Raw genomic sequence first — 268,109 nt, forward strand, 5'->3', positions numbered from 1 at the left:
CAATATGGTTATATGAGCCCCACAGATATGACCAATTGAATAAGTAGTACATGGTACCATTCATATAATGTTTAAAAGCAATTTTATTTAGGTGTGCATTTATGTAATAAAAGGGGGGGAAGAACATAGGAGAGAAGGATATACATCAGTTTCAGGATACTGATAATGCTGCTGGCGAACAAGAGAGGGCAATAAGACTGGAAAAGGATGCTCTCTATCTGTAATATGTTTTTCCTTAACAAATAATCCAAGCCAATATGGTCACAAGTTAACTTTTATTAATTCTAGGTATGAGGCACATGTATGTTCACTAGTTTGTTCTCTGTACTTCCCTATTGGAAACATTTTGTAATTGTACAAATTAATTAAATTACAGTGGAGTGATAAGAGTAACATTGGAAGCAGTAAAATGCATGTTGCATAAAGTAATGATCCAGCCATATGGAAAAAAAATAAAGGTGTCAGGGGCATTCTTCCTAGGGTAGATAACATCAGAGATGGATTTTAAAAGATGAATTTACCCACAAATCAATATGTGTACTTATACATGGAGGGATGCGAAATACTTTATTAGGGGAACTATAAACAATTCAGTGTTAGTAAAGCATAAGTTATGAGGACATTTAGGGAATGTAGGCAATGAAAGTAGGTAAGGCTAGAAATGTTGAAAAGGCCAGACAATGAAGGACTTTATAATCCATGTACGGGAACAGTTTCTATCCTAAGGCAGTGGGGAGCTAGTGAAGGGTTTTAAGCAGGGCCGTGATTTGAGATGACTTGGATTTTAATGAAAGACCACTTTTGCTAGAGTGCCAAGATTAAATTAAGCACTCTAATTCATTGAACAGTCTTTTTCTAGAATAAAGAAAAATTGGAAATAACCATAATGCCTATGAATAGAAATATTTAATTATGACATACCCATAAAATAAAATATGATGCAGCCATTGAAATTGACATGGAATAGATCTATGGTTTATTCTTTTTCAGCATTTTATTGTAAAATTTTCATCGTGGAAAAATTGAAAGAACTTTCCAGTTATTACCCATATATACCCACCACCTACATTCTGCCATTAGCATTTTATAATCTTGCTTTATTACTTATTTATGCATCTTTCTGTCTGTTACATGTTTGAAGGGGAAAAACTCATGTCTCAAAACTGCATTTTGTTGTACATTTTAAAAAGATACTTGTATATGCATAGGAAAAGATCTGGGAAGATTTGTATAAAATTATTAGCATTGATTGACTTTTTCCTTATAGGTGATTTTTGCTTCCCACCTTCTTCTTCTTTATATTATCTGACTATTTTATACTGAATACGTGCTAATATAATAGAAACTACTTTTAAAACTATATTAAAGCTCTTTTACTTTAGCATGAAATAGAATAAGTTTTTACAAGTAGATATATATAGTTTGATTTGCAGTGGAATGAATTAAATTTTTTCTTTTTTCTACAGATAATGATGAATAATCCTCAGAACATTCTTTAATACTCAACTGTATGCAAGTGTTTAAATTTGGTGCATCACAATAACAAGCTTCAGTGGGAATGTAGCAATTTTTTAATAAATGATACATCAGATTTAAGATGCCTATACTGATTGCATGAAAAAGATGGACAAACATACCATTTTTCATTTAAGATTATAGTATTTTATGTATTCTATTTTGTTTGTTGAGTTCTATAGTTACCTCCTACAGAATATATACTTTATTAAATCATCCAGCCAAAGCATAACAGACATTGATCCAGAACTGGACTTAATGGTTTTGAAGAAGATTTACCATGAAGTAAAGTAACTTTTACTTTCAGCACATGTCTTTAGATTGAAATAATTGCTTATGTTGTGAAAGACATGCCTGTGGTTTTTCATTTCAGTATTTAAATATGACCTTTTTCTCTGCTTATTTTCTTGGCCAGCAATTAGGTATTAACCTTCTCAAGGGCTCTATTTAAATCATTACATTTTGAAGATGGAATTTTTAGCCTTAAAGTTTTTATTCTCGGTCCCTTTTCAACGAGTGCGTCTCTTGAACTAGCACTGTGGAAACCGGCTATAGAAACTGTGTTAGAAACTATTGAAAAATTTGATTATGAAAGAATAGCAAAATTATATTTCCAGATACTCAAAAAGGGTGGTTAATCGCCAGAACAAGGAATATTACACCTAGCAATTAGTCTGTGAATTTTAATATTGCCAAGCATATAGCACAAGGTTGCCCTTTTTGTTTTTAACTTTCTCTCATTCATGTGCTTTAAGGGTATATGAGATTCAAAAGGAGAAAGGAATCATTTTTATTTTGACACTGTGACAGTTTTGGTAACTATTATTCCAAAGTAGGGGAAATGACTCCCTCTTTTATTTCCATTAGAAGAGGATTTTTTTAGATCATTTAGATGATAGTCACACAGCTTCAGGTGCAATATGCCAGGTATTACATGGTTTCATTACAGATGTCTAAAGTCCAGATACTTTTACTAATAAAAGCAGAAGTTTTAAAACTTGAGTGCAAAGCAGCCTGATTTGCATAATCTATAATTTGAACAATAAAATCTTATCTTGCAGCACTATCAGTACTATGATGAATTTATTATGTATATTATTTCTAACACTGAAACTAAGTACTTGATTTTTATACTTTTGTTTATTTTGTGATACTACTATTAAATTTTTATTATTTACCTGAAGTACAATATTGGTTGTCATATATTCATTAGCACTGTTCTCAATAGAATGCTTTTACACAGAGCTGAGAACACTTTTGTTTCTTTTACCTGATTATTTCCTTTTTTATTATTGTTAGTGGAAGAATATTTGAATTTTGTACTTTAATTCTCTATAATCCTGGAAGATGAATGATTAGAAGTGGGGGTTCTTTTTAAATTCTTCACTTATTACAGCTATTAGAAAAGCAAGTAAAGGTATAACACAGCAGTAAAAGTTGTATAGCCATATTTTAAAAGACGTTAAGAATAAAGATGACAAATAGGATGGTGCCGTCTCCAGTAAATTGGTACTGAGTGGCTCTGGAGTGTTCTTATGGAAGGATGTCTGTGCTACTGGGAAAGAGGGCTGTTATTGTTCTGGAAGGTCTGTTACAGGTTTTGGAGGTGAACTGTGGAAACATTTATAGATTCATGGAATGTTAGAGCTAGAATGGACTATAAAGTAATTTAGTATGCTCTCCATTTAACAGGTAAGGACACTGAGTTTTACCATGAATGAAGTCACTTGTGTAATTGGCCAGATCAGACTAGTTCCAAGTTTTACACTGTACTATTAGTTACACATTCTTTTAAATTTTATCTCCTCTAGAGAGTGAAAAGAAAAAGAGTCAATAGGAAAAAGTACAGTTAGCATTAATACATTAAGAATTCAACAGAGATTTTTGCTTCTAGGATTAGTACACTATTCTAATTAACATCCCTGCTGAAAACAATTTTTAAATGCTAAATAAAATTGTTTTTATCCCCTTAAAATAACACGTACTCTACCCTTTATCACTTTATTGATGATGGATCTTTTAAGATTTTGTGTGTGTGCGTGTGTGTGTAAAATATACACCTAAAAACACAGAAGAGGTGAGAAGCTGAGTTGCAAGGCCAAAGCTTTGGAGAAAGCCTCAACCTGGATATTAGCGGAATACTGGAGGTGGGGGAAACATTTTTGACCTGAGATTATGTCCAGTACCTCACACTTTGGTATAGTGGGCTCATGGAGTAAAGAGGTTAAAAGGCAAGGCCGAGTGTCCATCCAAGTTGGAGAATCCTATAGGAAACCCTACATTAAGGGAAGACTCGAAAAGGTTCCATCCTCACAATTAGGGAGAACTAGAACTAAACCCAACCTCCAGGTCACTGTAAAAAGAGAAAGAAAAGGACAAAAAGAATCCCTGAAAAATTGTGGACACACATCAATCTTCAAGTGCTTTATATCTTGAGCACTGAAATCTGAGCTGAGGAACTTGAGCCACAAACGTGATTTGAGGTGCTTCATGAAACTGGCAGAAGCCATTCCAGTGCCTCTCTGAAGGAAAGCACAAATATTTTGTGTCTTGAAAAGTACCATAAATAAAATTTCAAGGGTAATGATGGACAGAGTCAAAGATAAAATAGTACACAAGAAATCAAGACAGTATAAGTGGGAAATAGCAGGAATAGGATCTGCACCTACTTTTGATTTAGAATTATTGGAGATTTATTATAAAAAACAACTATACTGTGTTTTAAAAAATGATCAACAAACTTGAAAATATCTGTAGGGAAAGAAAAACTGGAAAGTGATGCAGATTTGAAGAACCAAATAGAATTAATTTATATGAAAAATACAACTAACAATTTAAACTCAATGAACATGCTTGGCAGCAAACTATATATAGCACAAAAGAGAGTAAAAAAAACTGGAAGAAATTATTCAAAATATAGCACACAGAAAAAGATGGAAAGTACAAAAGAGAAGGTGAGAAACAGAGATTCAGTTAATATGTCTAATGTATGTTTGCTTGGAGTCCTGCAGATAAAGAATGAAGTAAAATTATTTGGAGAGATAAAGGATGAGAATTTTTACAAAGTTTTGGAAGACACCAATCCACAGATTGAAGAAGCCCCGTAAATTTCAAGGATAAAGTAAAAGAAATCATGCCTAGTATCTTCAGCGTGAATCTGGAAAATCAAAGACAAAAAAATCTTAAAAGAAGTTGAAGGTAAAAAGCTATACTACTTTCAAAGAAATGTTAAAGACTAACAGTTAGTTGGCTTTTCAACAATAGTAGTGGAACAGTGGAATCGTATCTTCAATGGGCCAAAAGAAAATAATTGTCAATCCAGAATTATATACAAAGGAAAATGTGTTTCATGAATTAATAAAAATGAACTCCGACTTTCAGTACTGGCCGCGCTGAAGTAAAAGAGAGGGCATTTAACTTTCCCACCTTTAACAAGTCAAACAATGGACAAAATACACGAACCAATGCTTTTCAGACAGTGTGCAACAGACAACAAAGGGCAGTGATCTGTGAAAGAAAAGAAACAAATGAGGTAAGCCCTGTGATTGCCCAAGTTTACTGCATGGAAAGTAACATGGAGACCCATACAAAATCCAGAATTTTGAGGAGATAGAAGTTAGAATTTAGAGAGGTGAAAGCAGCCATAATTTGCAGGGCAGAGTACCAGAAAGGAGAGAGCCACACAAAAGAGCTAGAAAAACCCCAAATATTTGGAAACAACACATTTCTAAATGCCTTATCACAACCAATATTAGAAAATACTTTGAACTGAATGAAAATTAAAATGTGACATATCTAAATTGGTTTGTTGCACCTAAAGCAAAGCTTAGAGTAAAATTTATAGTGTTAAACACTTATATTGTAAAAGAAGTAATTTAGTCACTTAAACTTCTACCTTACAAATCCAGAAGAGAAAAAGAGTAAATTAAAAACCAAAGAAGCAGAGAGAAGGAAGTGATTTTTTTTTTTGAAAAGCCACAGAAATCAATGAAATGTGAGCAAAATCAGAGAAGCCAAAAGCTAGTTCTTTAAGAACATCAATAAAATTGATAAATCTCTAGAATATCAGGAGCAAGGGAGGGTGCATCACTACAGATGGACAATAAGGGAACATTATGAACAATTTTTGCCAATATATTGGACAACTTAGTAAAAATGTATACCTTTCTTAAGAGACCAAAACTACCTGTAATAGATTGAGCTGCCATAATAAAATACCATAGACTGGGTGGCTTAAATAACAGACATGTATTTTCTCACAGTTCTAGAGCTAGAGGTCCAAGATTAAGGTTCCAGCTGATCTGGTTTCTGGTGAGGGCTCTCTTCCTGTCTTGCAGAGGACCACCTTTTCTCTCTGTCCTCTCATGGCCTTTCCTTGGTGTTGGACAATGAGAGAGAGACAAGCTCTCTGGTATCTCTTCTTATAAGGACACTATTTATAGGGGATCAGGGACCTTTCCTTATGACTTCATTTCACCTTAATTAGTTCCTTTTCCAAATACAGGCACACTGAACATTAGGGCTTCAACTTACCATTTGGGGGGGACACAGACATTCAGTCCATAACATTAACAAAACTCATCCAAGAATATATAGGAAATCTGAATCTCTCTACATCTAATTATGAAATTTAATTTTAGTTTGAAACCTTTCCACATAGAAAACTTTGGGCCCAGATGGCTTCAATGATGAATTCTATCAAATATTTCTGGAAGAAATAGTACCAATTCTATACAAGCTGTTTCAAAGTATAGGTGTAGAGGGAACATTTTCCCACTTATTCTGAAAGTACATTATCTTGTTCTCAAAAACAACACAACAACAAAAAGGAATTATAAGAAAAGAGAACTACAGACTCATAAACCTCATGAACATTGATAAAATGTTTTTAAAATTTTTTCAAGTCAAACCCAACAATATACAAAAAGAACATTGCATCATAACCAAGTGGAATATATGCCAGGAATGCAAAACTGATTTAACATTAAAAACTCAATGTTTTTCATCACGTTAATAGACTAAAAAAGAAAAACGATGTGATCAACTCAATAGATACAGAAAAAAATTGAGAAAAATCAAGCATCTATTTCTTATAAAATTCTCAGCAAATGAGGAATAGAAGGGAAATGCCTCAGTCTGATAAAGATCATCTTAAAAAAAACTAACATTTATACTGAAAAAAAGTTTTCTCCCTAAATGGAAAAATGGCAAAGATTTCTGTTCTCATCACTTATGTTTGACTTTGTACTGGAGTTTCTTAGCAATTGCAATGAGTGTGTGCGTGTGTGTGCACGCACGTGTGTGTTTGTGTACAGGGAGATAAATGCCTACAGATTAGAAACAGTAAAAACTGTCTATTCACAAATGATGTGAGTGTCTATGTAGAAAATCATAGGAAAGCTACACAAATGCTACAAGGACTGAAAACAGTTAAAAGCAACATTGCAAGATACAAGGTTAATATTAAAATCAATTTTTATATACTAATAAGGAGCAATCAGAAATAGATTTTAACATACCATTTATAATAGCATCAAAAATTATGACTTAGGGATGAATTTGACAAAAGATGTGCAAGATCTGTGCAATGCAAACGACAAAACATTGCTGAGAGAAATTAATAACCTAAGTGGGGCATTTATACCGTGTTCATGGATCAGAGGTTCAATAATAAGTAGAAGAAAACAGGAGCAATCTTGGTTACCTTAGGCTTGGCAAAAATTCTTTAAACAGACGTAAAAAATACAAACTGTAAAACAAAAAAAATTGACTTCATCAAATTTATAAACATTTAAAAGTACATTATTAATAAGATGAAAAAGGCTAGCTACAAATTGGGAGATGTTTGCAAAAGATATATCTGATAAAAATACTTATCTGCAATATATAAAGAACACATATAACTCAACAATAAGACAGACAACCCAGTTTGACAATGGGCACATGTTTGAATACACACTCAAAGAAGATAAATAGATGACACTCATGAAAAGATACTATCATTATTTGTTGGGAAATGCAAATGAAAACCACAATGAGATACCACTGTACACGCTCTAAAATGATAAAAGTTAAAGACTGTTGAGAATGTGATGCAGCAGAACTCACACTGGTATGTAAAATGATATAATCACTTTGGGTTAAAAATGTGCATATTCATATCAAACTTATTCATAATTAGCCAATAACTGCAAACAACCTAAATGTCCGTCAATAGTTAAATGGATAAATTATGGCATATCTATAAAAGGGAATACTACTCAGCAATAAATGTGAATGAGCTGTTGATGTGCTGTGTGAAGGAATAGAAACAAAAGAAAACATACTGTATGATTTAGTTCACTGGAAACTAGGAAAGACTAGTCTGCAGTGATAAGAAGCAAACCAATGGTTGCCTGGTACTAGGTAGGGCAGGTCATGAGTAACTAAACAGGGACAACAAAGAACTTCTTTGGGTAATGGAAATGTTCTATATTTTTATTGTGAATTTGGTTATTCAAGTGTTTACATTTGTCAAAATTTATTATACTGTATACATAAATGGGTTCATTTCCTTGTATGTAAACGTCAATCAAATTGATTTTGAAAATATATTAGACATGCTAAGAAACATTAAAAGCCAACTCAGGCCTAGGAGAAAAGCCTACAGTAATCAACCCCAAGTCTTTCAGATAATGCGATTAGGAAAGAAACACTCTAAAACAATTATTGTAAATATATTCAAGGGTTTAAAGGAAAAATACAATTGGGATTAATGAACATAGTATTTTTCCAGAGACCAATTTCCAACTCATTTTGTAACTCCATATTACCCTGATAGCAAAACCAAATACAGTTGGGGGTGGGGTAAAGGAGAGGAGGGAAGGAAAGGAAGAAAAGAGACTGAAAGAAAGGGAGGAAAAGAGTGGGGAAGAAGGGAGAGAAAAAGGAAAAGAAAATAAAACTACAGACCAGTGTCTCTCATAAACTTAGGTGCAAAAATCCTTAACAAAGATTCAGCTAATCCAATTCAACAATGTATAAAAATTATACACCATGACCAAATAGGATTTATTTGCAAAATAAATATTCAAAGCGAACTGGTTCAATATTCAAAAATTGAACAATATAATCTATGCCAACAGGCCAAGAAAACTATTAATTCATGATGAAAAAATAAACTCAGAAAATTAGAAATAGATACTACTTCATCTTGATAAACAGTATCTACAAAAACCCAGTAACATAGGTAGAGCTTCCATTCCTGTCCAATCGACTATGATGAGGAAATGCTGTATAATATAGACTATAACATGGCCATGCATGGTCGGCAATGGGTGGGGCAAGTTCCAGTGCTGGGGGGCAGGGAAGAGATAAAGCAAGCTCAAGAACACATATTGAGTATAGGCAGGTTTTCAAGGAAGGCACCAAGTTCAATTTTTGGCTTCCCTGAATTTGAGGGAAGCCAGGTAAAATTGTTCTCTTGGTAGTTAGATAAATAAGACTCTGCCTTAAATGCCTTAAATGTGAGCCACGATCTTGGATTTGGCCAAAGGGTTACAAAGGCATTCCTTCACCTGTGAGTGTATGACCACATGTACTGACTAGGGCAACAAATTCCAGAAATTACTAAGACCAACCACTTGTTCTAATCAGTGTGAATCACGTTCAGGCCACCAGCTTGCCTTTGGTTTGTGTTAGCACGTTGTACTATTTGTGTATCCTTTTACTTTATTTGTATCTCTATATGTAAAGATCAACTAGCAAGGTCAACTAGAGATGAATTCTTATAGTTTATGTGTATCTGAAAATATTTTTATTTTGCCTGTTTTGTTTTCAGTCTTTTAAAAAAAATTATGGTATGAACCCTTAACATGAGATCTACCCTCTTAACTAATTTTCAGTTAGACTGTAATTGTTATAATAGGCACTATGTTATATAGCAGACCCCTGGAACTTAATTCATCGTACGTAACTGAAACTTTATACTTGCTAAACAACAACTTCCCATTTCCTCCTTCTTCACTCATGGAAACCACCATTTTGTTCACTGCTCCTATGAGTTTAACTATTTTAGATATATCATTGCAATCATAGAGTGTCTTTTTCTTTCTGTGACTGCCTTATTTCACTAGCATAAGGTCTTCTGTCATCCCTATTGTTGCATATGGCAGGATTTCCTTCTTTCTTTTTTTTTAAAGATTTTATTGGGAACAGTGTGTACTTCTAGGAGTTTTTTCCAAGTCAAGTTGTTGTCCTTTCAGTCTTAATTGTGGAGGGCACAGCTCAGCTCCAGGTCCAGTTGCCGTTGCTAGTTGCAGGGGGCGCAGCCCACCATCCCTTGCCGGAGTCGAACCAGCAACCTTGTGGTTGAGAGGACACGCTCCAACTGAGTCATCCGGGAGCTCAGTGGCAGCTCAGCTCAAGGTGCCGTGTTCAATCTTAGTTGCAGGGAGTGCTGCCCACCATCCTGTGTGGGACTCGAGGAATCGAACTGGCAACCTTGTGGTTGAGAGCCCACTGGCCCATGTGGGATTCCATCCGGCAGCCTTCAGAGTTAGGAGCATGGAGCTCTAACCGCCTGAGCCACCAGGCCGGCCCTCCTTCTTTTTTATTTTTAAAAAGTATTTTTTTAAAAAAAACTTTATTTTTAAAAAGTATTCATTATAGAATTCTAGTTGTAGATTTTTCTTCTGGTAAAATAAGATGCTGTTTGGCTGTCTCTGGGTTGCTATTGTTTCTGACAAGAAGTCTGCCAACAGACTGCCTGTAATGTATCTTTTTCTCTGGTTGCTTTTAACAATTTTAAGAATATCACTGATTTTTTTATTTTTTAGATTGTCATTTGCCTTTTTCTTCATGTTTCTTATATTTGGAGTTTGTTGAGCTTCTTGAATCTGTAGGTTCATAGTTTTCATCAATTTTTAAAAAGTTTTTGGCCATTATTTTTTATCGTAAGAAATATATATAACCTAAAAGTTACTGCTTTAACCATTTTGTTGGTTTTTAAAAGTAATTTTTTAACTTTTATTTATTTAAGTGTGTTTTTCCAGGACCCATCAGCTCCAAATTAAGTAGTTGTTTCAATCTGGCTGTGGAGGCTATAGCTCACACCGGCCCATGTGGGGATCAAACCAGCAACCTTGGTGTTACGAATTCTGTGCTCTAACTAACTGGGCTGACTGGCTGCCCCTAACCATTTTAAAATGTACAGTTTAGTGGTACATTAGGTATGTAAATTAGGTACGTTCACACTGTTGTGCAACTATCACCACTATCCATCTCCAGAACTTTTTTTATCTTCTCAAAGTGTAACTCCATACCCATTAAACAATGACTCCTCGTACTCCCCTATCCCTAGGCTCTGGCAACCACCATTCTACTTTCTGTCTCTATGAGTTGGCCATTGTTTCAAAATATACTTTTTATTCTCACCCCACCTCCTCTTTTTCTGGGATTCCTAATATATATTAGACCACTTGACATAGTGTTGGAACTTTACAGAGAGAAAACTTTCTCTCTGTAAAGCTCCCTCCTCTCTGATGCTTTGCCCGGTGACATCTAGCCTCTTTGGCCTTCTTATCAAGGCTGCAGGTCATCTCTCCCTGTGCTGCAGCCTGAAAAGTCTCTCCAGCCTTTAAGCTGAGACTCTGTCTTCTATCTCTAGAGAATCACTGTCCTCTGTTCCTCATGTGCAATGTCTGAAAATCATTTTTTTCATGTTTCTCCAGCTTTTTAGTTGTCTTATACAGGAGGATATGTCCAATATCTGTTACCACATCTTGGCCCAAGCTTAAACTTTCCTAACTTTTTCATTTATATGCTTAGTTCATTAATTTTTATCTTCTTGTTTTCAATTTTAATCCTATAAAGCCATACATCTCCAAGTACTCCTGGAGTTGCTTTCTACAAGTTTTATGTTATTTTTTTTTTTTACTATTTTCTAGTTGCCATTAGGATTTCTTCTTTCACCATGAGTTATTTAGAATTATGTTTTTAAATTTCTCAACTTTTTTTGCTTATTTTGTTGCATTATGGTCAGAGAATATGGTCTATGTCAGGAGTTGGCAGAGTTTTTCTATGAAGAGCCAGATAGCATATAATTTAAGCTTTGTGGGCCAGTGAGTCTCTATTGCCATTGACAATACATAAACAATGAACATGACTTGTTTCAATAAAGCTTTATTTACAAAAACTGGTGGTGGCCTGGATTTGGCCCACAGGCCATAGATTTCTGACTTTTTCAATGATACTAATTATTGAAATTTGTTGAGATACGCTTTTGACTATGAGAATGTGCATTCTGCAGAAGTGAGAGCAATGTTCTGTACACTTGTTCTTTAGTGCTATTTATTTGTTAATATCTACTGATTTTTATTGACTTTCTATCAATTATTGAGAAATTGCTAAAATATTCCATTATGATTGTTTTGTGCGTTTCTTCTTGTAGTTTCATCTGTTTTTGCTTTATGTATTTTAAAGCTATTTTATTAGGTGCATGTCATTCTTGTAAATTGAACCTTTTATGGTAATGTAGTAATTTGCTTTTGAGGACTATAAGGAAAAGCATATCTAGAGTTTAAAAAAAAACCACAATAAAAAAACAGTTAAGTAAACAGTAAAGGAAAAAGTACTTATAGAGTTAACTCTCGCATCTGTGTTGTCTCCTTGGTGTGTTGGAGTGGTTCATTCCAACTTCTGAGATCTGATTGTTATATATACAGGACTCTTACAAACTGGTTGTTAAAACATTGAAACCTGAAATCAAACATGGTGAGAGTATCTACAGCACAGACCTTGGCAAATACTACAAATCAAGGCCTTTTTCTCCCCTGAAAGCCAGTCTGTCAGCACATCACTGAGTCTAATCTGCTCTTCAAAACTTCCATTGAAGTTTTACTCCTTTAAGTAAACTCGTTTTTGAAATGAAAACATACATATAGAAAAATGCCCAATCATCATTGTTCACCTCAATTATTTTTCAAAACGAGAATATACTCACGTGGTCAGCATGCAGGTAGAGAAAGGGAACATTTCTGGTATCCCAGAGGTCCCATTCTGGTACTACTACTCACGGGTAACCTCTATCTTTTCTTCTAACATCACAGATTTGTTTTTGAACTATATGTAAATAGAATCATATGGTATGTACTCTTGTGTCTGGCTCCTTTTGCCCAGTACTGTGTTTGTGAAATGCATACTGTTGCACTTAGTGTAGTTTGTTTATTCATTCTCTTTGGTGTATTGTTATTAAAATATTCCACAGTTTATCCATTCCACTGTTCCAATGTTTAGATATTTTCAATAGAGCTGCAGGGACCGCTCTTCTACATATCTTCTGGTAAACACATGTAGGAATTTCTGTTGAGTATATACCTAGGAATGGAATTTTTGAGTCATAAGATACGCATATGTTCAGTTTTAGGAGACAATGATAAACAGTTTTCCAAATGGTTGTACCAATTCACACCCCCTGCAGAACTGTATGAGTGTTCCAGTTGCTCCACATCCCTGCCAACATTTGGTTGCAATTAGTTTTTAATTTCAGTTATAATATTCTTTACTTACACAGTTTCAACTTCTGTTTCAAATATGTTTGAACGTTGGGGAGATAATGCATGAACTAAAGATACAGACTGGTGGTGTGTAGTTTGTGTGTGATATTCGAGGAAACACCATAGTGTTTAATAGTTGTTTAATACCTAGTAAATTACACTGTCAGCGTTTACATAAATGTACAGGTGTAATCATTATAACAATCCTATAAAATCAAAGGAGTTTATTCTCATTTTATAAAAGAGGACACTGATGCTGAGAACACCTGTGATGTACACAGAAAAGGCACAGCTAGACTCAGGTGTAGAGAGGTCATCCCAAATGCGTTCGTTTCCCTCTATTCATATCAGTGGGCTAAAGAAAACTCAGCTGTGCCAGCAGTGCAGACCAGCTTGATTCTACTATCTGACCTGTTATTGATAATAAATATAATGTTATGCACAGAATTATTTGAGGTATAACGTTGATTTGCCAAAGACTTTGGATCCTCAGAGATGACCCAGATAGATTGGGAATATCCATCTTCTCATGTTTTTTATTTAATGAAAGACGCACATGCGTACCTGTGCAAACATGATAGACATGTGTAGGTGTATTCAATAATCACAGAAATAATTAGAATAGAGAATTCAATTTGGAATATGTTGAACAATTCCACACAATTTACTCAACAAATTGTTGAGTGCTTACTGTATGCCAGGCCCTGTTTTAGGCATTGGGACATAACACTGATAAGATAAAAGTCCTTTGGAGATTAGCTTCTAGTGGGGGCAACAGAGAGTATGAGAAATTAAACACAAATATATAATGATTGCAGGTCGATATAATCCTATTAAGAAAAATGACAAAGAATAATTCATAAGGATTAATAAGGAATCGTGGAAGAATTGCTAGATTAAAAAAATTATTTTTAAAAGGAAAATTTATTTTCCAATTTAAAGAATAATAAATAGGTGAAAATGGGGTTCAGTGTGGGGAGAGGAGGATCAAACAGACATGGCCTGAAACAGACAGGACCTCTGGACCGAGGGTTGGCAGAAGGCAGAAACAGGTAGCTAATGGATTGATGAAAAGCAAATTATTTGAGATGAGAAAGTTCAAAAGTAAGACTTTTCTAGCAGGAGAATCAGTCTCATTAAATAGTCCCTTCCTGGAGAAGCATATAAAGTATCTGCCATGTGACTGTAAGAGTTTTCTCTTTAGTGGAATTTAACATGTAATTGTATCAGATTAGTGTTTTCTGAGCTGTGTGTGTCACTGAGGTACCGTGTTTCCTTGAAAATAAGACCTAGCCAGACAAAGAGCTCTAATGCATCTTTTGGAGCTAAAATTAATATAAGACCCAGTCTTATTTTATTATAAGACTGGGTATAATAATATAATATATCAGGTCTTATATTAATTTTTGCTCCAAAAGACATATTAGAGCTGATTGTCCAACTAGGTCTTATCTTCGGGGGAAAAGGGTAGGTAGGTATATTTACCAGTGGTGCCAAAAAAATGTATACAAGTGGACACTTTGGTCAACGTTGCTCAAGCTGTAGTTCGCCGTAATCAGAAGTGTCTAAATGCTAATGGTAACCACTTTGAGCACCTCTTGTAATTGCAGAAGTCAAAGGTGACTTGTATTCATCTTTTGTTATCGGTCTATATTGAGTATTACAATTTTAATACAGTTTTCCTTTCTTAAAATATGTATACATTGTTTCGGCACCCTCTGTAGTTTGAGTACAAGGAAGAACATTTCTCCTTTTTGAGGGTTCATATTGTCTTAAGTTCTTCAAAAGCAGATCCCAACCCAAGGATTTGTATGCTGGTCATTTCTTAAGGAAGTGACCCCAGGGGAGCTTGGGTACAGAGGCAGCTTGGAATAGGACTGGGCGGGGTGTATTTTAAGACACAGTTTTGCAAAGGGTATCTTCAGTCTGGTTTACCAGAAGCACTTTGAGGAATTGTCCAGAACCAAGGTAAGGGAGCAGGACTTGCATGTTTCACATAACCGCTCAAGCATTGGTTAAATGTCACTCCAAGAGGCAAATTCCAGGCTCTGCAAATTTAGACAAAGTGGATCCTATAGCCTGAGGGCAGTTAGTCAAAGAAAAGTCCCAAGTGTTGACTGTTGGAAGCAAAAGCACCTGAAGCCTAGAGAGCACACAGAAATGTTTAGAAGTGACCCAAGGGGAATATTGTCCACTACAAATATTGTTAGGGAAATGTAGCACATCAAAGACTGAATTTAATTTTTTTAAAGTGAGTCATTTAACAGGATAACATCAAATAAATAAAGGCATAAATGATATGTAAGGTGAAAATGCTTAAATTGGCACATCTGGTTTGAGTATTTGTTTTCATGGATGTGCCGTGTCAGGAGTGGAGTGCCATTTGATGGAGGCCACTTCAGTCTTCTTTGATGTTCCCCACGCCCACCCTCTATCCCAACACAGTGCCAGTTCTCCCTTCCTCTGTGAACTCAACACTTTATGCATGCAGCGAATTTTTGCACTTCTTACATTGCTTAAAAATGATTGATTTAATGTTCTTCCCTAAAGGCTTTGTGAGGGTCTTAGAGCATTAGTGACTGTGTCTTTTTTATCTTTGCATTTCCAATGTCTGGCTCCATGCCTGGCTTACAGTAGGTAGTCAATAAATGTTTGTGGAGTGGATGAGAACAGAAACCCATTACAGCCTGTGGAAATTCTAGAAAATAAGTGTTATCTTTAGTATAAAGTTTGTGTCTTGTGTTAACTAGACAGAAGCAATTAAAATGGCAAACTCCCTCTAACATGCCAATAAAAGTTACTGAGCCTCAGCAGATAACTTTCACATTTGGCACAGAAGGGTTCTTACCTGAACATGGAAACTTAAAACTTTAGTTGAGAAAAGCATTCTTGATTAAGAGCACTTGATTAAAAAGAGCTCATTAATGAAAAACAATACTATTTTTATAAGGACTAAGCTCCTTTTATGTTGCCCTGGTTTGGTTTCACGCTTCAACAAATAGCACCCTTTGGCAGTCACAGCTCCTTGCACTGCCAACTGCAGTATTCGTGGCTGGTCATGCCCTTCCTTGACGTCACTCTGGAAGAGGTCATCAGCTAATTAGCTACAGAAGCTGGTCGCCATTGCTTCCAAGGTCCAAGTGGTGCAGTCTGATGGAATCACAGTAAATTTAAAAAAAAAAAAAATAACGAGTTGATTGTTTTTTCCTTGATGTTACAAAAATGCTCCTGAGAACGTTAAAACTTAGGGCAATTATAATGGAATGTATCTGATTAAAGGTGACCTATAGGTATTTAGGAGAGCAGGAAAAAACTCTCCTGGATAAGATGAATATTTTTGGCTTTTTCTCCAGAATATACATGGAAGAAATGTCTGTTTCTCAAATTTTAGCTTTGCCCTCTTCCACTCTCATCTCCCAATAATGTATCTGCCATTCATCCATATACAGTACTACTTACTGCTGCTTCTCGCAAAAGTGCACCCTATAATCTAGGCACCTCTACTCACATCTCTAGCTTTTTTCCTGAGTAGTCAGCACCTTCCCTCTGCGTGCTCGAACCCTCACCCCTACCTGCAGAGGTCTTATGTGTCCTGTTTTCTCCTTGTGAAGACCATGCTTTTGTTTTCCAAGACAATATCTAGTCAGTTTGAAATCTGTCATTTATATCTATGTAAATCTATTAATGGTCAATCTTTTCATCTTTTTAGATCAAAATTGCTCAGAGAAGCAACTCTGTGGATTCTATGTCCTTTTGCAGACTAGAAGGGGAAGGATCATAGAAGAGGGAATATTATTTTTGAAGGGGCCCCCTGCGTTATAGCTCAAGTATTTTAGGTCTAATTTTCTTCTCCATTCCTCTTTCTGGGAATGGATTTCCAGTGTAGAGCTTTAAGCTTGAAGATTTAAAATTGTAGGAGCCAACTAATTCATGAAGTTAGCCTAAGGCCATTACAAAATACAACACAGTCTTTACATTAAGGAATAAAACACAGAATAAAGACTTGAATTATGAGCACAGAACTTTGTAATGGAAATCTCACATTTATTTGAAATATGTACTCACCTAATCAAAATGTCACAAGGAATAACTCACTAAGGTGTGAGTTCCATAGTTGGGAAAAAGACTCTAGTTCCACCTTGACTTCCCCAGGGTGTCCATCATGGAGCTTCAGAAATTTATTGACGTTTTATTAATATTCTTGAGGAAGTTAGTACAAATAAGAGCCCTACCTCTTCAGATCACAAACTTTTATATAAAACGGTAATATACTCTGAGGAAGTCACTTAGACTGATGAAATTTGCTCCGGGAAGAGTTGCTTTCTAGCCTGATAACCTAGCTCAAGTTATGAAATAGGACTGTCTCCAAGTATCCTTGAGATTTAAGTGAAATAACATAGAAGATGCCTTGTTGAGGTTAAGTGGGATCACATATAAAATGTGTCTGCCCCACAATGAGCACCCAATAAATGTTAGGTTTACTTTTTTCTTCTTTCAGGTTTTATCTTAAGTAGCCCCAGTGCACATTACATCATTACATGGTTGCAGATACATGAACAAAATAGAACAGAATGGAAGATATTCCATAACTCAGGCAGTCCAAATATATTTGGTTGGTGCAAAAGTAATTGTGGTTTTTGCAATTATTTTTAACCTTTTAAACCACAATTACTTTTGCACCAATTTAATAGCTACTTATTGCACTAAAAATACCCTACAACTCTTTTTTTGTTGAATTTTGTGCTCACTTTATTACACTCTACCTGGCCCAGTATTAATATTAGAAATAGATATTATTTCTCACAAGGAACCAGGATGTATTTTTCCTGAACTATGAATTGTATAATTGATCACATTTCTCCTTTTCTGTTGGCTGATAGAAAACTTAGAATTAAATTTGTTTCTTAATGTTTAGTTAGTATATAGAAATTCATGGTATATATTCTTGTATTAACTTCACTCCTAGTTCTATTTCATATCTCTCAATTTTTTCCCCCTTTGCAGCATATTTTTACCTACATTTAATTAATGCAATCTTGGTATGTCATACATTTCTTTATAAGTGTCTTAAATCCTAGGAAAGAGAATGGGAGACACAGAGAAATATATGTGTATATACACATATATACATATACACACACACATGTATATATATACATATATATGTTATATATATATAAAATAATTTTGGAATGGGGAAATTAAAATACAAGAACAACAACAACAACAAAACAAAGCATCTTGTACATTTTCTTTGACAAAACCTAATAATGGAGCATTTCTGTGTTCTCTGCTGTTTTCCACCCAACAGCTTGTTCGTGTTGTTTACATAGACTTACTATTCTGTTTTTTTCATTATTATTACAAGTAGAAAAGGAGTTTATTGAAAGACTATTGGATAGGTCAGGAAATCGCCAGGAGTGCTAGAGAGCCATGCATGAGAAATCGTCAGGAACACGGCATCCGCGCTGCCGGAACCGCAGTCTGCACCACATTCAAAAGCCTGAGCAGGCAGGGTGCTGCTGGTCTGAGCCATGGGCACCCCTCTTTGCCTCATCACCTCCATCAGCAGAGTGCAGGACTGCTGTCCCTCGTGCTTTGGGAAAATGGGTGTTTCTGCCCCTCCTGCCAACACAGTGGATTCTTCACAGCCTCTTTTTTTTGTTTGGTATCACTGCTCCTGGTTCTGAGTCCTAGGAAGGAACCCTCATTGGTTGAGCCCCAGTCTCATGATCATTCTCTAGTTCCCAGGGAGAGTGGAAAAATGAGTACTGATTTTTAAAAAATCTTTTTTCTGATCTGATTTTTTTTAAATCTTTATAGTGAAAGAAGGCTTCTGTGTCTTTCCATACTCACACAGTGGAGAATTTCCCCCAAATAAGAAGGTTCAAATCCTGGACAGCAAAATAATGACAACTGTCAGCTCCAATCCACTCCTTTGCCTACCTAATAGCCACACACACACACTTTTTTTTTTTAACCTACATTTTTTTTAAAGGGCATTTACGTAATTAAAATACACAACAAAAACACATTTCTAACACATTCTTTTTCTAATGGTATATAACCCAAAGCTTTATTGGTCACTATAAACAGCTTCATTTCCACTCTAGTTTCAGCACAACTTTGTCCCAATAGTCTGAAACCTATTTCAGTTTCACTGTTAATAACACACCCTATATAAAATAATGTATTCTAGAAAAGGGAGAAACTTTCAACTTAATTGAAATATATAAACGTATTCATTTAGTTGACAGGAAGTGGGTACTGTTCATTCTACATATTCTACAGAAAAATTATCAAGCAAGCTGGAGAAATTTTGATCAATAGAGAATCTTAGTGTCCTATTAAAATTTACGGTGATGGAAGGAGAACTGATTCTGGGTGGTGAACACACAATGGGATTTATAGATGATGTAACACAGAATTGTACACCTGAAATCTATGTAATTTTACTAACAAATGTCACCCCAATAAATTTTTAAAAAATAAATTTAAAAAAATTTACACACATAAAAACAGGCTTCAAAACTTCATTTCATGGTTAAAAATTTCGTGGTTAAAATTTGAGTAATGAATCAACTATAGTTACCGTTTATCAACAGAAAGATAATTTGATATATGTAGTTTGCTCTTAATAGAATGTGATGTTTTATTGAGACTTATGAATTCATTTTTCTTCTTGATGGTTTAATTATATAGTCTTCCCTGTATTTTGCATACAAAATTTCAATAAGCAGGACTTCCAGCATCATGAAAGTTCAAAATAAAGCATAAAAGCTGTGGTTAAGTTACATCAATAATAACTTTTATATGTGATACCTTTCTCCAGGATGTCTGCCTACTTTGAATAAAATAGTAAACGTTCCTCTCTAAATGTGCAAAATAAATTGTATCTTTAAAATTCTCTCCAGAATTGAACAGCACAGGGGTTCTGACTTCCTTTTGAAATACCAGACACATTTTTATGTCCTCCTTTAGAAAAGGAGGAAAGAATTATTCCTCTAGAAAAGGAGGAAGAATTATTGTTACAGACATTTAATTCCCTACTATGAGTAAAACAGTGCTCTGGAATCATTCAGGGTGGAAGCTGGAATGAACCATGGAGATACATAATCTAGTCAAACTCCCTTGTATTACAGATGACAAGGAGGGCCAATAAGATGAGATGATTTTCCTGAGGCGACATCACTGGCATCAGCATTACTGCTCATAGATCTTAGAGTTCCTCTTGAAATCTTTATCAGAGATGACAGTGGCTGAGGCAAGTTTGAGAACCACATGAAGTACAGTTGCTTGTACAGAATTTTATCCTCATAGACCCTGTCTCCCCATCTCTGGCATCCCCACATTATGGAGAGTACCGTGGTCCTTCACTGGAACTTTATAGACCCACGACAAGAATAACAGCGTGTCTTATTCTTCAGAACACTCCGATATTTTATTTAGACTAATTGAATTTTTAAGTTGAATTGTGACTTACCCATCTAACTAGTGGTTCTAGTCTTGGCTGCATAGTGGAATCACCTTGGGAGCTTCAGCAATCACTGATGCTGAGTTAACCCCACAGATGCTGATTTAATTTGTCTCAGGTGTGGTCCGCGCATTAGGACTTTAAAAATATCCGGAGATGATCCGAATGTATCATGGGGGTTAAGAGCCTTTAATCTAGTCTAGCCGTTCCCCAACTCTCCTTCACATTCGTTTTGTAGAGAAAATGAGACTTGGAGAGTTTGAGCCTTGCTCATAATCACCAGCTGGTTAATGAGAGTTAGTTTATAATTTTAATGTGGCCTTGTTTTCCTGGCTAACAGGGCCTGTGACTGAACTTGAGATTTTCACCAGCAGGACTCCTCTAGGCTGTCAGGACATAGAAGCATCTGTCCTTGGGACTCCCAGAATGACCACGCAGGACAGCCTCCATTGTTGGATCAACACATCTCTATGAGGTTGGCATGAATTACCCCCATTTTATAGATAATAAGATTGGTGGTCAGGTAGGTTTTCATGAGGTCACATAGTTATTTTAGGTGCTATGGAGTTTTTGAGTGAAATCCTATTAATATTACCTCTGAAGCACATCAACATTACTTTGTTTAATCTTAGAAACAATATCCCTTAGCACTTTAAACTTAATTTATTCCCAGCCTCACTTATGAATTGAAAGGAAGAATTCTTAATATAAACAGAAATGTATGAAGGGAGAAACACTTTTACCCTTGTGGCCATGTATCGTTAACAAGGTTTTGTTGTTGTTTTTCCAGTAATTCATTTGTAATGACATCCATAGAAGAGGATTTTCCTTATAGTAAAATCTCGTAAAAAACAAACCTGAAGTCTAATGGGAAATACTGAATTAGTATGAGTGCAATGCATGAGATCATGTATAAAAGGATGATACATAAATAATGCATCTGAAAGTCCTATTCTGAGAGGGGAAGGTAATTATGGTTTCACTGGAAAGGCTTGTTTGAGTCAGCATTGACCTATGAGCCCACTGGCATTTGGAATACTGTTGACAGAATTCCCCTGTCACCACTAGATCTGAGGCTGGGGCCTGGCATTGAAGTGGGGGTAGGATGGGGGCGGTGTAGAGGAACAAGGCCTTTGGTTGATGAGAGGGGTGAGTGCACAAAAAAGGGCCACACTTGACTGTAATTCATAGTGACTCACACTCTGACCTCTGAGGAGACAATCACATATTTCACACTGTTGCTTCTAACGTCTTTTTTTATTGTGAATTTAATGATTATTGAAAATGTGCCAGTCTGGGTGGGTGTAGCCACTTCCTTCACGCTCCAGTTTCTTACCGATTGCTGGCCAACCCCAGAAACTAGTGGGCTCATTCCTCTTTCAAGCCCCTTCAGAAGCCCCTATCTATCTGATTGTTGCTGGGCAGCCTCTATGCCTGCTGTGTAGGGTAACTATAATTGGTTATAGTCTTGGAGAGTTGACAAACTGCCTATAAAATCTGCTGCCCCCATCCTTTGTCTTTCTACGGTAAAAGTGAGAGAAAAAGGATGTAAGAACTGTCTGTCTCTTTCATGGATATGATTGATTTCCAGAATGTAAAAAAAAATAAAAGTGTATTTATATACTGATATTTAAATAGGTACATAGGTAAATAACAGTTCTCTCTCAATCTGTGTTTGTGTCTGTTTGTCTGCCCCTCTTTCTCTCTCAGCAAATTAAAAAAAAAAAATGAAAGGAAATACACCAAATTGATAAATAGTTGTCTCTGGGCAGCAGATGATTTTTTTTCCTCACTTCCTTGTTACTGTGCTTTCTAAACATTCTATTATAAGCCATTTTATTTATATTTTTAAAAAATATTTTCTTAAGTGTAAACTATCTTATCCCTTTGGTCTGTGGCAAACAGTCTAAGTAAAGCACTGATTTCTCTTAAAACCAAGAAGATGGGTTACTTAAAACACTATGTCTTCACTGGTAAGTGAAGAAACTATATTTAGAGAAAACTGGGAAGGTTAAAAAGATATTGCTGCCTACACAAAGGCAACATGATGGAATCCTGATGATGATGATGAAAATGTTCTGTGTCTCTATTGATATCAGTAACCTGGAGGGGATATTGTATCTTTCTTTGCAAGATGTTATCATTGGGAAAACTTGAGAAGAGGGTATATCAGCAGAATCTCTCTGTATTATCTCTTACAACTTCTTATGAATCTACAGTGATCTCAAAATAAGTTTAACTTTTAAAAAGCCGCTAGAAAGTATCGCTCTGCTATTTCTTAGTGCATTAAAGACCATCACAGAGTCATTCTGGAGATGAATATTTAATATTCTCTCCTCATGATTTTGATGATAAAGTTTTTGTTGCATTGTCTTTCAATATTTTAGGACACACACACATTTCAGAATATCTGAACAGCTGGAAGTGTATTCTGTGAGATGAGAACATGTATCGTTGGGAGCCAACTCTCCACTGGTCTCTTGTGTTGCTGCACATCTTGTGAGCAAGGCACTGACTGCTCTTCATTGTATACGATCTCTTCGGGGAGGTTCGTTTAGTGAACAGCCTTGGGAAATAGAGTGTCTCCCTTTAGAGCAAAGGACAGGCATGCTTATTGCCCTTTAAAAAAAATATTTAGGTGTCCTGAAGCTCAAAATTCCTCCTTGTAGCATAATCCACTGGATATGGAAGTGTCATCTGCATCCTTTTGTGTCACTCTGTAGGAATTGGGGCTCAGGGAACCATTCCCAAAATGCTGATACTCAGGCTACTTCTCTTGCTGTAAGTTACACATTGTCCTTTGCCTCTGACCCAAGAGTCTCTTGTCTTCTACCACCATCCATGAAACTGTCCCGGGCTCACTTGTTCAGTTGTAAGTAGGGTGAAATCACAGACCCTTCAGAGTTCTTGACAGTTTTAGTGATGAGGATGGAGATGGGACTTTCTGGAATAACAAGGATGAAGGCCTCGTAAACTAATAGGATTTGAAGAAGATCCATGGGAAATGGCAGGGAACATGCTGATGAAATTTTATGGTCAACGAAGTAATAAATGGATCCATTTGATTTCCTACTAATGAGGAGATGTTGAGAATTGGATTCCAGATAGATGATAAGTTCAAAGACAGCTGCCCTAGTGGTGCCCTTGTGGTTGCTAACTGTGCTCCAGAGAGAGCATTGGCCTGATCTGGCAGGCAGCCTCAGGTCCACCCTCCACTGGATGTACCAACTAGTACCAAGATGTATCCTGGGTGGACAGAAGCGGCTTCCCCTTTCAAATAAGTTACTGAAATCTGTCCCTACACTTATGAAAGGAGGGAAATTCATGACTTCTATGGGCAGAAACCAGGTAGATCTTTAGAACTTGGGCTGGTTTGTGTAGTAGATGAGATCCCTTGGGACATACAATGTGTACGAGAAATGACGAGCAACAGTTGTGTGTCTTATGGCTCAAACCTTCCTGCTGCCCATCAGGGTAACCTTAGATCCATTTGGAGACTAGGGTGAAAGGTCTCAGATTTTATTTTATTTTTTTTACAGTGGGTCTTGGCTGCTCTAGAGAAGCTTTATCCATCTCAGGGAGGTTCCCCTGAGGCAAACTAGCTCCCATAGAAACCCATAGATGAGGCACTGACTCATCTATGGGTTTCTATGGGAGCTAGTTTGCCTCAGGGGAACCTCTGAGGGCTCTTAGTGCCCTGGATTTGGGCGTATTTAAAATGCTGATGAAGGTGATCAAGTGGAGGATGAGAATCTGACTCAAAGATATATACATTCTTGTGGTCGGTCTTGCCACCCTGAAGAATGCGTCTGACTGTGATGTGGAAACATGATGAGAACGTGAGATGCTGTCTGAGTAATAGGCTAACAGTTGTCCCAGATTACGGTGACCTCCTCAAAGAAGGTCGAGACTGTGTGAGCCATGCTTGAGTCAGCAGAGGTCACAAGCCCCCTGACCCCAGGAAGCAATGTGGCTGTGGCGGTGGCTGCAGAAGCAAGGGTTCCCAAGGCTGAAATACATAGTATTCGCCACGAGGCTGTCACCACACGATACAGAGCACTGTGAGGGCCAGGAACTATGGAAGTTCATCGGGCAGAGCCATGAGCCACTGCTCTACTATTTGAAACTGAAAGTAAATGAAAAGCCTTGTTTTAAGCATGGGCCACTGTATTAGTCTGCTCAGGCTGGCATAACAAAATACCATGCATGACTGAGTGGCTTAAGCGGCAGAAATTTATTTCTCATAGTTCTGGAGGCTGGGATGTCCAACATCAAGGCCAGTGTGGTTCGGGTGAGAGCCCTCTTCTCTACTGCCCGCTGGATGCCTTTTCACAGTCCTCATAGGGGCGGGGGTTGGTGGGGAGAGAGAGAGGTCTAGTGCTCTGTTCTGGCTCCCTCGTCTTATAAGGACACTAATCCCACCTTGGGGGGAGGGGCCTACCCTCATGACCTCATCTATACCTAATTACCTCCCAAAGCGCCCATCTCCAGATACCATCACATTGGGGATTAAGGGTTCAACATATGAATTTTGGAGAGGTACAAACATTCAGCTCCTAACAGCCACTGTGGCCTTGCATGCACCTGATTCCTCGCTCCCACTCTACCCACACCTCAATCACTTAAGGAGAAAAACAGTTAAAAGGGAGGCTAAGGTCTCCCTGTCCACGAGGGGGATCAAAAGCCGTACTCACCTAAGTATACTAGGAATTTGGGAAGAAGGAGGGTTAAAATTTTATGGCTCTGTTGGATATGGATGTTCAAGGCAATATCCTATCTGGTCCTGTGGGAGGAGGGGGCTCCCATTTCTACTGATGGAATTTGGGCAATAGAGAAGGGAAGCTAAAGTGGTCTTGCGCCAGGGTTCTTTGTGTCGGTTCAGCATACTGCTGTTGTAGATACACTGCTGAATGTGCAATTGTTATTAATGTTTTATATACTCATATGATAAATGTTCTTAAAGTCCAGAGGGGATTCTCCTGACAGAAAAGAGCCACATTTAGAGAAGTGCTAGTGGAACACCTACATTGTTCGTCAACCCGCCTCCCTGACCCTCCTGGGTGGTCCAACGGAAACAGGATAGAATTCCAGGGGAGAGCAGCTTTTATTAAGAATTTAAAGGCAGCAGGGATCATAAGACATACAGTATCTCAATATGAAATAGTCCTACACAGCCGGTGAGAAAAGCTAACAAGAGCTGGAGACGTACAGTAGATTATTGTCAACCGAATTCTGTTGTTGATCCCATAGCCCCAGCTGTTTGGACATTGTGACTATAACTGAATCCATTACACAGACTGATGGCACGTGGCATGCTGCCTTGGACACCGCCAGTGTCTTCTTTGCCATCCTACTGGCACCTAAGAGTCAAAAACAGTTCCCATTCCCATTATCAGGCCTCCCGATATACCTCTGCAGTATGCCTGCAGGAGTACCTCAATTTCCCTTCTTCTTGCCACTAGTCAGGGGCTCAGAATGTAGTGCAAGTGCCTCTACCTGTGGTTTCGAAAGCTTTCATTCTATAGATGACATCCTGTTGGTTGGCAAGCTGGAAGCATAAGTCCCAATGGCCTTGACTGTGATATTATAATATTATCATACCTCTGCCAGCAGTGAAGCTGATAAACTCTGACAAAATTTAGGAGCTGACTTGCCAAGTAAAGTTTCTTGAGATTCTGTGGGCAGATTACCATGCCATCGCCCTGGCTGTTAGGGAAAAACTGCTGTCTCTTTAGCCCTACCACCACCACCATGAAAAAGGACGCCCTTAAACTTCATAGACTCTTAGGGTGTTGGAGACAGTATGTGCCTCACTGGGTGCTCGTTCCTTTGAATCAGGACGCTTTGAGTGAAGCCGTCAATAAACAGACTTTATTAGAAGCTTTCCAGTGAGCTGTGACACGCTCCTACTGTTGGGGCTCCACAATCCTAGGGAACCCTCTGAGCTGAAAGTGCCTGTGACTGATTATTTTGCTGAGTGGAGCCTCTGGCAAATGGAGTCAGTCTATTCAGAGTCAATCCTTGGGGTTTTGGACTTACCACCTCCATGACATGGTAACCAGGTACACCCATTCTGAAAAGCTCTTAGCTCACTCCTGGGCTCTTGTGGAAACTGAATGCCTGACCCATGGAGGCCTTGTAACTCTCCAGCCTGTTTCCATTTTGTGTTGGATCAACTTGGACTTAGCGACTCACAGGGGGAGAAGGCCCAACAAGCCTCACTTGTCAAATGGATATGACACATTCAGGAACACAGCTGGCCTGGCTCCCGTGGCATGTTAGCTTAACATGAAAAAGTGGCAGCTGGTTCTTTGGGGAAAACTTAATCTTCATTCTACCACCTAAAGCAAAGCTGCTGGCTCAGTGGGGTCTTTGATTCATCGCAGTTTCTCTCCGTGCCTGGGCCTGGTGCCCTGATGGTTTGGCTAAGCCAATGTCTGATGGTGTCCACTGAGAGGTTGTGTCTGTTTAACTTCAGCACCAGCTACGAAGAACCAAAATGCAACCATTCTGCTCTGTGAGCAGACATCAAGTGCCTGGTGCATTGAGTGCCTGTTTTTAACTAGTTAATGAGTAGGCCATCCCCTACGAGGCAACTCTGACCAGAATTTGAACTCCGTTCAACTTAACCTTACCAAGAAGTCTAATGGGAGCAGCAGAGGATAGCCCGGTTTTTGCAACACACTTTTCAGCAACTCTGGATGTCTTCGCACTCTCATTCTTTTTTTAGGCACCAGTCATTCTATGTAGCAAACATATGCCACCCTACTGGTTGCATGCACAAAACGACAGGTCAGACTTATTGCTATCAGGAATTCCCTCCAATACCAAGGATTAGACTCAATTATTCTACTGCACTGGAAACCCTAATGCCAGCCAGCCAGCCAGGAAATCCTGTTTGAGGCACCGTCAACCATGGTCCCCAACTGATGTAGGTTCCATGTCCATTCCAGAGACTAGAATTTTTACATGTGGAAGCCAGGCATTAGCTTGCCTCCCTCCTGAAAACAGTGATGTGCACATTAGGAATAGTCATAAAAGACCTTGAAGTGTTTGCAAAAACAAAACTTCAGCCCTGGAAAGTATTCAGATAACCACCTCACTGGCCAGGATTGTTGTGGATGAGAGAATTGCTCAAGACTTCCTCCTGTGCAACTGCTAACACATTCTTGGAGTAATGCCTCAAGCCCAGGGGATTTCCAAGGTAGACTGGTGGTGTGTAGGACTTGTTCAACTTGGGACTCTGGGATACAGATGCGGTTGGTTCTGTAAGTTGGCTTCATCCTGGTGCTTGGAGTCCCATTAATAGTAGCTTTAATTAAATACTGTCTGAGACTATTTAAATAGATTTGGTCTTAGCCTCTGTCAGTCAAATTAATCAATGCAATGGCATATTCATGGGAACATTTATCAGAAGCTGAGGTGACTGGGTTGAAGGGGGGGGGGCTAAAAAGTATATTGATGTGTTAGCCCTTAGAACCTGTAAATGTGGACTTATTTAGAGAACAAGTGTCTTTGCAGATTAAGTTAAGGATCTTGAGATGAAATCAAGGATGTTGAGATGAATAATCCTGGCTTATTCAGCTAGGCCCTAAATCCAGTGACAAGTATTCTTATAAGAGACACACAGAGGAGAGACACAGGTGAGAAAAGGAGGAGGCCACATGGAGGTGGAGGCAGAAATTGGAGTGACGCAGCCACAAACTAGGGTACACGTGGACCCCACTATAAGCGGGAAGAGACAGGAAGGATTTAAGGCAACATGAGCTGTGACAATATCTTGATTTCAGATTCCCGGCCTCTATATAAGAATAAACTTATGTTTTAAGCCACCCAGTTTGTGGTAACTTGTTAGGGCTCTCTCAGGAAACTAATAATGGTGCTGATGAGGGTTGGATATTTTGGGGGGAAATTTTTGCCAAACTTTTTCATTTTTCTGTGTGTCTTACAAGCAAGGCACTCACTGCCCTTTTTTCTGGATTATATTTCCAAGAAACAATCTTGAAAGACGTAGTGTCTCCCTCAGGGCAAAGGGCAGGTGTGATTACTGCCCCTTATAAAAGATTCAGGCTCCCTAAACTCCCCTGTAAGGCAATTCGCTATATGTTCAGGTGTCATCTGACATTCTTTTCTTTCTTTCTTCCTTTCTTTTTTTTTTACAGTGAAAAAATTTTATATTTAGAATTAGTCAGTTGGACTCAGTTTAGATGAGCCCCATTTTGTCGAGCCCCAGTTTGTGAGCCCCATCCACAGCATCATAGTCAGGAGCCAAAATATGGCCTTCTTCTCTCCATCAGGCCTGATCAGGGTGTTGACCTTGGTCACGTCAATGTCACAGAGCTTCTTCCCAGCCTGTTGGATCTGGTGCTTGTTGGCCTTGACATCCACAATGAGCACAAGTGTATTGTTCTTCCGTCTTCCTCATGGCTGGCTCGGTAGTTAGGGGGACCTTGGTCATGACACAGTGGTCAAGCTTGTTTCTCCAGAGGGCGCTCTTCCAAGGATAATTAGGCTGCCTTTGGGGCCGCGGTGTCTTGGGCCTTCGGAAGGTGGGTGACGTGCGGATCTTCTTTTTTGTGTGGCTGTGGGTGCCTTTCGGGACTGCTTTCTTTGGCTTCAAAGCCTTTGCTTGGTTTTGGCTTTGGGAGGGGTAGGGGCTTCCTTCTTCGCTTTCGGCGCCATCATCGTGAAAAACTCATCTGGCCCTCTTCACATCACCTGTGGGAGTTGGGGCTTAGGGGACCAGCACGCCATCCTGATGCTTTGGCTACTGCTATCGTGTTTCCCCCAAAATAAGACCGGGTCTTATATTAATTTTTGCTCCAAAAGACACATTAGGGCTTATGTTCAGGGGATGTCATCCTGAAAAATCATACTAGGGCTTGTTTTCTGGTTAGGTCTTATTTTCGGGGAAACACGGTATTACTTTGTGTTATAAATTGTTGTCTCTAACATCTCATATCTTCTACCAGCATCCAGGAAACTGGCAGATTAACTTGTTAGTTTGAATGTAGGTCACACCTTAGCCTCTTCACAGTTACTGACAGGTACTATTCTTAAATCTTCTGTAATGAGTCTGTGAGTACCACTTTAACTCTGTCCCCACACTCTCTAAGTGCCTGATTTAATTCTATCGCTCCTTACAATTCTCTAAAATTATGTGAACGTTTTTGTCAAAGAAGTACATAAATTGTGAAGATGTTGACTTAGTATATTTTCATCGGGGAAGGGAGTAAAGAGGAGGGAAATTTTTGCTTTTGAAAATCTGCTGAGTCAAGGCGTGAAGACTGATGAACATATGAACATGAACACATTTTATTATCCTTACAGTCACATGTAGTCAAGAATGCTTTAGTTAAAATATATCATCTCTACTTGTCACCTCAAATTAGGTAATTTGTTGACAGCTTTTCTTCAGGCAAGAGACACATTTCACTCCCAATCCGTGCCCACTCCTCTTCCCCACCACCCGCACCCCACCGGCCCCAGAGAGCTGAGGTAAAGACTTGTATTGGTGCATGTTGAACTTTATGAAATGACTAATTGGTGCCATTTGTGGGTCTATGTTGTAAATGCATCATATCAACAATCCTGTCATCATGCAAAACGAGGCAGGAGAAACGAAATAGGAAGAATGTTTTAGTGAACAAGCCTAAGCTGGTCAGGGCAGGCTGCAGGCAAAGTCACGGAACTGTTTGAGCTTGTGTCTAGCACCACCCGCCCCTTTGCTCCTGCTAGCACTTTTCACCAAGATCTTCCTGCTATCTCCCAGCTGCCTCAGGCTGTTGTCTGCGGTGCCCCATCCCTGACATGCCATCAGAACACATCTGCCCAGGAATGTCCAAATTGTCCCCGTTGCAAACTAACAGCACCCCATTCATCCTTGTTTGCTTTCCAATTAAATCACTCACAGAGAGCAGAGAACCCCAGGAGACCCAAGTGGGCGGCACTATAGACTGAAAGCCATATGCTGAACCCCGGGAAATTGTGTCTTTGATGGGTAGAATTGGGCAATCAATTTCTGTGTTGTGTACACTCTGCGTTTTACTTTGAAGAAATAGGGGAGTGGCCATGAAGAAGTGGGGGAAGGTTCCAATCTTGCTATAATCTTCCTAGCTGTGAGGTAGGAAGGGTGTGAAAACCGGAGGCCCAGACAGCTACACTATGCTGTACGATTTCCTTCTCATCCACGCAAACTGTGCCACCTGCCTGTAGGACTTCACTCTTGACACATTTGTTCTGTGACTTCCACTCCCTCTGTGCAGCATGGCTGAGGGTGGAGGGCGTGGGCGTCAGGGCCTCTGGAAAGGCTCAAAGACAGTGGGGGTGGTACTAGTGCTCATTAACCCCTTCTGAAATGGAGAGACGAACCAACTACTCAACCAACATTGACAACCATGGTATTTATCAAGACTCCTTCAGTCATGAGGGACACAAGCCCAAATCAGACTAGTTCCATTAAAAATGGATTTATTGACTCACATAATCCAGTCCAGGGGTGGAGTACATATCAAAACCTCAAGAAACTCCAGTGATGCCAGCAGCAAGGAACCCCGTCTTTCTGTGTGTCTGCTTCTTCTCTCCCCTCTGCTTTTCTCTGTCAGCTTCCTACTCTCCCACCACCTATGTGCGTCTTACCTGTGGTGTGGGGGTCAGAGAGCTCCCGACTTCTATCATCCCCGCTCAGCAGTTCTAGAGGACAGTGAGTGGTTTCCTTCAAAGTGCTCGTGCACAATCTCCAAGATGAGAACTTGCAATTCCAGCTTAGGTCACATACCGATTTGGGGACCACTTTCTGAACTGCACAGGCCTGAGTTACACGCCTAATGGATTCCGGTGATAGCCTCACCATTGCTATTGGGATGAGAACGCATAGGCTCCCCGGAGGATGCTCAGTTCTTTGGGCAGGGAGAGAGAGAGGTGGGGCAGGGCTAGAGAGCCTCGCTGGATCTCAGAATAGATGTCTGCTTCCACAGGCTCATGAGGTGGCTGAGAAGAAGCTGGATGCTTCCACATCTAGACATGTGGCAGGTAGCTCGCGTCGTTCACCACTTAATCACTCACACAGTTGGCCTGGGGTTAGTCTACTTATCTCGGAGTTTTGGCCAATTTCTGATCACTAGTGTCTGGGGCAAGAGTCTACTGCCAGATAACTCTGGGTCATGTGGAACTGAGTCCCTCATAAGCTTCAAAGAGACCAGGGCCCTTGAAGCACTGCTGTTGATTTCTACATCTTACGCCACACCTGTTGGCAGTCCTTCGGATAGGGCTGGCAAACAGTGGCATTCATTCTGCCACTCCCCACTCCCATGCTCGTAGCAGATATAACTAATGAATCCAAGCACTCTTTCCCACTGAGCCACAAAGGGCCTCAGAGTCATTCTCAACAAAATTCTCCAGGCAGTCCCTCCCTGGTATGTAAGTTTATATTGACGTGAGACCCATTTGTTATTCCTGTGCTATGCAGTCATGAGCTAATTAATTGAATCAGCTGAGGGAGGACCTCTGTGAAATTCCCATTGGTAAAATTGCATATAGACAGCACCAGATTGAAAACAAGAAGTGTGGGCCTCAGCTCTTTGGCAAGTGCTGAGCATTGTGGAAAATCCTCTTGTAAAAACACTGTGTGAAAAGTGCATACTAGAACAATATATTAACTTTTCAGGCACAACAGTATAATAGATATCTAGCAGATAGTTTCCAACTGTTGATATACATATTATCTTTCCAGTTTTCTTTCTCTAAGGATGAAAGAACAACAAAATATGGACCATAAATGTTTTTATAGTATGAAAAGCACAGCTCTGAAGATGCAGAGCAAATTTGAACTTTAAAGATAATTAACTATAGGAAAAATGGAAATCAACCTCGGAAAGCAGCTTCTTTGTAATCTCAAACAATTACAAGAAAATACTAACTTTACAAAATAATATGGAAGATACAAAGAAGCAACAGATTTGACTGTGTAGAAAGCTGAATTTGAAATGTAAAACACAAATTTAAGAATCTTTACAAAACACAAAGGCATAAGGATGAAGAACATAATGATCTGAATACAAAAATTAACAAACTTCAGTTATGGTTATATATATATATATATATATATATATATATATATATACACATATGTGTATATACATGTATATATATACATATGTGTATATACGTGTGTGTGTGTGTGTATATATATATATATATATATACACACACACACACACACACACACAAACCTGCACTAGGTCCAGGTAATTTTATAAATGAGATCTACCAAATGTTTAAGGAATCTTGATCATATATACACCGTTTTGGAGAATAGAGAAAAGAGAAAGTTTCCCCAACTCATGAGACTATAAAAATTCTCAATATCAAAATCAGATAAGAACAGGAAAGGAACATAAAATTATAGGCCAATTTTACTAATAAATATAGATTTTTAAAAAATTCTCTATGAAATGTTAGTAAATCAAATTCAGCAAATGTATAAAACAAGAATGCATCATGACCAATATAAGGACATGGGGTTTTGGTGTTTTTTTGGATCCCCTTTACCCTCATCTACCACCCACCCTCGCCTCTTACCCTCTGGTAACCACTAAACTATTGTCTGTGTTTAGTTTTTGTTTCTTCATTTGTTTGTCTTGTTCTTTTCTTGTTATCAGTTTTATATAGTACATATCAGTGAAAGCATATGGTTCTCTACTTTTTCTGTCTGACTTATTTTGCTTAGCATTATAATCTCGAGATCCATCCATGTTTTTACAAATGGTATTATTTAATCTTTCTTACTGCCAAATAGTATTCTATTGTGTATATATGCCACAACTTCTTTGTCCAATCATCTATTGAAGGACACTTTGGTTGTTGCCATGTCTTGGTCACCATGAGTAATGCTGCAATGAACATTGGAGCACATATCTTTATGGATAAATGTTTTCTGAATTTTTGGGTAGATACCCAGGAGAGGGATTGCTGGGTCATATGGTAATTCTATTCGTAATTTTTTACGGACCCTCCACACTGCCTTCCATAGCGGCTGCACCAGGCTGCATTCCCACCAACAGTGTATGAGGGTTCCTTTTTCTCCACAGCCTCTCCAACACTTGTTACTATTTGTCTTGTTGATGATAGCCATTCTAACTGGGGTGAGGTGATATCTCATTGTGGTTTTTATTTGCATTTTTCTGATTAGTGATATTGAGCATTTCTTCATATGTCTATTGGCCATTTGTATGTCCTCTTTGGAGAAATGTCTCTTCAGGTCCTCTGCCCATTTTTTAATTGGATTGTTTGTATTTTTGTTGTTGAGTTGTATGAGTTCCTTATATATTTTGGATATTAGCCCTTTATCGGAGGCATTGTTTGCAAAAATCTTCTCCCATTCGGTTGGTTGCCTCTTTATTTTGTCGACGGTTTCTTTTGCTGTGCAGGTTTTAAGTTTTATATAGTCCCATTCATTTATTTTAGTTTTTACTTTCATTGCCTTTGGGGTCAAATTCGTAAAATGCTCTTTGAACCCAAGGTCTATAAGTTTAGTACCTATGTTTTCTTTTATGCAGTGTATTGTTTCAGGTCTTATGTTTAGGCCTTTGATCCATTTTGAATTAATTTTGGCACATGGTGACAGACAGCAGTCTAGTTTTATTCTTTTGCATGTAGCTTTCCAATTCTCCCAGCACCGTTTATTGAAGAGGCTATCTCTTCTCCATTGTATGTTTTTGGCTTCTTTGTCAAAAATTATCTGTCTATAATTATGTGGTTTTATATCTGAGTTCTCAATTCTATTCCATTGGTCTGTATGTCTGTTTTTCTGCCAATACCATGCTATTTTGATTATTGTAGCCCTGTAGTACAAGCTAAAGTCAGGGAGTATGATACCTTCAGTATTGTTCTTTTTTCTTAAATTGCTTTGGCTATTCGGGATCTTTTGTGGTTCCAAACAAATCTGATGATTTTTTTGTTCTATTCCTTTAAAAAATGGCATTGGGATTTTGATGGGGATTGCATTAAATCTGTATATTGCTTTGGGTAATGTGGCCATTTTAGCTATGTTGATTCTTCCAATCCATGAGCACAGAATGTCTTTCCATTTCTTTGAGTGTCTTTAATTTCTTTAAAAAATGTCTTATAGTTTTCAGTATATAAGTCTTCCACATCCTTGGTTAAGTTTTCCTTAGGCGTTTTATTCTTTTTGTTGCAATTGCAAAAGGAATTATAAATCAAATTCAGCAAATGTATAAAACAAGGACACATCATGACCAATATAAGGGCGTGGGATTTTTTAACATTAGAAAATCTAATATAATTCAACATACTAGCAGATTAAAGAAAATAAGCCATCTCAGTAGGCAGAACATGCACTAGATAGAATTCAGCATTCATAATTTATAAAAAGAAATTCAGTAAACTAAGACTAAAAGAGAATTTCCTTAAAATGATGAGTATCAGTCAAAAGTCTACATAACACATGATACTTAATGTTGAAATGGTAAATCTTTCCTTTTAAAAGTCAGGTACACAAATTCCAAGTATCGACACATCTGTTCAACATTGTTTTGGAGATGTTAGCTGCATAGTAAGACAAAAAAAAACAAACAGTAGAAGGGGTAAGGCCTAGAAAGGAAGAAGTCAGCCTGTCATTATTCACGATAACATGAGTTTCTACGTAGAAAATCCAAGAAAATCTATAGGAAGATTTTTTTTAATGTGCTATTAAACACTTTGTGTGTTATATATTGATTTGTGCATGTGTGTTTAGCGAATGGTTTTGAATGCCTACCCTATGCGAGGTACTGAGCTACATGCAGGGTATACAGTCGAGATTAAAAGAGATACAGACCCCGCCTTCACAACTATAACTAGTAGGAGGTAGGCAGTTAAACAAAAAGGTAAAAACACACTAAGTGTTATTACAGGGGAAGACTTTGAGATTGTATAATAGCAGGAGCCTCTAATCCTGTTCAAAAGGAGGAAGGGGGTGGGGGTCTAATAAATCTTCCCAAAGAAATTGAAATATGAGCTGAGGTTTGAAAGCTGAAAGGCAGTTAGGCAAAGAGCCTGGGAAGGGTGTTCCAGCGAGAGTGCCATTCGGAGGTGTGAGAGAGCAGAGCGTGATAAAGAAGGTCTGTCTAGCTGGAGGTGGCGAGGCCGAGGAGACGTGTGAGCGGTGAGGTGAAGGGCATTGGAAGCCTTGGTGAGTAGTGTGAGCATTATCCTAAGGGCAGTGGAAGCCATCCAAGGCATTTATTAAGCAGTTTCCATTTTAGTAAATTACTCTGGCTGCGATGTACAGAATAGATGGAGAGAGAGTGTGTCAGACTAAACCTAAGGAGACTGGTTAGGGTCAATTGCAACAATCCAGGCAAGAGATGATGGTAGCCTATACAAGGGTAGAGGCCGGGAGCAATTGGATAGATTTGGGACATATTCAGGTGATGGGGTCACAGGACTAGGAGACCGGTTGGATGCGATGTGTAATGGAGGAATGACATTCATGTTTCTTGCTAGGGTATAGAAAAGACTGAGGAAATGCCCCAAAATGTTAAAATTAACTATTAATTGTGAATTGTTGGATGGTCTTCATTTTCTTTTTTGATATTCTTTATTTCCCTGTTTTCTATGTTTATTACTGGCATAATCAAGAAAAAATGATGGATAACTATTTTCTCGTTCCAATTATCTATTCCTTAGGACTCAACTCTCTTGTAGGGAAACTATTAATCTGTGCTATTCTCCCATGTAAAACTTTTTGCTTTTTATTGGTGGTTTCTGATGGCAATTTGTAATCCCAAAGGACTGCTTGGTTTGGAAGCTAGCAATTAATAAGAAAACATGGGGAAAACCCAAGTTTTGCAGAAACAGGGACCTCTACTGCTTACCAGCTTAGTGGCCTTGGGAAAGTCACCTAACACCTCTGGATATACCACCAATCACACTTTCAGTGTTAAGTGTAATAATGTGTGTGAAAACATTGTCCAATACCATATAGATGTTAGTAGTTACACGGCATTACCTACAGGTAAAATTCAAACTCCTTTCCTGGCACTTAGGTCTTTGAACAACTTTCCTGAAATTAACCCTCCAATTCTATCTTCTCACACTTCACTTTTCTATTAAGCACTCCCCGTAACTATACTTCACTTTCTCAACCCCTTGTATATTACTTGAGTATTTGCAAAGACCGAGACAGCAATGCACATATTTTCAAAATCATACCTTATAGCTGAAGTGATTATGTGTCCTGGTTTGCCTTTGGTCCTAGCATCTCATGCATTTTACATTTATCTTGAACAACTGTGTCCTTTATTGTGCTCTGCTTTAGGAACTTTAGACCTACGTGGTCTGCTACATTCTGGTGAAATTTGGATTGCATCCCATGGAGCTCAGAGCTAGGCTACGACAATTGAGCTCTCTTTCAATTTCAGTTTACTTATCTGTAAGTTGGAAGTAATAATATCTACCTTGGTGATTAGAAATCATACCCATAAAGTGACTGGCACACAGTAGGTGCTCAATAAATCAGTGCCATTATTCTAGAGGTGCTGTAGTACTTAGTCTGGTGATTCTGTATTTTCCAAAACAAGCAAAAATGCATTATTGTCATCAATATGACTAGCTTTTTGGTGAAGGATAAATACAAATTTATATTTTAAGTGATGTTTTCTGTATTCTTACATATTGTACAATTTTCTGTGCCCAGTCTGTGTAATTCTTTTACAAATTCACTGTATGTTAATCAAAGTAACAGCCAACTATTCATCAAGACAAGAGGTTCCCCAAATTTTTAGTATCCACTGAATAAGTTATCTGAGAGAAAACTTTCTCTTTTCACCCATTATTCCTCTCGATCCATTTTATACTTAAAATGAGGTTTTCAGACATGATGGATAAAACTCGGCAACGCTGCAAGGGAAGGAAAGAGGGAGTGTTAACAACCAGAGGAAAATTTATCCATCAATCTTCATCACTTCCTGGCGTAGGACGACATACACTTTCAATTAACATGTCCCCTTGGGAAGTCAGAATAAAAAGAAACCACACATTGTGTAAATACACACAAAATGCTTCTTTAAAGTTATGTTAAAGTTAGGTTTCACCCTTTCAAACATCCACACTGTGAACTTTCTTCCTTGGGATAAGAAAGTGTAAGTAGCAGCAGTTTTCAAGTGCTTCAGAGGGCTGAGCTGAGCTAAGGCCCAGATGCCTCACGTGCCACACACAGTCATCAGGGACACGAGGATCTGGAGGCCATGCTGGGCTCTCAGCAGTGGGGAAGGTCCAGGGCTGGACTTCTGGGGCAGCACAGTCTTTGTCAGGTGGCCTTTGGGGAAAGCAAACATTTCTTCACCCCTTTCGAAGACCAGGGAAGCCAAATTGCACTGTCCATGTTTCCTAAAATTCTGGCAAGAAATGGTATCCAGTGGGCATTCATGCAGCCTGCCTTGCCAGGAAGCAGGTCTACAGATAGGACCGAACTACTCAGGAACGTGCAATGTGAGGAATAACCCAAAGAATCCGTCAGCGCAGACGTGATCTCTCTTGAATAAGCAGCAGTGTTCCTGTGGATTTTCTTTCCCAGATATGTTTTAGTCTTATCTCCTGGCAAAACAATTTCTTTCTCTATCTCTGCATGGGCAGCGCTGTGGAAATAAGTCAAATTAAACTAGTGATATGGTCTCGTTAATCTTATTCTCATTTTTCTTCTGAGAGCTGTAGGTTGTCTTGCCCATAAGCGACTTGGGTAGTCTCAAGAAATTATTTCCCTTTTAATTTTTGTTTTGCTACTTTCTGATATCATCCTTTGACATTTCAGGAAATACTTCATTTACAAACAGGAATGGCTTTCAGATGGCTTTTTTCTCAGAAATGTCCAGGATAGGCTGCAGATTAACATAATCAGATGTACTGTTTCCCAGAGATGAATCTTAGGATTTTAAAGGTTTTGGGGGATTTTATAGAGAGCTTTCAAGACCTTCCAAACTATATCTTCATTGCACCTCTATTTTTAGGATTGGGAGGGTGAAGACACTTGTCTACGAAAAATGAAATGGGATCCTTGAGAATTAGATGCCAGCGTGTCTCCAGGAGAGCACACACTCTGCGGCAGGAACACGAGCATGCCAGTCACATGTTCAGGCAATGAGTCCGACTGAGGCTATTTGGCTGCAGTTCAAGTGAGCGCGCCACTGGCCTGGAGCCAGCATCGTGAGCTGCAGAAACCATTTGCACTCTGGACGGCCTGGAAAGTGCCAGAGGATCATGAAGCATGCACACGCAGGTAACGTCTGTCGGGCTCATGTGCTTTCTCCTTGAACCCCAGAACCACCTGTTCTTTCTTTTCCCACTCAGTGAATTGAGGCATATTCCTATTTTTCTGGGCTTCAGTTTTTAACAGAAGAATTGGCACACTACCTATCTTCCTAGACTTCATTGCAAGAGAAGCATTGCATGGCTTTTATTCATTTATGAGCTGAAAGAAAACCAAAACCATAGGAAATGTTTGCCGTTCCTCAGGTGAGGCAGGAAGTCGGAGGCCTGAGGAGCCAGTCCTCCGGTGTTGATCTCTCTTTGTTTTACCACCTCATGGAGGGACAAAGGGGCAGGAAGATTAAAAAGCACAGGCTTTCGAGACAAAAGCAGGCCAACTGCTTATCCACCGTGTGATGTCTGGTCAGCAGTTGCTTGGTGCTCACCTGTGTCTTGGGGGTAATAACCAGAATCTCAGGTTGTGGTGAGGATCACCCACCAACAATACTTAGCCTATGGTGGGCGGTCAGTAAATAGTAGCTCCCTTGCTTTACTCCAATTTTTGACCCAGCAGCTCTGGAAAAAGTTATTCCAGCTTATTTGTTAAATATCAAATGAAAGCCAAGTAATCCTTTCTGAACACCAGAAATGCACAAGAGCTCAAACACAATCCCATCATATGCTCAGTACTGTTAAGTGCGCTGAGGATTATTTAAAAACTCTGAAATATAAAAACACAGCTCAATACGCAAAAGACAACCTAGTTATCCAGAATATATAAAGAACTCTTACAACTCATTAACAAAAACGCCCCAATGAAAATGATCCAATTAAAAAATGGGAAAAGATTTAAATAGACATTTTTCTAAAAGAGACAGCCAATAAGCACGTGAAAAGATTCTCAACTTCACTGCCCATCACGGAAATGCAAACCAAAATCACAGTGAGATACCACATCACGTCCACTAGGATGGCCATAATTTAAAAAAAAAACGGCAGATAATAACAAGTGTTGGAAAGGATGTGGATAAGCTGGTACTCTCATACATTACTGATAGGAAAGGAACATGGTACAGCTACTGTGGAAAAAAGTATGTGTTTCCTCAAAAGGTTAAGTATAAAGTCACCACATGACTCAGCAATCTTACTCCTAGGTAAACACTCAAGAGAAATGAAAACATGTCCACACAAAACTTTGTGCATGAATCTTCATAGCAACATTATTCATAATAATCCAACGTGCAAACAACCCAAGTGTCCATCAACTGATGAATAGATCAACAAAATGTGATATACCCGTATAATGGAAAACTATTTAGCAATAAAAAGGAATGAAGTGCTAATACATGCTACAACATAGATGAACCTTATACAGAGTGAAAACATACGAAGTCAAAGAGAAAGATCACACATTGCATAATTCCATTTATATAAAACAGCTATGATATATTCATCTATGGAAACAGAAAGTAGATGAGTGTTTGCCTAGGGTGGGATTTAGGGGTGTTATTGGGCAGTGAGTGCATTAGTTTCCCATGGCTGGCATAACAAAGAATGACACTGGGTGGCTTAGAAATTTATTCTCTCAGTTCTGAAGGCGAGAAGTCCAAAATCAGTGTCGGCAGGATCATGAGCTCTGAAGGAAGAAGGTCCTAGGAACCTCAGGAAGAATCCTTCTTCACCTCTAGCTTCTGGTAGTCTGCTTTCCTTAGTTTGTAGAAGGATCATTCCAATCTCTGTCTCAGTCTTCACGTGGCCTTCTCCCCTACGTGTCTGTGTCTCTGCATCTAAATTTCTCCCCTGTCATAAAGACATCAGTCATACTGGATTCAGGGCCTACTCTAATCGAGTGTGACATCATGCTAACTTGGTTATATCTGCAAAATGCTTGCTTCCATATTAGGTCACATTTGCAGGTTCCGGTGTCAGAACTTGAACATATCTTTTGGGAGACACAATTTAACCCACAACATAGAGAAATGGGGAGTGATTGCTAATGGGGTTAGCATTTCTTTGGGGGATGATGATAATGTAAAATTGATTGTGATGATGGTTGTCCAACTCGACGAATATACTAAAAATCATGAGTTGTGTACTTTAAACAGGTGAACCGTATGGTTTGTGGATTTTATCTCGATAAAGCTATTATTAAAAAAGAAAAGTATAAAGTATAGTCCCTGCCATACTGTGGTTAATGGTCTAGTGAAGGAAACCAGTTTGTTCATGTTAAATAAGTGAACAAAAGAAGTCACTATAGAATGACATGTCAAGTCATACAATACGATGATAGATACTGGAGACTCCCAGAAAAGGAGGAGATGGATGAGAGCAGCATAATCCCAGAAGTTTCAGAGAGAAGTTGTAATTCAAATGGAACCTTGAAATAAGAGTAGGATTTAAAATGACTTCCCAGGGATTTAGAATGGCTTGAAATTCCCTCATTCCCAAGTGCTCCAGGCATTTTGTCTCCAGGTATTTACAGGTGCAATTCTTCTGCCCTGAACACCCCTTCCTCCTGCCCCGTCTTCCTCCCGGGGGCTAGCTCTGGCTACTACTCTGGGTTCCATTCAGAAGTCCAGTTCCTTGCTCTCCCCTCTCCGTACCTCCTCAGGGTAGGGTGGAGAGGAGGTACTTTGCCAAAACAGAGACTTGTGTGAGTCAACTAATCTTGGGAGGGTGGTTTGCTGGTCTTTTAGGTGTTCCACTGGGACTTACACCTAATCTCTGTAACTGGCAGGAAGGCGGAGTCTCTCTTGCAAGGAGCCAGGACTGGGAGGGATGAGTGGGAGGAAGGTGTGGTAGGGAAAGGAGAGGACAGAAAACAGAAGAGGCCCAGAGACTCCTGTGGTTCTCGTAGAGCCCTCTGGTTGCTCCTGTGTGTACTGAAAGGGACCCATTTCCCTGGGGATAGTAAACAATTGTTTTGGTATCGTTTTCTGGACTCTGTGGCTGAAGGCAGGAACTGAGCTTTGTTCATTGCAATGTGTCCCAGCCAGCACACACCTCCTGGAGCAGAGGGGCCCTCAATAAATATTTCACTGAATGAATATACTATTCAGTTTATTTCTAGCTCTTAGGCACTGCTTTTTGTTTTACTTAATACACCCTCTTCATACTATCTTAATTTCTGAAGAAAAAAGTAATAGGCATTTATTGTAGAACACTGCGAACATAAACCTTGATAGAGAATGATTTTCATACATTGTACAAAGGTCAAGTAAAAATGAAGTAATACCTTAATTATTATGTTAAATAATGCTGTTAACATTGCCTAAGGCTATCATCATCATATTATGTAGGCTATTTTCTTATATTATAAATTCCCTTTTTTTCCCAAGAGAATACGGGGTATTTTATAACAAATAGCATATAAAAATGGACCAGGGATTCTCAAATTTAATTGAGCATTAGAGTACCTGGGGTGTTTGTGTAACGCACATATTCCTGAGTCTCACTTCTAGAGATTCTGATGAATAGGACTGTGGAGAGGCCGAGGAATCAGCATTTTTAGTAGGTAACCTCCAGTTTCTGATGCAGGTGATTCCTGGATCATACATTGAGAAAATCTTCCGTAGAATCCCAAAACCAAATATCAGGATCAAAGAGAAGAAAGCATATAAAAATGGTACCTGAAAATGTCCATACAGTGTCTCTAACATTACTTAAATTTATTTTGAGGTTCTTGGCAACTCTTGCAAAAAAAAGGAAAGAGGTGATAATTTATATGGGCTCTTATTGGAAAAGTGAAAGTGTACTAGTCCTTAGGAGAAAAGTGTTTTCCTAACACTAGATACTAAAAATTATTTTTCATAAGTGACCTTTACAGAATAGATGCCCAGGTTTACTCGTAGGGTGCTTGCAAGGCTGGGCACAAAAAGAGATGATTGCTGAGTTGGAGGTTGTTATCAGTGGCTCGTTCTCAGGAATGCTGCATCAGGAGCAATGATTAAGCCACACGCAGATAAGTTCTGAGCAACAAACATTTATTCATCATTTATTATGTGCCAGATACTCTGCTAAATGCTGGTGGAACAAAGAGTAAGAGAGAGCCCTGCTCCTAAGAGGCTATGGCCAAGTGACACGGAAACTGGCAGAAGAAACCAAAGATTGTGAGCTGAGCAGGCAGCACACTGACAGGAGGGCAGAGTTCAAGTCCAGGAAGTGGGCAGTCCAGTAGGGGAGCATTGTCTGACACGTGAGTGGAAATGCCACACCCGCTGGAGGGAGGCAGGAAACTGCTTTTCAGTAGGGTTAGCCTTTCAGCTCACGGAACCATGGGCCTGACCTGCCAGGAGCCCTAGCAGGTCAGAGAGCACACCCTACGTGATAGTCCAGCAGGCCTGGTTTTCCACATGAGTTCCAGATGAGGGTCTAAGAATAAACTACATGTAATCAGAATTACTCTTGTAAAATTCCTTATATTGTCCATAAAATAAGGGGTACATATATACAACATATGTAGAACCATATGGTATGTAATAAATAGAACACGCACAAGGAAATTTTTACTTATTTTAAGTTCCATCATTTCAGTAATTTCCCTCTTCTACCCACTTTCCAAGCATAAATGGTTGCTTCACATAAGTTAAAATCATGGATGTTGAGATGGCACTGACATGAATAATGTTCTCAATAGGAGTTTTCTGTTTTTTGCAACAAATACAAAAACAGATGTCACGTGAATGGTACCTACAAGCCCTCTTCAATAAAATCTGAATGCTAAGCATTAAAGTATAATTCAGTCAAGCTGACTGTAGCATTAAGTGCTGAGGGATAGGGGTCTACAGCACAGTGTTCCGTGGGCCACCTTGCATTAAGGTAGCATTTAGAGAGCCTCGCACTGCTGAATTCTAGATACTTCGTCCTTATGACAGTCCCCGAATACTGCCCCTCTGCAGTGCTCTTTGTAAGAGTTGGGTGGCAAACAGTGTAATTATTTCCTGCCCAGTAAGGGCTGAGGTACTGCTCTTCTCTAGTTCTGATTCCAGTCAGGGCCTTTAGGGAAACAACAGAGGAGAGTGTAGAGATGCTGTTCCAATATGGAAGTTGTGGAGCCGAGCCTGTGTTTTTGCCGGAGTAGTAGGCTGTCCCCCATGTTCACAAAGAGGGTGGCCACACAAGAACAGATTTTTCTCAGGAACAGCTTTAGACTCACCTTCGTACTTGAATCCTCTGCCTGTTACCCTGAGATCCTGAGTTTCATTGAAAAAAGAAAGAAAGAAAAACAAAGGCAGAAATAGTTCCAGTAAAAAAAAAAAAAAAAAAAAGGCAGAAAAATTTTCAAAGCAGATGCTACTAGCTGCCCACTGTGGACACAGAAACCCTTCAGGAGTGGATCGTCTGAGGGTGAGCAGCATGGCATATCTCATAAGAATAAGTCAGTGATAAAATGTGTTAGGTTTCTGAGCCCAGTCTATCTCCAACTTGCTTGCATTTCATAGCTGGGGTCAGGCCTCATGTCCACACTCTTCCTGACACCCGAACCTTGGCAGCCAATGTGTCAGGGTCCCCCCCTTTTCAGTGGTGACAGCTCATAGTGACCTCACTTTGCTCAACAGCAGAGATAGGCTGGCTCCTTTCAAGCTAATCACCTATGGATGGAATTCCAAGACAGCATTGTCCTGAGAGCCTGAATAACAATCAAATTTCAAAGATATTTTAAGCCATTGTAGAAAAATTCTGTTACTTTCATGCATTCTTAATTCAAATTTTCTGCGCACAATGTTATCTTACTATGATAGTAAAGAGTGGCTGTTAATTGCAATCTGGCTTATATAAGAGGTTTACTTTATTATTTAATTTGAGGAGATTATGGCCTCCATGAGCTTTCAGACTTGCATGTTTGAAATATACATACAGGTGGGTTACCTTTGAAGTCAATCTGCTATTGCCAACCCGTGGTTTGAATTTCTAGGACACCTGTTTGGAGGTACTCCTGGGGTTTTTACTGGCAAGATTCCTGGGCCAGTCCTAAGGTAGTTTTTCTTGGCATGTAATTTAATACATACATGAGACCACTCCCTCCCAACAGGGGTAGGTCTTGTCAGAGGTGATATGGGGCGGTGCTAAAGCTATAAGAATTTTTCTAAGTTGTCATCATTAGCTCAGACTTTGTAACTGGGGCATGGTTCCAGTCTATCTACAAATCAGCGAGCTTACAATGTCCACAGATTGATGTTGCAGAAGCCCGGAGACGCCCCATTGAATTGGGTTCACGATAGAGCAGTCGGGGCTTCTGAAGCTACTGGGTAGAGGCACAGGATAGTCGGGGTTGGGGATCGCCTGTAGACCCACCTGCATTGCACCTGAAAGGGAAAATGTGGGCTTGGATTGTGTTCTGTGTGCCCTTCTTTCCTGTTTCTGACAGTAGGTCCTTTACATATTAGTTCATGGAGCCTGATGACCTATGTAAGATTCCGTACCCCTTTTAGATCAGGAAACTGAGGCTTAAGATGATTGGTAACCTTGGGTGGTGAACACACAATGTGATGTATACATGATGTATTACAGTATTGTACACCTGAAACTTTACTAACCGTTGTCACCCCAATAAACTTTAATTAAAAAAAAATGATTAGTAACTTGCCTGAGGACCTTACACCTAATAGGTGGCTGACAATTCAGATCCGGGACTGCTTTCACGTTACCCTATCACCCTATCATCCTAGGACTATTATGAGAAAATTTACAATCACTTTAATAATTCTAAGGAAGCAACCAATGGGGGGGTCGGGGGGATGTGTTTTGTGTGTGTGGATACACAGATGCTTAGTGCTTGCTCTACAAATGCTTTCTATGCTGTTTTACTCAACTAAACTGTTAGGCATGTGAAGCAGTTTAGGCCCCGAGCTCTACTGTTTGTTCCTCTTTCCCTCTACGGCTAGATGTAAGAATCAGCAGTCAAATGTGGATCAGAGCATAACATTTATATTAATAGTTTTATATGGAATAAGTGATATTACATTGATAAATGGCTGAGAAGGAAACCATGTTGGAGAATGAGGCTTAGAACAGTAGTTTGTTGGGGTCTTCTGCTCCCAACTGAGATCTGGACATTTGCACCCCACTCCATCCACTTTCAGAGAGCGTCAGGCTGGCCTCAGCCTCCCCGTTACCAGAAGGATGGGAGAAGGAGTATGCTGCACACTGGGGACAGGAAGTGAAAGGGATGTTACAGGCTGTCTGATGGCGAGCAGGCCCAAGGGAGCCACAGGCCGTCTGTGACCTGCAACCTACAATCCTATCTTCCAGCAAGGCAGGGCCCAGGGCACGCCAGGCCCACACGATGCCCTCACTTGTTATTAGCTGTCCCCTCCCCGGCATGGGAAGGACAGCAGGTGCCCTCACTCCATGCACCCCTCTCATGGCACGGAACAGCAAATCCTGTCTGCTTTGGTAACATGAACAGGGATGATAAATGTTCTTGAGCATTTGCGCTATGCCAAGAGCATGATTGAAAACCAGAAATAAACGAGAGGCTTTGAGCCAAGACGCGGTCTTAATGACAATCTCATTATCCGAGCAAACTTTTCATGCTCAGAAGATTTCAGAGCCTTGTGAGTGTCTACGCAGAAGCAGGTGGCATCATGGTCTCGCAGCAGTTTTTCACAGTATTTGTTTGACATACATCTGTATTAGCTTGCTTTTAAATTTCTGCGAACTATAGTGCTTTATTGGAGAGGATTGTTCTAGTTTGTACAAAATGATTCCAAGTACATTATTTACTACTCAGTTTTCACTAACTTGCAGTCTAAACACTATGTTGCAGCTACCACCAAATTATAGCAGCTAAAGGAATGCTTTCGGTTCTGTATTTTATTTGTGTAGTGATATAATTTTCTACAGTAATTACAAACTTACATCATTCCTAATACCAAGTTGATGCTAGAGCTTATTTTTTCAATAGCACAGTATAGCTCATTCATTAGTTACAGTAGCTAATGCTGATATGGTGCTTACCACGTGCCAGGCACTGCTCTCCATACTTAACTCATTCGATCCTCTCCACACTCATTTAAGGCACCTGTGATTGTTATTAGCTTCACTTTATAGATGAGGAAATCGAGGTAAATAAAAATTTTAAAACCATTTTTGCTTTTTGATAAAAGATGGGAATATATAATACCCTCACACACACACACACACAGTTTTTTCCTCACTAGCCGAGAGAGAGAGAGAGAGAGAGAGAGAGAGAGAGAGAGAGAGAATAACAGAATTTATTTCCCATATGCTTCCCATCCCCCTCACATATATAGACTCCCTGATTATCAACACTCCCCACCAGAGTACTACATTTGCTACAATTGATTAACCTACATTAGACACATTATCACTCAAAGGTCAGAGTTTACATTAGGGTTCATGCTTGGTGTTGTAATTTCTATGGGTTTGAACAAATAAGTAATGACATGTATGCACCATCATAGTATCATACAGAGTAGTTTCACTGCCCTAAAAATGCTCTATGTTCTGCCTATTCATTGCTCCTTCCTCCTAATCTCTGGTAACCACCGATCTTTTTACTGTCTCCCTCGTTTTGTCTTTTCCAGAGTGTCATATAGTTAGAGTCATACAATACGCAGCCTCTTCAGACTGGCTTCTTTCACTTACAAATTGCATTTAAGGTTCTGCCATGTCTTTTCATGGCTTGATAGCTCACTTCTTTTTTAGCACTGAGTGTGGATGTACCACAGTTTATCTGTTAACCTACATAAGGACATCTTCGTTGCTTCCATATTCTGGCAATTATGAGTAATGCTGCTGTAAATATTTTGTGCAGGTTTTAGTGTGGACGTAATCTTTCAATACCTTTGGGTAAATATCAAGGAACAAGATTGCTGGATCATGTGCTAAGAACATGTTTAGTTTTGGAAGAAACCACCAAACTGGCTTCCAAAGTGGCTGCACCATTTTGCATCCCCACCAGCAAGGAAGGAGAGTTTCTGTTGCTCCACATCCTCACCAGCACTTGGTGCTGGTGTTCTGGTGTTTTGTCTAATAGGTGTGTGGTGGTAATTCATTGTTGTTTTAATGTGCATTTCCCTTATGACAGATGATGTAGAGCATCTTTTTATGTGCTATTTGCCAGCTGTATATTTTCTTTGGTGAGGTGCGTGCTAAGGTGTTAGGCCCATTTTTAAAATTGGGTAGTTTTCTTATTGTTGAAGAGGTCTTTATGTATTTTGCATAACAGTCTTTTATCAGATATCTCTTTTGTAAATATTTTCTCCCAGTCTGTAGCTTGTTGGTCATTCTCTTAACAATGTCTTTTGAAGAACAGGAATGTTTACTTTAATGAAGTCCATCTTATTAGTGCCTTTAGTGTTGTGTCTAAAAGATCATCACCAAAAAAAAAAAAAGGAAAAAACATCATCACCAAACCCAGTCATTTGAATTTTCTATGTTATGCTTTATAGTTTTATGTGAATACATTTAGCTCTGATCCATTTTCAGTTAATTTTTGTGAAAAGTGTAAAATCTGTGTATATGTGTATATATATATATATATATATATATATATATATATATATATATATATATATATATATTTTGGCTTGTGGATGTCCAGTTCTTCTAGCATCATTTGGTGAAATGACAACCTTTGCTCCATTGTGTTGCCTCTGCTCCATCAAAGATCACTTGCCTATATTTATGGAGGTCTATTTCTGCACTAGACAGTATATGAGCTTCTGTTGATTTATTTGTCTATTATTCCACCAAGGACTTACTATCTTAATTATTGTAGCTTTATAGTAAGTCTTTTTAGTGTCAATCCTCTGACTTTGTTCTTTGACTTCAATTGTATTAGTTATTGTGGGTCTTTTGCTTTTTCATATAAACTTTAGAATCATTTATATATATATCTATATAGATATATAGATATATATCTATATATCTCTCTCTATATATACGTATCTAGATATATCTATATCTATAGAAAACTGTTTGTTGTGATTTTATTGCACTTGCATTGAATCTATACATCAAGTTAGGAAAAACTGACATGTGGACAATATTGACTCTTCCCATGCATGACTATGGAATATGTTCTCATCTGTTTAGTTCTTTGATTTCTTTCATCAGAATTTTGTTGTTTTTCTCATATAAATCTTGGACATATTTTGTTAGATGTATTTCTAAGTATTCCATTTTGGGAAGTGCAAATGTACATGGTATTGTGTTTTAAATTTCAAATTCCACTTGTTCATTGCTGGTGTACAGGAAAGCAAATTGATGTCTGTATATGAGCTTGGTAGTCTGCAACTGCTGCACTCACTGATTAGTTACAAGAGTTTTCTTATCGATTCTTTTAGATTTTCTACATAATCATGTCATCTGTGAACAAAGACAGTTTTACTTAGTCCTTCTCAGTCTGTATGCCTTTTATTTCCTTTTCCTGTCATATTACATTTTCTAGGATTTCCAGTACAATGTTGAAAAGGAGTGGTGAGAGGGGACATCCTTGCCTCGTACTTGATCTTAGTAGAAAAGCCTCAAGTGTATCACTATTAAGCCTGATGTTTTCTGTAGAGTTTTTGTAGATGTTATTTATCAAGGTGAGGAAGTTCTCTTTATTCATGGTTTACTGAGAGATTTTATCATGAATAGGTGTTGTATTTTGTAAACGCTTTCAGTGCATCTGTCAATATAATTGTGTGATTTTTTTCTTCTTTAGCCTGTTGATGGGATAGAGTCCATTAACTGATTTTCAAATGTTGACCCACTCTTGAAAACTTGGGATAAACCCCGCTTAATCATGGTTTATAATTCTTTTCATACATTGTTGGATTCAGTTTCCTATTTTGTTGAGGAGTTTTGCATGTATGTTCATAAGAGATATTGGCATAGAGATTTCTTTTACTGTCTTGTCTGGTTTTGGTATTAGCTAATGCTGGCCTTATAGAATGAGTTAGAAAGTATTTGTTCTGTTTCTATCTTCTTAGAGATTGTGGAGAGATGATATAATTCCTTCCTTAAATATTTGGTAGAATTCTCCAGTGAACCTATCTTGGCCTGGTGCTTTCTGTTTTGGAAGGTTCTTAATTATTGATTCAATTTCTTTAACAGACATAGCATTATTCAGATCCCCTGTTCATTTACATCGTTTTTTTATTCCATAACTTTATTATGGAAGTTGCATTTTACTTCTCTCAGAAACACCAAATTCACATATTTATTATCTATGAATATGTGGGATACTTGTTTTCTGATAGTCAGATAATGTAGTATATGTGGTATTTGTTAGCTGCATGTCTAAACCATTATTTCTAAGGCAGACAAACAATAAGTAAAGAATCTTTAAAAGTCCATACTCTCTAGAAGTTTTAGGAAAACTGGAAATTATAATGTTTAAAATGAAGAGGTTTAAGTATTTAAAAAATTAGTTTAACATTCATCTTCAGAGACTGATTTTGATTTCAACTTGACCCTGGGGTTATGAATCTGAATAAGATTGATTCTGAGAGAGATCCCTGATCTGAAAACCACCCTGAATAATCTGATCACATCTCAAATAAAACTTGACTAGAAGAACTTGGATTGTCTGTCTTTAATCATATCTTTACCTTCTTCCATTATCACAAACACAGTATTTAATGTATGGATATCTCTCCCTTCTGTTGTTCTGTCCTTCTACTGCCATTTGGCTTGATTCCTCTCTAGTCCAACTGCACAACTAATACTCTGGAACTTCCTGTCACTGTGCTTCTTGGTTTGACCCAACTCTGTTTCAGATCCGTATCTTTTACTTTCTTGTTTACTCCCTTATTTGCTCAAGCACATCTTCACCTTCGTTCTTCAGAAAAATACTTGAGAGATAGGCTTTCTGAGTGTGTAAAGGTCTGAAAAGATTTTTGCTTGTTTTCTACATAATTGATAGATTGGTTGGCTACAGAGGTGAGGGTAAGAATAATTTTCATCATGTATTTTATGAAGCTGCCTAAGTGTGTCCCTCAGCAGTGCTCTTTCCTCTCCCAACTCTGTTAACTGTGACCTCCTTGCGTGGAGCCCTGGAGTGGGGAAGGAAGGATACACAGACCCTTCAGTGCTGTGAGGATCCACTGTAGAGAGAGCCGGTACTGGACGTGGACCTTGACATCCTCCAGGCAGGAGAGAGATTGGGGCCTCAGAAAGGCACCCGAGGCAAGGGTCAGAGCTCTAGAGTTACTGGAAAAAGCTTGGTCCATGGTCCCCATAGATAAGAGGAAAGATTAGAGGAAGAACAACCCAGCTAACTAGGGTGGCCAGATTTAGCCAGAGAGGGAGACAGAGAAATAGAGAACTATAGGACACTCAGTTAAATTTGAATTTCAGATAAACAATGAATAATTCTAATCCATGATGTCTGTCCCATGTAATGTATTTTATCTGGCAACCCTACAGCAGACACAGCTGTCTCTGGAAGGACCTGCCAATCTCTCTGACCCTCAAGAGTGGCCTGGTGAGTTAACAGGGACTCTGAGGCCTCTGCATGGTTGAGGCTGGGAGAAAAGGAACTTTCATAGCTGAGGAAACTGGAGACCAGAGAAGCTTGGATGAGAAACTGAGAGTTTTCCAGCTGATACCTTATCTGTTCACAGGGGTGGAGACCACTAAGCCTCCCATAACCCGTGGGATAGCTGTTGCTTAAGACTTGGCCCCAGGGTGGATAATATTGCAAGCAGGCAAATAACAAAGCCAGAGAGGGGAGAATGAACAGAGTACCCTGGGTGGGCAGCTGTGACCAAAATAGATGGGCAGGAGTACATAGCAACTTGAACAAAAAAAAAAGTAATTAGTGCAATCAAGGGGCTCCAATTAGAGCATTAAGCTGCTGTCACTGGAACTCAAGAACATGATTTTTAAGTTTAAAAATAGAGCAGATGTATTGAAAAAGAGCATGGCAATTCTTGAGAAGTGAACAAAGACCTGGAAGAACAAGTAGGGGAAAAAGAATCTCTTGAAACAGCAAAAATTTAAAGACAGAAATTGTAAAGTAAATATAAAAGAACCAACCAGAAGATAGATCCAGAAATTTGTAAAAATGTAAAAATAAATAAGAATTTCAGAAGAAGAAAATGCAATTGAGGGAGCAGAGGCAATATTTAAACAAATAGGTGAAGAAAATATTATGGAGCTAAAGAAACACTCGAATCTTCAGATAGAAAGGATTCTTTGAGTTCCAAGGAAGGATTGGCAAAAAAAAAAAAAAAAAGAAAACACCAGAGAGAGTCCAGTAAACTGTCCTAATTCCAGGGATAATGACAAAGTTCTACAGTCTACCAGACAAGGAAAAACAAATTATTGACACAGAAGAAGAATCAGACTGGCTTTAGCTGTGTATCTGCAGCTCTGGAATCAGAAGACAGTAGGATATTATCTACTGACAACTATGAGTATGGTTAAAGACCATATGTTACTTAAAAAACAAAACAAAACACTTGAAACACTGATAGAGGTTGAAATTCAGAGGCTATAAAGATACTTCCAATAAATATAAACCAAAAGAAGTCATTTGGCAATATTAATATTGTAACAAATATGATAAATATTGATATTATATAATGATAAAAAGTAAAGGTAATAACAACCATAAACCATGTTTACTAATCAATATAGTGGCTAAATGTATAAAGCAAAAACTCTTAAGGGAATGTAGTAATAGTACACTTATCATAGGGGATTTTAATATGCTTTTTCAGAATCAGACAAATCTAGCAGACAAAAATAAATAAATGAATTGGAACATAGGAATAAGAGTAAAACAACCAACAAATTTGACCTAACAGGTGTATGAAATGTTACATCTCATAATTATATATATATATATATATATATATATATATATATATATATATATATATATTTTTTTTTTTTTTTTAATTTTAATGGAACATTTACAAAAGTTAATTTTGTGTTTGGTCCCAGAGAATATCCAGGCTATCTAAACTGATTCACAAAAGTAGAGATGTTATAGGCTACATTCCCAATTGTAATAATTTTTTAAAAAGGAATAAGTAATGGAAAGGGGATACCCCCCAAAAAATCTTCTCAAATTACTTGGAAATTAAGAAACACCATTCTAAATAACCCTTCATCAAAATGTAAATAAAACTGAAATTACGAGGCAGTGATGGAGAAAACTTCATACCAAAACATACACAACACAGCTTCATACCAAAACATACACAACACAGCTCTAACTAATCCTATTGGATTCTAATCCTTTCCCTTTCCTTCCTTTCCCTTCCCTTCCTTTCTCTTCCCTTCCTTCAGCTTCCATCCTCTCCCGTTCCATCCAGTTCCCTTCCCCTTCCCTCCATGTAGACGCTGAGTACTGCATGATGGTGTGGGTAGGTACCATATTGGCAACTTAGCCTCAGATGTTTCAGAAAAATGAAAGTTCTTTATATTATACTTGCAACGTTTCTGTAAATTTGAGATTGCTTCAAAAACTTTTTAAATGAATTTATAGATAAATGTATAATTTATATATACATATTAAAAATATAGAGAAAGTGAAAAGACTAATTCCCAATGGGGAAAAATAGTGGCAAGGCCAATGTGAGATTCAGCTAATATCTTTAACCTACAAAGAGCTCTTATGAAACTGATAAGATAAAGACTAACAAACTGAAATAAGAGAAAATCCCAATGACAAGTATATAACAAACAAGTAAAAATAAAAAACAAGTAAAAGGAGGTTACCTCATTAATTGTCAGGCACATGCAATTTAAAACATTAATCCGATAATCATAAGGCACCTACCAAATGAGATCAAAATTTAAAAGAATGGCAGCCAGCAAGAGGGTGATTTGAGGATGTGGAATGAGGATTTTCATACTTTGACGGTAAACATCTAAATTGTTTCATTTTTGTGGAACGAAATATGGCAATATCTGTTAAAAATTGCATTCCCCTTAACCCAGAAATTTCATCCTGGGGAATATATTCTCTACATTAGATACAGAAGCAAGAATGTTTACTGCATCTTTGTTTTTAGTAGCAAAAACTAAATAGTGAATGACCATTAATAGGAAAATGATTGGGATACAACCATTCTATGAAAAACTATGCAACTATTATAATGGATAAGTTAGCTCTATGCCAGTTAACTAAAAGGAATTTTTTAAGAGGAAAAAAGCAAGATACAAAGAAATATATAAGATATAATCATATTTTTTAAACAAAGTCAACTCCCCGTATATGTACATATATTTTATATGTGGTTACAGGAGGGGTGGATACAGATAAGAATGAGGAGACGATGAACTTTGGGGGTATTGCTTCATTTTGACTAATTTCTATTGCTCTGCGCACAGTTTTTACAGTCTGGGTCAATCGATTACTGAGATGCTAGCAATTTGGATAAATTAACTGAGAAGGACTGCTACTGTGAAAATAGTGAGAAATGATAGTCTGTAGATCTGCGGCCAAACACCATCCAAGAAGGCTGGGATCTGAGAGAACCAGCAGTTGGAAGTAGGACAAGTGACTAACACGGTCAGGATTAAATGTTGATAGTGGAGTTCCAGAAAAGTTTAAGCTAAAACCCACAGGTGATGACTATTTACCAAGAGTGGGTGAAGAGAGGAGAGGACGATTGCAAACATGAGAGTCAAACATCAGAGGATACTGCAGGCCAAGAATGTGAGAAGACTTAGGGTCAAGTTCTTACAGTAAGGATCACGTCAGTGGAAGAGGGGGCTGGAGCATGTCTCAGGGAGGTAAAAATGCTGACAAAACGGTATAGTTGGGTTGGGGCCTCACCTACTCTTCCTCTTGTATGGCATTTCCAAACCCTCATCATTAAAAGGTTTGGGTGGCTTCTGGTGCCAACAGAAATGGAAGAAAGATCATCATCATCACGAGATTAAAACATAGAATTCTGATGTTATTAAGAGAAAAGGGCTCCTAAATTCCTCAAGGTAAAATAATGTCAATACTAACAGTGATGTTAATACTAAGATTAGTTAAGCTTTACTGAGTTCTTCCTGGGTGCTGTGTAAATCTACTAAGCACTCTCTTTTAAAAGGTATTATCTCTTTTAAGCTTCACAACAACCTATGAGGTAGATACCATTATCTTCATTTTATAGATGATGAAACTGAGTCTGACAGAGATTAAATAACATTCTTAAAGTCACGTAAGTAAACATTCTCAGAACCAGGACTCAAACCCAAGTCTGTATGACTCCACAGCCTTAAGTATTCTGTTCATACACGAACTGATATTTACAATGATTGTCTGAAGTCATCTGAAAATTTAACTTTTTGTGTCTTTTATTTCAAAAATCAGAGAAACTTATACTGCATTTCAAACATTTTCATCCAAATAAAAGTTGGTTTTCCCGTGACCCATTCTTCTAGGATTCTGGATAGCTGAAGCTTTCTCTGTACTTTGTACTTCTTACTAGATTTCAGTCATTAGAGCTCTACAAATTGATTAAAATTGAGTTGCAAATAAAATTTTTATGCAATGCTATAAAATATATTGGTTGTAAATTCTGAGTAGTACATAAATTCTCTCGCATTTCCTTGCAAACTTTATTTTTTTTTTATTAAAAAAGCCTTTTAAGTGTTTTTGCCAGTATATTTTTTCAAATAATACTTCAATATGGACTTTTTCTTGGCAACCCATGTGATTTCCTGGAAGTTCCTGCTGAGTATACCCTTACTATATAAACATAAAACTTGATTCCCTCAGTAAAAGCATCAACCATTTGCAAATGCCAACTGACTTTCTAAGCAATTTGCAGCCTGTGAGTAAGGTCATCCTTTTTCTTCATATTTTCTCTAATGCTTATAGTATGGGCGACAGCACTCTTAGCAAGTCTATTGCAAATTCCACGTTGCTTTCAGAGCTCCAGACCTTTTGACTAAACATCCCTTCATTTTCCTGGAGCAAAGAATCTGATTTAATAACTAGCCATCTTACCTGATCACATTTCCTCCAATATGTCAACTTAGCCATAACTGCTTTGAACATCTAACCTTTCTTTAACCCCCCGTCACATTCATACAGCTACACATAACAATATATACAATTCCCTTTCATTTATCAAAAGAAAGAATCCTTGGGGAATAAAGATTTGACAGCTCCTGTTACGAGATAATTGTAATACTTAAAAAAAAGAGAGAGAGATGAGACAGATGGTGTACACTGGAGACATGTGGAAGTTTGCTTGAAAAATAGCTTCAGAAATTCAATTGAGACTGAAAAGAAATTATGTAAATCATCACTTTTGCATAAAAGCATCATGGAAAACAAGGAAATTATCTTAATCTTTAGTCTTCCAGTCTTGTCAAAGAGAAAGAATGTCAACTGGACAGATACTATCTTGGTTTCCTATTGAAAAACAACAACAAAAACCTCTGTAGCCCCTCATTTGAGTTACAAAGAGATTACTTTGAGTGAGATGATTAAAAGCATTATCTTCTATACTGTAATATGATTATATTGTAATATAATTATAATGAAAAAATAACCTGGATCATGAGTCTCCAGAGAATTCACGTTTTCTGTGTGTGTGGGTGTATGTTTAAGCTGACCTATTTAAATGCATTAGAAAAGTCAACCTTTCTCTTTAATTTGATCAGAAAAAAAAGAAGTTTGAAAATTGATAAACAATTTTTAATATATAAAGATGAGTTACCAAGAAAGATTATGGAATTTCATTTCCTGAAGATGGTTAGATAAAGCAAAGGATATTTACCTATTCTCTAATAGTTTGGGTTAGGTAAAGTTTGCTTAGGAGAAAAAGACCAATTCAAGGTTTAAACTTTTAAAATGATAATGGAATTTGATAAAAGTATTTTGAATAGAAAGGAAGAAATCCTATTATATTTTCCTCTTATAGGTTAAATTTATCTTTGAACTTGGGTGAGAAATTTATTAGGTGTGCCTAGTTTCGGGCGTGTTTTCATTGACATTTCACAGTACTAAGCGACAGGACCTTCTGAGGCTTGATTGGGTGACCCTGGTCCACTTTTAGGGTCTGGGAGTAACGTGGGGCCAGCCAGCCACGTGTATTTCTCTGGATAGGCTAAATCTCGGCTCCTTTTTTAAACTGATATTCTTTACAAATCTGTCCAGCAATTTTTAAAAGGAGAAGCTGAACACTGCATGGTGGTGTGGGCAGGGAAGGGGGGCGGGGCAGACTGGAATGAATGGAGGTGGCAACACTCAATGGCTCTCCTGTTGCCCCCAGCAAACCTCCCATGGTGCCAGTTCCCGTATCCTTCTCAACAAAACCAAAGCCCCTATTGATTAGCTTCCCTGGTCAGCACCTGGAGTATCTCCCTTTTAATGTGCCTCTGGGTGACTCTGGGTTAGCGTTTCTCAAGTTATAGTCCCAGCATCACCTATATTATAATCATTTGATTCTTGAACCCTTGATAGACCTACTAAGTGAGAATCTCTAGAGAGGAGGCCAGGGTGTCTGCATTTTTAAGGAGCTTTGCAGGTGATTCTGACTGCACTTAAACCTCAAGAACCACTCCCTGAAGGCTGAGTTGGATTTGGTCAGTTTAGAGAACTCCAGCTCTCCCCAGGTATTCCACTGTCAAAAAATTCAAATGTTCAGACCTGTTTTAAGAAGGCTGGAGGAAGATGCAGTTCCGTTACCTCCCACTCATCAGTCTTTCTCCCTAGCATCCATTCTGATTGAGCTGAAATCCTCGGGGAATGCCTATAAATATTCCATCTGCTCAGATTTTGTTTTGCCAGACAGTGGAGTTCACACCACCTTCCCACTACTACAGACCAAAATAGCTTCTCTGGGCTTGCCTGACTCCAACTGCTAAGAGCCCCACTTCCTGACAACTATGGCACCTCAAGACCACTTGACTTTTTCCAAGGGGATTCCGTTGCTCTTGGGTGTCCTTTCTGCAATTAGGATGGGATAAAAAGTTTTCATGCTGGAAAGAATCTTAGAGGTTCCAATCCAATCCACTCTCTAATTATATGGAAACAGATGCAGACAGATACATAGAAAAGGAGGTAGGAAATAAACATTTGGTTGAGTCCCTATTATGTGCCAGAGAGATGCTGAGCTGTATTTTTCAATGAGTTTTGTCATTAATTTTTTACAATGAGCTTTCAAAGTGGATAACATTATATCCATTTGTGTACACAAGGAAGTGGAAACTCAGAAAATTAGAGATATTTGTAAAGTCATTCAGTTAACAGGTAGTAGATCCAGTATCGAACCTAGATTCTAATAAAAATAATAATTTTTATGTATTAAGTTAAGCACTTACCATGTGTTGGGCATAGTGTCAAGCATTCTATTTTTATAAACTTACGTAAAATCGCCACAGAAACCCTGAGGTAGGTAGTGGTACTATGCGCATTTGACAGGGAAAACGCAGGCACAGAAGATTAGAAACTTGCGTGACGGTCAACATGGTGGTAGATGGAGGAGCCTTTGACTCCAAGGCTCTCTCCAGAATCTCTCTTCCAGCCCTGGAGAGACTGGAAGCAGGGACAATAGTTATAGTCCAAGGAGTAGCTAAGCAGGCCTAAAATAAGGATTGGGAGGAAGGGGCGGATTTAAGCAGCACTTCTGATGATCTCTGGATGGGAGGTGGGTGAGGGAGCAGAGGGAGAAGGAGGAATTGAAAATAACTGCATTTTCTTGCTTGGGGAATGAAGTACATGCTGACACCATTAACTAAAACCTAGAAGTGAAGACAAAACTGGCATCACATTTATGTTCTGTGATACATAGCTGCATTTAGTTGTTTTTCCAGCTTCACTATGAAATGTAAGAGGAAGAATTGTATGTCCTCATCTTCTACATAAAAATGTATTGATTGATAGATTATAAGGAAGACTGTCAATGTAACTGGTAACATTGTCTACAGGGCACTGAAGTACTCTGTATGTATGTAGTGTTAGGATGGCAATAAATATAATTCCTTATTTGAAAATTATTCTCCAGTGCCCAATATGGGTTGGCTGTCAAGGATACCAGGGCAAAGAGGAAGACCCAGTCCATGCCTTGAGGGATCTTATATTCCGGTAAGGAAGACAGGCAATATAGAAGGAATACAACATTAGGCTGTGGAAAGTAATATAAAGATAAATGGAGGGCCATGGCGGACATGATGTTGCAGGGTCCAGGTGACCTAGGGTCTTGTAAGCTGTGCAAGCCATTTGATTCCAACTGTGATGGGAAGAAATTGATGAGTTTTGAGCAAGGGAATTACATGATCTGTTATACTTTTTTTTCTAGCTCGCTCTGAATGTCACTACAGTCAGGACAAGATTGTGACAATAGGAATAGAAGAAAAGCTGGTTAGGAGGGCCAGAGGCAAAGAGGGATGGTGGTTTAAATAAAGATACAGTGAAGGCAAAGAGAAGTGGGTAGAAATTGAAATATATATTTTGGGGTAGCTGGGAGACTTGTTGATGAAGAGGGATGGAGAGGAAAAAGGAGAAATTGAAGACGACACCTACATGGGTAAATAGTGCTGTTTACCAATATCATGGCAGCTGGAGGAGTAATTAGGTTTGAAGGAAAATGATGATCAGACACATGTGTGTATATGCGTGTCTAAGCATGATACGAAAGCTTACCAAAGAGTACTCTGGACTGAGAATTTAAAAGCCCGACTTGTGTCATAACATCATCACTAAGAGGAATAACTTCTCCACACCTCATTTTTTCCCATCTACAACAGGGGAATGATTATATCTGTCTTTGCTGCTTCAGAGGGATGCTGAGAAGATAAATGAGATAACATATATGCAAGTTCTTTGAAGTCTTGGGAGGATAAAAACCGTGTAAATCCAAGCTATCATCATTATGTACAGGGTGTGTTTATATTATTCATATATCTACTCAAAGTCACAGGGGCCATAAGTATATCACACTTACATTCTTTCCTTCATGTTCAGTTCTCAGAAATGGCAAGGTGAACATACTTCTGTTTCCCCGAATGTCCCTTCACTTTATTCTCTTAACAAGATTTTGCAATTATTAGTGTTGTTTTAGACGTTTAAGACCCTGGGAAAAAAAGGGTTTTGCCCAGTAACTCAGCCTGGGTAATTCTTGGGAGATAATGATAATGATGGTATCTTCTTTAATAGAGATGTACAGATTACAGAGAACCAGCACGTTGTCTCCTGGAATCCTCCAACAACACTCTAAGAAAGGTATTATTTTTTCACCGTATGACAGAGGGAAGATGGCTCAAGAAGTTAATTTGCCTAAAACCTCATTTTACAGGTGGAGTAATTAAGGCTAATGAAAGAGTTGTGTTCTAAAAAATACAGTATACTAGCACTAAGGACATTCAAAGAACTGCAACCATGTCCCAGATAATATTCATGGGATGTGTGTGCCATCTTCTTTGATCTCTGCAAACTTGGACACGTTGTCTTCAGTTCTTTGATAAAGGGTATAACTACTGATTTTCTTGCCTAGAGTCAAGAGCTGCACCATCCCACCCCATGACCTTGTGTTAACGTCTCTAAATATGAACAAACAAACAAAGTAAACAAAAATTGTCCCTGGCTCTCCAGAGTAATACATGATTGATAGTAGTCTTTCCCTTGGGGGGAGACCCAGTGTACTCAATTTTGCCTGAGGTGATGTGCAAAAGAGAGGTCCTTGGAACGGTGAAAAGAAAACTGGACTTGGAATCCAGAGACATGAGGTTGAGTCTTGGTTCAAAATTACTTATTGTATGATCTGGGGATGAAGTGAACCTATTGGAGCTTCAGTTTTAATAACTGTTAACTGCATATAACGTTTATCTGTTTCTTGGCTGTAACCTTCTAGTCAGCCTCACCTTGGTCTGAACGATTCCAGAAGCACAAATATGGAGCTAAGTAGTCACTTACAGAGTGCCTTGTTTATAAATTATTGGATTAAAAATTCTCTATTCTGTTCATTTTTTTCTCGTCATTCTCAGTAAAGATGCATGTGTATTTGCTCACTTTTAATGGAGGGGGAAGAGGATTATTATTTCTGGTATTCATAGAGTATGATTCTCAGCACATTAATCTATTTAGAACAAAGCTAAGAAGGAATGACATACAGGGTTGCATGAGGATTGAATTCATGCATGTGAAATGGTTAGCAAAGTGACTGGCATAGAGTGAATAATAATTGTTAGCTGTTGTAATTTTGTGTTCTTACTTTGGTTATTCTCATTTGTGTTGAATGGTTTAGTTGTGGCCCTGGCTGGAAACTAGAGAATAATCTGACTCCCTATAAAAATGGCAGCATGGTCGGTAGCCAGGTAGAGCTTTCTTCCACAGTATCTGTGACCATTCTCTCCTTTTCGCCTAGTTTCTGCACACCTAGGAAGGGTATCTGGGATAACTTTTTGTTAAGCTGACGGTAAATGCCAATAAAATAATGACAACTTTGAGATCAACGACAAAATTTCAACTTGTCTTCCCTCTGAATTGGGTCTGAAAAATAAACCTCAAAACCTGCGGACGGCATGTTTCTCAAAACTCCATTTCAGAGTTTACAGGTGTGTGCCTGGGGCAACCAAAACAAAGATTACAGTGGTTATGGCTGCCTCCCAGGCTCAGATGAAAGAGGCGCCTCTCAGCTAGCTTTACGTGCCAGCTCACCTGAAGTCACACTTTGAATTTTCCCCACGTAGGGAAGGTAGAACGGGGCCTCCCAAGGGTGGGTTTCAAATCCACACGACTGTTTTTTCCAGCCTCTCTCCCTTCCCATTCTGAGTTTCTGGGTCAACAATTCTCAGCCTGCTGGGGGGGGCGGGGTGCGTCCCGGGGGAGGCAGGGTGGTGCCTGGGTGCGGGCAGATGGGGGAGCAATGCTGGGCGGCGGTGGCCCCGGGCATCGGCGGGTGGACAGCTACCCTGGGACTGACCTCTACTAATTCAACAAGCCTCCCTCGGAGCTAAGCGGTTACACCGCTTGGCCCTTATTGTACCCAGTGTCTCTCCAGGGCTGGGCAAACCGATGCAAATCAGCGTGGGATCAGTTCCCGCCAGGGCCGCGCCCGCCCTTTCCCGGGGCCCAGCCCCGCCCCGTGCCGTGGGTCCCGGCCGCCGCGCCCCGCCGGGCCGGAGGAGGACGCGGCCGACCCCTGCCCCCTGGTCCCTTCCTCCTCCTCTCGGTCGCCGAGCCCAACGCCCTCCCCTCCGCTGGCATCACTTTGCGGGCGTGTTTTCCTCGGAGGGAGGCGTGTGCCCCGAAGCCTTCCTCCTCGCCGCCCCCGGGGACCCCGCTCCGCGGACTCGCGGCTCTGCCCGCGCCCCTTGGTCCCGCGCCCCCGAGGCGGGGGTCCCGCGCGCAGCGACCGCAGCGCCGCGAGGTGCGGCGCCCGAGCCGGGGGGAGGCGCTGTGGTCCGGGGCGGCCCCTCGCGCCCCGGGCGCCGGCGGCGGCTCGGCCTCCTCCTCCTCCTCTCCCTCCGCCCTCCTCGGCTGGGAAAGTGGGAGGCGGCGGCGGCGTGTGTGTGCGCGCGTGGGGGGGCGGCAGAGAGGAGTCTCCGGTGCCGCCGCCGCGCAGACACACTGTGAGCCGCGAGCGCCGCGGGGCCGCAGCCGCATCGGTCGCCTCCACCGCTGCGGGGCCGCGAACAAAGAGGAGGAGCCGAGGCGCGAGGTAGGGCGCGGGGATGGGCGCGGGCACAGCCTCTCGGCGGAGACGGCGGTGGTCAGGGCGCCCCCTTGTCCTTCCCTCCGCGCCGGTCAGGCTCTCTGTCCCCCACCCTCGGGTCCCTGTGGGCCCGGAGCCGGGACGTGCGGGAGCGCAGCCCGCGGCCTCGCCGCCTCCTCGCGGCAGGAAGCTGCCCGGGCCCCGCGCCGCGGTCTCCCGGCGCCGCCAGCTCCCCCCGCTCTCCGCTGGCTGCGTCCTGGGGCTCCCGCGTCCTCTCGGCGGGGTGATCGCTGTTTCCCGGTGGCACTCTGTGCGGCTCGCTTGCGCAACTGAAGGCTGCGAATTTATGTTTAAGTCCTTGAAAACTTCCAGCGGAGAGATTCTGTGCCCGGCCTGACCCACAGGGAAGTTGCGATGAGGCTGTTGGATGAGATCCCCAGTAGGGCACCGGCCGGGCCACCACCCCTGCCCGGGACCCTTCCCCTGCCGGGTGCCGGCCACACCTGGCTCCGAGGTGTATGTGCGGCGGTGGCCCCCGCGCCTCCCTGCGGGGCACAAGTACCTGTGCTGGGCTGCGTGGCAGAGCCCCCCAACCCCCTGCCCGACTCTTACCGAGAACAGCTGTTAACGCTCCCATCGGAATCTTTTCTCCCCCTTCCTCCTAGACATTCACATTTACGTTTATTTTGATGGTGGTGGGAGCGCGGCGCAGTCACTGGTTTAAGGCATTTTCCTGAATGGCCGTATGTTCACGTTATGCCCACAGTTTTCAGTCCAGCATTCCATTGTCAAATTCTTTTGGTGATAATTTTGCCAGATTTTCTGAATGGGATTAGGGCAAGCTGTTCAGAAATCCACTGTCCTGAAGGGCCCTTTTATATTTTAGCTGCTTTCAAGCCAATCTTTAGTCGTGTCCTTTAAAATTGTCACAACCCTCAACTCATTTTGGTTGGACAAGATTAAACAGTTCTGTTTTTAAGGCCAGTGAAGAAACATATGTATTTAATATTGGGATCATTTACCACAAGTGATCGCATGAGGCTTGGTTTTCTTAAACTATAAAGTGTCTTATAAATTGGGAATTTTGTTGGATTTAGAGGTAAATTCAGGTGGAGGAAACTTTCAGTTGCTTCTGTTCAGCTGCTCGTAAGTTGAGGACTTTATTAAGGCAGCTAATATCACTTTGAGAGCTGAAGAAATTACGTTCTTTATTACATTTCATAAATCGTATTTATTGCAGGAGTCCTGTATAGTGCTGGATACCTATTTCTGTAGTGAACTAACTCCTAGCTATTGCTAAGGATTAATTTTGAATTGTTTTAAAAAGCCTATTTTGTTTTTGATTGTTGACTTTGGAGTTCAGGAACTACATTCCAAAGCAAAGCTAAACTATTCAGAGGAAGCACTTCTGTATACTTTTTGGTTCTTGGCTCTACCGTGAACCTTGTCCCCGGATGACAATACTAATTTCAATCTTTTCTCTCCCCCTGCCCCCACTTTGTGACTCCAGAGCAAAGTCTGAAATGGATGTTACATGAATTACTTTAAAGGCTGCATACAACTATGAACATTGCTGAAGCTTTTCCTTAGCAAACTCGTTAAAGATGGATGAATCTGCCTTGTTGGATCTTCTGGAGTGTCCTGTGTGTCTAGAGCGGCTTGATGCTTCTGCAAAAGTCTTGCCTTGTCAGCATACGTTTTGCAAACGATGTTTGCTGGGGATCGTGGGTTCCCGAAATGAACTCAGATGTCCCGAGTGCAGAACTCTTGTTGGCTCGGGTGTTGAGGAGCTCCCAAGTAACATCTTACTGGTCAGACTTCTGGATGGCATCAAGCAGAGGCCTTGGAAACCTGGCCCTGGTGGAGGCAGTGGGACGAACTGCACAAATGCATTGAGGGCTCAGAGCAGCAATGTGGCTAACTGTAGCTCAAAAGATCTGCAGAGCTCCCAGGGTGGACAGCAGCCGCGGGTGCAAGCCTGGAGCCCCCCAGTGAGGGTGAGTAGCTGCAGAAGTAGTTTGGTGCATAACAGTGGTGATGACCACGTTTTTTTCTTTATTCTTTAGCTCGATGTTTTCTAAATCAGCTCATTGCTAAAGAAGCCTCACTATAACAGATAGGAAATTGTGCTTCAGGTTATATTTTTTTTCCCTGTTGGAATGAGATTAGATATACATAATACATTTTCTTGATTTTAAAAATTTTCTCCAGGTAGTCTCTATTACCTTTTAAGGTAAATTTTGGGAAACAGGTAGCGATTATTCAATGAAATCTAAAGCACAGCAGTTTTTTGTGCACATTTTAAAATGGAAACTTGTTATGGTTTTACTTTGTTAATGGAGTTTGGAGAGCCATAATTATGCATGTATGTGTACATATATGTATATAAATATGTGTTTGGGTAAATCATGAGTAGGAAATCAAGCCTTAACGTTTATGTTGCTTAGAGCCATTCTATTTGTCTTATGAATCCACAGCACAGAATTTACTGGTTGGAGGAATTCTTAACAAATCATGGCCACAGGTAGCAGAGTTTTGTTGCTATAGCAACGAAACGTCATTTAGGACTATGCTAAAACAGCAGATAATCTAGTTTTATGTTGGGTTTTACAGGGAGTGAAATGAAATGTTCCATCACAGTGATTTTTCTTGGGTTTTGGGTTTGGGCTGAAATAACATTAAGTGAAAATGAAAATTTGGACAGTTACCACAATTTAAATTTCTAGAAGATAAGGTATTCTGAATAAATCTAAATTTATATTGTGGGTGATGGCATGCCAATAAAACATGCTTTTCTCATCTTTGTAAAAATAAAAAATAGAGATGGGCATCAGATAATTAAAACGACTCCATTTTTGGAAGAAACAATTTTGATAATTGGCCAACCAGATAAAGTCTATTTTTAAAGAACAGTTAATCTGGATGAGAATATTTTTTTCAAATCTTTATAATAAACACTCAAATCTGACTTCTTTCATTTAATGGAGGAACAACCCACTGGGGTGATATTAGATAGTATAAATTCACAGATGTGACTATCAGACCTCTGTAGCAGAACCATTCCCTTACTTCCCTCTCAACTCATCTTTTAAAAAGATGTATTTACATCAGTAGGTACAAAGTGTGTGAAGTGCTTTAATCAATAGAAAACAGGTTCATCACTAGGCTATCATATTTCTTTTGATTCATATTTAATTTTTTATTTTTTTAAGATAGTGATGACTTTGGGTTAGGAAGGTTTTCTTTCCTTGTTAGAAGCCCACAGGTAAAATTGTTCTGCTTATAGTAGTTTTCTTAGATTTACTTTATTTTATAGATTTTTCCTGTGCCTTGATGAGTGGATATGGACTCATGAATGTTTTTAACCTCAGAACCAGTAATCAGGTTGATCATTTCTGAGACAGCTGACCCAGGTTTGCTTAATTAGGTAGTAGATTTGCTTCTTTGGAGAGATTTTGTTTCCTTGTTAATTAGACTAGGGAAGGCATAGCTCTAGGCTATGAAGAGAAGTATCTTAGTGGTTGACTGGCCTTCCTGTTGTGAGGAATTCATTGAAGGTTTGATTACTGATAAAAAGGAATTTAACAAGAGGGCTCAAGGCTCAAGCATTCAACTTAACATTTTCTTTCTAACACAAATTGACTGTGTAATGGCTATGATGTTGATTTACTTGAACTCCTAAGCTCCCAAAATTGAGTTTCACTTTTTAGGTAACCTATTGTGAGATTTTGATGATGTATTATTTTTTTCTGGCTTATATGATTTTTCCTACTTTCATGTTTCTTCTTTAGCATGAGAAAAATTACCCACCAAGAAGCCCAACTGAACTTGAGCCTTATAACTTGGATAAAATAGTTGAGGTGGATAAAACAGGAGATAATATGTGTTACTTTGGTGGGGGCACAGAGAGTGGAGGATGAAACAAAGCTTTTCAGTTATCTGAGTTGATGCAAATGCTGCAATACTTATAAAAAGGAGTGTTTTTTTTTTCCTTAGTCTCAATTTCTCATTAGCAGTTACCTAGTACCTTTTGTTTTCAAGTATTCAAAACATCCAGGGCAACACTAATAGTCCAAGCATCTGAAAGGTAAATACATCTCAGAAAATACTCCTTTAAAAGTAAGAAATCTGTAATGTACAGACATGTGGAGGTTGTAATGTACTCCTTCGGACACTTCCCTGAGGTGAATGACCATAATAAATCCCCAACCTGCATCCTCCTCCGTTAGATGTTCTGACATGACCAAGTGGTGCCAGAGCCTGTTTCCACATGTTGCGCAAAGCTGAAAGTGATAACATGTGGAATGTTGCTTCAGTTTATTAGTTATGTTCTGTGTTCCGTTAGATTGTGACCATGTGGCTTCCTCATGTGTTTAGCCGAGGTAGATGGGGTGTTATCAGCAGATATGAACATTTCCAATGTGTGACACACATCTTGTTCCCAGAATTTTAGTGTTTCCTGCCTAACATGAAGGAGAAAATGAAAAAGTGTCGGATTGGAGTCACCATGGGAATCCGTCAGTTCTTTACCCCAAGTAAAGAATTATTGTTGGGTTTTTTTTCTCCCCTTCTTCTGCCTCCCCTGCACCCTCACTTCGGTTCAAGCCGTTGTTTTTCAGTCTAGTGTAGGACACAACTCCCTGACCCATGCTGGTATTATGAGCCTTGCTCTCCCCCTGCCACTGGCTGACTGTTCATGCTGGCCACCGGCTGTTCATGGCAGCACACAGTAGCCCACAGCAGCACAGCAGCCTGTGGCAGCACAGCAGCCCGCCGCAGCCTATGGCAGCTAACGCCGACCTCTGGCTGCTCCTGGCAGCCCAGCTCCAAGGAGAGCCATTGTTGACAATCTTAGCTGTGGAGGGCGCAGCTCAGTGGCCCATGTGGGAATTGAACTGGCGATCTTGGCGTTAGGAGTACGGCGCTCCAACCACCTGAGCCACCGGGCTGGCCCTATTGTTGATTTTAAGCCGAAGTCATGCCGTGGAATGAGTCACAGGGAGAGGGTGGCTGCAGATATCTGTTTAATGGACTGAAAAATACCTGCTGAAGATAAATTACACACACACATGTAAGTGCAGATATACATATATACACACATATACATGTACACACACATATATATATGCAGAATGAGATATGGAAAAGATGTTTAAGTAATTCCTATAGAATTATGACGGAATAGTTAAATTTCTGCTTTCTATATGTGGTTCCGTTGAATCAAGATCTGTATGTGTGCATGTGTCTGTCTAGGTATTGTTACTTAATGATTTCACATTGCCTCTACCTCAAAGTGAGTTTATTCAGCAAAAATGCATCACATGACTGCTGGTTTACACTAATTTACTCTTCATTTATTCTTTCCGTTGTCTAACACATATTTATCGAGCACTTATAGGTGGCAGGCACTGCTCTGGCTACTGGGTAGATAACGATGGACAAACCAGATACAGATTCTGCTTATGAATTTATGAGTATGTGTCAGTTTCCTGGGAGAGACACATTAACATAATAACAATGCAGGTAGGTGATGAAACATGATAAGTGTTAGCATAGAGAGCTAGGGGAGAGGACAGGAGAAGGCTCTGTGTGAATTGTGAGGGTAAATTGTGTGTGTGTGTGTGTGTGTCTGTGTGTGTGGTCTTCAAAAGCTTCCTTGAAGAAGAGGCATTTGAGCTGAGATCTTAAGAGTGAAATGATTAGTTGAGAGGGTGCTGGGCAGTGGGAGGGGAGGAGCGGAAGATTATTCCAAAGGCCCTGACCTACAGAGGACGGGACGTGACTTCTATGGAAGAACCAACGGACGGTGAGTGTGAACTAAGCAAGGGACAGGGGTAGTGACCTAAGATGAGGCCTCCCGTGCAGTCATGTGCAAGGCATTACGAGCCACCACAGGCCACATGGGGTGAGGGCCAGATGGGCGTATATGCAGCTAGTAAGTGCTCTGTATTTGGGGGATAGAAAGACAGATCATTGGGACTGAGATGATCAAGAAGCCTTCAGAACACAAATGAAATTGGAGTCAGGTGTCAAAGGACTGAGGCACGGAGAGGAAAGGTAGGGAATATGGACGGGGGGAACACAGGTGAAATTCCTTTTCTCCTGCAAATGCCGAGCGTGCCTCAGTTTCTCCAGAGCCATACTCACCCCTCCTTTCTCTCCCTATTGCTGACTGTTATGTGCTCAATTGTGTCCCCTAAAACCCTATGCCCTGGTACCTCAGAATGTGTATTTGGGGAAAGCCCTTTAAAGAGGTGGTGAAGGTAAAATGAGTTTATATGGGTGGGGTCTAATCCATAATATGACTGGAGGTTAGGACACAGTGAGACACAGGGAGAAGGTGGTCATCTACAAGCCAAGAAGAGAGGCCTTCAGAAGAACCCAACCCTGCCAATACCTGACTCTTAGATTTCTAGACTCCAGAACTGAGGAAATAAGTGTCGTTAGGCCAGCCAATCTGTAGTACTTTGTTACACACGGTAGTCGCAGCAAACATATACTAACTGTGATGTACTCCCAGCAGCCCCTTCAGTGCCTCTCGGTCCACGGCCTGTCCCTTCAGTCCTGGTTTCCCCAGAGTCCCGCAGGGGTCCAGCCCTGCTGTGCGCTTTACTCCTGTGTGACAATAACCTTGAGAAGATGTTCAGTTCCTGCTCACTACCTCAAATGCCCACATGGCCTGGCACCGTTTCATAAAATGGAAGATTTATGTGACAATGTACCAGACACGCTAAAAGCTTTGGAGGAGATGGAAGGAAATGCCAGGACGAGACAAGTACTTCATCATCTTTCACAAATTCTTCTCTACATGGAGTCTAGAGAAGTTGCTTTATTGAACATTGGAGTGTGGGTCTACATGAGGCATCGCCCAAAGGAGAGGCAGCAGAAAGAATCCAAGGAAGGAAAGAGAAAGGCAAGACAACAGTGTGGCCCCAGGTAGGGTAGGGAAAGCTCGTGCTGGTTCTGAATTGCCCTGTGGGCCGTCTTTGACATCCAGTCAGCGCATAAGTACCTGTGAGTGTCTTTCAGGCTCAGTTCTGTGCCATAATCTGTCCTAGGAAAAGGTGGCATTAATGCATGTTTCTGATCAAAAAGAGTACACTTGGGGAGGTAAAACACGAAAAACAGTAAATAAGGCAACTTCCAGTGGTACCTTGGTTTTCAAACGTAACCCGTTCTGGAAGACTGAGTTCTGAAACATTCTAAAACTGAGGCATGGTTTTCCCATAGAAAGTAATGCAAAATGGATTAATCCGTTCCAGACCTTTAAAATCAACCCCGAAAACTGCAAGTTTAGCATGAATTTTGCTAATGATACCATAGATCCATAAAATTTACGGCGTTCATAAATCGAAATGTTCGTCAATGGAGACGTTCGGAAACCGAGGTACCACTGTATAGTGAAACACCAAACTAAGGGATAAGATACAGAATAAGCCTCTATGATGAGGTTCATGTCAAGTGGCCCCTGGATGAAGTGTCTGGTCAAAGGGGAATGAGAGTGGCTTAGAGAGGACAGCGGCTCAGCAGGACTTGTTCCCTTGGTGTGCAAGGTTCAGTCCACATGCTGACTTGCAAAGGAATTGAGGTCTCTGCACAGGAGGGGGCCTGGTATTAATCCATCCTGGACCTAAGCGAGACATTTCATGGGGTTTGGATGAGGGAGACACTGGGGTATTTCCAAATGGCTGAGTTAAAATAGAAAAAAGGTTTGTCTTTGCCAAACAGTATATGTTGCGGACAGTTTTTGATCTCTTCTTTGTCTTTTCATCCTTGCTCCCTGCTTCATCTCTGCCCTTAATTTTGTTCCTGAGTCAGGCCCAATGGGTCAAGGCTGGGATTTGGAATGGGATGGAAGGCAGGGATCAGGGAAGGAGTCTGGTGCACACTGACTGGGAATGAAAAAAAAATGTTTAACAATTTTTTATATCACATAAAGTATCATGTAACCATTCTCATGTAAATCTCACAACAACCCTCTGGGGTTAAATATTACTGTTATTTAAAAAATTATGCTGTGGGCTGCCGCGGGCTGTTGTGTGCTGTCGTGGGCTACCGTGTGCTGCCAGGAGTGGCCAGCAGCTGGCGAGAACTGCTGTGAGCGGCTGACCGATGACCGGCGACCGACTGCCTCAGCCAGTGGGGAGCGCAAGGCTCATAACACCAGCATGGGCCAGGGAGCTGTGTCCTACACAACTAGACTGAGAAACAACGGCTTGAACCGGAGTGGGGCGGGGGGGGGGGAGCGGAAGAAAGCGGAAAAATAAAAAGTTAAAAATTAAAAAGAGTGTAAATTTCAAAATAAATTCTTAAAAGCCTTGTGGTTATAAACAAATCAACTTTAAAGAAGTAGATGTTATTAAGTGTGTAGATCCTTCAATATCCATTCATATATATTTATATGTGTATGCATAGTTTTTATTGTTTTTCACATAAATTAGAATTTCATACTTTGCATATTTGATGACTTGATAGTTTGTTTAATATATCTGGGAAATCTTTTCATGTCCGAACCATATACATCTGTCTCATTAAAAAAACACCTCTTTATTGAGGTATAATATGAATGCAGAAAAATACATTTATTTTAAGTATACAACTCGTTGAATTTTCATTCTTTATTCTCTTTAAATGGCTACATAATATTTTTCTCTCTATTTTAAAAATTAAAGGCAATATGTGCTCATGAGAAATTTAATGATGGAAAGGGGTGTAAAGGAGGAATCAAGGCTTCTAATCTCCCTAGTTCTAATTTCCAGAGGTGACCACTCTGAAGAGGATTTTTTGTGTTCCTTTTTTTTTGGCGGGGGCGGGGGTGTTCTGGGATTAGTAGAAATAGGATCATGTACGTGCTAGTCTACAACTTGAGGTTTTCTATTTAATGGTATATCTTTCTTAGGCTTCCGTATCTATTGTAACTGTTCTACAAGAAGGCATTATGTACTGTCATTCTCATTTTATGGACATGGAAAGGATGGCCGAAAGAGGCCAAGTCACTTGTCCAAGGTCACCTAGCAAGTAAGCGATGGACATAGGATTCCACCCTAGGTCTGTCTGAAGCTCTCCTTTCCCTTAGCCACACTCTATTTAATGGCAGACATTCTCCCTCGGTCCTCGTGATGCTTGCAGCAGGGCAAGCTTTTCTTAGTTGTAACCAGTGGAGGTTCTTTTGTCTTCATGGTCCTTGCTGAGTTTTTTTTTCCCTGATGAAAAGGGGACAAGTGACGTTCCTTTACAGTGACTGAAGATCAGAAAATCTCACTTCCTTTAGCCTGGTGTGTGGGAGGTGCTTGGAGTGGAGGTCCGAAGCCGTGGCCTGTGGTTCCAACGCTGCCATCAAAGAGCTGCGTGGCTTCATTTCTTTGGCAGAAAAATGGAGAACTGTAGCTCCATGCAGGAAGTGGGGAGAAAAGGATTGCTGAGTTTGGTTCACCTGTGACTCTTCAGAACCCTTTGTGCGTCTGGCTCATAGTACACACTCAAAAGAGGCTTGTCATGAACATGTACTCATTTCCGGGGGCGGTTTTGACAAACAGGGTGACTTAGGACAACAGAAGTTTATCATTTCGAATAAAGGCCAGAGGTCTGAAATCAAGGTGTTGGCAGAACCATGTCCTCTCTGAAACTGTTACGGGAGAATCCTTCCGTGCCCCTTCCTAGCTTCCGGTGGTTCCTGGCAACTCTTGGTTTTCGTTGGCTTGTCAATGTATTACTCCAATCTCTGCCTTCATCTTCACATGGCCTCCTGCCCTGTGTGTCTGTATCCCACTTTCTCTCTTCTTAAGAGGATACCAGTCATGGATTAGTTCTCACCCTAAATTAACATGACCTCATCTTAAATTGATTACATCTGCTAGACCCTATTTCCAAAGGTCACATGCATAGATATGGGGGGGGGATTGGACTTGAACATATCTCTTTGGGGGATATAATTCAACTCGTAACAGAGTGCGTGAGTGAACGAATGAAAGAAGGAATGACATGAATTCTAATTACCCTCTAGGGATCCTTAGTTGTACATTCTCTCAACAACTGATATGTACTTAATCCCTTTTTTGGTGCTATTTCCTTGCGGTCTGTAAAAGAGGCTTAGCTCTTTCTCTCCCTGTTTATAGGTAGTTTTGTGGATAGATGCAAGAATGGATGTGCAAATATTTTGAAAATTATAAAGTCAACGTAAATGGATGTATTAGTAGTAGTATAATTATTATAAAAATTATCAGTCTTCCTCCCAAGGGGACATATCATTTCTTTTTGGGGTGACAAGAACCGAAGTAATTTAAAAGATCACAAAATGGATGTAATGTTTGGATATAGAGCTACACAAAATGGGGACATGAGCTTAATTATTTTGGTCCCTTGTGAGAAACAGCCTGCTGAATGTCCATTCTCTGGCTACCCTTGAGGGTTACCCCGTTTTCCCCATTTACGTCACTATTCTCTCAGCCCTTTCTTATTTCTCCTCTGGGTGACTGAAGGAGAGGAAGGGCAGGGCAGATCCTTCTGTTGTTGCTGGCTGGACAGAGAAAGCGAGGAAAATGGAGAAAACCGAGTTTTGCTTTAGTTACAGGTCCCTTCTGTTCCGCTGCTCTGTGAAAAGTCCTGCCTCTGCCCCTGGTTCTCCGGCGTCAGCTCTTCACCCCTGGGCCCAGCCTCAGCTGGTGTGGGACCTCTAGTTTGTTCACTTCCCTACCTCCCTTCACCGTGCATTGCCCTGTTCTGCAGCCGTGGTCTGCAGCCGTGGTCTGCATGTTTCAAGTGGCTAAGAGGGAAGATGGGAGAAATGGTAGAATGGAAAGGGGGAGAAGGAAAGCAGGACTCTTGTACTGTTCCACTTCCTTCCTGGAATTGCTTTTCCAGGTTGGTTTCCCAAGTTGCTCTTTTTGTCCCATCATTAGTCTCTGTACTCGTGAAGAGGAAGAATAAAAACAGGTACCAAAAAAAAAAAAAGGCATGAAGGTCGGGGCAATCTTTCAGTTCCTACCTCCGACTCTCGGGATCTCTTCCTCACCATTCCCAGAGCACTGGCTCCCATTCCTTACCTCTCCCCCTCTGCTAGGAAGCACACCTGCTTTTCCCCACTCCAGTCAGGGACTCACTCTGTTTAGTAACCCATCCCCTCTCCAGCCCCTCGTGTTAACATGGTTGAAGCAAACCTGAGACAATACACGACAAGCCTTTTTCATGCTAAGGTCAAAAGGCAAATGACTTTGCAATTCACTCTGCAGCAGGATCCACATTAGTAGAGCAGCACCATATGCGTAGTAGAGAGAGGCATGCGTGGGACAGAAATATCACCCTTGGAAACAGCTTTACTGGTAAGACTCCCTCCCTATGGAGCGGAACCCCCTCTCCCTCCCAAAGCTCTGATCATACCGAGTGTGTCTATTTCCCCGCTGCTGCTTTTTTCATTTCAGAGACTTCTGAAAGTAGTAACCTTACACCACAAAAGTCTGAACCCTGACCCCCCTTTTTGTGGCCCTGCAGTCCCCGTGCAGTGTACGTGCCTTGCCCATGCCTAGTCAAGACGGTGGTGGCGGCGGTGGCTTCATGAATGGTGCCATATGGGAAGCTGGAAACACAGCCAATGTAAAGATAGATGTGTGAGTGGGCTCTTTCCGGGTAGCTGACAAGGGAATGGAGGTGCCATTTCAAAGGGTTGACAGTAGCAGTTTAGTAGTAGATTATTTGCATTTGTGAAACGTGGGAAAAGAGAGCAGTAGGAGGATGTGCCAGTGAATTTTTAAATTACCTTAAATATATGAAGGAAGGCAAGGACTGTCAAGTATAAACATTTCTCTGTTAGCCGTAGGAAATAATACATTCTGTAATTTTTTTTTTTTTTGGCAAGAAAAAAAGTCTTCTCAAAACACTGCATGTTCCCTCTTTATAATTCAGCAATGGATGAATAGGGTTGAATTTTCATCATTTTAGAATGTACTAAGTGGTCCTGAGCAATGAAGAATTATATAGAAATGAAATTAAGGTTTATTATAGGGTGTTCCATGTCTGGTTTTAATCTATATGAGGGATCCCCCAAATAATACAGTAGCATTAGAGTAAGGATAGCAATAACCTTGGCATTTGCGTAACATGCCTGGAAGTGTGTTTGAGCACCGTTGTTTGGAAATTGAATATTTGATTTGTCATAAGGAGATTCAGTTCCTCTAGAGTTGAAAATATTCTTACACTTCTAATTATATAACTGCTTAGTTTTTAAAGGTCTTTAAAGAACTGAGAGTTCTTTAACATATTTGACGTGTAGATTAAACATTAATATATGTAATACAATTAAATTTCAAACCTTGAATTTTCATTTTGCTCAGCTTATTCAAAGTGACATTTGGTTAGCCAACTCTCTCCTTTTTTTCTTTTTCCATTGTTAAACTTGTCCCTTAAGCATACGCTTTGATAAATTATTCCCAGCATTTCATATGTTCTTACTTTTTTCTCCATAGTTGAGCACAGTGGAAGAGCTCAAGTTCATGAGACAAAACATCTTTTCCATTTTTGGTAGGCTTAATTATTTTCATTCAATATTATGTACTTCATAGTACATAGTATTATGTACTAGCCTTAGCACTTTCGTTTGCGTTTTTTTTTTGTTTTTTTACTTGTGTTACGAAAGAAGTACTAGAAGGTATTGAAAGGCTTAATTCTGTTGTAAAGATAGTGAAATTGCTGAAACTGAAGTGTTGGTTGAAAGGCACAGCTTGCAATGTTTGCATCTTCCAACAAAGTCCAACTCTGGCACCAGAAAGGACTGGGTCCCCACGTGTGAGTGTGTGTGGAAGCAGAGGACCATCTGTGTGGTGGAAGAATCAGCGGGACCTGCTTTCTAGGCTTGCTCTGGTGACCGTAAGCCAGGGATTTCTCTTTCACAGACCATTCATTTCCTCTTTTATCCAATGAGGGCTCATCTGATAGCCGAGTCCCTTGGCAGCCCTGACATTTTTGAAATAAGTACCCTGGCAAAGGTCAACTCTGATATTGAACCTTTAGAACAGAGTGAGATTGGGATCCTGGTGTCATCTTGTTGCGATGAGATGAGTGTACCTCTCATGGTCACCATGGACACAGTATCTGCGTTTATGTCCCCTTAGAAGGCCACAGGAACCTCCAGGTGAACTGTGGGATAATGGTGTGGAGGAGGCAGAGCAGAAAGGGCAGCTTCGGGGGTGAGGGGGGCTGCCTTAGGCTCAGGCTCCAAGCTTGATGGGCCTTCTAGGCCTAGAAGGATGTACCTCTGCTGTGCCTCAGTGTGACCTTCATGTGACATCATCACACTGCCTGAAATGCCGGCAATTAGAGGTTCCACGTCCACATATTAAAATGTTCCGTCTCTTTGGAAGGGTCTTTGTTCATCCAAGCACATCGCTCTTCCCATTCTGACTGACTTGAGACGGTCCTCTCTGGTGGCCGGGGTTTGTGCTGGAAGGGAGGATGGAAGGTGCTGAGCTTCTGTGGGATCAGACAAGCGGGCGTGGGGGAAGCGCAGTGCGGGGCGTAGGTGGCCTGGCCCTGTAACTGATCCATTGCGTGGGGACACTTTTGAGAGTGGAAAGGGATGCTGGTGATAATTTTGCAGTCAACAGAAGTAAATGGGAACTGTCTGGGGCCCCCAGGCCCGTGTGGTTACCCTCGCTGAGGGCAATGTGAGCCAGCCAAGCTGTAGAAGCAGGTTTCATCACCTGCTTGGGGAAGAGGCCAAAGGAACACAGAAGCTCTTTCAGACATTTTCAGGGGAAGTGAGGGGAATCGATTTTTTTCCTTTGAATGTTCCTTACTGTGCGCTTTGGGTTTTTTTTGTTTTTGTTTTTGTTTTTTTTTCCTGGAGAGAAAATGTGATGTAGTAGAAAAGACTAGGGGTGTTTTAGCATCAGGCTGACCTTCTATTCCTTGTGTGGCTCTTGGGCGTGTTATTGCCTTCCTCGAATTTCTTCATCTGTAAATGATGAAGGTCTGCTTCCCAGGGTTGAGAGGATTGCATGACATAAGGAATCGTAAGTGCCCAAGAGCCCAGTGGATGCCCAAGAAATGGTAGTCCCTTCTGTGTTCTCTCTTTCCAGAAATTAGAACTTTTAGTGCCATATGTTAGGTATATTGTAAAATGAACTCTCTGTGTATTTTACAGATGTGTGAGGGCATGCCCACGGGTGTGTGTGTGTGTGTAGTCTGGTACTTTAATTAATCAACTCTTATAATGCGAATGTGACAGGACATTTCGTTCTGTTTTAAACACCCACTGCAACGGCAGGTACGCAAGCTGTTCATCAGTTAGTGACGACAAGTGATGCCAAATATGTGACTTGGTCCTGGTGCTACCACTGATTGTCGTGTGACGGTGGTTCTCTGGGCCTCGTCCCTAAAAGGAGGTGGTGACAGCTGTTATCTCTCATCCTGAGGTTAAGAGGCCTGGCCATTAGAGCATCTTTGACTGGTCATTGTTTCCCGGTCCTTATTTCTTTCCTTTTCCTTTCCTTTTCCCCTTTCCTTTCCCTTTTGTTTCCTTTGCCTGCCTTTTGAGGATTTGGGGAAAATAATAGCTCAAATATCTTAAAGTAACATGACTTTTGACTTTGGCATAGTATTGCAAAGATATAGATTCTTAAGACTTCCATCAGGGAAACTGGGTGTGCTTTGTAGTACAGTTCTAGTCTTTTAAAATTAGTATTAGGAAAGGTTATTATGCCGTCAAATGGATCTTTTCATGCCACTGTTGTATATACTGTGTGTGTGTGTGTGTGTGTGTTGTCTGTCCTTTGTGTGTGTGTTGTCTGAGTTTTGTGTCCCCCTGTCCCCCTCTCTCACCCCTCTTCTTCCCATAGCATCGAGATTATGTTCTTTAAATAGATATTACTGATCAGGTTATCCATGTAATGATTATCTTTGTATCTCGTATCTAGAGTAACTGATTCTTTTTTCCTTTTATGTGGCTGGAACCATCTCTGGCTAAATAAGTGCATGTATGTAACTGATAACTGATGAATTTTGGAAATGCAGCAACAGTGAAGAGCCTTACTATGTATGCTTCAACTTTCAATAAGTTTGTATGGTTTTGTTTTTTTTTCCCATTTTTATTCATTGGGGTGACATTGGTTTGTAAAATTATATAGGTTTCAAGTGTGAGATTCTATAATATATCATCTCTACATGTGTTTTTAATGGAGCTTCTATTTATAGTTAAAATATTCTCTTCCTGATTTTGTAGAGTAAGAAAGGACGCTGAACATTTTCTGAAGATGTATTAAAAAAAAAGAAAGTCTCTTGAAAAGGACATTTCAAAAGCTTGTTGATAACTTATTCCAGTGCCTTGCAATCTTCATAGCCAGGAAGGTTTTTTTGTTTTGTTTTGTTTTTTTTGTATCAAATACAAATCCCTTCTCTTGCAGTGTAATCGCATTCCTCTTGTGCCGTCCTTAATGGGAAAGAAGCGCTCCCCTGTACATTGTCCTTCATAACCTTGTAGGCTGTTGTGCAGCCGATCTCCTTCCTAGCCATCTTTTATCTGGGCCTAAATAACTGTGTTTCCTTTGCATGTCCTCGGAGGACCCATTTCCCAACGTTTTAATCATTTCAGTCGCCCTCCTTTGGACGCTCTCCAACTTCTGCTGGTCTTGCTTGGGTTCAGGCCCAGAAGAGCTCTCGTTCTGGTAACAAAGTTGTGAATACATCATCCTGTTGCAGAAGGACGGCCACTTGTAAAAATCACTGACCACGTTGCTGATCCATGCTGTGCCTAGACGCTCGGATTTTCCTTTAACTTCTATAAACTTGGTTTTCTCCCGTCTCTTATTTGAATGGTCAGTTTTCACTACCTTCCCAATGAAACTGCCTCCTGGTGTTTCTTCCATCCTTATGTTTCTATTATCTTCCTATTGTTTCTATCAGCTGTCAATGGGAACTGAAAAATGTCAACCCAAAATGTTATTTCTGTACGAGATAGTTGTGATTCTATGAATGTTTGGTTTTTAAACGCATGTCTCACTTGTTCGTTACATTGTTTTGAGTATCCTCTGCCCCCGTTTGAGGTTTGATTGTTCTCTAGTTAACTGTGTTTTTGCTTTGTCTCCAAGTAACAAGTAACTTGAGACCAGGAACTCTTGTGTTTTATACCTCTTTTCTGCTCTGGTTTGTAGTTGAAAGGATAGTCGCTGTTCTGTTCAGTAAATATATCTTGATGGGACTGATAGAGTGTTCAAATTCCAGAATCCCGAAATCCACTTGGCTACATTCATATCTTCATAAGGGACAGCACCTAACCACAGACATATTGTTGCTGTGCTTCTTAATATCCATTTTCCATGATTTAAGTCAGCAATGAAAGTGTTCCCCAAAGGCTGGGTAAGCCCTCATGAAACTTGGCTGTAACTGGATCCTGAATAACAATTCTCTTGAGGGTGGTCCTCATAACGTTTGTGTGGTACCCACCATGGTGGTCTAGAAATCATGTTTTCTTAGCTTATTAGAAGGCATGTTCTTCTGAATTTAATCAGAGGCCTTACAAAAGTTAAAATATGTGATCTATTCTCTCCTATGCCCCAGGCACGTCATCATTCTGACATAGAGGAAAATGAAATGGATCTACTAGGATGGGTGCTGCTCTTTACCAAACACATTGTGATTTCTCTGCCTACAAATCTACTTTTGGAATGAAAACGTTGCATGTACTAAAGGGCTCTGTTTTGACGCAGGTTAGCTATTCTAATGAACTAATGCCTGTGTTAGGTAATCCTCTGGATGGTCGGAAGCACAGGTAACAATGAGGTTAGCCACAGCACCTTTCCATTGTACAATCCCTGGGAGGCAACATGCACGTTCAAAATTAAATTAAAATTCTTGAGAATGAAGGGGAAAGGGGGAAGAAAAGGGCAGTTAGAAGAATAAATTAGCCCCGAGAGACTCTTGGCAATTCTCGAATCATAAGCCAGTCAGCTATGATATGAAACATGACAAGGACCCCGGGCTCTCTGATTCAGATAACCTGCAAGGCTGCTTCTCTGTGACTGTTAATGTATCAAATATTTAACTCTAATGCATGGAAATACCTTGAGTTATTATTACCTCTCTCAAGAGACTAAGCTATGTGATACCTACAAATAAGTACCACTAGGTCTATCTAACATTTCATTATAGATGAAAGAGAACGGCATGTCTTGAGGAGCAACTGCTTTTGGAGGGCTTGGTAACTTTAGAAATGTGTCACGCTGTGGTTTCTAGGTATGCTATGAATGAAGAGCTTTGTGTGGAAGGAGTGGCAATGCTATGTGAATATTTATGATGTAAATTTGTGTGTGTTGCAAGGTTTACTTAAGTTCCTTCGTTGTGATCCTAGCTTGCTGTATTTCCTGTACTGAGAGGCGTTTATTTTTCTCATTAACCTGATATGTACATTTCTCAGCCCTCGCTGGTGGCTTTTTTCTCCTTTCAGTTTAGTGGTATCAGGTCTGTAGCTGGGGCAGGGAACACCCGTCATTAGCAGTTAGCTGGTATCTTGGTTTAACTGCAGCCATGCTTATGCTGTGCCCATCTCTTCTGTAACTGGGGGTTGTTGGCCAGTGTGGGATTTATTTAACATGCTCTATTTTCAGTGATATATGTTGAAATGTAGAATGTAGGAAAGGAGAGGTAGTACTTTGCTCATGCATGTCTCAGTTGTTCAGGATGCATTTCTTCTCTGTGCCTGGACTGAAAGGCCACCATTTCGTGGCCCGTAGACACACTGGCATATAAAGGAGCACAGTAGGTGGGTTAAAGATAGAGGCCAAACTGATTTTCAGTTTGACACTTAATATCAATTTTCCTAGTCATTTGAGTGTTATCTGACAAGTATGCAGTTGATAATTATTGGCAGCCATGTACTACTGGATAATACAATCTGCAAAATTGGGAGTAATTAAATCACAACTACCGTGTTTCCCCAAAAATAAGACTGGGTCTTACAGGTATCAATCAGTAGTTTTGATTTGGAAACAGTAACAGATTTAGTCTGACAGCAGAATCACCTTTAAATAGTCATGAAATCATTTTAAGAACTGGTCCTATGGAATAATGTATGTCTGAATTAGGAAAGTAAATTCCTGACTATGTGACCTTGAGGGAAAATATGTAACAGAACGTTTTGTGATCTTGCAAGTGAAGCAGTATTTAGTAACTCTGTGTCCTGTTTGTTGCACCAAGCTTAGCCATGAATGAATTCATTCTGTTCTCAACCTGTTTTGCATTGATAACACTGTTGGTAAAAGGCAGCTGTGATAAATTTTATCCGATGAAAAACTCAACATGCCCTAAAATGTGAACATGCAGGCCTTTCGTGTATACTTCGTGCAACCTGAAACTTCAGGTTAATTGCCTTACCTTTCACGTCACACCTGGTTCTTGAGTCCTTACTCCTGTGGACATACAATCTTCTGTTGATAGTCTCCACCTAATAAATACATGTATTTGGCACAAACACATATGATCAAAGGTGACCTGAACAATACATAGTTTTGATGAATGACTATGCTAGGCTTTTCTGTAAGGCTTGGACAAAGAATGATATGACACACAGTTTCGTTAATAAAATAAATAGAGGTTAAAGACTGGAACTGTTTCCAGCGGACTGTGCAGCCCTAAATCATTCAAAAGTAGTGAAGCAGTTTTCTGAAACAGATTGTTTCCTCCTGAAGGAAGCCACCTTTGTTCCCTGTCACTGGTGCATTCCTCCCAGGTGAGGTCACCCTGCATTACTGATATCTTTTTTTTCCTTTCAGCAAAGGGAGATGTGGACCACTCCCCATGCATTCCGTTTCTCACGGAATAAAGCTAACATGTATCTGTCCGTTAAAAGCTTCTGAAGGACGAAAGCCAACGTCAGGTTTTTTTGAATGATAAATTGACAATAAAAGACAGTTTGCTTCTGTTTTTCAACTAACCTGTTTAAGGACAAAAGCACTATTCACTCCCACATGACTTTCATGTACATAGAATAAAAGAAAGGAGGAGGATCATCTTTTGTGCATGATATTGGGGCGGCTTGACTGAGGTTATTTGAAACAAGAGTTTTAAAGTATTCAAACTAAAAGTCACTGAGAGGGATGTGTATAGAGAGCATGTAAACATCCTCGTGTCTGTATCTTTAGGTTTAAATGTAAGAAGTAGCTCCCTACCCCAAACCCCCAAGTCTAAAGGGGGAAAGCATTTAGAGAGTGTCAGGTTAAGCTCTAACTTCTGAAATAGTCTCCTATGTTCCCCTTTCACTCGTGTCTCCTAGACTTGTTCCCTTACATCGCGGGGTGATGACAAGCTCTTATCAAAATAAGTAACCGGGGTCAAATATATGGTGATGGAAGGAGAACTGACTGGGTGGTGAACACACAATGTGATTTATAGCTGATGTGTTATAGAATTGTACGCTTGAAACCTATGTAACTTTACTAACCATTGTCACCCCAATAAACTTTAATTAAAAACAACAACAACAACAAAAACCTATAGAGTGGCCCATTAGACTGAAGCAATAGAAGCAGACCTGCCTTTTTCTCCACCTTACCTTTGAAGCTTATGTTCTTTGCTCCAGCCCCACAGGCTTCTCTGCTGTTCATCAAACCACCAAAGCCTCCGTGTCTGCTCTTTGCCCTGATGTGGAGGAACGTCTTTCACCCAGATTCCCGCCTGGCGTGCTCCTTTACTTCAGTTTGACCTCTTCTCAGATATCCCTTCCTCAGAAGTGTCTTCTCCGACCACTGTATCCAAAACAGCTCCTCACTCTACTCCTGTCAGTCTTCTAGTCTTGCCTTGCTTTATTTTTCTTTGTAGCACTTATGTCCGTTTAAAGCTACATTCCTCCCTCCACACCTGCAACCCTGCTGCCAATAGATAGTAAGCCCTGTGAGGGCCAGGACTTGGGGACTACATTTACTCCCACCTGTATCCCCAGCTGCTAGAACCCTATCTGGTACATAGTAGGCCCTCAATCAGAGCAGGATAAAGGAACAAATCAGTGACTGAGTTTTAAATCAGTGACTGAGTTTTACGGGATGCATGTTGGTCTTAATTGCTCTTCCAGCCTCATGTTGAAAAGTGTGGCGAATGGGAAAATGTTAATCATTCAGATGTTTACGTTGGTACTGAGAGTTTTCATGGATGAGAAAATGAAAGTGTCATGTGCTCATTTGGTGCTTCATTTTGTATTGTTTTGGTTTATGGAAGTGAATATGGAATGATTTCAGACAAAAAAGAGCATGCCATGGTCCTTTGTTTTTACCCTGGGAGATTAGCAACATGATTTCAAACTATAGTAGTATCTCAGTTTTTAGCTTTGAGAAATGAACACACGCCCTTCATAACTGACAGCGGCAGTGTACTTCAGTACTCGTACTTTTCAAGCTGGGTAGGATACCAGCGAACGAGAGCCTGGAAGGGAACACGGTCTTTTTATTATATTTCTGCAAACTCCTCTGCACAAAAACAGATTCTTTGGAAGAGAAGTGACATTGTTTTCTGTATCTAAAACTGTTTAAGAAGTGGGTGGAAACACCTATTAATCTTGGCTGTGTCGTGACTTGAGCATATTTCCTCCTGTGAGGCAGGGTGGACTCCAGGTAGCCTTCCGAGAGCCTGTATTTCCCTTGGCAACATAATACAACTGAATTGTGGGTGGGCGGCATTGAGTGTCCTGAGCCTGTTGATGACTGTCAGCAGTGAATTGTCTTTTTCTGATCTTACCATGGCTGTACCCGTTACATGTGGAATTCACGTGAGTGTCTCTGTGTAGGCACTCATGCATGTGATGGGAGTCACATGTTTCACCAATGACCATACTTACACCTGCACGTGTTTCCTGTAGCTGTTTGACTCCGGGAGCCACAGCTTGCAGCAAATTCACTTTTCCCTTTGCTGCCTGTGTACCCCCAGCAGTGGGCTGGACCTTGTATGGTGTCCACTGACAGATAGTTCCGTGCTTTACCATGCGGTGGTGCTTGAGCTGCTTTCCACATAGAATTAGGGGATGTCTTCTCTCCTCCCTAATGGGGATCACCGAATGCTATTTCGGGCAATTCTGCCAGGTCCCTTAAGTGGGCTGCACCGTTTAAGCTGGAGGAACTCTGGGTGTCTGTCAGCCTCTGGATAATCCCAGACGTCTATCGACCAGGGGAGCAGTTCCGACCAAGCCCAGCACTGGGAAACAGGACTGTTCATGGAGGCGTTTCCCTTTCCCATGTCTATTCCCATTGTCAGCGTCCGCGTTTCTGTCATCTAGGGAATGTGAGAAGACCTCCTCAGACTCAGCTCGCAAGGTCGAAATACCCCTGCGTTTTCTTCACTAATACTGTTCCCTCTGGCCCCAGCACAAGGTTGCCCCCCCTCCCGGCCACGTGTGTTACTGTCATTTGTCAAAGGACACCGATTTCTTCACCTCTTCAGAAGGCAGCCTTCCTGCTGAACTCGGTCAGAGCTCAGGCACAGGTGGTGGTTATCCCGGTCGGCCCAGCCGGCTTTCCACTTTCCGGGCTCTAGCACCCACCTTTGTACTGGGCCTCACATCCCCAGGCCAGCAGGTGCGACTGATCACGTGTGAATCACTGTCCCCCGATCAGGTCCACACCTCCGAGGGCGCTGCGGACACGGCCCACCATTCATCCACTCAGTAAATATTTATTTGGGAGAAGATCCTTGAGCTAGTTTGCTTGCCTCACCTGTTCAGCCGCTGCAATCTCTGTGTAAACCTATCACGCTGGCTCTTTTCTCTTTTCCCCCCTTTTCACTTTCTGTTTGCTGCTTCTTGTCCCTACGATTCCTTCCCAACCTCATCTCCAGTTCCAGTGTCTGAGTCTTTTTTTGTCTTCAGTCGTCATCGTTTTCCTAATCAGCACATCGGGTCTGACCCTAACGCCCTTTTTTAATTCCTTAATTACATTTGATTTGTGGTCGAAAACCCAGTGGAGAATAAAGCACATGGCACGAGGTGGCTTTAAGAGTATACTTTTCTAATTTTCCTGTAAGATGGAACTTTATTTCCTGCCACTTTCTTGTCTTAGGTGAAGCTGTGAGATTAAGTGTTTCTACAGCAGCCTGGCAAGATTGTCATATTTACCAGGGAATTATTTTATAGATGAAGAAATTTGAATTGGCTTTTGGTTTCAGAGTAAAGTAATTGCTAGTTAAATGACTTAAAAGGAGTGGATCAGACCCAGTTAATATAAATTTGTCTCTCTCTTGAAATAAAAGTTGAAAAATTAAATTTGTTCCCTGGTAATTTGATTTGTAGGAAATGGGGAACCAAGGATTCCAAACAGGGCTTTTAAAATCAGTTCTAATTAATTGTGTGTGTAGACGCACCAGCTACGATTGGGTGGCAATTAGTCTAATTATGTTTAAAATACGGTTGCATGCTTAAGTAGATAATAGCACCCTCAGGCCTGCCTATCTTTTTCTACTTTCTCCTTTAGGCACGTAGTGAATTTTTTGGGCATTAAGTGTGACCTCGTCAGTGTCTTTGGAGCAGAACAAAGTGACAGAATGCATGTGACCGGATCGCACCTCCTCCCCACTCAGTCTGATGGTTCAGAGATACACGCAGACAACATACCTAGATGGAAAGATTAAAATATGCCAGGGAACATTTATGTTCCCCTCTCACTCCTCCCGCCCCCCCTCCCCTGTTTAAATCCTATTTTTGGAAAGCCTATCTCTCTCTATATCTTTTTCATGCTGCCCCCTTTGGAGTAAAATATAGCTGAGTCCTATTCTGCATGCTATGAAAAAGTTTTGAGTTTCCCAGTAAAACTTGAACAGGTAAACACGTTGCCTAACAACATACCATTCGCATGAAAAGACTCAGTTGGAGGCAAAGTAAAAGGGCCAGGTAAAAGTGTCATCTGCGCTTCTGAAGTAGCTTTATACCCATCAGGCCTTCCGTTGGTGCAACTTGCAACTTACAATGGATGTGACACCCCTGGCCAAACTGTGTTTTTCTTTCTGATGAAGCATTTGATATTTGTACAGGTGAATGACCAGAGAGATGTTTTCTCTACCTTTCGTTAGAAACTAATGTGACCATTTTTCTCTTCAGTAGATTGTTTTATAGGAAGAATCTGTTGAAGCTGGTCTTGTACAAATACTCCCCTTTCGGCCTGCCTTTGGTTTCTGGTAGCATTCAAAATGATTTATAAATCACATTTTAATTTTATAGGATATCCTGCAGTTACAAGACAGCAGTCTTTATTTCTGATCTACTGCAGCAATTTTGCTTTTTCTTTCAGCAGCATTTGCTGTATTTCTGAGCAATTTATTTGTAGCAGAAAACTGAGGTTTACTCTTATTGCTGGGTAATGGGTTGTAGCTGGGTTATGTGGTTTCTCCATGTACGTTTTTCTCCCTCAACAACAGGATCTTGAGGGTAGATAGCTGGTGACTTTAGGCCAGTTGGAGCTTTGTTTTCTGAACTATTTTTGCTACTTCTGGAATAAGGACACAAGCTTACTTCGTTTGTGGCTATCAAATGTAGTGGATTTATGTGAACCGTAGACAAACGTAGATGGAGATTTAAAACACGGGCATTTGAATATATAGATTATTGGTCAGTATGCTATGTGCTATGACGAATATGCACCGTCATTAGGGCCTTCTGTGAACGTTTCATTCGTAGACACGTGCTTAACTCGAGATAGGTTTGTTCAGAGCTGACAGTTCATTTCATTTCCTTCTTAGAGGTTTCCCTATCAGAGTTGATGAAGTTGTGTTTGAGAACTTCATTCTTCCTTTAATCTTTGAAAGACACAACTCTTACTATGGCAAATATAAGCAAATTCTTTTAAACTCGAGACCAGTTTAGGAATTGGGTTTGTAATACAGCAAAAGATAACCACTTTATTTTAGCAGGTGTTTGATGCCAATCATCCTCTCGTTGTGATGGGATATCTGCTTACAGAATATGGGTATGTTAACTGTAGTGGATTTGCCTCTGTGTATCAAGGGATCTATATGACGATGTAACTGTGTTTTGCATACGCTTTACTGAAAACTGGGTAACTCACATTTTTCAGTTTTATAATTTCAGTACCTTTTTCACACAGAGCCTTATACACCATCCTTTGTGTAGCTTATTAACCAAATGTTAAACAATTGAACAATTTTAAAAATTAAAGAAATTGACAGGTTCTAACAACAGAACTGGAAAAATCACTGATTAAGTTTAGAAAAGCTTAACATTATGGGGTTGTTATTGTGTCTTGGTTAAATATGTGCCACTTACAAAAAATCATTATTCTGTCCTATGTATTACTAGACATCCTTCATATATCAACTCAACTTAAATATTCCCACATGCATTTTGCTCAATTAGGACACTGGATGTTGTGTCTTTCCCTTTCCAGTAATTCTGGTTATAGTTAGATGAACTTAAATTATGAATTTATGGTCTTGGAGAATTTAGATTGATGGACATTCTGGCATTGGCAGTATATTGTATTCTTGAGTCCACAAAAAAGATGTATTGTGGAACTTGAGAATTGGTTAGAAAGCGATCATCTGTCTAGTGGCTTAAAAAAAAACAACCAAAAAACAAAACACTGGGAAGAGCTTTTCCAAAGCAGCAGGAAATACTTCCTGAATCAGCACTGGTCCATTGTGTGGAGGGGTTTGCAGATTCCTAATTAAGCCCCTGAATACTTATGGTTCTCAGTTGACATGGGAGATTTTTAAACGGGTGGTGGGGTGCGTGTACCTTTGTGTGTTTGTGTAGGCAGCTGAATGTCATGACTAATAGTGAAAATTAGAAAAAAATAATATGTGTGGAAACAGCAAGAAAAATTGAAACAATGTCTTAAAAAAAAAAAAGTAGAACTACATCCCCAAAATCACTCCATGTAATTTCGAGATCAGACAAAAGGATGGCCAGAGCATGATGGGAACATGTAGGAGCCTGTTGCTACATCAGAAATGAACAGGAATGCAGTTCCAAACCTCATTTACTACTCTTTAGTCTGTTGCCCTAGAGACAGACTTAACATATTGACTTTGGCAACTCCCGGGTCGCTTGCCGTGTCTGCAGTTAAATGAAAATCTGAATTTGTGATTTAAAAATATAAGTTTACTGTAGTTAGTGCAACACATTCCATTTGTCGTTGGGTGGGAATTTCCAGAAGGTTCTAAGTCATCTTTTGGAAAAGAGCGAAATCAGTGGATCAAAGGAAGAATTTTGATTCTAAAAAGTTCCAATAGGAAAACAGTAAATGCAAGCAAGGCTTACTGAAAACCCAGTGCAAGAAGCCGTGGAAACTGATTTAAATTTCAGGCATCATCTCACTTCGTAGCGTGAATGAGGTAACTGGAGAATGTAGATAACGACATTAGTAGTCAGGGGAGTGCTTCAAATACCGTTTAAAGAGGAAAATGAGAGAATTAGCCTAAAATGATCCAGATCCCACCCAGTTCTAAATTTCAGTGATTCCTTCGAACCAGTGTGAGCTTTTCAGCTTTCTCTTACTCTGTCTGCTATGCCTTGCCTTTTGGTGTTATTGTTATTCTGTAGTTGGCAGTGAAAATGACATTTCAAAGATTTCCTTGAAAAACACATCCAACTAGGGATTGTTTTTAAAAGTATCAAATGAAAAGAAAATCACAGAGTTGGGAGAAGGGGCTTGAAACCTGGACAGCTATAATGGAAATGCATTCTCTTCCCTGCAGTGCTGTTTTTCAAAAGCACCTGCATCAGAAACACCAGGGTACTTATTAAAAATGCAGACTCCTAGTCCCACCCCAGACCCACTGATTTTGGTTTCCTGGGGCTGGGACACAGGAATCTGTATTTTGAACAAATTTCTGTGCCCACTAATGTTTGAGAGAAAACACTTCTAAACTGTTTAAGTGCAAATCTTAGCTATGAAGACATGAATTTAATGTTTCAAATCTCTTTCCTCTGGGTATCATTTTGGAAGTGGTATTTTATCCTGAAAATGAAAGAAAAAGATTACTTAGATGTTAGAATTTGAGCCACTGCACAAGTGAGGTGTCTGTATGGAGAGAAAAGTTTTCACGGAAAGAAGTTTTATGTTTGTGATTAAATCACCGATCAGATTAATGATTGAATTAGTTTAGGCGGAGTATTTCCCCTTTGGGGACAGTGACAGAGAATCATTAAGCATTATAATTTTTACTCTGTTAAAAAGAAAAAAGTATTCTAATTGAGGTAGAAAAATATTTGATGAAGACTCATATCCCTCCCTTCTCATCGAAGGATCCTATTTATGATATTTTTGGCATATAAACTTTATTGTTCATATATATAATCTTCAGATTGTATTCAAAATATGAATAACTGGAAAATCAAATGACCTGAAACTTTATCTCATGTGTTTTGAAACACTTTTACTGCTATGCTTTCCGCTGATGAACTACCTGGTCAGCAGACTTAGGGACCCCGGGCATAAGAGCTGCAGAAGCTCCCAGCACTGATTTCGCAAAGCCTCAGAGGAGGGATCTGGCTCATGCCTAGAGCAGTCTGTATTTCAGTAACCATGCTACAGGTTACTGAAGCATGTCAGGTTGTCCAAATAACATTTCAGCAGGATCTCAGCCTGTGCTTTTGATTTTTCGTTTTAGGAAGATAGCCACATTTACCTTTTGGTTTTAGATCACTTTCTGGAGCAGCTGAACTCGGACACCCCAGCTTTCTCAGTGTCTGCCCAGGTGGAACTCAGGTGTACCGACTGACGGTGGTGGTAGGCCTGTCCTGGAGCACACCGCATTGCTCAGACGCTTACCAACCCTTCTCTACCTACCCCCAAGGACTTGACTTTAGTGGATAGGGATTTAGAATGCAGAGATTCAGACCAAACATGCCTATACAGAATTGGGGGGTGAATTTGTTGAAGAAAATCTATCCAAGTCCCTTCTAAGTAACACTTAACACGTATTTCCTATACGAATTGGGGGATGTTTAAATTTAGGTTCATTTCAGCTTTCTCTTACTTTCTCTGTTATGCCTTGCCTTTGGGTGTTATTGTTATTCTGTAGTTGCAGTGAAAAATGACATTTCAAAGATTTCCTTGAAAAACACTAATCTAACTAGGGATTGTTTAAAAAGTGCCAAATGAAAAAAAAATCACGGAGATGGGAGAAAGGGGCTTGAAGACTGGAGCAGGGGCGTAGGTTTAACTTTCTTAGCCCCTAGAAAATGTTATACAAAGAAGTCTTCACTCCTTGTCAGAAGGCCTTCCTGCGAGGAGAGGCATGCTTGGATAATGTTCAGTGACGTCTTGTAAGCACATAGGTCGTTGTACTGAATGAAGAGCTTGTGGAGAAGAGAGGTAAGTTGGGTAATGAATAAAGCAGGTTAGTATCCTTCGTTGAACAGATTTTCTCAAACCACTTCTTTAAATAATTAAGTGAAAACCGCATTTATTAGTAAAACATCTTGAGAAGTTTGAATTGATTTAGAAAAAGTTGATTATCTTATGATTTCACTCTTAGATGTTTTCAGTGTCTTGGAGAGTTTGTGCTTTGTGATTCTCCCAGGAGATCTTCATTACTTTTAAAGTAAAGTTGTAATCGATTGGTTTTGGGTTATAATCGACAATTAGTTGCAGTTATTCTGAGCACTTCTTTAAAATGATGTACTCATTGCATCACTGGAGAAATGTTTGATAACTGAGGTGGACATTGCTAAAGGTGGAATGGTTAAAAGTTTTAAACCTAGTGCTTTTTGATTTCTTTGGGAAGGTCTTTGAGCAGTTATTTTAATAAGAACGCATGCAGCCTACACATTGAGCAGCAGTGACTAGTTCCAAGGTTGATCCTTACAGGTGTCTGTTTTGTTTTCTGAACAACACTTGTGACTCAGAACTTACTTCATAAACCTCTCATTTCCTTCTATGATTGACTTCTTGAATATCAGGTGTTTTCTGTATGGCACTTGTGGACTTGGCCCGCATTATGTTGTTCATGGCTTAATAGAAATAAGTGATGGTAGCAAAAATACTCCCTTTATACAAAGTAGGTAGATTTATAACCTTTCTTATTGGTTCATTTTTGGCTGAAACAGTGATCCACATATGGGTGTAAAAAGGCAAAATTTCCATATTGAAGAGGGAGGTAAATAGGAAAACAAGATCAATGAAGCATTAGTTAAAGGAGCCAAATGTAGCTCATAAATTCTAATATCTAAGAATCGAGCAAGGACACTGCTGAGCAATTACACTGTCATTTTTGAGAGTACACAAAAGACCGATATGGAATCTTTAAACTGGAAAAGGGCAAGGGAAGGGAAAAAAAAGAATTAGCTTGGGAATGATTTGCCTGTCAATGTTTATGCCTAAAATAATTAATTATAATATCCTAAATATCAAATAATAGGAAAAAGCATAGGGAAGCTGTAAATTCTGCTTCTGAAGTGATGGGAGGCAGAACTAAATGTGAAGCAGGAGAGAGTAGAAGGAAGATGGTAACGATGAAAGAATTCTTTGTAGCAATATGTTAGTGCCACCCAAGTACTTTCGCCCAAGTGTTTTCAGAGTGGAAGTGAGTATTCCCTAAGCTAACGAGCCTGTAGTCATTTTATTGAGCAGTTAGACGACGACGTGCAGTTACAAGCAAACGCTGGCAGCTCGGTTGGCTGAGTTGTGCCAGAATAAAGGAGGCAATGACTTCTTCCTCGTGAAAGGAGCACAGAGCTGATTCCTGACCCTTCTGCTGTCAATTCTGACCTTGAGGAAGTCCTTTCACCCCGATCGACAACAATCCTTAATTCTCAGCCTTCTCTTCCTCACGTGTCCATGAGGACAGATGTGTAAGAATGTGCTGTGTGTTTGGACAGAGGTATCCTGTAGATTCATGGTCCTGGTAAAGTGGGAGGGCAGCAGCTTAATGGCAGCTTCAGATTCTGTCTTTTTCTTAGTGGGGAAGATGGTTTATTACCATTTGTCCAGGGCCGAATCTTTCTACACCTAGGACACTGGGAGTGTGTGTGTGGGGGGGGGGGCGGGGGGGCTCCCTTCCTCCCTTCCTCTCTGCTGTGATGAGTTTTACGGGTGCAGGCTGGACTTAACCTAACGCCCCAGTTCTGGACCAGCTTGGAGATATTCTCAATTCTCAACTTTTTTTTTTTAAACCCGAGGCCTCAGTATTTTCATTTCTCACCAATCCCATTGTAGAAACATTTGTCTAAGCAGCATTTTTCTCAAGGTGTCTGGGAGTGGTGGCCAAGTGTTTACAGAGAGTGTGTTGTCCTTCTGGCTTGTCCCCTTGTTCTGATATTTGGTCTCTTGTCAGATTGTTGGTTTTAGCTTCCCATCTTCTAGTTCTCAGAAGAGGACGTTTCTAATCTATCCCCTCATCTCGTCTCTGTGACCTTTGGCATACGTAGGTCTAGTGGGTCCAGAAACCTCTGGCATTTTTTCTCTTTTCTTTCTTGAGTTTGTAAGAAGAATCCTGTGTGTACATGAAAATGTATTTTTTGTTTTGCTGGAGAGAGGGTCTCTACACACTTTCCTCAGACTCTTTTAGGGCTCCATAACCCAAAAATGTTAAGAACCACAGGTTTGGAATAAGCGAATAAGCTTATTTCTTGTTTCCTGATTAAGACTGTAGGGTTGCTTCTCTCTGCAGTCTTATTACCAACTCCTTATCAGGAATATGTGTCCAGCTGACCTCCATCTTCACTGGTCTCTTGCTGACCTTTCTGGTCTCAGGGAACTTCTCCCTAATTTTTTCAAAACTCTACATTACTCGCCATCACCAAACTTCCAGATTCCTACATGTGGCTCAGCTGGATGTGTCGTCCCCTCCATGAACAACCTTCAGGGCCTTATAATTCAAATCTGCATTTAGAGATACATAAAACTCCACGTACACATTTTATTACCCCAGTTCCCCCACTAAGCTGTTTTTCAGTAAAGCAGAATATTTTTTCAAAACATTAGTGTGGTTCTTTTCTCTGCCTTTAAGCATGTCTTCTTCACCAAAAGCATGTCTACTAAAGCCTACAGAATCATGTATTTGTAGCATGCTAGTTTATTGATACAGTCCACCAACTTACCGGCACGAGCAACCATTTCCACTCGTGAGATCAGTTTTCTTTCTTTCCTGAGTATATATAAAAAAAAGCACCTGCTGAAAATTGCCTTTGGATGATTTTGTTCTTTAAAATGTACCATGATTCTAAGCATAATCCTCTTTCTAGCCACATTCACCTTCACTGTGTGTCTAGGAACATTCCAGGTTGGTTTTCCACATCACATCACTCCCTTTCTGTCTGCTTATTCTCTTCCCAGTTACTACATGTCAGGTGCTGGTTCATTAGTAGACATTACTGTGCATGTCACACAGCCAGTTGGCACCACATTTTTGGCTCTTTCTGATGAATCTCTTTCTTCTTGGCTGGCAAATTAAATCTGTTCATTGAGAACGGAGAGTGTGTGTGTGTGTGTGTGTGTGTGTGTATTTGTGTTTGTTTATACATGTATTACTGGCAGAGGATGAGGCAGAAGCAAAAGATGGGTTGGTTAAGTAGTCATCTCTCGTCTGTTTTCTTTCTTTTATTCTTTCTTCATTCATTTTGTAATAGAGGAGATCCTGGGTTTTGTTATTCAGTGCTTATGCCCATCAATCAATTATTTGTTAGCTTTTGAGTCTGCATATTTAGCATTTTATTATTAGAATAATAAGAAACAATATAGAAATGATATATCTCTTTACATATCCATTGCTCGTGTCATAGAGACCCAGGACTGCAGTGATGATACCGGTTAGCTTGCAGGGGGGGGATCTGGGGTAAGCAGTGGGTTCTTGCTGTGTGCCAGGCGAGCTCCTGGGTGCGTTATGTGTATTTTAACTTGTTTAATTCTCACCGTAACACTATGAGGTAGCCACTTTTATCTCAATTTTACAGATGAGGAAATAGACACAGAAAGGTTAAGTAACTTGTTTAAGGTCACACAGCTAGTAAGTAACTGTATTATTTAGAATAGGTTAAGCTATGGTAAAGTAACAAACAACCTTTACATTGAGGGGCTTACCGCAACAAAGACTGACTTCTCACTCCTGATACGTGTCCAGTGTGGGATCACAGGGGTATGTATCTAACTCACAGTAGTTACTCAGAGACCCTGGTCAACAAAGCCTCCATCTCAACACAGACTTCTAGGAGGGGAACTGGTGAGTGAAGCCTGGCTTTTAAAGCTTCCACTCGGAAGTGACGTGACATATTTTACTACTGGTCACATTTCATTGTCCAAACCAAGTCACTTGGCAATGAATGACTGCATTTAAAGGAAGTGGGGAAGTGCAGGCCTGCCATGTGCCAAGGAGGACAGAAGAATCGAATGTTTGTGACCAGCCCTAATAATTCGCACAGTGGACTCCGGACTAGAATTCTGGCAGTCAGGCTGCAGAGGCTGTGCCATTATTACTGCATAGTGGCCATACTGTAAGAAAGTACATGGCAAGTATCCTGAGGAATATATGGTCCAGAACAGTTTTGTTACTGAAGATGCAGGAGACATATCATTGAAAGAAATTAAGTAAAATCCCCCTGTAACATGCAACTTATGTGATCAACTTATGTGATCTGTAATGATTAATATAGCATGCTATTATATGAGAAATGGTGTAGCAATAAAAGGTAAGAATGTGGATTCTGGAGTTAGGCTTCTTGGGGTGAAATGCCCGCTCTGTCACAGATTACCTGTGTGATCTTAGGCAAGTTACTTAACTGCTCTGTGCTTCAATTGCCTCATAGTTAAATGGGAATAGTCATAGTACTTATCATATAGAGTTACTGTGTCATTGAAACGGATTTTAAATTTTTGTGTTTGTGTATATTGCTATTAGAACAGGACGTATGGCATTCATAGTAAATATTGAATACACGTTAGTGTTTTTTATTATGAATTTTATCATGTCACAGAGTAAATGACATCTCTATAAACTTAGCTATACACAGAAAAGCTTGATGACTAGGTTAGTCTGTAAGGATATTATTGTGTTGTTATGTAAGCCAGATTTTCATAACGCTTGGGTACTGTTTAATGTTTGTAAGTTTCCATTTGCATTCATTAAGAATTAAGGGAATATTGTGCTCTTTTCCCCCACAGAAGGATTATAGGTGGAATCCTGTTTTAAGAATATCAAGAACATAAAAGCACTTGTTGATTTAGTTAAATATATTTGTAACCAGCAAACCTAATATGTGAAAAATCTAGATGTAGGAAACTTAAATTTGAGTTTTATTTTGTTTTGTTTGTTTTTGTTTTTCTTTTTAGCTCTAGAGCAGTTGTTGTCAGTGGGGGTATGGGAGTGATTTTCCCTCTACAGGGGGCATTTGGCAATGTCTGGAGACATTTTGTCATACTGGACTGGGGAAGGCGGTGCTACAGGCATCTAGTGAGTAGAGACCAGAGGTGTTGCTAAATATCCTACAATGCACAGGACAGCCACTCTCCCCAACAAAGAATTACCAGGCCCAAATGTCAATAGTGCCAAGGTTGAGAAACCCTGACCTAGAATTAGAAATTGATTTACTATGGATTGCTTTAAATAGAATCCTTAAGAGTGCAGGTAGATTCATGTTGTAGTAAATACCATTGTGGTGACCTATTGGAAATAGTATGAGGCTATTTCTGAACACGGCCAGGCAGCTCATTCTAGCAAAGCTGTGCTGGAGGTATGGCAAAGTCTATGAAATGAGACGTCTAGTGTTAGAAGTGTGTCAATCTTCATCCATGAAAGCCCCTGTTAGGATATCTCTCTTCAGATGTAGTAAATGGTCTTCACTGAAACCGATGTTCTTTTAACTGCTATGACGATATATTTGAGGAGTTATGTGTTCATTTGTTTCCTGTGAGAACTAGAAGATTGTTGTATTTGGTTCGAGATCATATTCTAGATCGGGGTTTCTCAACCTCACACCATTGACATTTTGGGCTCGATAATTCTCTTTTTGTTTTTTTGTTTTTTGGAGGTGGGGGGCGTAGTCTGTTCTGGGCATCGGAGGATATTTAACAGCATTCCTAAACTCTATTAGATGCTAATAGCATCTCCAGCTGACCAGTAGGGACAATAAAAAATTTGTCATTGCCAAATGTTCCCTGGTGAGGAATGGGTAGAATGCACTCAGTGGAGAACTCCTGTCCTGGAGTAATTTGGATAAGGACACTGCTTTCTCAGGGTTATTTAGGTGGATTAAACAGACAGGTTTAGCAGAGTCAGGCAGGAATGGAGAAACAACAACAACCAATCAGCAGTACTTTTCAGCTTTAGGGATCCATACAGAATCAGAATGACACTTGGAGACCACTATCTCAGAGTACAGGATGGGGCAGCAGATGGTGACTAACAAGGACAGGAAATGTTTTAAAGCTGCTCTGGGTAAAAAAAAATAGAGAAATCGAGGGGGAAGGAAGACCCTCAGACTTACCTGAAAGCTAGATTTTCAATTATGTCCCTTAATGAAATCTCAGCTTATAAGGGCAGAGCTGACAAGTATGGAAGAGTAATGATTCTGTGGAATAATAGGGTGGAGGGAGGTGGTTTGCTGATTAAGTTGCTCATTATCTGGAGGCTATGAAGAAAATCAGTCAATGAATTATTTCGGTGAAATATCACTTTCATTTTTCCAGAAGCCAAACCCCAAAACGTTTTAAAATAACTATATTTGTTTTTCATGTCTTAGAATGACAATTCTTCCTTATCAATTGTTAATGAGGTAAAGTGTGATGTAATGAGTTAATAGACACAAAACATTTAGAAGAGTACCTGCCCTCGATGGTAAGCTTTCTATACATGCTACTTATCATTAACTGTTAATGAATGGTCATATTTATGCAGTTTTTTTAATTTTAAATTATTTTATTCTAATTCTTTGAAAATTGGTAATTTTTCTATGCTATGTAGACTACATGTTAACTTCCAGATATTCAGAACATTAAATTAACCAGAACATCCCATTTACCAACAATTTTGAGTAAGCTAGAATTTTTTTATTATCCGCTACACATTAAGACTTAATATTTACAACCAGGCATTTTCCACCACTGATCAGATTCATAGATTATATCGTGTTCAGAGTTTAGGGATTAAACTAAAGTCCTGCTTAATTTGAGTTTAATGGACGTGAACCTTATTTGGGGGTTTGAGCATATCACCAAAGAAGGGTAAAAAATATCTAGAAGCAACCAATTTTCCGGACTAAAGCACAGTTTATAAAAATTTACTGAACCAACTTGATTTTGTGTATGGCTATGATGTATGGACTATGCTGTTTCAGGCAGAAAGCATCTGATGAGCCAAGGTCAGTTCATTTGTCCCAGCTAAATCAGGTTCGTTATGACTCTGGGGTGTGATGTGACCAAAGTTTGCCTTTTATTTTAACTTCAAGGAGTTGAGGAGAGAGGGCCAATAGAATGCAAAAACCCGGATTCGAGGGGCTATTTTAGCCAATTATTTCAGCGTTATTCTCTGACCTTGGGCAAGTCTTTTGATCTTGTTGAAGCTCCGTTTCTGACATTTAATGGGGATAACAATGCCCACTCCACACGGAGTGATTGTAAGAGTGAACTAATTTCACAGGTGCTGTGAAAATCATGAAGCTCGAGGACTTGGGCTGGCTGTTTTTTCCTAGTTTCTACTTCTACTCTTTTATCCTCTCCATGGCTAAAAGCGATCCTTTCCGAGTGTGTATCTGAACACTCACTGCCCTGTATACATCTCAGAGCCCTCTCTTGATGACTGATTAAAGTCCATAAAAATGAGCACTGTCTGCAAGAACCTGTTGGCTCTGACACCCGCTTCCTCTCTCACCTCGCGTGGCCTTACCGGTGCCCTAGCTGCCTATCCAGTATTTCGAATTCTCAGAGCCAGTTCCTGCATGTCTGTCTTGGAGCACGCTGTCCCCTCGTGGCGCGCCTTTCCTCCCTTCGCCCACCTGCCCAGCACCCTGGCATAGCCTTCTCTCCCCTTGGCAGGCAGTCAGGCCTTCCGTGTCGCCAGTCCTGTATCTTGGATATATTTCCATTCTCGATTTTTTTCAACTGTTGAATTTCTTTTTTTTTTCTCACTTTTTTTCACTTTTCACTAGACTAACAGGCTTTTATAAACAGGACCTAATACTTGTAGGTCTTTCTATGTCTGATGTCAAATAGTGCCTGACATACGGTTTAGTAGGTATTTGATAAATATAGCTGAGTGAATCAGTTACTGAAGAGAGATAGTTCAGGCAAAAGTCGAAAAAGGCATTGATGGTTCAAGACTTGGATGGGAACAATAATGGCGGTGGTTATGGGTAGTTAGTTGAGGGAGGAGTGAGTGACCTGTCACAACTTTGGGCAAATCTAATCTTAACAATTTAGAATATTGAGTGTAGGAGAAATTTATTTTCCTTTTTATTATCAATAACAACTGTGGGGCAACAGACATCAGATAGAGTGTAGTAAAGACAACAGAAATATAATAACAGGACATTTTGTTGAATGCTCACGTCCCGGGACTATTCTAAGTGGGTGGCATATTTTCCCTCAGTTAATTCTCACAACAGCTCCGGGTGGTAGGTGTTATTTCCCTCTTCCATTATAAGTGAAGAAATGTGGGCACCGAGAAGGTGCATACCCTGGGTCTTAACACTGCAATTTTACCATCTGTCAGCAGGAGGACACTCATTGTCTAGCAACCTTGTTTTTTCAAGCTATGGAGCCTGCCTAGTGTGTTGTTTCTACTTAATGACAGTAAACTTAAAGAAGTAGATCGTATTTTCATAGGACTTTTAAAAGGGGGGAGTCAGTAATATTTAAATAGTTAACATTTTAAGCTTAAAGTTGAGATTTTAAATTTAGATTGAAATAGTTCTAGAACTTTATTGAAAACCAGGGTGCAAATTACTTAAAGGAAAGTTCCCATTCCTTCAAAATTTGCCTCCATGTTTTTAATTGACTATTGCTGTTTATTAACTCAGTGGGTGAAGACAAAAACCTTTGCAATGCCTTCTATGAATCCAATCTGTTGTGTATACACAGTGGGTGGAACAGCCAGGGCTCTGTGGGAGGGCCAGCATTTTGAGTGAGATACTTTGACTATTTATAAACACGATATGGTTTGTTTAGACTTGGGTCATTTAAAGTCATATTGGGTTAAGCATCATTTCTTTTAAATGACCCATCCACATAAATAAAATTCGACGCGGCAGTGCATTTTCATATTTGTGGGCTTCCAAGTAAATCTTAATCATAGTTGCAGTTTGGCCTTCTTTCTGCGTTTGATATGTGTAGGTATATCTCGTAAACGCTCAAGAACTAAACTGGGGTTGGATTTGTTCCCAATGGTGCTGAGACTGCTCTGAGTGCTCAGTAAGTCAGTAATACTGGAAGGAGATATTCTCTGCATTAACATTTTTTTTCTCACCCTCCTGTCTCAGGCCAGGATATTTATAGGGGTGTTAGGAAAACTTTCTGAAAACCGTGAGGGTGAGCAGTTAGAAGTTTCAGTGCTTTGGGACTTTAAAATTAAGAGTTTTAAACAATTAGTGTCCCTTGTGACTCTCAAGGGGAGCACAGTACATATCCTTTCCCAAACGTATGTGATCAGAGAATAGGGTTCTTTTGCTTTGTTTTGTTTTGTTGAGGTACACCAATTTACATTGCCGAGTGTTCCAAGGAACACGGTCAGTTTGGGGAACCTAAAGTCATGTATTTTAGAATGCATCATTACCATTTAAATTGCTCTTTTGAAGATTCGTAAATTGTTCCTTTGATCATTATTTAAAGAAAGTGGCCAACGTAATTATTAGAGAATTGAATTTTTGACAAAAGAAGCATTCTTAAGTTCAAATATTTATTCTGTGTAAGTCTCTTCACTTAATAAAATAAAAAAAGTAGAATTGTAAAGATGAGTCCCTTTTCCCACAACTGAGGTTGGAATTAAAATGTCATGATTTATTTTTATTGGAAAGCAGTGACAGTTGAGACAGAGTTCAGATATCTTTGGATAACCAAACAGAGACTATGTGAGTTTCTGGAAAAAGTCACTCTTTTGAGATAAAATTCACTTACTGAAAGTGTAGCCATAGGTCAACTTGTCTATAGCAGAATGAATTATAACTGTGGACGGGAACCTTAGGACCTTGTCTAGAATAAGCCCTGAAATGTGATTACTGTAATAGATATCAACTGTTTATGAACCTAAAAGAGATTTTTGGTGGGCTATTGTTATTTTTAAAAATTAAAGTAAGGTCTTTTCTACTTTGCACTCTTAGAATCATCTGGAATTTCTCTCAAGAACACATTTTTTTAAATAAAATTTTAATCCTACCAAATTAAAGGTGTTTGTGCAGTTATTCAGCAGAGTGAGTCTAGAATTCATAAATTAGAGCAGGGAATTCTAAAGAATTGTTTTTTTGTAGGTATGATGTATGTCTGTGTATCTGTATGAAAAAATAAAACGTTACATGTACTAATAGGTGATTACAAATTGTGGCAGACCAAATGATGTCCTTCTTCCCCAAAGATACCACATCCTAATCCCTGGAACCCGTGAATAAGTTTTTACATGGCAAAGGGGGAATTAAATGGGCAAGGAATTAAGGTTGCTTTAGCTGACCTTTCAAAGAGGAGTTGATCTTCAAATATTCAGATGGGTTCATTGCAATCACAAAGGCCTTTGTAAGTGGAAGAGAGAAGCTGAGGGGGTCACAGTGACGCCCTGTGAGGAGGCCTCCACCTGCTGCGTCTGGCTTTGAGGCTGGAGGAAGGACCCATGAGCCAAAGAATGCGGGCGTCCTCTATAGGCAGGTCAAGGCAAAAAAAAGGTTCTTCCCTCGAACTTCTAGAAAGGAATGCAGTCCTGCCGACACCTTAATTTAGCTCACTGAGACCCTTTTGGGACTCCTGACCTCTAGAACAGCAAGATAATAAATTTATGTTGTTTTGGAGCCACATGGGGCTTTTTACCGCAGCTGTAGGAAGCTAATACAGTACACGTGTATATTGTGATCTGTCTAGGTAGACTATTAATACTTGTATTTGAAGATCACCTGATTTTATAGGCAACATTTTCTAGTGATGTCAGTTCTTACAGGAAGTATCCATTTAGAATATGTGTTCGGTGATGATCTGCTTACTGCTCTGGAAACAGTTTACAACATAGAATAGTGGAACAGCTTGTTGAAGAAGGTTAAGCATTGAAAATCCATTATGTTACCATTATAGGACATAAGATCCATAATAAAGTTCAGATCAGGGGTTTGGGATTGAGAATCATTTCAGGATTCCAGGATTTATGGAATTCCCTTCATTTAATCTTGTGGCATTATTTATTTATTTATTTTTAAGTTTTCCTTATGAGTTTCCTGAATTGGAGCATTTGGGGACGCAAGTATCCAAGGGTGGTATGTTTCTCTGTGGGAAATTCCATTAGAGCTGTTCCCTTGCCTTGCAACATTCCACTTACAAGTGGCTGGGTGTATCTCGATGGCACCGTGCTGTGCTGCTGTCTGAGGCACCCAGTCTCTCCACTCTCGAGTTGTTTCCAGTCCGTTGGTGGAGAAAGTCACGCAGAGAGTAGTTATAGATCAGTATGGGGGTACCGTCCATAACGCATAGTTGGCATGGAATCCCCAGAATCCCAGCTCCCTCTGCCAAACGGCGTTTCAGAATGTAACATGCTAATTCAGATTTTAAAAGAAATGTTATGTTTCTGTGGACTCCATTACAAGTTGTGAAGCATAAATTCCGACTTGACACCTGTTAAGGAAAACGACTTATTTTTGTAGCCGTGGACGGTCTCCATGAATCGTTTTGCCATGTACCCTGTATCAGTGAAAGATGAAATCTTTTGAAGGCAGATAGTTTATTCAAGAATATTTTTAAAATATGTGAAATGGGGAATAGTTCTTTGTTTCTTAGTTACCATTTCAAATCTTTTTAGTATTTAATAAGGAGATTTTTGAAACTAGGTTATTGATTGGTGTTATATAATCTAGTGATATTTTTTTTTTTTGGTCTTTCCTATTCTTCACATTTTGTAATAGGAATTAATTGAACTCTTGATTGTTTTGTGTGTGGTTTTAAGACCAGTTTGGTAATTAAGGTAGTGAAACTTCTAAGTAGAATTAGGGGCAAGTAATACTATTTTAACTCATTCAGTCTGTCACCCAATCACAGTTATTATAAGACTTAAGCTTCACTGACAGTTTTGGCATACTGTATAAAATATAGTTACAAAGATACATTTTCATTATCTACTACAGTTTCCAATAAAATTGGTGGTGCATCATGGCCAATTATTTAAAAAGCTCCAGGCCTAACTACATTTGTTTCTGGCTTGTGCTTTTTTTCTGTAACTCCCTTTTTTTTGGGGGGGGGGGGACAGTTAGCATGAGCTATGATTGATGCCATGTGAGGAGGACTCAACCTGCTGTGTCTGGCTTTGCGGGCGGAGGAAGGACCCATGAGCCAAAGAATGCGGGCGTCCTCTATAGGCAGGTAAAGGCAAAAACATGATTATCTCATTAATTACTCAGTTCATCCTGGTATTCTGTTTTCTTCTGTTCCTTGTTTGTTTGTTTTCTAAATCAGGCCCCATGAAATTTTTCTTCTTTATAGCATTCTATATATGTATTTTGCATTTTACTGCTGTGGAATAGTGGTGTTATGGCACCAGGAAGAAAACTTGATATACAGACGCAACAATTAAGGTGAAAAGCAGAATCCTTTTGATTTATAAAGTTAAAACTGAATTGTCAATGTCAAGTGATTGTGAAAGGCAAATCAAGTAGGAGTTTAAATCATTTTCAGAAACAAAATAGACTCTTTTTCTGTATAACATGTTTTTCATTGTGTAGAAGGTTCTTCTTCATTCACTTACCAAAGGTATTTAACCACCCACCTCTTACATTCCCATTAAGTGCACTAAACAAAGGAGATAAACTGTGACGCACAACATTTGGTTGTTCCGATGTCACGACATCAACTACAAGAACGGCATTAGTCAGGATGTTTGTTGTTCCTCCTAAAAGTGATTATAGGAAGTGCGTTACTATACAGAGCCTATTGCCTGCCTCACTGGTCAGCCCATAGCTTCACATACTATTGACTCCAGTCTGTTATGTTCAGGGGTAGGCAGCGGTCAGCAACAGGGCACAGAATGAGTCATGTCCGTGGGTCACAGAGCTGGTCATCTGCCCTTGTCTGCCAGAGGACCAAGCGCCCTTTCTCCTCTCCAAGGATATCCTGTTTCTGCCCCTCGCTTCTGTTACCTTGTTCTTTAGTAGATGATGTCATCTTACCGTTTTAGTCTCTCCCTTTTTTACTGATTCTTCTCTTTCAGCTCCTCAAAATTATTTCTCACCCTTAAGACACACACACACACACACACACACACACACACACACACAACCCCCAAAAACAAACAAACAAACAAACAAACAAATGACTGCTGCTCTCTCAAGCTACCATTCCTTTTATCTTCTTCCTTTTATACCTGTCAGCTGGAAAATAATATCCATTAGGTGTTTCATCACCAAAAAGGGATTTATTCGGGAAAACGAAAGGATTGCAACCCAGCACATGCAGACGTGGCAAACCGCGTCCACACTCTGGCCTGTGTGCCAAGATGCATAGGGTATTTATAGAAGGGAAAAGGGAAGTCAGAACCTAGAGCTTTTGTATAAACTTAGAGTTCTTCCTATAAGGTCCTCGCATGTGGGGTTCTCGGGATTACGTAGAGCGTGAGAACTTCCATGAACCCTAGCTCTTCCCAGTGACCCTCCTAACTGATTATGTTTGCTTCAAGTTCCAGTTCATCTTTATCATAACCAAACCTTGATAAATAGTGTGCAGTCATCTGTATTTCCGAGAATGACTCACTTCCTTTAGAACTTTGCGGTCACCTTTCTCTCATGATGAAACTATACTCTTAACAGTTCCTGACCCTTAGTCACAAAAGCCATCAACCTTTTCTCAGTCTTCAGCCTCCTTTACATCTGTGCATTTGACCTTGCACAGAGCTGGGTTCTTGAAACTTCCTCCTTCCTTTCCCTTGTGCCTGGCATGCTAGCCAAGATTTTCTCTGCCAACCTCCTCTCTGGTGGTGAGGTGATTTCAAACTTGGGGCTTTCGTAGTCTCCACTATGCTCATGACGCCAACCCGCGATCTCCGGCCCTAACTGGTGCTTGAGTTGTGGTCACACACCGTCAGCTGACTTTCCCACCTGTGAGGTTGGCCAGCGCGCAAACCCAGTGTGTCTGAGGCTGAAAGACATACTGTCTTTCTTCTCAGATCTTCTCTGTCCAGGTGCCGTGCTTTGTCCATGGCCTATCATCCTCCTGTCACCCAGGGTCGAATCTCAGGGTCATCCAGTCATTAAGCGGCACTCCCTTTGTCTTTGTGGTATCTTTTGGATGCACCAGTTCAGAATTAGCAGCCTTTGCCCCAAGGACTGGGGTGCATGTCTCCCTCTCTTCAGTGTCGTCTTTCCCATGGAGTCTGCACACTGCCATTGGATTAATCTACTTAATCATGAAGGCCTTTGGCCCCCTGTCACCTGCAGAAGGAGACTACACATCTCAGCTGGCCCTCAGTGGTCCAGTGCCTGCTTCCCATTCTGGCCTCGTCTTTCGCTTCCCCTCTGCCATCCTTGGCTCCAGCTGGGTGCAGCCCCATTTGGCAAATTCCGATGCCTCCTTCTTCACACTACTCCTAATACATAGCACTATGATTCAGCATGCCCACTCTAAGCCTCCTCAGTCCAAGCTGTCACAATCCCCGGATGCCTGCAGTAGCCTTTTCCCTTGTACTGTCTGCCTCTCTTCTTGGCTCACTTGATTCAGCTCTTTGCTCACATATCCCCCTCTCATTGATGACTCTTAGAGAAATCCCCTGCAATCACCGTGCCCTGACCCTGCTTTATTTTTATACTTACCATACTACACAACGTTAACTTGTACATACATGTGAGGGTCTGTTTGCCGGTTTCCTCCCCTGGAAAGTAAGCTCCATGACAGCAGTGACTTCCGTGTCTTGTTCGCAGTGTATCCCCAGCACGTAGAACAGTACCTGCGGCTGTGTTCTCTGCGTTCAATAAACATTTGTTGACGGAGTCCTTTAAAATGTGAATCACTTTAAGGCGTGGCGTAGAATACGTTTGGATATGAATCGACTGAATGGTTGGATGTCCGACACTTGCCTGCCTCATTCTGTGGTGTCCCCATTTTCCTCATCTATTTAGAGTGCCCTTTGTTTGCCTCTCTAATTCATGCCCATCCTTTTCGGGCCTTTCCAGCTGTCACCTCATTCACAGTGCCTTCTCTGACGTTGCCAAGCCCTCAGAACTCTCATAGAACTTTACCTTATTGGACGTGCTGCTTTCTGCTGGGAGGTGTGGCTCTTTGCTTCGGTTTCTGTCTCCCTTGCTGCTCCATGCTCAGTGTTCTTTCCATCCTACTGTCCCTGTGTGGGGAGCACAGCACCTTGCATTCAGTGGGTATCCTTTACCTATCAGTGGGTTAGGTGTCCTCTTGTACTTTCCTGAGAGAAAGGTCCGCCCTTGAGGTTTTGTGCTGAGAAAGCCCTGGAGGAGTGCGGTAAAGTCATCTACATGTGAGCGGACGCCACATGGCGGAGAAAGTTGAGGGTGATATTGAGTGCATGTCACTTTTGTGCTAGAGCTGCAGCTGGGCAGCCATGGGGGCCATGACGTTGGACCTCATAAACACCACGGGAGAACAGGGATGCTGCCCACACAGGCAGTTACACCAGCCCACTGGGCTTCAAAGTCAGCTCAGAACTTTTTGTTGTTGAGTGAATTCTATCAGCTGGACTCACGTATTGGAGGCAATGTAGGGAGCGACATAGAACACGGGGAATAAACATGTTCCATAAAAGTTAAAGAATCACAGAGTAGAGAGTTGTTAACGTTAAGTTCTTTCTCACTTTTAGTTGTAAAAGCATTTTAGAAGGTGAAAGATTAACGAGGGAAGCAGTAAACTGACTTAAATTTGTCCCTCAGATTGTGATTCCACTTTTATTGAAGCCGACTGTTATTATTTTGTTATGGTATTTATCTAACCCTTGTTAATTTGGAGTTAAATTCTATTATCTGAAATCCCAGTGAGGAAGGTATCAAAATATATAGAACGACTAATGATTTATAGTTTTAAAGCATGTAATAATCACCGCATTGCTGATTTTTATATTGCAGTATGTTTTGCCTTGGGAGGAAATATAAGTCAACCTTAAAAAACACACAAATGGATTGAGTGTATATTATCACAGAGTAGACATCTACACTTGATAATATAAGGGAAAACTATAGAGTATTTTTTGGATGGGTAGGTGAAGGGAGGAAGGCTTACTTATAGAAGGATGTTATATAGTTTAATATTATTATAGTCTGTTTATCTGCTAAGCACGCATTTATGCTTTAGCTTAGCACTTCACTGGGTGTGGTATATGAAGACGTAGAATCCCTCTAATAAAAGGCTCTCAGAATTGTAGAATGCAGGTGTTATGTGAATGATGAATTTTAAAATTCATGGCAAATTTTAGGGAGTAACATGAAATATTATGTCACCTTGCATTTAATAGTTATGTTCTTATAAGACATAAAAGATGTTGCCTTTAGTTGTATATTATAAGGTATGTTATAAGGAATATAGTGTTTATGTGTTAAAATGAAATGTTGTCCTGAAGGTTTGAACCTAATGCATATATTTGAGTGAACCTCCTTATCTAATGTTAATGTTTTCTAAATTTTCCCAGAACAGAGTTGTTAGTTTAACTGATGGTGGTAAATCTTAAGTTGTATACTCTTTTTCTTTGATGGAGATCAAAACCAGCCTTTCGGGCAATTTTTGAGTTTGGTTTTTGTGGAAACTAGGTCTTAAAAGTGCTCCCAAGTCCATGTCTGCAGGATGAGGACTCAGCCGTTTGATTGTCCATCTCAGTTTGTTGGAAAGACCTATGTGTGTGTGTGTGTGTGTGTGTGTGTGTGTGTGTGTGTGTTTAAACACTTCTCGGAGTTCTGTTTATAAACATTGTCAGAAGCAGAGAGTGTTAGGAGTCTTCCACTTGAAAGAAAAATGACAAAAAGAATGAAATCATTACTTGACTAGCCCTTGGTCCCATACGCAGCCCCTCGTCTCAGTGCCACTAGAGAGCACAGAGTGTCGTTGTGCCAGCAATTGGAAAACTGTAAAATGCCGTGTGTACCTCTCATTTCTGATTAACCACTTGAGACCTTTTGCTATTAAAGTTGTGGGTTTTTTCCCCCCTTCTTCCGTCTCCACACCACCCCCTACTCCGGTTCAAGCCGTTGTTTCTCAGTCTAGTTGTGTAGGACACAGCTCCCTGGCCCAGGTCAGCACAGCAGCCCGTGCCCACCTCTGGCTGCTCACGGCAGCCCAGCTCCAGGGAGAGCCATTGTTCACAATTTTAGCTGTAGAGGGCGCAACTCACTGGCCCATGTGGGAATCGAACCTGCGACCTTGGTGTTAGAAGCACAGCACTCCAACCACCTGAGCCACCAGGCCGGCCCTAAGTTGTGCTTAAACTGTTTTGACATATGATATTCAAAGACCATGTACTCTTAACTAAACCAGAATTACTGGTCTGCTCGACTTCTGCCTTTAAGGCAAATTTCACCTGTGACTGACCTTCAATATCATTAATTTTAACAATAACGAATACTTCTGCAATGACTTTGTTCTTGAATATTATAGATACTCACCTCATAAAATGTATGGATTTATAGATTCTTACCCTAGATTGCGTTTTCAGGCGATTTCAAGTTCTTTTGTGCATTATATACTGATAAATAATAAGAGGTTTTTAGTATGGTCAAGCTTTGTGTTGCATAATTGTGAACTCTAGAGCTCTGTGGGTCAGTTGTTTGAGGAACCCACTGGAGAGAAAGCTAATTCCACTGGAGCTGGGTGCTCAGGTCCCAAATTGCTGGAAGGTGGGCAGGACTTCAACTTGCTAGAATTGCCGAAGGCCAGATGATGGCTGTTTGCTTAGAACAAAGCGAGTGTTCCCCACCCCTAACACCTGCCCAGCTCCTCAATCCACCCTTGCCAAAATATACACTCTCAAAGCACTAGAAAAAGGAAAATTTATCCTGTGGAGGAGAGGATCAAACAGAAGTTCATTTGGTTCATTTTTGACTGAGGACAGCTAGTGTAAATATTTAATCATAGAACTCGGGTAATGACATGTATTTAAAACGAAATTTATTCTTCATCAGTCTCCATTCATGTGAAGAGTCAGCTAGCCATGGACATTACTTGGTGTTTTTCTTCTTGTTGTAGTTAGAAGAAGTTTCAGAATAAAGAAAGAAAATTACGACAGTTTGAATGTCATTATTAAAATGGTGAAAATTATGCCCAGTGTATAACACAAAATAATTTCTTGCATTTGCTACTTCTCTCTTAGTTACAGAGAAGCAGCGTAATGTGAGGCATGCTGTTCTCTTTGACTTGCAGTAATTTTAGTATTTCTTTGAAGCATGAACCAGAAGTTCCTACTTTCTCTTCTTTCCTCCCTCTTTCTTTCCCCTAACATAGATTACCACAGGCTAAATTTGAAAGGATTGCATGGATGTTGATTGTTAATAAAAAAGAAAAAACCTGTCTATCCAAGTATCATTTTAGTCAGCGGAGAGAAAACAAAACCCGGAATAAAAAGCCTGATATTTTAAGAGAATAAAATAATTTTACTTGGGGTGACAAGTAAATAATTGACTCTGACGATTGCTTGCTTGGTAGGAGAAAATAGTAAAAGGGGCGCAAATGAAGAAATATTCTCACCTTCAGCATGTATAAACCCCTGGCTGCAACAGCAACAATGCCTGAACATGGTTCTTGGCTTTGGACTCCTGGAGTTCTCAGAACAGCTGTCTACAGGCTTTCTGCCTACAAATAGGCCTAAAGGAGACAGAACACAGTAGACAGAGCAGAACAAATACAAGCTGCCCCTTACACACTCCCTCAAATATTTGGTAAGGGATTTTGAAGGAGAGCACGTTAGTTTTTTTAGCAGACCATCTTTGATAGCATTGACATAGTTTGTTTCAGGAAGAAAACCTTGAAAATAGAGCAATGGCTTCTTTATTTGACATTGGGTAGGAAATAAGGTGTTTCACGGATCATTATTTATCTAACTGGAGTTGATGATGTCAAATACCAGAACCCTTTTGCTTTTTGTCGTTTTTGTTAAATCTTTCCTTAAATGTGTCGAGTGCTCCTTACATTGATTGAACAGGGACTGCACAGCAAAGATGAGGCCTCTCTGGAGGATTTGCGGTTACCGCTATAGGTACTCCCTGTGTCCTTGCCTCAGCAGTCCAGAGTCTGTCTGTCTGTCCTTTGCAGAGGCCAAGCTGTCAGTTATCACCTCTTCCACGTGCAAGGCTTGCATCCATCAGCGACTCCTAATTTTTTTTTTTTATAAGTTGAGAAATCAGATAACTATACTTACTGTGAATTCTCTGTCATGTAAGGAAGGGTCGTTAAGGAGATCGAGTATGAATTCTTTGTGGTAAGTGGTGTTTGAGTGGAGGAATCGGCTTCTGTGTTAGAGGGAGGATTCATCAAACATCTGACTTCGAAATAGTGTACATCACCATGAAAATCCATTTTCCATTTTATTAAATATAGTGATACACGTACATACATACCTAATGATTTACGTAAATGTCAATTATTGCATGTGTAAGGCACCTTGAAAGTATGGTTAACTCCTAATTACCTGAAGCAAACATTTACTTGTAGATTACCTTTATTTAACATTTTTTAAATTCTGAGATGCTTCTTCCCATCAATTAATTAATTTATGTACTTATTAGGCACTATACCTATGTATATACCTACAAATACATTTTAATGTTAGCTTCAACCAGCTACAATTAGGCAGTTAATACTGCTCTGATTCTTAAGCTAATAATAAATGACTTTGGCTTTATCTGCATTTTGGATCGTGGCTGGTGACATTGCCTTTTGGGCCCTGCTCTGCAGGCTGAACCCCCATCCTGAGGCTTCTCAGCTCCAGGAAAATGGGTGAAAGGCGTTTCAGTTCAGGCCAGTGATTTTTTTACAGGGGGAGAGTGGCAAATTTTAAATAATAAAATATTGCCCCCCCCCAAATGTGTGTGTATATTTGTATGTATGTATGTATGTATGTATGTGTATATATATGTATGTATACACATTTAAAATAAAGATGACTCTGTCAGACTTGATTTGGACATAAAAGTCCTTGCACTAATAAGAAATTATAGCAAGGTTGCAGAATGTAAATTAATACATGAAGTCTATTGCTTTCCTCTCTACCAGCAATAAAAAAGTGAAATTTAAAATAAAAAACACAATACTATTTACATTAACACCTCCAAAAACGAAATACTTATGTATAAATCTAACAAGATATGTACAAGACTTGTATAAAAAAACTACAAAACGGTGCTGAAAAAAATCAAAGAAGAACTTAATAAATGGAGAGATACTTTATGAATACGAAAGCTCTGTATTGTCAAGATACCAGTTCTTCCAGCTTGATCTCTAAATTCAATGCAATCCCATTCAAAATCCCAGCAAGTTATTTTGTGGATATTAACAGGCTGATTCCAAAGTTTATTGAGAGGCAAAAGACTCAGAATAGCCAACACAATATAGGATAAGAAAAGAATTAATTGGAAGAATGACACTACCTGACTTCAAGTTTTAATATAAACCTACAGTAGTCAAGATAGTGTGCTATTGGCAAAAGAATAGACATTCAGTGGAATAGAATACAATGTGCAGAAAGAGAACCACATAAATATCGTCAAAAAACAAAGTATAAAAGTCCTTGAAGATAACATAGGAGAAAAATCCAGGTGACCTTGGTTATGATGATGACTTTTAGATATAACACCAAAGACACAATCCATGAAGGAAAAATTAAGAAGCTGGACTTTATGAAAATTAAAAATTTACTCTAAGACTCTGTTAAGAGAATAAGAAGACAAATCACAGACTGGGAGAAAATATTTGCAAAAGACATATCTGATAAAGCACTATTATCCAAAATCTTCAGGAACTCTTAAAACTCAACAATAAGAAAGCAAGCAATCCTATTAAAACTAGGCAATAGACCTTAACAGGCACCTCAACAAAGAAGATACACAGATAGTAAGTAAATATATAGAAAAATGCTCTACATCATGTCGTCAGGGAAATGCAAATCAAGACAACAAGGAGATACCCACCACATAGCTATTGGAATGGCCAAAATCCAGAACAGCGACAGCACCAAATGCTGGTGAGGATGTGGAGCAACAGGAACTCTTCATTCATTGCTGGTGGGGATTCAAAATGGTGCAGCCAGCTTGGAACACAGTTTGGCTATTGCTTACTAAACTAAACGTACTCTTAGCATATGCTCCAGCATTTGTGGTCCTTGGTGTTTTATGCAAATAAATCAAAACTTATGTTCACACAGATGTTTATATCAGCTGTATTCATTGTGAAAACTTGAAAGCAACTAAAATGCCCTTCAGTAGGTGAATGGATCAGTTAACTGTAGTACATGCAGATAAGGAAATATTTGTCAACACTAAAAAGACATGAGCTAATAAGCCATGAAAAGACATGGAGGAACCTTAAATGCATATTACTAAATGGAAGAAGCCAATCTGAAAAAGCTACATGTTATAATAATTCCAACTGTATGATAGTCAGGAAAAGGCAAAACTGTGGAGACGGTACAAAGATAAGTTGTTGCCGGGAGTTATATAGAGGGTTGGAGGAATTTTGGAGCAGTGAGCCTATGTTCTGTATTATACTGTAGTGATGGATGTAATTATACATGAGTCATTTGTCAGAACCCATGGAATATACAGCATCAAGAGTGAACCCTAGTGTAAACTTTAGACTTTGCATGAGAAAGGTATGTCAGTGTGGGTTTATTGATTGTAACAAATCAGTTACAGTCTGGTGGGGGGGTATTGATAATGGGGCAGGCTGTGCATGTGTGGGGACAGGGGGTATATGGGAACTCCCTTATACTTACTGCTTCATTTTCTCCATGAGACTAAAACTGCTCTAAAAACTAACGTCTACTTGGAAAGAAAAAAACGGGAGGAAATGATGAAAAAAGAAAAATATATCTATAGATATTTGCTTAAATATTAAAGAGTTCTGAGGTTATTGTCATTCTATTACTTCAAACTACACATTTTTATTTTTTCTTTGGTAATGATGAAATATTTCAGAGGCTAATTTAGAAACTAGACAACTAAGATATCACAGAAACGTTTATTTCTTTTCAACACTATTTGTGACAGGCTAAGTAGCAGTATGAAAATTAGAGCGATTAATTAGCTACATTTGGAAAGAAGTATCTAAAACTGGGTTTTGCAGTTTTTCTTATACTATTGGTTGTAGGGTATAAAATAGGTTAGAAGTTAATATCACTCTGAAAAGCCCTTCATAGGAGAGTGGAATCAGGACTGGTAGCCATCCAGATGGTGACTTTGGTTGGGGTCAGTATGGTTTTGTGCCAGTTTTATTGGCATCTGATAAATTCTCTGATAGACAGAGGGTGCCAAAAAAGTGTATGCACATTTTAACAAAGGAAAAAAACTATTAAAATTTTAATAATATATATCGATAACAAAAGATGAATACAAGGCACGTTTGACTTCTGCAATTACAAGAGGTGCTCAAAGTGGTTACCATCAGCATCCAGACACTTCTAGATTATGGTGAAATCCTGCCTGAGCAACGTTGACCAAAGTGGCCACTTGTATTTATTTTTCTGGCACCCCCGGTACATGGAAATACAACGTGTGAATGCTTTCTTCCGCCAATCACACATTTACACATTCGTTATCTAGTCTAATCGTTCATGGAGCTTCCCCCCTTTAGTTATGAAAAATGCTGTCGAAACACGCAAGGCCTTCATTCAAATTGAAGTAACTGTCTAAGAATAGTTTGACATAGTTCCTCTTTACAGTAGACAAATGCTGATGTCATAACCTGCTTATTCTGTGTTCTCCAGTGAGTGGTGGCAGCAGGTGGCCTTGGGTTTAGGTTCTTAGAGAATGGGTTGGAATACTAAAATCTGCTCAGTCATGGACACTGGGGTGGAGACTTTTTATGGGCCTTTGGGTTTAAGGATATGTGTTTTGTCTTTTGTTCTTATTTACATTGTCCTGTGAAAATAGTTCTGTTTTGATGAAAGTGGTTTTCTGTTTTTTTTTTTTTTTTGAGAACATAGCATTGAAGCTGCACCAAAAAATAAAGTAATAATTATGCAAAGTTGTGCATATTATTATGAAAAGAATTTTTCCCCCCCACGAACTAGGTAAATGCAGTTTTATTTCAGTAGGTTTTATTCCTTTCATTTTAAATGCCCCATTAGGCTTAGACCTCTTTTGGACATAATGAACTAAAGTCTGCTTAATGTTTCATTATAATTTATGAAACTAGCATTTGCTTCCATTTTTGCATCATACTATAAATAATCCTAGGTTAAAACATATGTAGGATAGAAGCCAAGTAGTCACATAAATTGTTTTGTCTTAGAGTGAGTTGGAAAGTAAAGTTCATAGTTTTGAGATGCAAATAATCCTTTGTGATAAAAGGATGGAAATAAATAGCAAGGCAAATACAAAAGAGGAGCAGGAGGGAAAAGCAAGGGAATGGAAAAGGGTAAAGTGGTGGTGAGAAGGAGAGGTATTAGTGACGGAGGAAGGCAGAAAGGGACATATTGGAATGGAGAGATTTGAAGACTAATGAAAAGGCATGAAGAAAGGAAAACATTTAACACTGAGTGCCATGGATTGTGCCAGCACTTTCTGGTATGTTATTATATATCTTGCTGTCTCCATTTTGTAGGCCAGGAAACTTGAGTATTTTACATCACAGTGTGAGTTAATGGTAGAAAGAACCAGGGTTTGAATTCATATTATTTAATTTTTCTAGTAATGCGTACTGACTCTCCTCCTCCATGCTTGATGTTGAGGATAGTACAGTTTCAAGCTAGCAATGGTCCCTGTCCTCATGCAGCTTACATTCCGGCAGGGAAGGCAGACAAACAATTACACAGTTACAGTGTATTGTTGTCATTGCTGTTGGTAGGGGAATGCAGTTGGAGAATTTGGGGCGACAGCATCTCAAACAGACGACTCAAGGAACGCTTCCTGGATAAGGTGGACCCTTGTTTGAGAACCAAAGGACAGGCTGACTGAGATAAAGACCCCTCTCATGCAACTAACTCCTCGTTTCTTAATTTTGTTTGGTATGTTTTACATCTTTTTCCTCATAGCTGTTTTTTGTTTTCCATCCCTTGCTTATTTTTCGACCATAGAAGCTATAGAGTCTTGACAAAAATTCTTATATTTCATTCATGCCTGGGGGTTTTTGTCTATGGTTGGGACTCACAGCCTACTTCTTAGCTTTGTCCCTTGAGTGACAAATTATTTGCAGTGAATGTTGGGCAGCTTTCTAGGAGCTGGACCTGAGTGGAGGAGATAGATAAGGCAAGTCTGTCGGCCGCTTCAGGCCAGATGTTTGATGCTTGATTCAAAACTCAGTATCACCTCATTGTGTCTTTGGGGTGTTAGGGCAGAATAGCATCGGTATAACTAAAGATGACTAATTGTCATTTCAAGGTCTTTCAGGTTGTGTGTATTTGATTTAATAGTTAGGAATGAAAATTATTTCTGAAAGCATTAGGAAAGTAACATTTGACTTGATTACCATTTTTCAAGTGTATGGAGACGAACATTAAATAAGACTCTGTGTGTGTGTGTGTGTGTGTGTGTGTGTGTGTGTGTGTGTGTGTGTGCATGTATGTGTTTACACACATATGTTTTTTTAGAAACTGTTGTGTCTGTCTTACTAAAAATAAGTATGGCTTTATGGTATTAAAATTTATTTTTCATCTTTTTCCCTCTAGCCAGGGATAACTATGTCCTTTCTCTAGTCAGAGTTTCTTTAGGAATTTAAGTAAAAGTGAGAGGGGAAAGGAGGGCACAATGGGTTTCAGTGGGTAACAAAAGGATGAATGGAATTCCTATAGAAGATAAAGTGGGTGGAAGGGCATAGGTCATTTAAACTCTGGACAGAAACTGTTAATACTTGGAGCTGGCCAGTGGGGGCATGGATGAAGGAGGTTTAGTGAAGGAATGTCGTTTCCTTTTAGGGAGAAAAAAAAATGCCGGAGGCATTAAATAAGCAAGTCTGAGCTAAATCTTTACATTTCTAAATAAACTGCTTTTACTTTAGTATATTTCATTTTATCGGCTGTGTACCGCAGATGTGAAAACTTGGCAAATCAGAGTACAGGCTCTCCTCACCCAGGTTTGTTTGGGTTTTTTTCTCCCAGTCCCTGCTCCTCAGTGTGGTGCAGGAGGACTCCCCTCCCCCCATGTCCACCTCCACCCCCACCATGCTGTTGTCCTTAGCCCTGTGATCTGAGTCCAGCCCCGCCTGGAGGGTGGCTCCTGTAGAAAGTGGCACCTGTATAAACAACCCCGTCTCCTGTTGTCCCCCGTTGTGTGGTGGTGGGTTTTGACCCAGTAGACAAGTCTTTATGGAAAAGGGAGCTTTCTAAACAGTGTAGACTGGCTGGATCTGGCCTGGCCATCACATTCTCCCCAGCGGAGCTCGCAGCGGCAGGAACTTGGAGAGCTGAGCTTTTGAACAGCACTGCAGAGATGGCCACAGAAGGACAGAGCTCCACACTTCTCAGTTCTTCCTGAGGTAGCATTGATGCAGAGGCCAGAATGTAATCTAAAAGGGTTTAGTATATTGTGGTGACTTGTTTTAACATGTAAGACTTTTGCTGTAGCAGGTGGTGTAAGATCCAGAAATTAGCAGATCTCATTTCTTTTTAGATTACTGCCCCATTCACTTTGTCCTTGACCCTTTTCTTCGTGTCCCATAGGTAACAGGACAACAGTGCTCAACGTCATTTTCTTACTCCTCTCATGGCTCGGTGTATCTTTTGCTGCACACCTTATAAAGGTTAGACCTTCGATACGGTCGGGATATACTGAGAGCCTGCATCAGGGAGTCTCTGTGGAACTTACCTATATAGCAAGTACCTTTGTGGAGGACTCGACCCAAATGTTTTTCGATGTCATTTATTTAATATTATTGAATCCTATGCGCAGTCTTTCTTGGACGTGAGACTCTAGGGCAGTGTTGGCAGACACTGCCCTCCAGGGGGCAGCTCCAGGGGGCAGCTAAATGATGGCAGGGGACATGAATCCAGTGGAACTTCAATCATCCTCTGTAACCAGAATTGTATGTATGGCCCATAGCGGTGTCATTTTCCAAGTATTTGGAGGGACTATGTCATTTAGAGCAGTAAATATTTCATAGGTTTTGTCGTGTTCGTCTTGAAGTGTTCTGATATTCAAGCATGCTCTTGAGAACCACTGTTCTAACTAAATTCCTTGAAATTATCGATCTTGAGAGAGACTTTGGGGGCTGTGTTTGTCAGGTTGCTGCATTTGGTGCATTCCAGAATTTTGTCGTTATTCCATTTAAAATATGAATTAACAAAAATTATTTATTGTTCTTGTATTGGTGGTGAGGGGAAAAACCTACTGTAAAAGGCCCCCAATTTTAAGCATAGCTAAAATGTAAACATCCTCAGTGAGCTGGAATTGCTTTTACAGAGGTCTTTTTGCTAAAGGGGATTTGAAAACTTCTTTGGATGTGGTGTGCTTGTTTTCTCAAGTCAGGATTTGGGTTTTTCCTGTGTGTATGTGTTGTTAAGAAATTCTTCAAATATCCCTGGTTTTCTTTATTTTCCTTGAGGCAGAAAAAATTTCACTCAGTGTCAGTGTGGTGTGTTGGCAAATTTCAAGAAAGGGAAAGATAGAAATTTATCAGCCCAGTTACAGATGCCATTGGGCTCATCTCAGAGTTACTGGCTATATTACTGCATGAAGAAATATGCTGGAAGATTTTTCTGACAGGTAAGTATTTGTCAACAATTTAATGAGATCAAATGGCTTAAAAGCAGCCCAAGAAGGATGTTTTGTGCTGCACTCGCCCCTCTGTTGAGGGCAGTGTACTTGACATGCCTGGAAATTGGCCTGCGTTTTCAGGTGATTTGACCTTACTTGTGTAAAATCACCGTTACTAATCTAGGAGATAGCACTTGTGAAAGTTTGCCATGCTTATTACTGCCTTATCAGTGAGGTTACAGAAATATAAATTCGTTTTTATAAGAGAAATCTGACAAGTCACTTCTGACAAGTTTTTATAATAGAAATCTGACAAGTTTCTCCAAAGCTATACACATGGTATTAATTTTGACCCAATTCATAGATCCTCTGATACCCTAACACACAAAAAGTGTGTGTAGAATAGCTAGACTTACCGGCATTAACTTCCATGCAGCTCTTGCCAACAAAGGAACACTATGTACTAAATCTGAATCCGGTTTCAAAACAAATGTCAAAAGTTTAAAACACTGGGTTTACTGGAAACGTAAAGAGTGCATTTAATGAAAGTATTTCTCTTGACTCCCTTGTTATTCTGTCAGCACTTCAGGTAACTCCACAGTGCTAGTGAGTTTCCATTTTTATATATGATTCCCATCTTTCCTTTATTCACTAATGACTGATTGACATAGCGAAAGGAAATTCCACCCTCTTATGAAGTTCTTTTTATCAGCAAATCAACTTCTCAGTATTGTCATTTTTTTCAAATTCTGGAAATAAAATAAATTTGAGCCCAGTTTCTTCAAAAGGGAGAAGCTGGTATTTGCCATAACCAAACAAGTTCCATTCTTCTTTGTGTAAATTAGGTTTATATTTAATACCCAAATTCGTGCTCTAATCTTTTTTAGCATATGTGTATCATTAAACTTGGTTTACTTTGGAAAATTTTTGTTTGAGGGTTGTTGGAGGAGGGAGACAATATATTACTGTAAAAATATGCTGTTTTGAGTTTGAGGATGATGCAGCCTTTGACAGGTAATAGGGTAATTTAACAAGATTACGTGCGCCAAGTTTCACTGAATTAGTTTGAGAAAAAGATGTGCATCTCAAAATTAAAAGAAGCTACAGTACTCAACACCTTTAGGACAACGGACTGGGAATAGTATTGCAGTCTTTAGAAACTAGTATGTTTTTCGGTTTTGTTTTTTCTCATGTTCAGTGTGAGATTTGTTTTGGGTTACTTTATCTCATTGAATAGTCTACCATGAAGTTTTACTGAGTTTCTTTTTCCACAGGGTTTAAATTAGGGAAAAGTAAGTTAGAATGAGGGAGGGAGGGAGGGAGGGAGAGAGAGAGAGAGAGAGAGAGAGAGAGAGAGAGAGAGCGAGCGCTGTAATTTTGGAATTTTTTCTGTGTGCCAGGATTATGCCAGGCGTTTCCTGCATAGTGGTCTTGGGGGATCAATACAGTTTTTAATTTCCATTTTGCAAATAACTAACTGCTGAAGATCACACAACTAGTTACTGGTGCAACCAGACTTTAAACTCTTGCCTGTTTAGCACCGAGTCTGTGTTCTTTCTTGTGTGCTCCTAAATAGGTATTTTCATAGTATCACAGATTGCTGGTACCTCTTAGGGAGTCTGGAAGAGCAGTTCAGAAGAGTTATCTCTTCATTAGAATAAGGGAAGAAAAGATTATTCAATCATTCATTCAAATATTTTTACATGCCACATACTGTTTTAGGTGTGTCTTCAACCAAACAAGCAAAACAGCTTTCATTCATTCATATCATTTAGCTATGATTTGCACATTTATGAAAGATAATTCCTATTTTTGATAGGGGTTGTTAAAGAACAACCCCAGGTTATTTTTATTTTGAGGGAATTATAAACAGCAAAATGTTTTGCGTTGTGAGTTAATACTCTGTAATGCACTTTATGTATCTAGTAACTATGTTAATATGCAGCATAATGGGGAAGTAGTAAAGAACAGCATTTATTTATGTGTGTTCTATGGGGTATTGGTTAAATAATTTTTGGAAATGCTTGGTTAAACACAAATGAACAGGTTTCTTTATACAGAACTTTGTGGAGCCCTTAATATGCTAATGTGCATTGTCAGTCTTGTACAGTATTTCCCAAGGTTATTTGATCATAGGCCTTTCTTTCTAAGAGCTAGCCAGATAGCCCAAAAAGTGTTTCAGGAGAACTTACATCACTCTTAAATGCAGAAAGCTATGTCTTCATCCTTTACTTTTTTTTTTCTTTTCTGCTCAGAAAACATGATAGTCTTTCAAAGTTCCTTTCATTGAAGACCACCTCAGCATTTCTAATGGTAAATTTAAGCTTTATTTTAGGTGCAAAGATTAAATATCTGACGACAATAAAGTATCTAAAAAACATCAAGGGGTTAGGCTTTCCTTCTGTCATAAACTGCTTCTCCGCTTGTCATGAAGTTGCTACTGTGTTTCCTCGAAAATAAGACCTAGCCGGACAATCAGCTCTAATGCATTTTTTGGAACAAAAATTAATATAAGACTGGGTTTTATATAATAATATAATATAATCCCGGGTCTTATATTAATTTTTGCTTCAAAAGATGCATTAGAGCTGATTGTCCAGCTAGGTCTTATTTTCGGGGGAAACACGGTAGGTAAAATTATTATGTTGTTTCTGTAGAAATAGGCACTTACGCAGGCCTGGAATTAACTGATACTTTGGTTTCTGAAGGTAGATATTTACTGCCATTATGTTTTCAGAGGTTCAGACAATTGTCACTATACTTTAAACCCAAATAATAATTATAAGCTGGCTGCAAGCTGCAGACTTTTATTCATTTTAAATTACCCTTTAAAAAGAACCACATCCCCTCCTTCAGATGAGATGGTAAATTGAAATAGTACTGCCCACCCTGGACTTCATTTCTCATCCACACAGAGGCTCACTGTTTGAGGCTGTTCAATGTGTGCTCTATTTGCCTGGATGTGTGGGCACAGAGAAAATACAGAGGGCTGAGCATCAAGGTTGACCTCATACCGGGAACCAGCCTCCTACAGAGGGAGGTGAGCATTGACCTGAAGAAGCAAGTTCCAGAAACACAGAACAAACACTGTTCTTTATCTTCCCTGCACCCAGACGCTGTGTGGCACAGAGCAGGCACTCAGTAAATATTTGCTGGATGACTAAAATAGCAACTTCCTCTTCAATTCTGTATCCTGAGATCAGAGATGATTGTTGGGGAACTCAAGGTGGTTTCTTTTCTGAAGTTGACATTTGCCAAGTGCCGTGTTAAGTGTTATGTACGCATCATCTCATTTAATTCTCGCAACAATAGAATGAGGTCCTTTTCCATTTTACAGATGGGCAAATTGAAGCTGGAGACCATGAGATACTACGCCCAAAGACGCGTACGTGTACCTTATAACTCGTGGAGCCTGGTTAGGAATCCCAAGTGGACAGAGTGTGGTATTTGCAGTTTTAACCAGTATCCTGTGCTGCTGGATTTCTCTGTTCATCTCTGTAGATGATAGATAGGGTTTCAGTTTTAAGACCTTCTCCCCAGAACTTTTTAATGGTAAACTTTTTATTTACATTGGAAAGACTAAAACCAACGTATGATTTTGACTAGGAAATTGGAGCTCCAAGGAAGTCAGCAGTGTTTTCTCTGTGACATCACAGGAAGTTACCATGGAAATGATTATGGTATTATGAATACAGAATTATAAACTTGAGTGGGAAATAAGCTGCCTGAAGAGACAAAACTCTGAGGAACAGCAAAGTTGTTTAAAAGTGCCTTTTAAATTTTAGATGAACAAACAGCAACCGGAGGTCTAAATGCCTCGTTGTCTCTTTCAGTATTCCCAAACATCAGTATTAAATTATTCCTTTAACTCTCCCTGGTTTTGTTACTGCTTTGAGAACTTGTTGAAATTAAAATAATTCCCATGTGTGCATATACTAAAAACACATATGCACACATGGGAATTATATATATAAATATATATATTTTTATATATTTTATATATATATATATAAATTTATATATATAAATTTTTTTTTCAACTCCTTCCTGCCCCAGGCCCTCTCTACTCCCTTCTTCAAGATATCCCCAGTGGAGATAAAACTCTTTCCTGGTTTTTCCATCAACAAATTCCCAATAGATTAAGTTAGCACTGGTATTCGTTATTTATTCAAGCCGATTCTGGCAGTTGGATGGAGGGAGTATAGTAAGAAAGTGTTATTTTTCCAACAGAAACTTTAATTCCAAATTCCATCGTTCCTATTACTCTTCAGTAAATGCAGTGCTTTCAAAAATGTTTATTTAAAAATATTGGACGTACTATATCTTAAACCTTGTCATAGAATGTTTATTTGGATCTCCAGTAATTAAAAATGGCAACAGTACTATACTATTGTTCATTATTTAATTTCTTTATATTTACATCAGATCTGTCTAGCTCCAGGGCACAGTGAAGACCTCTGCTACTTACTGCTGTCATTTTATTTTGAAAAGGCTAACGATTCTAGACAAGAACCTCATAGTAGTTTTGGCCCCGGAGGCTCTAGAAACGTGTCAATTTGCTCATTTCAGTTAGTGCCACAAATGAATGTGGAATTCGAGGTATCTTTCTCCCCAGCCTATTCTGATCTGAAGTATTTTCCTAATCTGTAATGAGGAAGAGAATAATGAATAGGAGTAGAAATATCTATTAAATAAAAGGGAATTTTTAAATGATAAAAGGAACACATAGAAAGTTGAATTGGTTACAGAGATATGTGCCAGTGTATCAGATAATAGTAATATTTAATACACGTAAAAGACTATGTACGGTATATGTGTTATACCAGTGAGGTTATTTGAATGTTCTTTCATTGTTCCATTCCTCTACCAATTTGTGTTTAACTTTCTCTTGTCTTGTAAAAATAGAGTTGTGTAGTTTACCACATAAGTACAAATAGTTTGGAAGAAATGATAACACATTAGTTTTAGCAGTTTGTTTTTTTCCCTTCAATATTATGCTTCTTATTCACCCATGTTGTTGTGAGATGTGGTTCAATTCTTTTTTCTTTTTTTAAGAAGGAGTAGTTCTCTTTTTTTTTATAATTGGGGAATATCGGGGAACAGTGTGTTTTTCTAAGGCCCATCAGCTCCAAGTCAAGTCGTTGTCCCTCAACTAGTTGTGGAGGGCGCAGCTCAGCTCCAAGTCCAGTCGCTGTTTTCAGTCATAGTTGCAGGGGGCGCAGCCCTCCATCCCATGTGGGAATTGAACCGGCAACCTTGTGGAAAGCTCATGCTCTAACCAACTGAGCCATCTGGCTGCCCCGAGATGTGTTTCGTTCTTGCTGATGTATACATTTCCTTTCCAATCTTTACTTTGTCTTATGGGTTTTTCAGAAATGTTTAAAAATTTTCCCCAACATGGGGATTTTAAATTTATCTTTATATTACTGATTTTTAACTTAACTTGCTTTGTGATTAGGGGACATGGTCAATATAATACCTATTCTTGGAAATCCATTAAGATTTGTTTTGTGGGTTAGCACATGCAAAATTTTTGAAAACGTGTGTGTGAAAACATTGTATACTCATTATTTGGTGCACTGCATGTGTTCAATATATCAAACATATTTGGAAATCTCATACTAAATAATGGGTTTTATTAATTTCTGTGTTTTTATGAAATTTTGCTCTATACATGTTTGAGGCTATTTTAATAGATGTATTCATATATATATAGAATTGTTATACCTTCCTATTAAGTTAGATTTTTTTGTCATTATGTAGATGCTCTCTTTATTCCTTTAAGTTTTTCCCTATGAAGTTCATAAAAAATGGTAATGTATTTAATAATCTTTATTTAGATTAATATTTACCTGGTGTATTTTTTCCATTTTTCATGTCTTTATGTTTTAGGTGTGTCTCTTATAAATAGGATATTGCTAGATTTTATTATCATTTTTTAAAAATACATTATAACAATCTCCTAACATTTAACTGACAGGTTATTTTACATATATTATGATTACTGATACATTTGATGTTGTCATTTTACCTTATACTTTCGATTTGTCTCGTTTTTTTATCCTTCTCTTTTCTCCTTTATCGTCCTTCTTTTTTAGTTGGTTGAATTTTGTGTGTTTTCTTATTCCACTGCCCTGTCTTACTGATTTGGAAGCTGTGAGGAAGACTCCTGGCTAAACTCCTAAACTTATAGCCTCTTTCTTATTGAGCATACAACTAAGCTACATTTCCTGTCCTCCCTTGCTGTTACACATCGCCATGTGACTCAGGTCCAGCCAGTGGGATTTGAGCTTAAGTGATGCATGCAATTTTGGGGCCTAGGTTTTTAGGGAGTACCTGCATCTCATCCATATTCTCTTTCACCTTCTACTTTCTGGATGCAGAAGATGATGGGACCCTGAGGATTGGTAGAGCCATAGATGGAAAGAACCTGAGTTCCTGAATCTGTGTGTGGAGGAAAACCACTTGCCAACTAAACTTAAGACTGTTCTGAAAAATACTGTGTTAATCCCCTGAAATCTGGGTGTTTATTACAGCAGCTAATGTTTTCCTAAATAATGTAGAAATTACACACTGTTTTTATTCTTTTAGTGGTACCCATAAAATTGTTCATACATGACCTAGCAGAGTCTAAAGTTAAACCTGATTTTAAACCCTTACTGAATGATACTAGGATCTTAGAACACAACTCCAGTTGTTTTCTTTCTATCTTGCATGCTGTTCTTTTTTGTAAACCATAGACATCATCATTGTTTTATTGATTGTTTAAATTTGCTTCCATTTTACCAATTTATTTTCTTACCTTTCCTTCTTGCAACTCACCCTTGCTTTCTAGGTCCGTTTTCCTTCTTGAAGTGTGTCCTTTACAAGCTCGAGTGAGTAAAACACTATGGGTCATAAATCTTCTGTTTTTATCTGTCTGAGCGTGTCTTTTTCTCTTGTTCTTTTAAGCCTGGGTTTTAAGTCTAGGTTGATGGCTATTTTCTTTAAACATTTTAAAGATATTTTCACCAATTTCTGGACTCCATTGTTTCTGTTTTTGTTGAAATCTGCTTTCAGCCTCATTTCATTCCTTTGTTAGTTGTTCTAACTTTTTTCTCTTTTACAGCCTTGTCTTTGTGTTTGATGTTCTACAATTTCATTATAATGTGTCTAGATGTGGTTTCTTTTAATTTATCCTCTTTGATACTCATTTTGCTTAATGTACTTATTTTTACATTTATAAAGATTTATACAAATTGGAGGATCTAAAAAAGGTCAATCATTTGATCTATTTCCGTAGTACATGCATTTATTTTTAATAACATAAATTTCTTTCCAAATATTATACAAATCAGGATGTATGTGAATGTACATATATATTATGTTGAACATGATATATGTAGGAGCAAAACCAAGCATATATATTTTTGGACATTTGCAAAGGTGTCTAATTTCAAATACACATTTGTATGGAAAATTACAGCATAGAAAGAGTTAAGAACCTTGTGATTTAACACTTTTATATGAAGACCATATGAATTACAGAAGCAGAACACTAATATTAATATAACTAGGGATTTTAAAACTATTTATTTGCCTGTATTCTAATAATTAGGTCTAACGTTTGTGGTTTAAATCTATAATAACCTGACAATCAGTTTCTGACTATAGAAAGCAAATGAAAAGACGAGACAGAGGACCTTGTTTTGGACCTTTCCATAAGGTAATTTACCTTTTCTCCAGCACCAAAATATTGCCTTGAAAGAGTGGAAAAATCTTACTAGATGGAATAATTTTGGACCAAGTGCTTTTTCTAAAGCACTGTTATGAACCATTTTAATTTTCCCTTCAAAGAACAACATTCTGATTTTGAGGCTCATTTTGTATTTAGTAGTGAGAGGGTGAGGGGTGGAGGAATGAATAGGCAGAGCACAGAGGATTTTTTAGGGCTTTGAACATACTCTGAATGGTAATGGTGGATATATGCCATTGTGCATTTGTCCAAACCCATAGAATGTATAATACCAACAAAGAAACATAGTATAAACTATGGACTTTGGGTGATTATTATATGCAAATGTAGACTCATCAATAAATGTACCACTCTGGTGGAGTATGTTGATAATGGAGGTGGTTATGTTTGTGTGGGGGTAGGGAGCATATGGGAAATCTTTGTATATTTCTCTCAATCTTACTATAAGCCTAAAACGTCCCTTAAAAAAATAAAATAAAATCTTTAAAAAAAAAAACTACTTGGAGACATTGGGGAGGTTATAAGAATGTGAAGAGTTATGGGGCCAGGATCAGAGAGATTGGAGGTCCAGTTCCTAATCAGCTCATCCCCTGAAATTAGATTAAGGTAATTCTAGAGTACCAGTCCCACAGGTGTCTGGCAGAAACACGCTTAAATCCCCTCCAGAAGAATGTAACATTCACCTAGTTATCATATAATTTCTGCTAACTAACAACTTTGCAAAAACCGTGTCTGACAGTCAAAAATAAACAAATACTTGAGGAGGAAGGACAACATTAGCAACACCCAGAAAAACAATAATAACAATACAAAAAAATGTTATCAGAAACACTTTAAAGTTATTATGGCTAGTATTTTCAAGAAAAGACAAGAGAACTGGGAAGTATAAATAAGAACCAAGTGGAAATTCTAGGACTCCAAATTAACAATAACCAAAATGAACAAGTCTGTGGATAGGTTTAACAACAGATTATATATAACTTAAGACAGAATTAGCAACCTGAAAAATAGGTGAAAGAATATTCAAAATAAAACACAGAGAACAAAGGGACGAGCAATAGAGAAGAGGAGTTAAGAACAGACTTACAAGTCTTACAAGTCTAACAGACTTGTAACTGGAATCTCGGAAGGAAATTAGACCTAAAATGGGGTACAGCAATATGGACTATAAAATAGCTCAGCTCTTTCTAACTGATAAATAACCTCTATTTTCAAACTCAAGAAATCCTATCAACTCCAAGAAAGATAATAAAAAGAAACTCATACCTAGCCATATTGTTGTAAAACTGATTAAAGTAAAAACAGAGAGATAGTAAAAGCAGCTAGAGAGAAAGAAAGACAAATGACTTTCCAATGAGCCACAGCTATCTCAACAGATGACTTCTTAGCAAAACAGTAGAAGCCAGAAAGCAATGGAATGATACTTTAAACGCATAGAAAGAGAAAAACTGCCAACTTGAAGTTCGCTGCCCAACAAAAATATTCTTCAAGTATGAGGGTGAAATAAAGACATTTTCAGACAAACACAGCTTGAAAGACTGCCACCAACAGATTTCAGCCAAAGAAAATATTAACAGAGTGTTATTTAGGAAGGAGAAAAATTATCCCACATGATTAGAAATACAACTACAAATATGCTATGCAGAGAACTGTAATAAACTATAGTGCATAAAACAGTAACAGTATCTTACTGGGTTTAAAATATACAGAGAGTTAAAACATATGACCAACAGGTTTTGAAAAGGTACCCAACATAATTTGTTACAGGGAGATGGGAGATAGATATAGATTCCATCAAGTGTGACAAGAATATGGGCCAACAGGAGCTATCTGAAACTACCGAGGGGGAACATGAATTGGTCCAGCCCCTCTAGGAAAGTGGTGTAATCTGCAGAAGTTTATGATATGCATACCCCAGGATCGAGCAATTTTACTCGATAATACACACTAAAAGAAATGCATACAAAAAAGACACATTCCAGAATGTTTATAACAGCACCATTTATAATAGTGATTAATAACTTCAAACCTGGAAATAAGTCACGTGTTCACCAAGATGAGACGGATAAATTGCTGTATAATTTGTGTTATGGAATATGTCACTGAAAAAGGAAGACACTGGCGCCTCCATGTCACCACCTGGATGAAGTTCACAAACGTAATGTGAAAGCAAAAGAACCCAGACACAAAAGATTACAGACTGCACGATTAATTTAAATAGCATTTTAAAAAGGTGAAACGGAACCATAATGTCTCCGGATGTATACTTAGATAAAAGTCAGGTTGGTGGTTGCCTTTTGGGAACAGGAGGGGCTCGTTGTTAGAAGGAGGCTTCCAGGTTCTGACAGGTCCTGTTTCTTGCCCTGAGTGTTTCCCTTTGTGATAAATCTTCGAACTGCCATCTTGTACATGTTTCTGTGGATGTTTTATTTCACGACAAAAAAGATTAAAACACATGGTTCATATAATTTTCAAACCATACAGAAAAATTTTTAGATGGAGAACTATCTTAACTTCATATCTGATTGTGTCTCTCTCTCTGTCTTTTTTTTAATATTTTGGCGGTTCTCTTGATACAGTTTTCTGGCATCTCTCATGCGAATGGCCAGGCATAGCCTAGTTGTCTAGTCCCCTTTACAACTCCGGCCCCAATACAAACAACATCCCCATCCCTAAATTGCCTTAGCAGAGCTGAAAAAAGATTTACCAACTATCCAAGGAGGAAAAGGCTGAAAAAAATACCAGTGACAACAAAGGAACATAAACCTGAAAAGCAGTCTCTTTTGTTCAGGTTTGAATCTCACAACAGCTAATTTATTCCCAGTGCTCATAGAGTCTATCCTCTTCCTTCACTGAGAGCGTCTGTTCACTTGTAAATAGAGACCTCCTGACTCGGTTCCAGTTCCCAGGCCAAGGGACCTTTTCTTCACATGCCGGGCAGGGCTGTGTGGTAAGACCTTGCCTCCTGATTGTATCGATGGGGTGATGTATTCCCTGACAGGCCTACACTGTAATAATTACTCAGCTGTACAATCAGCCAAGCAGCCTTCGTAACAAAGACTATTTATTTGTCCCAGAGGGAACGATTTTGGAATGACAGTTTTAACTCGCAGACTTAATATCTGTATATACTGAAGTAGAGCATAACAGCCTTGGAATCGCTACAGGCATTTATTTATGTTTAACAGGAAAAATATGCCCCGAATAACTCTCCCGGGGGTGGAGTCCTTGTACTTTGTCTGTTGGAGGCTGACACATCTGCAGCATTTCTGCTGACATTTAAAACTTAAACCTAAACTTAGTTGGGGGGAAGGGAAGAAAAGGAAAAGGAGCTGACATGTGTCCAGTGTCCTGGCCCTCTACAGCCTCAGGCGCTTTGCACACCTGTCCTCTCTGCAGCCTCCCAGCCCTCCGATGAAGAACCTGAACTTCAGGGAGGGCGAGCTGTTTGCCCACCAGCACAGTTAAGCATGGTGGAACAGAGAGAGGTCTCAAAGCTTGTTCTTTCCCTGTGCGTCCATCCTACTACTTCCTCTTACAGCATCCGGAAAACCTGGTTTTATTTTAAACTTAGGGTATGGCACGGATGGCTCTCAAAACCGAACATCTGTGACTATTGTAAGACCTGCAGAGGAGCCACTGCAGGGGAGAGCAGTCGCTTAGCTGCCTTCACACCCAGTTCTTTCCCTGCCCCAACCTGATCTCATTCCGGCCTTTCCTGTCCAGAGCTGGGATGAGGAGTAAGAAAACTCATGTTGATTCACCAGGACTTCCGCCCCGCTGAGCCCCATGTGGCACCCATCGCAATTGAGTACCCGGTCTGTAAAGGAGAGTGTTTTAATGGGACGAAAATAACAGCAAAATATCAGCACTAGGTGCTGACAAGTTTACTGCCCTATGACATATTTGACTAATTCCAGAGAGTCCTTTCTAAATTGATTTAAACGGTTTGGGGAGGGTATTGAGTTCATTATTGTGATAAATGTTCACTGTATTCTGGGGAGGAGGCACTTGAATGTGGCATGAATGGAAATAGAATTGTGAAAACCACGATGTGTTTCATCTTAGACATTTGGAAAAGCTTCTACTTGAACCTCTGAGAGTCTCTTCAGAATAAGTATTTAAGCCAAAGCTGTCTTTCTAGAATGAAACAGCCTAATCGTATCCCCAGCAATTTCATCTTCTGTGTGTGTTTGTGTGTGTGTGTGTGTGTGTATTTTGCTTTTCCACTATACCTAACTTGTTGAAAATGTCAAGGTGACTACGTAATTCCATTGAAAAAGTCAGTTACAAGTGATACATTGATAAACTATTTCCTTAGTGACGCAGCCACCAAAATATTGGAGAAGAAAAGAGCATGTGTTTAACACTCCTTGCTGAAAGCTTGAAGCACACACAAAAAAATTGATATAGGGTATGGAAGAAATTATTTTACCAATTTTGGCTACTTCTGCGCAAAGCTTCTCATTTTGAATTTATTGAACTGTGGCAGGCAGGTTGAAATTATTAAATCAGCCAGAAAAGCTTTAAAGATTTTGACTCTGTCAGTGTTTTTAATTGTGGGCTTTTTTTTTTCCTGTCAGCTTTTCAATGAATTATAATGATTGCAAACTATATTTTCATTACTTTTTGTACTATAAATAAGGGCAGGGTTTTCAGAAATGATAAGAGAAACACAGTGTATTGTTCCTCAGTGGTCATACTATTTGAATAGCAATCTTTGTACAGTGCCTTTGATTTTTGTAGTTTTGTTTTGCTTTTGCCTTGCAGCAGTGGAAGTGTACAAAGAGCTACTGAGTGTGTGGACACCGTGGTTTACAGAGAGACTGATGGAGGACATGCAGAGATTGTGTTGTTGTTAATATTAAGTAGGAAGTTGAACTAGTACTGTGTGTCTTTGTTGCATTAGGATTTCAGTTGAAAAATGAATGGGTCACGGGGAAGCTATTTTTCTCCAATCATGCCTTACAGTCAAAGATATTATATTAGTTTCCACAGCTACTGTAACAAATTACCAGGAATTGGGTATCTGAAGAGAAATGTATTCTTTCACAGTTGTGCAGGGGAGAAGGCTGAAATCAAGGTGTTGGAGGGGCATGCTCCCTCAGAAGCTCTTGGGAAGAATCAGTCCTTTCTTCTGTCTTCATAGCGCCTGCTGATGGCCAGCAGTTTTGTGGCTTGTGCCTTTAGCCTCCGAAGTCTGCCTCTGATGACACCGTGTCACAGGGCCCTCTTGCCTCTGTGTATGTCTCTGTGTCTTCACATAGTCTTCATTTAAAATCCACATGAATCTCATATGACCTCATTTTAATAAATGGCATCTGCAAAGACCCTATTTCCAAAGAGGGTCACCTTCTGAGTTTCCAGGTGGAGGTGAATTTTGAACTATGTAACCCAGTACAGATAACCTTCGTTCTTTGTTCCAAAGCACATTTACTTCAGTTTACTGACACCTTATTTATATGTGGTATTAGCCAGCTTAAACCATGCCTGATTAGATAATTAAATTTTAATAAAACCTTAACTACGTTGTTAGAGCTGGGCATTGCTCATGTGAAATTGGGAATAATAAAGCTTAGCAAGTTGCTTATCAATCAGAAGCGCAGAGGTGAGAGATGGGGTGGGGGTTAGTTGCCATAAAGGAAATAAAACTATATGAAATAAGCTAATTTAAAGCTTTTACTCAGAAACTAGAAAAATAGTTGCTAGTAGCCCTAATAGTTTAAGAAATATCAAAAATAATCCTTTTATGTGAAACAGAGACCTTGAGGTTTTAAAGAGAATTTTAATTTACCTTAGAATGGAGGTGGTGTTATAAATTTAAAGGACAAATTCTTAATTGATAGGACAGGATATTTTAATTGTCAAGAAAATGTATTTTTTATTGTTAATGTTGGTATTTTCTAAAGAATATTTTGGAATATATGAAGTTAAAGGAATCTTTTAAAATAATAAGTGCAATTTTCCTTATTTTTTGCACCTAAAGGAACAGAATACTTTATGATGGGATCAGAATGAAAATAGGATTTGACATAAACAATTATTTTCTAGTCAGTCTTTGAGAAGAAATAACTTCAGTTTTACAAAATCAGATACCTAAACTGCCTAAAGAAATTCCTAACAGTTAGTTCCGGCACTTTCCAGCGAACACTCTAAAGTTCAGTACTCAGGAAACGGCATCGTTACTCACATTGGAAGACAGATTCATTTCTTTACTTGCACAGAATTTTCCATATAACCTGCGGGTCCCTAAATCTTTCAACTCTGTAACATTACGCTTTCCTAGCAGTTATTATAAATAAAATGAGTCCCCATCCCCTATATTTTGGAAAGTCCAGTGTCCTCCGTAGTGTTTCTAAGGATCTTGGGGAGGAAGTGGTCATGGAGGGGCTGTGTGTGGAGGGGTGTGTGGAGGAAGCTCGTGACATGCATTGCTCTGGTCTCTGGAACCTTGGAATCCTGCTCCCTTTAGGTTCTCATCACCATGTGTGCTTCTCCTCAGCCCTGATCGCTGCTTTTTCTCAGACCTCACTCACAGCTTCAAGCAGGGGGAAAAAATATCCCCTGTTGTCATTCCTCAAAGCCCCTTTTGCCCAAAGCTATTGTGTCTAAGACTCTGCTGAAGGCTTGGGAGGTAAAGGAAACTGAAGTAGAAAATACCCTGTTTCCCCGAAAATAGGACCAAGCCGGACAATCGGCTCTGATGCATCTTTTGGAGCAAAAATTAATATAAGACCCGGTCTTATTTTACTCTAATATAAGACCGGGTCATATATAATATAATGTAATGTAATATAATGTAATATAATATAATAGGTATTATAATATATAATATAACACCGGGTCTTACATTAACTTTTGCTCCAAAAGACCCATTAGAGTTGATTGTCTGGCTAGGTCTTATTTCGGGGAAATAGGGTGGTTCAAACCAGACAATTGAACACCTTCAGGTTCCCATCACTCTTGAAACCTAGGGCCTGGGGCCGTGACTGTGATATTGGGCTCATCCCCACCCTCCCACTCCCCACCTAGACCCATTGCTTCCGTTTTCCCACCTTCATGCTGTCATCCTTCCTCCCCTCCTAGGCGCCCGGACAGCTCTCCAATTCTTCTTACCTAACTTGGTAGAATAAGTCAACTCTCCTCATCTCTCTCTCCGTTCCTACCCACGCTAACTTTGGGGGCTGCGGATAGCAGTTGGTTATCACCTTTCAACTAACATATTTTCCTAAAAGAAAAGAATCATGCTCCCTAAGGAAAACAAATATGTTTTTCTGTGCAGCTAAAGAGATCAGCTGAGACTGTAACTTCTAAAATTGTAGAACTCTTTCTGTCCAGTGCATCTAGATATTTCAACTGTTTGAGAAGATCTGGAGTTGAAGGTTACTTACCATTTCCTCCTTCCATTGTTTTTTTCTTGGCAGTCCGCCCTGAATTCAGGCATGGCTGTACCCAACTACAGAGGCTGTAGCTTTCTTGTTCATCCTTTTATCCTTAGTGTCTAGCACGGTGGTTGGGTTGTGGTAGGGACCCAATAAATATTTGTGGGATGAAGGAAAAAAATAGAAGAAAAACCTCTTTCCTCTATAGGGAAGGAAGTCTTGAAATTCCTATTAAAACGTCAACCTTTTGATTGAAATGTCATTGTAGGAAGCAGATAACACAAATACTACACTGGGAAACATTCGGAATAAGGAGGCTTTGTATCTTAGTGGTCCTGCAGCGTCACTTATTTGAAAATGAAGATGAGGACCAAAGAATGTGTCAGGAACTAAAATGCTTTATCTTGCAGATAATCCCTCACAGGTACAATCTTATCCACAGCACTCCATTTTCTCCCTCAGTCCAGTTTAATTTTAGATGGTGGTATTCAAGACATAATTTAAGATTGTACACCTTGGGCACAGACTTTGTCTTGGCATATTCCCACTTTGCCAGTGTGTGAAAAACTAACAAAACTGTCTTACCTCAGGTACTTGGGAAGGTAGGTACCTTTTCTCCACCAGCCTTCATTATCCAGAGACAAGCACCCTTTTTCAGTGGCTCATAGTTAATTAGGGGTTGCTGTGGATTGCATTTAAAGGTCTTAACTCTCTTCAGAATATTATTACATTGTTCAATACAAATGACTCAAAAGAAAAAGAATGGTTCTTATGTGAGGCTCAGGAAAGTGAAGTAACTTGTGATGAAGTGAAGGAAGCAGCCTGGATTCAAGCCCCTGTCTGACTGACTTCTCAGCCCATGTCTGTTACAGACTGGTCCATGGCCTCACCATCTGCTTTTCTAGAATCTTCAAGTGTGGAAGGTCAGATCTGTTTTGATATGTACATGTGTGATGTGCCCTAATTTAACTGACGGAGCTGGAAACTGCCTTAAAACTTAGAGTTACACAGTGTTGCCGTAAAGCATTCAGTAGATAATTGGCTCTGAAAATATACGAGTAGGTTTCCTGCAAGAGATGTCTTGCTATGCGGAATGGCATTCAGAGGTAGGATTGTAGTGGGTAGGTAGGGGGAGGTACACAGTCAGCCTGCTGATGGGGTACCCTGAGGTCTAGTTCCTTCTGGGAGTGTGTTTCCATTAGTCACCAAAGATTGTTTGTTAATGCTCTCCAGCCTCCTCACTACTACATTCCAGGTGACAGGTTTAGGGGGAAAGAATGACATAAGCTATTACTGCTTTTAAAAACAAACAACCCTTCCTGTGAGCCTTGCTAATGGAGACAATCTGTCTACTTTATCTGGGTAGTCTTATAAACTTCATGATTTTATAGAAATAATAAGTCCCTTTCCTACATTCCTATTATCTTAGCAAAGGCTTCCAATAGCAGTCATTTTCTAACTCATTTGTTTCTTGTTGACATTTTAAAAATTTAAGCAGTTATTAAAAAGTCTTGAAAAACACTACGAAGCGCCATCTTTCTCCTTTTATGACAGAAAAAAAAGCAATTCTTTATTCTCCTATTTCATAGTGTCATCGTTTTAAGGAAACAGAGTAAACATCCTGGTAGCTGGACAGTCAGTATTGCTATTTACACTTGACCATGTTGTCTCTTCTACGTCCTTTTGTAACAGAAACTACTATGAAGATAGGCGAGATCATTAACAGGTTACTGAGCCTAATCATTTGTGTTCAGGAAAAACATTGCCCATAAGTCCTTTGTAAGTCACATTAGAGCAAGATTGGATCTAAAAATCCCCAAATTAGTCTATGATAGGGACTAATAAAATGTCTCTTTTATTTTAAACTGTAGAGATTGGTTTTTATGTTATGCTAGTTTCCATACTCTCTAAGTTTCCATCATAATATTTTTGAGGAGTTTCTGAATTTTCTAGGTAATATTCGGAAATTAAGAACACTTTGAGACGAGAGAATATTTTGGCATTCTTAATTAAAAATGTGTTGAAACACATGGATCATACTGCATTATGTCCTCCCGTACAAGCAGCTGCTCGGTAAAAGATTCTTTGTGTTTTTTGTTTTTTTTTTGTCATCCTCTTTTGTAAATGAGTCTGTTATACCTCATTTGAATATAAAAAATCAGCTATTTCTAGCAAATCAGTTTTAATAATTAGTCTCTTTTTAAATTTATAGAATAAGATACAAATAACTTTAATATTATTAAATTGATTGCATTGAATCAAGGATATATAGTGTAATTGTGACAGTCACACTTGGATTTTCTGAGATAGTCTCTATTTCTAATATTCTACTCTATTCTCCCAACTAAGCCACAAAACTGTTTATTCACTCAACAAAAATTATTTACATACTTACATTATGTCGGGCAAAGCTCTAGACACTGGCAATACAGCAGTGAGTAAACATGGTCCCCTCTTCATTTTAATAGGAGAGACATAATATACAACCAGAAAAATAGGCATCTAATAGAATGTGTGTAGATAGATATAAAAATGGACTGTAAGTACTCTAAAAAAATAAAACAAAAGGGGATAAAGAGAGAGGTGGGAACATAAATATCAATCCATTTTTGTCAGACCATGGATCTTAATTTTCAGTTTGAAGCATTTAGCCAGGAAGATGGCTATTGGGCAACAGCGTTTCCCAGCATGGTTGGTGAAACTCTGAAGGGAGAGGTGAACTCACTCAAGTCCCTGAGACCACTTGCAGAAATCGCCAGTTGGGTGATGACCTTAGACCTTATTTCCAGTTCTGAGAGCTGAAGAGGCTTACGGCCTCATGCTTTTCTCCATTCCACTCTAATCTGGTACCACAGTCTTAGAAGAATGAGAATAAGAGGACAACAGGAGCAGTTTTGAAAGGACACAGTGGGCAAGGTAGTGGGTTTGAAGGGCATAAGGTTTCAGTTATACAGGAAGAATAAATTTTAGTAATCTGCTGTACAAGATTGTGCCTATAGTTAACAGTATTGTATTGTACACGTAAAACTTTGTTGAGTGTAGATCTCATGTTAAGTGTTCTTAACCACAATAAAATAAAATAAAAATCGAATAAGGTAAGGAGTTAAATTTATATGAATGTAATAGATATCCTTCCACATGATATAGGTGAAAGAGTGTTGGGGATACTTTTACTCACTAAATATCACCAGGGTGCCTCAGATTTACCCACTATTTTCATTTCTTTGGTACCTTAAATGATCTTATTCATCTTTAGGAGTCTTCTGTGAAAAGGTTTTTCCAAAGGGAGTGTTTGCTCAAACACTTTTGGATATGGGACATAGGTAAGGAGGAATGAGGAGAAGGTGAGGTACCACCAAAAATAAGGGAGGGAGGAAGTAGGATAAATGACAGAGAAAGGGCATTGTTTTCAATATGGCTCCTTCGATGGCATGAGCCATAACCGTCTGTGTTTGCCGGTACCCTGAAACAGCGGCGGGAGGGCCTGGCCCGTGTGGAGTGCTTCGCATAGCAGTTTTGTGGTTTCATTGCAACAGGAGAGACAAAAAAGATTGCAGTTCTGCTTCTTCTGTAAGACAAGAGGAATGGAATAGATAATATCTAACCTTCCTCACACATTTCATAGTTCCTAGGCCTATGGTCTCAAACAATTATACAGAAATATTCGACAAATCCCAAGGGAAGGAATGGAGCATTCCTATACAGTATGTCTAAGATGATTCAGAATACCATATGTGATTTTCCTGAGTACCTAGGTTGGGTTTCAGATTTTATTGTGAGAAAAGAATATAGCACCCTCTTCCCTAGAGCGAATGTGTGATTAAAGAGAAAAAGAAGGGTCACTGGCAGGTGAAGCTTGTCCTGTGACTAGTGAGGGGGAATGCTAATTAGTGTCCGGGATAGCTGAGTGTCTTTTAAAAGTATTTTGTTTGTTTGTGTAGGATAGAATTTAAAAAGTTAAGGAATAAAAGTATCTGAAAGTGTTGGGTTTAAGTTGTTTTTTATTGGGGGGGAATTATATTAAAAGATTATAAAAGGTGAAAGATATAAAAATGTCTGAGTATGTTTCATGTACACACTCGTCTGATATAAATTAATACTTTTTTTACTATATCACAGTGTATATGAGGTGCTTCTATGGAATCTTATTTACTTAAGTTGGCAACGACCAAAGGTTGGACTGACTAAATAAAAACAAAAAACAAGTGGGGTGAGCGGTGGGGGGACCCAGGAATCCAACTTCTGGATGGACCAGACTCCTTGTTTACTCTGTGTTAGTCTGCATACTAAACGTTCATCTCTTTTCTTTCCCCATGTTTGCTTTGAAGCCCAACACAAATGGAGCTGGTGACGGGCGATTCACTAAAGTAGTTACCATTCCTCTGGCTGTGGCAGTGTGTGAAGCTGGAGTGTTATTATTGTAACTGGCCAATTATGTAATGTCAACAGCTCAGTGAGGTGTGGGATCAGTATTTATACAAGTGGGACTTGGAACATGAGCCTTTAGACTCTCTAGTTTGGGCACATTTTTCTCATCTATAGGTTTTAAGTTTAACTTCCCCCTACTCCCCCACCCCCCGCCCCACTACTTTATTCTTCATGGATAATCCCTTCCCAAATTGGGACACTGTAAATTGGAAACGAGAAAGGAAAGAATCAGCTAAGGCTTGGGTCTCATTTTGCTGTATTTGTTTCTTTTGCTTTTGCTGTGATACAGATGGTCTGGCTTTGGTTGTTCAGCACGAGAACACCAAGGTTCTCTTTGACTCTGCCTGCTCCTCCATGCAATGGGTATGGCCAAGGTTTATGCAGATCTCCTCTGCATTAAATTTAAGGTATTTGATGTATTCCCACCTTCCTCTAAGAAGCTTAGTACAGAATGGAAATCTAAAGGATTTGCGTTCACACTGTAATTTACCCTGATTACTAAGGCTGCTGGTATGACTTAGTGGGTGGAACATGTCTTAGGGAAAAAAATACATAATTCTGACAAGATGCTCTTTGAAAAGTCCAACCAGCTGTTTCAAGTACAACACTGTAAAATTTATTCAAAGTCAATTTTATTTCACTTGGAAGCAAATGTAGTTCAAAGAATGAGCTAAAGTAAACAGTGAAATTTAACTCACTCAAAGTTTGTACAGTGTTGTCTTTGTATAGGGCTTTCAGCAGCTTTCTTTTCTGTTGTCAAGCTGTGCACAATTCTCCTGAAGTTATCCTCGTATAACCGGAGGAGTACGGGAAGTTTCTCAAAGAGAGATGTGATGGAAGGCTAAGTCTGTCCCCTATGGCTTTGGACGTTAGACTGGCCAACGGATGAATATGTTGGACACTGATTCACACAATGAATTAGTTTTCTTTTGCTGCTGTAACAAATTACCATAAACTTAGTGACTTCAGCAACACAAATATATTATCTGATCATTTTTGTACGTCAGAAATCTAACATGGGTCTCATTGGCCTGAAATCCCGGCGTAGGCAAGGCGGTGTTGGTATCTGTTTCCTTGCCTTTTCCATGGTCTAGAGCAGGGGTGTCCAAACTTTTTTCAACGTTTTTCACCAAGGACCATATGCGGTAAAATACACAAACAGCCGGGCCACTCACTTGAGGTGAAGTACGTGTTGCCTCACCTGGTTTATTTAAGTAAACTAAATATATTTTTGGAATTTGCTGCGGGCCAATTAACAATGGATTGCGGGCCGCAGTTGGCCCGCGGCCCGCAATTTGGACACCCCTGGTCCAGAGGCTACCTACGTTCTTTGGCTTGTGTTCTTCATCCATCTTCAGGGCCAGCAATGAGGCATCTCTTTGCAGCAACGTTCACTGCCAGCAGTGTTCTCCCACAGTCACATCTGCCTCTGCCTCTGCCTCCGCCCTCAGCTGGGAATGTTTTCTGATTTTAAGGATGCTGTGACCACATTTGACCCACCTAGGTGATCCAGGATAACCTGCCTATCTCCAGGTTCTTCGTCCAATTGGCAAAGTTGCTTTTGCCATTGAAGTAACATCTTCTCAGGTTTAGGGTCTTGGCTTTGTCACACAACCAGCTGTGTGATTTTGGGCATTCAGTTCACCTTCCTGTCCTGATGTGTGGGAGTTGGGTTAAATAATCCTTAAGGTCCCTTTTGGCCCCAACCTCCTATGATTATTTACCTCAAAAAAGGGTCAGGTTCATAGTTTCTAAATATTTTTTTTTAACTCTTGAGGATGTCATCTGTGAGGAGCAAAGCCTTATACCTTTATCTGTCAACTTTGTAAATATCTGTATATGTATTCACATTATACACATACATATGTAATATTTTCCATTCAATATACAGGGAACTGTATCTATAAACTACATACAGAATCTTTCCTCTATCTTTTAAGCCCTTAACTCCATGGAAACCTGTTTACACATAAGTAAGCAATTTGAAAATATAGAGATATTTTAAAACATGTGAATATTTAGTTTACTTTAAAAATAGTAGGTCACACAGTTAGTACATAGTTACAATGTCCCTGACTATAAAATTATTAACATGTAAATTTATATTAGACTAATCCTTTTAGTGATGTGGACATACACAGTGGATTATGAATGTTCTTTTTTTGTGTATTTAATAAGCTTTCATTACATTTACTGTGTATTCATTGAAATTTATTGTGTGTTCATTAAAATTAGTGTGAGGATATTTCAGTGCTTAATATTATAACTTGTCTTTGTTTCTGTTCTTGCAAGTGTTATCCTTTATTTAATTGATGTCTTATTTAATTAGAGGATGAAAAATGTCTCCTTTGGTACAAGTGGGTGTTTATAAAGTAAAGATCTCTAGGATACAGGTAAGGAAATCTTTATGAAAAAAATCTGCGTTTTTCTGAAAGAATTTTAAATTGGAGGACAAAGAGATAAGCAAAACCCTAATTATGATGTATATTTGGGACTCCCCGGCAGCTGTGCAGGGTTGACATAGGGTAGTATAATATCCCTTATTTGTTTTATAATAATTGAATTACATAGAAGTGCTGTACTTAAAGATGGCTTACCATCCTTTCAAATGTAACTAGCAAACACTGCTTTGAAGCATTGTAAAAATCACTATTCACTGTTCTTTGCTATGGGTTTGAAGTGGGTGTTTAGGTTGAAAAGGGAACATGTATTATTGAAGAATAGTGCTGAGAAGAGGTAGGGACCTATGAACCCCCACCCAAATTGGCCATTTTCTGGGCAGCGTACTGACAGATAGTTAGTCAGCCTCCATGTAATACGTGCTGTTGACTAGGAACTCATTATTAGAAAATTTCTTTCTGACCTTGGAAATGAGCTTGGCATGTAGTAACTTCCCTCTGTTCTAGTTTTGGGCTCTAGCACTATAAGGAATAGGTTTAATATTGCTCCAGTTGTCAACCCTTACAGTTTTCGAAGGCTTCCTCCTGATTGGGAGCATGAGCTCTCGAATCCAACCACACCTCTTACCAGGTGTGTAATCTTGAGTAGATTATGCAACCTTTCTGGGCCTTGGTTTCTGCAACTGTTACATGGGAATCATAATGATACCTACCTTGTAGATATATTGGGTGTATGAATATGTGTACAGCACACTGAACATGCTCAATGGCTGCTATTATCATTATTCTCACTTTCTATTTTTTGTTGTTGTTGTTTGTTTTTTTGATTTTTTTTTTTTTTTTGGTCAAGACTTCTAAGTCCTTCAGACCTTTTTTCTAACGATTTCTAGACTATTCACCCTTCTATATTTAGGATAATTTTACTAATATTCCCCTTAAATTGGGATTCACAGTACTGAACAAGATTCTCCAGATGTCGCTGATCAGTCAGTACTTGGAAAGACTGTTCCTCTCTCTGATGGACACCAGCATTTCATTTGTGCAGGTTAACGTCTCTTAATTTTCATGGTACCCATGTTATTCGTGCCTTATATTAAACTTGTAGAGAGCCAAAATCCTTGTCTTTTATTCAATATGCTGTTAAGGCAGGTCTTTCGTAGTTTCCTGTACCTGTGCCAGTGGCTTTGACCAATGAAATACACAAGTTCCAGTTCATTCCAGTAGACATTTGCTTTACTTGGTCCATAGCAATCATTGCCGATAATCTTTCAAAATCGTATTTCTGTCATTCAACATATTAACTACCTCTCCTTTCTAGGTTTGTGTCAGTGGCAAATTAATCATGCCCTAAATACCTTCATTCAAATTACAGAAAAAAATACGGGCATTGGGAAGAATGGATAGTTACAGAGCTTTGGGGCACATTATAGAGCCCTCCATCCAGGTGACTTTATGCTGACTCATTCATTTTACCCCTGTCTTAGTTCGAGCTACTATAACAAAATACGACAGACTGGGTGGATTAAACAGCAGACACTTATTTCTCGATGATTCTGGAGGCTAGCAAATTCAAGATCAAGGTTCTGGCAGATTTTGTGCTTGTGGTCAGAGCCTGCTTCCTGGCTTGTAGATGGCTACCACCTTGCTGTGTGCTCACATGCCTTTTTCTTGGAGCACATGCATGGAGAGGGACGAAGAGAAAGCAAGCTCTCTGGTGTTCCCTCTTACAAGGGCACTTGTAATCCCATCCTGAGAGGTCCACCCTCACGACCTCATCTGAACCTAGTAACCTCTCAAAGGCCCCTCCTCCAAATGCCTTCACATTGGAGAACAGGGCTTCAACATACGGATTTGGGGGGAGGACACAGACATTCTGTTCATGACAACCAACATGCACTGCAAGCCTACAGCTTGCTAGATATGGACATAAATAGGCCTGTGATTCTACCTTGATCAAGACAAACTCGCTGTCTTTTAGATCTTACAGCCTAGTGTTTTGGGGTGGATGGGGAGAGAGAACAAACAAGTGAACCAATGAATAATTAGTGTAACTTCGGGTCGTGATAAATGCCATGAAGAAAATGAGCAGGGTTGGAAGTACAGGGTGGGATTATGGTGGATGCTAGTTGTGTGAGGCTAATTTGGTATCGTGAGTGAAGGGTTGTCTGGAGTGACATTGGAGTAGAGACCTGAACAACGTGCAAGAATATGCCTGTAAAGAACATTGCAAGCTTAGGAAAAACAAGCGAAAGAAAGAGCCTGAGAAAGAAAAGAGCCTGGCGTAGTCATGAGCAGTAACAAGGCCAATAGTTGGAGGTTAGCAGGAGCTGGAGGTTAAGGGTCGAAGAAGTTGGAGAGAGAGTCAGAAAGTTAAGCAGGGGCCAGACGGTGGAAAGCCTTGGGGGCCGTGGGAAGGAGTTTGTTTTATCGTCCGTGGAAGGCAACACCATTGGAGGTTAACAGGCAAGAGAATATGGACAGCACATGCTGTGGAGGTAGAGTTGTCTTGGCTTAGGTCGGTAGCAGTGGAGGTGGTAAGAAGTGGATCGGTTTGGGATATATTTTGAAGGTAGAGCCAGCAGGCTTGCTGATGAATTGGATGTGAGGTGTGAATGAATGGGAACAGAGGCATCATGCTTAAAGCTCAGTCTGTGCACCCAAGCAGCTAGGTTCATGGTGGGGCCGTTTACCAAGATGGGAAAAACTGGTAGAGGACCAGCTTTTGTGAGGCTAAGTGGAAATCAAGTGGCTTGTTCTGGACAAGTCAACTTCGAGGCACTTAGTAGACATTCAAGGGAGATATGGAGTCGGCGCTTGGAGCACAGGGGAGAGGTCGGAGCTGAGATCGGACCTGGGCGTCGTGAGTGTGCAGACAAGAGGTCTTAGCCCTTTAGATGAGGCTCATTCAGGAGCTTTACAAAAGCCTGTACTTCTGACCCAACCCCAGAAACTTTTATTTAAATGGTTTGGGATGGAGCCTTAGATAACCTTAAAAGAAGAAGAAAAACTCCGTAGTGCAACCAGGGTTAGTAATACTAGTAAAAATGGTTTTAAAAGAAGGGTATAGATGAGATTACCTTGGGAGTGAATTTAGAGAGAAAAGAAACTATTGAGAGATTGAACCCTGGAGCGACTGAGGATATTTCTCTCTCTCTCTCTCTCTCTCTCTCTTTCTCTCTCTCTCGCTCTCTCTCATTATATACTACATACACAGAGGGTGCCAAAAACTGTATTAAAATTGTAATACTTATATACCAATAACAAAACGTGAATACAAATCACATTTGAACTTCTGCAATTACAAGAGGTGCCCAAAGTGGTTACCATCAGCATAATTTTAATACAGATTTTTCCTTTCTTAAAATGTGTATACATATTTTTGGCACGCTCTGTATACACACACACACACACACACATATATATATATATATAATATGTGTTTGTGTATATATATACACACACGTATATATAATATATATCATCTATATCTATCTATCTATCTATAATGACTCAGGAAAAATTGAAATGAAAATATAATGCTATATCCTTGAAGTCACACTGATGGTGGTGGTGGGAGAGGGTGCTCTTACATTTCTAAAAGACATTGTAAGAAAGAGAGAAATAGTTTTATTTTAAAGATTTTAAAATCTTGTCTCTGATTAATCAAGTTCTTGTGACTGTGGGTCTAAGAATTCATATACTATCAACTTGCTATCTCCCCTCTTTAAAAGCACTTTGTAAATGATTAAATAACTGGAGTTTGGATCACACTTTGACTTCTTAAGTTTGCATAAGAAGTAGGTATTTTAGGTGACATGTCAAGAGCCTTGCACATATTACACACGTTCAGCAAACTAACCTCTCTTGAATTGAGAGAATGTATTTACACTTTTATTTTCTCCAAAGCTAACAGCTTCCCTCTCCAGGCCCCACGCACAGCACAGCGTCTTATGGTCTACATTCTCAAGAATTTAGACATAAACTCTCAAGGTGAAATCACATTGATTAATTGAATCACAAGGTCTTGTAGAAGTGGAGAGCATTCTTGAGGAGACAATGTATGTCTTCCCCTTTTTCTTTTTTTAACAAATAGACCTGTTATGTACATTTGCTCCTTTTTTATATCTGTAAAGAAAATGAGCACAGCGAACTAAAAAGTATTTATTATAAGACATAGGGTCGGAATAACAAGGGGGCATAGTGAAAATCTTAGTGATGTTCTTCTATTGATGTTCTATGAAAATGCCAGAGTCAATTATTTAGTGCAACTGAACATCCTAATTAGTAATAGTTAGCAGTCACGGAGTGGGAGTAGGGAATGTGTGTTTGGCGTATATCTAGCTTTTCTTCTTTTCATTTTCTTTTAAAAGCTACTATGTGGTTGGTAAAGGAGACTTCACTTGCATTTGAAAATGCTTTATTTCTCAAGGTAGGTTGTGGGTACAGGGTTATCTTTTATATTATTCATCTATGTATGCCTGAATTATTTAATAAACAAGATAATCTATTTAAATGTGTGGTGAGTGCATTAGACTTTTGCACAGTGCATTTCTTTTTCTTATACATATTATTTTTAAAGTTATACCGGTTCATGATAGAAAATATATAACCACACAGAAGATTCTAAAATAAAAATGCCCCTCCTCTCATACCCCAGCCCTGCTTTCCAGACTAAGTGCTTGTACCATTTTCTGTTATTTAGTTCTTCTACTGATTACCTTTCCAACCTCAAACAATGTTTTTATTTCTTGATTTCTTAAGCTTCAACAATATCAATTTCAGATACCAAGTGAAAATATTTGTTACTTCTTCTATATCCGACCTTTTTCTACCTAACTCTTGACTTTTGTTTAGTACATGATTTTTTTTATGTCATCACAGTTTACATCTGTAAACATTCCATCTGTAGATATAATTGATTCTTCTTTGCTATGTGTGGAGACTGATTCTGAAAATTGAAGTCCCGTAAAACCAGGATTTGCATTATTGTGATTATATAAAAACTGTTCACTGCAGTGTGGTTGGATCCATCAAGAAGGAAATATAACCGGTGTGGCCAGATTCTGCCTCACTGCAAGCGGGACAAATCCAGCTCCGAAGTCCTGTGGATCGTCTTTAAATTTCTTTTCCATTTTCTCTGCCATCCATGTTTCTTGTATCACATATCATCTCTCTAGGAGTTTTCCATGATTTTTTTCTTTTTGTGGAGGTAGTTGGGGATGGAATGGGCAATACCTCCTTGAATAATTGTTTTTGAAGTGCACAGGGGGGAAATTTTCTCAGATTTTTTTAATTTTAATTTTTAACAGACAACTTGATGAGGCCTATCTTTTTTTTTTTTAATTGGGGAATATTGGGGAACAGTGTGTTTCTCCAGGGCCCATCAGCTCCAAGTCGTTGTCCTTCAATCTAGTTGTGAAGAGTGCAGCTCACTGGGCCATGTGGGAATCGAACCAGCAACCCTGTTGCTCAGAGCTCGTGCTCTAACCAACTGGGCCATCTGGCCACCCTCTAAGATTTTTGTATGTTCAAAAATGTGGGGTTATTTTGTCCACACACTTATTTAACAATTTAGTTGACTAAGTTTTTCTAAATCATGTTGTCTTAGAAATTTAAAGACTTTGTTCTGTTCTCTTTAATCCAATATTGCTATCAAGAAAGCAGGTTCTAGTTCCATAATGGTAAACTCATTTGCGCTGAATCTTTTAGAATGTTTTCCTTGTCTTTGGAGTTTTCAATGTATTGAGATGTATCTGCAAATGAATCTTTTTTTCCCCTTATTAATCTTGCTTGATACTTAATGAGGTTGTTCTAGCTGAGATCTTGTGTATCTTTAGCTGATGAAACATTTCTTGCATTACTGTATGTCTTAAATGATTCTCCTCCCTCTTGTTTCTATTTCCTCTTTATGAAATTCACTTTAGGTGGATATTGGATCTTTTTAGAGCTATGTTTCATATGTTTCATATCTCTTAACTTTTTTTTTTTTGGTCATATTTTATCTCAGATTTTATCCCCTGTTTGGGGATAAATATATTATGAGGAAAGTCACCACCGTGGTCTTTAGCCTTGCCCTGTATATATTTCCATCGGCCTTTGAAATTTTTCTGATTCCACTTACTTTTCATTTTTCTAGAAGTTCCTAAAATGTTTCTCGTATGCTGATCAACGTTTTCCCTATTTCTAGAACTACTATGGTTTTATTTATTTTTTAAAATACTTTTTGTCATTTCAATATGACCTTAGAATCGAGGCCACTCAGGCAATTAAATGCATGTGTTTTGCCCACCACAGCAAACTACTGCCTTAATTTAAGTCTCTTTCTTTGATGTCTTTGCCTAAATCAGGTAAAAATAACAAGAAGTACAAGTTGACACTATGTCAGCCCCCTGACCTTCTACTTGATTAGTACACATAGGTGGATAGCATATGGGCCAGTCTACTAATTTTCAAAGCAGAATTCCTTAGAGTGGAACACCAGACATAGGCTGTCATCTTGAACAGAGGCACAATGTAGGAGTGGAGAAACTTCTTCCTCTTTCTTAGAATTGTCTAATAGGTGGGAAGAAGAATTGTCCAGAGGGAGGGATTGATCAGATTCATTTCAGTAACTATGCTTACTCTATATATGGTATAGTACTAGACTCGGCAGATGATTCAAGAAAGCACAAGAGACTAAATAAATGCCCTTGAAGGGATTTCAGTCTGGTAGGGTTATTAGTTAAGTACTCAAATGTATATAATAAACAGGTATAAAAAAGCCAGCAAAGAACTATAAACAAAACCTTCTGGGGTTCAAATGAAGAATATACATCTGTATTGGGGAGTGAGGGGTTTGGAGAATGTGGTATTTGGATTATATCTTGAATGGACTTCTGACAAGTGAACATGAGGTCTGGGACAGAGGGCTCTTTGGGTGGACCGTGGCAGAGAAAATTCCCAGAGATGGGTGAAGAGAGACCACATTACAGAAACTAGAGGGAATCTAGTTTGGTTAAAATATTGTATACTTGTTGGAGAGGAGTGTGAAGTATTTGAGAAAGTACTTTGGGGTCAGAATGTGGGCATCGTAAGTGCCAAAGAGCAGGATTTGAACTGAATTTGAGTTTGTTAGAACGGGAATTAGAAAAAGTTGCTCAGGCAGATGATCAGGTAAAACCTATACTTTTTAAGAAGTTGAATCTGGCTGATGTCTATAGGATGGAATGAAGTAAGCGGCAGCCGAAATGAGCCGTCTCACAGGTTGGTTCTGTGCCATGTGTCAGGCTATCAGGACACAAAGATGAATGAGATCCACTCCCTGCCCTCAAGTTGCTCCCAACCTGGTGAACAGGAAAAATGAGTTGCTTGGCCCAAAGAAACATTTCGTGAAACATTTTACAAAAAACCTACAGATGTATTATATTATATGAGTAGATGTTTTAAAACTGGAGTTTAATCTGTTGCCATGACCAGCTCAGATCGTCTCCTTATCTCAAATTTTCTATTGTTATGAATACAGCTAGATGGTCTGTTATTTTCCTGTGCAATACATATTAAATGCTTAATAAAAGTAGTCTCAGATGTACACATGTGAACTCTTGCTTAGTTTCATATTATTTACTATATATTTAGTCACCTAGAAATGTAAAAAATAATATACCACTTTTATATAATGGTTATTTTTTTAAAAAAAATACCTGTAATTTGTATCCTACAGTTTACTTATTTAGGGAAAAATAAAAGTTGGCATTTGGACTTGTCCGAACTGGCTTAGTTAGTAAATCTTTTTCCCTTAAATTTCTTTATTATTTTTGGTGACCGGTATACTTGCATTGGAATACTTTTCTTTTTGGAGAGAAACTTCAATAAAACTGCTTGTTTTGTAATAACAGTCTATTTATTCGTGAAATTATTCATTGCAAATGGATTTTTTTTCTTTACCATAGCATTTCTTGCTCAGTCGTATAATGGAGAAATTAGAGAATAAAGACAACTAGTGTTTTCTAGTAACACGCACTTTAGTACCACAGAATATTTCCAACTATGTAAGTATCATTTTACAATAAACTTAACCAAAGTTTGTCTCTACTTTCAGTTAATACTTGTAATAGGTTTTGAAAGCCAAAATTTCAAGTAGTATGCACATAGTTCTTTTTTCTTTTTTTACGAAAAGACTTGATTATGTTTTGCGAATCAAGACTTTGATTATGTCCTCTGGGGTTCACAGGATTGGTTTTATATTCTTGTAATAGATTTATTTTAAAGTAAGAGAATGTTATCCTGCAGTAATTATTCAATCTTCACTATGTAAACTTCACATTTAATTGACTACTATCAGAACACTCCTTTGAAGAGCAGTAACAGTAATACACACATAATATGTATTACTTTTTCAACATAAGCAAAAATAATGAGAGAGAAGAGCTCGGTGTGCTTGACTGCAGTTGCGCTTGCCTCTACTTTTCCTAACAAGATTGTAACAGGTTACGATAGACTTTGGAGTATTGAGACTGGCTTCCTTTGATTTGATTTCTGCAGGCTAATTCATATTCTCATTTCCCCTCCCAAACATCTCCTTCTGCACCCTCTCCCATGCCTCATCACTACTCTTATTCTTACGATTCCACCCTACAAAAGAAAGGAGAAAATTATCAAGACTAAAATTTTTCTTTCAGATGGTCTGATTACCAAAGAAATTATGGTATTACTAGAGATGGTAAGTTATAATCTGTTCCTTTGCTTTGGGGCAGAACTAAGTTGTGAAACTCCTATTTTTAAGTCTCCAGTGAAAGAGATATCATTATCTGTTGTAATATTTAACAACTCTTACCATGAGGAAATTTCCTTTATCCTATTTAAATAATGTATGCATCGATTTAAGCCTGTATTTTTCTTCACTGAACATGAAGCTGACTTACTTTCCCTGTGTCAGATCTTTTTATTGTATTTGAAGACTTATTTTAATACTACTCTCTAATATATCACAGTTTCTGTACTTTGTCATAATATTTTTCCAGACACTTTTATCATGTGTGTCTCTCCGCACTGAATACACTGCAGTTTTCTGTTCTTTTGTTTATGGGATTCAGAATGTATCCTGGACATCTAGCGAGAGCCTGACTGGTGCTAAGTGTAAGGTCAGATTATAGCAGAAACCCTACATTATGTATACCCATTTCTGTGCATCAGTGATAGATTTCCTTTTGGAAAAGGAGACATCTTTCTAGGTACTAAATCTAGACTTCAGATTTCTTGTTTTTTTTAGTTTTGCCATTCTGTTGATTGCCAGTGTAGCTTGTTATCACTGTGATACTTCCGCATCTTTTCATTCAGGTGCATACACAATCACGTATCTGGTATATGTGATCATTTCTAATTATTTTTCTAAGCGCTGCTGCTCGTTTATTTTTTTAAACATTTTAATATATGAGGCAAATTTACATATGTGAATTACAGTTCTTAAGTACACAATCTAATAAGTTTTGGTACATTTCTACACCTGGATAACCAACATCCCAGTCAAGATGTAAACCACAGTAGTCCCCCTTTGTCCTCGGGGAATATGTTTCAAGACCACCAGTGGATGACTGAAACTGCGGATAGTACACAACCCTAAATATACTATGTTATTTTCCCTATGCATACATACCTATAATAAAACTTAATTTATAAATCAGGCACAGTAAGAGATTAACAACAATAACTAATAATAGAACAATTATAACTATAGTGTAGTAGAAGTTATGTGAATGTGGTCTCTCAAAGTCTCTTATTGTACTGTACTCTCCCTTCTTCTGTTGACGTGAGATGATACAGTGCTTACGTGATGAGATGAGGTGAGGTGAATGACATAGGCGTCGTGTTATAGCGGTAGGCTACTTACTATAAGGGTGACGAACACAAGCCCTGCGATACCGCCACAGGGGATCTGATAATCCAGATGGCTGCTCGGTGAATAATGGTGGGGACTGTGTGCAGCGTGAAGACACTGGACGAAAGGACGATTCACATTCTCGGGAGGACGGGGTGGGACTCATGAGATTTCCTCATGCTACTCAGAATGTCATGCAATTTAAATCTTACAGATTGTTTATTTCTGGAATTTCCCAATTAATATTTACGGCCTGCAGTTTACCGTGGGTAATTGAAACTTTGGAAAGCAAAACCACGTGTAAGGGGAGCCTATTGTATCGTCTCAGAAATTTTCCTCAGGACCCCTTCCATTCATTACCTACCCCCGCACAGACAACTACTGTTCCAATTTCTATTACAGTAGATGAGTTTTAAATATTTTTGAATTCATATCAATGTGATTGTATAATATTTTTTTTAATCACACATGTCAGTAATTCCTTCTTTTTTATTTTTTTAATAACTGTGGATTCCAGTGTTTATCTCTTCTACTGATGAACAGTTGGGTTTTCCGTTTTTGGTATTATGAGTAGTCCTGCAACGAGCATTACTATACATATTGTATGGACATGTGTCTTTATTTCTTGGGTTAATACCTATGATTGGAGTTGTTTAGTCATAGAGTAGGTGTGTATGTAACTTTCTAAGAAACTGCCAAATAATTTTCCAAAGTGATTGTACCATTTCAGATTCCCACTAGCAATGCATGAGTTCTATTTGCACTATATCTTTGACAACATTTTCTGCTGTCAGTCTCTCTTTCATTTTAATCATTCTAATGGGTGTGAAATGTCTCATTGTGGTTTTATTTTGCATTTCCCAAGTGGCTAATGATGTTGAGTACTTTTTCACAGCTATGTACTTGTATATATCTTCCTTTTTGAAGGGTGTCCTCAAATGTTTCGACTGTTTTTTAAAATTGGATTGTTTGTTGGTGATTTGTGGGAGTTCTTTATATTTCTGGATTCAAGTCCTTTGTCAGTTATATGTATTGTAAACATTTCCCACATATGTGGCTTGAATTTTAATTTTTTTTAATTGTGATTAGCAGAATTTTTCAATTTTGATGAAGTCCAATTTATAAATGTTTATGATTAGTTAGGCTTTTTGTGTGTGTGGTCAGGCTCCTCGCTAAGCTATCATCCTGTTTCCTCCTAGAAAATTTAGAGTTTTAGCTTTTACATTTGATTCTGGAATTTATCTCTAATTTTTATATATGATGTGTGAGGTAGGAGTCAACACTCATCCCTCTCTACACACACCCCTTGGGGCTTCTAATTATTCCAGAACCAGCTATTGAAAAGGTTTTATTTTCCCCATTTGAATTGCCTTAGCACTTTTATCTAATTGTCCATATAGGTGTGGGTCTATTCTGATGTTGTTTTAATTCTGAAATTATGCACAATGTTTCACATCTAATGTCATGTTTAAATTATATGAGCATACTTTCTCCAGCATATAAATAAAAGCCCTGAATTAAAAATCTAACACTAGGCAATTGAATTCGATTGAGACCTTACCTGACCTTTCTATTTAAATATTAAAACCTGTTCTCATACACCCCTCCCTCTCGCTCTGTATTTCTGACTCTCCCGACCTTCCTGTGTTTCTGTAAGGATGAGACAAGGGCCATGCAGAGTTCCTCAGATGGTTGATTATTCCTCCCTCTCTAGTCCCACGCCTCCAGGGGCCTGTGGGAGGCTTAGGCAGGGGTAGGAGGATAGGAGCCTTCCCAGGACTAAAGCTGTTTGCCAAATAGATAGAAACTTGACCTTTTATCAGGAAATATCCCTCATTCTGCCTTAAGTCCTCAAGATGATAGCTCAAATTACTGCAGGGAATTTTCCCAATAAATTTTCCTGCTCTTCGCAAAATATTATTGTAATTATCAGACACGTGATGGGACAGAAAACTAATATTCAGGACAAAGTGACATGAATTTCCTGCATTTTATTCCAGTGACTGCATTCTCAAAAACATTCTCTTCCCTTAGAGAAATTAATAAGATTTGTTTTTCTTCAAAGATTTGTCTGTTTGTTGAATACTCCCTTTATAAGGCTACCCCCACCCCCAAAAAAGCTATAGATCTTCTTCATGACTGTTTTCTTATAGCTCCCAAATGAGTCTATAAGGAAAGTATTTGTTTGCTATGGATTGCTGCATAATACATAAACGTTTCACATTTTTCAAATGCCAATAATTTGTTTAGTGCAAAGCACTCAACTGCCCACCTCCAGAATGTATTGTGTTTCTAGTTGTGTTTCCAGAGCACATTGAAGGCGACACCAATTAGCAGCACTAGCTCTCATTTCCCCAGGTTTTTCTGTACCACCTTTGTGTACCCTAGGTTTCCCAGCATCCTTAGCGAGTGGGAAGTGACATTCCTCCTTCAGCGTTCCTGCCCCTCTCCCATCCCAGTATCGAGTGCCCACCAAGTACTGCGTACTGTAGGGAGCGCTGTGGACAGTGTCAAAAAGATAGGCTAACGGTCTGCCATTCACAAAGAGTACCAGAGACACATAAATATGTTAGTGCGTAGGTTGTACCGTATATTCAGAGCTGGTGAGCCTGACAGTCCACAGAAATGTCAAATTTTAAGTTGTTTTCTCTTGGGACATGGTATTTTTCCACTTAACTATCCACATCTTAGCACTCAGCCCAGTAGAGATAACATTCGTTGTTGTTGTTTTTTCCATTTATTCATCTAGCAAGAATTTATGTGCAGATCCTGAAGTAGGTACTTATGACATAAAAATGGCGAGCACGTGGTCCCAGATCTCCCGGGAGTTACAGTCTAGTAGAGGCAAATAGGTTGTACACTGAATGAGAGGAAGGCCGTAACAGTAGCATGCATGAGGTACCTGGGTGTGCAGGGGAGCCACCCCTCCTTCAGGCTTGGGTGGGGAAGGTTGGGAGAATCTTCCCCAAGGAGGCAGTGTCACACTGGCTCCTAAAGAACAAATGGCCGTTCCCCCTGAGAAAGAGTCTCTCTTGTTGACCCATACCAGAACCATCTTCTTTACATCTGATTCCAAACAGCAGAAGCAGTCATCCTAAAAAGACATAGTGATGTAAGTGCAAGAAATACAGTATAATTATCAACCACAGCTTTATGACGATACCTGAACAAGTGCTGGGGACTCTGGAGGTGGGAAGGTGGAAGGAGAGACGAGCTGACCTTCAGGAGTTTTGGTGCCGGCATGTTGTTGTCCGTTTGGGCTGCTGTAATAAAATACCAGACTTGGTGATTTATAAATAACAGAAATTATTTCTCACAGTTCTGGGAAGTCCAAGATGAAGGCACCAGCTTGGTCCAATTCTGAGGAAAGCCCTCTTCCTGGTTCATAGCTGGCACCTTCTCACTGTGTCCTCACAGGGTAAATAAAAGGGGCTAGAGAACTCTGGGGTGTCTCTTTACAAGAGCGCTAATCCCATTTATGAGGGCTCCATCCTCATGACCTAAGTACTTCCCAAAGGCCCCACCTACTAATACTGTCACCTTTGGGGGGAGGTAGGATTTCAATATGTGGATTTGTGGTGGGGACACAGACATTCAGGCCATAGCAAGGCCTGTGTGAAGTTGGAGGTGATGACAGCAGCCTAGTTTGCTTGCGGAGAGTGGAAAATGTGACACGTAACAGTCAATCCAAATGGAGGGCCATAAAATTCACAGTTTAGAACATTGATTTGATTGAAGAGGTAATTGGGAATCGTCTCCAGGTTGTACAGACATGGGTGACGTGGATCGGAATTATTCTTGATACTATGGTTATATTTTGCGTGTCCTCTTCCTACCTCTGGTTCTTAGGTTTTTTTAAATCCCTAAATATGAGTATTTCCTAAGCAACACCCCTTAGTCCGCTTCCCTCCCTATCACACTGCCCTCCAAACTGGGCTCCTGGGTGACCTCTCCGGCTCTACTGGACAAGCAGGAGAGGGAACCAAGGGGGTGGGCCTCACTCCACCCACACACGTGCAGCCATCTCTTCTCTGTATTGTGGTTCCTAGAAAAGAATTTAACAAAGTCTAGAATCATTTTTTTTCTTAAGTTGGAAAACTCTTCATTTTCTCTCTGGATGTTTGAACATAATCTTTTGATCTCAACTCACTTCATTATGCATTTACATTTGGTTAAAGTATTTGATTAAGTAAATGGTCATATGTTATCATTTGATTAAGTAGCAGTGAGATTACAGTCCAGGGAATTCGGTAAGAAAATTGCTGCTTTATCTTTTGCCCTTCACCCCTAGTCTTTTTTTTCCTCCCTCCACTCCTTCCCTGTACCATTCTTACCACGAAAACAACAAGGCTGAATACTATAATAGTGGGTTCCTATTTGGTCACCAGTTGGGATAGACACTCCATAAGGGTTGGTGGATTATAGCAGCTAAGTGTGAGGAGAAGTGGATAGAGTGAATGGAGTGTGAGCAGAGCCGAGTGTGCGGCGGGGAGTGGATAGTGTGGGAGTGTGAGCAGGGCCGAGTGCACCAGGGCACTAGAGCAGTGCAATGCCTGGCCTTGGTCAGCCCACTTGAGGCGGGGTGGAGGAGAGGAGGGTTGGCAGGTTGGAAAGAGACAACTTAAGGAGAAAGCTGAAGAAAATGAGTGTGCGGGAAAAGGGGACAGTGGGGTAGAAGACTGAGGACAAAAAAGAATAAATGTGAATGAAGAAAATGTGGTTTTCTTCATATCTATTTATTTGCAACTGTCATCCTCAAAGTGCTGGGTGCTGGTAAATATGCTTCAAGTTCGTCTGATTAGAAAATTTTATGTGGCAAATTTGGGGTGGGTGGGAGGTGGAAACTTAAGGAAGTGATCATCAGATAAAAATGTCCCAGCACAGTGCTCTCCACAAATAAACATTAAAAGAAAGAACAAATAAAAAGATGGAGTATTGTGGGATGATAGAATTCTTAGTTCTTTCTGATATCGCTTTGATAAAATAGCTTATAATATCTTGGATGTTTGTTATATTGAAGTTGAAATATTTCAACTGATGGTCAAATAATATTTGAGTGATAATCCAACCTAAACATCTTGAAAACAATGCTTAAGACTTATTAACTATTAAGGAATGAAGCGGTATTTTTATGAAATACTGCTATTTTATCCTGATAGGCATGTCACTTTGTAGGGAAATGCCAAAATGTATTTAGTTGTACAAAAGACATTTAAAAAATTTTTTCATGAACAGAATAACTGAACGAACAAAACAGAAATAGACTCATGGATACAGAGAACAAACTGATGGTTGATAGAAGGGAGAGGTGTTGGGGGATGGATGAGAAAGGTGAAGGGATTAGGAAGTACATATTGGTAGTTACAAAATAGTCACAGGGATGTGAAATACAGAATAGGGAATATAGTCAATAATATTGTAAAAATTATGTATAGTGTCAGATGGGTAGTAGACTTGGGGGGGGGTTGTCACTTTATGAGGGGTGTAAATGTCTGATCATTCTGTGTTGTTCTGTACACCTGAAACTAATAATAACAAAAAAATACTTTTCTCAACCCATTTTGCTACTTATTACTCTGTGTGCTGTTCTTCCTATTACTATAATATGATTTCTTTGTGCTTCAATTCTTTCTGGATAGTTTTTGAAAGTCAAGTTGGAATCAGCCAGAGTTTGTGCCAATTTAGCTATAACTAAATTACTAAATTATACACATTTTGTTGCTGTTCCCATGACGAGAATATCTTCTAGATATTCTTTTTAGTAGGTCATTGAATCTTTTTTACTTTATGGAGCAGTAAGAACTGCATGAAGGAATATGAATTTCAAGAGACTGTGTTGTGTGTATATCTGAGCTTTGGCATTTAGAGGCGATAAAATAAATTGGCAGTGGATGTTTTATTTACCTGTTAGAATCTCAGCTGGATCATCAAGCAGTACTTTGCCAGATACATTGAAATACACTTGATATTACAGAAATGGATGGTGAAGCATTTAATCAAAAATATTTGTGTGCAGGCCTCATGAGGATTTTAATGTCAGATAAAATACCTGTATACGAGTATATAACGTAGAACCAAAAATTATTTGAAAAGTAAAACTGGCTCACGGTCACATGTAGATGAGCAAAATAGTCACTGTTTATTACCATATATTTTAGATTAAGAATCAGTATAATACATCACCTGTCTAAATTGCCAAGCATTTTTTTAATAAAGCTGGCAGCATGAATGACAGCTGCAAACCCAAGTTTAGACGACAGAGTTGGTTTCTCTCTGTCTTTCTCTTCTTTTAAGCCTCCGTTTCATGTGTAGCCAAGTGAAATGTAAGCTTTGCAGATCCTCGGGGGCCTTGGCCCGGTGAGAGGGTACAGAAGAAAGGCAGCATTTTGGAAGGCAGGGAGGGCAGAGGGCCCTGGTGATGACATGACTCCCAGACCCTTCTGAGGAGATGAATGAGAAGGCAGTGCCTCCGTGAACTCTGGATGTATTTTACCCACAAGTGTAGTCATAGGCTATCAAACCAATTGTTTCGGCTTTATATCCTTCAGATTCTGCAAAAGAAAAATACATTCTTTTTATTGCTTTTCCAACTCATTAACTGTTTATCCTTAATCATCTGCAGTCTGTGTTAGAATAAGTCTTCAAAAGATCACTGAACTTTGCTTGATTTGAAATCAGAGTAGAATTTGTTTCATTGAATGTGGGAAACCTTCTTTTGAGAAACTTGACACAAACTGGCTTCTTAGCCCCTTTGAATTGAATTGAAAAAGAACACCATGGAAAAACACAGCCAGATGAACAAATGTCTGCTCGTGGGTTAGATTTCCATAAGCTGTATGATTCTTTCTCTGTGGTTATTGATCACGAAATAACTTTTGCAGTCAAGGTTTAGCAAGTCAGTGTGAATTAGTGAATGTTAGGTTGCAGTCCCAGGGATGTAACTAGGCTAACCATAATGTCTGTCACTGTTAGAAGTTTTAGCCTTGCCACTCGTTGCGTTAAGAATGATGATTTTAGGAACATTTAATAGATTTGCTTTGGTGGAAAAGTTAGAAAGTCCATTAGGCCACTGGTGTGTAGACGTGATCTGTGAAGAAATAAATGTCTTCAGTTCCCACATCAGCAGATCACAAAAGGGCCATACTGTGGGTTGTTTGGAATTTTACAGATCTCCTCAAGGAGCAGTTCTGAATGGTTTCTAAGTGTACTAAATCAGTATCTTGGTGCATGGGTTTGGCTGGCATGGATTTGGACAGAGTGGGCCAAACAGAGCTAATTGAGGTGGGGAAAAAATCGAGAGAACAGGCCGTAATGGTGAATAGAGTTATTTGTCACCGAGTTTGTAATAGGATTTCCAATTAATTCATGCAGGCATCCAACGCCTTACATTAGCCCTGTCAAGATGAACTACAGCCACATCTAAAATGCCATCCCCTATTAAACGGTGCATGTCAGTGAATTTGTAATTCCTTCTGTTCAACCAGAAGATGAATGGATTCCACTCAGAAAACAAATGTGTGCTTCAGAAGTGCACATTTCAAAATCCTGAACACTTCCTAGGAGGAACATTCTTCGCATTGTTATACAGTGAATATGTATTAAAATGTAATTGCTATGTGAATTCGTCCAAAAAGAAAAGTGTCCAGCTGCATAGAGACAAATACATTTTCAGACGCCGTGTTTCACTGGTGAACAGGCTTTTCATTCTGGGCAGTGACGGTGATGATGATAGTTCGTGTATGTGGCACCTACTGCCTGCTGGGCCTTTTGTAGTAGTTTTCACACATTCAGTGACTAGATCCTCACAACAACCCAGATGAAGAAATTGAGGCCCAGAGAGGTCAACCTGCTCAAGGTCACACAGCTAGTAAGTGGCTGAGCTGGGATTCAAACCTAGGCCTTGGGGTCTGGAGTCTGTGCTCCCAGCCATTACCCTGTCCTGCTGGGTCACCCTGTCCTGCCTGGTCACGGTCCCCTCAGCTGTGTTCCAAGAGCTGGTTTACTACAGTCCCTGGCGGTTCTGTCTCAGCCTCCATCACTCTTGCTGTCTCTCATAGTAATATTTATTGCTGGGTTAATTTACTGTTATTTCCTCGTATTGGAAAATGTTGTTAAATTGTGATAACGACAATTACTCTAAGAAATACGTAATAAAGAAGACAATGAGGCGAGGCGTGTCTGTGAGGGCCGACAGAGATTAGTGTCCTTCCACACATGCGGACACTGGATGGAAAATGACCCAAGTTCACAGGATTGTGAAGCCCCAGAGTTCCTGATGGGCATTTCCCTTCTGCGGAAAGCAAAGGGCACAGCAGGACTGTTTACAAGACGAGGTCAAGGCTGGATCACAGGAGACGTGCCATTAAGGCAGGATCTTAAGGCAGAGTCCAAAAGAGCACATGCGCACACATGAGAGTCCCAGGACTGCTGGAAGGCTCGATTCCTGTCTTCCCAGGATGTTGGCCTCTAGAGCAGCTTCTAATTAACCAAATACAACATCCTGCAGACCTAGCCAAGACAAGACGACTGCCAAAAGCATTTTGAGAGCCAAGAATTGGCTATTCTTCTTAAGCCAAACAAAAATATTTAACAACAACAAAAAAGCTCAGCTTATGAGTAGGCCAGACTCTAAATCTCTGACTAGAAACCAAACTAACTTTTTAAAGCTATATTATGAAGTTTTATTGCCATCAAGGGTATAAAACTTCGATTCACTTTTGGCGGGGGGTGGGGGAGCGGGTCTAGGGAGAGGGCAGTCATATGAGTAATGCTCCCTTCGCTATTGCTTTACTTCATTAGAAAGATGAAACGTAAAAGAACTGTTTTCAACTCGTTTAGGCCTGTGCTTTGCACAGAGCTGTCTGCCTGCCAGCCCATGTCCTGTCCATTTTCCACACCACTGCCAGACTGATCTGCCTGGCACACAGTTCCCACCATGGCTGTGGTTGCTTCCAAACTGTGAGTGGCTAATCACTGCCCAAAGGGCACGGCAGTTGAACCTCTTTAACATGTCATTCAAGACTCGTCATAAACTAGCCCCTGGCAACCCTTCCGACACTGTATATTCCATAATCCCTGTCCAGGAACAGCATATTCTTTATAAAGCCCATTGCTCTGCACGGCGGGCCCATGTGTTAGCTGGTACTGTCTTCTGCCCTGCAGAGCCCTCACTTTTCTCTTTCATTCTTCCTCTCCAGCTTTGCCTGGCCAACTCCTATGTATCCTTTAAGACTTGGCTCATGCGCTTTACTTCCTCCAGGAAGTGTTTTATTTTCCCACCTACTAAACTCCAGAGATCTGTGCTCTCTGCTGCTCGATCATATCTCTATCATTGCATTCACTATACTATAATTATTGCTAATATTTTATTTTTTAAGGATAAGAACTGAATCCTGATCCTCTTTAAATCCTCAGCACATTGCCTGGTAAAAAGGAAAAGCTCAGTAAATGTTTTCTGGATAAATGAATAAGTGAATAAGCACATGAAAAGCAGGAGTGCAGTGATCTCATTCAACGAATTACTATAGATATGTTTGATTTGCCATTTATTCTTTGAATCAATGATAGGTAGCAGTGTCCCAAGAGGCCAGAGATCTTAAAGTGACAACTAATGATCAAGAATAGGTATCTCCAACGCCACCGGGAAGTATCATATTTAATCAGTTTGATGATTAGATTGCCTTGGGCTACACAGACATTTTAAAAACTCATTTAAAATCATAATGCAATGCAGTGATTTAAAACCGCATCTATTAGCATATCAGCCTAACAGTACTCTAACCAGGAAAGAACAAAGTTCAATGATCTTAAACAGATTCTAAAAGACCATATGTCTGTACGATTAAGCTCCGAGAGGTCAGCAACTGTAACTGTCCTATTCACTGTTGTTTTCCAGACCTTGGCGCATAGTAGACCCTCAATAAATACTTGTGTTCATGAGAGTATAGGATCTACTGGCCACATTAAAAGCAGCTGGGAAAGTTTTGCCCAAAAGCCAAACGGTGATTTTTATCAATGAAGCTTAAGAGAAGTTAACAAATTAATGAATTGTGCTTCTGTTTAAATTTTTCTTCTCAGTGCTTATCATGCATCCTGCTGAATAAAGTAGTTAATACGGGAAATTACATTTGTTTTTTTATGAGTGTTTTAATTTTACACCAGGGAGTGACTGAGCAGTGGTACTTCCATATAGTAAAAACCCCAAACAGACCCCACTAAATTAGATTAGGACTAGAAGGCTAAATCACAGAGGGTGTGTGGAAGGTCTACTGTTCTTTCACTGCGACATTGGTTTATGTTTGCGATTTCTTGGTGACACACACACACATATATATATATAGTTTTTTATGTTAGATTTTCTTCTAGTGTTGATTTGACCTTGACTTAAAAACAATGACAATAGTTATCTTTTCATACATTTTTTTGGACCACTCTTTCATTAAAACTCATCTCTTTCCTTAAGGGTATACCTCAGTTACCATGTGCCAAAGCATTGTACAACTACGAAGGGAAAGAACCTGGAGATCTGAAATTCAGCAAAGGTGACATCATCATTTTGCGGCGACAAGTGGATGAAAATTGGTACCATGGGGAAGTCAATGGGATCCATGGCTTTTTTCCCACCAACTTTGTGCAGATTATCAAACCGTTACCTCAGCCCCCACCTCAGTGCAAAGCACTTTATGACTTTGAGGTGAAAGACAAGGAAGCAGACAAAGATTGCCTTCCGTTTGCAAAGGTAAAGTTCGAAGGAGATTGTTTTCCGTTTGCCAGCTACTTATCTGTACCGAAATGCATGGGGATATGGCTTGTATTTCGTTGTGCAAAAAGATACAATAGTTTTATGTGAACTATATCTCACTGCTTTTTAAAATACCTGAAAGGAGCATTCTTAAAGTCACAAAGTAATTTTGTGCTCGGATTGTTCTATATGAAAGATAATTTTGGTTGATGCTCTGTGTGGTATCATTTTCGTATTTAGAACCTAAATTTAATTCTAAGCTACTTTACAGGGTATGTGTGCCACTCAGGGATTTTAATTCATTGAACTATGACTAACAAAATGAAACATCATTACTTCCTTATTTTATATGTAAATTCCTTTGCTGCAAAGCTCACAGGAATATATCTACTGAATTGATAAAAAATGCTTTGGAACTTTAAGTGGAATACTGTGTCTTTTGTAAAGAAAAACAGTAGGATATGCACTGAAATGGATGTTTGGTGTAATATCAGAGAGAAAGTTAGAAGAGCCTGAGAATCAATCTAAAACAGAAGTTCAAGAGGCTGGGTAGCATTTGAGGTTGCAAATGGATCGAAACAAAACGGGCAGCCAGCCCTTGTCTAGAAGGGGTTCCTGGTTTAACAGCTGTCTGAAGGGACACCAGGTTAACCGAAAGTTACCATTTAGTTCATCAAAACACTGGGTGCATGTACTAAAGATATGTCATGGCATTTTTATTCATGTACTCTTAAAACTTTGGTCTCTTAATTGAAAAGGAAAATTAAGTGGCAAGCTTAGTGGGACCAGATAGACTAACGTTTGTTGTTTCTTCAGGATGATGTTCTGACTGTGATCCGCAGAGTAGATGAGAACTGGGCTGAAGGAATGCTGGCAGACAAAATAGGAATATTTCCAATTTCATATGTTGAGGTAAGTTAATCTATAGAAACTTCAACCATGTTAGTGTTCAGCTTAGCAAATAAATCTTGATTATGTTGTTTGAGTATTAGGAAGCACTGACAATCATTTTGTAGTATATTCATGCATAACATCATGTTATATACCTCGAACAAATACAATGTTCTATGTCAGTTATATCTCAGTAAAACTGGGGGGAAGAAACAAAGACAAAAACCTAGTTTACTTAAAAAAACACAAAAGTCCTCGTATACACAAAGCATTGGGAATGCCCTATTCCAGATTATTGGTGGGTTAGGAAGAATTCCTTTATCCTGCCTGACTGTAACTAAAGACTGTAAGACTGAAATGTTTGAAACTCTTCACCTTGTCATCCTGCTAAAAGTGCTCCTGTGTCTTGTTAAATGTTCCTACTATCAGCACCTGCACTCTTTCCAGGGTTTTTATTCCATTTGCCAGCTTTGGGTTCCAAAGGTTGGTCAAGTTCCTGAGTAAGGTGCAAGATGAGTATATGTATTTATTTGTTTACGTGTTTCTTTTGTTATCTATCCCATCATCAGAATGAGAATAGTGATTTGCAGAGTAGGCTTCCAATAAACATCAAATAAATAAATGAATCTCACTCCATCCTATCCTAGCAGCAATTTAGCCCCCCCTCCCCCTTTTTAAATCAGCTTTACTAAGAAAGGTTATGGCCAACCTGATTCAGTGAAGTCTTTTAAGAGAATATGTCCAAAGTAACATGGTTGTATTATTTTAAAGAATAACACAAATTAAAAATGAACCAGGAAATAACCAAAGTGTCCTTTGATAGATGATTGGATAAAGAAGATGTGGTACATATATACAGTGGAGTACTAGTCAGCCATAAGAAAAGATGAAAAACTGCCATTTGCGATAACATGGATGAATCTTGAGATTATCATGCTAAGTGAAATAAGTCAGACAGAAAAACGTCAAGAACCACATGATTACACTCATATGTGGGGCATAAAACTGAGAACAACAAATGAACAAGACACAAAAAACCAAAACTTCATAGACACAGACAACAGTTTAGTGGTTACCAGAGGGGAAGGGAGAAGAGGAGATGGTAGAAGAGGGTAAAGAGGGCAAATATAGAGAGATGGAAGGAGATCTGACTTTGGATGGTGAACACACAATGCAATATATATAGAATTGTACACTTGAAACTTACATAATTTTACTAACCAATGTCACCCCAATAAATTTAAAAAAAGATGAACTAGGAAGTTAGAATTTACAATAGGACTTCATTACATCATATATCATAAATTTTCATGCCCTTTAGTCATAAGAATTTCTTGCTGAAAATAAAATTGAAGGCATTTTAAAGAATGAAACACAGGCCCAAACAACCACACAAGGTTAACTGAGGTCACAGAAGAAAAAGTGAGTTCTGGAAAAGTGAGTTCTTAGTGGGTATTGTGTGATGGATAAATAGGGGTTAACCAAGAGAAAAGGACAAGGCGCATTTTTATGGCAGAAAGAACATTCATGCAAGAAGACCAGCATGTGCAAAAGCCAGAAGGTAAGAGGCAGCACAGATTATTTGGGGAACTGAAAATAATTCTGTTGTTTAAGGTATCAAAGCATGTATCTTAAGCACATAAAAAAGAAAAATCACCATCACTTATTTTCCCATCTTTTTATCTGAGGCATTTGTTTTGGCATGATTCTGAAAACTGAAATGACAAATCGTGTCATTGTAGCCAGCACTCAATCCCCCCACCCCCGCCCCTAGACAGTGAGATCGCCAAAGTTTTCATTAAAAAATCAGTTTGACTACTGTATATCCATGGAAAAGTAACTCAAACCATGTATGAGCCTTGAACTTTATCCATACCCTTCAGATGTTCCTGTTTATTGAAATATTTTTCCTCCTTTGAAAGTAAACAACAAAAAAATTCTTCACTCTAAGGCAATTCTTCCTCTACGTTATAAATAAATCTTCTAACTGTGGGTCATGGAAAATTATAACCATTTCCAAGTATTTGAATAGTTCCACTGAAGAGCATGGGCAAGCACCAGCTTAGTTAATGAAAGCCTGTTTTTACTTGTTAGGTATTATCAATATTACATGCCAATACTTGGGGTGTGATGCATGAAAAAGATCGCTGTTATTTTGTTATTGGGCAGGTGTAGAATTGCAGAGGTAGGCATAAACCATCCACCCACGGCATATCCAGAGTCACTTAGAATCACTCAACTCATTAGATTATTTACTCGGAGTTAAGTTGGAAAGATAAACTTCTGCCCAAGTAGAAAGTATTTTCATGCCTCTGCCTCTTTTCTTTCAAATGAGTATTTTCCCCATTTCAACCAGAATTTTGACAGTTGAGATGAAGTAAACAGATCACCTATCTCTAGAAGACTATAAGTATTTCTTTGATGTCAGGACATCAGATTGAAATTTTTGGTTGGGAGCAGAGCATCTGGGGATTAGTGACACCTGGTTTAGCCTTTAGGGGGATAAAGGGGAGGCAGATTTCAATAGCAACCTATCAAAATTCAACTCTTTAAATAAAGTATAGAGTCTCTTATGAGGCTCAGATGGAGGAAAGCCAACTATAAGAATAAAACATTGGGGCTTTATCCTGAATAGTGGTCTTTCTCTTGCTCTGTAAACAAATTTAGGACCCAGACCATCCCTTATGTAAAAACAGGCTGTGTTATAAAAATTCATTTGTAAATCAGTTTGTTATATCTTGTAAACATGCATTTAAGTTTCTATCAGTGTTAGCTGCTTTTGCTTTTCTCACAGTGCAGCCAAAGACTGCCCCCGTCCTCCCCCCTCCAGATGTCTTGAGATCAAATGTGATGATACATCTCAAAGGGTCTGGCACTGCTGTGTCTTACACACAGTGGTTTGGAGCTCACAGTAGACCGTGACTCAGAGTATGCCCAGAGTGTAGTCATGATCAAATAAAAGAATCTCACCACCATGTATAATGAGGAAAATGAGATCAGAATCCAATTCCAAGTCTCCAGAAAAACAGCTTCATTTGCCACAGGCCTGTCAGCAGTAGCTAGAACCCCCCCTCAACTTCTGCTGGTTGGCTTTGATAATGGAAAGGCCCAAGGACCTTGCTTGTGCCAGAAACTCTCAACAGGATGGGCCTGGGGATAGGACTGTGGACCTGGAGTAGAATCTCTGGGGTCAGAGGTTCAGCTATGGAATTAAGAGATGCGGTAATTTGAAAGGAGCTGAGTATTAGAGGTAGAGAAAGAGAATTGAGTAGGAAGACTGAGATAGTGAGAAATGCTGCTGGCATAGTTGGTCCTCCCTTCTTGTCTTCAGTTACCCTTTCTCTTCTCCCTCAATTTCTCGTAACTGTGGATTACGATCTCTACCTGTGTTAGAATAAGGTGATAAAATGGTGGTGGTGGCGGTACAGTGACTTGCAAACAAATAACCTCTTATTAAATACAAAATTCTTTACGAGAAAATGGGCTGGGAGGAGAGAGTAGGGGAAAAAATGGCTGTATACATGGCTTCAAATTCTGTCCTTTGGAGTCTTTGTTTAGCCTTTAAGATTAGGGGTCTTTTGCTTTTATCTCATTCACTTTTCCCCTTTGGAGATTCTCTCATCAGACCCCTCTCCAGTCAAGTCCTACAAATTGTGGATTCTATTTTATTTAAACAGGATCTTCCTAGATTTGAGCATGTTGAAAATAGTGAGGCACAATAAGAGTTTCTTGGGGGAAACCCATGGAATTCTTGACAATACCATCACAGGATATGTATAAAAGAGTATATATGTTAAGGACCGAACACAGTTAAAAAAAAACCAAAACAGTAGCTTGCTTATTTCTTTGTTCAGTAGTAACCAGTCTTCTACAAAACAGAATGGAAGATATTAACAACCTCATTAATTCAGAGCTGACTCACTCAAGTTTAGCAGTCGTTTGGGCAAGGATGACATGATTCTTAGCAAGCAAAACGTTTGAATGAAGTAAGTGCTAAGTATTGGATCTGGGACGTTTTTCAAACATTGTGTATTGTAGGCTTTTGATGAACTATAAGTTTTCATTAAGTTTACCATTGTACTTTGATTCCTAGTCATTTGTTTAAAATATCACTTGCCCAGTTTAAAAATATATATACACATATGTTTAGCAACTTGCTCCTCTGCTGTAGATATAATATAAAAATAAGTATTCCTTATGTGCAGATGGCATGGATTAAGTTTGGCCTAATAGGCAACTACTCTTACTCTTCAGTTACTGCCAGAAAGAAGGGCTATATTTCTCATTCTTTAGATCTCTGCTCAAGCGTCAGTTATCCTGACAGACTTTCCCTCTCCTCCTTATCTAAAGTAATTCCTCCTCTTCCATTTGTTGTACTTCACACAAAGTGGTGTGATCACGGGAAAAACTTGGACTCTGAACCCACATGGCTGGGATCCAAGTCTTGGCTCTGCCACTAATTGTCTGAGTGACTTTGGGCCTTGTCTTCTATTTATAAAGTAAGAGAACCCCTTCATAGGGTGAGTTAATTCCAATTGTACTCACACACAGTGCCTAGCACATGGTAAGAGCTGTGTCATGATTATGGCTCTCAGCATCGTGAATATTATTCCGTCATAGCACTTTTTACTCTCTGTAACTATTTTAAGATATTTGGTAATGTGGTTACTGTCTCCCAGTATTCCACGCCTCCATTAGAATGTGAACCCCCATGTGCAAGCATCTTGTCTTTCTGGTTTACCTTTGTCACCTGAGGTCCTTGTACAGCACCTGCCCGTAGTAGGCTCTCAATAAATATTGATTGAACGAATGAATGAGCAACCTAAGAATCTTTTAAACCGAAACCAAAAATGAACTAGTTTTTTTTAGATGTTGCCAACTTTCACATTTTTTTTCAGCTAATATCCCCATCATTCATCACCTAGGCATATATTTTATCATTGGTTTATCTTTGTGTTACATCAGGAAATTATATTCCTCAAAGCCAGAAGGTCTCTTGTGTGACCTGAGTGAGATCTTTTTCTTAAATGAAGCTGGGTGAGTAGTTGGTTATGCCAAGTTTAGAATTTTTCTAGACTAAAATAATGGTGGATTTACTTTGGATACTCTGGGGATTAGATCATGGAACCTCTCTTTTTTTATCTCTAAAATAGAGAAGACTCCCTGATACTTTCTGAGGTGAATTTTCACCTGATTGAGATTATGCCTTTGGCTTATTTTAAGCAGAGATTGGGTGACCTTATTGTCAAGGAGCCTCATTTAAAAACAAAACAAGAGCTAACTTTATTGAGTTGTAAGTGACAGACAGTACACTGCGCATGTTTAAAGTGCACAGTTGGTGAGGTATGTGTTGTTTTCAGCGTTTAGAATCAAGCCATAGGCAAATCTTGGGAAAGCTTTCTAGGACTAGGGTATCAAATTAAATATTATCAGCCTTAGCAATGGAAAGTCATGTGAGGGTCTCACAGAGCACAAATGGCCTAGGTTGGAGTGCTAACTTCCTCTTCTAAGGAGACAGGGAATTGGGAGACATGCTCTGTGTTCCAAGGAATAAAAAGTGGAGGTTTATGTACATAGTTTGAAGTTGCCAAGGTGACCCTTGGAGGAGTTAAAAATAGCAATGTTAACTTTATTTCTTAACTTACAGCCTTTGCTCTAGAGAATAATAATGAGTGCAGAAGACCAAAATAATAGTCTTGTATTTAATAATCAGAGTTGATTGAATGATATAAAACGATATTCTGTCATTCGTGTTTTTGAATATATTATTTTAATTTTAAAATTAAAAAGTGAAATGTGCAGTTGACTGAAATAATATTTTATTGAAAAAATGTAGGAAAATTTGGGGGAAGTTGGAAAGACAGAATTACTATATTGCTAGCTGCCAAATTTCCCTTTCAATTCTGAAGTGAATAAATTTTTTAAAAAGCAATTTGAAGAAATTGTTGGAAGGTAAGAAAGGCAGAATTACTGTGTTGCTTACCACACTTTCTCCTTCACTTCTGAAGTAAATCAATTTTTATAAATGAAAGTTAGAGACATTGTTGAGAAATCAGTAAGGGAGAATTAGTCCGTTGCTTAGCATCATACATTCATCTTTAATTCTGATTGACTGAAGAAATGCTTTGGAGAAGCATTTCTTTTTAGCATTGTGGGGTCTGTTCCATGATGCAGGTTTTCCTATCTTCTGAATGTTATCAGCTCGATACAAGTACTCGTTGCTTTTCATTCTGCCACAATGATAGAAGGAAAAATGAGCACTGGCTTCTGAATTTCAAAGGGCAAAAGTGCGTCTCCAGTGGACACGAGGAACAACTGTTTAATACAGATACCGTGTTTCCCCGAAAATAAGACCTAGCCAGACAGTCAGCTCTAATGCATCTTTTGGAGCAAAAATTAATATAAAACCCTGTATTATATTATATTATGTATTATATTATATACGACCCGGTCTTATATAAGACTGGGTATAATATAAGATATAATATAATATAATATACGACTCGGTGTTATATAATATAATATACGACCCTGTCTTATAGTAAAACAAGACCGGGTCTTGTATTAATTTTTGCTCCAAAAGTCGTATTAGAGCTGATCGTCCAGCTAGATCTTATTTTCGGGGAAACACAGTAGCGGCAATTTGACTAGACTCAATCTGAAAAGGAGTCCTTTAAATTAGGTAAGGATCCTTATTTAGGGCAGTTTATGCTCCATCTATTATTCAGCAGCCTCTTACTAATTTAAGAGTTTCTTTTTGTTTTCCGTTAGGAAAACTTCAGGGAGCTGAGATTCTAAAGATCAGTTTATGTTTATTGAGTTCTCACTGCATGAATTGTCCATTTCCGGTACACTGGGTAGTTTTATAGAACATAAAAATGCAGGTCTCCTGTAGAGCCTTAATCAGAGGCCGAGGATAATGACCAAATGGTGTCTAATGTCGACAATGACTCCCCAAGGATACCTCAAATTCTTTAGCCTGGCCATATTCCCCTACACAGACCCAGAGCCCCAGCTAAGTTGGTCTACTGATCCTTCCTGGAAAATATACTTTGGAATTGCTGCCTTTACAGCTCATATGGGATATTTCTTTGTCTTTTTATCTGTGGAAAGCTCACACTTTCTTCCAGGTTCAAATGAGTACTCTTATGTCTCATGAAGCCTTTTTTTTCTAATTCTCTTATGCAGAAACAAAACAGAGCAGAACAGCCCTCTCCTTGCTTCAAATGTTTGCAGTGCCCATTTTGTGCCATTCTTATTGATTTGCCACATGTTAAGAGTATAGTTCTGTGTGTAGATGGTTTCATGTTTTCCCGTGTCCCTTGAGAGGCACACCTTACCTAAACAGTATTTTTAATTATTTTATTTCTATAATATAATTGCATTCCAGAAAGGGTGGAAAGGAAAGAGGTAGCCCTTAGTTCCATCACATAATTTTGTTAAAGATCCTTCCATTCTTTTTCCTTATGCTTTAATGATCCTACACACACATGACTTGGCCTTTCTCTTCATGATTATAGTACTACTAACCATCAGTTTTTATGCCTACGTAATACACATTCTAGTAGCTAAACTGTAATTTAGCTAATTATTTTTTCCATGGTTTAAACAAGTTGGGTGTCTTGTTTAGGAATACATGCTCCGAAGCTGAGAGGTGAATCATGGCACCCACCCATGGCTGCCCTGGACTCCTGCATTAGCTTCAGGCCACACGCGACACTAGTTAGTGCCCCGAATGTGGGTCCACAATTACAGTTTTTACCAAGCTTCCCTTAAGAAGTGTATAGCCCATGTTGATGTTTTTCATCAAGAATAATGATGGCTGTTCAAGTTCTAACACTGAAAAGGTTAATTTTCACCAATGAGTTGTTACTCAGCAATTTCAAATATCTGAGGTTGCCCTTTTGAAGAGAAAAATCACAAATTGATCAACACCATAATATTTTAAGGGCATTTAAATGTTATTATTTAAAAATTGTCTTATGTTGTTATGGACATCTTCAGTTTGGCTAGTAACTAAGGCTGTAAGAAGCAGAGGTGATTCCCTTTAACTAACCAAGTGTCAAATCTTGCCGGTATCCTATGACGAAAGATGAATGAATGTCTTGTGCTATTCTACGCACTTGTGTGCATATATGGTACATAAATGGCACGAACAGATGAGGCATCTTGATTATTAAACCAATGAGGGACAAGTTTCTCCATAATGAAATAGAATGTGTTTCAGGAACATTTTTCCTAAGTGTTGTAAAATGTCTTTTATAATAGAGGTTAGTGGCAATGTACCTGTTAGGTTTCCCTTATGTATGGAGCAAACATTTCTCTGTACGCTGAAAAGAAGGAAGATTTTAAACAAAAATATGAAGTCATTGTGGTCAGTCCCAGCATTCTCTTTCTGGGCCAGACTCCTTCTTAGTGATTACCATTTCCCACCTTCCATCACGCACACATGCACACTTGTTTTAGGTGCCAGGGCAGAGGAAACATCCATTCACTGATTTATTGAGTAATTACCCATCACTATGGAATTTCTGCCAGTGTGTCATTTGACAAAGTTTTACTTAGAATTTAATGACAATTCCATATTCTTAACCTCCTGACATATATATATATATATATATATACGCATATATATATACACATATATATATATGTATACACATATATATACACACATATATATATGTATATATGTGTGTGTATATATATATTTCTTCTATAGCATTTCTACATCTGGGAATGAGGTCCTTGAAAATGAATTGTATCATTGGAATGTATACTTTTGGTTTATAGACGTTTCTTATTTATGGTGTGCATTTGGTGAGTAAATACCAAATAGAAAGAATCATGCACAAAACCCAGTAAGCACAGTGAACTGAACTGAGTCCAGGTTTTTTTGTGTTTTTTTTTTTAAGTGTGTTTTTCCAGGACCCATCAGCTCCAAGTCAAGTAGTTGTTTTCAATCTAGTTGTGGAGGGCGCAGCTCACAGTGGCCCCTGTGGCGATCGAACCGGCAACCTTGTTGTTAAGAGCACTGCGCTCTGCCCGGTGAGCCCCGTTTTTAAGTTATCCATTTAGTCCGTCTCCTCAGCACCATAATTAGATTATAGATCTGTTGCTTCAGAAGTAACATTACTTTTATTACTAAGTACTACTAGGTATTACTGCCTTGTGTGCTTTAACTTTCAGGGTAGGGCTTTCTTCTTGTCATCATTTCTGCTTATTCACTGTTCATGGTCTCTATCTCATCTTCCTTTGCAGTTGCCATATCCTCCTGGATTTCTCATCCACCAGGAACTTGGCCATATCGTGTATCTTTTCTGTTTTGCATTTCAGTTATTCGCTTTCCTCTGGCTCCCCCTAAATGTAGGGAAATTATCAGCTTTTTGTTCACCTCTAAACGATATTCCTTGACTATAGTCCCCTCAAGATATGATTCTACTTCTTTCCTTTCTTTCCTTGCCAAAACCCTCACAAGAATCACACCCACTCACTGCCTCTGCTTTCTTACTCCTTGCGGTTAGCCTTGGGCCCCTCCAGTCCCTGAAATTGCGCTCCTGGCTGCCAACTAAATAAATGCCTTTTCTTAGCTCTTATTTCTGGGGCATTGGTTGAATGGTTGGTCTGAGAACCTTTGCAAGGTCTTTTCATAGCTTGAAATTTTAAGTGTCTTTTACTTTTCCTCCTACCCCTGCTCTATTATTTTCCTCCCTTAAGTCAGAGAACACCAACTAGTGTGACCCCACGTGACTTTTATGCATGGCTTGCAGAATGGTTATATTTTAATTAATTGTTAAGATGGAAAAATCAGAAGATTGTACATAAGGCCTCACCTGTCCGAGCTCTGCTGACATGTGAATTTGCACCTCTTACCATTAACGTTAGAAGTCCATAGTGCTATTTCCTAGGTTGTCTTTTCTCACTAGTCAGAGGAGATGCTACTGTGTTTCCCCTTCCCCCACCCATAGCTATGCCTGGCTTACATAATAGAAGTCACTCAAAAAACTTTTGGATGAGTGAAAGGCTCCATTGGGTTTGATTCCATTGGGTTGGATTCTGGATTTGAGGGCTCTCTACTTGACACAGAAGTCACTGCCTCAGAGTATTTTAAATGGGATACTTTGGTTTGGGGTTAAGTTATTTGTACTGTACATAGGCATAAAACTTGACAATTCATTAAATCTCACTTCATGTTACATATGAGAAATAGGAGACACACACAAGATAATGTGATTTGCCCGAGGCAACAGAGCAAGGTAAGGGCTAGCTGGGACCCCTCTGTGAATAGTGAGAATAACTCACGTTCACACAGCCCTTTAACCTATACTCATTTCTACGTGGGGTCTGCAGAATTGATATTACCTTCCCCATTTTATACAGCTAAAGAAACTGAAGCCATGAAATTTAAATGGTTCACCCAAGATTATTCAACCAGGAGGACAGAGACCTGACTCTATCCTAGACCTTTCAACTTCAAGTTCAGAGCTTTTCCTGTGGTTTTTCTCTGATGGTTCTTTATTCAGCTCCCTAAGTTAAAATTCTTTTTAGGCTTTCAGCGAAGTACACCTTCCCTCCATCCCTTCATATTTCAAAATCAGAAACCCAAAAAAGAACATTTTAGTTTATTTATTTATTTTTTAACAGCTGGGGCTGACAGAGGTGAAAATAATTAAAATAAGCAATGAGCTGAGTAACTGCCGTTTCATCTTCCTAACCTATAAGCAATGAGCTGAGTAACTGCCGTTTCATCTTCCCAACCTTGTGCAGTGAAGCAGTTACTTTGAAAATCCGTTTTCCTTGGCAGTCCTGAGAGTTGTATTGTGAATCTGCGTTCCTCACTGTCCTTCTGCGAAAAGGAGTAACCCTCGTCCTTACCAGTGAACTACTTCAGGGCTCAGAAGGCTTCAGAAATGTGGGCCCTGGGAGGTCAGGGGAGTCGTTTTCAATCGTCCTTTCTCTGTTCAGCAAATCCTTGTGCTTAACGAGCTTCGGGAGCTGGCCACCTTGGGCACAGCTCCTGAGGTCTATAGCTGTGCTATGCGATGCGTACAGCTATGGAGCACTTCAAATGTAGCTAGTCCCGATTGAAATGTGAGATAAGTATACAGTGCACACTAGATTGCACAGACTCAGTCCATAAATAAAAAAGTGTAGCTATCTCAATACATCATTACATGTTGAAGTTACCATATCTTCGGATATTCTGGGTTAACTAAACGATATTGTTAAAATTCATTTTATTTGTTTCTTTTTATCTTTTAAAACAATGTGGCTATTAGAAAACTTAAAATTATGTGACTCGCGTTATACATGTGACTCGTATTATACTTCAATTGGACAGTGCTGGTAGAGAGGCAGCCCTTCCTTCCCTTGGTAATTTTACGAGGCCAATATTTTTGTTCATTCAACAAATGCTTACAGAGGCCTAAGTGGAGTACCTACCTCAGTCAGGGAGACTTTTGGAGCAATGTAAAAAGACTCCTGAGTAATTCCTCCAGTGTCTCCAATTATTCCTGTTCTGAGGGGGAGTCTTGTATTATAAATGAAGATAGAGCTTACTTTTGTATTTAGATCATCTAAAAACAAAAACCTTGTTACCTAAATTGCAGGGAAGGATAGAAGACTAATGGAAATACAAATTCCCCATTGCCATTATGTAAAAATCATTTTGCAAAGGACTATAATGTGAGGCAAAATATTTTTATTTCTGCTATGAGGAGCTAAATGGCATGAATTTCCATCCCCTAGCATTATAGCATTTATTCACTATTTTTTTTATTTGTTTGTTTTCCAAAGTGTCTAACTCTCTGGGGAAGGCACACTGGACCTAGTAATGCAGCAGAATGTTAAAGTACTCCATTTTCTAAAAAATTAAATTTATCGGGGATAACATTGGTTAATAATATTATATACATTTCAAGTATACAACTTTATAATACAATATTTAAGTATGACTTTATGAAGGTGGCATTTCAAACCAGTGAGGAAGAGATGGACATTTATATAAATGATGACAAAGCACTATCCCTACCTTATTCTTTACACAAAACCCAATGGTTCACCTGGTTCAAAGATTGAGATGTAAAAAGAAAAGAAGGAAAGAAGGAAGGAACCATAAAAACACTAGGAAAAAAGTGATTTTATTTTTAAAAATAATTATGGAGTAAGATTTTTAAAGCACAATTGTAAATTGAGATGCCATAATGGAAAAAGATTCATGAATTTGGCTCATAAAATAAAAATTTATGTATAACAAACACAAGGTAAAAATTAAATTGAAAAACTGTTTCTACTTGGATGGATATATATACACATATATACATGCATACATACACATTAGAGAATGATTTATAGAATATATAAAAAACATTTACTTAAAAAAAAAAAAGAACACTTACAAATCTGTAAGAAAAATACTAACAACCCAATAGAAATATGGATAAAGCACGGGAATAAGCAACTCCTAGAAAGAGAAAATAGATGCTTAATCTCATTAATAAATGGAAAAATACAAAAGAGAGGTTTCTTACCTCTCCAATGAATAGAGGTTTTAAAAATTATTGATAATACTTGATACTGTTAATAGTGTGGGGAAACGGGCTTTTTAATACACTATTGGAGGTGGTGAAAATTAACACTCTTTTAGAGCACAATTTGACAATGTCCTTCAAAAATTATGTTTTAAGCTTACACTTTGATCTAACATTTAGAAGTTCTCCCTGCAGATACGCCTGCACAGGCATGCTTGGGTGTCTTATATTATCTCTGTACATTGGAATAGCAGGCTGTGAACCTATGTCTATTCACCTGGAAAGATGTTCATGAGCTGTCGGTAAAGGAGAGAGTAGGATGTACTGCTCGTTTTCATTTGTGTTAGAATTTAATAAAGTAGATGCATATTTAACAACATCTACATGTTGAAAATATATGGAAGGATATGTTATAAACTGTTAAATGTAGATACAGCTGGGAAATGGGCTGGGGGAGACAGATGTGGGAAACTGGCTGAGGTCTTTCACTTTTTACTTCATAATAATCTATACTATTTCTTTTCTTAAAAAAATAATGAACATAATCCTTATATTGTTAAGTCTTTGTTTGCCTTTTATCAGAAACCGATTAGGTTCAGGGACACTAATGGGTTATAAATTCCTCAAACCTACTATTTGTATTCTGTAATGCTCAAAAGCTAAAGACTGATTCATCTCCAAAGCTTCATATAAAATAGTGAGTATTCAGGAGCATTTGAGATCTTGCTCCCCGGCATATGTCGTCAGTTTGGCTCAAATAAACTCATCAAAGTTCTCAAAAAAAAAAAAAAAGTATTTATGTTAGTTCTCATTAAATTTTTTGTTCTCTTTAAAAAAAAAAAAACATGAAGCCATCTTTTTAAAAGGCCATACATATTCTCTCTCTTTAGCAAACAGGACCACCACACACACAAAACTATTTTGATATTTCTTAAGCTGCCTTATTGCCATTATTATTAGGTCAGTATTTCCTTTCTTGTATTCATTTATATTTCTCATAACCTCAAAGGCTAATTCTTTATACACTTTAAGGTTTCCCAAAAAGGGACATTAGAGTTTTAAGGTCAACAAATCCCATTAGTCCAGCATGCTATTTTAGCTCCAGTATGCTGAATTTTACCTTGTGTCCAGCCTAAGTCTTATCAAATATCCCTTACCAGGTGCTTGGAAGAAGGCATTTTAGGGAATAAATTTATTTTCCAGGTGATGAGTGCACTCCTAAATTTAAAGGTCATGGATAGATAAATGTCAGGGAAAGCCTCCATTACTGAGCACAAACATTCATAAATGAACTTTATCAAAATTCCATTAAAAGCTGTAAGATCCTTGCTTTCCTGTTGTTACTCAAGGTTAAGTTACACTTACAACAAAGGTCTCTTTAAGTTTCTGCCTGATTTACTTAATGCCTCTACAAAATAGTCCTAACTTTATGATTTTCCTTGGAACTTAAAAAGGCAGTGAATAGCATTTCTTAATACTAACCTCTGCTGCTTTAGAAGAACTCTAAAGTGATTTTACAGTATGAAATATTCTGCTGACATATATTACCACCCATGTGTAAAAATGAAATGCAGAAAACTATAGCAGACTATTGAGAGGCATGAAAGAAATGAAATAGGAAAAAATGAACTATGCCTGTTTAAAGTAAGATCATTATATACATGTGGGGAGCTAAAAGAGACAGAAAAATCACTGGCTCCAACTTCCTTATTTTGTGGATGTGGGAGCTGCAATTGAGAGAGGTAAACAAGTTCCCTGAAGATCACGAAGTTAATTAATGGTGGTGCTAGGGCTAGAACTGTGGTCTCCTATCCGCAGTTTGCTAGTTCCACGCACCATGATGTATCTACGTGCATACACATGCTTCTGCATATAGGCTGTATTTTTCTAAACACGCCAACCCTGTGGTCCAGCAGTTCCACTCCTGCCAATATCCAGATGAGAGTTGTGTCCCCCAAAAGACGTGCAAGAGTATTCATGGCAGCATTGTTCTTCATAGCCAAAATCTATAGAAGGGAAGGTAGGAGAAAGGGGAGGGGAGAAGAGGAAACAGGAGAGGAGAGAAGGGGCACCCAAATATGAATCAACAGAAGAATGGATAAATAAATTGTGGTATATCCACACAATGGAATATTACACCATAATTTTAAAAAGCAAAACAAAACAAACGACTGATTCATGGAGCACTATGGATAAATCTTCAGAAAGCTTATGTGTTGTTGAGTGAAAGAAACCTGGCATAAGAAATTATGGAGTGCACTTGTGTTATTTATATGTCTGTTTACAAACTCCTTAAAGTCAGGGACCATTTCTCTGCATCCTCAGATCTCCAGGACCTTGCATGTTATCTGGCACACGTAACAGGTGCTCAATGTCTATTTTAATGGAAATTATCCGATATAGAGAAAGACACAATCGAAGTATATTTCTATGGAGAAAAACAGCAGGAAATATAGCAAATGATACTTCACTTCTCAGGTATTTATACCAGAGCACAGCATTTGGAAACCTGAAATATTAACAAAATATTACACTTGGCTAGTTATGACCATAACTAGACTATAGTAATATTTCAGAGTATTTCAGAACAGACACTGCTAAGGGAGCCTATGGTTTGACCCCAGAATTAATTCATCCATGATATCAAGCAGATATCATAGTTTTCTCTATTCATATTTTTGGCCTCAATGCAGAGAAAGTCTTCTCAACTCCTACCCCTATTTCTCACTCAATGTAACAGGAGTGGTGCTGAGTTAATTGGTCAGATATTAGCACACCGATCAGGTCATACTTTTGAGGATTTGTATCCCAATGAGCTTATACTGAAAGAAGACTTTCTCTCTCCCCTTGTCCCTTGGCATTGCTGGGTACACTGGCCTTTCATTTTATTGGAGTGACAAGTGTGGGATGAGGGGGATGGGGTAGCTTTTCTGTCTGCTTCGATGTCAGACTCCTTACACCCAGCCTGTGTGGTAATGAGGACCCGACCACCACATGGTTCACTGCCATTTATTAGAGCTCTACACTGAGGTTTGGGCCACTCTCACCATAGGAATACAACATGCATTGCTTCCTTTGGGTGTTTGATTCTCTTGGGGACCACCAAGAAGGTGAGATGGCTAACCCAAGGTAGGGTTTGTAAACTCTGGATCCCTTGGTCAAATGCCCTTCTGATGCTATTGTGCGGCCACCCTTTAACAGTACCTCATTTCTTCATCTGGAAGCACACAGCACAGAGTCATGATCCTCTTTCTCTGAGGAAAGTGGATCATACCATGATCCACTGGTATGTCAGGCATTGATGGTTGTTACTGGGGCATGACTGCCTATTATTCCAAGTTATCACATGGAAAAAATACCGGAAGTCTGAAGGAGAGGTATGTTCATGTTTGAAAAAGATGTGCCCTACTGATCATAGATCAGACAGGCCAGATGGATTTGAGTCCTTGGGGGAACCACAGGAACAAATTGCTAATCCATTTGCAATTGTCTATAGAAGCACCAGCTTCTGAGCTGCAATTAATACAGCTTTGTGAACAGCCACTTGTGCCAAAGCAAGTTCACTTTGTTAAATATTGACCAACAGGTTTTCCATTCTTCTAGTAGGACGTTCTCATCAACAGGGTGAAAAGACATGGTCCCAAATATTTAGGAGGGTTAAAAAAAAAATTGATGATGTTATTTTATCTAAATGCATTTGTGAAATGCTGAGATAGGAAAATCTCTATTATCCTTAATATTATCTAAATTACCTTTTAAAAGTTTATTTTTGTCTTATTTTTTTTTATGACAGGTTAAACTATACTCAAGGTTTCTCATTATTATAGGTTTTATGCAGCTTATTTTCATTGTAGTTTACCGGAAATGTTATATTTTACCTCCAGGAAAACAAACAAAGTATTCTTTCCTTTCTTGCTGGTGTTATCAGCCCAGGCTCAGCTTATGACCCCCGGTGCCCTCACTTCACACTCAGACAAGTTTTCAAATAGACTAAGTTAGCTTTGCAAACAGGACTTGAATTTCATGTTTTACCCTGTTATGATTTAAAATTTAAGCACCTGGGAACATAACACAATGACATGACAAAAAAACATATCAAGACTTTCTACCAACTTTTTTGGGAGGCTCCCCCAAATACATAGAGGCAGGAAGTTCATTTATAAGGAAGTGCATGAGTTAACATTTAATGGTTTCATTCTTTGTCATCTTGCTCATTTTTACCAAACTCAGAAGTTGCCTTTCAGTGTTCAGTTCTGCTCTGAGCACATTCCCGGCATTGTTGGGCAGTGGAGTCGTCAGACAGCTGTACCCTTTTGATTGCTTTTCTCTAAATTTTATCAGTGAACTGAATAACTCTTCATTTAATAATGGGCAAATTTTAAAATTAGATATTCTGAAGATTCCTGGGGAAAAAATGTTCTTAACCATATCAGTCTTGCATTGAAATTGTTTATGGTTGATTTACTATTTTTATCGGTGACATAGACACTACGGTGAAATCCCAGATTTGAGAGAAAATATGTCTCCCATGGAAAAAAAATCTATACGTACTGGCACAGGCAAACTTTCAAGTGGTGACATTAAATTTTTGATAAAAGCGTCATTGAAAATCAGTCTCCCTGAGTCCCTGAGAATTTTCTAACCTTCTTCTGTTAATTGGTTGGTTTGCAGTTCAACTCGGCTGCTAAGCAGCTGATAGAGTGGGATAAGCCTCCGGTGCCCGGAGGTGATGCTGGAGAAGGCACCTCGGCGGCAGCTCAGAGCAGCGCTGCCCCAAAGCACTCTGACACCAAGAAGAACACCAAAAAGAGGCACTCCTTCACTTCCCTCACCATGGCCAGCAAATCCTCCCAGGCGTCCCAGAACCGCCACTCCATGGAGATCAGCCCTCCTGTTCTCATCAGCTCCAGCAACCCCACCGCCGCCGCACGCATCAGTGAGCTCTCGGGGCTCTCTTGCAGTGCCCCTTCTCAGGTAAGTTATCCAGAAGGCAGGGCAAGAGCTCCGCCACAACAGGGATCTGTGCGCCAGTGTGTTTGTTCACTGGCTGAAACGTACTGCTTATTGGAGCTTTCAGAAGGTAGGAGGGAAGCAAAAGCCTTTCTCACTTTCTACGTGGAGAAATGGAGTATGGGAAATTAACTTGAGTACATTCACCCCAAACTGCTTGGTCATTTTCAAAAGAAAGGTCAGAGATTACAAGATGATTGAAAGTTTCCCTAAGCAATCCCTCAGTTTTACAGAACCTTCTCAAAAAGCTGCTTTGGGAGCTCTCGCCAACTAAAACTTGATCTCCATCCCACTGAAGATGTTACGGTCAAAACTCAGGTAACTTCCCTCGATAGTTAGGCTTCCCTGTCAGAGTGATGGAGGAACCATGTGAAGAAACAATTTAAATTAAAAATTGCTGTAGCCTTTTTTTTTTTAAAGCTTTTTCTTCATCAAGACTTTGGCCTGTCTTACAAAGTAGCTGCATATTGTTCTTGTGTGAAGAGAAATGCACGATACAATTGGGAACATTCGTTCATTTGGCAAACATTTATTGAATGCCTTATCATAGATCCTTCTAGGCCCTGTGTTTACCAAGATAAATAAGATAATAGGACTTTCCTAGTTAGACCTTAATTCTGGACTGTAAAATGAGCCTAACTGTGGCCCTGCCTGAGTCACAGGGCTGCTTTAGTTATCCAATTCGATGACAGCTATAGTTTCCTCAACCTGAAGGTCAGAGAGGCTGGAACACAGTAGCCTGCCACAAACGGGAGAGATTCCCTTGAACTCTCATATTTCATGCAGACTTCACATTTCTACTCAAAATTACATTTACATTTACATTCTATACAAAAACCATAGTATAGCTGTAGGTTTAAAAAAACACACATAAAAATCAATTATTTGACTGAGAGAGAGAGAGAGAGAGAGAGAGAGAGAGAGAGAGAGAGAGAGAGAGAGAGAGAGAAAGGAAGCGGGGAGGGAGGGAAGAAGGGAGGGAGGGAGGGAAGACACAGTCCTTCTCCTCAAAAAGCCTACACAGTTTAATAGATACCTGTTTTGGACCACAGAATAAACATTTACAATACAGTTTTTGGTATTCCTTGCACTAATAGTATTAAAAATCATTCTCTCATTTATTTGACCCTGCTCTTTTAGATTCATACTGCTGGTTGTGAATTAAATGCTTTCATTCTCCAAATGGCATTGTGGTTTGTCAGTGTTTTTTAAGTGGTAGGCCCATGAAACTTTTGATCTTCAGAGGCACATAGGGCACAGAAACACACGTCCTACTAGAACACGAGGGCAATGAGGGCAGAGGTCTTTGTTTTGTTCACTGACATGTCTCCAAGTCAGACATATAGACACACTCAATAAATTTTTGTTGAATGGATGAGTCGCCTGAAAAATGGGTAGAGAGGAGAATCCTGTTATTTTCCATGTAACTAATTATACTTTGTGAAAAGTAGACTTGGTTTATAGATCAGAGCAAGAAGTACCAAGTGAGGTTACTCTGGAAAGGTAACCTCTGGAGATTTTTGAATTAGGTTCGATAGAGGGGGCTCGACAAGTTGGCCAGTCACTAAAAGCAAACCACCTGGATCATTTGACTGTTCTTTATTTTGTGACCTAGCAACATTTGCACAATGATGTTTTCTTGAAATAAAAGATAAGTTTCTGCTAAGAATAGGGGCAACTCAGCGTGGGAATAGTTTTAAAAGGATAGGCAGTAATCTTTTGGCAGTCGAGAAAATTAAAAAAGAAAGGAAGATAAACTCAGCATTTGTATCTTTTGTGGCGAACTCAGCAGTCAGGTGTGAGCATGTCTGGTGCTGCCTCATCAGACCTGGGAATGAGGACTGCAAAAATGGAGTCATTTTTGTTTGGGTTTGAGTAGCTTAGGAAATAAGGTTCTCTCTGTGTTCCCATTAAAACAGTTTCCTCTTCAACCATTCCACCCCTCCTCCCAACAACTAATGCGTTCTGTTTTCAGTGGTAACGATTGCCTCGGGGAGAAGTTACCTCTAGAAGAAGATAGGGGGGTGTTTGAAGTGCTGCCTGGTTTCTCCAGCCTAGGTTTACAGAAAACATTACTTGTCTAGGGTACTGTGTACATTGGAGGGAACCACAGTCCACAATAAAGCAATGAGTAGGTGTAGCAATGTGATAGGCAAACACTCTCCTAGCTGTGGAGATGAGTAGATATGGGACAACGGCGCGTGTCCACCTATAAAATAGGGCTCTTCTTTTCTTCTGCCCAGCAAAGGACCTCTCTGTACATTTGACTGAAGCCTACAGCTGAATGTGTCTCCTGCTATTGGCCTGATTTCTGTCTTGCTTTTTCTTCATTAGGTTTGGTCGCATTTATTTAAAAATCCAAAGTAAGGGGCCTAAAGAAGTGAGTGTTCATTTTTCTCTCACCCCAATGAAATCTACATATAGTTTAGTGACGGTGTGATGGCACCTTCCAGCTCATCTTTCCACGGTATGGTTAGATTCCTTATCCTCATGATTCTCTGTGGTAATTAAAGATCTCTCTCTGTCACATCCAAATTCTAGGCAACAGGATAGGGAAATGGACCAAAGAATGGCACAAAGGGCTGTTTTGCTATTGTATTTGGTGACTCTTAAGTGAAGGCTGAACTTTGAAGTACATAAATTGGAAGATTATTTATAGGCTGTACTGTCCAGGTGGTCACTGGAACAGAGGTGCCCAGGGGTCTGTGATTGACGTCTATAAAAGCAGCATGCTACTATAATCAACCAAGACGTTTTTCCTGCTCCTCTGGCCACACCCAGGGTAGTTTTTGGCCTCTGCCAGCTGGAGGAGTAATTCATAATAAGTGTTTTTGTGGCATTTTTATATTGCCAGTGGCTTCAGGGAAAGCAAGAAGACCCACCCACTTGTTCCCATTTGCTTTTCCCACCTTCCCCCCCTCTCCTTCCCCTCCCCGCCACAGAGCTCTTTTAGGGGAAACCAACCTAATTTTCAGTTCCATGAGAAAAGGATGAGCACAATAGAAACTTAGGTTGTACCTCCTCAGAGCATTTGTTCTACACATGCCCACCCTCAGCCAGTTTTCTGCTTTTCGTCATTCTTTGGTGAGTTCCATCTCTTCTTTTACTCCGTCGCGAGGAGCAGTCCCATGTTGAATGGTGCTTGCAGGATTCATCATGTTCAGTGCTTCAGTACCATGTCTGCGATGCCAGAGACTGTCGGTAACCTCTGGTCCAAGACTGTGAGCGTATTAGCAGCTAATTATCCTGATTCCCAATCTGGAGCTTTCAGAGAAATGTCAGTCAATAGTGAAATCTTTTTCAAATATTTGTAGGGTCAGGCCCAGGAAGCTGTATTACCACAGCTGTATTACCACAGCGAATTGTGGTCTGCCCCAAAGGTTCCTTGATAATGGTGTACACTTTGAAATGAGCTTCTTTGTATCTTCTAAGAAAGCCTCCAACTTTTATGTGTTGCCAACCTGCAGATGCCCTTGAACTGTTTATGTAAACAGGTTTATAAACGGCATAAAATTATCCCAGAATGAAAAATCAGTGTGCTTCCTATTAAAAATTGATTGGAAATAGACTTTGATTCCCAGGACAGACAGAAAATGAGTTCAGGGAGAAACTCTTGTTAGTGGCACCCGTTGGAGCTGCTTAGCTTCAATCAATATATGAGCTCATAGGTACAGAGGTAATTTTAAAAGGATGCAGATTCCATGTATAACACAGATTTATTTGTGAAAGTAAATCGTGTGCTGTGATACTGATTCTCCCCAGGCCTTGGCAGGGCCTAACCCAGTGGGAAACTGAAAGTTCCTCAGGCCCCCCTGGGACACTGATCTCTGAGCTTTTCTTTGTCTTGATCTATTTTCTTAATTTATGGGAATTGAGGAAAGTATGTTTGGGATTAAGTTTCTATTACAAAGGCATTTTTAGGTATAGCATTGTTTCCTTGGGGAAACAAGGTAGCAGCCCATCATATTCCTTTAATAGTAATCCATTTGCACAGGAACCCACACCCCAACTTCTGCAGCATCAAGCAACACCATGACATTCTCAGTTAGGCCTGATATGCAACTTCACTGAAATTGGTTGCGTAACCGAACACAGGTGAAGAAATAACCTGAATAACTCAATTTCTTCCTAGTAAATTAATCTTGGGTAGTATCATGGCTAAGACACCTTTGAAAACAGCTGATTTGGCTTGACATCGTTCCTTTAAAGGTTGTATGAATAATTGCCTGCTATAGGCACATCTGGGTGGCTGCATTTTAATTATGTGACCCCAGTGAAATGTAGAAATCATGCAAATGGTTGTGAAAATAGCAAAATACCTTAAGCATTTCACATACACTTCACATTGTGATAGATAGGTGAATATCAAACAGGATCTTCAGGGGAATTGATACCCTGTTTCCCCAAAATAAGACCTAGGCAAACAATCAGCTCTAATGTGTCTTTTGGAGCAAAAATTAACATAAGACCTGGTCTTATTTTACTATAAGACTGGGTTAATAAAATATAATATAATATATAATAAATGTAATAAATATAATATATGATATGATATGATATAATATAATATAATATAATATAATATAATATAATATAATATAATATAATATAATATAAAATAGACTGGGTCTTACATTAATTTTTGCTCCAAAAGACAAATGAAAGCTGATTGTCCGGCTAGGTCTTATCTTCCGGAAAACATGGTAGGAGGCTAGTCAAACCAGGCTAACCATCTGAAAGACCAGTGTGGTTCCCCATAGCATCCCAAGTGAGGCCGTGTGTTATTGTGAAAGGCAACAGCCATTACATTCTGTATGTCAAACGTTGTAGTGACCAGTATTTATCATGTGACTCCCCAGTGTCTTAATACAAATTAGATAAGCAGTACGTTTGGGTTGAATAAACTGAAAAGGATTCTGCCTTCCAAAACTAATAGAAACCACTGATATTTTTTTACATGGTGATTTGTCTTTCCAAGGTTTAGCTGGTATAAGCTGTTATATTAAATATAGTCTTTTTATTAACCTTTTTTTGTCTTGACAGGTTCATATAAGTACCACCGGGTTAATTGTGACCCCACCCCCAAGCAGCCCAGTGACGACTGGCCCTTCATTCACTTTCTCATCAGATGTTCCCTACCCAGCTGCCCTTGCCGTGAGTATAGCTTTGTCATCTCTGTTTTTCTCTTAGGTGTTAGTCACGTTAGTCTGGCACATCCACCTCCTAACACCTGCAGTTTACATGACACTTGCCAGGTGGGGTGCATCTCTAGCTTTCATCTATTTTCTCCGTCAGTCTTACAAAGAAATTAGAAAGTCTCTTGGCTACAGTCTGCAAAAATTTTAACAGTGCGATCAGTGGCCCGAAGCTATTAGAAGAGCTCTGTAAACTACTTTAAATTTTCATTATATTTCATACTGATTTCCTGAAGGCTTAACTTTTTTTCCTTTTGAGTTTCCAGACCTTGCTTATTTCTTACGAGGACAGATTAATAGAAATACTGAGGAAACTGGGATCCTTAAGGCCAAATGGTTTTCTGTGAGTCACACGCTAAGTCAATTTCAAATCTCTCCATGTACGAAGTCACCTTTTAGTTTCTTGTCTTCTATTGGTATAACCATAGCCATGGCCACCCAAAGATCCCTGCTGCCTTGGAAGGCCCCTCAGATTATTTTCATTCTCTTTCTGAGAGCATAGCATTCTGCAGACAGAGTCTACACACGAATTGCTTCAAAACTTCCAAATAGGGGAAATTAAGGGGAAGAATGAGGGCAACAAAGGGAAATAGATAAAAAGAAAAACACTCTGGGGAGAAAATTAAAAGGGAAGAAACAAGCAAATCTGACAGCAAAAACACAGTAGTTTAAATCCCCGTTTCCTAAAATTGCAGGTGATTCAACTGTAAGGAACCAGCTATTTGAGATCTCTCTCATCCAGGCCAGTGCCTTAGCTTGTACTTTGAGACGATTTCATCCAATGCTGAGTGGAATAAGGATAGAAAAGATCACTAAATCAGATCACCCCAGTGGACCCCCACCCCTCTAAAGTTGCTTTTCTGGCCGTGATGCTCTCAGGGAAACCTTGTGGCCCGGTGATGGGGGCACAGACCTGACCGTGAAAAGTCACTCAGCCTCTTTAAGACTCTTGTTGATCTCACTATGGGCATCGGCTGAGGACTGCTGTAAGGTGGGCCTGTAACATGTGCCATTGGTTGGTTTCCTCTGAGAACGCCGTGGAGGGCCTGGGTGATTTTGTCCTGATGTTCTCTGTATCAGGAATAGTGAGGCTTCTGAGCAGCTGGTTTGTTTTTAGGTTGTGGATTTCATATACGTTGTAAAGATTACATTTCTCTCTGCTAGAATGCTTAGAGCCAAATTGGTGCCCACCCTCTTCTAGCAGGGACCTCACAATATATTAGTCAAAATGTTGGCCCCATCTAGTTTTATTGTCCTCATTTTCTTTTTGCCTCATTTTTCTTCTTTTATGTTTATTTTGTCTTGATATACTTTTGTAAGAGAAATAATTGAAAACTGACTTTGAAACAAGGTGGGATATAAATAAATGCAAAGTTATTAGCTGGCTCGACTTACACTTTTGAAAACTTTTGATAGAGTTAAGCATGTTCTTGTATTTAAATGGAAGTTAGTAATGTTCTGGTTAGAGGTTTAAGGTTTTTTTGTTGTTGTTTTTTTAAGTTCCCGGCATGATTATAGCTTCCTTGATATTATGTGTTTGGTGCAGGAGGAGAAATTGTGTGGATTCATCTGGAGAGAAGATGAAATTCAGTTAACTTATTGAAATGTGGTTTCTCTGAAATTCTCTTAGCCCTGGGTATTTTGACCAGAGTCAAGTTCCATAATCATCCTGCCCTCTCACCTCCAGAGACAACTCTTTTTTCCTTTCTTCCCTTCCCACCTTAAATACATTCACAGCTAGTTGGTATTCCCATTTCCCACTACTTCACGTGGAAAAACTCTAACTTGATTTCTTAAGGGAAAAAAAAGATTGATTTTTCTGACCTTAGAAAAATTAATTAGTGGAAAAGACATAGAGCTGGCTGAGTTTCACCTCTTATGGGCTAGAAATTTTATAATATAGTAAATGGCCAGTTGCTTTTAGCTGGTGGTGCACTCTAGGGCAAATCAATGGGTCAGGTCCCAAGGGAGCATGACTATACAACAATTAATTTACATTCAACGATTTTGTCCTAGGATTACATAAGAAAATCTGTGTGTTAAGCAAGAGGAAGGTTTATTAAAAGGTATGTCTACTGTACCGATTCCATTAATGGAAAATTAATTATAAACAGACATATCTGTCACCCCAGAAGTTGTCTAGATCTGAAAAGTCTCTGGTCAGTTGGAAGACATGTTCTGGATTTAATATATTAGGTTGAAGTGGAAAAAAATCTCAGTAGCACGTGCCCTCTGGGTCTTACATTAATCGTAGCAAGCATCCTATTTAAAATTTGAAATATTTCCCAAGGCTTTGAGCTCTATCACAGCAATAGTATGCTGCTTGGTAAGAAGGACACCATGCCTTTCACGGTGTGGATTTATTGGTAATCAATGCCACCATTAGCATCGAAAATGAAAGTTATTTCTAGTAGCTTTTTATGAATTGAAACTTTTTACTCTTTTATGCAGCATGAAGTTCTGAGCATATTGTCTCATATATCTCCTATGTACAGTTAAAATGTTAAATATCTAATATTAGGAGCAAGACTGTTATTCCATCTACGTAATTCATACATCAGACTATTAACAGTAGTGAGAGTTTTTTCTGACTAATTTTGTAAGGGGAGGAGGATAAAGATCTTAGTTTCATATCTTCTGCTCAATGGCAGCAGGACTTTTTAAACAAGTGATTAATAATCCTGACCCTCTGTCCGGGCTGAGAGGTGTGTAGCTGTAATGTCACAGGGTAGTCGGGTCAATAAAGGTCAGATATATAGCCCATAGCCAATTTATAAACAGATTGCATTCCCAAAATGTGTAACCCTGACTAAAAAAAAAAAAATTTACATTTACACACACACACACACACACACACACACACACACACCCAGAATTAAATGATGTCAAGTTCTCAGAATAGCCAATATGTAATTAGTCCATTGTAGCCCTTGGTGGAGGCTAAGCAGAATTTACTGCTCTCAACAGGATCAGGAAAGGGCTCTGGAAGGAGAAGAATGGGACTGCCAACCGTGGTAGTTTGAGAAGAAGAAGTAGAGCCTTTGGATTTGGCAGGAGTTCTGAAAATCAGGGCGAGGGGTAGAATATGGCCAAAACCATCATACCAACAACAACAGAGAAGGGCTCTAGCATCTCAGGAGCCACGGCCTCTTGATCCAGATCCTGTTGTTCTAAGAGGTAGAAACACAGCATGTTTTCTCATTTGTGAAACACTCATTGAGGATCAGTTATCTTCTGTTTGCAAGGCTAGATGCCAGCAAGACAGAGATGAGTAACACGGTCTGTGACTTCCCACCATCATAAATCATAATTGTAGCCTCCATTTATTGAGCTTCTGTTGTGCTCCAGGGCACTGGGATAGGCAGCTTACCTAAACTATTTCTAATTATAACTCCATCTCACAGATCAGCATAGTAAGACATAACGACCTTATATAATTTCTACAGAGTCACTTACCTAGGATTGGTATCTCTTCTTACCTATCAGCTGTAGGACAATAAATCTACAATTTGTGAGGGAGGTACTGTTCCTGAAGAGATTTTTTAAAATGACCACATTCTTAATTGCATCTTCCTCTTCAGACGTCATCTCCTAAGCATTTATTTCTAACCCTTTTTTTTTGTATACTCTTTAATTTTTTTCTTTTTCTTCCTAGCCATGCCCACAGTTGACTGGTTTCATTGCAATGAGCATCCACTTGAGATGAAAGACGCCACCACGTTCCATCTTTATCTTAATTTTATTGAATTGTAACACCTAAGTTGTTTTTTTTTCCAATCACTAATATCAGCACCGTCATTTTACTACGTCCTACTCATTGTCCTAAAAAATAAGGCAGAATTCTCAGATAATTGCACAAACACTTCTGGATGCAGATGGTAATGAAGTGGGTAACACTGTGGAGTTGGGCGAATGTGAGCACGCACCACCTTGAACTCTTCCCTTGTTGGCCAGGGTACGTGTGTCTGAGTTCAGTGCGCAGTACAAAGAAAGACTGTTGAGAGATTGCTGTGTGGGTTTGAAAATAGGTTGATAGGAAATCAGATGTTTAGAAAGAAACGATGATGGAATGGAAGGACATTAAGTAGTATTTACCCAAGGGGCCCAGAAAGGCCCAAAATCTATCCCACCGGTCACTTTTCTATTTTGGGAAGTGTATGAGGGGGATCCAGACATAAGGAACAGGTGGAAAGTAAATGAATCTTATATTATCCATTGAACTTGTACCTAAGCCTCCAATGCAAAGTACTTTACTGATAAGCTGGCCTACAGACCTATTCCCCTACCCTTAGCCAAATCCAGATCTAACCACTGTCTGGACTGGTTACATGCAAGGACAAAGACAAAAGGAGAGAGTACCAGAGAGGAGGCGTTTCACACCCACACATTTGGACTTTTCATTCACAGTGTCCACTAGCACATGTGGCCTGTCAGTGGTCTGGAATCCAGTCCCCTCAGAGAGAGGGCAGTTCTTTCCTGGCGTTCATTCTAACACAGGAGGGAAATCGAGGACTGCCTTCAAAGGCTAAGCCAAAATTGGCATCTGCATTTTTCTGACCCCAAAGCCCATGCTTCTTCTATAATGTAAAGCTGCGTCTTCTTTCAAGATCAGTGGGTCAGGGGAACAGAATCTGCACATGGCCAAACAAGGACCATTTCATAGTAATAGACTAGTAAGTCTTGTTATTCAGCTCAGTATTTTTCAGAAATAGCCCTTCTTGTCTCAGACCATTACCGCATACTGGTACACAGCAGGTCTGAATGTATAGCAGCACCAGCGGGAAGCTCATTTTTAATGATTATCAGACTGGCATCCAGTTTTCTCCATCAGTATTTCTGTAGCCTGGGCCTTAGCTATGGACAACTTTACTTTGATAATATAGACCTGCTGCATTTCCAGGAAGCTGAAACGACCAGTGATGAGGACTTTGCAAGCTCCTCTTAATTTAGCATGCTGTATCTAGCGAAAATGGCATTTAAGTGTGGTATTCGGTTCTGAACGACATCAACAAAATATTGTTAACAAAATGTCACCAAAGCTCCTAGCAGGCCCATAGATGTTTTTCTGCTGCTAGTGGAGAGTGCCTCTTGGCCTCTGGTGCCTGGTCTGGCCCCAGCTATGAAATAATAAGCAGGTCTCCAGGTCAGCTCTGGGTAAATGAAAGGCTGTGGTTTGATCTGTAGAAATTTCAGGTCTTGAAGGGTGGCAAACTGCCTGCAGCACAACACATAGTGGATTACCTTTTGAACTTCCACATCACCAGATTATTTCAGTTTAGATTGTTTATAAAGCAGCCCACAGAACTTCCCAGCCTGTCACAGCTCTGGACTCACCAGCGCCCTATCATTTTACCAACCCCACAGGGCCAGGCAACATCTAGGAATGTGCTTTTAATCATACTTTGTCTTTTGGTCTTTGTCTGTGTGCTTATATACTCACGAATACACATGAGCACACATATGCACATTTCCCCCAAGATGGGTAACCCAGCCTTGTGGGGGGGACAAATCTGCCCAATTTTATTAAGACCATCTATGTTTCGACCACAAAAAGAGAGATGTAACTGTATTTTCTCTCAAGCATAACTTTTGGAATCTTTCAGAATATCCTCTCTTACGGCACATTTCAAATGCCTACTAATTTACTCTTTGTAGTAGTAATGTGCATGAAACATTTTCCTACTGTATTTTTTTAACTAGGAGAGGTGACCTTTTTTTACATTTTGTTAAAGTGTGACATAGGTTTTTATTAGGTCGATAGATGTTCTTGCCTTCTTTCTAGGACCAATGTAGCACACCCTCTGGTTTAATAAGTTAAAATATAACAGACAATTTTAATTTCTTTTCCTCTTGAAAAATGGAATTCTACTTAGAGTGTAAAATGGAGCTTTTTAGTTCTGTGCCTTAGGAACTCTTTTAAGTAATTTCTAGGAGTGGTTATTGTTGGGCCCCTGTTGAGTGTGTGCCATTTGTCTTCTGCCTTTCCACAGCCATGCTGTTTTGAGATTGGGCTTAGGAAGATTTAAATGGAAATCAGTTAAGTGGTAATTTTACCGTCTCCGTATATTATTCTATGTACAGTCTAGACTTGTTATCTCACCTGTCAAGCCACTGATGTATCATTACTCACGCACTGCCCGGGTCACATTTGCTGACTGTTTTACCAAGGATTAGCTTGACTTCCCTCCACTGTGTCACTAGGAGGAGACTGAAGGAATGAATGCTTGTTGACCTTCTCCTGGTTAAAGGGTTTGAAGGCTCTAAGCCCAAGTACATGCTAACTCCAGAGCTGTAACAAATCTCAATGCTGCCATGTTTTGTATGGGGACCCTGAGTAACATTCACGAAGTTCTGACTTTCTGAACTGACCCCTGCCTTGTCCAGCTTAGCACTTTGTAAGTAGCTCTCCACCTCATTTATTTCTGCCCTGACTGTTCTGCCACAGCTTCAGCTGCAGTATGGGGGCAAATCCTGCTTGAAAGGCACTTGAGCAAAAACTTAAATGAAACGCATGCAACCGTTGTGACATATGTCTAGAAATTTGAAATTTGTTTCTACTCAGTTTATTGTGTTTCTGGAATTATGTACATTAACAGGCAGATGAAGTCAATATTTATGAGATTCAAATTTTTATTCCAAAAAAATAGAAATAAAATGACTGTTATGAACTACGTTTAGAGGTCATTGGATTTTTCTTAATATGCTGATGTGTAGAAGCCATTTATGCTTTCCTAGGTGGTACATTCTTTACTCTCCTCATTCCTCCTTTGATTCGGTTTTACATCTAGTGGTTCAAAGATTTGGAGAGAACAAGGTGGGGGTTCAGGTGGGTCTTTGTGTGCCTGTTTTCCCAGGAGTTTCAGTATACAGACTCTAAAGAATTATCTGGGGTTTATAGATCAGAAGGTAACAATTGCTCCATTGATTTTCAAAAGGCATGGAATCCTGTAGGCAGAACCACACTAGTCTGTGCCCATAAAGGAACCTGCAGCTTTTCACTGGTGTACTTGTTAAAGATTACCAGCCTTGATAGTACTAAATTTCAAAAGCTGGCATCATTGAGAAAAGAATAAGCAAAGCAGCAACAAACAGCCCAGTGATTGTGGATTGCTATTGTTTGGGCTTTTGGGAGACCAGGCATCAAAGGAAATTTTCTTCTGAAGGCATAGTTTGAAATACTGTGCAGCTCAATTGTTTTGTGTTGTGTTTAAGTTTCAGGTTCCAGAAACAATCACGCATTAATTCCTAGCAAGCAGTGTGACATTATAGTTGCCCCCTTGGAAGGCATTTGGATTCTTGTCCAAGTCTACACTTAAAAGTGCTATTAATCTTAAAATAACATGCAATTGTTTCGTTTTTTTCTTTCCCTCATCCCAAGCATGATTACTTACCTGTTTGCTGAAAAAGGTTGCTGTGGCTTTAAGATCTTAAAGGAGAACAAGGATAGGAGTTTTCTTATAAAGGAGGCTTTCATGCTTACGTAGCCTGCTGGTTCTACTCTGTGTGGATTCCATTAGAGTCTTTTTCCATCGGTTTCTGATTCCTTTTCCTTCCTACCTTCCATAAAAGACACAAATAAATATTTTGTTCCTTTTTCCCCCCTCTCTTTCTTTTTCATACCAGACTATGAATCCTCCTCTTCCCCCACCCCCTCTGCTGGCCTCTACACCTGCAGGCGCTACTGCTGCTGCTGGAATGGGACCCAGGCCCACAGCGGGACCCGCTGACCAGATTGCACATTTACGGCCTCAGACTCGCCCCAGTGTGTAAGTGAGGGTGTCTATTATAACTGCTCAAACGTTCGTTTCATACTAAGCCCCAGCAGCAGAGGTAGAGAAACACCTTTCTGATAGGAGCTGGTGACAGGCTTACGGCTTACCCAAGTGGTTTGTGTTCTGCAAACTTCTGCCCAGTCATGCATATAATTAGGAGACTGCTGAAACAAAATGGGTCTAACACATGCTCTGGCGAGGCAGCCATCCTGCTGAGTGAAGGCCTTTCAGAGTTTAGGGAAACATAGCTGTTGCTTCTTCCTAAGACCATACGTATATGGAACTGCCTTTTGAGCCTTTTGTCTTCATTGTCCTTCCTTGCCTTAGGATGCGAAGGAATGAGAAGGTATTCCACACACATCAGATCTAGTTGTAGTATGCGTGTAAAAAGCTGTAAATCATCAGCAATAAGTATCTACAAAAGTCTAACTATCTTGTTCAGGATTTACAGATGATAGAATACAGGTAGATTTTTGTGGACCCTATGTTGTGTGAGTTTATGAATGGAGCAGTTTAGAGCCCTGTACAAAGTACTGGTTAGCACTGCCTGCCTGGTTTCCACATGTTGATGGCACAATCACTGTGCATCGTGGGGTTGTTTTGCCCTCTCTATGATAGGGACTTTCTCTCCCTTTGACTTGTTCAAATGCAGTATTTTTCATGGCCGAGCATACAAAAGCAGGTGCAGCCCAAGCCTCTCCATTCAGCTTGTGTGTAGAAGGCAGCATGTTGTGCTTCCCAGTGTGATTTAGTACCATATGTCCTCCTTTGGCACTCCTTCCCAAGTCTAAGACGTGCCCTTTGAAGAGCTCAATTTTCCCAGTGGGTACCTAATCCCCAACAGCAAGTTAGGCACTCTGGGAAGCTCCGTTAATTCTTTCACACCCCACGGATACCATTTGGTAGGATATTCACCGTCACCCTGGGAGGACCAGGGTGGCAGTTCTTAATCAGGAAGGCCTCAGCCTTCTAAATGTAGATGGCAAAGCCTCTTTTAATGGACAATTACCAGTGCTACTCACAGGTAAAAGGAGTGTACTTGCTGTTTACATTTGTACAAAATAATTAAGACTATATACCGAGGAAGACTTCTAAGCATCATGGGGTTTGTGTGTTACTCAGCCTGAAATCAAACATTCTTTTCAATTCCAGGTATGTTGCTATCTATCCATACACTCCCCGGAAAGAGGATGAGCTGGAGCTGAGAAAAGGGGAGATGTTTTTAGTGTTTGAACGTTGCCAAGATGGCTGGTTCAAGGGGACGTCAATGCATACCAGCAAGATAGGGGTTTTCCCTGGCAATTATGTGGCACCAGTCACAAGGTATGGTTTTGAATAGAAAAAAAAGAAAGAAAAAGAAATGGTTTACTAAGTGCTAAACAGAGAGGCTTTGTTCTTTTCCATGGCTCTCTGCCTATCCAGATTCCTTCTCACATTATAATTGCCTGTTACATAGCCAACATTTGAAAAATCCATATCTATGTTTGCTGAAATCCCTTCTAACTCTAAAATTCTTAGCTTACCTTTCACATGGACATATATGAAATTCTAGGTTTCTACCAATAAATCTACTGGGTTTTAAGTTGTTTGCTTTAAGTTATATGTAGGAGACTCAACTAGACAATTTTCAGTATTTTTCTGCTTGAGAATAAAAAGTATAATATTTAATATAAACAAAAGCCGTATTAATACTTGTATGTTTCTATAATGCATACTATTGTGCCAGGTAGGCAAATTTCTAAATGTGTTGCACATATTGACTTTAAGTGCTTAAACGACTCATTGTTGTAGTGTCTGTTACTACCCCCGACCCCCTTAATAGATGAGGGAATGGAGACATAAAGAGATTCAGTAACTTGTCTGAGATCATATAGTGAAGTAATTCTCAAACCCAGGTGGTCTGGCTCTATATTCCAATAGCTTGATTACCTCTGAATCCTGCCAATTAATTTCTATAAAACAGTCAGAAATAAAATTCCTTTATATGACATAGATCCTTTATCCTTCTCAACGGAAGGTCATCTTGCAACCTAGGGGAATTTGTCAATGTCTGGACATAATGACATGATTATAATTATGGGGGCAGGGGGAGGTTGCCGTGAGCATCTCTTGCAGAGAAGCCCAGGATGCTGTTAAACATCCTACATGCACAGGACAGCCTCCCACAGAAAGGAATTATCTGGCCCCAAATGGCACTGAGGTTGAGAAATCCTATGATAGAGAAATGGAAAGTAAGCGCTCTTAAATATACAAAATTTTCTTTATTTTATTCAGAGATAGTCCACCTTCTGGTCACTGAGGAAAGTAGCCTTGGAAATGGAATGAAATGACCCTAATGGCATCGGCATTGAGTTAGCCTTGGGTGTTGGCCACCAGGCTCTTAATAAATGGTCCAGGTTTAACTGTGTTAAATCATTCCTCAAACCCCCTGATTTTAAATAAATGGCTTAATGAACGGACATGTTTGTCAGCTGTTGGCCTTGATTTATAGGTTGGCCGGCAGCCTAATCAAATGAAAATCACTATTGTTGCAGATGGTGACAGGATGCTAGCTGTCATTTGACTTGCAGATTTTCAATCAATATAAACCTTCTTTTCTGTATATGTTAAAATTTAATTCGGTATCCAGAAGATGGCAGATAGAACCTCCCTGGTGGGGAAAATAAAAAACAAGCCACAAAAATAATTAAGGGAAGTAAAATAAACCAAACAACAACAAAAATATTAAGTTAACAAAGGAAAACATTTTCGTAAGATTCAAAAACAAATTATTAATTGTCTCTGGAGAGATGCTTACTTAAATTTGTTGTTATTCATCATGGCAAATACTACCGTGTTTCCACGAGAATAAGACTGGGTCTTATATTAATTTTTGCTCCAAATGATGCATTAGGGCTATGTTCAGGGTATGTCATCCTAAAAAATCATGCTAGGGTTTATTTTGGGTTAGGTCTTATTTTCGGGGAAACACAGTAAGTATATTCGAGTTAATGAAGTATTCTACCTAGTAGAAAGTTACCATAAATGAAATTGTTGCTTAAATGAATTTAGAATATTAAAAAAAAATACATTACATAAAGCTATACCAAATCTAATTTAATTTCATTCAACCAGTATTTATTTAGAGCTAGCTGTACCACTGCACATCCTGGAGAAATGGAAAAGAACCATTTCACACTGACCGTGTCTTCAAGGAACTTTTACCGAGTCAGAAGTACTTAACAAGGACTTTACTAAAAAATATCAAACCACGTTTTATAATCAAGGGTCATGGAAGGAAGAAATCCACATGAAATAGAGTCCTAAAGTCTTAAGACTGAGCCTTAGGCAAGCCTTCTTGAAATGGTGGGATTTCTGGGGGATCTTGAAACATAAGTGAGATTACAGTAGGTCAAGAGACACCAGAGAGGACATTCCAAGAGTGTGTCTGTATGTGTATGTGCACACACGTGAGTGTGTACAGGCACTTGTGGGCTGTGGAACTCTGGGGGCAAGGAGAGAGCAAGGCTGTGACTGTAAGGTGACAAACCTGTCTTCCTGGATAGATAGAGCAGGAGAAGCCAGGGCCGTGCAGCAGTGGAGAGGTTTGGCCTTGGTGTAGAAAGCTGACCCCAGTAACTGTGTATTCGTGAGCAGAGGATGATGCATGATTTTCATGATGCATGATTTTCATGATGCATGTTTTTTCAGAATCCATTTGAAGACCTTTCTCTGCCTCAGGGCCATCATTACACTGAAGTTGCTATTCTTACACTTCATAACAATGATTCCATTCATTTTTTTTTTTAAATGTCCTGTCTTAAACCTCTGAGTCATTTTTCTTGCATTTAATTGTCCTGTCTCCCACTTCGCTGATGGATTGGGATTTCTATGTTTCTGTCTTGGCAGGGCGGTGACAAATGCTTCCCAAGCTAAAGTCCCTATGTCTACAGCTGGTCAGACAAGTCGAGGGGTGACCATGGTCAGTCCTTCCACGGCAGGAGGGCCTGCCCCGAAGCTCCAGGGCAATGGCATGGCCGGGAGTCCCGGTGTTGTCCCCACAGCAGTGGTGTCAGCAGCTCACATCCAGACCAGTCCTCAGGCGAAGGTCTTGTTGCACATGACTGGACAGATGACAGTCAACCAAGCCCGCAATGCTGTGAGGACAGGTAAGGCGGAAACCAGCCTGCAAAGCGTCGGCAAAAGGGCTTGCCTGCCTAGCGTTTCATCTTCTATGACAGATGTTGAGAAAAGCAGACGTACTATTATTAAAGTAACGAATAACAGGAAATAGAAGTAGGCACAGTCTCATCAGTGGCACATTATGTCTGTGGCACATATTGGCTAAGTCTGCCCTGCACATTAATTCAAGCCTGCTCTACAGATCGAAAGAAATTAGGCTGATCCTAAAAAGGTCAGTAGTGCTTGAAAATAGGACTTCTGTAGTCATGATCAGGTGAGCTCAAATCTCACTGCTGCCAGCTGTGTGTCCACTGAAAGCTGGTCTGCTCGCCGGTGGGCTTGCTGATATCCTATGAACTTAGTCACTAGTCTGTTTTAAACCCAGTGGGGTCTTAAATAGCTTTGCTTCTTTCTATGGCATTGAAACCTACCAAGGGCCTTGGGTAACAATGGAAGTAAACTGGTGACTTCTATCAGAAAAACCAAAAGAAAGAAAATGGTTAACAAGAAAAGGGAGAATCCTTTTTTAAAAAAGCAGTGGCGGCCAGTAGAGTTTGACACTGTAGCGTGCCATCCGGAACTGGCTCCGTGTCTCTTAACTCCAAGGAAAGACCTTCTCTGACTGAAGGGCCTCAGGGTTACAGCTAAGCTTCCAGGCACTCAACGGCTTCAAGGGCTGATCCGGAAGGAGAATGATGTCTAGCGATCCCACTAAGATCAAGTGCTTTTAAAACCACCATTATTTATTGTGATAAATGCAGTCATAACCTTTCATTGTGGTCTGGTGCAGTAAAATGACTCATATCTTGGTGAGTAGCATTTACTGGAAAGTTGAATCTTACCATGTTCCCTCCTGTCATCTACTAGTTGCGGCACACAACCAGGAACGGCCTACAGCAGCAGTGACGCCCATCCAGGTACAGAGCGCCGCTGGCCTGGGCCCTGCGCCAGGGGGCCTGCCCCATCATGCCTTGGCCACCTCACAACCTCCGCCTTCAATGGCAGGCCCAGCTGCCCACGCCGCTGCCGTCAGTCTGGGCCGAGCCAATGCCCCCCTGGCCTGTGCTGCAGCGGCGTCCCTGGCCTCCCCGGGTGTCGCCACCGCCTCTCTGGAGACCGAGCCCAGTGGCCGGACAATGACCATTCTCTCTGGACTTCCCACCTCGCCTGACAGCGGCGCTGTATCCGCTTGTGGGAGCAGTTCAACAGCCAAGCCAGACAAGGATAGCAAAGTAAGACCAACGACCTGTTTCTCTGCTTACGTGGTGCCCCATCATTTGTGCTGATGAAAGGACTCATTCAGCAATCCTTCAAAGGTTACCCTGTGCGAGTCACGGTGCCAGGTGCTGCATTCCTGTTTCTCTGCATTTAAACACCCACTAGCTGGCAGGCCCTGTGTTAGATGTTGGGGAGACCACACTGAATAGGACTGTCACGCCTCCTTCAACTGCATCTCCTGAAGGAATTTCCTTTCCAAAACCGTAGTTACTCACTCTCTCATTTTGCTGTCCTTAACTCTTCCTGTTCAGTCAGTTTTGCTTCTCGGTTAACCGTTGTGGGGGGTGGGGGGGAATGTTTAACATGCACAGAGGTTAAAACTGTTGATGAGAAGTGTTATTTGTGGATTTATTTTTTTTCTGCAGTGTATTTTATTATAATCAGCATGGATAGTTTTACTTTTGACTTGAAATATAGGGGGAAATTATTTTCTAAATCGATCTTTTAAAAATCTCTCCTTTGGGGCTGAATTTCAGAAAAAATATAAATGGAAAGCTGTGTTTGAAAGACTAACCTATTGTTGGGTTTGGAGACAGGTGGTTGGAGGCAAGGGAAATTGATGGTGATTAAATGTGAACAGGAAGAGAAGAGGTATAACAAAGTCTGGATGACTGTATTATAGTCATGGTTTTTTCTTCAGTATTTCATGCATTTCTCCTAAACAAACAACAAAAAGAGCCCTGTTCTGGGAAGCTCTAGGGTTATCATAAACTCTTAGCCACCTGGTAATGGGTGTCGCTCTCTTTAAATGGTTAGGTAAGCCTGTAAATAGAGGTTTATAAGGAAATAAACTTTACAGCCTACTAAAAAGTTAATATTTAATTGTTGGGTTAACATGAGCATTTTTGAAAAAAGATTGGTATCTGTTCAGCGTTTATAATTAACTACATTAAACTTGTACTCAAGCTGACATGTTCAACTATGTCAATATCTTTCAAAGAATAATTTTATGGTTTAGATTTTAAGGTTTTGGAACAACGTGTCTCAGGGCCCTTGTCACTGTTCAGCCCCTGCCCTTCCTGGAAAGAACTCCATTGACTCTTGGGGCTTGAAAGGGACCTGTGCTGGACAGAATAATGGCTCTCCAAACATGTCCATGTCCTACTCCCTGAAATTTGAGAATCTATTTCCTTACATAGCAAAAAGGGATTTCACAGGTGTGATTTTGAAGTGAGGGGATTATCCTGGATGATCTATAATCACAAAGATCTTCATGAAAGGGAGGCAGGAGGATCTGGACGAGAAAGATATGACTTCAGAAGCAGAGATCAGAGTGATTCAAGGAAGGAGCCACAAGCCAAGAAGTGCAAGCAGCATCTAGAATCTGGAAAAGACAAGGAAACAGATTCTTCCCTGGGGACTCCAGATGGAATGCAGCCCTGCCAACACCTTGATTTTAGGACCTGATTTTTCTCACAAAGTTTATGGTGATTTGTTACAGCAGTAACTAATATAGGACCTCAGGGGTTATCCTGTTGAGTATCCATCCTCGATAAATGGCCATGACCTTTATTTGTAAACCATATTGACCACGAGTGCCCTGGTGACCACCTCCGTGGTGTCCTAAGTATGCCATTTTCTTTGTTTTGAGGTGCTATGTAGAAAATGCTGATTTCCTTTCTATATGATGCCTTGAGGTATTTCAAGGTTATTTTCTTTCTTTTTTTTTTTTAAGGCTACACCCTTGAATTTTTTTTACTGTTGCTTATGTCACATAAGGAACAAATTTTCTCTTCCTAACTACTCTCTCATTTACTGTTGCAAGTCCACTAAAGAGACTTTTCCTGGTTGATATAAATTCAGTAATTCCATGATTGACATGACTGGAGTGTCATTTAGCCCACATCCCTCCATTCTGTCTACAAGGATATCATGGCAGAACTTATCAAATGCCCATTGAGATCTAAAAAGGTCAAGAGAAGGGCTAAATGTTTTTTGCATTCTCCTGTCCAAACAATTCCCCAGTGGCCCCATTATTTCACCTGTTAGTTATTGTTAGCAAGTGTCTCCTGGAGGAGTCTCTGAAGAGCAGAGTCTCATTTCCTTTCCTAAGTAAGCCTTTCATTAATACTGTAATATAATTTTCCAGACAGTCTTCCAAGTGCATTGTTGCCTTCTTTTTGAAAATTAGGACCACACATCCCTTCTTTAGCCTGTTTAGTTGACCTGATCCCAGGTTCACCAGGATGTGTCAAAGATCGTGGGTTTCATTTTGTCTGTTAATTTTCTTTGCATACTGGGGTGAATTCATCCTGTCGAGAACAGTCATTTGATCTCGAAATCCCAGTCTCTTCACCCATCTCTCTCTTATTGAGGCTTGTTCTTCCCTTCCAATCTGAATATTATCCTTCCCTTTCTTACACCATCTGAGAACCATCATCTGTGCCAAACAGCAGGTCTGTCTTTCTTGTTCTGGCTTCAAACATAACTTTAAAGCAGCATGCACATGCACACCTCCTTTTTCCTTTTGTTTTTTGGTCTTTAGCATTTTTGCAACTTTAAGCTCATGTGGATCATGATAATGTTCTTTCTTAAGGGGCACTTCTCTTGATCTTTTTGTAGGAGTCCTTTAAAAAATTTGAGCCCATTAGGCTGCTCCCCAGGGGACCACATCCGTTCTTTTAGATGCCTCTATATTTTCATCTGCTGGGATACATTTGCAATTGTATGGTTAGAATTTCATTCTGGAGAGCCCTCCCATTCCTCTTGAAGTATCTTTCCTTTTGAGTTTCAGGTCATGCATATATTTTCTTTGAACTTTTAAAGTCAGTTCTTTTAAACTTGAGCGTTCAAACCTAACTATATAGCCAATCTCTCTTTGAGTGCTTACTTCTAAGTTCTCAATATGTCTGCTTCACCAGCTGAACCTCTTCACCCCCCGGCCCCCACCTGGTCTTCACCGGTGAGCACAGTTAGATCCAGAGTTACCGTTGGCTCAACTTTCTGTGAGATTAAACTATTAGCAAGTCAAGGAAAAAGTGTATCAGACATTCCACTTTTGAGACTTCCAGCAAATCTCTAGGTATTTGACCGTTCCCTTGTTATCTCTATCTTCTTTCTTCATTTTATGATCAGCATCATTCATGTACTTAAACTTTCCAGGCAGTGTGGGATGTGTCCCGCAAATGCCAGCTTCTTGATTGCTCTCTTCTCTTTACACAAATGCTCTGCCGTGAGCTACCAGTGGTGTGCCAGAGACATGTAACTTCTGGACATGTACACAGGCCTTTTGCAGGTTCTCATCTAACTGGGCTCTTCCTTTTGAACAATACTTTATGTGGAAGTATCTATCTCACAAAGCCTCACAAAATTGAGGCTTTTTGTTTCTGCTTAAAATCTCTACCTAATGAAACCTGGTAACTGCATTCTGTGGTTTGGTAAATAGGCATCTGAAACTCTGAAATGTATTTCCAAACATCCCATCAGTTATGTCTTGGTTGAAATCTTGGGCCTTTCTGCCATTGTTGTTCTTTCTGTAAGATCCCTGAAGTCTCCGACAGTTATCGGTTTAACAGGTTTATCTGGACATTTTTCTGACTTCATATTCAGTTTAAAGTCTTCATTATTTGATCAGCTAGTCTCCAGGCAAACGTGTTTCCCAAACCTTATGAAATACTCATGTATGTGCGTGCGTGTGTGTGTGTGTGTGTGTGTGTGTGTGTGTGTATATATATATATATATATATATAGTTTTCTTAATGTAAAAAATTAGTTATATTTATTTAGAAGTTAGAGAAAATCGAAACATCCAAACAAGACCTAAATATTATCTAAAATTTCAAAGGAAATCATTAATATTATGGTGTATGTGTGCTTTTTTCCCCTCATATTCCAAAATATAATAAATATTATTTTGGTATAGTAAGCTTTCATCAGAAAATAAAATATTTTTCTTTAGCACGAATTATATAATTCACTGCTCAGATATTTTCTAAATTCTGTTAACACTTAAACTGAGGCATATTAAAAATTTTAAGAGTTTATTTGATCAAATATCTATTCAAATCAGGCAATGCCAAACCAGAAGTGATTAAGAGTGCTCTACCAACAGAAGCTGGGAGCCAGCCTTTTATAGAGAAGACAGGAAGCAAAGCAAGGACATTATTTGATCGGCTTATAGCTTGAGTAGTTGCCTTATTTGGAGAAGATTAGTTAGCTGTTTGTGTCTAGTTGTCCTTAGGTTTTGATTTCTTAACCTTGAGGCATTTTATGGGTTTAGGTTTTGCTTTGCTAACATAGGCTGCTGAGGCATTAGAACCACCTCCATCTAAGGGCCTTTAACTAAACCTTTCATGGTTTGATTAATTTAACAGTTTTAACCCTCCCATAAGAAAAAGAGAGGAAACCATCTCTGATTGCCCATTCTACCCCAGTGCTTTCATTTCCTAACCCTACCTTCAGAGTCTCTGAAGCTGCTTCCTAAGCGCTCTGACATTGTTATTCATTCCTCTACAAATCGGCAGGAGCCGGTGTTGGCTCTCATGCTCTGTGCCTGTCCTCCATACGTTCCTGGAAGCATTCCTACGAGTGGTCAACATTCAGTGCCTCAAACCACCCACCCCAAATTCCTAATGACTATTTCCTTTAAGAAGCCAACCACAGCTTTTCTTCAATCAATCCACTAATATTTAAGGACCTTTGCTATTATTCTTGGTTTTCTTAAGCAGAAGGTCCGTCTAGTTTTTAAATGCCCATTTTCTTCTATTCTGAACATTTGTCCTGAAGTCCCTAGTGATGGCTTTCTTTGCTCACATGGTTTTCCTTCTTCCCAGTTCTTGTTTTGCTCCGAAACCAAGGTGTTCTGTGGGCTTCGCCATTTCGTTTTCTTAAGGCGGAGCCCACCGTCCCTCTTACGTGGCTGGCGTCACTGTTCCTGCCCTGCAGACAGACAGCGGGGATCCAGACCTGGTCTGCTCAGTGCGGGCCTGCAGAGTTCAGCTCAGTGACCTTTGTGACCTTGGGTCAAGGTGTCTGCTCTTATCCTTCAACAGAGTAGATGTCGAATGATGTGTTTCTCCAGATGCTGCATCTGCTGAACTCACAGAAGGGAAGAGTGGGGCTTAGTTATATCTCGCTTCCACCCCTTACCAGCAGTATGATTTCAGGCAAGCCTAGAGTAATATCGATGCCTGTCTCATCAGGTGGGTGTGAGAGATAAATGTGAACATCCTTGGAAAAGCATTTAATAAGTTTCTTGAATCCAGTAGTGTTTAACCATCTTTAGGATTTCACATGCTTTTCCCTCCACACACTTCCTTAATAAAGCCTTTCCTAAGCCCTCCCAACCCCTGGTCATTCTCTCTCCCCTTCCCCGCCTTATTTTTCTGCAGAACACCTGTTTTACAGCCATGTTGGTGTCTCTGCTAGAAAACGTGCACCTTGTTGTCTTGCTCACGTATTCCCAGAGACTAGCATGTTGGTGGTTCCTATACGGCACTGAATAAATATTTGTTGAAAGAAGAAGCGATTATTGTTAGACAATCATATGAATTAAGCTTTTGAGATTCCTTATCTAGGAACAGCGAGTCAGATGATTGGGAGTCTGACTGTAGATTTTTGGTGACCAGGGGCCTGGAGCTACTGTCTCTGTACATCTGAGGGCAAGGAGACGTATAAAAAGGCAGACTCAGTGGGTAGAATGTGGTTAATTGTAAGTTGCTCAAATGAAATTTATTTTTGTTTGGGGAAGGAGCTCTGACTGGATATTTCCGATATTGTACTCATCCTGTGCAATATGACTGATAGAAAGTCATTAAATTGATGTTCAGAAATTACATATGTAAAAATTACTTTTTCTGGTTATCTGGTGATTATTTTCTGACCCAAATAGTTATTATTATTTTTTTTTAAATCTGAGATGCAGTTTTAAATCATAAGATCTTCTCAAGCGAAAATCGTGACTATAAAAACATTATTTCATTTAGGAATAATTTCTTGGGAAACCCACAGGAGAATAACTATCAAGGTTTATGTAAGAAGATATGCTCCCTTTTTTTATGCATGCTAACCTTACATTTGAAAAATTGGTTTGCTGAAGTGTAATCTTTATTAATTCGTCTATAGTTTTCATTTCTGCTGTTGGATTTTGGGGAAAAAAACAGAGGTGCACTTAGATGATAAATGTCTGAGTTTGCAAAATTATCTCTCTCAAGTGGCACATTGTTCTGCTAATGTAGAAGACATCAGACTATATTAAAAGCATAGCTCCTTGGAACTAGGGCAGCCTCTTTTCTGTTTCACACCCCCAGCCCCTACCCCCGACTCCCTGCGACAACACCTAATCCTCTGCCTTCTGCTCTGTGGGTAGTCAGCATCGGCTGATGATGATAACACATCCCATAGAAGTCATTAAAGCAATCTGTATTTAATGTGTTTAATCATTTTAGATGAACCAAGCCATCTTTCTTCTTAATCACTTTAGAGGGTGTTCCCTGAGTGCTATTCCGTTAACTGATATTTTTTCTGAGCGCCCAGACTGAGCTTTTAAGAAACATCTTTAGCTCTGGCTTGCTGAGATTGTAATTTATCAATGGATTTGCTGTTCTCAGTAGATCTGTGGGGGTCCAGGGATTAGAGTGTGCTTTCTTACGTCGTGGCAGGCATAGCTGGAAGCTGTGGCTAACTCCTGCTTTAGATGTGTAAGCTATTGGACTCGACTCTTTCTGAGCTCATTTTTTTGCCCTCCAGACCTCAGGCCCCCGTGGAAAAATGTGGCAGCGGCTTTGGCGGGTGTTTCCTCAGGCCACTTCATTGGCCATTGTGTAAAGGATTTGGGAAATCCAAAACACCCTGTCTTACTTCTTTAGCCCTGGGGTGAGCGGAATATGTTCCCTTCCTCCCACCTGTGTCAATCTCTGTCATCCTTGACCTCTCCGCTCTGGAGGTGCAGGGCTCCGCCCTAGGCATTGGGAGTGAGACAGTCAAGTGTGAGGCACAGGCACTGCCCTCAGTCAAGCAGGTAGTCCAACTGGAGAGTGTCGTGTATTGAAACGCAGACAGTAACCTCTTGGGAAATGTGAAGTTAAATAAATGTAGTAAAAGCTAGTAAGGCGAGTTGAGGGGAAGCCTAAAAGACAAATGCAAAAGAATCTTGCTCAGACCTGGGTGGGGAGGAGAGGGGTGCGCTATCCTTCACTGGGACTGGCTCTACTCGTCTGCAGCCTGAGCCGAGCACGTACAGAAATGACTGCCCTTCCCACTGTGGGGCCCCTCCCTCTGTTTCTAACCCAGGAGATGGGCCTGTGGTGCAGTCTCCCCAGATGCTCTTTCATCCTCTGATAAATGATTACTTCTGTCTCTTCCGTTTTTCCTGCCATTTTGTCTCTAATGGAACTGTGTTGTTGTGGAGTGAGACTTTTTCCCCAAGGGATTTTTACTGAGTATGAACTAACTCATATTCCCTTGAAAAATTCCTTAGTGTTATCTCTCCTCGTGGGCCCTTCATAGTTCTATTCGTGGACCTTAATAATCCTCATTGGCCTGTAGAGTTTTCTGAAGAGTTGTTTCTCCATGACATGTTTTATTGTCAAGCCATGTTTCCATTCAGAGGACTTTATCATGTAGTTGACATTTTAGTAAAACAATTTAAAATGATGATTGTTATCTGTGTTTGGTCATCAGAAAGAACATGGACACTTAGGGTTTGGGAATGAAGGAGAGCTAGCTCGAGATCTGGTTTTCCTAGAAGAGCAAAGAAAGAAAATGTTGAAACAGACAAAGATGCAAGAGATGGTTTCCGTGGCATGATGTTGCTGGGAAAAATTCTTATTTGTACATTTGCTTCCAAAAAGAGACATAAAAATGGTTTTGATTATGCTGAAGCTTTCTTTAAATTTTTGTAGACTTGTTTTTTGGCTTTCTAAACAAGGAGGTACTTGCACAATAGAAATGGTTTGACTTCTATTATTTTGGGCTTGTTGAATTTCATAAAGGTGACATGCGAGAAGTGGTTTAGTCCTTAATTCTGATCACTACCTATAAATACAAGAACTCACAGCTGTGGATGGGAAGTAAAATGCTATTAGATTTATGTTGAATTCAGCACACAAGATCTAAAGATAGGATAGGCACAATTTCAGGAAATTATATCCGTAATCTGAGATTTCCATTTTGTCCTAAAATGTCTACTTCTGCCTTCATCCAGTCTGGGATGTGAATTGGTGATTTTTTTGTTGTTTAATATTTTTTATCTTACTCTACCTCAGTTAGAAGATAGTGGTGAACAATGAATGGAATGTCCCAAATAAGCAAAAACCATGCAGGCAGAAAGGGAGACGAAAGAGAAGCAAAAGGTCGGGTTAACAACCACACAGAGATTGGTCGGCAGATCATGGATAACCAGATATCCACTGCAATAATTTTAAAAGATCAAATCAAAAACTGAAACTGTAGCACCTATGTAGATTGCAAGACCAACTGTAAGGTCAGTCTCCAACTAATACACTTTTTTTTTTTTTTTCCTAGAAAGAGAAAAAGGGGTTGTTGAAGTTGCTTTCTGGAGCCTCCACAAAACGTAGGACCCGGGTGTCGCCTCCCGCCTCCCCCACCCTGGAAGTGGAGCTGGGTGGCAGTGAGTTGCCTCTGCAGGGAGCAGTGGGTCCTGAGCTGCCGCTAGGGGGCGCCCACAGCAGGGCCGGCTCCTGCCCCGCGGATGGGGACGGCCCCACCGCCGTGGCTGCAGGGGTGGCTCTGGCCCAGGATCCTCTTCATCGAAAGACTAGCTCGCTGGACTCCGCGGCTCCCATTGCTCCACCTCCTCGGCAGCCCTGCTCCTCCCTGGGCTCTGTCATGAATGAGTCTAGGCCCGTTGTTTGTGAAAGGTGAGTTCACTGGTTTTCCAAGAGAAAACTAGGACACGTGTGGCAAGTTTTACGTTGGAATATTCTGACATTGAAGATGTTTCTCTACAACCTCCTCAGTTTCTTTTTAACTGAATTTGCAATAACGATCATGCGCTGGCTTTCTTTTACCACGTGCGGTAACATACTCTAGTCTCTGCTTTTCCCTCCTGCATTTCCTACATGGAGTAGGCCTCCAACCACTCCAGAATCATATGCAGCTGAAGTTGGTCACTCCCTGGAAACTTGGTCACATCTTCTCCTTCTTCTTGCTTCCCTTCCATTGCCAGCAGTCGCTCCCTTATTGCCTCCTCTGCCTTTTTCACTAGTACCTCCTACTTGTAAAGCAACTGGAGAATTCTACCAACTGAGAGGATTCTGTCTTTATTCTGCCTGAGTCAGAAGAGTGCTGCTGGCTTCTCAGAGACCTCTGTCCCCTCCTGACCCAGTGACTTGGTTCGGTTACACTCAAAACAATGAGCCCTGTTTGAGTGATTCGGGCCTTGAATAATGATTACAAATGTGAGCGGTCCTGTTTGATACCGTCATTGGGGCTCTAGGAGTGCTTTGGGGAAGAAAATACTTTTACTAAGACAAATACCTGCTAGGATTCTGTGAATTAAAAATGAAGCACTGTTCGTTCCCCAGGAGAACTTCATTAAGTGCACCAACGCTTCGACTGTTGTCACATAATGCATAAACATATAAACATTTGTTTCAAAAAGTGTTGTATGTTTTATGGTTTCTATAAGCTTTATTCCCTCTGTTACCTGCATTTCATAAAGAAAGCAAATCTCTAATATGTGGAGGTGTCACCTTTTAGGTAGCATTTTCTATGTTACTGATTTGAAATCTTCCTATATAAGGTGTCATCCTTTAAAATGACTTAATTCACCTTAACTCAATATTTCAGATGAATATCTGTACCTTCCAAAACCTGAGGCCTTCATTCATTTAATTTTGGGGGCATACTTTTTTTTAACCTAGAAATAAACCGGAAAAGAACACACTTGAAATAACCTATGTGCATTAAGTACTAAGTACACAATTCATTACATACTTTTATAGTGAGGTGAAATAATTTTCTGTAGCTCTAATCCATACAAAACCAGTTTTGAAATGAAACATTGCCCTAAAAAATGTTTCCCCGCAAATAAAATCATTCTTTCGTCTACTGTGCTCTTTGTAAAGCTTTGAAATTTTGTCCTGAATTCACGTACTTCTTTGTGCTGAGAGTCACCCTTTTTCCCTGCAGTACTGCTCTGCTTTCCAGGGATAGAGCCTTCTGTCCCTGGAGTTAGTCCAATGACTTGTTTACTTTTTTCTGGTAACAAAGGCTCCTCCTCTCCCCACCCGCAGGTATTGGCTGCAGTTTTTCCTTCGTGCCCTGAGTCTCTCTCCTCTTTTCCCTGTCATTTGTGGTGTCTGTGTCACTGTTGTGAGTGCTCGTTCACTTTGCCCAGACTCTCCCTAGGCACTGGCCTGGGCACTGCTGCCTCCCGCCCCCACAACGCGTTCCTTTTCAGCTGCCAGATGTCCTCAGTCTCTGTGGCTTCTGCATTCCAGCCCCTTCCTCTTAGAGGAGCTCATTTGTAACAGCAGGCTTCTGCTGTTCAGTGCTTCTGAAAAGGAGGACAGACAGGTGATGGCGGTTCAGGGAGCACGGGATGCCTGTCAGACAGGGAACATGGAGACTTTAATGGTGGGACAGATGGCATGGGCACTCTGAAATTCTCTGGCAGGTTTTTCCTATAACCACTTCCATTTTTTTACAAGTGAGAAAGGGGTCTTTGCAGAAGATATCTGCCCAAGTTTGTATTTTTATAATCCACGTGTTCAGTGGACTATTCAGTGTAATAGCCAGCCTGACCAAGTTTTCACAGACCCTTTTGCCTTCGGACAGTGATGGTGATAGTATTTATGTAACTGGGATACTTAGGTCTGCCTGGCTTTAAAAACAATAGGAAAAAAATGTGTGGCAACAAGTAATATAGGCAAACATCCTTCATCCACTGGGAATGAATGTTTTTAATTACTAGAAAGCTATCAAGTATATCATTTAGGGATTACCTGTTTTGATATATCAAAAATTTCAACACAATACAAAGTAATTAATGCTAAAAATGAAGTAATGGCTAAGTTTCACATCAGTATGACTCAGAAAGCATTTCAGGATCTTAGATTCCTTGATTCACAATCTAAATATCAACACCTCCTGCCCTGGGGTTCTTTTGGTAGAATATTTACTGATAGAATTTGCTAAAACTATTTTTCGGTGTATAGTATTGGTACAGTATGAGATAGGATTCATCTACAGATTATAATGAGAACAAGCATAAAATTCCTTCTCAAACCGTGACCCTGCTCCATAAATCTCAAGTAAAAGAATGTGACTAGAACAGCCAGTGCTGTCAGTGGAAAGAGGCTTTCCTATGATACAAAGACTTAAGCAACCTCACGATAAGGAAGGAACCTTGAGGTATGTTGACAGGTCTTGGTGTCAGCTGAGACAATTCTCTGAGGAGCAAAAGGATTCTTTTGTGTTTGTTGGAGAGACTGAAGAAAACAAACAAGAAATCACACTATATCCTGGAGGCAGAAAATGTATAATTGATGACAGCAGTAAAAAAATAGAATAAATATTTTAGGCTCTATTTTAGAGGGATTGAGAGGGAAAAATCAGGAAATTGCAAACAGACAGCAGAAATAACATATTTCAGAAGGGATGGAAAATAAACGAAAGCATGTATGATGGGTTTTTTTATCTTCCACTGAAAAATGTATACAGATAAAAGGCTTAAGGACACACAGAACGTCATCTCTATCTGTATATTTTTAAATTTAGGAATTAAACTGATAACCACATACCTATACACCCATCTCGTAAATTAGGAAAGGACCTATGACCTTTGATCAGGGATTAAGCTAGAACACTTAGACACATACGAATTGGATAGAGATAGATTTACAGAAAGGCCGTCGGCTTAACCAGCATGATTAATGTGAGCCAGTGACAATGAACCCACTGAGTGAGGCAATGGACATAATTTACTTGGACTTCAGGCAAGCTGCAAAGCAAGCTAGTGTGGTTTTGCCAGTGAAATACTTAATTGGGTGTCAGATGGTTGTCACAACTGGCAGAAAGCAGTACATCGTCAGCCACCCAGACCGGGGTGATGAGCAGAGGACCACAGTGCCACAGGGGGCCCAGTTGGGGCCATACTAGGGGGGATTCTAAACAAAAATGTATGAACACAAGAGAGGCCAGAAAAATAAAGGAGATAGACAATGGATACCAATCAAAGAATCCAAGTGCCCATTTAAACGGAAGCCAGAACGCCATAGCCCACACCAGGAAGATGGGCCCCGGGATGTTAGTGTAGCTCCCTTGTAGAGCAAACCTCTGTGTCTCAAATTCCACCCTAATAACTAGCACCAAAAACTGAGTTAGGGTCCAAACGCCACCAAGAGGCAGAGGCCCATTCAAGGCCTAGTCTGTGAGCCACACTGTATACGCCACACTGCCCCTGCAAGTGTTCTCTTCAAAGGGACCGAGAGGTACTTTCCACCATCCAAGTTACCACCCAGCTTTGGATGTTTTTCTTTTTTCTTTCTCTCTAATCTTTCCATTATTTGTATTCACTCACTGATTCATTATTTTATTTTTAAAACTGTGGTAAAATATATACATACATATATAAAACTAGAACATTTTTTCATGTGTAAATTCAGTGTCTTTTACATTCACACTGTTGTATAACCATCACCACTGTCCATTTCGAGAATTTTCTCATGATCTCACCCTGAAACTCTGTACCCATTAAACAATAACTCCCCCTTCTCTCCTCCCCCCAGCCCCACACAGCCCCTGACAATCACCATTCTGCTTTTTGTCTCTATGAGCTGGACTGTTCTGCGTGTATACATAAAATTGTGTGATATTATCGTTTTGCGTGTGGCTTATTTCACTTAGCATAATTTTTCAAGGTTCATTCCTGTTGTAATACTTGTCAGAATTTCATTCTTTTGTTAGCTTGGTACATTTTTGAAAACAGTTTTACTATACAATCAGGCCTTTTCTTGTCATCCCGTATGCTTATTCCGAATTATCATGTGTGCCATGCTAAATGGTATGGGCATATAAATGAATTACTATCATTTCACCCCTCAGTCAGCTTACAGTCTAGTAGAATAAATGAGACAGGGAGGCAGATGACGGTAATACAGTGTAGACTGGGCTGAATGCCATAAAAAACAGTCATGAGGCCCCTGGGAGCTGGTCAAGCATGAAATTCCTTCCAGCCTTGGTGCCAGCGAAGATTTCCCAGGGGAGAACTGGAGCAAGGCTTTGAGAGGCTGATGGGGTGTGGATGGGCAGAGAGGTCATTCAAGGGAGTTCCCGGTGGAAGGAACCGCATGAACCAAGGTACGGAGTGGGGGAAGTGAAGGTCATCTTTGGGGGACACATTTAGGTGTACAGGATTGTTTGGTCCATTCATGGAGATGATAGTAACCAGAGCTATGAAGGGAGACTGAGGCCAGGTCATTGAGGGCTTTCCTTCCCAGGCTGAGGATGAACCTTACAGGCGTTGAGGAACTGGTAACGATTTTTGAGCAGTAGCGAGCTAGCTACCAATACAGTCGCCAATTACAGAGATTAATGTCAGTTCTGTGTAGAATGGAATGGGGACAGGAAGAGATTTGAGGCAGGGGGTTTATTGGAACAGGTAGATTGTCTCCCTCGGTGGAATGTAATGACAATGATGCTGAAGAGGAATGGATGGGGTGCAGATTCCGTGGATGCATCCGCTGGTCCCTTGGAGGTCATGGAGAGGAGGCTTTGACTCCTGAGGTTCAGAACTTCCCCAAAGCCCCATTCAGATAAAGACACGCGTAATCCGAGTGAGGCCCAGGGTGGAGCAGCAGATGGGAAGGCCCCACAGCTGCGCCTGGCATCTGTTTGTTGGTCTGTAAGGATTCTACTTGGCAAAGCCTTCCCATGACTGAGATGGCTGGTTAGTTGTGCCCAGTATTTGGTGTGAAGAGTCCGTATCTGAACTACCTCCCAAGGCTCAAGGCCGGGACCGAAGCTGGCAGATTTCTGAGGAGAGGCTGTTACTGCTGCACCTGGTAGTCTTCTTACAATCCGGCCTGTGTCACAGTTTCCATTATGCACATGGTTTCTCATTCCACCGCCACTCCCCCCCCAGAGATTTATAACTTAGCGATGAAAATGTGCTCCCACTGGGAACTTAGCAGGAAGATTATGTTCTTAGCCCAGCAGCAGTTGTAGTTCAAAAAGAAAAAGAAAAAATTTGACAAAATTGGTTTAGTGCATTTTATAAAGTGCAGATATTAATCTAGTTCACTTCAAATGTTCCAAGAACTATTTTTGTTCCATTTTACCTTTAAGGCATCTCACAGAGAACTGGTGGGGAACAGATTTCATCAGAGATACACTCTGAATGTGATTTTGAGTCACTTGTACACTTTTTCCCCAGAATTATAAAGCTTTGCTCAAATTTTAACTTTTCCCCAAGTGGCAACTTTTACGTTGCGTTTTACATGGATTTATTGTAGCATGTTGGCAACAGACTTGAGAAATCTCGTCTAGATCCCTTCCTTCGGAAAAGTCCAAGACGAAATTATTTGTTGCTGTTATAGATGTCAGAGAAGGGATTCCAAAACTTGAATATTGCCATCCTAAAGTCTGTCAAGTCTCTGCAGGGTGTAGTCTGGGTGTTTCCTACTGACTGGCCCATTCGTCACCTGTTAAAGCCTTTGCCTAAGCCAGGTGATCATAATGGGTGCTAGCATTTGGGGGTGTGAACCATTTGACAGACACCTTACAAAGAGCATCACGCTTACAATTTCACTACCTTACTCACTACAATCCCATTCTACAGAAGAGGAAACTGAAACCAAGAGAGCTTAGACAATTGGCCCAAAGTACCCTTTTAAGACTGTGTCAACCCCCCAGACCAGGGCTTGCCCCATAATGCCAGGCCTCCGCCTTTCTTCCATGTTTGATTGAACCCTGAGCCGTGTTGTCTATAAATCTTCATGTGTGAATGAACTAAACCCTTCTTAGAAATGATAAGCCAGCCCCCACGCTGTGCTTTTGCTTCAGATCTTGGAGGATAATTTTGTATGCATATTTTTTGTATGCAATTTTGTATGGATAATTTCCAAAGTACCTCTGGAATTGTTTGAGAAACCACTTGACCTTTGCAGAGATGCCTTGTTTTTTTTGTTGTTGTTGTTTTGTTTTTTTTTTGCAGAGTAGTAGCCTGGGACTCTTGCTATGGTTCTTCTTAATGAGAGTGGATTCTGGGTTTTATGGGATGGAGATTGTGAAGCTAGCAATCTTCTGAAAGGATTAGGCTCTAATGGGTTTCACGAGTTTGGGAGTAGTTCTATTGAATTTGTTCTGATTATTGTTTTTTAAGCCAGAGCATTCTTTACTTATAGTCAAAAGTGGGTCCTGTGAGGCTATACACTTACTTTCTGACTTTGAGAACTAAATGAAAGTAGAAACTCAAAATACCTTTATGACTGAATACTGCAAGCATCAGAGAAAGATGTATATTCACATCTTTTAGTTATCTTTGCTTTGTAACAAATTACCCCCCCCCTCAAATTGAGTGACTTAAAACAATAAACATATGTTATCTCACAGCTTCTGTGTGTTGGGAAATTGGGAGCAGCTTATCTGGGTGGTTTTGGCTTAGGAAGTTTCTTGAGGTTGCATTCCATATGTTAGTCTGAGCTGCAGTCATCTGAGGGCTTGACGGGCTGGAAGACTTTCCTTCCAAGGTGGCTCACTCACGTCACCGTTGGCTCGTTAGTTTTGGCCTTTGGAAGGAGACTTCAGTCACCACCCTTGTGGTCCTCTATAAGGATGTTAAATGTTCTTACAACATGGCAACTGACTTTTCCCAGAGCACGTGATCCAAGAGGAAGTTGGATGAAGCCACATGGTCACATGCCTTTTAGGACCTAGCCTCAAAAATCACGCGTTTATATTCATTTTCCCAATATATTATTGGCCACACAGTTCATCCCTATGCATTGTGGGAGGAGACTACACAAGATTAGGAATAGTAGGAGGCAAGCCTCACTGGGGGCCATCTGGGAGGTTGGTTACCTACCATACACTCAGTACCTTTTTCTCCCTTTGGCTGGGAAAAGCAAGAGAGGCATAAAGGAAGGCAATAATGCTGGAAAAATAGAGATGGATAAAAGGATATGGAACATAAAGAAAGTGACCTCCCTCTGGTTCCATGGCTGCTAACCATAATTTTGTAGGAGTAGGTAATAGTAAATGAACAAGGTTTCTGGGGTTTGTAAATGTTCATTGCACCTTTTCCCACTGATGTCTGAGTCAAGAGCCAATGGAGAAACAGACACAGTGCACACAGAAATGGAAATCCCAGTGTCAACCTCAGTACTGGTGGTGTGGGATTGGGTTTGTGGCCACAATCTTCTCCTCCCTGTCTGGACCATAGAACAACCTGCCAAGGGAGAGTATGTCAGGAAGGTGAACGTCCTTAGATTTGCTCCCTCACCCATGGAAGGGACACAGACAGACGGACTTCCTGAAGGCAGGCCTGCTCCCTGACCACTTCATGCTTGTAGCAGGGACACAGAGGCAGAGCAGAGCCTGAAGGCAGGCGGCTCATAGAGGGCAACCCACCTGCTCAGCTGCTTCTCCCAATCTCACCCATCCAAGAAATCCACTCCTTCCTTCTAGGAGAAGAGGGATAGGACATTTCCTCCTGGGAAATGGAATAAAACTTTCCTTCTGTATGGCCAAGATACAAACACTGGGAAGCGACACCATTAGCTCTCCCTGTAAAGGCCGTTCAAATAGACCAATCTGGATCATCGATCACAGGTTGTACACATATCCAAACTCTGTTAACACCAAGATTCTACTAAACAGAATAATTGTATGTTGAGTGGTTTTATGAACAGTAGGAATCAATCGTGCTGTGTGTGTTTTGTTCGTATTCTGTTTACGTGTAAGGCTGTGCAAGCTAATAGTACACCATTTTTATCACTACTTTGAATGGCCTTAACTAAAGTCTCTCTCTCTCTCTTTTCTAGGCACAGGGTGGTGGTTTCCTATCCTCCTCAGAGTGAGGCCGAGCTCGAACTTAAGGAAGGCGATATTGTGTTTGTTCATAAAAAACGCGAGGATGGCTGGTTCAAAGGCACATTACAACGAAATGGGAAAACTGGTCTTTTCCCAGGAAGTTTTGTGGAAAACATCTGAGGAGACTTAACACTGAGAAGGCTTACAATCGTATCACACAACAAAATAGCACAACACGATGTGATGGAAAGAGCACATTTGTGGACTTCCAGATGGTCAGGAGACGAGCAAAGGATGGGCATGGGCCCCCAGAGCCCCCAGCACATTTAGACCAGCAAATAGCGTGACAAAGATGTGTGTGTGGGTTTTGTCACTCTGGATTCTGATGTGTAAGGTGTGCCTTGTACTGTCTGATTTACTATACAGAAAAACCTTTTTTTTTTTGAAAAAAAGAAAAAAGGTATGTAGCTAAAATGGACAATTGTTTACGAGGCTTAACTAATTTATTTGCTTTTTTAAACTTGAATTTTTCTTGTACTCGATAAATTCTTTGGATGATGATTTTAAGAAATTATTTATGAAATGATAGCTAAGGAGAAGCTGGATTATCTCCTGTTGAGAGCAAGAGATTCTTTTCAACCTAGAATGAACCCCCTCTCTTTCCCCTGCCGGTGTTAATTTTTGCTTTTTTTTAAGACAGAGATGCCAGTTCTCCGATACAGTTTTCCTCTTTGGGAAACCAAAACACACAACTGAATCAGTATCAATAAGGGCCTGGGGTAGGGAGACAGAAACTTGAGAAAAGAGAAGTGAACAATTGCCTGTCTTTCTGGTTTGGTCAGGAATCATCCTTAAGACCTAGTCCTCAATTTAATTTTGTGGGTTTTTAATTTTCCTAGAATGAAATCCATGAAGCGATAAGGAAGAGTAAAGCACAAGCCTTGAACAAAAATGTTTTCAGAGATATATTTAGTTTTATAAAGAGAAGCAGCTCAATCCATTGGTTGGAAATTGGAAAAATTGAAGTTGTACTCCTGTCGGAGAATGGCTATGAAATGTAATTGCCCATTTTAACCCCAAGTGATCTGCATGTCCAGGACACAATAAAGCGTTTGTGAGATAGTGGTGGTAAGTAATGCACTCGTGCTAACGTCAAAGGCGATAAGAAACACTGTGAAAAGTTTACCTTCATCCATTGTGGGTCTCATCCCACCGTCTTGCATGTGTTACTGGATTTCCACCGTAATCGAGGCTGTGCATGGTGTGTATATTTCATTGCAATTTCCCATCGAGGTGAGTTTGCCCTCAGAATTGACCACTGCAGGAGCTGGAGAATAAACAGTACTCTTTTTCTCTGCCCCCAAAGCCACTACTGACCAAGGTCTCTGAGTGCACTCGCCCCCTCCTTGGCTAAGCCATCCATCAGCCACGACACAGGTCATTAGTGGAAATGCTCCTTTATGTCCCCCCAGCTGATGGATGGAAAGGCTGAGCCAGGAGGCTGCTCACAGCTGTGACTGTTCTCTGGCAGCTCTGGGAGACTTGGCGCGCGGGCGAGCGCCCACACCTTACAATTGTGGCAGGATCCAGCTGAGCCCGTCTTTTTATATCCACTCTTTGATGTCATTGGCCTCTTCTGCCCATTTCATTCCCCTGCCACGCAGTCGTGTGTCTGGGGCATCCTAAAAACAAAAGGAGGGAAGGCAGCCTGGTAGTGAATGAAACCATTGCCACAGTTTTCTCATGAAAAAAAAAAAACACTTTTCATATCTTAACTGTTAAGAACTACAACTGGGAAATAGAAACGTGAACTGAAAAGTTTTCTTGCAATAGCAAGAGGTTTCATGGTCTTAAAACGATATATGTGATTGAAATGAAATCATTCCTAAATTAACCATTTTTTTATAAGACACTGTACATTATGTTCCTGTGTGTTGAATTTTTTTAAAAAAAATACTTTACTTGGATATTCATGTAATATATAAAGTTTTGGTGAAATGAATTTTAGTTAGAAAAAGCTGCCATCAGCTTTCATCTGTGTAGGTTGACACCAATGTGTCATGATATTCTTTATTTTGGGAAATTAGTGTATTTTATAAAAATTTTAAAAAGTAAAAAGACTACTACAGGTTAAGATAATTTTTTTACCTGTCTTTTCTCCATATTTTAAGCTATGTGATTGAAGTACCTCTGTTAATAGTTTCCTGGTATGAAGTCGGTTAAAATTTCATCTGTTAATAGATCACTTAGATAATACAACGTATGGGTTTTCTATTGTTTTTGTTTTGTTTTTTTTTGAGACAGTAGATGGAGATTTTGTAACAAGGGCTTGTTACGCAGCGATAGGATAATGATAAAATTGCAATTTATCATTCCTTTTCATGTTAATAATTTGAAGACTGGAGAAAAGGTTCAAGATTAAAATTTGATGTTCATCCTTTGTATGCCCTTTGTGTCAGTCCTTACAATTGTTTTCTTTTTTTTTTTAACCTTTTGTTTTTAGGACACATTTGACTTAATTTCTACTTCATAAAAATCCTTTGCATAATATCTTCAACAGAAGATGTCTACAATAATCAGTGTGGTGGTTATGGTACATTGTATCTTTCCAACTAGCAAACTTGATTTGGTTAGTTCCCCCAAGAAATTTAAAGTCTTCTTAAAAGAGCTCGTGACGTGTCTGCAGGGATTGTATGACACTTCTGCTTCCCTCTTTCTCTTTTATGGTGACAACAATAGTCTGGTGACTGCTGGAAGTTTTGTTTGAGCCATAGGGCCGACTACCAGACCTACAAGCAACTATATGCTGACCTGTGGGTTTCAGCAAGGCTTGGGAACATAATCTTTAGACTCACTAGGATTTTAATCACCCATGGAATGCCAAAAAGTTTTAAGTTTAAAAGGACTATGTATGTCGTTAAACTTTTTTTCCTATTAACGTTTAGTTACTATGAAATTACTTATCAGAATGAAAATTCAGGAATTCTAGGTTGTATCATAGCTTTGCCCAAAAACTCTCTTTGTAACCACCTGGACGAGTCCATTATTACTTAGTTTCCTCCTGTTGCTGCTCTGTTGTCTCCCTGGTGAGGGTGAGGAGCAAAGGGAGACAATGTCACTGTTTTGAAAAGTGTTCTTTTGATACGTGGTATTATTTTCATCTCTGGCTTCAAATATGTCATCTCACTCCTTTGGAATATATACATAGGATGCCTTTATTGGTTTTAATTGGATTTAGAAGGAACAAATTAAGGTGATGTTTCCAATGGCAATGCATTCAGTTTTCTAGTCATAATGATAATAAGGCCATGTTTTTCATCCCTCCAGAAGTTCAGATGAATATTTCAATCCAGAACTCTAATCATGAGAATTCAAGTTTGGAACATGCTTTGAATAGACATTAGACGAAGTGGTACAGCTCCTTGTGTGTGTATGTGTCCATGTGAAATTTTTAGAAGTGTGTTACGAACCAATTAAGCTGAGTCCTTATGAAGGAACATCCTATTGAAATTACTCCTTTACTGGAAAAAGACTTTGCCAAGTTACCACAGGAACTGAGAAGATATTTACAGAAAAGATCAGCCAGTGACCAGGCTTAGCAAGCGCTTGCCCCTCCCTAACCACTGTGACCTCCAAGCTGGAATGGGGTGTGCTGGGAGACTGATCCTGGTTGTAACCATCACCAGAGACAGGACAGTTATTGGAGTGGTCACCAGCCAATGCAAACCATGACAGTTTTAAAACCCCCTCTCTCTGGCTTACAAATGAATGCTTCTTTTGTGTTTCCTATTGATAATTTTCTGACTTGGCTATTTCCATTTCAGAAACATCACCTTGATCTCACTCTGTGCAAATTCTTATTGGACTGCAATGACCCAGATTCCCAGGAGCCAGGCTGAAGGGACCTGCAGTTGGCATCAATCTTGGAGCCACCATTCAATACTATTATTAATCCTTCCTAGAGTAGAAAGCGTGTGAGCAAGTGAGACGTAAAATTCAGTCTTGCTGGCACCATGGCTGCAGGCTTTCTCCAGTTCTTTCTGCAGATTCTCGAGTTTACCTTTCAAGGAATTCAGTTATTTTGAAGGTGGAGTCTCTGAAAGTCCCACTGTTGGAAATCAGTCTGCTATACTTAGCTAGCCATTAAATCAGAAGACCTAATTGATAGTTCATATAGTCTAACAGGTGTGAAATTACATTTGATTTGCTATTTAAATGTTTGGGCATTCTGAATATATACTGGGGGTGCCAAAAAATGTATACACATTTTGAGAAATGTTAATACTTTGGTCGACGTTGCTCAAGCAATAGTTTGCTGTAATCAGAAGTGTCTATCCATAGATGTATAATATCCATGTAGATATAAAAATGTATATATTTACATTGCACTAATTTATTATATGAAACCTCCTCATTTATTATTGTGAATTTTCAGGAGTTTAAAAAACAATGTTACAATTTATGAATGCACGATTTGGGATATTTAAGATGCCATTGGATCTATCTCAAGTTGCCATTTGCTTTATACTGATTATAATTATATATAGTTGTTATAATGTGAGAGAGAAAAAAGAAGTGTCTGGACACTGATGGTAACCACTTTGAGTACCTCTTGTAATTGCAGAAGTCAAACGTGACTTGTATTCATCTTTTGGTATTGGTATATATTGAGTATTACATTTAATACAGTTTTTTCCTTAAAATGTGTATACATTTTTGTGGCACCTTCTGTATATGTGTGAGCAAAGGAGAGACATCAGCTTCATCGATATCTGTTTTCTAGAGCAGTGCTGTCCAATAGAACTTCTGCTCTAGAAAGTGACGGAAATGTTTATATGTGCTGTCCATTACGGTAGCCACCGGCCACAGGTAGCTTCTGACCTCTTGGAATGTGGCTACTGTGACTGAGGAACTGAATCTCTAATTTGATTTAATTAATTAACCTTGAACTATAAATAGCTCTGTGCGGCTAGTGGCTACAGTATTACTGCAGTTTTAAAGAATAAAAATATGTTTTCAATGATCATCCAAAAAAGGGAGAAACAACAAGGTGGAATCGCTCTACTGTATCCAGCCTCTCCTTTGGAGGCAACAACTTATACGTTCCCGATCACAGAACTCGATTGTGTTAGAAACCCTCCCAAGATAGGTGGAAACATCTTAACTGTGAGCAGTTAGAGAGTATTTGATTTTGAACAGTTTCTTCCTTTAAGGCAGGTCTCTGAAAAACTAGGTGAAGCAAGCGATTAGATTCAAGCAGAGAGTTGGGGGATTCTTCCGAAGGCTTTTGGTGTGGCTGAGTGGACCAGTGCCTCCTGTGCAAGCGGAGACCCTGTAATCCCTCAAAGGTCAGGTCTTATCTCTTCTACGTGTGTCTTGGTTGTAACAGTCGCCATGATCTTTAATCCACTAAAGATCACCAGACGAAACACATGACTCCCAAAGCTGTTAAGATAATGGTCGGCCTACTGCGAACTGAAGGAACATTTTCTGAGCAGATTGAGGTTGGGGTTTATAGAGGAAAGAAAAAAGGAATCCTAGCCCTCTAATTAAACATGAAATGACACCTCCAGCACAAAGGCCATGCTTCTTATTCGCCACCCCCGGGAGCAAGGTCAGTTCAAGGGAAGGCCGGCACCTTATCTTTCTACTCACATCTAGTTCATTTCTTTTGCCAGCGAAAATGGAAAGCTTAATGGAATTACCTTTCCCCCCTTATAAAGCACTTAAGGGTGCTACAAGACATAAAGCAAAAAAGTCCTTTTGAGTAAAACCAATTTCCTTATAAATTATATCACAAGAGCACATTCAATAAACTCCCTAAAGGCAGAAACAAAGTAAAGACTGATGCCTGGCTGCCAGCGTACTCTTTAATACAAGCTAATTCAATCATTGCTTAAGCTCTCAATTTGTAGCCCCCCACCCCTTTCGTTTTTCCTTTTTGACTGAGGTTTAGTAAGAAGGTCTGTTAAGAACAGATTCTGACTGAGAATCCTGATTTTGCAGGAGGGAGGATTCTGTGGGTAAAAATCCTTTTTATGTTTTAGAAGATACCGGATTACAGCACTACCAAATCTTGGTCCTTTGTGTGAAACAACTGATGGCTTTGAACCGCTCCGTATCAAATGAGACCGCCTTGGTTGTTGAAATCCTCTGCGTGCAGATAAATAAAGATGGACACAGGCAATGATTTAAGAGGCATAGTGCTTCAAAGTGGCTTATAGATTATATTGCCCCATGAGGCTCAAGCAGCCAAGCCCATGCAAAATAACCACCTGCGAGGACACAAGTTTCAGGTAAGGAGTGAAGAATTGTTCCTCCATCCCTGTCTGGAAAGAAGGGAATCTGGACTCTCCCAGATGTGAGGACATATGGTACGCTGCCTGCTCCCTCTTCCTCCAGCCACTATGGCAGTAGGACAGTCCCCGCGTATATATATATAGCCCACATGGCTTGTCTGGGGTAGCAATTGTGGATTCCTATGATGTGGTGATGGTTGCAGAAATCAAAGCTGGGCTGGGATTTCTTCCCTTTAAGCTGAACTGTTCTTTCCTGTGATTTATTTATCCACTGAGACAGACGTGTGGGATTGGCATATTATCAGTCAGCCCCTATAATAAAATTGAAGTGACTGAAACTTTCAAGAAGAGGGTATCACAAAAGAAATGCTCCACAAAAGGAAAGCTGTAATAATCTCTCCCACCATCTAAATTCACCCAGTGGCTTAGGCATGAAGAAAGCAGACTCCGAAGTTGTAAAATCAGAATGTTAGCCTTGATTCTGAACTATTCCTTATGCTGGAGAATGCGTTTTTCTCCTTTGCTTAAAAAAATACAAAAACCTGTGTTTTGGACTATTCCTCTCTTCTCTCACTGTCTCTCTGTCTCCATCTCTGCCTGCTCTACCCTTCCCCCGGCTTCCAGCCCCTACAGTGCAGGTGTTGGGTAATGGAGCTTGGTGTCCAGTGGAATAGTTCATGAACAAGTTTCCTCATCTAGAAACGATCTACCAACTTCCCTTTAACTCCCATCTGAAGAGCCATTGGGGTGTTTTGTTATTGTTTATTTGTTTTTATCCTTTTTCTCTAATCTTAATTGTATCAAGTCATTATCAGGGTACTGGGATATAAAAAAAGATAGCACAGCTGAGTCAGAGGAGAAAATGACTTCAATGATTCCCTTTAGATTCAGATTCTTAAGGAGCTGAACTATATATATTTTGTAGTTGTCTGAAATTAATACACATATACATACTATATTTCAAAACCAAGTATATATTTATTGGGGGTCTTTCACAAACCACTGTGTGTTTAGCTAGCACAATGATTGGTATTGTGAAAGATACAGAAGAAATGTTTTTTTTATCCTGCAAATGTTTGGAGATAGCTTACAAGAACATATACAGTAAAAATGGTAAAATTAAACATAGATAAAATGTTGGTCATAGAAAACAAATAGGATACCAAGAGGAGAGGATAATTAGAAGAAAGGAATAAAAGACATTGCTCTGTCCTCAGGGAGATTACAGCCTGGTTGGGGAGAAAATACCAACTGAAAATTTAAAGAAATCTTAGAGGGCTTTAAAATTATAACTTTAAATAATTAAAGTTATTATACATCATTATAATAACTTTGAGGTAGAGCTTACAAATACAATACGATCTCAGAGGAGAGGGAAAGACAGGAGTAAGTTTTAGATAAAAGTGGTAAGAACTGGAAAAGGAAGAATGGAGAAATTTGGAGTGGGTATCAGAGAAAGCGAAGGACATGCTGGGGACAGAACCACAAGCACAATGGCTTAGCAGCAGACATCAGGCACATTTGTGGGGACATGGAAAACCCATAGCTCATGCAGAAAATGTGTTTATTATTATTATTATTATTTTGTAGCTGGCTTAGGGCCAGATACTAGCAAGTCATGAAAGCCACACTGGTATTTACCTTGATGCTGCTGGAGGTTTCCTAATACAGAAGTGAAGTGGAGGAAAGGGTAGACTGGTGTATAAGATTAGGGTTATGGAGAAATATGGGTAGCAGAGTCAGGAACAGCATGATGAGCTATCCTATGTGGTGGCAGAGGGGTTTGGAGTGCAGAGGAAATGATGAGAAAAATAAAGCTAGAAGAGACATCTTTGAAAAAACAGCCAATAGGGACTGATGGCTGCATGAATATAGGAAATGGAGGAGATCAAACAAATATACACCTGAGATCTATATCCAGACGACTGAAAATGGTGGAAACTGAAAGGGATGCAGAAGTTGGATGGCAAGTGTATTTCCAGATAAAAATAAGTTTTATTTTGGAAATGTGGAGTTTGAAATGATGGCAGGAGTTTAAAACTGTACATGTCTATAGGTAGCTGAAAATAGGAAATTTAACGTCAAGTGGGTGGCAGTGAGAAAAACCTCAGTGGGATGACTTTACACTCCTTCTAGGAAAAGGGGCATGTGGAGATGGACGAGCCCAGAGCCAGAGGCTGCGGTTGGTACAGCTTCCCAGGCAGGGGGCTGCATGAAGAGGAACGTCGTACAGCATTTCCTTTTGATAAGAAGGGCAGGACAAGAGGGTTGGGACAAGTCACACAACCGAAAAGCCATGAGAGCCGTTCCAGAAGTAGAGGTCAACAGGCTCTATCGAAGAAGAGAGAGGAACCAAGAAAGAAGGTGATATTTCCCAGTCTCTTTTCACATCGCCTGCAATCCAACTGAATCCCCAAATGGGATATTACATTTGACATTCTGAGAGATTCTACTCAGAATGGTTTGGAACCAAACCAAGAAGTTCTTGGCGGCCATCCTAACCCTCCCTTTTCCCTCTGTTGAAGAAAGAAGGGGTGGGGGTGGGGAGCGGAGGGGAGAGTGAGAGAGAGAGAGAGAGAGAGGGGAGAGGAGAGGAGAGAAGAGAGAAGAAAAGAAAAGGAAAAGAAAAGAAAAATAAAGCTATTCCTCTTCTGGAAAAGAATAAAAAGATCTTGTAGACCCAATCAGAGTTGAAATAAAATTTCTGTGTTCTTGCTGTAATGTAATTGTGCGATGACATGTAAATCCTGTTGGCATATTATATGGAGACTGACATATAAAAAGGATGTCTTTAAAATCATACAAAAATTTCATTGCACACAGCACAGTATTTGCTACATAAGTATGACAATGTTCTTGCATTGATTTTTTTCTTGTGCGAAACAAGAACAGATCGTTTATGAGAACAGTCACATATCCTCCTCGCCTCCTGTGTCATTCATACTGCTGTGTGCAGAGAACCCACGTCCCTAGTGGGAAGCTTCTGTGGAAACTTACAAGCATTCCCCTTTGCTATGTGGATTCATATCTTGGCCAGTCATTCCCTTTATACGATTCCCCCCGCCCCCCATCTCTAATCATTTTCTCTGCTTCTCATATTACATCGCTCACTCTGGGCATGTGGCCACAGAAAGGGAGGAAACACACATTGGTGTTGATTCTGCAGGGCTTGTGATGTCTATTAACTCTGCTGGTGATTTCTCAAGATCAAGAACATAAGATGACTTTAAAAAAATGTTTCCTTCCTGACAGGACAAAATGAGAAGTACCCAGAATTGTTTGCGTTTCTCCCATGCAGAAAGGAAACATCCTGGGAGCCAGACAATTCTTTGCCAGTCCTCAAAAGACAGAGTCCCCGATTGCCAAGCCTGTTCCCTTTGCACAGGCTGGGGGACCAAAGCTGTCCTCTCGGAGCTGGCTTAGCACAGGCTGGGAGACCTGGGGGAGGTGTCATCTGATGTGACTCAGGATGATCCTGTCCTAGGTTGATAGGGTATCACACACAACTGTGAAATATAAAGGGCTATCAGGTGTCCCAGGTTACCAATCTACACAGTGCTAGGTAGTATGGAGGGTCTTGTTGCAAACTCAAGCCCTCCCAGGCTCAGCTCTGCACCTCTGTTTGCTGTAGGTAACTGCCAGACGTCTGCAGAAAGCTACTGAGGGAAGCTATGGTGTTATGATTTATAATAAGGAATACTAATTGGGTCTTCGTCCTCATATCTGGCACAGAGCTCCTAAAACTTGTGAAATTTCCTGATACGAGCAACAAAGATGTCTCTTGTTATGCTAACGAGGTGACTTTTGAAGGCATTTAAGGATGGGTCTGGTTGCCCATACCTGTGATTAGAGGGTTGGAATTTGCATTTCCCAGAGAGGAGAGGGGCTAGAGCCAGACTCAATCACCGGTGGCCAATGATTTAATCAACCGTGCCTAGATAATGAGGCCTCCATAGAAACCCTAAAGGAGAGGGTTTGTAGAGCTCTGGGTTAGCTGTCAGGTGGGCCTGCGGGGAGGGTGACGTACCTGGAGAGAACGTGGAAGCTCGTGCCCTTTCCCCATATCTCGCCCTATGAATGTCTTCCACTTGGCTGTTCCTTTTATAAGAAACCAGTGATCTAGTAAGTAAAATGTTTCTCTGACCTCCGTGAGCCACTTTTGCAAATGAATGGAACCCAAGGAGGAGGGTTTGGGAACCTCCAGTTTATAGCAGGTGGGTCAGGAAGCACCCCTGGGCTTGCTCTGGGGCCTGAGGTGGGGAGGAGACAGTCTTGTAGGACAGAACCCTTAACCTGTGCACTCTGACACGGCCCCCCCCGCAGATAGTGTCAGAATTGAGTTGAATTCTTGGATACCCTGTTGCTCTCAGAATTGCTTGGTGTTGTGTGGGAATTACCTCCCCTCACCCCCAACACACACATTGGAATTGCGTCCGGGAACCTAGTTTAGAGGCCCACCTGGAAATTCTATTTGTAATTACTGATTAAAAATAGACTTAAACATTCTCTAAGCTTTTCTCCTGTTTCTTGCAGTGTTCTTTGCAAGGGGCCAGTTACTCTGCTATCTCGGGGTGGTCTCCTCTGCACTGTTCAATCTTTTCATAGGTACGATAATTTTTGTCTGTTGTGATTTTGCTTATGAAAAAGAGGGGAATCTGTGTATCCTGTAACGGGAATTGAGATGTTGTGGGAACAGTCCCAGAGAGCAGTTTCCAGGCTCCCGGCCTCACGTGGAAAGGTGCTGGCTCAGTTATTAGTTGGCCATCAGCTGTAACCGCTGAGCCATTAGCCACTAATATAACTGCCGTGGCTACGGTAGGGGGTTGTTTGGCGGAGTGCGGATTGCAGCTAGCAAGTGGGGTGGGTTGGTTGGCAGAGAAGCAGATGGTGGATTGTGGATCGTGTGGCTCCTGCTCCCTGTATCTCCAACCCAGCCGCCAGCGAGACTAGTGGTATGAACCCCCAATTCATGGCTCCATTGGTATTCCTTTTTGGCCTCTCCATATCTTACGTTCTTGTGTAGGGAACAGGAGCTGAGACTGCATGACACCTGTGTTCTTTTAGAATAGTGTATATTCTGCTGCAAACCTTGCAGAGTAGGAAATGTTTAGATTTGCTGCAGCTTTTTTTGACATCTTACAGATAAGGATGAGAGTAGATGGAGGGTGGCTGGTACCAAAGGCCATATCTTTTAGGCCTAATGACTTCTTGGAGAATAACATGACTCAATCCATCCCCAGAGAGCAAGTGCTTGAGAGCCCTTTCCCATAATGGTGGGGAATCCAGACGTCAGTCTTCCTGAAATGCTCCAATCCCTCCCTTCGTATCTGTCCATGAGTTTCCTAGTAGATTGCATTTGGAGGTGTGTCCAGGTGGGGTCCTTGATACCATGTCAGTAAGTGATTAAGGTGGAGAGGAGCTGCTGACTGAACAGGGCCTCGTGTTGGCAAGTTACATCCAGAGCCCAGAGCCGGACAAAGCCCTGCACTCACCTGGTGGCCACAGGTATTTAGGACAGAGGCACCATCTCCTGCAGATCTCAGAGTTTGTCCTCCATCTATTTCAGTTGTGGGGACAGAGCCAGGAGAGCAGTTTCCAGGCTCTCAGCCTCACATGGAGGGATGCTGGCTCGGGTAGTAGATGGACATCAGCTGTAACCAGTTAGCTATTAGCCGCTGATGTAACTGCCGTGCGCTAGCAAGCTCGGATTGCAGAGAGGCAGGGATTGCAATTAGAAAGTGAGCTTGGTTGACAGAGAAGTGGATGCCAGGTTGCGGATTGTGTGGCTCCTGCTTCCTGTGTCTCCAACCCAGCCGCCAGCCAGACTATAGTGGTATGACTCCCCTACCTATGGCTCCGTGGGTGTTCCTTTTTGGCCTCACCATATCCTGTGTTCTTATGTGGGGAGCGGGAGCTGAGACCCCGCCTGAAAACCTGCATGACACCAGTCTTACTGGCCAGGGACCGTCAGGTTAAAGATGTTGCACTTTACCTCCATCTCAGTGAAGGAGGCTCCAAGCCAAACTGGCCCAGGGACTTTAAGTCGAACCCCTTCAATTCCTTGTCACCTCTCAGGTATAGGGTGGCAGAGGGTAGTGGTGAGCAGGGGCAGCTAAGGAGTTGGGAGAGGCTGGGTCTTCTCAGTAGAAGAGGATGATGTTGGGATTGAAGATGTCCCTGCATTTTGTGTCTCTGCTCCTGCTGCTCCATCTAGGTTAGAGCAAAGCCCTTTTCTGGGAGCTCTGGAAGCAGTGACTCCCTGGAACCAGGCTTGGTTTTGGGGACCTCCCTCCCTATTAGGCCCAAACAGTGTTGCAGCTCTTAGCGACCAACTCTTTCATCATAAGCCCATTAGCCCCAGCGCCATAAACCTGCCCCAGGAGATGGACCACGGCTTTGCACAGTCGCAGAGAGCGCCATCCCTTTGTGTGAGTGACGACTCGCATAGCAGTGCTGCCAGGAGCTTACCACTGTGTGGACCGAGACCACCACCTACCCTCCTGCTCTTTGGGGACCTCCTTACCAAGGGCCTGGGCAGGTGTCCTTTGAAACCCTCAAGGCACATAGTGTCATGTGAGTTTACCCTTTCTTCAGGCAATATGGGTTCGGACCCAACAATCCCTCCTCTCACAGAGGGTCTTCTCTTTCACTCTCACCGAATTGGAGAAATAGCCCAGCTAATTTCTCGCAGGGCACCACCTTAAAAGCATACCCCACCCCACAGACGTCTCACAGCCATCTGAAGTTATCCAGGGTGGTGGCCTTGCTCTAACTACACAGCTGTCCTTATAGGAGCCAGAGTGGAAAGGGACCTCCCTCATCACCCCATCTGTGCTAAATAATAAGCTCCAAGCACCACAGCCAGGTGTTCCCAATGTGAGATCCAGCATCGGGTAACTTCTAAGAAGCATCAATGGGTCAAGGTGGCCATGTTCCAACTGCCCAGTGGCCTCATCTCAAGCCTCAGCCTGCCCCCACCCAAACCAGAAGGTTGGCGGGTTCCCACTGGCAGTAGCTTCTCTTCTCTCAGACAGGACTTACCCTCTGATGCAATGGATCATGGCCTAGTTCATACTCCTTTTCCTCTGGTCTTGACAACAATCCATGTTAAAGAACTTCCTGTATGTTTTTGGCTATGGGGATGGCGCTATCCCCTACCTACTAGGAGTTGAATAGATGTTAAAGGCATTGTTTGCTTCAGGTCATTTCAATAAGACTTGAGAAGAAAAAGGGGCATTCTGGGCATGACGTATTGAAAGTTCTTTTGGAGTGCTTTATGCAACCTACTTCAACTGTAGAAGAAACATCTCAGTTCTGTCAAGGAGCCCTGGTCCCTTCCTAGTGTCTTGAATTCCTTAAAATAGCCTAATTGCCCACATCTCTGAATCACTTACCACTTCTACAACACTAGGCACAGTTTAATGATTTAACTCACAGAAACCTCTTAAGTGAGGGTTCTGCTAGTTTGAACTGAAAAGAAGGCAGATTCAGAAAAAGAAGAAAAGATTCAGAGAGGCCAGTTTGAGTAAATAGAAAAATGAAGCATTCAGTTAAAGCAATTGAGTGAGTTATGAATGTTTACATGTTTTAAAACTAAAATAGAACAATGTCTTCTTTAGGGTGATTTTGTATAATCTCTGAAGAATCATAAAAAATAACGGTGTCAGTGGGATGTCAGCAGATGAGTAGGATATGGCGTGCTTCTGTTTCCTCTCTGTTCTCTTTCTTCTCTTCCTCTTTTTCCCTCCCCCCAACCCTCTGCTAATACTCTCTCAACTTCCTTTCTTCCTTCCCTCTGTACACTTTGTTGTTTAGGAATTAAATAAAAGTCGGGAAATTTTGAGTTCAAATTGCTAGTTTGCATTGTAAACAGTTTTGCAGGAATTATGGAGGGCATAAAAAAATCAGAGGCATATGGAGTATTTAATCATTACTCTGAATATAATCACTCTCCCTTGAAAATTACCCCTCTCTCTCCTTTTGTTTTCTCACCTTCCTCATTCTCCTCTTCCTTTCTTGGACATTTTCTTTCTCACCTCCAGCCCCATTTTAATGGTCTGAATATTTTATTAACTGAATAGTGGATATTTGTGTACAAATTAATTGAACTTAATATAATCACTTTAAGATCGATGACTCTAAGAAACAATTTGAAATCTTTGCTTTTGTTGGCCAAAGATATGTCAGCTATATTAAGTGAGACTGAAAGGTGATGTTTAATGAAGTTAAATAAGGCCTGAATGATATAAACTACCCTTTGCAAGGTTTTTCATGTTTTTCCATGGTAGAATCTAAGTATACAATGAAGTTCAAATAGTCAGGAGGTATGCATGGGGTAGGTTGTAATTGTTAGCTTTATTCCACCCACATTTATAAGGCACTTACTATGTAAAAGAGTGGTGTGTTTAGGCTTGAGGGCATGAGGTTTTGTTCAGACATTTGACATTAAAGACAGATGGGCTATGCCTTGCCTTGGTCTTCGGGGCTGTGGACAGACTTTGAGGAGCTTGTGTAATGTAAACTGATGGTGTGGTGTTCAAAAATAGCAGAGGGCACGGAATTCCTCAATTCTTTCTTTACGTCTGTCTTCTCAAAGAAGAATGCTCCTCAAGCTAAACACTACAAATCAAACATATGAGAGGATTGGATGAGTATTTTCCTAGTAAGGAAAATTGGATCTCAGGATATTGAGAGAATTTGCAGAAGTGATTGAGAAATCTTTTGGATTCTTTGAGGAATCATGAAAAATAATGGAGCCACAAGAAATGAGGACATTTTCATTGTAATTTTCAAAATGAGAAAGAAGGTTGATTCTATAAACTATAGATGAGGGAGCTTAGTATTGATCTTCAGGAGGAGTCTTGAAGAGAATACCAGAAGGTGGTTTCTGAGCTCTTAGAAAGGGAAGCCGTGATTATGAAGAGTCAGCACAAAGTCACTAAAAATAAATTGTGTCAGACTGTTGTCATCTTTCCTGACAGGATTGTTGGACTGACAAACCTATAAATGAGATTGATAGGATGTGTCTACATCCCAGGAAGAAATCTGACATAGTCACTCTAGTCCCATGGGGATAAGGTGGAGAAGCAAGGTATTACTCCTTTCAGGTCACAAACAATAGAAATACATGATAGGTAGTTGAAGCAGAAAAGTGATTTTATTCAAGGATATAGGGCAGGTTACAGACTCTCCAGAAGGCTGGAGAGTCAAATCAGGACCATGTCCCCAAATCACAGAACTGTTCTTGTAAGAACATGACAGCTTTTCAACACTGGCATGAACACCCCTGTTTGCACTGCCGACACCACTAAAACATGTGTCCTGGAAAAGATACAAAGCTGTCCCCTCCCTCGGCCAGCATGGAATCCTTAAAGTTCCAACTTCTTTGCATCTCTGCGTCAGTCCAGCATGATGCCTCTCATTGGTGGAGCCAAGATCACATAGGAATACCCTAGCTGCAAAGGAAGCTGGGAAAGCCAGTAGCTGACATTTTTCACTTTTCATACTAGAAAGTGATCTCTGCCTTCTAAAAGACTCATATGTAATTGCCCCAGATAGAAAAGGAGTTCAAATGATGGTTGCCATAAGGAATGGCTAATGTTCTCCTCATAGGGGTTGAAGAATAAGGTAATTGGCTAGGTTTATAGCTAAGGCTGTTTATTAATCAAACCTTTCTAACCTAAAAGATTTTTATTAGCATAGCACAGGACTCTGCATTTTTGCGCTACACACTTTAAAAAAAAAAAAGATAATAATCAGGGCTTGGCTACAGAGAAAATACGCTTTTTTTTTCCCCTCCAGGTAACACAGCTAGAGTGGAATGCTAGTACATCCAAGGGCAAAATCAGAATTGCAAAAGATCTGTAAAAGTCTGAACCAGTCAGCCCATATTATAAGATCAAGTCTATCAGTAGCAAATGGCTCTGTTTGGGGGGTTTTAAAAATCCAGCTACTCAAATACGTAGTTGCTGTTAAGAAACAAGCCGCAGTTTAATGTAGTTGCCAAGAAATCGAATAAAACCTTAGGTTTTATTCGGGAATAGATAGGTGTATGGTATTTAGAACACGACCTGAGTCACTCTGAACTAAATAGACCACATCGAACACCACATTTTACAAGGGACCTGACAAGTTAGAAGGTGTTTAGAGAGGAGCACCAAGATGGTAAGCCGTCTCGGAACCCCAGTATAGGAAGAATGGTGACAGAAGCTGAAGAAGCTTGGCCTGGGAAGAGAGGCCTTATAGGGAAGGATAAGATATAGGCATATCTCAGTTCATTGTGCTTCACAGATGTTGTGTATTTTACAAATTGAAAGCAAGCCCTCCACCATCAAAATGATTACAACTTGATTTATTAAGATTCTGACGTGATTGTGATGGTTTGGAACCAAACGTGCAATATCTCCAAAGTATGTCAGTAGTGGTCACCAATTACCCAAAGAATTACACATAGAAGAAGGATAAGATTTATCCCACAGGGTGTTAAGGGGTGAAGCCGAGGCCAATGGTGCAAATTAGAGGGAGTCTTCAATACAAGGAAGACTTTATCTAGCAATGCAAAACTGGAAGAGCCTTGCTGAGAGGTGGTAAGTTACCTGTCCTGAAGAGGTTCAGCTAAGAGATCGGTAGCCAGCATTTAGAGATGCTGTGGAGGGTCCTCAAGCCATGCTTAGATTAAATGAACTTTTAACTTCTTGTTTCAGTTTTAATTTTTTTTATTATAAACATTTTATTGAGATCTAAAGAGTCATGTCTGGTGCGCAACATATTGATGTAGTATTTGTATATATTGGGAAATGATCACCACAATAAGTTTAGTTACCATTGGTCACCATACATTGTTACAAACATTTTTTTCTTGCGAGGAAAACTTTTAAGATCAACACTCTTAGCAGTTTTCCAATACACAATACAGTATTATTAACTAGAGTCACCGTAATATACATCCCCATGACTTATTTTGTAATTAGAAGTTCATAACTTTTGATCCCTTTTGCTCATTTTGTCTACCTCACCCCCACCTCTGGAAACCAGTAATCTGTTCTCTGTATCTATAAGCTCGTTTTTGTTTATTTGTTTTTTAAATTAAGACCCCACATATAAGTGAGACCATTAGTATTTGTCTTTCTCTGTCAGGCTTATTTCCCTTAGCATAATGCCCTCAAGGTCTGTCAATGTTGTCACAAATGGTAGGATTTCCTATTTTATTCCATTGACTATATGTACGAGTATGCTTGCTACATGTTTATCCATGCATCTATCAGAGGACACTTGTGTTGTTTCCAAGTCTTGGCTATTGTAAATAATGCTGCAGTGAACACGGGGTGCAGATATCTTTTTGAATTAGTGTTTTTGTTTTCTTCTGATAAATACCCAGAGGTGGAATTGCTGGATTATATGTTTAAGTTTGTGAGGAACCTCCACGCTGTTTTTCATAGTGGCTGCGTCATTGATGTTCCCACCAGTAGTGCACGAGGATTCCCTTTTCTCCACATCCTCACCAACACTTGTTATTTTCTCTCTTTTTGATAATAGCCATTGGAACAGGTTTGAGGTGCTATCTCATTGTGGTTTTAATTTGAATTTCACTAATGGTTAGCGATGTTGAGCATCTTGTCACGAACCTGTTGGCCGTCAGTATGTCCTCTTTGGAAAAATGTCTATTCAGATCTGCCCATTTTTATTGAATTGTTTAGATTTTGCTATTGAGTTGTATGGTTTTTTTATATATTTTGGATAGCACCCCTTATCAGATATATGAGTTGCAAGTATTTTCTCCCATTCATTAGGTTGCCTTTTCATTTTGTTGGTAGTTTCCTTTGCTCTTCATAAGCTTTCTAGATTGATGTAATCCCACTTGTTTCTTTTCGCTTAGACCTTTCAACTTGAACATTCTCTTTTTTATGAAAATATAAAGCATTATAAAGGTAATGTAACTAGCTCTAATATAAACGTGAGCATTCTAACAGATTGTTTAATTATAAAAAATACATAAAGGTATTTTGTGGGTGACCCGATGCTTACAAAGATTGCTTAGGACTGTATATCGGAAGCTCCAAAGGCAGAGTAGAAATGCTGTGGGGTGAGGTGCATGGCCAGGACAACGACCTTCCTGGGCCTGTTTGGTTTGGGTTCCATGTGGTCCCATAATAATGAAAAATAGATGGGCAAGAATTCAGTTCCTCTCTTAAGGAAGGACTCAGAACTGAGATGAGGCTGCAGGTCCAGGGAGCTCCATATTTTCTGCCCCCGCCCCCACAAGCCGACAAGCTATTCCCCGGAGAACAACCAAAGCAGACAACCAGTAATCTCTAATTTAGTCTCCACTGAATACCTGGGCTACACCCAATTTATAATGGAACTTAAAGAACATCCTCATTTTACCTACATGATTTGTAATGCTTTTATCTCAGTTACTCATGAATCATTACAGTCACGTAGGTCTCTGAGCCGTAGCCTCTCTGTATAGAGGGGAGAAGTAACAAAAGAAATTACTCCAGAGAAAGCCAACCAGGACGTTTAGCTCCAGGGCACTTGGTGAACCACAGTCTGATTCTCTCACCCGCATACCAGGAGAAAAATAATTGAGAGGCCAAACAAAGGGAAGCATGGGGGTCATACTGGTTGAACACCTGGCAGACTGCACCTGGCTAGACAGGGCTACTGCCTGGGAGGAATTCCGAATCATTGTGGATGTCATTCAGAGAGGATAGCAGGAGCAAATGTTTACATTATAATTTGCTACTTCCAAGATATCAGTCAGATTAAAGCAGGAACAAATGAGGAAAAAGGTAGACACTGTAGTATGGATCATATTGTCTTAGATGAGGACATCGTGATGGTAACGATGATTATTAGGATGACATTGGGGCTATCGAGTTTCATATTGGGGTTCAATGTTCCTGTCACCTCTATCAAAAACTAATTGTTCCCCCTGCCTGAATACATCCCCAAATTAGATTTCTCTGGAAGTTCAAAGTAGTACTTTGATAGTGGTAGATGTCTGAAGGTCAAAGTGTTTCTGTATGACTCATCCAGGTCCTGTTAATCCCACCCCGAAAATGTAGGCACATTCTCAGCATACAAGGCTGCCTTTGTGACTGGGAATGTTGGGAGCATAGAGAGGGAGGGCAGGGCTGTCAAATGTGTATAGTGGGTTTCAAATTTATAGTGACATCTCAGATGTGCAAAAGTAGAGCTTTATTTCTGTATAACTGCACTCAGTTTGCTTATGAGGTAGTGGAAAACTCAATCTCGGCACTTTAGGATAATTGACTCCCTTCTGACTTTAAGGCTTCAGAATGTTAACTCCATCAGGGCTGTTTTCTCCCATCTTCGCCTCCAGGATGAGTCCTGGGTCTGAGTTGCATGCTTTCTGTTCTCTGGCCCAAATGGCCTCTTTGGAGATGTCACCTTGGTCATAGGTGTGTCAGACGGGGTCCCTCTTGCCTTCATCACTGACCCATCTTGTCATCTCTCAGGTAGCATGCAAGGGCTGCTGGCTGCTCCCCAGGCCCCATCTCCACAGTAGCTGGCACTGCTCTCATCAACTCTTCTTTCTCTGATGGCTTCCTCCCAAGGAGCTGGGGGCTCTTTTCTTGATTTCCCCACATAGAAAGGAAGTGAGGGAGACTCAAGGCAGAGTAGTATTTTGAAGCCCTCTATCAATCTAGGTCTGCACTGCTGACCTTTCTACTCAGCTTTCCTCCCCATGTTCTTGCAGGGCAGGTGGTAAGAGTTTTAGAGGGAAACAAGGCCTGAGTCCCTCAGCCCTCATTCCCCTACCCTCCACCCCCAGCCAACAGAATTTCAGTTCAGCAGACAGGCAGGGCACAGCTCCCCTCCCCCTGCCCAATATGCAATCCTCTGTAACCATTTCTCTCCTCTCCCTATCTGTCTAGACTCCACCCCCACCCGTGTCCTGTGTCAGGAAATATTTTTATTGCTTTCGTTTTTTGTGGAGAAATGACCTTGTACCATGACCTGTATCCTTTAGAGGTTAATACCTATACACTCTATGCTGTGGTTCTCTAAGCTTTTATTATCATCTTAAAGCTAAGCTTTTCTGGAATTCAAAATAGATCTCTCTCTCTCTCTCTCTCTCTCTCTCTCTCTCTCTCTCTCTCTCTCTCTGTCTCTCTCCCTCTCTCCCTTTCTCTTCCTCTCTTCCACTCCCCCTCCTCCCTCCCTTCCTCCCTCCTCCCTCTCTCTCTGTCTTTTGACTAGCTCTTTCAAGTCTCTTCAACCTCAGAGGTTGTGAATTATGAGTCCATTCAGCGTCTCCATTTGACTGCTTTCTTCTGGCTAGTTCTACTTAAATAATGAATGCCATTGAACCAATGGGTGGAGATTCAATAACTTTGAGAAGGAAAAGAACCTCCATTTAAAATGTTTAAATATTATTTTAATTTTTATAACCCATATGCCTCCACTTGAAATAAATGAAGAGCAAGCTATGTGAATAAAAGACAAGATGACATCAATCCAGTTTTTGCCAGTCCTGGTGTAGCTTGAGTAAGGAAAAGCAGGTGTTCCTAGTAATAGCTCAAAGCAACTCACCACATTTGTGAATATTTCTCTTATTTTAAACTATCCCACAAAGAAAGCCACATGTAGGCTGTACTGTCTCCACCAATAACTAGTGGATGTGTATACCACCTGTATTCCTGTTTTCAGCTACAAAGAGCTGGGTGATTTTCAAATGAGTACAGTGGTCATGAGGTGTTCTGTAGCTTATTGTCATAAAGTTTGTTTTATGTTTTAGAGGGAAGCTAGGTTTTGTTCTTCAGATCAGCCTTGGACCAGTTTTACATTGTCTCTGATACATTTTTTTGCAAATTTCTGTTGTAGAAATGATGGTGCAGTTCACAGTCAACACCACTGGTTACTGGGATGGCTGTTATGCCCCATCCACACCTTCCGTTGAAGTGTTGCTGCCCGTCCCGGCATCACCAGAGATCCCCTCACTCCTAGAGACCATCTCCTCCTCCTCCTCCTCCAAGAGCTCAGTCCATCCTGTCTCCTGGATCACGTAAGTGTTGATGGGCATCTTAGCTCATCATCTCAGCTGATGAGCTTTGGGTGGCTCATCCTGATGGTTGGTGGAAAAAGTGGCCAAGGGCAGACCACTATAAGGGACCCGGAGAAATGGGTGAGGTTGATGCGGTGGACACTGGGCTTGTTAGGGGGAGGGGGAGGGGGGAAAGGAGCAGGGGGAGAGAGGGAGAGGGAGAGGGAGAATGAGAATGAGAGGGAGAGGGAGAATGAGAGGGAGAATGAGAGAATCAGAGGAGAGGATTTTCAATGCGGAAGAGGGAGCAGCGTTTAATTCGGTGACCATTTTGATATTTTACCCAGCAACTGTTCTACATGCTGGGGGCGGGGTGGAGGGCCAAGGCAGATCTTGGTTTTATGAAGCCTGACACTTACATAATTGGGGGGGGACAGGGGGGCTCTTGAAAAACAAGAATACAAAATTATGTGTACAAAATTTGTCATGACATAATGAGGAAAGAAATCAGCAACAAATTACATATTTTAAAAAGCTAATAATACAAAATCCCAAAAGAGAAAACAATACTTTTATTAATTAACCGCCTGCTGTACTTTGTACTACTTTTCCTTCTAATATTCTTTGGCTGTATATACATTGGTCATCCTTTAAAAAACACACACACAATTTTATAGTTTTATTTTCTCTAGAGAATACAATGAGTCTTTCCTCTGGCATGGGTGACTGAAATGTGTTTATGGAGAGTTTGAAAGGATTGCTGTTGGCAATGTCATTTACCATTCGCGTTGTTAAATTTGGGATAACCTTTATCAAGTTCTCTTTGTATATAAGCCGTAAAATCGGGAAGAATGTTTTCCCCAGTCTGGCTTCTGGCTCCATGTGTTTCAAACTATGTTTTAAGTTGACAGTCCACACACTTGTGGGTGCCAGAAGCTACAGTACAATCGATACTGTGATGCAAACTCTGGCCCTGCACCCCTTGTCAGGATGCCGGGTGAGTTGGCAGAATGGGTGGCAGGTTTCCTGGAATCCATTTTGACATCGGATGACTAGCAGTAACTGAAACGATACACAGCTGTGTCTGTGAACCAGATGAATATATTCCCCCAAGTCCAACTACACGTGTCCTTAACTCAACTTTCCCTTAGCCGGGTCCCCAAAATGCTCCTGACCACGTACTTTTATGCCATCCTATTCAAGGGGGCATAGAGTGGAATTCAAACGGTCTTAACCATCTCACGTTAAAATATCTTCTGTATGTATATTTAATTAAAAAAAAAACACAGACGGATGCATTGCTAGGGGTCGTCCCAGGGCTTTGAGAGGAGCCTATGCAGATGAGGGGTTCTGAAGGTTCAATTCCATTGGCTTCACTGTGTAGCCATATATCTGATTGGGGTAGAGAATACTGAGCAAGGGCAGAAATCAGGTTCTTGCCGATAAGACCAGCATGAGGACCACGATATCGAAGGTCCAGTTTAGTGACTTGCTGACTATGTCCTATTGAAGGAGAGGTGAAATGTGAGGGCCCATAAGGCATCAAGTGGCCACTCAGAGAGATGGGGGGTTTTCTGCAGGCTCTTGAGCATTTGCTTACCCCAGTGCCCACCAGCTCAGTCAAACCAACCTCCTGACCTGGCACAGCCTCCTCATGATGAGTTTCAGGAGAGATTTAAGCAAGGTCTCTGCTACCTTAACGTTTAGGATGTTCCAATGATGTGATTTTTGTTATCACTGTTTTTCTTCTGTGCTGTGTCACTCCTGCGAATGGCTGGTAATATTGGTGTTTGTTCGGTGACATACCTGCTAACAAAGGGCGTGCACCTTGATGCCTGGAGTCTGCGGTGGCTCTGCCATGCTAGTGAGCTGGAGTTTGGTGGGGGAGTGCTTTGAGTTAAACGCCACAAAGGCAGCATTTAGCTGAGGAATTACAGTTGTTACTCATTAGGATATATTTTCTTCTGCCTAGAAAAGTTAATGTGTTTCACGGTTGCTACCAGGGAAGGACACGGGCCCTGGGAGATCTTGGCTCAACAATAACTGTCTTATGTAACAGTCATTTGCTTTATGAGCACCTTAGGAGCCACTAAGGAACATAATAAGAAATACCCAGAATTGGTTGTGGGGCTGCCCTTTCTCCCTTCAATTCAGATGGGAAAAGATAAAGCCACATGCCTCTGGAGACCTCTTGCTTAAGAAATGTCTGTGTTTAATCATTAGGACTTGAATGATGACAAAAAAAAAAAAAAGTCAGTATGGAACCGTGAATACGTGTGGTTCTTAACCAATGCTTGTCCTAGCACCGCCTGGCTATCTGGTGTGATCAGAGTTGTTTCTTAAACTCTCTTCCTATTCAGTGCCGTCAGAATTTTAGTAGTGATGCTTCAGTAATTATCTTTTTTTCTCCCTGTTTTCTCTTTCCTCTGAATCACTGCCAAAGCAACTAGAGCCATATAATTTTAGAGCTGGGAGCTCAGGGGGAAGAGGTTTGGATCTTGATGAGCCAAGCACAAGAGAGACTTGAAAAAACTTGAAAAAACAGCCCTCAGTTGTTGATCTTCCACATTTACTTAATATTAGCTGGTGTTGGCAGAGGTTTATATTGGAAAGACTGGGACTTTCTGTGCCTCACATAAGCAAGCTAAAACTCGGGGAAAGGAGTATTGGTTTAATTTAGAAAGGTTCTGGTTTTTATTTGATACTAAACAAATCATGCAGTTTACAAGTCCTGTGACACTCAAAGATTTAACCAGCATTTTTTAATATGCTGTAGAGGGTCAATGAAAGACAGACGCCAAGAAGGGGAACTTTGAAAACATGAAACATCTGTAAATAATAACCTTTGGGTATGTCACCTGTGGTTGCTTCTTTTCTTTGTATTATTTTGTTCTAATATTAATTTTGCTCTGGCATCCTTTCTGGCCCTTCAATGCTATTTGCCAAAACATACGGGGGGGGGGGGGGAGGTTCAAAAAAATGTATACAAATGGACACTTTGATCAACGTTGCTCAAACAGTAGTTCGCCATCATCAGAAGTGTCTGGAAGCTGATGGTAACCACTTTGAGCACCTCTTGTAATTGTAGAAGTCAAACGTGACTTGTAATCATCTTTTGTTATAGGTATATATTGAGTAGTAGAGTTAATAGTTTTCCTTCCTTAAAATGTGTGCACATTTTTTTGGCACCCTCTGTATTTTTGGAACAAGAGGCAAATTGGATGGTCAAGCTAAATTATGTTATTCCCCAATCTGTCACTTTTTGCTTTTATCTCTAACATTTGTATATATGGATTTATAAACCTCATCCAATACAAGTAATGAATGTACTTGATGAATTCAGTATTTTTCAAACGAAGGCCCAGGATTTCAAATGCTTTGGTTTAGCAAGTAGAATGCATCTCTCGAATTATCTCTGTGCTCTGCAAGCTGGGTGCTGTGGGAGGTATATTCACGCTCCCTTTACCCGGGAAGACTATTTGGAGTTTCTCAGAGGGAACTCATTTCCTCTTCTGCTTAAGTGTATAGCCATGCCTGACTTGGGCTCTGTTCCTAAACACTGACCTCCAAAATACGAAACAACAACCCCTCTGAGAAGATGATTTCTGTTATTATAACAATCAGTATAGATGTGTAGAGTTGATTATGTGTTCCAGCATGCTCCAATCACAACAATGATGAGCATGCAGGCTACTGTGCTTTCTACGTTGTGCACAAAGTTGGCTACAGGGAAGAAGAGAAGCCATGCTTTCCTGAAGTTGTCTACGAAGTGTGACAATTAAGTTCGCGAACTTGTTGCAACGATGTTGCTAATCTTTTTTGATGTCAGAGGGATTATTCATTATTATTTTATACCAACTTGACACACAGTTAACGAAGTTTACTATTTAAAAGTGTGGAAAATGTATGAAAAAGTTAGATGATCTGAACTTTTCACCAACAATCCATAGCTCCTGCATCACGACAGTGCACCAGCTCACATGGCACTGTCTGTGAGGGAGTTTTTAGCCAGTAAACAAACAACTGTATTGGAACACCCTCACTACTCAGCTGATCTGGCCCCCAGTGACTTCTTTCTTTAATTGAAGATAAAGGAAATATTGAAAGGAAGGCATTTTGATGACATTCAGGACATCAAGGGTAATACAACGACAGCTCTGATGGCCATTACAGAAAAAGTTTCAAAATTGGTTTGAAGGGTGGACTAGGCACTGGTGTCAGTGCATAGCTTCCCAGGGGGAGTACTTCACAGGTGACTGTAGTGATATTCAGCAATGAGGTATGTAGCACTTTATCTAAGGTGAGTTCATGAACGTTATTGTCAGACCTCACATGAAGAAAAATACAGGGAAATATGGTATGTGTGCCCCTAGAAGAATGGAGGTGTGTTGGTGACTAGGGCTCCTCAGTTGGACACAGAACTCAGTGGTGTTGACCTTCGAAGCCTGAGACCCCAGGAGGCATTGAGACCCCAGGAGGCATCGTGAGCTGGAAATGAGGGAGACAGTATGACTTTAAAATCTCTCATCAACTCATCTCCCGCTGTGAAATTTGGGACGCATCATATTTTGCTGGAAAGGAAGCAGACTTCAGAAGGTCTGGTTTCGGGGTGCTCCAAGAGCTGAATGTTAAATTTTATTTGTTCCAGAAAGTCCTGGCCACTAGGTACAGCAAATTTGATAAGCGCCATACGCCCAACCTGACTCAGTAACGGCGCTGTGCGTGTGAATGAGGACTGCAAAGCAGCATGTGTTGGTGGGGGAAGTGACAGGCACAGGAAGGAGAGGCTGGGAACACTGAAACCGTTACTAATTGTGCAGTGAGAAAGAGGGGGGTGCTGCTGGCAGAAGGGCATGTTGGCTGGAAGAGGGGAGTGATCAGCCCGGCTGGCAGGAAGAGCGTAGACTTGTTGTGCGAGCTGACACAAGAGGCAGCAAGCTGGAGGAGCCTCAGATCACAAAACCCGGGGAGACTGGGATTTCATTGCTCCCCACCAGGAAGCTGGGTGGGAGGCCCACAGGAGCCTTTCATGGGAACTATGGAAAGGGCTCCTCTGTTCCAGAGAGATGAGCTGTAAACGAGATGCTGTTTTCAAAGACTCAAAAGTCAGAGGCAGGTTTGCTTCAGTTTATTGAAAGACACTTTATTGGTAGAATTTCCACTTAGGTTCTGGCTTGACAGAAATATCCGCCCTTTCTCTGCTATCAAGATTCCTTCTTCGTAGCGAAGCCTAAAGTTCCCAGGTTGTTCCTTGGGACATATTTCTCTTGAGTGGGATTACCGGTGTGTTTGGCCTGAAAAGCTGATTTACTAGAACATTGCTGTCACCACATTGGGCCTACCATGTGGTCGGTGTGACTGATGTTTATCAGACAGTGGTGTTTCTCATAGGCCGGAATGAAAGGAGAGAGACACGAAGGTCAAAGGAAATATTTGTCAGCTTTGGGAAATGCTGAATTTTCCAAAGCCTAAACCTTAGCCTACCGAACGATGCTTTCGCTGACTTGTCCAAAGGAAGGTAATCCTTTGGAGGTCTTGGAGGAATTGTCACTGGGGAGCTCTTTTCCGACCTTCCCCAGGTCACATAGGCCCACACACAGCCCTGGATGGAGAATGATGGTCCCTAAGACTCACAGCATGCTTGGGGGTGTTTGCTCAGCAAGGTACCACGGCATTAAGGTGACATAGTGACCCTGTCCTTGGAACCAAGCCTGAGCTCAGGGGCACAGTGTTCTTCTGTCGCTGTGCTTGGATGACAAGTACTTGTCCCCATGGGAGCATGTGGACCTCTGACCGTCAATGGTAGATCTCTGACCTTCCAAGCTGGGGGCTGACCTCAAGAGAACTATTGTAGTCGTGGGACCCATAGCCTGAGAAAAGAATCACTACCTCCTTTTCTATCCCATGATCCCTGACGGTCTGGTCACCACGATGGCCTTTTGTTCTTGGAGAGGAGAGGGACTCTGGAAAATGCAGTCACTCCCTTGCTTCTGTGGGTCATCTTCCCAGACTTGCCTAAGCCTCAGAATCTGTCTTCAGCTCTGTTTTGCATATATGTTTTTTTGAAAGTTTTTTTAAAATTATGAACTACTTCATTTCAACCATACGGAGTGCAGAAAATAATATAATGGATATCTAAGTGTCGACCATCCAGATTTAACAATACTAACATATTACACCCCTGTGTATCAGATATTTTTTAAAAATGCAGATAGACTTAAAACCCATGCATATCTGTTTTTAGTAGCTAGAAACGCACAAACAAGTCGAATTCCTAGTAAGTTGTTGGCTATACACAGCAGCTTCCTTTGAGTCTTCAAATAACGGAAACTTTGTGGATTTGTGCACAGCTCTGATGATCCAGGAATTTGTCACAACCAGAAAGATGGCCAATAGTGTTTGTCTCAATACTGGAACAAATTTTCTTAAGATATGTATTGTGTATCTGTCTCCACCACTTTTCCAAATGTCTACAGGGTTAATACCCATCCCAACGAAATGCCAACCCCCCCCCGACTCTAAAAGTTATAGGTATGAAAAAGTACACTCTACCTACTCAGAGTCTTGCCTCATTGAATACTCTAGAATTACTAGGTTTGGAAAATTAACCCTGTAAATGATGTTCAAAACTTTTCAATGTCCACATCAGCAAAACTCTTGGAGAGCTAAGTGTTAATTCACCTACTGTGGTAGAGGCTAGAGTATTTAAGGCTTTAGAAAGAAACACCTCTCTTGAATTTTAGTCCTAAATTTCCAATTCAATTTATTTCTACCAGAATGCCCTGCGAATGGTTCAAACTTGAAATGCCTGAAGCTAAACTCATTCTCTTTCTATCTGATTATGTCCTCTTTCCAATTTCTTTATTTTTCCATTAAAGGTACCGCTAGTCTTCCATACTGATTCAAAGCCTTGGAGTCAGCTTCGATTCTCTTGTCTCCTTTGTCTTCAACACCCAGTGACTGACTAAGTCCTGTTGAATCTTTCCTCAAAATGTTTCTCACATCTGTTTGCTCTGTTTCTATCCCACTGCTGCCATTCAGGTTGTTATTTCTCACCTTTGTTTGGCTATTGCAGCTGATTCTGCCTTTCCCCTGTCTCCTTTCAATCTGTTATCAATATCAGGCTGATATCTATATCAATCTGATATCGTATCAATATCTGAAAACATTTTATGCCATTCTGCTCAAAGTAATTCAGTGGTTCCTATAGCTTACCAAAGACTTATTTCCCCCAGAACCTTTATTGTTTTTCATAATCTTTTCTATCCCCTACTTTTCTACATGTTCCCACATTATTAGCCCACTGAAGCCTCTGCCCTAGGCACCCAGCACTACTTGCCTTTTGTGATGCTCTGAGTCCTGTTCAATGATTTCCTCTGCCTGAATCTTCCTTCCCCTCCTTCACTAAACTAACCAAACTTCATTGGGAACCAAATATGAATCAGATCATGTGGTAGGTTCAAAGTACAACAGTGAACACGATAGAAACAACCCCTGCTTATATTGACCTTACAACCTAGTGGAGAAAACAGAAGAATAAATAGGCAACTGGAATTCTGGGCTGTGCAGGAAGTACTGTGACAAGGAAAGACAAGAACCCCAGACCTAGGAGTGGAGATTCAGAGCCAACTTTCCAGAGGAAGGAATACCTAAATTAGGATTCATTCTTTATGATGGTTAGCTAGGAGAAAGGAAAGAACTGCGACAGAGGGAATCATCCTGCTCAACTCCTACACAGCTTTAATACCCAGCTCAAATGCCGTCTTGACCAGACCAGTGGTATGCTGTGAGAGCACAGGTTGAAAGTTGCACCGACCCAAATTATAACCCTGACTTTGCTACACGCTAGTAGTAGAAATGACCATGATTAATTTGCACATTTTATTAAAAGTCAATCTCTTAATCTGTAAAAATACAAATGCTTATATCGAGTTTGTATTTGCACTAAATAGTAAATGTGTAAGAGCCAGATACAGTTCTTGGTGATAAAGATACAACTGTGAACACGATAGAAATCCTGGCTCGTATGGCAATTATATTCTAGTAGGAAAAAGGCATTAAATAAAATACATAATATAAATCACACAGTGTATTAGAGGGTGATAAGTTCTATGGAGAAACTAAATCGAGAGAGGAGTTAGAGGGTACAAAGGAGTTGCAGTTTTATCTATGCATTTATTCTTTAACTCATTTATTTAAAAACAAACAAACAGTATTTAACATGCCAGGCACTGTTCTGGGCCCTGGGAAGACAGCAGGAAATGACAGACGAAAGTCCCTGCCTTGATGGAGCTTATGTGCTAGTGGGGGAGACAAGAAACAAGATAAAAAAATTGGAAAATATGGAGGTGTATCTAAAACAGGAAGACTAGATGGAGGGGGGAATGAATAGCAGTATTCAAATATTAGATGGGGAGGTCCGCTAAGCCTACTGAGATAGTTAATTGAGGACATGGAGAAAGTGATGAGGAAAACCATGGGAGCAAATGAACGGAGAGGATACCAAGAGCAGCAAGTGGGAAGGCGCCAAAGTAGGACCGTGCTGGTGTGGGTGGGAGAAATGATTGAAGTGGAGAGAGAGGTAAGGAGCGTGAGACAGGTCAGGGCCTCAGGGGTGATCGTGAGGACTCTGGCCTTCATTTGGAGTGACGTGGATAGCCAGTTTTGTAGCAGACAAGGGATTTGATGAGACTCACATTTTAACAGGCTCACTCTGGCAGCTGTGTCCACAATAGTGTGAAGGGGGATGGGGCAGACCTGGGAGAGCAGTTGGGAAGTTACCGCAATAACTGAGGCAAGGTATAATGGTGCCTTGGAGCAGGGTGGGACGGAGCAACGCAGATGAGGAGAATTGGGTGGGATTCTGAATACATTTTAAAGGCAGGACCAACAGGACTTGTGATGGAACAAGTATGGGGTACAGTAGAAATAATGAGACTCCAGGTTTGGCTTGAGCAACTGGAAGAATGGAATTACTCTTTCCTGAAATGGGGGAGACGCTGGAAGGAGCAGGTTGGGGCAAATATTAGGAGTTCAGCTTTTGACATGTTGAGTTTGATTTACAGTGATCTAGTAAGGTTTCACTGAAAAGGAGACAGCTCAATAAAAACTTGAAGGGAATGAGGAGGCAAAACTTGGGAAGACTAAAGAAGAGGATATACGAGAGAGCACCTACCACTGTGCAGTACCAGACAAGCTCAGGCCCAGTGAATTCCATGCCGTTCATCCATAAAGATCTGCTTATGCTCTGGGGTCAGCACGTGATGCTTGCTCACCATCACATCCGCTCTGTAGTGAGTAGACCCTACCTTGTCCTCTGCAGTTGCTACGCAATATTGTCTGAATGCATGAGAGAAAGGGATAAGCTAGTATCAGTAAAGGAGACTGTCCCCACCGCCTTCCTTCCAAGGACAAGATTCTGGCCAAGATGCTTTGCATTTCGGAGAGGGGAATGGGGGGAGGGGGGTGCCTGTATCCTCTATCTTCTGGGTAACACAGTGTGGGGGGTTCTCCAAGTATGGCACCACCTACCGCAGAATCAGCTGGGACTGGGCTCAAATACAAATTCCTGGACTTTTTCCCAGACCTTCTCCATCTGAATTGCTAGGGGGAAAAGGTGAGATCCCTGTTACAGACTCATCAAGTGATTTTTTTCAGAAACTAAAATTTAAGAACTACTGACACTAAAGAAGATGACCGCTCACTGACATTTTTCCTCGGAGGGAGATATTTTCTAGCTGTGATGTGGTAAATTACAGCTGCTCTGCAATTTTATGATAATGTGTGCTCATCACCTAATCACACCACTCCAGTTGAGTTAAAACCTGGCTGGCTCAGATCCCCACTTACGTTGTCAGGTGATTGCTTTAGCAAAAGAGGCCTTCTGCCAAATACTTCTCAGTTGAACTTTGCAGCTTGAGGGGCGAAGTATGAGGGAACACATAAATGCCAAATCTCTTATTATTCTAGGAGTTTTCAAAGAATCGATATGGTTCTCAAGAAATAAGGCAGCACACCTATTTCATTCACTCTTAACTATAATATAAGGAAGCAACAAAGTCAGTTTCTTCCCATTGTCAGTGAGTCCGTGCCACAGGCAGAACTGAAACGTCCATGGTGACCTTTGGCACCATGTGTAGAAAGGGACAAATTAAAGAATGAACCAAAGTTTAAGCTGCTCAAGGAGCAGCTAAAAGGAGGTGAAAAAGAGTTGGACGAAAGAGACAAGGCCCATTGGACAAAGAGACTGTGCATGTTGAAAGCACCACGGGCAAAGTTGTACGTGGCCCCAGAATTCTGAAGGCGAACGTACAGATGAAAAGCCTCAGAGCCCTGAAGATGACAGTGGCAAGGATGACAGGGAGAGGGGATGGGATTGTGAACAAGATCGACAGCCCTTCAGGAAGGACAGAGACGGCAGCTGCAGGAAGTATGCTGGAAGCAGAAGGTGTGCCCTGAGAAAGAGAAGGCTTTTAAAAGAAATGAAGAAAAAATGGAAAAAGAGCAGCACTTTGGGATAAAGGAAAGAAGACTGAAAGTACAGAATCACTAGGCAGCTCAGAAAAAAAAATACTAAAGACAAGGAGGAAGTGGCTAAGAGAAGTTGCATAAGAAACACGAATCGCCCAGCAATGCAGCTTTACCAGCCAGGAGCTCGGAGCCCATACGGATTCTGTCCGCCTGATGACAGCACCAAGTCCAGAGCAGGTCACATGATGTGAGTGCATGCCCTCTCCAGGGCAATGTGAGTGTTTGCATTGCTCTCTACCCAGTGCCTGGCACACAGTAGTCACTCAATAAATATCTGTGGATGGATGGATAAATCCAATTCACTTCCTGAAGTGAAGAACCAAACTGACACACGTGTCCATCTGTGGAATAGCACCGTTTCTTGTAGTTTACTTCCACATACCTCACCCCACTGGTTAACTACCCCCTATATAAATCTCTGCAGTTTTCACTTAAGATATAACTTTCTGGTGACCCCATAAAAAATTGGCAGAAATTCTCGGAAAGGATGAGATTGTAATTGGTCTTGTGGGGGATCCATGGAGGGATAAATTTCACATTATTCATGTTTCCAGATGGGCTTTAGTCCCCTGGGCAGTCATTCCAGAACTTTTTCTCAGTCTTAAGTTTACTCCAAGAAATATAAATAGTGATTTAGGACTTGATTGCTCCCACAAAAGGCTCCCCTGTTTTTGGTGCAGAGTGGGAAGTGGGGCAGAGGAGAAGGCAGCTGGGAGGGTACTCTGACATTCTGGTCTGCAGTGTCTCTCTGGAGGATATAGAACTTGGGAGGCAGAGGGGATGGGTTAGTGGTAGAATCGTCTGCATGGTCAGGCAGTTCAGGAAGCTTTGAGCAGTATAAGCCTTGGCTGCTGGCTCGCCAAGTTTGGAGTAGGTGTGGGTCCTTTGCACCCTTCCACAGCAATAGTCTGAATGCCAAATCTAGTGCCCAAGGCTTCTTAGCTCACTTGGTAGGAGTAGTATATAACTAAGGTTTGACTCTAGTATTTCTTGAGTTTTTACAAGGTGAATGTACAAACTCCAGCAAATATTTGTGTGTCAGCCTCTGTGCCGTGTGCTAGGGATACAGCCACAGATAAGGAGATGAGGAATATTTGCTGGCTCTAGTCAGATGTTTCTCACATGTCTGTTGTTTCCAGAGGGATATATGCAAAGGAGGTAGATCAGAGTAAATTCTTCAGGAATTCTCAACTGCGGGTCAGGGGAACCCCATGTTCGAAGGACATAATGTAATGATTTGAAAATAATCCAGTCGGACATACACTAGACATTCAATTCATGTAAGGCTCAACCAGAATTCCAGTGTGAGCCTGAAAAGACAGACTGTTCATTTGTGAACAAGGATATTATAGCGTGCCTCGACTGCTGCAAAGCCTCCTAAGTGGGTATCCTTGCTTTCACCCTTGCTGTGCAGTCTATTTTCCACCCAGTGGCCAACGTATTTTATCAGGATTTGGCTGAAAACCCTCCAGTGGCTCCTTGTTGCAATTAGAATAAAATCCCATCTCCTTACCAGGATCTACAGAGCCTTAAGATCTGGCTCCTGCTTACCTCGCTGACTTCTCTAGAAGCTTATTCTGGTTCTGAAACTCTTCCCCACCTTATTTTTGCTTGCTGTGCTCCTCATTGTTCAGGGCTCAGTTCAAATACCTTCTCAGAGAGGTTCTTCCTAACCACCCATCTTAAATAGCTCCATACTTTTCTCTACCATTTCTTTATCCATTAGCCTATTTCCTATTCTTTGTAGCGGGAACCGCAAGAGGTTCATCTTATTTATTTGTCTGACTGCATGTCATTACCCATCTCCCTGTACTAGAATGTAAGTTCTTTGAGAGCAGGAGAGTAGGTGGCACTCAATAAATATTTGTTAAGTGAATTATTGTCTCTCGCATTTCCTAAACACGCAAAGGTTTTCTGGGGATGTCTGCGACTGAAACCAGATTGCCAGTGGTTTGATAGCACCTTAGAAATCATATTTGAAAACTTGGTACATGACACAGCCCTAGCACTTGATGTTATTAACCTAATGCTTAATATTTTCTGTTAAATTGGCTTGAACTAAATTAGCACCAGACCAGTGACTGGAAATATCACGTGACCCAAGAATCTCATTACTTTAGTGACTCAGTAGCCCAGGAAGATGAATGCATAATTGTTACTTGTTAAAAACTGACGTCATGTTGCATTTCCTTTACTGGAAATGCAGGCCTATGACAGAGCCCAGAGAGCATGACACTACCCCCCACCCCCACCCCAAGTAACCCATAACTGGGCCAGGGCTGGTTGAAACGTGATGGAAGGGTAACAGTGCCGTGTTGTGGCACTTGATGGCATATTGAAACTGAATGTTGGTAGGATGGTGCCTTCTGTAATATATTTAGTAATTGCACTTGGTGAATTAACGACCTCTGTGTTTAAAACTGACAAGGAGAAAATTAAGGTTTCCCTTGTTTTTTGTGTGTGTGTCATACATAAATAACCAGTTGCTTGGCAGCTAGTTAAAATTCATATTTCCTTGTCAGCTTTTTAGCAGCTGTGAAGATCAGGTTAATATAAGTCTCCCCTACCTTTGCCCTCTTGGCTAACTAGTTAGCTATGTTTGCATTTCTTTGTATATAAATCTTTTTTTCTTCTGTCCCTTTGACAGCATAGTGTCAGAAATGGCATATTATCTTCACAGATGTTCCATGTTAGTAAGTGTTTGCTTTTATAATAAACATAGAGACATAAAGAGACACAGTGCATGTATGTATTCAATCTTTTTAATGACTTAAGGTCAAAGATTGTTTTTTTCCTCAGTGGAATGACCATCAACAAAAAAGATATGTCAACTAGTAGGAATTTGAAAGTTTTCTAATCCTGCTGGAACAGGAAGTTCTAAACGTTTGCAAACTAGACTTTCCCATCCATATAGGTTCATTTACAGACCCTAAACCATACAATTGTGTCACTGACTCGTGGAAAAGAAGACTCATTTCAACTTTAGGATGTTTTTCACAACTGTGAAACACCTGGGATAGTATCCTTCTATTCCTTTTTCTTCTCAGTAAAATGATCAAGTCTCAGAACTGTGGAAAACAGACAAGCTTTGTTCTAACCCTCTCTTCATGTCTCTTCTTGACCCACACTTACATAGAATTGCAGCTGAGAATCACTTACTGGCAGCTGTGGCCACAGATCTTCTCTCCATCTCGGAGAAATAACTGAGTAGGGAATTAAGAGTTGTCTCGAGGTTTCACAAACAATGCCTCCGGAACATGGCTGATCATTCCCCGGTACAAGGGACAAGAACCAGAGAGCAGGATATGAATTTTTCTCACCCCAAAGAAACCCAGGAGAGAGACTCTCCTAAGGCTTATAGGAAATTTGTTTCTGACCCAAGGGTCACAGAATAGCTCACTATGAATTTTAACTGGCTGCCAAGTCATTGCTAATTCATCTCTGACTTCGGCAGAAAAAAATTAAGTGTTACAGAAAGGAATCTAGCGGGAAGATTTTTTTTTTTTTTTTAAACACGAGCATGATCCTACAGCAGCTGAAAGTCTAACAGAGGGAATGGTAAATTAACATATGGAGTGAGGGTGCATTCACTTTCAGAACTTTCTGCTTGAAGAGGAGTCTGGAAAACTGGAGGATTTCTTTTGGATTATAAATCTTTTATTCTGACAAGAGAGTTCTGCTACTGCCCAAAGCAGGCCAAATCAGTTTTGTGATGCTGTGAGACAAGACTCAGGGACAGGGCATATGAGGACTTGTTACACTGTACATGTTAAATGAAACCAACACCAACTTAACCTTGGTTTCAGAAACTGAATTCCCAGGTCTCTGACATCCCTTCCTGTCCTTGTAGTCTTCAGAGGCTCCATCTTTGACCCCACCCATTCCTCTCAGTTCTTCCTTCCCCATTTGTTTCCTGACCTTTCTCTCCTCCCTTTTTCTTTCTCATACTTGATATCTGTTACATATATGAAGGTTGCCAAAAAAAAAGTATGCACAGTTTAAGAAAGGAAAAAATTATTAAAATTGTAATACTCAATATATACCAATAACAAAAGGTGAATACAAGTCACGTTTGACTTCTGCAGTTACAAGAGGTACTCAAAGTGGTTACCATCAGCGTCCAGACACTTCTGATTATGGTGAACGACTGCTTGAGCAACGTTGACAAAAGTGTCCACTTGTATATATATATATATATTTTTTTTGGCACCCCCATATTTACTACAATGTTTTAAAAATTCACAGTTGAATCATCAAACATCCTAGTATCTGTAATGAAATTGATCAGCCTTTCCTGGAGCTTACGCTGCTTGACAGATAATGTCAATCTGTTCATTCAACATGCATTCCTGGCCACCTTATTGTAGAAGCTAGAAAGAAAAATTCTCAACTTTCCAGCTTCTCTTGCAGCTAGGTGGTGCCTGAGTCATCTGGTTCCTGGTTAGAAACCTATGCTGGATTTTTCAGGCCTGACCACAGGCAATTCCAAATGCGTTACGGGCACAACTCCAGGGAGAAAGCTGCCTGCCTGACACCAGACTTGTGCACAAAGACTTGTATTGAAGTCTTTAAGGGGTGTTGCAGTTAAAGACTCAGGGACCCCTGACCTGCCATGCTCTTATGTGTAGTTGCGTTCCTAGCCCAGGTGCCTCTGTTTGGAGATCTCCTCATTGGGGAAACTGTGAAGACATTTTTTCCCCCACTCTGGCTCAGTACTTTTCCACTCCTAGCCCCTCTTCTTCACTCTCCTCCCTCCCCCCCCATCCATAAAACTATAGTTATCTTTTGCTTGGGGCTTCCTCAAGTGCCAGACAACCCAGGTCTGTCCTGTTCCATCCCTACCCTCCAGTGGTGTGGCTGTGCCTGTCCATGGGGGAAAGTGAAGCAGGGGAGTAGGTGCTGTCTCAATTTAGCCTCTTGCTTATACTGATGCACTAAGCGATTTAAGACTCCACTGTTGCTTTCATTTTGGCCCGTTTTTGTTTTAATTGGCTGCTCTAACACCTGACAGCTCAGTTCTCTCTCCCAGCTCACCTGAGCTCCAAACAGAGCTATGTGACACAACTTTGGGCAATAAATCAAAGAGGAAGTCAGCTGGATGGTTTATAAGAAAGCTTTTACTTTCCTGCTCAGGCAAGTAAGGGAGTGGAGGTTGGGAAACAAATGGCATTTTGCCTTCATCCTGTCTACAACACACATTTGGTGCCTGGAGATGCAGTGGCCACATAAGCCAAGTTCTTACAGATTGAAAGAAAGGTTGAAAGAGCTCGGGTTCTTGATAACACTGTTGAGCCATTGCAGTAACCTTGGGTTATATATCTTTGTGCTTCTTCTTGTGCAGGAAATATAAACTTCTCATAGTAATTGTGAACTATATCCACAAATTCTTTAACCCTCTTCCCATCAAAAGGAAAAGTTTAATTCCCTTCCCCTTTCCTCAGTTATGGGTCAGTTTTAGCTCATTGCTTCTAACAAACAGAAACAGCAAACAGGATGATGAGGCCAGCTCATAAAAGGTGACGTGGCTTTGTTCATTCTCTTTCTCTTTTTCTCTCTCTCTCAACACATGCCTTGGGAGCCTTTAGTTGACAGACAATATGTCCAGCTCTACTCAAGCTGCCATGCTAGAGCAACCACATTTTATTTTAATTTTTTACTTGAGTATGAACTTGCAGCTGCTGAAAGTCTAACAGAGAGGGTGATAAATAAACATACAATCCAGGGATAGTTAACTGGAATGTTGAGCACTGGGATTTGGATTACTTAGGATTTAGCAAGAATCATTCTTGGGGGACCAAGGGAGAGTAATTAATGCTACTAATTAGCATGTAAGTATTCTCTGTAACTAGAGGATATTTGGTTGCAGCTAGAAAGCTGAGGTAATTATCTCTTTATTATGTATGAATCTATTTACGTAATCCACATGGGCATTTATGACTGGTTAGCTCAGATAAATGGACGACCAGGCAAATGACAACATCATGGATTCATGCCCTGTAGCTTCCTTCTATTCTAGGGTGGTAGGCTCCTCCATCCCTTGTAGTACAAGGTAGCCACTGAGTCTGAATACAGAAATAATATTATTTTACCAGTATCATGTAATATTAATATTTTCGTGGCTACCCTGGAGACACTTGGTGGGGAGGTATCATTACATTCCAGCTCTCAACCCATTCCACCTTCTCTAAGAAATGCCCCTGGTCCACACAAGTGGGCTCCTAGGGACTCTGCCTATGTTATATGACTCACCTTGCTGGCCTCAGATGATTGGACAAGAGGTGAACATTTGATTCAAGCCAGGCCAATCAAATTCTCTCCCAGGAGTAGGACTGGAGAGCCAGCCAGTCAGGCCCTGCTAATGACTGGAACAGTCGCAGATGAATTCATTAGCTATGGTTCAGCCATGTTTGGCTTTATAGAAAGGGAAGCAGAAAAAGCTGGACTGTAGTGTTAGAGACCAAAGCAGAGGTGCAGGGAAAAACAGGATCAATGGAGTATCTTCTGAGAATGTGGCTGCTTCTCATTTCTTAATGCCAGCCCTTCCTAGGGTCTGGCTGCACTCATGCCCTGAGTTCCTTGGCACACTTCTGCATCCTTATGCCAAAGTCACCCTTTGGGCCTAAGGCAAGTTCACGTGGTTTTTGTGACTTGCCACCAGTCTAGCTAATATAATTTCAGACTGTAGGAGAGGAAAGGTAATTTTCCCTCTCTTCTTCTGAGTTCTTGGCTGAGACTCTTGGAATAAAAGACAGATTAACAAGAGAAAAACAAACAGAAGTTCATGAACATGTATACATGGACGATGCCCAGGGAAAGATGAGTCACTCCCAGAGATGACTTAGAATTCAGGTTTAAATGCCATCTGATGAGGGAAAGGGGAGGAGGGAGGAAGGGAAGCCTCTTAAGGGAGAGGAAATCATTTTTAGGAAAGATGCGTGTGATCTTCGAAGAGTAGATGGGAGATCTGATAGTTTGTGACCAAGTTTGTCTGGATGTAGTGTCAACGTTTACTCTCTCTCCTGTGACAAGCGTGAAGTCTACCCTGGCTAACGAAACTCCCGGGAGAGGATTTATGACAAGAGTTTCTTTTGGAGGATCTGTCTTTAAGTAGGTAAGGCGAGTTCAAAGGCAACCTTTCCCTGCGTCTTCAAATGCCTGCAAGCCCAAAATAATCACTAACGTGGCATATTTGGGGTGGCTTATTCTTCTACCCTTCAAAACTTTGCGCACTATCTCCCCAGGGAATCACATTGGCCAGGAGGGTCAGGAAGGAATGTGTAGATAAGTATGAATCCATTGTCACCAAAGTGGAAACAATTTAAGCGCATCCTCTTGTAGACTGGCATGAACAGCATCTCTTTCAACACAAGGGACGGCTGCACCCGTCTTGCAGAGCATGGAAAGCGCCTCTTTCTATTTCCAAATTGATTTCTTTTTCTTTTTTTCCTCATACAAGAGAGTGTCCCTGAGGTAATAACAGAGAATCTGCTCTTTGCAAAGCAATTCCAAATCCTCACACTTCAGCAGGTCGTCAGTAAAATGAAAACTTGTCCTCAGACAGCCACGGCTGAAGAGTCCTCATGAGTCATTTGCACTGTCCTTCACTAATACTATCTCCAGAGGGTGTCACCAAGCAGAACTGCTTTCCCAGGCTTGGTTCTATGTACAATGCCCCCACAGTTCACTTAATTTGGTGTTGTTTCTGGTGCTTTTAATAGTTAGCAAAAAGAGGCAAAAACGAGGCTTCTTATTTCAGTATAATGTCCCTTCTTGTTTAGAGTTGGTAACTTTATAAGGCTGGGCAAAACCTAAGGGGAAAGTGACAAAAAACTAAATGTGAATGTGAACGGCAAGAATGAAGGGAAGAGAAAGGCTAACAACCAAAATAGCATAAAGAAGCAGTGGGTGGGGAGTAGGTCAGTGAGTGAGGTCCTTAAGGGAACCACTTTGTCCCAGAGCCAAGCACTTCTCCTGGAATAGAACAGGAAATGAATCCATGTTTGTGGGGTTAACTGATTAAATGAACAAATGATTGAAAGGATTGATAAAATGAAGGCCAGAAAACTAGATTTCCCACTGCTAAGAGGACACGAATTTGTTTCTGTTCGAATTTCAAGTATTAAATCTTCCTGAATCTGTCCACTCCAATTAGAATCTGATGTAGACTCTGGCTATAGAAAGTGAAATTCCAAAAGCTTGTCAGGCTCCCACAATTAGTGCTCTTTTAAATGTAGGTATCAGTCAGAACCCTGAACTCCCCACTGTAAGCTGGGGGTTCACGGTGTGCCTTCAGTAAATCCTCCCTGCGTGACCACCTCGATATTCTAATGTCTGCTCTGTTTGGACCACCAACTCCACAAAGGACAAGCATGGGAGGAAGTGCCTCTGACCTGGCGTCTCCAGTCTGATGCCAGCCCTGTCATGGGGCCCAGGGAACCAGTGCCACCCATTTTAATTACAGTCTCTGGAAGAAAAGGCCAGACCCCCTCTGATTTGTAGCAACACTGGTGTGTTCGTCTTATTAACAATAACATATCCCGGCGCTCCAATAATTACAGACCTATTCCTGAAGCAATCAAATTGCTTATTTGCAAGAAAGACTGTTCGCTTTCCCTAATGAATGTGAACAGATCCCCAGAGTCCAAAGGTGGTGTGTATGAATGCCCCACTGCAACAATGAAAAGCAATTATAAATAAATGGCAGAGAGCTGCTCTGTTCTTAAAAATCACTGCATGATCGATGTGAGAGACATACATAGAAATGGGACTCAGGAGGTTTTGTTTTAATTATTCTGCCCAAAGGAAAATGATACTTAGTTCTTTGCTGGCACCATTGCACATTGACGCTTAAAAAGACTTTGAAAATACGATTCTTTTCATCCTTCTCAAACCACTGGCAGATAGAATTGCCCTCATTTTGGAAGGGGGAAGCTGAGGTCCAGATAGATAAGTGTTTCTGTTCTTAGGAGGATCTTGAAAAATTCATATCCAACAGATTTTGAGGTCTCTCCCCTACTCAGCTGCTCTGATAATTGTATGTTTTTGAAAATTCACCAAAAAGGGGAGAAGTTAACAGAAGGCAAGGAAGAGGAAGGTTCCAACTTCTTAAAAGTAATTTAAAATGAGAGGTGTGTGTGTGTGTGTGTGTGTACACACATGTATGAATGCAGCTTGGTTTTGGGGTCAGGAAATAGTAGGAGAGAAAGATGGGAGGAGGTGAGGACCTTCAATTTCAGCCATTGACACTGGAGCAACTGCCGTTCCCTGAAAGTTGTAACCTGTTAGGTAAAGGGTGTGCGACAGCCAGAGATTGGAGTTAGAGGGGGCTTGATGAAAAAGCACCTAAATTACAGTTCTTTGGGAATGAAGAATAATACCCTTGGAATAAAATATTTTAGAATATAAAGAAGAAACCTTGTTGCTCGTTGGTACAGGACCCCCACCTGAGTCCAACTGCTGCCCAAAATGGCACTTTATAAATAAATTTTCCTTCAGGGGTCATCTGCAGACCACCAAGAAAGCTCTCAGAGGCCATATTGAGAAACCAACTCGGTACCCTTCGCCGTTTCTAAAATATGAAAATTTAATCCATTTGAAATTCATAGATGTAAGTCTATAGAATTCTCAACAAGAGAAACTAAAACTTGATTCCTCAGAATCCCAGATATTTGTGTTTCCAGAGAGTCTTTCCTGCAGTATTAAGTTATCAGTACTTCTCCCGTGAGTTTCTTGGTTCTGGATGATATGTACGTGCCACTGCTTTGCATTTCTGCACAACTTCTAGCCATCTGACCTTCATCAGGAGTTGGCAGAATCGCTCCCCCAACCACCAGATTCAAAGGAGCCTTATTTCTGCTAACTTTTAAAGGAGGAGAACACAGAAATTAGAATTGTTTGTGGAATTTGGCTATAGCTATGGTTTGATAGTTTTAAGGGAATCGACTCATCACTTGACCAAATCACTAGATAGTTCAGTAATTCAATCAGCTTAACTCACTGGTTAACAATCAAATCAATTAATTGCTTTTGTTTGAGTTTTTGTTTTTGTTTATTTGTTTGTTTTTGCTATAGTGTAGGCACAGCTCAAGTGAAGCAAACCAGTCTTGTCAATGCTTATGAAGTAGATGTGGACAAGATGTTTATAAATATGAGAGTTCATATGGAAAACAAAGCCTCGTTAAAGAATTAGATGGCATTAAGGGAGTTAAGCTCACCAGAAAAAGAAAATTAAAGGAAAAGGCTATTCTTGCCAGGGAATGAGGTCTCTGCAGAAATTGATTATACGGAGGGTCCCTGTGGACCTTGGAACAATTAGCTCTCCGAGAATTAGAGGACAGCCCTTGTACTTCTGGGGATTCAAATGTAACAGGTGTCCCCTGCCCCTGAGGAAACTGTTCACTCTTCCCAGCCTCTCATTTTTTAGACACTTGCCCCTGCAGGGTAAACCCAAACCCTTGAGAGTTAGATTTAGAATCAGAGAAAGTCTGAATAATTGGATTCTTGAAAAACATTGCTTTCGCAAGATTCTGCCACAGATGTACTTCCTGGGGTGTTTTCTGTCCAAAAAAAAAGTCCCTCTCCTACTGAGAAAGGGCAAGAACGAAGATGCTGTATTTCCTGAAGTAGGCGATGGGGAAGAGACTGTTTTTTTTTCTGTTCCTTTATTAACTTTATGTTTTGGACAAAGTGAGCAGTGGGAGAAGGTGACTCGGCCTTTTTCTTCTTGATGCCTGAGAAGGGTGAAAATGTGGATTCAGAGTGAGTGGAGGCAGTGTCATTAGGTACTTAGGGAAAGCAGGGGAAGCACAAAGGACGTGGGAAAAGAGAGCAAGTTTCTCATTTTACCTGCTGAGAATGTTTAGCTGTATTTATGCCAGGGTGGGTGAGATTAAGCTGAGGAAGGACAATCTGACAGGGAATTCGTGAAGGATCTTGCATGTAAGGAGCCAGAGAAATGGACATCTTCTCTCCCGTGTGGAGGAGGGAAGTGTGGGAAAGGTGAATCAGAATAGGAGGGTGAATACTTTTCCTGCAAGGAGGAGTCAGCACATTCTTTCTTGAGTTGAGCATTCTGTCTCTTTTCAGCAGCTTATGTGAAACTGCCTCCTAGGAGAGACACATCTTAGGGGAAATTGCCTCTATCAGCCCTGGGAGGAGCTGTGGCTCCCGGGTTTGACTAGGCAAAGGCCCAGCTTTCAACAGCCAGAGTCAGGTAGCTTTTGTCTAATAGAGGATGGGGCCTGAGAGCCAGAGGAAGAGATAGAGAAGGTCCTGAGACGGGCTTCAGAACAGACTAAAAATGACGAAATGTTTAGTGGGAATGGATTGTGTTTGTTTGTTTGGAAAGCAATGAACATGATCACCTAGGAGTAGAACAAAGATAGAGCGTGTGGATGTAGCATCTGGAAGCAGAGGGGCCTTTGAAACTGTACGTCCGTTCGTTGTAGGGACACAGGAACCACAGCAGGCCCTACCTGACCTCTGAGTTGCAGAATGAAGCAGTCGGAATTTGAGAGGGGGTGTTGTATTTTAATATGTGGCTGTGGAGATCAACGCACACCACATCTGGCTTCCACCCAAAGAAGAGAGACCTACTTTGCAATATAGAAGTCCACTTCCAGTGGTGATCTTATTTCAGTAGGTACATTGACACATATTTTTTTTGCAGGGGGAAGTTTGGCAGTATCTAGCAAAACTTAAAACGAGCACACCTTCCAATTCAATAATTACACTAACAGGAATCTTCCCTATAGAAAAACATGTGTACAAATATGTAAGCTCAAGGAGGTGTTATTGAAGTATGAGTGGTAATGGCAAAAACTTGGGAACAACCGATTGTCCATACATAAGGGAATGGTTACATTGGTTAATACATAATTATATAGGAAGACGTCTAAGATACTGAGAATTGATTTATTTTAATTGACATAAAGTTCACACAACATAAAATTAACCATAAATCATTTTAAAGTGTACAATTCAGTGGCATTTAGGACAGTGTGGTGTCGTGCAGCCATCACCTCTCTTTAGCTCTAGGACATTTTCATCACTCCAAAAGGAAACCCCATACCCATCAAGCAGTCACTCCCCATTCGCCCCGAGAAATGATTTTTAAATGTCAGAATAGCGTGTACAGTAGTGTCCCATTTATGTTTTCAAAAATCTCTGCACTCTGTCCCGACTACCCACCTACCTTTAGAGGCAGTGTACAGGTGTGGTTATACTTGGGAGCCGGCCTGTTTTGAATCCTGGCTCTAACAGAGACCAGCCTAGCCTCTCGGCGCCTCCATGTCCACAGGTGTAAGTTGGGGATAATAATAGTACCTATAGAGCGTCGTGGAAGAGTAAATTAGTGAGGACAAGTCTGACACAGTCACTGCTTCGTCTGTCTACTCCTATGTTCGCATTTTTTTTTTTTTTTTTTTTTTTTTTTTTTTTTAGCCCAATCATGAGCAGACAAACCTATTTTCAGCTTGGGGAGCAGGAGTGCAGAGCACACATCCCCAGAGTAAATCCCTTTCTGCAGAGGGCAGCTTCACCACCGTGAATGCCTTTCGCTTGAAGCAAAGGCTGCAGAAACATGTACATATTAGTGCAGGCAACAGAGCCGCCAGTCCTTTAAACTGTTAACAGCACAGCGGACTTTAAATATTCAATATAATTCTCACTCATAACTCCATGTGAAGTCCCTATTTTTGAATATCTCTAAATCAAGGGCCAGCAAGCAATTTGGAGAGGAAGGGGAAGGGTCTAGATGAAGCTGAGATACCTAAAGGGAAGGAAGGAGAACAAGGGAAGGAGGAAGGGAGAGAAGAAAGGGGAAAGAAGAAGGAAGGGAAGAAGCAAGGGAGGAAGGGAGGGAAAAAATAAGGAAGGAAGGAAGAAAAAAGGGAGGAAGGGTGGAAATAAGAAAAGAAAAAGAGAGGACAAGAATAGGTTAGGATGAAAGAAAAGAAGAAAAGGAAATGGTGAGAAAGTGCAGAGAAACAGGCATGCATGAGAGACCTACCTGGCCCTGGGGTGATTGCAGCCTCAACTATAAATGGTTCAATTTAAAACAGAGCACATGTAAAGCACTTCACTGAAAACTTAAAAACAGAGAGAGAACTAAGAGAAGCATTTGTGGTTTTCATTAAAAAGAAAAAAGTCCTATCCCACATTGCAGTCAACAAAACAGAAATACAAAGCTGCTAAGCATCACCACCAGACTTTCGCATTATATGGTTCTTTCTATGTTTCCGCTCCAGGGTGAATACGATCACCCCATGCCCCAGAGCCTACAGAAACCTCTGTACTGACAATCCCCTGAGAAGCCTTTAACTTTGTTTCTGAATCTGAATACAGCCCCACACAGATTCTGGGATGCTGGACCATCAAGGGCTTAGGAATATAATATTAATGATGTTTGGAGATAGCAAACAGAAAACTCAGATTGAGTCAATTTTCTTAGCAGAAGACTGTGGAAATGCAAGCATGGGATTTGCCAAGTCTTGCAGAATGAAAAAAGCAGCTTCGAGCTACTGTCTTTTCAAAGAGAATATTTAAATCTTAAATGCTACAGAACTAATCTCAAATGCTACAGAAATGAAGTACATAGACAGCATTTTCCTAGCATGCACTTACAAAATGTTAAAGAATGTTTTGTCCGCTTCTGTTGATCTCGTGAAGTGGTTCGAAAGGGTTAGGCAGGGTTTGGTATCTTCAAAATGGCGATTTTGCTTCTGATAGCTTTCCAGAAAAATTAAATGGGTTGTGAAGGATAAATTACAGTTTGATTCGAGTTGTCTTGTTGAAATGACATTCCTCTTCCCCAGCAACCCACTTCCCGTCTCATTAAGCCAGTTGACTGGATATATCTAGACAATTATGGAAGTGATTTACTACCTTACTGCTCAGTTGCTGCTGGGAGCTGAAGGGGGTGGGGGAAGGGAAATAACGTTCCCATCTTCTGTGTCTCATGGAGGGATGATCAAGTCCTCAGCTGCAGCATTAAACACAGCAATAGAAAGCAGAGACACAGTAAAGCATTTTCACTGCTGTTGGGAGCCGAGATATAAAATGAGATTTATTTGCAACAATCTGATAGAGAAAATTGAGTCCTGGGGAATTGATGTCCCAGAAAGCCTTTCAAGTCAGCCAGCAGTTACTACAGGATGTGAGTCACAGCAAAATGTGAGTCGGAAGGGGGGGGGGGGCAAAAAATTGAGCTTTGACATTTTCTGCAGCCACTGTTCCAGATAAAGGAATTGACCAGTTTGTACAATATGAATTATGGCCACAATTACAGTCTTTCCCTGATCCAGTCTGTCCTAACAGTTGGATACCTTAGGTTCTTAAATTGGTGCCATAATTCAGCGTTTTGCTTTTTTAAAATGCTGCTCTTCTGCAGATGGCATGCCAAATAAACAAAACCCACAAATGGCTCTCCCCCTTCCCCAAAAGGTTTAATCCTAATAAATAATTTCAAATAATTATGATGGTTCGTCTAGCATTTCACATTTAATTTCTTAAATTTTCTGAAAATTGCCAGTGAAATGTAAATTTGATGATATAGCAATCCGCAGCTGATATTTGAAAATGAGAGTGGAATTAGAAGTTTATTTTAAATTTCATTTACTCGGGTATTCATTCAGCAGCCAATATTTGTCACGATTTTAATGGATGTCTGACATTGCTGGGCTCTGTTCAGAGAGAAGAATATATGATTTTTTCAGTTGGTGTAATTTGCTTTCAGAAAATTTTCCAAATCTATACAAGTTTGCAAACAACCAGAGGTCACAGGTAAAACTAGGAAAACAGCAAGGGTTCATAAAGACATGAAGTCTTGCCCTAATCAGGGATGGCCTCCTTCTCTGTAAGGTTAACGTCAGTTCTTCTTAATAAGCAAGGGGTCTGAAACTCAGGACCTCAGGCAACTGAAACGAGTGATTCTAGTAGATCTTCTATGTTCTACCCTAGATAGTGCTACACAACGTTCATGTAATACCCACACCTTCTTGGCATGCCTGGGAGAGTAATTTTTCCAAAAGTTACAGCAATATGGACTCCCCCTTTTGTTTGATTTGGGAATTTTTGTCCCTAATCCACAGCTGTATCTATGAATGACCAGACGACCACTTCCAAAAGGGAGGTCTGTCTGACACCTTTATTATCCCCTCTAAACAGAAATGAGAGGCGTGGTAACATTTAAGGGTAACTGGCACATTCCATCATAACTCACGACCTCACTTGAGGCAGGCAGGGTCGGCTCTATGGATGCTTCTCTTTATTTTTCTCAAAGAGAGTTTATGTAAGAACTTTGTAAGCATTTCTGTTCTGCTTGTGGTGAATATGTGCAATTTCTCTTTCTGGGGAAAACGTGCATCCAGCTTTTGTGTAACCTATTTAATAGTCACAATTTATTCATCTTTTTTAAGAAAGATGGGGGAAAAATGATGAATTGTGTGGTGGGTGACAGTCTTTCTTTGGCCCATAAACAGTAATTGAATCAAGAGTATCCCAAAACAATGTCATTGACTTAAAAATTCACATCTGCATTGTATTGATATTTACCCTCTTTTTTGACCCATTGCTCGTGTTTGAATAAGATTCTTAATTTCAGTTCTCTAAGAATTTGAAAATATTCTCACTGTTTCATTCCCCTTCATCTCTAAGTCCGAAGGACAAGTATTATTCCCTGCTTTATTCCTCCCTACCCCAAACTTTTTTTTCTCTCTTCCTATAATTATGTCATATTAACTTTAGTGAGGCAAAATATCTGTCAAGCTTAAAACTAGATGATAAATTTTAAAGAAAATAATTATAGATTCCATTCAGAAAAGCTACTCTGGCTAGCAGTGATCTCTTGTATGATTATTAAGACTGACTTAGAAAACCTTTTTATTTTGAAATAGTTACAGACTCACAGAAAGTTGAAAAATGAAAACATAGAGTTCCATGGACTCTTCATCATCTTCTCCCGATGGTGGCATCTTATTTAACTGTAGTACAATATCAAAACCAGCAAACTGTTAGCTAGACTCTAAACCTTACTCAGTTTGCTGCCAATTTGTGTGTGTGTGTGTGTGTGTGTGTGTGTGTGTTTATAGTTCTATGCAATTTAATCTTAGGTATAGAGCCATATAATCACCACCACAATTAAGATAGAGAATTATTCTGTCACCACAAAGGAACTCACTAATTTTACTCATTTGTATTCCCATCGTCCCTCCCTCTCTTTCTCCTTCCCCTGTCCCTTATCCCTGACAATGACTCATTTGTTTTCTATCTCTATATCTTTGTCATTTCCTGGATGTTCTATAATGGGAATCACATAGTATGTAACTTTTTGAGATTGACTTTTCTCACTAATGCCCTTGAGGTGTGTCCAGATTGTTGCCTGTATCAATAGTTCATGCTTTTTTATGGCTGAGTAGGTTTCCGTTGTATGGATATTCTAGGTAAAATCACTGTAAATGCACATCAGAACATTTTTAGAAGTCACACGAAGACTGTATACAAATGGAGCATGGTGTATGGAAAGAGGTGCTTGGCTTGTACATGAGCCTTAGGCAACTTTTTCAGGGGGGCTGCCAACAACGTTTGTTGTGATGTAAAATTCCCCAGGCCTTATCAGCCGGGAGCCAGATACCAAGTAGCAATGGCTGCAAAGTGAGAGGAAGTCCATCTGTAATTGGTTAAGCACACAGGGCTGTTTTCCTCACATAACAAGAAGTCTAGAAGTCACAAGTTGCAGAGGCTCAAAGATGATGGCAGCTGCTACTGCAGGAATCATGGCGACATTCCTTTGGGGAAAAGAGAGTAGGAGAAAGGGCAGTGTTTGTACCAGGAAGGAAAATGTTTTCCCAGGAACATCACTGTGGTCTTCTGTTTTTGTCACATTACACTGTCCTGAGTCCCGTGCGGCTGGAATATTGTAGGGAGCAGGGCCTGGGGAGCTGATGCTGGTTGGGTCAGGCATTCACCCTTGTGGGGACAGTCACTGTTAATGGTCACCTCGGCCTCATCTTGTCATTGTTTCCCTCATCCTCACGCATTTCTGAGTGTCACTGTGGGGGTACCTCATTTGTGCTTATAAGCAAAATGTGATCCTCCCAGCACTCTGGCAGGTCCGTGAGCTACCACGATATTCCCCGAGGCCCTGCCCTCCTCTGAGCCTCCGCTGGGGTCCTCTTGCTGTCACTATTGAACTAGGACTCTCATAGCAGTTGCGGCTGCATTTCCTGCCCAAGAGGGGAGAGAGCTGCTCCTCCTGCTCTGTGCACCCCTTTGCCATGCTCGGTGCCTTGTGTTTCATGAAGCCCCTCCTGAACCCAGGGCTTCAGGTGGGCCTGCCACCACCTTTCACTCTCCATTGGTTCTGGCCTGGTCCATGAGTCTGGGCAGGTGACCAGACACTGGCTGTCCTGTCCACGGAGACGTCTGTCATTCTTGACGCTCACAGATCTCACAGGACATCTTAGCACGCTCTTTCAATAGCAGAACGTCTCATGCAGATAGACAACTTTTTCTAGGGGATTCTGCCAGCCTCACCTGCCCAGACACGAATCTCAGTTTGAGCCTGAAAGGACCACCCATATGGGCCATCTTCTGGTTGAATCACTTGTGTTAATTCATCTGGTCTAACTGGCTGGGTCACTCGCTCCATCTTCCCTTGCTGCTCCAGGTTTGTTTCTCTGGTAGTCGTGTCGGAGCCAAAGGGAACTATTTTCTAATCAAGAGTGGAGACCCAGTTAGAGCCTGCCTCAGATTCCAGTGGGGCAAAGAAAGCGCCTGCTCTCTGAACTGCTGCCTTCTTAACTTAACACATACAACAGTAATTGGGGTTGGCATTAGTTAAGATGCAAATGCTTAGCACTGTAACAAAGACTCCAGAGTAACAGTGGCTTAAGCAAGAAAGACGTTTATTTTTGTCTCTGGGCTCAGAGCTGACATGGCACCTGTGCTGTATCAAACATCCAGTCGTCTTTTATCCTATTGCTCTGCCACCCTCAACAGGCAGCTTCGATCCCTGGGTCTTACCTGGCTAGCTGTCACCATCATGCTCACACTTACCTGACAAGAAGGGGGAAAGTCGAAAGGGGGGAAATACTCCTCTCCTTTTGTGGGCATGACCAGAAAGTTACCCACATAATTTTTGCTTAAAGCCTATTAACGTAACCTTTGTGTAATTGCCCGATTTAGCTGCTAGGGAGGTGGGAGAGTATGGTCTTTATTCTAGACCTCCATGAGATTAGCTAGTGCTTCTATTATTAGAACAGGGCTACAGATATTGGGGAGTGACTAACGGAGTCAGATATAATGCCCTCTAGATTTGGGGCCAGGAAAGAGTGCTATAATTTAGGGTACTGGTTCTCAACCAGGGACAGTTTTGCCCCTCCAGGAGACATTTGGCAATGTCCGGAGATGTCATTGATTGTCTTAACTGGGCGTGTGTGTGCTGCAGACATCTAGAATAAATGCTGCTAAACATGCTACAATGTACAGGACAGCACCTCACAGCAACAACAAAAAGTTATCCAGCCTAAAATGTCAGTAGTCCCTAGGTTGAGAAAACCTACCTTAGGGATGTAGCTTTACAAAGCCTCAGCCTACCACATGTCAATCCCCCAAGTTTTCATTTTATACTTTTCTAAGAAAATTTCTAAGAGCACTGTCCTCTTAGGTGAACTATGGGTGATGTTAGTACACTTCCAACAAATTAGAATTGGAATTTGGTACGATCTGAACGTTTGTTTCCCCTTTCCCCAATTCTTATACGCATTGCAATCCTAACGCCTGATGTGATGGTGTGAGGAGGTGGTGCCTTTGGGCGCTGCTTAGGTGCTGGGGATGGAGCCCGCATGAATAGGATTAATACTCTTATACAAGAGACCACCCCCCCCCCCCGCAGAGCTCCCTTGCCCCTCTTTCCCTGTGAGGACCCAGTGAAAAGTTGCTGGCTGTGAATTTGTAAGAGGGCCCTCACCCAACCTTGCTGACACCTTGATCTTGAACTTCTAGCCTCCAGAACTGTGAAAAATAAATTTCTTTTGTTTATAAGACACCCAGCCTGAACAGACTGGGTATCTTATACACAAAACTGTGAGACAGCTTGCCATCGGTCATTTTAATGCAGGAGAGAAACGTGTTGGCTCTCGTCTATAGTTGCATAGTAGCCATTTACAAGGTCAGTTTTCATCCAAGAGGAAGATTGCCTTTTTTGGGTTTTCCCCAGTGTTTAATAACATATAATACACCACTAATCCAAAGGAAAGAAGGAAATCTATTTAATTAAAGACAAGTGTAATTTTCTACAATTGATCATAATCTTCTTAAAGGAAATAAAACTAATTTGTTTTTAGTAAGAAGGAACGTATCATTATTCGTGAGAGAGGAAAACCCACTCATTAATATATCATGTGTACTTTGAATGTGGTGACATAGACTGCAGTTTTTACGGTTAGTCTTCATCACGAAAACCTAGGTGTTAAATCTTGTCGTTTCTGGTTCTGATAATCGGCTTTGATGACAGATTAAAGATGCAGTTTGGCATTTCAGAACATAAATCTCACATAATCAACCTGAGTGAACAGCACCAAACCCTCCAGAGAGAGAGAGATCGCTAACCTGAGATGGTGACACCTCTTACTAAACGCAGGATCAGTGACGTGACTTGTCACTGGTTTAGCAAGCGGGACCAGGAAAATGTCACCGTTGCTACAGTGACCACTCAGAAGTTGTGTTTTATAAATCCGGAAAATCCACTTTTGGAAATTCCCCCCTGGGATAAAGATATACTGTGTGCCAGCCATGCATTACAAAAATCCTTTAATATTTTGGATTGTTATTGAGGTATCATACCTTTTTCTTGTGGACAGACACAAGCGTAGTTTTCCTCATTTCCTATTTCCTTGGATCTGAGAGACCTTCCAGGTCCTTCGTAAAACTTTAGAGTCACCTCTCTTAAACCATCCATTTCACAGTGAATCACATACGGATTGTGCATGTTGCTTCCATTTCTCTTATTTTACTTTTCGTATCTTTATTTTTGGTTTTTTCCAATTAGACGGTAAATATCTTAAGGAAAAACTTCACTTCTTGTGTCTTGTTGTCCCCATGACGTCTAGGACAGATCCTTACAGCCACAACACATCTTTGTTGAGTTTTGTGTTTTAGCTTTGCCTAATGCCATGGCCAGTAAGCATCCTCTTGGAGTCACACTTATACTTATCGCCATTATGAAACAGGATGAAATGAAATTGTTCTTAATTATGGAATACAAAAGAGTTTGGAACATAACAGAACAGAAAATACAATATCTGGATTTTATGTGATTATGAGATATTTTAAATAGGGAAATAAATACACATCCCGGGGGTGCCAATAAAAAAAATGTATACAGGTGACTTGTATTCATCTTTTGTTATTGGTATATGTTGAGTATTACAATTTTCATACAGTTTTTTCCTTTCTTAAAATGTGTATACATTTTTTTGACACCCTCTGTATGTACATTAAAATAATATACTCTATTTTGTTGTATCTGCTGGTATCAGTAAAGACCATTGAAAGCAGAATGCATCTGAAATGTTAAGCTTATGTGGCAACAAAGGAAAACCTTTTAATATCCCTTGTTCATTTGCCAGCGGGAAGGAGCATAGCCTTTGGCATCCAAGACAGAAACAAAGACCTGAGCCCTTTGTCACGCTTCCACAGTTCAAACTAGCTGCGTGTCTATGGGCAAGTTACATTAACTTCCACGAGTCTCCTTGAGCATAAAACAGGGATTATGATACCTTCCTTTCAAGGCAGTTGGGAGTATAAAATTAAAAGAATTCACATACAAAGCACCTACCATTCTGTCTGGCAGTGTCTGTGTTCTTGGATCACAAGCTGCTGAAACCAACACTGCCAAACTTAAGTGAGAAAAGCACATATATTAGCGTGGTACTGGACACCTTACTGAATTAAGGAAGAGGTAAATGAACAAGGTTTGGAACTGGGGGATTCTGGATTTCCATGGATGCGTGGATTCATCCCCAACCACTGCTAGTTCTTCTCAAGATTTAAATTCTTAGGAGCCAGATGCTTGTTACTCTAGATGATGTCGCCTGATTTTACAAAGGCTGGGAAATTGGGTTAAGTCATTGGTGGCTTCACCAGAACCATAGGAAAGTGGGAATGACATCGTCTGTAGGAAATGGGAGATATTGTTATCAAAAGAAGAAAGAGAAGGTATGCTTCACTGACAAAACATAGATATTCACTACACTAGTACATAGTAAGTGCTTGGTAAATGTTAATTTCCTTTTGGTCACCCATTTTAACTCTGTTTGCTTTATACCTTAGTGTAAAACTTGCAGTGTGTGTGTGTTTAAAACTAGGTTTCTATGCAATTTTTAACATTTGGTAAACTAAGGCTCTTATCCCCCTTTTTCCCTCCCCATGATTGTCTTCTGTGTCTTTGATACTTTCTATCATTCAGTGGTGACTTTAGTATCTTGCTCATTGTGTCTCTTTCCACTCTAAACCCTGTCATCAGCTTGGTTGATTCAATAGCCCTGTGGTCGCCCCACTTCTCCAATACTAGCCTCTCACTCCTTTAACTCTTCACTGCTAATGACCTTATCCTCCGTCTATACGTAAGCCATCCATTGCCACAATTATCTAGAAAATCACCAATACATACCTCATTTCTCTGATGACGACTGACTTCCAAACTTTCAAGCTTGCTTTCTCAACTACTTCCAGTACACATTTTACCTCCTATTATCTCTTCCCACTTTATTCCCTGATTTATACCGTTTGGATTCCATGATCCGTCATTTCAGTCACTCTCTTGCCCATCACTGAATTTCCTAAGTTGTCCATTTTCCACACTTGGCCTGGAAAAATCCATATCTCTGGGTGACCCCAGTAATACCTGGACTGCAGAGTACTTTTGGGGAAAATGACACTCATTAGTCTCCAAGGGACCTTCAATATTGTCTAGCAATCCCACATGTTTCTCTGATCAGCGCATACTCCTACTTTCTGTATTGACATGTTTCATTAAAATAAATTTTTTAAATTCTATGTTCTGTTGATTTTGCTGTGCAATATCTCTTAAATCCATTGACTTTTCTCCATCCTCACTGTGGCCTCCCCAGTCTAATCTACCATCATAATTTCAGGGTTGCTACAATAGCCTCTATCTGGTTTCCATACATCATGCCGTATTCCCTCCCAATTCATTTTCCTTAGTGTATCCAAGATCATCATTTAAACCTCCTCTATGGCTTTTTGCCTCTTTAAGACGAATGTTGAAACCTGCATTGGATCCTATGAGAGCAAGCATACGCTGGCCCATGTTTATCCTTTTTTCTCGTCTTGTTTTGCCATCCCCGTCTCTCTCAAGCTTCAGGGACATTGGCCCACTGTTCAGTTTCTAGAACAGTTTTTATCTCAGATCATTACAGAGCCAGACGCCTACGACTCTATTCTCCACACTTAATTCCCAGCCCACTGCCTTCTTCACCTGATTAACTCTTTCTCACTCATCAAAATGCAATTGAAATGTTACTTCCTTAGGGATTCTTTCTTGATTGCCCAGGCTAGGTTACTTACCCCAATTTACACATTCCTCCACCTGAACTTTTCTTTCAAAACATTTGTCACAATAGAAATACTTGTTCATGAGAGGGGTAGCTGTTGTTCACTACTATTTCCCCTGGTCCTCATATAGTGAAGGGAACATATAAATGAATATCTTCTTACTGCGTGTCTGTGGGCCTCTAATGAACCCCACTAAGGAATTCCACTGCTGTCCCAGAAAAATGGAGATCTTTTCCTAGTGCTCAGAACATAGTATGTAACTCAATACATTTTTCTCAATTAAAATTTTTTTTATCCAATTATTATTTTGAAATTCTGGTACGGGTCCTCACAAATACCTAGATGATTCCCTAAATTAACAAAGAAGTATCAATCAAATATTAATAGAAAACTTGAAAATTGCCAATCATATAGATTTAGAGTTAGCCTTCCCCTCCTTGATGTAGACTTATGTTTGCGATATATATTTTAAAATATTAAATAGGTCTAACATGAATGTTTTCTGCTACCAAGGTTATTCTTAGATCATATAATGAAATTAAATAGATCACTATTTTGTGGTATTACACACACACACACATACACAATCCATGTCTTTCAGGTGCTAGTAATATTTATGCTATTGCTGTGAAGCTGGTTTGTGTGAACATTTCTTTACAGTCAAGATGAGGATGAAACATTCCTGCAGTGATTCGGTGTCCCGTGCACACTGCTTTAAGTGCATATCGAGTTCTGTTCGGTTCACCACTTTATCAATAGCTTTGAAACAGCTCCCAGAGTTTCACATAAGTCCGGACTTAATGTTAAAAAGGAAAAGGAGGATGTGATAGATGCTAATAGAGAAATACAGTTTTTGAAGTATTTCAGTATCATTCTGAGGACTGGAACTTGAGAAACATATTTGTGGCTAATTCTTTCCAGATTAAGAAATTTGTCTGAGTTGAGCCCTCAGGTAACAAATACGTATTTTTAAATTCATTGATTTCAAAGGAATGAAAGGGGTACAAGTTGGAAACCAGAAATTTTACTAATGTATTTTGTCTGAAATACAAGAACTAGCAGACAGGAAAAGGGAAAAAAAACGAAAAAACACACACACACAAACTGAGGAAAAGAATGCTTT

The 268,109-nt window shown here is 40.1% G+C and overlaps 2 protein-coding genes across 6 annotated transcripts in view; both read left to right on the forward strand.

Annotated features, from left to right (window-relative positions):
- The window catches only part of NEK1 (NIMA related kinase 1), a 129,035-nt gene extending 126,033 nt beyond the window's left edge, over nt 1-3,002 (forward strand). For all 4 annotated transcript variants that reach the window (XM_081075469.1, XM_081075468.1, XM_081075471.1 and 1 more), the window contains one exon: nt 1,467-3,002. In XM_081075469.1, the coding sequence (XP_080931595.1) occupies nt 1,467-1,480 (14 nt within the window). In that variant the 3' untranslated portion in view covers nt 1,481-3,002. The remainder of the gene's footprint in view (nt 1-1,466) is intronic.
- A 35,684-nt stretch (nt 3,003-38,686) lies between these two features.
- On the forward strand, nt 38,687-215,009 carry SH3RF1 (SH3 domain containing ring finger 1). Of its 2 annotated transcripts, none has more exons than XM_081075473.1 (12): nt 38,687-38,797; nt 63,847-64,333; nt 158,522-158,797; nt 159,617-159,712; nt 176,893-177,195; nt 182,275-182,385; nt 190,050-190,192; nt 191,351-191,521; nt 194,087-194,346; nt 195,227-195,591; nt 204,101-204,456; nt 212,584-215,009. In XM_081075473.1, the coding sequence occupies exons 2-12, from the start codon at nt 63,941-63,943 to the stop codon at nt 212,750-212,752; spliced, it is 2,643 nt and encodes an 880-aa protein (XP_080931599.1). In that variant the 5' UTR covers nt 38,687-38,797; nt 63,847-63,940; the 3' UTR covers nt 212,753-215,009. The 2 variants fall into 2 exon arrangements, with proteins under 2 accessions (XP_080931599.1, XP_080931598.1); XM_081075472.1 differs by lacking the exon at nt 38,687-38,797 and adding an exon at nt 62,179-62,342.
- Nucleotides 215,010-268,109: the final 53,100 nt, after the last annotated feature.

This window comes from Rhinolophus hipposideros, assembly GCF_964194185.1.
Source record: "Rhinolophus hipposideros genome assembly, chromosome: 16".
In the NCBI taxonomy this organism is placed as follows: domain Eukaryota; kingdom Metazoa; phylum Chordata; class Mammalia; order Chiroptera; family Rhinolophidae; genus Rhinolophus; species Rhinolophus hipposideros.

Excerpts from the sequence above, each read along its gene's own strand:
- SH3RF1 (XM_081075473.1), top strand. The coding sequence starts at position 63,941 with ATGGATGAATCTGCCTTGTTGGATCTTCTGGAGTGTCCTGTGTGTCTA. Across the intron at positions 182,386-190,049 it reads CCTACCCAGCTGCCCTTGCC|ACTATGAATCCTCCTCTTCC; the intron begins GTGAGTATAGCT and ends TTTTCATACCAG. Across the intron at positions 204,457-212,583 it reads AGGCCCGTTGTTTGTGAAAG|GCACAGGGTGGTGGTTTCCT; the intron begins GTGAGTTCACTG and ends TCTCTTTTCTAG.